At 47.2% G+C, this 227,733-nt stretch overlaps 8 protein-coding genes and 4 pseudogenes across 14 annotated transcripts; 9 read left to right on the forward strand and 3 right to left on the reverse strand.

Moving 5' to 3' along the window:
* The first annotated feature begins 22,123 nt into the window (after window positions 1-22,123).
* Window positions 22,124-67,826, forward strand: SEMA4B (semaphorin 4B). Of its 3 annotated transcripts, none has more exons than XM_063716307.1 (15): window positions 22,124-22,233; window positions 39,599-39,876; window positions 55,574-55,737; window positions 55,902-55,964; window positions 57,954-58,052; window positions 59,137-59,248; window positions 59,522-59,635; window positions 59,769-59,920; window positions 61,719-61,900; window positions 61,998-62,148; window positions 63,127-63,337; window positions 63,440-63,555; window positions 63,819-63,985; window positions 65,728-65,813; window positions 66,074-67,826. In XM_063716307.1, exons 1-15 carry the CDS (start codon window positions 22,229-22,231, stop codon window positions 66,811-66,813), a joined length of 2,640 nt encoding a protein of 879 aa, XP_063572377.1. In that variant the 5' UTR covers window positions 22,124-22,228; the 3' UTR covers window positions 66,814-67,826. The 3 variants fall into 3 exon arrangements, with proteins under 3 accessions (XP_063572377.1, XP_009248425.1, XP_054387845.1); XM_009250150.4 differs by lacking the exon at window positions 22,124-22,233 and adding an exon at window positions 22,927-23,096; XM_054531870.1 differs by lacking the exons at window positions 22,124-22,233; window positions 39,599-39,876 and adding an exon at window positions 23,022-23,096.
* LOC112129107 (small ribosomal subunit protein eS12-like) lies at window positions 44,713-52,471 on the forward strand (annotated as a pseudogene).
* LOC103892584 (uncharacterized) lies at window positions 67,145-67,826 on the forward strand (annotated as a pseudogene).
* A 584-nt stretch (window positions 67,827-68,410) lies between these two features.
* CIB1 (calcium and integrin binding 1) lies at window positions 68,411-72,415 on the reverse strand. The gene is made up of 7 exons (XM_024232423.2): window positions 72,046-72,415; window positions 71,880-71,914; window positions 70,400-70,508; window positions 69,535-69,685; window positions 69,273-69,391; window positions 69,095-69,183; window positions 68,411-68,666 (listed from the first exon to the last, which is right to left on the reverse strand). Exons 1-7 carry the CDS (start codon window positions 72,094-72,096, stop codon window positions 68,645-68,647), a joined length of 576 nt encoding a protein of 191 aa, XP_024088191.1. The 5' UTR covers window positions 72,097-72,415; the 3' UTR covers window positions 68,411-68,644.
* GDPGP1 (GDP-D-glucose phosphorylase 1) lies at window positions 72,372-83,019 on the forward strand. 5 transcript variants are annotated; one of them, XM_054531874.1, is made up of 5 exons: window positions 72,372-72,500; window positions 72,730-72,804; window positions 76,696-76,752; window positions 79,090-80,071; window positions 82,281-83,019. In XM_054531874.1, the coding sequence occupies exons 4-5, from the start codon at window positions 79,099-79,101 to the stop codon at window positions 82,328-82,330; spliced, it is 1,023 nt and encodes a 340-aa protein (XP_054387849.1). In that variant the 5' UTR covers window positions 72,372-72,500; window positions 72,730-72,804; window positions 76,696-76,752; window positions 79,090-79,098; the 3' UTR covers window positions 82,331-83,019. The 5 variants fall into 5 exon arrangements, with proteins under 5 accessions (XP_054387849.1, XP_054387848.1, XP_003780367.3 ...); XM_054531873.2 differs by lacking the exon at window positions 82,281-83,019 and adding an exon at window positions 77,530-77,716 and having other exon boundaries at window positions 79,090-81,517; XM_003780319.4 differs by having other exon boundaries at window positions 79,090-83,019.
* A 4,599-nt stretch (window positions 83,020-87,618) lies between these two features.
* Window positions 87,619-103,563, forward strand: TTLL13 (tubulin tyrosine ligase like 13). Its single transcript, XM_054531871.1, has 16 exons — window positions 87,619-87,900; window positions 88,728-88,995; window positions 89,339-89,379; window positions 91,034-91,152; window positions 93,872-94,002; window positions 94,268-94,424; window positions 95,223-95,366; window positions 95,722-95,807; window positions 96,122-96,353; window positions 96,826-97,010; window positions 100,089-100,274; window positions 100,573-100,750; window positions 101,047-101,226; window positions 102,028-102,139; window positions 102,806-103,049; window positions 103,348-103,563. The coding sequence occupies exons 2-16, from the start codon at window positions 88,739-88,741 to the stop codon at window positions 103,541-103,543; spliced, it is 2,448 nt and encodes an 815-aa protein (XP_054387846.1). The 5' UTR covers window positions 87,619-87,900; window positions 88,728-88,738; the 3' UTR covers window positions 103,544-103,563.
* A 333-nt stretch (window positions 103,564-103,896) lies between these two features.
* NGRN (neugrin, neurite outgrowth associated) lies at window positions 103,897-110,293 on the forward strand. Its single transcript, NM_001132884.1, is given in 3 exon segments — window positions 103,897-103,961; window positions 104,372-104,482; window positions 109,275-110,293. Coding segments are annotated over 2 exon segments (660 nt in total). The 5' UTR covers window positions 103,897-103,961; window positions 104,372-104,423; the 3' UTR covers window positions 109,876-110,293.
* Window positions 110,294-122,462: 12,169 nt separating this feature from the next.
* Window positions 122,463-123,653, reverse strand: LOC100445256 (MKI67 FHA domain-interacting nucleolar phosphoprotein-like; annotated as a pseudogene).
* Window positions 123,654-129,198: 5,545 nt separating this feature from the next.
* On the forward strand, window positions 129,199-137,045 carry LOC100447132 (golgin subfamily A member 2-like). Its single transcript, XM_054531876.1, has 6 exons — window positions 129,199-130,122; window positions 130,479-130,580; window positions 132,734-132,862; window positions 133,010-133,112; window positions 133,195-133,295; window positions 133,629-137,045. The coding sequence occupies exons 1-6, from the start codon at window positions 129,961-129,963 to the stop codon at window positions 133,641-133,643; spliced, it is 612 nt and encodes a 203-aa protein (XP_054387851.1). The 5' UTR covers window positions 129,199-129,960; the 3' UTR covers window positions 133,644-137,045.
* LOC129050196 (golgin subfamily A member 2-like) lies at window positions 130,906-132,725 on the forward strand. The gene has a single exon (XM_054531877.1). It carries the CDS (start codon window positions 131,518-131,520, stop codon window positions 131,908-131,910), a length of 393 nt encoding a protein of 130 aa, XP_054387852.1. The 5' UTR covers window positions 130,906-131,517; the 3' UTR covers window positions 131,911-132,725.
* A 47,763-nt stretch (window positions 137,046-184,808) lies between the features above and the next one.
* Window positions 184,809-189,770, reverse strand: LOC100445631 (gamma-aminobutyric acid receptor-associated protein-like 3; annotated as a pseudogene).
* A 2,849-nt stretch (window positions 189,771-192,619) lies between these two features.
* ZNF774 (zinc finger protein 774) lies at window positions 192,620-202,519 on the forward strand. The gene is made up of 4 exons (XM_009250153.4): window positions 192,620-192,779; window positions 195,039-195,161; window positions 199,228-199,334; window positions 200,099-202,519. Exons 2-4 carry the CDS (start codon window positions 195,058-195,060, stop codon window positions 201,337-201,339), a joined length of 1,452 nt encoding a protein of 483 aa, XP_009248428.2. The 5' UTR covers window positions 192,620-192,779; window positions 195,039-195,057; the 3' UTR covers window positions 201,340-202,519.
* Window positions 202,520-227,733: the final 25,214 nt, after the last annotated feature.

Raw genomic sequence — 227,733 nt, forward strand, 5'->3', positions numbered from 1 at the left:
AGCTCTCTGTGTCTCAATTTTGTACTATGAAGGTTCGGGAGGTTGTGCTAGTTCATGCATAAAGCCCTTGCAAGCCCTTAAAACTCACTGCTGTCCCCAACACCGCCTATGGAGATGAACCTTTTTTTTTTTTTCAGACGGGGTCTCTGTTGCCCAAGCTGGAGGGCAGTGGCGCGATCTCGGCTCACTGCAACCTCTGCCTCCTGGGTTCAAGCGATTCTCCTGCCTTAGCCTCCCGAGTAGCTGGGATTACAGACACACACCACCACACCAGGCTAATTTTTGTATTTTTAGTAGAGATGGGGTTTCACCACGTTGGCCAGGCTGGTCTTGAACTCCTGACTTCAGGTGATCCGCCCACCTTGGCCTCCCACAGTGTTGAAATTACAGGCATGAGCCACTGCACTCGGCCTAGGAAATGAAACTTCAAACCCAGCGGAGGGTAATCTTTGCGTAACACAAACTAGACTATGTCTTGCTTGTCCTCAAAACCTGCCACAAGCCCTGGCCTGCTCCCTTCCAACTTCTGCTGTTGCTCCCAGTCACCAGGCTTCTTTAAGTTCCTTGAATAGGACTTTGTTCCTGCCTTAGGGCTTTTGCACCCGCTGTCCCTTTGTCCTGAAACACTTTGAGCTCCAGGTCTTTCCACTGCTGTCTTTATCACTCAGGTCTTGTGCTCAGGTGTGACCTCCTCAGAGCAGCCTTCTGTCACCCCTGCCTTGTCCCTCTCAACCAACATCATCCAGTTTTATATCCAGAGCATACCTCTCTCTGAAATTATCCTTTTTGTATTTATCTCCTTTTTTTTTTTTTGAGACAGAGTCTCGTACTGTCATCTGGGCTGGAATACAATGGCGCAATCTTGGCTCACTGCAACCTCCGCCTCCCGAGTTCACGCGATTCTCCTGCCTCAGCCTCCCGAGTAGCTGGGATTACAATTATACGCCACCACACCCGGCTAACTTTTTGTATTTTTTAGTACAGATGGTGTTTCACTATGTTGGTCAGGCTGCTCTCAAACTCCTGACCTCATGATCTGCCCGCCTCGGCCTCCCAAAGTGCTGGGATTACAGGCATGAGCCATCACACCTGCCATGTCTCCCTTTTTATTGTCTGCCTCCCTCCACCAGAAGCTAAGCTCCGTGAAGACAGGGAACCTGTCTGTCCTTTCTCCCTTTATCTCCCCAGAAGTGCCCAGAGCAGTGCCTGGCAGAGTAGGCACTCAGGGACTCTGTAGACTTCCCATTCTGTAAGAACCACCTTGAAGTAGGGTCTGGGCTGCCTGTGCCCATCGTTTCTCTGTGCTCTGGGGCAGTGGCCCTGGCACCGCAATGAGGCAGCTTTGTGAGCATGAAACACTGTCCATTTCCAAAATACTTTCACCTGTGGTGCCTCATTTGCACCTCCCAATAACTCTGTGAGACGGGTAGAGCAGGATCATAAACTCCATTTCATAAATCAGAAAATCGACGTGTTCAGAGGCTTACAGGAACTTGCCTAAGGTCATATCCCTCATTTGGTGCAGAACCAGGAAGAGAACGATTAGTCTTAGGAAGCTCCAGGACCTCCAGCCAGACATAGAATGCTGAATATCCACATATCAATCCCATTTCTCCATTAGGTCATGTTATCCATGTACACATGTTGAGAATTACTGCAATGAGGGGGTACTATTCTGATCTCTGAAATGCTTTTGAGCTCTAAATTTTTCTAGGGCTTTTGGATATATATGATGAGACTTACCTTTAGGTCTCTTCCAGGGAAACTAAAATTCTTGCCCTCTTCCTGGACTGAGAAGTCAAAGTCTCTGCCCTATTCTGCCACAGAATCCCAGTAATGCCTCTACGGAGTACACAGCACATAGTACTGAACAGCCGGTTTCACATATATTCAACTGCAGATGAGGTTCAAAGAGGTGAAGGGACTTGCCCACATAGGAAAATGGCAAAGGGAAGTCTAGAACTCAGCTGGTCTGACTCTAAGCACAGTGTTCCTCCTGCCATGACCGTATGCATGTAAATTCACTTCCAGCTGCATGGAAGATGGAGTTCTTCACGGCTAAATTGTTAAAACCATAATGCCATCTTTAGATGCCTTTATTAGGCTCATTAAAAGCATATCTGGGCCGGGCGCAGTGGCCTACACCTATAATCCCAGCACTTTGGGAGGCCAAGGCAGGTGGATCACCTGAGGTCAGGAGTTCAAGACGAGCCCTGGCCAACATGGTGAAACCCCATCTCTACTAAAAATACAAAAATTAGCCGGGTGTGGTGGCGCATGCCTGTAATCCCAGTTACTCGGGAGGCTGAGGCAGGAGAATCACTTGAACCCAGGAGGCGGAGGTTGCAGTGAGCCGAGATCGCGTCATTGCACTCCAGCCTGGGTGACAGAGTAAGACTCCATCTCAATTTAAAAAAGAGAAAAAGCTTATCGGCCGGGAGGCCAGCCATGTTGGCTCACGCCTGTAATCTCAGCACTTTGAGAGGCCAAAGTGAGAGGATTGCTTGAGCCCAGGAGTTTGAACCAGCCTAGGCGACATGGCAAAACCCCATCTCTACCAAAAATACAAAAATTAGCCAGGCATGGTGGTGAACACCTGTGATCCCAGCTACTCAGGAGGCTGAGGCAGGAGAATCACTTGAACCTGGGAGGTGAAGGTTGCAGTGAGCCGAGATCATGCCGTTGCACTTCAGCCTGGGCAACAGAGCAAGACTCTGTCTCAAAAAAACAAACAAACAAAGATTAGCAGTATGGTGGCATGTCGCTGTAGTCCCAGCTACTCGGGAGGCTGAGGTGTGAGGATGATTTGAGCCTGGGAGGTTGAGGCTGCAGTGAGCCAAAATAACATCACTGCACTCCAGCCTGGGCAACAGAGACAGACCCTGTCTTAAAAAAAAAAAAAAAAAAAAAAAAAGAAAGCTTTTTAAGTCCTTGCCATGGCCTTCTGTTAGATCTGCAGCAGGAGAGGGAGGAGACGAGAAGCACCCTTGTGATGGAATATGAGGCAGCTCCTCCAAATGAGGGCAGAAATCTATACTTATTGGTAACTTTGCAAATATGTGTCTCCATTGTGTGCAGACACACATAGAGAAAGTCTGAAAGGATGTGCTCCAAAATGCTAATAGCAGCATCTCTGGGAATCACCTTATGGGTGATTTCACTCCCTTCTATATACTTGTCTGAAATTTTATTTTATAATGGGCAAGCATTTCCTTTATAATCAGGCTTTTTTTTTTTTTTTCTGAGATGGAGTTTTGCTCTCATTTCCCAGGCTAGAGTGCAATGGCACAATCTTGGCTCACTGCAACCTCTACCTCCCGGGTTCAAGTGATTCTCTTGCCTCAGCCTGCTGAGTAGCTGGGATTACAGGTGTGTGCCACCATGCCTGGCTAATTTTTTTGTATTTTTAGTAGAAATGGGGTTTTACCTTGTTGGTCAGGCTGGTCTTGAACTCGTGACCTCAGGTGATCCACCTGCCTCAGCCTCCCAAAATGCTTGGATTACAGACATAAGCCACTGCACCCAGCCAATAAAGCCATTTTCATTCTGAAAAAGAATTGAAAAAAGCTACTGAATAGGCCAAGCATGGTGACATGGGCCTGTAGTCCCAGCAACACAGGAGGCTGTGGCAGGAGGATCACTTGAGGCCAGGGACTGGAGGCTGCAGTAAGCCATGATTATGTATGTGAATAGCCACCACACTCCAGCCTGGGCAAAACAGTGAGACCCTATCTTACGAAATAGGAAGGAAGGAAGACCACTGAATAGAAATAAAAGAATGGGAAGAAGTCCTGATACATGTATCTAATGTTTTCAGTCAGATCACTCTGGGGATGCAGATGGAATCTGTGTCACCCGTGAATGGGCCCTCTACTTGGGGGGGCATTCAAAATATTAAGTTAATGAGGACTAAGTAGACATCTTCCAATGAATGACACAGAAATTATAAACCTCTTGGCAGTCTCTTTGAACAACTCTCATCTTTCTCAGGATCGTAATGATTCATGTCACAGGCCCTTCCCAAAGATTGTGTGGTGGCTCTGGAGGAAAACCGAGAAGTGATATTACTCGTTTCTGGATAATTGTCAGTGAGTCAGACCTCGTTCAGCGCTCTGGAGTTTCCAGGCCGTTAACTTCTCTGCCTGAACTCATGAGTCAGGGTCAGTCAGCCCAGAGTTGTAATGTGTACGTGCTTCCCGGCCCTGCTCTTCTGGCCCGCCCCTCACGCTTCACACATGCACACCTGCAGGCACTTACCAGCCTCCTCATCCATATATCCCGGAAAGGGTGCAAGCATGCCTGGCTTAGTCATCCATCCGCAGGAAGCTTGCACAGCCCTACCTGAGTGCTAAGATCAGGCTGTAAACTGCCAGAATGAAACAAAAGAGGGAAAATAAATATCAGCACTCTCCCATAAATTTTGCAATAGTCAGCTGTAGTCTAGCTGTGATTTAGAGCATTTGTTTTTGAATAACCGGATGTGAATAATCTATATGTGAATAACCTATACATCTGTCAATAGTGATCCATTATGATACATTGTGGTGGTGGGCACCTTGTAATCAGCTACTCAGGAGGTTGAGGTGGAAGGATCACTTGAGTCCAGGAGTTCTGGATTGTATGTGCTCTATGCTTATAGTGTGTCCTCACTAAGTTGGGCATCAATATGGCGACCTCCTGGGAGCTGGAGGACCACCAGGTTGTCTAAGGAGAGATGAACCAGGCCAAGTCCGAAACAGAGCAGGTCAGAACTCTGGTGCTGATCAGTAGCAGGATGGTTCTGTGAATAGCCACTGCACTCCAGACTGTGCAACTTAGCAAGACTCTGTCCCTAAAAAAATGTGTGTGTGTGTGTTTGTATAAAATACATTGTGGTATATCCAGAGAACAGATTACCATGCAGCTATTTAAAAGAATGAGTTAGAGCTATGTAAGTTGACACAGAAAGGGTCAGTTTGGCCGGGCACGGTGGCTCACACCTGTAATCCTAACCCTTTGGGAGGCCGAGGCAGGAGGATCATTGAGCCCAGGGGTTCCAGGCTGCAGTGAGCTGTGATCACACCACTGCACTCCAGCCTGAGTGACAGAGTGAGATCCAGTCCCTAAAAAAACCCAAAAACCAAAAACAAAAACGTAGGGTCAGTTTTAAGAATAAGAGGAACATTGGATAGCAGTGTATATATTATGCTCCCATTTGTGTGCATGTCTATTATTCTTATTTTTTAAATTATTTTGCTCACTGTGTCACCCAAGCTGGAATACAGTGGCACAATCTCGGCTCACTGCAGCGTCGACCTCCCAGGCTCAGGTGATTCTCCCACCTCAGCCTACCGAGTAGCTGGGACTACAGGCACATGCTACCACGCACAACTAATATTTGGGGTTTTACCATGTTGCCTAGGCTGTTCTCAAACTGCCAGATCAAGAGATCCTCCCGCCTCAGCCTCCCAAAGTGCTGGGATTACAGGTATGAGCCGCCATGACAGGCATATTATTTTTATTTTTAAAAATTATAAATGGCATTTTCTCATTGTAAAAGGATAAAAATACAGAAAAGGCTAGCAGAAGACACAAAACTCTCTCATAACCGCTTGCATCAGTCAGGACAGGCTAGGCTATGCTGTGGTAACAAACATCTCTAAAAATGTCAATGGCTTAAAACAACAAAGATTTATTTCTTGCCCATGCTTTATTCCTAACATGGACACAGAGATTCAGCTCATTGTAGTCAGCACCATAGTCACAGCACCACCAACATATGATGCCACCATCCCATCGTGATACTTCACAGTTCACCATTATAGAGGAAGAAAGCTTGAGAACCAACACAGGATCTCAAATGCCTCCTCTGGAAGGGACTCTTGACACTTTTCCTCACATTTCACAAGCAAATCTTAAGGATACACCTAACTTCAAGACAGTGTGAAAGTATAACCTTCCCATGGACACGGGAAGAGAGCTGGAAATATTGATTCACCTTGGTAATGTCTACCACCCCATCCCAAACCACCCTCCTTCCCAGAGGGGAGTTAACACGTTGCTACTGAATCCCTCCAGGCCTTTTTGATATATAGGCATACCTTGGAAATATTGCAGGTTCAGTTCCAGACCACTGCAATAAAGCAAGTCACATGAATTTTTTTGGTTTCCCAGTGCTTATAAAAGTTATGTTCATACTATCCTGTAGTCTATTAAGTGAGCCATCATATTATCTCTAAAAAATATGCAGATATCACAGAAATTAGCCAGGCATAGTGGCGGGTGCCTATAATCCCAGCTTCTTGGGAGGCTGGGGCAGGAGAATCACTTGAACCCAGGAGGCGGAGGTTGCAGTCAGCCAAGATTGTGCCGGTGCACACCAGCCTGGGTGACAGAGAGCAGTCAGAACACGCAAAACGTTTATCAATTGTGGCTGGGCACAGTGGCTCACACCTGTAATCCCAGCACTTTGGGAGGCCGAGGCAGGTGGATCACCTGAGGTCAGGAGTTCGAGACCCGCCTGGCCAATATGGTAAAACCCCATCTCTACTAACAACACAAAAATTACCCGGGCGTGGTGGTGCACTCCTGTAATCCAAGCTACTCCAGAGGCTGAGGCAGGAGAATCGCTTGAACCCCGGAGGCAGAGGTTGCGGTGAGCCGAGATCACACCACTGTGCTCCAGCCTGAGCGAGCGAAACTCCGCCTCAAAAAGAAAAAAAAGAAAAAAAGTTTATCAATTAAGTTTGCCATCTTGTATGGGCCCGGTTCATGGTACCCCAAAACAATTAAATAGTAACATCAAAGATCACCAATCACAGATCACCATAACAGATATATTAATAATGAAAAAGTTTGAAATGTTGAAAGAATCAGCAAAATGTGACACAGACACTAAGTGAGCACATGCTGTTGGAGAAGCTGTGTTCATAGACTTACTTGACCTTGCCACAAACCTTCAATTTATAAAAAAATGCAGTATCTATGAACCGTAATATCTTCAAAGAGCAATAAAACGAAGTTTGCCTGTATATAGTTTTGACATACATTAATAGTTTTACAATAAATTTAAAATATATCTGGCTGGGCACAGTGGCTCATGCCTGTAATCCTAGCACTTTGGGAGGCCAAGGTGGGTGGATCACCTGAGGTCAGGAGTTTGAGACCAGCCTGGCCAACATGGTGAAATCCCATCTCACTAAAAATACAAAAATTAGCTGGGCATGGTGGTGAGCACCTGTAATTCCAGCTATTCAGGAGGCTGAGGCATGAGAATCACTTAAACCTGGGAAATGGAGGTTACAGTGAGCCAAGATTGTGCCACTGCACTCTAGCTTGGGCAACAGAGCAAGACTTAGTCTCATAAAAAATAAAATAAAATAAAAATATACCAGCCTAGACAACATAGTGAAACCCCCAACTCTATTAAAAAAAAAAATAGAAAAATAGCCGGGCACAGTGGCTCATGCATGTAATCCCAGCACTTTGGGAGGCCGGGGCGGGTGGATCACCTGAGGTCAGGAGTTCAAGACCAGCCTAACTAACATGGTGAAACACTGTCTCTACTAAAAATACAAAAATTAGCTGGGCATGGTGACACATGCCTGTAATCCCAGCTGCATGGGAGGCTGAGGCAGGAGAATCACTTGAACCCAGGAGACGGAGGTTGCAGAGAGCTGAGATCACACCATTGCACTCCAGCCTGGGCAATGACAGCGAAACTCCATCTCAAAAAATAAATTAATTAATTAAATAAAAATACAAACATTAGCCAGGTGTGGTGGCATGCGCCTGTAGTCCCAGCTACTTGGGAGGCTGAGGCACAAGAATCGCCTGAACTTGGGAGGTGGATGTTGCAGTGAGCCGAGATCACACCACTGCACTCCAGCCTGGGTGACAGAGGAAGACTCTGTTTCAAAAAAAAAAAAAAGAAGAAGAAGATATTAGCCAGGCATGGGTGCATGCCAGTAGTCCCAGCTACTAGGGAGACTGAGGTGGGAGGGTCGATTGACCCCAGGAGGTCAAGGCTACAGTGAGCTGTGATCATGGCACCACACTCCAGCCTGGGCAACAGTAAGACCCTACCTCAAAAAAAAAAAAGGAAAAAAAATATATATATGTATACATATATATTAATAAATATATAGGCTGGCACGGTGGCTCATGCCTGTAATCCCAGCACTTTGGGAGGCCGAGGTGGGTGGATCACGAAGTCAGGAGATCAATACCATCCTGGTTAACACGGTGAAACCCCGTCTCTACTAAAAATACAGCTGCTTACAAAAGTTGTAATAGTGATGTCTAACTTGGAATGAGGAGTTTTTGAAAGTGACTGTTTAGAGTGCTGGAGGTAGGATATGCAAAAACACATGCAACAACAAAAAATCCATCCATCAGAGTTTTCTAGGTCAATATCTGGACCAGTTTCTCATATATCCCGTAGCCCTTGTTGTGATGTGGGGTAGGAGAAAGGGACATGGACATCTTACTGGCCAGGTCTTATCTTTTTTTGTTTTGTTTTGTTTTCTTGAGACAGTCTTGCTCTGTCACTCAGGCTGGAGTGCAGTGGTGCAATCTCGGCTCACTGCAACCTCCGCCTCCCGGGTTCAAGCAATTCTCCTGCCTCAGCCTCCGGAGTAGCTGGGACTACAGGCACGCGCCACCACGCCCAGCTAATTTTTGTAGTTTTAGTAGAGACAGGGTTTCTTTTTTTTTTTTTTTTTTTTGAGACAGAGTCTCTCTCTGTCACCTAGGCTGGAGTGCAATGGCACAATCTCGGCTCACTGCAACCTCTGCCTCCCAGGTTCAAGCGATCCTCCTGAGAGACAGGGTTTCACCATGTTGGCCAGGATGGTCTTGATCCCCTGACCTCGTGATCCGCCTGCCTCAGCCTCCCAAAGTGCTGGGATTAAGGTGTGAGCCACTGCGCCTTAATGGTGTCTTAATGCCTGGGCACATGGAGGAGTGAGTCAGGTACAAAAAACAAAAACAAAACAAAAAAAACCCCTGCTCAACCCTGCTCTCTGTCCATGGACCAGTACCCCTTCAGCCTATCTGGGCTCTCCTTCCTACACCCTCGGGTTTCCCAAAGCTGAGTGTTGTGTTGAAGAGAGCAGCTTTCCAGATAAAGAAGGACTGGCCAGGACCAGTGCCTTATACCTGGAATCCCAGCACTGTGGGAGGCCAAGGCGGGAGGATAGCTTCAGGGCAAGAATTGGAGACCAACCTGGGCCACATGGCGAGACCCCTGTCTCTACAAAAAATAAAAAATTATACTTCTGGAATCTTCAGAAAGAAAAATAAATAAACTAATTAAACAAATAAAATAAATTATCCAGGCCTGGTGACACACACCTATAGTCCCGGCTACTCAGGAGACTGAGGTGGGAGGATCACTTGAGCCCAGGAAGTTGAGGCTGCAGTGAGCAGTAAGCCATGATCACACCATGGTACTCCAGCCTGGACAACAGAGCCAAACCCTTTCTCGGAAAAAAAAAAAAAAGAAGAAGAAGAAAAGAAAGAAAGAAGGACAAGTCTTCATATAGAAATATGTTGAAATATGTTAAGAAATAACAATTTTCACAACATTTCTCACGAACAATCTGACAGTGTATCAGAAGCCTTTAAAAAATATAGAGATCCAAGCCAGGCACCACCTGTAGTCCCAGCCATTTGGGAGACTGAGGTGGATCACTTAAGCCTAGGAGTTTGAGTCTAACTGGGCAACATAGCAAGACTTTGTCTCTTTAAAAATATATGTGTAAAAAAATAGACAAAAATTTAAATGAAAAAAATATATGTGCACATGTTGGCTGGGCGCGGTGGCTCACACCTGTAATCCCAGCACTATGGCCGCCAAGGCGGGAGGATCGCTGGAGCCCAGGAGTTCGACACCAAAGTGGGCAACATGATGAAATCCCATCTCTACAAAAAATACAAAAATTAGCCTGGCAGGGTGGCAAGCGCCTGTGTTACCAGCTACGTGGAAGGGTGACGTGGGAGGATTGCTTGAACCCAGGAGGCAGAAGCTGCAGTGAGTAAAGATCGCACCACTGCACTCCAGGCTGAGTGACAGAGTGAAACCCATATATACACACACATACACATACACAGACCCTTTGATCCAGCAGTCCACAGAGCGTAGTTTATTCTAAGAAAATAAAAGAAATGAATAAAGATGAGTGTATCTTGCTCATAATAATGTAAATATTGAAAACCTAAATATCTAGCTAGAGGAGATTAGACAAACTATAGAATGCTTTACTTATCTATCTAACTATAGGTAGACATTAATGGATGTAAATTATCCATTGAAATGTTAAATAGAAACAAAAAGAGCTAGTTCATGGCAGGGTTAGGCAAAAAAATAAATAAATAAAATAAGAGCAACAGGAATGTAAAAGCATATGTATCCTATGATCCATCTTCAAAAAAATTTCGTAAATACACACCTTGAAACTATGAAAGGATAAACACCAGAATTTTAGCAGTTATTAACTCCAGGGGATGGGAATATAAATTTATTTTTCTACGTGCTTATCAGAATTTTCTTTTCTTTTTTTATTTTTTATTTATTTATTTATTTTTTGAGATGGGGTCTCACTCTGTCACCCAGGCTGGAGTGCAGTGATCCAATTACAGCTCACTGCACCCTCAACCTCTCTGGACTCGGATGATACTCTCACCTTAGCCTCCTGAATAGCTGGGACTGCAGGTGTGTGCCACCACGCCCAGCTAATTTTTCTACTTTTCTGTAGAAAAAGGGTTACACCATGTCCCCCAGGCTGGTCTTGAACTCCTGGGATCAAATGGTCCATCCATCTCAGCCTCCCAAAGTGTCAGGACCACAGGCCTGAGCCACCATTCCTTGTCAGAATTTTCTAATTTTTCTACAAAGAACATGATTAAGTAATAAAAGACAAAGATTATTTAAATATGCCTTCAGCCACTTTTATTTTTTTGAGACAGGGTCTTGCTCTGTTGCCCAGGCTGGAGTGCAGTGGTGCAGTGGCGGCAGTGGTGGACTGCTGCCTCAACCTCGCAGGCTCGAGCTATCCTCCCACCTCAGCCTCCTGAGTAGCTGGGACTACAGGAACATGCCACCATGCCCAGCTAATTTTTTTTTTTTTTTTTTTGAGACAGAGTCTTGCTCTGTCGCCCAGGCTGGAGTGCAGTGGCACGATCTCGACTCACTGCAACCTCCACCTCCCGGATTCAAGCAATTCTCTTGCCTCAGCCTCCTGAGTAGCTGAGATTACGGGCGCCCACCACCACGCCCAGCTAATTTTTTTGTATTTTTAGTTGAGACAGGGTTTCACCATGTTGGTCAGGCTGGTCTCGAACCTCTGACCTCGTGATCCACCCGCCTCGGCCTCCCAAAGTGCTGGGATTATAGGCGTGAGCCACTGCGCCCGGCTGTCCAGCTAATTTTTTAATTTTTTTGTAGAGACGAGCTCTCACTGTGTTGCCCAAGCTGCTCTTGAACTCCTGGACTTAAGCCATCCTCCCCTTTGCCCTCCCAAGGTGTTGGGATTATTGGTGTGAGCCACCACGCCCAGCTTCAGCCACTTCTTATTTTCTATGATATTGATGCTCAAGGTGGTAATCTGTGGGCAGAGGTGACTGGGCTTGAGGCTGGGATCAGGAAGCCTTGTTTTGTGCTGTGTGTGACCTTGGGCAAGCCACCTGACGGGGAGGTATTTGCATCCACTTTTTACAGATAGATAACTGATGTGCAGAGAGGACCCAAGCTGTGCTCAAGATCCCACAGTTCTTAGTGCCAGAGGTGGATTTTTTTTGTCATTTTATTTTTTGTTTTGTTTTTTCTTTTCTTTTTTTTTTTTTTTTTTTTGAGACGAAGTCTCTCTCTTGTCCCCCAGGCTGGAGTGCAATGGTGCGATCTCGGCTCACTGCAACCTCTGCCTCCCGGGTTCAAGCTATTCTTCTGCCTCAGCCTCCCAAGTAGCTGGGATTACAGGCGCCTGCCACCACGCCCAGCTATTTTTTTTTAATTATTTTTTTTTATTTTTAGTAGAGACGGGGTTTCACCATGTTGGCCAGACTGGTCTCGAACTCCTGACCTCAGGTGATCTGCCCTCCTCGGCCTCCCGAAGTGCTGGGATTACAGGCATGAGCCACCGCGCCCGGACTTGTTTTGGTTTTTTGAGATGGAGTCTCATTCTGTCGCCCAGGCTGGGGTGCAGTGGCGTGATCTCGGCTCACTGAAACCTCCACTTCCCAGGTTCAAGCGATTCTCCTGCCTCAGCCTCCCGAGCAGCTGGGATTACAGGCTCCCGCCACCATGCCCAGCTAATTTTTGTATTTTTAGTAAAGACAGGGTTTCACCATGTTGGCCAGGCTGGTCTCGTACTCCTGACTTCAGGTGATCCGCCCGCCTCGGCCTCCCAAAGTGCTGGGATTATGGGCGTGAGCCACCGCGCCCAGCCCCAGGGCTGAATTTTGAACCCAGGTTTCCCAATTCTGGTTAAGGATTTTCTCCACTACACCAGAGGTACCCTTTTCTGAGCCTCATCTCTAAAACGACAGGGTCAGGATACAGTCCCTTCCAGCTGAAAATATTCAGTGTCCGCAGGAAGTTTTTCTCCTCCCCCATCACTCCTGGCACGTCTACAGGCCGGGAACAGTTGGTGTATGTGCCCCATTTATCGGATGGGGCCGATAATTCCCTGGCCGGCGGGGTTTCAGGCTGGGTTAAGAGAACTCCAGCCTGCCCCATGGCCACAAAGGGGGGAGGGTGGGGGTGCTCTATGGTTGGGCATCTGGCCGGGTGCCTGCAGAACCAGGCAAGAACTGCCCATGAAAGCTGGCTGGCTGCCGGGAACTCGTTGTCTTTCCTTTAAACAGACACTGGCTGTCTGTTGAGTTTCTGGAAACATCTGACCTTTTGCAGAGCATCTCAAGAGTTGTCAGGGAGGGCTGGAGGGAGGCTTCTCACTTTCTGTAAACGGTTTAACCCTTCCTACAAAACCCTTAACAATAAAAAGAAGAGGTCAATTTCCAGGGAACTAGAAAGGTTTGTTTGTCCTATTTTTTTTGAGGGGGGGGCGACAGAGACAGAGGGTCTCGCTCTGTCGCCATGCTTGAGTGCAGTGGCTTAATCTCGGCTCACCGAAACCTCCGCCTCCCAGGTTCAAGCGATTCTCCTGCCTCAGCCTCCTGAGTAGCTGGGACTACACGCACGCGCCACCACGCCCAGCTAATTTCTGTATTTTTAGTAGAGACGGGGTTTCACCATGTTGATCAGGATGGTCTCGATCTCCTAACCTCGTGATCCGCCCGCCTCGGCCTCCCAAAGTGCTGGGATTACAAGCGTGAGCCACCGCGCCCGGCCTGTTTCTCCTATTTTGTTGTCTGGGAAGGTAGATCATGTCTGGGAGCAGGGAAGAGACATTGAACCCAGGGACCTCCTGTGTAGTTTTTTTCTGATCCCCTGTTTCTGGGACTGGAGGCTGCGGCTCCCGGGGGAGTGAGGGGGAGGGGGTGGGTGAGATGGAGGTCCTGGAGGAAGAGGAGGGGCTGAAAAGAGGCAGCTCCCTCTGCCCAGAGCAGAGGCTCTACTGAGGACAAGAGTTTGGCTCACTAGAGCAGGGACTACTTCTCTGACGTAGCGAGCAATGTACTTTATCCTGCAAATGTTTGTAGCGCACCTCCGATGTGCCAGACACTATGTGAGGCACTGGTGACATGAGAGCAAGCAATCTCAGACAGACATGTCTCATGCCTTCGTGGAATGCCTTTTTTTTTTTTTTTTTTTTTGAGACGGAGTTGCTCTGTCACTCAGGCTGGAGAGCAGTGGTGCGATCTCGGATCACTGCAACCTCCGCCTCTCGGGTTCAAGCAATTCTCCTGCCTCAGCCTCCCGAGTAGCTGGGACTACAGGCACAAGCTGCCACGCCCAGCTAATTTTTTGTATTTTAGTAGAGACGGGGTTTCACCTTGCTGCCCAGGCTGGTCTTGAACTCCTGAGCTCAGTCAATCTGCCTGCCTCGGCCTCCCAAAGTGCTAGGATCACAGACGAGAGCCACCGCGCCCGTCCGGAATGCCCATTTTATGGACGAGTAAACTGGGAGCACGAGCACAAATGTCAAAAAAGCCTTAAGTGCTATGAAGGAGACTTTAATGTAGGAAAGTTGGGGATGCTTTCCCAAGGAGCCTGTTGAGCAGAGACTTAAAGCTTTACTGCCTGAAGATAGTGCACAGCATCGCCCTCATATTGAAATGTGTTAAAATGAAGAATCTTCAGCCCCAGATCTACAGTTTCTAAATGTGCTTTTTATTTTTATTTTTTATTTTATTTTTTTTTTTTGAGACAGAATCTCACTCTTGTTGCCCAGGCTGGAGTGCAGTGGCACTATCTCAGCTCACTGCAACCTCTGACTCCCGGGTTCAAGCGATTCTCCTACCTCAGTTTCCGGAGCAGCTGGGATTACAGGCACTCGCCACCACACCCGGCTAATTTTTGTATTTTTAGTAGAGATGGGGTTTCACTGTGTTGGCCAGGCTGGTCTCAAACTCCGGACCTCAGGTGATCCACCCACCTTGGCCTCCCATCGGCCTCCCAAAGTGCTGGGATTACAGGCATTTGCCACTGCACCAGGCCTAAATGTGCTTTTTAACAAGATCTCCCAGGTGCACAGCAGCATACATATTAGGGTTTGAGAAACAACGCCAAGGGTGTAACTAAGTTACCAGTCTGGGTGCAGCTTGGAACCAGAGGAGAGCATTCTAGCTAAGAGCCCTGGGATGGGAAGGAGCTTGGAGCAGGATGTGAAAGTCAAGGAATATTTGTGAGTATTTGCAATTTTTTTTTTTCCCGTAAGTGGGAGAGACTTGATGATGTTCAAAAGTCTTTAGGCCATGTGCGGGGGCTCAGCCTGTAATCCCAGCACTTTGGGAGGCCGAGGCAGTGGGATCACTTGAGGTCAGGAGTTCGAGGCCAGCCTGGCCAACATGGTGAAACCCCATCTCTACTAAAAATACAAAAATTAGCCAGGTTTGGTGGCACACACCTGTAGTCCCAGTTACTTGGGAGGCTGAGGCAGGAGAATCACTTGAATCTGGGAGGCAGAGGTTGCAGTGAGCTGAGATCGCGCCACTGCACTCCTGCCTGGGTGACAGAGCGAGACTCCATCTCAAAAAAAAAAAAAAAAAAAGTCTTTAGAAGTAAACCAGTTGAGAGGGAGGGAGTGGGAGACAAAGTACAGTGGAAGCATAGATAGGACGAGGGGCAGTTTCTGTAGGACTGGCTTCCCAACCCCCAACCTCTGCTGCTGGCTAGAATCACCTACAGAATTAAAAAATTCACATGTGTTTGGCTGGGCACAGTGGCTCGTGCCCATAATTCCAGCACTTTAGGAGGCTGAAGCGGGTGGATCACTTGAGGTCAGAAGTTCGAGACCAGCCTAGCTAACATGGTGAAACCCCGTCTCTATTAAAAATACAAAAATTAGCTGGGCATGTTGGCGGGTACCTGTAATCTCAGCTATTCTGGAGGCTGAGGCATGAGAATCACTTGAACCCGGGAGGCAGAAGTTGTGGTGAGCAGAGATTGCACCATTGCATTCCAGCCTGGGCAACAGTGCAAGAATCCATCTCAAAAAAACAAATAAATAAATACTGATGTTGGTTGGGCGCGGTGGCTCATGCCTGTAATTCCAGCACTTTGCAGGGCCAAGGCAGGCAGATCACCTGAGGTCAGGAGATCGAGGCCAGCCTGGCCAACATGGTGAAACCCCGTCTCTACTAAAAATACAAAAATTAGCTGGGCCTAGTGGCACATGCCTGTAATCCCAGCTACTCAGGAGGCTGAGGCAGGAGAATCGCTTGAACCCAAGAGGTAGAGGTTGCAGTGAGCCAAGATTGTGCCACTGCACTCCAGCCTTGGTGACGGAGTGACACTCTGTCAAAAAAAAAAAACAACTGATGCGTGGACTCACCCCCAGAGAATCTGATTGAAATGATATGCAGAATTGGCCAGCTCCTCCAAGCGATTCCAATGAGCAGCCGGGGTGGAGAACCATTACTTTGGTGAGAAGAAGGGTAGGAGGGGACAGGGCAGTGGGGGGCTTGCAGGGAGTGGCTTGGAAGTGGATGAAGCCTGTTAGGTACCAAGGAGGGACCATTTACCTAGGTTCCCAATTCAGAAAGGGCTACAGATTTAGACTTTGTATGTTATTGCAAAATGTATTTGCATCTATAGTCATTGTACTTGCATGTGTTAAAGAGCACTGTTTTGTTGTGTCTAAACACGTAAAATAACTGCATTTCTTGTAAACAGCTATCTATCCATCCATCTATACCAAGACCACCACCCTTTTCATGAAAGTAGACTGGGTGTCTCTCAATGCAAATGGAAAAAAATAAGGAAGACCCCATCTGATGACTTTAATTTTGTTTGTTTGTTTGTTTGAGACAGGGTCTCACTCTGTTGCCCAGACTGGAGTGCACTGGCATGATCATAGTTCACTGCAGCCTCAACCTCTCAGGCTCGGGTGATCCTCCCACCTCAGCCTCCCGGATAGCTGGGACTACAGATGTGTGCCACCACATTTGACTAGTTTTTAAAAATTTTTGTAGAGGTGGGGCGGTGTTGCTATGTTGCCCAGGCAGGTCTTGAACTCCTGGGCTCAAGTGATCTGCCCACCTTGGCCTCCCAAAGTGCTGGAATTACAGGTGTGAGCCACCACGCCCATTATGACTTCTATTTTGGTTTTTGGTTGTTGTGGTTTTTGCAATCTCAGGCCAGAGATCTTCACTTCTATTTTGTATGTGAAGTAAAGGACAGAAGGGAAAATGTTTAAGAGAGTTGGTCCAGAGAGCAGTGTAGAGAGGTGGCCAGAGAAAGGAGGACAGCCCAGGTGGTGCTGAGGGCCTGAGGCTGATGACCTAGATTTGCGATGGAACCCTCCAGCCTAAGTGACTCTCTCCAGCCACTGTTGAGGAAGAGGTACTGAGAAAGTGGGTCACAGAGCTCATCTAGAGCTTTCTTTCTTTCTTTTTTTTTTGAGATGGAGTCTCACTCTGTCGCCCAGACTGTAGACTGGAGTGCAGAGTGCAGTGGTGCAATCTCAGCTCACTTTAACCTCCATCTCCCGGGTTCAAACCATTCTCCTGCCTCAGCCTCCCTAGTAGCTGGGACTACAGGTGCGCGCCACCCTGCCTGGCTAACATCTAGAGCTTTCCCACATGGTGAAAATGACCACAAGGGACGTTAGAGAATTGAGGCAATAGGTTGTTGGAATGGTGAATCTAAGTGGGTAAGAAGGGAATGGGGAGGGAGAAAGGCTAGTAGATCGGGAGAAGGTGGGACATCAGTGACCTGGAGAGGCTGCTGAGGTCCAAGGAAGGTCTGAGCGAGTGTGTTAAACCAGGAAGTAGGAAGGAAAAGAGATGGGAGTTAGAGAGGGGGATGCCTGAATTTGGGATCTTGCTGATGGAGCTGTGACTGCTGGTAAAATTGGAGTGGCGGTTGAAGTGGCGTCAGGGAAGTCATCAGAGATGTAAGAAAGTAGATGCAGGACTTGTCACCAAGACAGTGACTGGAGCTTTAGGTGAAGAACTGGGAGCCACATGCCAAGTCTCTAGTGACAAGGAAGTGGCCAGAGGTGGGTGGCCAGCCTCAGGGCTTTTTTTTTCCTTCCAGCAGTTTGTTATAGCCTCAGGGTTTTTATCAGAGGATGGAAGACAATCATTCAAGAGGGGCATGGGGATGCCTCAGGTCCTGGGGAAGGAGAGGAAGATAGGGGAGAGATGCAGGAAGCAGCAGAAGCAAGGAAAGGCAGGGGTTCTGGAGGATGCCAGTAATGTAGAGAAAAAAGTCAATGAGTCAATGAGGCAGGCTCACACCTCTAATCCCAGCACTTTGGGAGGCCGAGGTGGGTGGATCACCTGAGGTCGGGAGTTTGAGACCAGCCATGGCCAACATGGTAAAACCTTGTCTCACTATAAATACAAAATTAGCTGGGCGCGGTGGCACATGCCTGGAATCCCAGCTACTTGGGAGGCTGAGGCAGGAGAATCGCTTGAACCCGGGAGGTGGTAGTTGCAGTGAACTGAGATTGCACCATTGCACTCCAGTCTGGGCAACAAGAGCGAAACTCCCTCTCAAAAAAAAAAAAAAAAATTACATTAAAAAAATCACAATGAGATATTACTATGCACCTATAAGAGCAGCTAAAATAAAAAACAGTGATAACAGGAAATGCTGGCAAGAGTGTGGAGAAAATGGATCTCTCTCCACATTCCTGGTGGAAATGTAAATGGTACAGCCATTCTGCAAAACATCATGGCAATTTATAAGACTAAATATGCACTTACCATAAGACACAGCAATGGCATTCTTTGGACATATATCTCAGAGAAATGAAAACTCACATTCATATAAAAACCTGTAAACAAATGTTTAGAGTTGCTTTATTTGTAATAGCCCAAAACTGGAAACAACCCAAATAGCCTTCAATTCAATGGGTGAATAAACTTGAGCTGGATGTAATGGCTTATGCCTGTAATCCCAGTACTTTGGGAGACTGAGGTGGGAGGATGGCTTGAGCCCAGGAGTTGAAGACCAGCCTAGGCAACATAGTGAGACCCCCATCTGTACAAAAAAAAAAAAAAAAAGTTAAACTCTAGTACATGCATTCCATGGGATACTACTCAGTAATCAAAAGGAAAGAACTATTGATACACACAATGACTTGGTTGGATATATCTCAAAGGCATTATGGTGATTGAAAAAAGCCAATCTCTGCACTCCAGGCTGGATGACAGAGAGAGACATTGTCTTAAAAAAAAAGAAAAAAAAGAAAAAGAAAAAAGCCAATCTCAAAAGGTTATGCACTATATTTACATAACATTCTTGAAATAACAAAACTATACAGATGGAGAAGAGATTAATGGTTGTGAGGGGACAGTGACAGGAGTGTGACTATAAAGAGGTACCATGAAGGAGTACCCCACAGGGATGGAACAGTTCTTGATGGTGGTGGTCAGTACACAAATGCATTCATGGGTTCAAATTACATAAAACTATACACACATATATATGTGCAGGCACAAATAAGTGCATGCAAAAACTGAACGATAAGGTCTGCAGTCTATTTACAGCACTGACCAATGTCGATTTCTTGATTTTGCTATTCTACTACAATTATATAAGTTCATCATTGGGGAAAGCTGGTGAAGTGTTCATGGGACACTATGTACTATTTTGCAACTTCCTGTGAATCTATAATTATTTCAAAACTAAAAAGTTAACAGGCCGGGCCCGGTGGCTCACACCTGTAATCCCAGCACTTTGGGAAGCCGAGGTGGGCAGATCATGAGGTGAGGAGATCGAGACCATCCTGGCCAACGTGGTGAAACGCCGTCTCTACTAAAAATACAAAAAAAATTAGCCAGACATGGTGGCGGGTCCCTGTAGTCCCAGCTACTTGGGAGGCTGAGGCAGGAGAATCGCTTGAATCCAGGAGGCAGAGGTTGCAGTGAGCCGAGATCGTGCTCCTGTACTCCAGCCTGGCGACAGAGAGAGACTCCGTCTCAAAAAAAAAAAAAGAAGTTAACAAAAACATGTATCTAATTCTAAAATTACACATTTTAAAGAATGCGTAAGAACAAAAACATGTATATTAAACACCTTAATGGTTTTCTATCAGGAGAGAGAGCGGGAGGAGGAATGAAATAAACAGCTGCATTAATCAAGGGTCCCTGTGTAGACAAATGATAATAGTGTGCTGTGAACCGAAAAGGTATTAACTCAAACCTCTCTGCACCTGAGGTCCTGCAGAGAGGAAAGGGTATGTGTGTTGGGGGTCGGGGGATGAGATGAGAGAAGGGGGGATCAATAACATTAAAGACAGGGCTTTGTTTCAAATAAAGATTCAAAAATCTTTAAAGATTTTTCCCTTTATTCAATAGAAGACTGGAGGAGGTTGGAGGAGAAGGAGCAGGAAAAGGGAGGAGGCAGTGGAAAGTACTCTTCTGGTCTGGGGACCACTAGCCGAATCCCTGCGGAGCTCTGAGGCCCCACGGGGGAGTCCTAGTTTCCAGGTGCTTCTCTGAGCAATGGTGCTCCCAAGGTGCTCTGTGTGCTGGAAAATTGGAAGTGCTGATTTTAATTTTTATTAAATCTGCTTTAATTATTTTAATATTTTTTCTACAGGGTGTTATGAAGAAAGAAGTGCTGATTTTTAACATTGCCTCTTGCAAGGCACAGCTTGCAGGGGCTGGGTGACCTTAGGCAAGACCTCTAATTTAGCTGTGCTTTCCATATCCTTAGCAAGGAGTGTCCCCGCCCCAGCACTGTTTGAAAGGCAGAGCTAATAAGAGGATTGAGAGGATTTTAAAAGCCGTTTGCACAAGTTCATGGCCTTAGTTATAAACGCAGTACGTATTGCTGCTAATTGGATGACTATAAGGAGGAAGAAAGAATATAAGGGGCAAAAGGAAATAATTCAGGAAGTGCATAAAGGTTTATTGACAAGGATACTCATCTCAACATTACTTAAGATAATAAACAATTAGAAACAACTTAAACATCCACTTGGTTAAAAATGTACGGTACATTCGTGTGATAGAATACATTAAAATGAAAGTACGCAAGAATTCTTTCTTTCATTTATTTATTTATTTATTTATTTATTTACGTTGAGACGGACTCTCACTCTGTTGCCGAGGCTGGAGTGCAGTGGTGTGATCTCAGCTCACCGCAACCTCTGCTTCCCGGGTTCAAGCGATTCTCCTGCTTCAGACTTCTGAGTAGCTGGGATACGCACCACCACGCCCTGCTAATTTTTGTATTTTTAGTAGAGACGGGGCTTCACCCCATCTCTACTAAATACCCCATGTATTTTTAGTAGAGACGGGGTTGGTCCAGGTTGGTCTTGAACTCCTGACCTTGCGATCCGCCCACCTCAGCCTCCTAAAGAGTTGGGATTACAGGCGTGAGCCACTGCGCCCGGCAAGAATTTTTAATGTTATAGAAAAATGCGACATAGGCCGGGTGCTGTGGCTCACACCTGTAATCCCAGCACTTTGGGAGGCCAAGGCAGGCAGATCATTTGAGGTCAGAAGTTCGAGACCAGCCTGGCCAATGTGGTGAAACCCCGTCTCTATTAAAAATACAAAAAATACAAAAATAAAAATACAAAAATTATCTGGGTGTGGTGGTGGGTGCCTGTAATCCCACCTACTTGGGAGACTGAGGCAGGAGAATCGCTTGAATCCGGGAGGAGGTTACAGTGAGCCGAAATCGCACTGCTGCACTCCAGCCTGTGCAACAAGAGAGAGACTCCATCTCAAAAACAAGAAAAGAAAAATGTAATATAATGCTGTCCTAAGTAAAAGTTAGAAAACAGTATGTACTGAATAATCTCTTTTCTAAAAGATGTAAGTGTATAATTATGCATAGGAAACACCCAGGAAGATATTCACCAAAATGTTAACACCAGTATACCTAAGACTTGTGCAGTTTACTACATGCAAATTAATCTCAATTTTTAAAAACTTTTAAAAAATATTAACGCTGCCAGCCGGGTGTGGTGGCTCACACCTGTAATCCCAGCACTTTGGGGGCCAAGGCGGGCGGGTCAGGAGGTCAGGAGTTCGAGACCAGCCTGTCCAATATTGTGAAACCCTGTCTTTACTAAAAATACGAAAATTAGTCAGGTGCAGTGGCGGACGCCTGTAATCCCAGCTACTTGGGAGGCTGAGGCAGGAGAATTGCTTGAACCCGGGAGGCAGAGGTTGCAGTGAGCTGAGATCAAGCTGCTGCACTCCAGCCTGGGTGACAAAGCAAGACTCCGTCTTGGAAAAAAAAAAAATTAACACGGTTGATGCCGATGTGTAGGTAAAATGAAATTATGAGTGATATTATTTTTGATTGTGTTTTTCTGTTATCTAACTTTCTTGTACTAAATATGTGTTTACTTTTATAGAGAGGTAACAAAAGTAACCACTTTTTTCTTTTTCTGGAGGAGCTAGGCAGCAATTCCCGGAGAGGAGAGGCTGCAGAAAGACAATGTACACTTAGGCCAGGCCTGCCCGGCCCTGGAACGGGCTGCCACTTGGCCTCTGGTTTCTGCAGTCCCTTGACCAGTCAGCTCAGGCCAGCTCAGCCACTTACAAGTCCAGAACTGGTTGTTTCAGTAACCGCCCTGAAAGCTGCTGTTGCTTTCCTGGAAGATAGCACCGGGACGCAAGAGCTGGAGAGCGAGGAGCCAAGGTCACTTGATAAATGAGGTATATTTATAACCCTATCTTTCACCCCTCCTGCAGATCTCCGTTTCGTTTTACTCTCTGAGCACGCCCGCCCACTGCATGTTAAGGGAGCAGTGAGCAGCATTTATCTCGGGTGGAGACGTGGGTGGTTTCACAGAGTGTGGCTCTGCCCTCCTCTCTTTCACTTGCCTCCTTCTGTAAACAATATTACCATTATTGAGAGCTGACCATGTGCCAGGTGTGTGCCTCCACCGTTGCATTTCCCATCACAACCTTGTGAGGTCTCTAGTGTTCTGATGCCCACTTTACAGATGAAAAACTCAAGGCTCAGAGAGGTTAAGGAACTCGTCCTAGGTAACACAGCCAGTTAGGTGAGAGTGGATCTAGGATTTCAACCCAGGCCAGCCCAGACTCTAGCTAGTGAGGCTGCCCCCGGTGGCCCAGGTCCAGCGAGGCCAAGTCTCCCAAGGTGAAGGACCGCACAGTCCCTTGGGCTCCACGGCTAACTTGGGCCGACGAGCGGTCGTGGAGAGGCGGACCCGACAGGCCAGGGTGGTCGTGGCATCGAGTCCAGCGTTGGTGCAAATGGCCGGGGGCCGGTGGCGGTGGTGGGGCGGGGGGCACGGCCCGCATCAGGCAAATCCCGGAGGCGCCCTCTGGACAATTCCCGTAAACACGGGCAGAGCGGGGCGGGGCTGGGCGGGGCTTGGCGGTGGCCCAGCATTTCCGGGGACGCCGCGCCGGACTGAGGCTGTGAGCCCGAGACTCCGGGTCCCCAGGGACTGCGGCGGGCCGGCCTGGCAAGGGGGACGAGTCAGTGGACACTCTAGGAAGAGCGGCCCCGCGGGGGGCGATGACCGTGCGCTGGCCCTGACTCACTCCAGGTAGGCGCGGGGGGCGCCCGGCGAGGTGGGAGCCGCGGCCCGGGAGGTGGCGGACCAGGCGAAAACCGCCGCGCAGTCGCTGCCCCCACCCCTGCACCCGCACCTCCCGCCCGGCCCCTCTCCCCAGAGGGCGCCACCTGCACGCTCTGATGGGCACTGGTGCCCGCCGCCCGGGGAGCCTGTTGCCATGGCAGCGCAGGAGGCTGGGCCCGCGTTCCCATGGCCACCGGGGGCCTTTGAGCAGCGTTCACATCGCGCCAGTGCACCACCCCTACTCCTAAATCCGGGACCTGGCCCTGGGGGGAAGTCATTTGGAATTCGGAAAAGGCCTGGGCCCCTGCGGAATGGTCGTGGGTATGACCTCCGAGTTAGGCCCTTTGTCATGGCTTCTTTCTTCTCACTGAGCACCAAGGTGATGGATACAAGGCTAGAAGGAGAAGGAAGTTGGGGTTCTGGGCATGAAGCTGTAGTTGCGGCTACTCGGGAGTTATTCTGGTCTAGCAAAAAGGCGCAGGAGCCCTGGGTCATCTCGGGAAGGTCATCAAATCTCTGCCCACATTTCCTCACCTGTAATATGAGTATGTTATTTGAGTTAAACACAGGATTCTTCTAAAGGTTGAAATGCCTTAAAGTTTTGTGTGGGAAGCATACAAGTTTTAAAAAGTTTTTTTCCCATAATGCCTTAGAACTGGAAAAGATTTAGAAATCACCTTGGCCCATCCCCCCTCATTTTCATAAGGAAAACTGAACCCAGAGAGATTAAATCGCTTCCCAAGATGACAGTGAGCTAGTGGGAAGGTCAGGATTTGAAATCAGGCCATGCATGGCCGTTTCTTTTGGTGATTTTTTTTTTTTTTTTTTTTTTTTTTTAGACAGAGTCTTGCTCTATCCTCCAGGCTAGAGTGCAGTAGCGCGATCTTGGCTCACTGCAACCGTTCCACCTCCCCGGCTCAAGTGATTCTTCTGCCTCAGCCTCCTGAGTAGCTGGGACTACAGGCGTGCGCCACCACGCCAAGCTAATTTTTGTATTTTTAGTAGAGACAGGGTTTCACCATGTTGGCTAGGCTGGTCTCCAACTCCTGAGCTCAGGTGATCCGCCCACTTTGGCCTCCCAAAGTGCCTGGTTTATAGGCTTGAGCCACCGCGCCCGGCCGTTTTGGAGATTATACCTTCTGAAGCTCAGGAAAATGTAGGATATGTCTCCTTGCACCTGGGGCTCAAACTGTTGGTGACAGGTAATCTAAATATGGGGACATTGGCCAGGCATGGTGGCTCATGCCTGTAATCCCAGCACTTTGGGAGGTCGAGGCAGGCGGATCACCTGAGCTCAGGAGTTTGAAACCAGCCTGGTCAACATGGTGAAACCTGATCTCTAGTAAAAACACAAAATTAGCTGGGCATGGTGGCGCATGCCTGTAATCGCAGCTACTTGGGAGGCTGAGGCAGGAGAATCGCTTGAACCTGGGAGGCGGAGGTTGCCCTAAGCCAGCCGAGATTGTGATTGCATTCCAGCCTGGACAACAAGAGTGAAACTCCATCTCAAAAAACAAACAAAAAATAAAATAAAAAATAAAAATAAAGGCCGGGCGCGATGGCTCACGCCTGTAATCCCAGCACTTTGGGAGGCCGAGGCGGGCGGATCACGAGGTCAGGAGATTGAGACCATCCTGGCTCACACGGTGAAACCCCGTCTCTACTAAAAATACAAAAAATTAGCCAGACGTGGTGGCGGGCGCCTGTAGTCCCAGCTACTCGCGAGGCTGAGACAGAAGAATGGTGTGAACCCCCGAGACAGAGCTTGCAGTGAGCCGAGATTGCGCCACTGCACTCCAGCCTGGGCGACAGAGCGAGACTCTGTCTCAAAAATAAAAAATAAATAAAAATAAAATAAATAAAGATTGGGGACATTGGCAACAGTTGAACTAAAGATGGGAAACGGAGACTTGTGCCTTGGGGAGAGCTGAGTCTCCCTGCTGCATGGGTCTTTTGCCTTGAGGCTCTTGCTTTAATGTAGTATCTGACTACATTGGACAGGATGGTCCAAAATGAGTCCCTGGGAGCCAAGCATTCAGCCACTCTCCAAAATACCATCTCTTCTGAAGCCAGCAAAGCTGGTGAGCCTGGAGCTAAGCAAGAAAACTGTTTAGCTTCCCTAAAGCAGGGAAATGGGACTCTAGTCCTGCCTCTATCAGTGTGGTGCTGTTTCCTTTGAAAGAGATAACAGAAAAGTGGGGGAAAAGATCCAGGAAGGAACACTTGAATGAATCCTTTGGAAATAATTTGAGACAGCTAGAGCAGAAAACATTTGCTGGGTACCTGCTGTTTCCATGTTCTGTCCTGGGGCTGGAGATGAAAAAGCTGAGTTAGGCAGGGCTTGTCCCTGCATTCAAGGAGCTTGTAGAAGAGAAGGGAAGAAAGGGATGTGATGTGTAAGTGAGTATTTCACTGCAGCATAATGAGGTCCTAATAAGAATCTGAGCAGAGTGCAGAGGGAACTCACAGGAGCAACTCTGGAAATTAGTTGAAAACAGCAGGATTCTAGCCTGGGAGCACTTCTAGAACTCTGCCAAGTTGGCCCTGGCCACTACCTTTGTTGGAAACAAAGAATAAGGGAATGAAAGTGTCTAAAGAAAGGTGAGGGCCAGGTGCAGTGACCCACGCCTGTAATCCCAGCACTTTGGGAGGCCGAGGCAGGCAGATCACGAGGTCAGGAGATCGAGACCAGCCTGACCAACATGGTGAAATCTTGTCTCTACTAAAAATACAAAAATTAGCCGGGCATGGTGGTGCATGCCTGTAATCCCAGCTACTCAGGAGGCTGAGGCAAGAGAATCGCTTGAACCCAGGAGGCGGAGGTTGCAGTGAGCTGAGATCATGCCATTTGCACTCCAGCCTGGGTGACAGAATGAGACTCCATCTCAAAAAAAAAAAAAAAAGAAAGAAAGAAAAAAAAGAAACGTGGGCCAGCCATGGTGGCTCATGCCTGTAATCCCAGCACTTTGGGAGGCCAAGGTGGGTGGATCGCTTGAGTCCAGGAGTTCAAGACCAGCCTGGGCAACATGGTGAAACTCAGTCTCTACATAAAATACAAAAATTAGCCGAGCATGGTGGCCCACGCCTGTAGTGTCAGCTATCCAGGGCGCTGAGGTAGAAGGATCACCTGAGCCAAGGGAGGTTGAGCCTTCAGTGAGCCATCATCCTGCCACTGCATTCCAGCTTGGGCGGCACAGTGAGACACTGTCTCAAAAATAAAATAAAATAAAATAAAATAAAATAAAAGTAACCAGGCGAGGTGGCTCACGCCTGTAATCCTAGCATTTTGGGAGGCCGAGGTGGGCGGATCACCTGAGGTCAGGGGTTCAAGACCAGCCTGGCCAACATGGTGAAACCCTGTCTCTACTAAAAATACAAAAATTAGCCAGGCGTGGTGGCACGTGCCTGTAATCCCAGCTACCCAGGAGGCTGAAGCAGGAGAGTTGCTGGAACCCGGGAGGCGGAGGCTGCAGTGAGCCGAGATCACACCACTGCACTCCAGCCTGGACGACAGAACAAGACTCCATCTCAAAATAAATAAATAAATAAAAATAAATGTAGATCAGGATACGTATTCTGTTTTTTGTTTGTTTGTTTTTTGAGACAGAGTCTTGTTCAGTCTGGGTGCAGTGGCGCGATCTCAGCTCACTGCAAGCTCCACCCCCCAGATTCATGCCATTCTTCTGCCTCAGCCTCCCGAGTAGCTGGGACTACAGGCGCCCACCACCACGCCCGGCTAATTTTTTTGTATTTTTAGTAGAGACGGGGTTTCACCATGTTAGTCAGGATGGTCTACGATCTCCTGACCTCGTGATCCACCCGCCTCAGCCTCCCAAAGTGCTGGGATTATAGGTGTGAGCCACTGCGCCCGGCCAGGATGAGTATTCTCTGAAAGAACAGTTTAAAGGATCCTGATAAACTAAGCTCTGTGAAGGCAGCAACCATGTCAGTTTCCTTAAACTTCAGCAATACTTAGAAGGCAGCAAGTGCACAAGAAATATGTGTTGCATGAATGAAAGAAGGAAGGTGGGGGGGAGGAAGGAAAAGGAGGAAGTGAGCAAGGGCAGGAAGAAAAGGGAAGGAAGGGAGAGGAGAGGAGTGAAGGAAGGAAGGAAGAAAAGGTAGGAAGGAGGGAGGGAAGGAAAGAAGGAAGGATAAACATTGGCTTATATTATCAGAAGAGGTGGATGGCTATAACTTGAGACAAAACGTGGTTGAAATTCTGACTATAGGTTGAATATCCATATGGGTTCTGGAGTCAGCAGATCTGAGTTGTGGTCCTAGTCCTGACTTATCACTTGTGTGACCTTAGTAAGTCCTGGAACCTCTCTATGCCCCAATTTCTCACTTCTGAAATGGGAATACAATAATAACTCATATCTCACCCTGTAGTGAGAATTAACTAAATGACTGAATGTAAAAATTTGGCACAGTCCTCACTTATAGTAGGTGCTCAATAAATATTAATTAGCTATATAAATGTCAACTTTGATGTAGGTGGAAAGAATTTGCCAAATATTTCATGTCAAGGTTATATAACTATTCCAAACTGAGGTATAATTTGTTTTTTCTGATAAAGGCTAATTTTGAAAGTTCCCTGTGTCTGCAGACTAACACACGTTACAGAAATGGTTCTTTACTTTTTTCGGGGGGGAGTGGGGGCTGGTAGCAAGGAGCTTTTGAAATTAAATGAAAGCTCTGATTCCCTCTCTCCTGAAATGGCATCTCATTCTTGGCGTTCACAGCTCCCTGAAGCCCACCCGTGTGGTGAAGGGGATCCCTGCTCTGCTGCACTGCTCACAGGCTATAGTGAAAGAACTCAGGCAGCATTCATAGAAGAGGTGGCTGGGAGGAGCAAGCAGGGTCAGCTGTCTTTCAAGGGCTTTGTGGAAACCAAAAGATGAGATGGCTAGAGATAAGCACATATGGCCCCGTGGGTGGGTCCTCTTAGAGCCCACTCTCCTGCTAGGGCCAAGCTGGGCTCACTCAGAACCTTGTGGGCTCCAGAGTCCCTGGTGTGGTGCCCACCAGCCGGACCCTCATTCACAGTGCATAAATGGTGCTGCAGGGTGGCTGCTGTGTGAGATTCCTATCCAGGCATGGATCTTTGGTGCCACCCTCACATCAGCTTTCTGTGAGTGTTGTCTCCTAATACCACTGCTTTAGGGTGGCAAGTGGGCACACTGCCACAGGTGGTGCATTCCTCAGAACCTCCACCCTGGCAAAGCAGGGTGAGAGTACAGCCTACAGAGCCTTAGGAAATCCGTGGCAACCCGTCTGTGCATCCCCGCCACCCTCCTAGGCATACATGTTCCTGCCCACTCTCTGGGATCAGCATCAGAACCAAGAGCAAGGCTCTGTCTGGGATTAAGAGTGGCAGCCACCAGGCGACCTGAGGTGATGGGGAAACTCCAGGGTCAGAGAGCTCCTCCTCCCTGGGAAGGAAGGGGCAGAGGGGAGAGCCTTGGGCCTTTGGGAAGGAAGGTTGGTTTCCTGAGGTGGAGGGAGGGCCCTGGCCTGTTCCTCTTTCCCCTCACAGGGTTCTGGGGATCAGACTGGGATTTTAGAGGGAATAACTCGATAGCAAATGGGGAGGTAGATTCCTCACTTCATGGGATCTTTGGAACCAGGGCGCGTGTCTGTGTGTGTGTGTCAGTGTCTTGCTCTGTGTGTGTGTGTGTGTGTGTGTCAGTGTCTTGCTCTGTCACCCAAGCTGGAGGTGCCATCGTGACTCATTGCAGCCTCTACCTCTCAGGTTCAAGTGATCCTTGCCCCTCAACCTTCCAAGTAGCTGGGACCACAGGAGCACACCACCACACCTGGCTAATTTTTAATTTATTTTTTGTAGAGACCGGGTCTTCCTATGTTGCCCATCTGGTCTCCCCTGGACAGGCGAGTGGGTGCAAAGGCAGAGGCAGACAGCGCCTCCTGAACTCATATTGGGGGAGCAGAGGAGTGACAGTGGCAACTTCATGTTCTACCCTGTCAGGACAGGGACAGGTTGAGCCCTGCTGATTGCCCCACAGCCCTGTGGGGCGGAGGGATCCCCTCCCAGGGAGTGGCCAGCTCAGGCCCCAACAGGCCCCAGTGGGGGTGGTGCTGGGTGTCGGGCTTCTCACCACAGCGGACGCACCTGGGACTTGGGCTGGGCGGGCCGGTTCTTTCTCCCCATGAGAGTTGCAGCCTCAGCACCAGCTTTGCAGGAGGTGGCTGAACTTGAGGGAGTACCCAGAAGGGGGTCCTCAGAGATGGGCATCTAAGATACTTCAGAGTTGTTGATGCCATGGGGCAACTTTCAGATGGGGAGGTGAACCAATAACATAGCAGGCATGGCCTTGTTCGTTGAGCATTCACTACATGCCGTGCTGCCTGTGGCTTTATATGTACTCTCTCCAGCCACCCATGACGTGCTGTTCATAGCGCTCCGTCCTAGATGAAGAAGCTGAGGTTCAGAGTGATTGTGTGGCTTGCTAAAAGTCCACAAAATACGGAAGGTACTGAATTCTTCTGACAGAAGAACCTGTGTGCTCAACCACTGGACTCTACCACTTCCAGGAGCAAGAAAAACAAGAGGCCGGTAGCAGGGAAAATGGTTTGGGGAACGGAGATGAAGCCATTTATTTACATTTGTTGCCAGACCCTGAGTAAAAGCTGCCAGTGAGTTTTGAAGGCAGTATAAGTGCTGACCCGGGGTGGATGCCCTCTGCTGCAGAAGGCGCTGCCCCAAGGAAGCTCCCAGCCCTGAGGACTTGGCAGCCATTGGCTGATTTGAAAGAATACACAGGGTGTGCCAGCTGGTGTCGCTTCCTCTTCAACATGTATTGATGCTGCAGCTGAGCTGCTGCCTAGCCCCTGGGGAGAAGACACCAGCAGCGTGCCCAGCCAGGGCAGGGTGGAGAGCTGCAGCTGCAGGTTGGCATAAGAGGAGAGCTCAGGGCTACAAGGGGATGGTGGTGGGGGGCCAAGACCTGGAGAGCTGGGCTGCAGCCAGTGTATGTCTGCGAGGCCTTGCTGGGCAGCCTGCCAGTCAGCACCCGAGAATGGGGAGGAGCTTGAGTGCTACCCCAGGAGGGGGCGGGTGGGACCTTTGGGTTCAAGCTCCACTGGGCTTGGCAGGAGGCCGCTCCCCCACAGCCAGCAAACAAAGCAACAACTCCCAGAGTAGAACTGTGGGAGCTCCAGAGCCAGGTTCCCCTGGGTGGGAATTAGAGCAGGCAGACCTGGCCAGGAGCTGCCTGGCAGGGGCCATCCGTGCCCAAGGACATGGCCTGCATGCAGCTGGGCAGAGGCTGTACCCATGGATGATTAATGGGTATTGATCACTTGGGAGGCCAGATGTAGCCTGGACACTGCTGGCACTTGCCCTGCGTCTGTTCCCTTTGTACTAGGCAGGGTAGATAAGCCGCAGGGATATGTGTTCATTTGCTTTATACTTTTAGCCATGCTTCCCTTTATTTTCTTTCCCTTGTAGCTTTTCTTTTTTTTTTTTTTTTTGAGACGGAGTCTTGCTCTTGTCACCCAGGCTGGAGTGCAGTGGCATGATCTTGGCTCACTGCAGCCTCCGCCTCCTGGGTTCAAGCAATTCTCCTGCCTCAGCCTCCCGAGTAGCAGGGATTACAGCCTCACGCCACCATGCCTGGCTGATTTTTGTACTTTTAGTAGAGATGGGGTTTTGCCATGTTGGCCAGGCTGGTCTCGAACGCCTGACCTTGTGATCCTCCCGCCTTGGCCTCCCAAAGTGCTGGGGTTACAGGCGTGAGCCACTGTGCCTGGCCTCGTTTGGGCCTCTTTTTAATGGATTCCTATGCACAGTTTATCTTTCATTCTTGTGCTTCTGTCCTTATGTATGTATGTGTGTGTGTATGAGAGAGAGAAAAATGAGGAAGGTCCATGGGGAGGAGGCGCCAGAGCGTGTGAGTGTGGATGGAGAAGGGGCCAGCCTTGATGATGACTTCATTTTGCTGGCCAAGGCACGAAGGAAGCAGTGCTTTTCTCTTCGTCTCTTATTTTGGTACTCCCTTTCCAAGCTGCCTCCTGAGCTCTTTATAAACACTGGCATTCTGGCCGAGAAAGACTCGCCAACATCCAAGAGTGGCAAAGGGGAACAGGAGACACATCGTTGGCTTGGGAACCGCTCCCGCTCACAAGAAGTCTGCTCACAGGAGATTTTTCTCTCAGCGTCCTCCTGTGGTTTCTAGTCTGGGGAGAACACATCAGCACACTAACGGAAGAAAGGGGAGCCTGTGAAGACCAAGGCTGCTGCGCTGGGGGTGTGGATTCGAGGGCTCTTCTCCAGCCTGACAGCTGGGACCCTCATTTTGTCAGCCCTGTGGAGTTCCTACTAGAGTGCCATGCAAGGCAGTGGGGGTTTGGAAGACGGAAGTCCTGTCACTGCCCTCAAAGGGCTTGCTGCCCAGTTGACATAAGACATATTGGAAGCATTTGAGCAGGATATAATTATCCGTTTAGTGAGGCCGCATCAGCCCCTGTCTCCTCTCCTCTGAGATGAACACAGCAGTCACACAACTCATGTGTTGCCAAGACACCAGGGCAAAGCAGCCCCACTGCCATTTTAGGATCTGCCTGATGTGGAGATTCAGGCACTCAACAAATAGTGATTGAGCATGTGGCCAACATCAGGTGCTGTTCTAGGTGAGTGCAGTAGGCAGAAGGTAGAAGAAGGAAATGTTGTAGCTAGTACCTTGACTTTGACAAGATTTCTTGCAATCTTTTTCATAATATTCTCTTTTTTTTTTGGGTTGGTGGGGGGAACGGAGTTTCACTCTTATGCCCAGGCTGGAGCGCGGTGGCGCGATCTTGGCTCACTACAACCTCTGTCTCCCGGGTTCAAGCAATTCTCCTGCCTCAGCCTCCCGAGTAGCTGGGATTATAGGTGCGCACCACCACGCCCGGCTAATTTTCGCATTTTTAGTAGAGACAGGGTTTCACCATGTTGGCCAGGCTGGTCTCGAACTCCTGACCTCAGGTGATCTACCTGCCTCAGCCTCCTAAAGTGCTGGGATTACAGGCATGTGCCACTGCTTTCGGCCCATAATAGTCTTATGGATAACATGGAGAAATGTGGGCTGAACAGTGCAGTTAGGAGGACACATAGCCAGTTGTTCAGCCTATAAAAGATATTGATCAGGCCAGGCGTGGTGGCTCACACCTGTAATCCCAGTACTTTGGGAGGCCAAGGCAGGTGGATCACCTGAGGTCAAAAGTTCGAGACCAGCCGTGACCAACATGGTGAAACCTCATCTCTACTAAAAATACAAAATTAGCCAGGCATGGTGGCGCGTGCTTGTAATCCCAGCTACTGGGGAGGCTGAGGCAGGAGAATCACTTGAACCCACGAGGCAGAGGTTGCAGTGAGCTGATATCATGCCGTTGCACTCCAGCCTGGGCAACAAGAGTGAAACACCATCTCAAAAAAAAAAAAAAAGATATTGATCTGTTTTAACCTTGATGGAGGTCTCTAGTGGCGTGCCATTGGGCTCCGTTTGTGACTCTGTCTCGCCCATTGATTGATTGATTGATTGATTGATTTTCAGGCTCCCAAAGTGCTAGGATTATAGACGTGAACCACCGTGCCTGGCTGTCATCCATTTTTTTTTTAATCACTCAAATTTTTAAATGGAAAGATTAGTACAAAAACACCCAATAACTCTTCACCTATATTGACCAGTTTTTGCCAGTCACATTCATGTTCTTTCTCTCTAGTACATGCACATACATATATATGCACGTTTGTTTTTGCTGAATCATTTGAAAGTAAGTTGTAGACATCGTGACACTTCACCTGTAAAGCTTCAGCAGGTGTCTCTGAAAGACCAGGACTTAATCATATCTGAGAAATGCCATTATCATACCTAAAAAAAATGAAGAATGCCATAATATCATCTAATACACAGTCCATATTAAAATTTCCCCAATTGCTCCATGGCTTTTTTTTTTTTCCTCAACATTCAATCTTCAATCAAGTTTCACACATTGCTATTGATTTTGTTTGTTTGTTTTTTTAGACAGGGTCTCATTCCGTCTCTTAGGCTGGAGTGCAACAGCATGGCTCCCTGCAGCTTTGACCTCCTGGGCTTAGGTGATCCTGCCACCTCAGCCTTTTGAGTAGCTGGGACTACAGGTGCGCACCACCATGCCTGAGTAATTTTGCATTTTTTGTAGAAACCAGTTTCACCATGTTGCCCAGGATGGTCTTGAACTTCTGGGCTCAAGTGATCCACCTGCCTTGGCCTCCCGAAGTGCTGGGATTACAGGTGTCAGCCACCTCGCCTCGCTGCATTTGATTATTATGTCTTTTTAGTCCCTTAACCTAAAACAGCCCCACTCCTGTCTGTTTTGTCTCTCACTAGATTGCCCTTTCTGAAGAGTCTAGGCTAGTTGTCTTGTAGAATACTACTCATGCTGGATGGGTCTGATTGTGTTTTCATTATTAGATCAGGGTTACAACACACCTTTGACAAGAATGCTGCAAAAATTGATGATGTTTTGTACTTGTTTTTTTTCTTTTTTTGAGACAGGGTCTCACTTTGTCACCCAGGCTGGAGAGCAGTGGCGTGATCTCAGCTCACTGCACCCTTGGCCTCCCAGGTTCAAGCAGTCCTCCTGCCTCACACCCCCGAAGTAGCTGGGACTACAGGCATGCGCCACCATACCTGGCTAATTTTTGTAGAGACGGAGTTTTGCCGTGTTGCCTAGGTTGGTCCCGAACCCCTGAGCTCAGGCAGTCTGCCCACCTCGGCATCCCAAAATGCTAGGATTCCAGGCCTGAGCTGCTGGGCCCAGCCTGTTTTGTACTTCTATTTGGTTTTTTTTTTTTTTTTTTTTGAGACAGAGTCTCGCTCTGTCGCCCAGGCTGGAGTGCAGTGGCACGATCTTGGCTCACTGCAAACTCCGTCACGCCATTCTCCTGCTTCAGCCTCCCAAGTAGCTGGGACTACAGGCGCCCGCCACCACGCCTGGCTATTTTTTTTTTTTTTTTTTGTATTTTTAGTAGAGATGGGGTTTCACCGTGTTAGCCAGGATGGTCTCGATCTCCTGACCTCATGATCCGCCCACCTCGGCCTCCCAAAGTGCTGGGATTCCAGGCTTGAGCCACCACGCCCGGCCTGTTTTGTACTTCTTATTGCATCATATCAGGAGGAAGATTACGTCCAACAGTCCCATTACTGTGATGCTACTTTCATCTACTTGGTTAAGATTGTGGCCACGAGATCTCTCCCTTAGAGATAAATGTTCCCTTTGGTAATTAGTAAGTCATCTGTGGGACAGACTTTGTTAATGTATAGTTTCCTAACAAACTTCCACCCAATGGTTTCCCATCCACTGATGATTCTTACTTGAATCTAGATTTTCTAATTCTATCACCATTTCGTCTACATTTTTTTTTTTTTTTTTTTTTTTTTTTTTTTTTTTTTTGAGACAGAGTCTCGCTGTCGGTCAGGCTGGAGTGCAGTGGCGTGATCTCGGCTCACTGCAACCTCCACCTCTTGAGTTCAAGAGATTCTCCTGCCTCAGCCTCCCAAAATAGCTGGGACTACAGGTGCCCGCCACCATGCCTGGCTAATTTTTTTGTATTTTTAATAGAGACGGGGTTTCACCATGTTAGCCAGGATGGTCTCGATCTCCTGACCTCGTGATCCGCCCGCCTCAGCCTCCCAAAGTGCTGGGATTACAGGCATGAGCCACCGCGCCCGGCCTCTTCTACATTATTAACCAGCATTTTTTGGTAAAGAAAAGCTTCCTTTTCACCCCTTATTTTTTCTCTCTCTCTGAGTTTCACTGTGGACTAATGGATTGTTTTTAAATTTAATGTATTAATCCATAACTTCATTATGTTTTAATGCTCAGATTGGTCATCAAGCTGGTTCCAATGTCCTTTTAAAATGACTTCATTAGTTTCTGATCACTGCTTTCTGGCCCAACAAAATGTCTCATGTTTACGTTGTACTTTCCCTTACATTCACCCAAAGAATCTTGGTTCTCTTATTAGTAGGATTAGGAAACCAAGATTGGCCAGGTACAGTGGCTCATGCCTGTAATCCCAGCACTTTGGGAGGCTGAGGTGGGCAGATCACTTGAGTCTAGGAGTTTGAGACCAGCCTGGGCAACATGGTGAAACCCCTTTCTCTACAAAAAAATTACAAAAATTATCCGGGTGTGGTGGTGCACGCCTGTAGTCCCAGCTACTCAGGAGGCTCAGGTGGAAGGATTGCTTGAGCCTGAGAGGTGGAGGTTGCAGTGAGCTGAGATCTTGCCACTGTACTCCAGCCTGGGTGACAGAGTGAGACCCTCTCTCAATAAAAAAGAAAAGAGTAAACCAAGATTTAGGTGCTAGATCTGCTTACCCAATTTTTTTTTTTTTTTTTTTTTTTAGACAGAGTCTTGCTCTGTCGCCCAGGCTGGAGTGCAGTGGTGCGATCTTGGCACACAGCAAGCTCCGCCTCATGGGTTCACGCCATTCTCTTGCCTCAGCCTCCCGAGTAGCTGGGACTACAGGCGCCCGCCACCACGCCCAGCTAATTTTGTGTATTTTTGGTAGAGACGGGGTTTTACTGTGTTAGCCAGGGTGGTCTCAATCTCCTGACCTCATGATCCACCTGCCTCAGCCTCCCAAAGTGCTGGGATTACAGGCATTAGCCACCACGCCCGGCCCTGCTCACCCAATATTTTTATCAATAGCTTGAATAAAGGCATAAGAAATGGTTATCATGTTTACAGATGACTCCAAACTGGGAGGGGAAGCCAAATGTATGATAATAGAATCAGTTTTCTTTTTTTTTTTTTAATTTTTATTTATTTATTATTATTATTATTATTATACTTTTTTCAATATGACTTCAGTGGGATGACATCTGAGCCAGAACCACTAGATTTATTTATTTTATTATTAATTAATTAATTATTATTATTTTTTTTTGAGATGGAGTCTCGCTCTGTGGCCCAGGCTGGAGTGCAGTGGCACAATCTCAGCTCACTGCAAGCTCTGCCTCCCGGGTTCATGCCATTCTCCTGCCTCAGCCTCCTGAGTAGCTGGGACTATAGGCACCCGCCACTGCGCCCGGCTAATTTTTTTTTGTATTTTTAGTAGAGATGGGGTTTCACTGTGGTCTCGATCTCCTGACCTTGTGATCCGCCCGCCTCGGCCTCCCAAAGTGCTGGGATTACAGGTGTGAGCCACCGTGCCCGGTTGGTAAAACTCTTTATTGGACCAAAGTTGATATAAAAAAAATAGTTCTGGTTGTCAGCTGACATGAGTCAGCAGTATTCCGTGACTCAAGTTGCATTCATTCATTCATTCAGCCAATAATTACTGAAGTCCTGCTTACCATGTGCCAAGCACTATTCTAGAGGCTTGAGATACATTACTTAACAAACCAAATAAGCAAAAATCTCTGCCCTCTCAGTCAGCATTCTGGGGGAGATGGGATGTCAGACAATAAAGAAAAACCATAACTAATATATCGTATGTTATTCAGTGATGAGTGCTCTGAAAAAATATCTCAAGGTATTTTTAAGGAGATAAGGGGCATATTAGGAGGAAGTTCAGATTCTTCAAGGTGATAAATGAGCAAAAGGAAGCAAGGGACTCAGTCCTGTGGTTATCTAGGGGGAGAGTGTGCCAGGTGAGGGAGCAGCCAGGTCAAAGGCCCCGCTGGTTCAGGCTACTATACATGTACCTGGTGTGAATGAGTGAGGGGAAAAGTAGTAGAGGATGCAGTGGTACTGGTGGTGAGGATGACATGGAGGGCTTTGCAGACCACTGCAAGTAAGGTCATTCTGAATGAGATGGGGGAACCCTTGGAGGGTTTTGAGCAGAGGAACGCCGTGACCTGGCTTGTGTTTTGTTTTGTTTTGTTTTGTTTGAGATGGAGTCTCGCTCTGTAGCCCAGGCTGGAGTGCATTAGCAGAATCTCAGCTCACTGCAACCTCCGCCTCCCAGGTCCCAGTTCAAGCAATTCTCCTGCCTCAGCCTCCCGAGTAGCTGGGATTACAGGCACACACCACCATGCCCAGCTAATTTTTGTGTTCTTAGTAGAGATGGGGTTTCACCATGTTGGCCAGGCTGGTCTTGAACTCCTAACCTCAAGTGATCTGCCCGCCTCCGCCCACCAAAGTGCTGGGATTACAGGCGTGAGCCACCACGCATGTCCTGGCTTGTGTTTTAAAGACTCACTCCAGCTGCTGTGTTGAGAATAGATTGTAGCGGAACCAAGGAGGAAACGGGGAGAACAGTTAGGAGGTCCTTGCAGTAACCAGGAGAAAGAGGGTGGTGCCTGGGCCCTAGGGAGCTGGGAAGTGGTCAGATTATAGATTTTCTAATGGACTGGATGTGAGGAGTGAGATAATGAGAGGAGCTGAGGGTTTTGGCCTGAGCAACTTAAAGATGGAATTGCCATTAAATGAGATGGGGAGGCTGTAGGTGGAGCACATTTTTGAGAAGGGGGAGAGATCAGGAGCTTAGTTTGGGACATGTTGGGCTTGAGATGCTTTTCAGACAGCCAAGTAGAAATGTTGAGGCCGGGTCAGGTGTGGTGGCTCACACATGAAATCCCAGCACTTTGGGAGGCCAAGGCAGGCGGATCCCAAGGTCAGGAGTTCAAGACCAGCCTGGCCAACATTGTGAAACCCTGTCTCTACTAAAAATACAAAAAATTAGCCGGGCATGGTGGTGTAAACCTGTAATCTCAGCTAGTCAGGAGGCTGAGGCAGGAGAATCGCTTGAACCCAGGAGGCAGAGGTTGCAGTGAGTGGAGATTGCACCATTGCACTCCAGCCTGGGCAACAGAGCAAGACTCTGTCTCAAAAAAAAAAAAAAAAAAAAAAAAAGTTGAGGCCATTTGGAGTTAAGGGCTGAGCAGGGCTGGACTAGGCAGCAGATAGGAGTTTGGGTATCACTGGCTGTAGGTGGATTGAACCCATTTAGAGTAAAGCATCCAAACCTGGGCAATAGTAGCACTGTGGGTGCTTGGTGCTGTCCATATCCCATGTGGAATTCTGTGTCCAGTGCCGGGAGCCCCTTTAAAAGGGATGCTGCTAGCCTGCACCATGTCCACAGAAGGGTGATGGAGGTACAGAAATCATGGAGCATGAGGAAACTTAGCTGTAAGAAAGGAGACCTGGGACCATGTGGGTGCTGTGCCCACCCTCTTGACAGCATCCCTATTGTGGGAGCAGATGTGGCAGACCCTGAAGGTCGGGAGGAGAGGAAAAGAGGTGCTCTGAGGAGGCTGATTTTGGCTGGGGGTGAAGAGGAGCTTTCCTGCAGTTGCAGCAAATTTATGGAGAGATGGTCTCTACTGCCACGGAAATAACTAGAAGAGGCTTTCACTCTTTTGGACTCTTAACTACAGGAGGAACTACTACATTTTTCTGTAATCCTGTGCACACTTAGGAAAAGTTGAAGTAGCTTTCCCAAAATTACTTATCCTTTGAGATTATTGCTTAGATAGTTTCTATGTTTTGTTTGTTTCTTAATGCTGTTGGGATCCACTAAATTGATTTCAGAATCTGCTAATGGTCCAGGCTGCAGTTGGAAACCCCTGGTCTCAGCAGAGCTGAGCTCCACCCCTGGAGATGTTAGGAGCCAGGAGGATTGGGGATGGGTGCCTCTGGGCTTCCACTCCAGTCTTAGGGGTTCCCTTCCCCTGCCGGGTCACGTGCAGGTTGTGAAGGTCTTACCTCCTCAGCAGTACATTAAATCCTATTATCCCACTTAAGCTAATCTTGCCCTTCCCCCACCCGAGGGCTTCGCGTGGACAGAATATTAAGTGGACAAGCCCGCAGGGTGCCTAGACTAAGTGCTGAGCTTGTAGTGAATGCCCGGCCATGACTTGCAGTGGATTGACCTGTGCAAAAATTGGACTCTCAAGCTGCTAGCCCCGGTGTCAGCACGAGCTCGGCCGAGTTCATTTGGTCGCAGGAACAAGGGGGGCGCCAGGAGCAAGAGGGGAGGGGGTGCCTAAAGGGAGGAGACCAAGGCCTAATCACCAGCCGCCCCCTAACTCCTTAGGCGCATAGCGGGGACGCAGCGTGTCCCCAAACCAACGCTACTAGCAGAGGGTCCCAGAGGAGCCGGAAGGGGCCAGGGCCTGGGCGGCGGTGGGAGGGTCTGAGCAGTGGGGGCGGGGAGCTGGGGGTCGGCTTTCGTCCGCGTCCCAGCGCTCCGGCGGCCGCCGGGGCTACCGATCCCGAGCTTGGCCCCCTGCGGCCGCGCCCCGAGCTGCCGCCCCTCGCGCTGCCAGCACCCGGGAAGGCGGAAAGGGGAAGGGGCGGGCCGGCCGGGCTCACGGCCGACTTCCTCCTTCGGCCCCGCCCTCCGCCGCCTGCGGGTGAGCTCTGCCCAAGCCGAGGCTGCGGGGCCGGCGCTGGCGGGAGGACTGCGGTGCCCCGCGGAGGGGCTGCGTTCGCGAGGGCCCACGTGACCCTGTTTCCCACCTCCCGCCCCCCAGGTCCGGAGGCGGGGGCCCCCGGGGCGACTCGGGGGCGGACCGCGGGGCGGAGCTGCTGCCCGTGAGTCCAGCCGAGCCACCTGAGCCCGAGCCGCGGGACACCGTCGCTCCTGCTCTCCGAGTGCTGCGCGCCGCGATGGGCCCGAGGAGCTGGCTCGCCGCCCCATGGGGCGTGCTGCCGCCTCGGCCACCGCTGCTGCTCCTGCTGCTGCTGCTGCTCCTGCTGCAGCCGCCGCCTCCGACCTGGGCGCTCAGCCCCCGGATCAGCCTGCCGCTGGGTGAGTGCCGGGGACCCGGGGGCGCGGGCCGGGGGAAGGAAGGCTGCCGGGTACGTGCCTCGTGCGGAGGTGGCCGTGACAAAGGACCGAGGAGGGGACCTGTCGGAGGCACGGGATCCATTAGGACCCCTTCTTTTTTCAAAGCGCTGCGCGGAGGGAGGGAGAGGAGAGGGGAGCTGTGAGGCCGCGGGCCCCTTTCTTCAGTTTTCTTTCTGGGCAGGGATGGGGTCTAGCCTGCTCTGTCGTCCCTGCTAGTTCCCTTAGGAGGATGAACTTTCGGCGGGGTCCGCCTGCCCATCTACTTGTCTTTGATGCTGACCAGAGCCGACCGCGGTGCCGCCCCCGAGGGCGGCTCGGGGTAGAGGGAGGCCACTGCTTGCAGTCCTATAAACACTGGGGTTCTGGTATTCCCAGCAAGTCGTAGCAGGGCCGGGAGCTTTGGTGGGGCGGGCGGGCGCCCGATCCTCCCTCTCTGCCCCTCCATCCCTGGCTTGCCAGTGCAGCCCCAAGCCCCAGCATGGAGAGACCTCCGGGCCCTGGGAGCGACCAGACTGCGGATGGGGGCAGCTCTGGGCGCTGACATTCCCAAGTCCTGGGCGCGACCCCTCCTCAGAGTGACCTGGGAGTAACATCCTGGTTGGCTGGGTTCCTTTCCTGGTCCTCACATCTGCTTCTGTGGCCACCTCCTGTTTCAGCCCTCCGCCCTTCCCTCTCCTTTTCCCTTCCCTCTCCTTTTCCCTTCCCTCTCCTTTTCCCTTCCCTCTCCTTTTCCCTTCCATCTGGTTGCTTCTCCAGCTCTTCTTGGGGTACTTGGGCTTTAGATTCAGAGGGGCCTGGATCCCAAGTCTATGTTCTTCCACTGGGCAAGTAAGTGCCTTCTGCTCCCAGTGCCCCACTTTTCTCATCTGCAAAATAGGCAGAGTCATAGGTGCCTTGCAAGGTGTGTTACTCGGGTATGAAGTTTTTAAGTGCCCAACCAGATGTTGTATCTGCAAGCCCTTTAACTTGTTGGTTGTCGTATTGTATGAATTGGAATAAAGCATGTATAAATTAGAAGTTACAGACTGAAACTGTACCAGACTTCGATCTCCTCACAGCATTCCCACCTCTAAAAGCATCCTATTTACAAAGGGAAATAGTAGAATCAGCACTTAAATTAAGGCAGGGCCCTAGCGGCTTCAAGTGACCCTATCTGAACCCCTGTCTGAAATATTGCAGATGACCTGGGTTCAAATGCTACCTCAGCCACTTAGTAACCATGTGACCTTGAGCAGGCTACTTAAAGTTTCTGGGTCTTGATTTCTTCATCTGTAAAACAGGTATAATAACAGAACCTACCTCAAGGTAGTGAGGATTGAATCAGCTCATGTTTGAAAAGTCGTTAGGACAGGGCCTGGTACAGGAACCGCTGAATGAGTGTTACTCAGCTCAGAGTTTACTCCTGTACATCTCGCCCAGATCTGGGGTGATTCTGCCTGGGGTTAGGACAGGGTTGGGGTGTTAGTTTGACTGTAGCCCCTTGGGTGCTTCAGCTTGTGAAGTCAGGATGAACAGGTGTAACCAGCCCCAGGCCTGCTGCCTTGCTACTTCTGTTGTTGCCACAACTCTCTTTGCCCTCAGACCCTCTCATTTTTGGGAGAAGGCAGGGTGAGATGGGGGCAGATGCTCCAATGGACTCCACTTATGGCCTTGGGAAAGCTGGGCTAGCTCATGGGACCATGTCAAAAGACAGTAGGTTTCATGTCCAACTCTGGAACTGGATGGGACAATCATAGGGTAGCTAGAAGGCAAAACTGGAGAGCAGTGAGGGGAATCGAGAGTACCCGCTTCCCGAGGAGCAGCTAGAATACTTGGTTATTATTACCAACGCAGCTGCAGCTGCAGGACCTGGCCCACTTCTACAAGCCTGTGACTGTTCCCAGGCTTCTGTCACACACCAGCATTCACCTGTCAGGGCTGCCGTAGGCGGGCTTGCATTTTGTGCATTGTACCAAGGTGCCCAGCTGAGGGTTGAGAGGACCTGAAAGGCAGTCCACACTCAGCTCTCCAACCTGGGAATCCTGGAGCAAAAGACCCCTTCTGCTATGTTCTTGGGGCTAGGTCTGCCCAGAGTGGCCCATTTTTCTAGTCCCACCAAAGCCCTGGAATAGTGTAGTGGCACCTAGCTACCTGAACTTGTGAGCACGTATCTACAGTCGACTGAGTTGCCACTATACCCTGGAGTGCCCCCTCTCTGGGCTTCCTCTTGGCCCTCATACCCACCTCCTACTCTTACCTACGTGCAGGTCCTAGGGCTGGCTGGGAGTCCGGGAGGGGAATGCCCTGGTAACTGAACAGGCTCACCCTTGAGTGTGGCCTAAGGCGGTTTCCTGCCTCATCCCAGTGGGCTCATTAGATGTTCCTGGCAGTGTGCCTATCCTGGGCAGGCTCGTGGTGACCATGGGACGCCGGGCCCAGGGCCCTAGTGCCCTCCCTCACACGCATCTTAGGAGAAAGGGTCACGGAACTGGAGATTACACACCCCCCTTTCCTCCTGCCACTCACTCTTCTACTGAATTCCCACCCACGCCCCGTAAGGACCCAGATGCCTAGGGACAGTGGGGCTATCTATGTCTGTGGTTTAAAACAAAATCCCTTGAAGTGGAGCATCCAGCTTGCCCTGCATCTGGGGTCCTTCATAGGGAACCCTAATTGTTGTTGATGAACAGCACGTTCCTGGGGTGCTTAAGATGCAGGGGGCCGATTTGTGGCCTTGCCCAGTGGCCAGTAGGGGGAGGAGGATGGGGGGACAGCCACTGGGGGCTCCACAGTCAGCTGGAAGTCTCTGAAAGGAATACTTCAAAGAAGTTGTAGAATTTGGGTTCTCTTTCGTTGGAACTACGATGCAGAGCTCCAGGACCAAAGCCTCGGTCAGGAGCAGGAGTGGTGCTGAGTAGAAACAATGGCGCCCAGTGCCTCCCAGCCTGGCCGTGTGGGGAGAAACAAAACACACCTGCTCTCATGGCCCTCCAAAGTCTTTTTGGGCCACCTTATTTGGACACTTAAAGGGAGTTATTATTATTATTATTTTGAGATGGAGTTTCGCTCTGTCTCCCAGGCTGGAGTACAGTGGTACCATCTCCGCTCACTGCAGCCTCCACCTCCCAAGTTCAAGTGATTCTCCTGCCTCAGCCTCTCGAGCAGCTGAGACTACAGGTGCCCGCCACCATGCCTAGCTAATTTTTGTATCTTTGTAGAGATGGGATTTCACCATGTTGGCCAGGCTGGTCTCGAACTTCTGACCTTAGGTGATCTGCCCATCTTGGCCTCCCAAAGTGCTGGGATTACAGGCATGAGCCACCACGTCCGGCCTTAAAGGGAGTTATTAATTCCCTCCTGCCCCAGAAGTGCCGGGCGGGAAAGCTCTGGACGCAGTATTTCTGAAGCAGATTGGACAGAAATCTGTAGGCCTGCAAACTGCAGTCAACAAAACCCCATTGAGCAGAGAGAATGGAGCATTTGGCACAAATCGGCTGCTTGCCCTCTGGCCCTGGAGGAGGCAGCCAGGGTCAAGGCTGCCCTGGGAAGCCCTGATGCTGGTCGCTTGTTGAGCCTTCAGCCCGGTTACTGGCTTCCCTCCTTGACGTGGTCTCAACTGGACATGAGCCTTTGTGTCCAGCTCTGTCCTGGAGGCCGGCATCTCTCTGGCTCTGCAGAGGGTAGTGGAAGGCGCTCTAACTGTGGATGCTCAGAGCCTGGCTTTGTAAAGTAGCTTGCCACCCTTACTAACTGCACAATCTTGGGCAAGCTCCTGGCCTTCTCCAGGCCCATTTTCACATTAGCAAGATAGGAATAATGGCCATCTTCACAGTGTTCTGAGAGGATTACATGAAATGATGTATGTAAAGTGTTTGGCATGGTGCCTGGCACGTGCTGCATCCATAGTAAAAAGGTAGCTTCTGCTCTGGTGTGCTAGAAATCCCCTGCCAGCCTTGCTTGGTGAGGTTATTTGCATCCATTTTTGTGCACACTGGTGGTATGCAGGCCCTCTGCTAGGTGCCAAGCCTGTCAGGCTTAGCGCCTGCCCTGGTAGAAAAGACAAAGCAAGGCCCCCAGGGGCCGATTGGAGGTCATTATCAGGGGTCCTGCTTAATTATAGCCCAGTTATTAAGTGCTCCTGATTCAGCCTTTTCAAAGTCCTCCTTTGCATGAAGAACCTCCTCTGCATGGGGCTGGACCATGCCTCTCCCTGCCTGCCCTTCACTGGTTCTGCTCTGCCTTCTGCACAACCCACATCCAGCTGGTGTTGAAATACCTATGTGCCAACCCAGGAAAGCTCTAAACTTGCACAACTTTTGGGGCACATCTGGATATACCAGCATGTTCATCCTCTAGGCAAGAGGCAGAGGGTGGCACGGGGCCTGGAGAAAAGGCTAGACTTGGGTCATGTCATCAGTCACTCCTTCCTTTATCTTCTTAGAGCCTGTTGCCTCTCACTCCACCCCCATGGGTGCTCAGGCTGGCACAGGACTCAGGGGGCCTCTGATGTGGCCCTCCCTGGGGATTGGGGGAACAGGAACAACACAACGCAAGACTCGTGTGGTCGAAGCCTGCCTTCCCTCAGATTAGCTTTTTGGGAAGTCTGCTCCCTTGGACTGCATTCTCCATGCTTTTCCCCAGCTGGTTTCCCTGCCCCTCGTCTTCACATTCTGACCTCCCTGTGCTGGGAGTGGGACAGCTAGCCTGTCTGTAAGATAAGATAATTAAAAGCCTGGTGGCTCTTTCCCTGCCGCCGCCAAGTCATGCAGAGACGGAGGCTCAGGCTCGGTTGCGTTCAAGATTCGGCTTCACCCGTAACCCACTGCCACGGCCGAGGAAGGCATTGCTGCTGGAGGTGTAATGGACATTAATGCTGCTTTACAAGAGGTGCTGAAAACAGAGGTGCCTCTTCCACGATGGCCTAGCACGTGGAATTCGCAAAGCTGCCAAAGCCTTAGACAAGCGCCAAGCCCATCTTTGTGTGCTTGCATCCAACTGTGATGAGACTGTGTATGTCGAGTTGGTGGAGGACCTTTGTGCTGAGCACCAAATCAACCTAATTAAGGTTGATGACAACAAGAAACTGGGGGAATGGGTAGGTCTCTGTCAAATTGACAGAGAGGGGAAACCCCGTAAAGTGGTTGGTTGCAGTTGTATAGTAGTTAAGGACTATGGCAAGGAGTCTCAGGCCAAGGATGTCATCAGAGAGTACTTCAAATGCAAGAAATGAAGAAAATATCTTTGGCTCACAAAAAAAAAAGCCTGGTGCCCACAGTGGCTCTATACTTATTAGCTCACCATCGACCCTCTTCTGGGCGCTGAATACTGGAACACTAAGGGCTGGCTCCTGCCCTGTGGCAGAGATGGTCACAGAAGGGCAGAGTGGCTACAGAGTGATACACAGAGGTGGAGTGTTCTGTCCAGCTGCTAGAGTTCTGCCTCCCAGGCCTGTGATCTGACCTGTTGTGCATGGAAGCTCTATTCTGCACTCCTGGATCCATCTGGAAGCCCATCCTGCAGTCTAACAGGCTTCCGAGAGGTGGGGGGCCTGTGGCGAGGGGGTTTCAGTGGGGATGGTAGGTAGGAGACAGAAGCCATCATTTTACCATATTCCTAAAGAGGAGCCAAATTAGCCAACTTGTGTCCTCTTTTTTGGCATCTTTTGGCCCATCCTCTAGGAAGAGCAAAGAAAAGCGGCCATTATGGTGCACTCACTGTGTGCCAGGCACTGCTGTTGGGTGTGGAAGTGCATTGCTTTATCTCATGCAGATGAGGAAACCCAAGCTCAGTGAAGCTAACTCATTATCAAGGTCATGCAGCTATAGAAGAGTTTGGGACCAGGCCTTGGGCCACAGTTCTTGATTCAGCAACCACATTCTTTCCATTAGAACAGCTGCCTCCTGCTTCACCTGTGAATCGTACAAAAGCAGCAAGATGACCCGGCTCAGCCCTTGAATAATTGCAGGTTATATATTTCCATCTGTTAAAGAAATCTGTTGAGGTCAGTCTCTGGACGGGGCAGGGGATCCAGCCGAGGCCCCTGGTGGCATGGCCATGGTTGGAAAGAGGGCAGAGCTGGCAGACTTGGTCAGGAATGTGGCACACAGGAGACTGGGGCACACATCTCAGACATAAGTTTGCAAACTGAGGGGTAGTGGGCCACAGCCAGCCTGGAGATATTTTGTTTGACTTCAAGGTTCTTTAGAAAAATTTTGATTAGGCCGGGTGCGGTGGCTCATGCCTATAATCCCAGCACTTTGGGAGGCTGAGGCGGGTGGATCACCTGAGGTCAGGAGTTTGAGACCAGCCTGGCCAACATGGTGAAACCCCATCTCTACTAAAAATAGAAAAATTAGCTGGGCATGGTGGCGGGCACCTGTAATACCAGCTACTCAGGAGGCTAAGGGAGGAGAATCACTTGAACCTGGGAGACAGGGGTTGCAGTGAGCTGAGATTGTGCCATTGCACTCCAGCCTGGGCAACAAGAGCAAAACTCCATCTCAAAAAAAAAAAAAAAAAGAAAGAGAAAAATTTTAATTAGTCACTGATATTTAAAACTTAGAAAATTTTACATAAAAATCTAGGTTTCCAGCTTTTCTGAAGATCTGGTAAGGTTGGACCCCCATTCCATGTAGCAGCACACGTCTGGGGCTACTACGTCTTGCCTGTGAAAAAGGGCTAGAGTAAAAGTAGAAGGCAAGAAGCAAGGGGAGGAGTAGGGAGCATGGGGAGAACCCATCTTGATTATTGATGGTCACTGACCCCTAATCTTTGCAGAACTTGGCACTGCCGCTTACTGTGTTTATTTAGTCTTCTCAGCAATCCTGCAAGGCAGCCCTCTCAGGGCTGAGGATTTGTTCGGGGTTGCACAGCGGGTCAGTGATCAAGTGAGGATTCACACACATGTCTTGTGCACCTTCCAGTCCCTGAAGCTTGTTTCCTGTCTCCCTACCATACTTTCAGCTGTCATACTTCCATCTGTCATACTTCTTAATTCTTTTTTATTTTTGTTTTTTTGAGATGGGGTCTCACTCTGTCACCCAGGCTGCAGTGGTGAGATCTTGGCTCACCGCAACCTCCGCCTCCCAGGCTTAAGTGATCTTCCCACCTCAGCCTCCTGAGTAGCTGGGACCACAGGCATATGCCACCATGCCCAGCTAATTTTTGCATTTTTGGTAGAGACAGGGTTTCATCATGTTGCCCAGGCTGGTCTAGAACTCCTGTCAGCTGTTATACTTCTGTGTGTTCAGTGCTTTTGGGAGAGGTCAGAGTGGTAGCAGTGCTTCTCAGACACACTTTTGTGAGTATGATGCTTCAGGACCCCCATATTGCCCCATTTTTCTCTGGGGCCCCTCTCTGGGCTGGAGCACTCTGACTGGGACTGTGTCATTCATTTGTTCAGTCAACAAACATTTATGGAACAACTGCTGGGAGCTCACCTGACCAGTTGATACAAATATGAATAAGACATGGTCTTGATCTTGAAGATGCTCTCAGCTTGGTGGAAGAGAAGAGCACAAAGACCGGGCGCGGTGGCTCACGCCTGTAATGCCAACACTTTGGGAGGCCGAGGCAGGCGGATCACCTGAGGTCAGGAGTTCAAGACCAGCCTGGCCAACATGGTGAAACCCCATCTCTACTAAAAAAAAAAAAAAAATACAAAAATACAAAAATTAGCCGGGCATGATGGCGGGTGCCTGTAATTCCGGCTACTCAGGAGGCTGAGACTGAGGCGGAAGAATTGCTTGAACCCAAGGTTCAAGGTTGCAGTGAGCCAAGATCATGCCATTGCACTCCAGCCTGGGTGACAGAGCAAGACTGTCTTAAAAAAAAAAAAAAAAAAAAGAGTAGAGCACAGAAAGACCATCATCATCATCATCAAACATTGCCATCATCAGATAGTGTCACCAGTGCACTGCAAGACGTGTGAACAGGAAATGATGGGCATACGGAGAAGGGCCCTTGCCCAGCCGGGGATTCAGGAAGTCCTCCTGGAGGAGGGGGAACTGAGCTGAGTCTCAAAGGATGAGTGTGAGTTAGTCAAAAGGAAAGCCTTCTGGGTGGAGGGGACTTCCTGAACAGACTGGAGATGAGAATTGGGCCCTTGAGTTGCAGTTCCATGTCACTTGGTCAAACCAGGAGGTGGGTGGGTGGCAAGGGCTGGCAAGTTAGGAGCTCGGACGATGGGGTGCTATTGAAGTTTTTAGGCAGAACAGTGATGGCTCCCAGATGCAGCATAGCAGCTAGCCTGGAGGTGGGAGGCTGGTTGGGAGGCTGCTGTGGTGGTGGCCTAGGTGAGAGAGGATGGTGCCAGGCTCAGGACTGTGGTAGTGCGGATGGTGAGGGGAATGGATTTGGAAAATATTGAGAGAAAATTGGCAGGATTTGATTATAGACTGGACTTCCGAGGGAGGAGGATGGTGAGACACCCAGATGAGTGGTGCTACACACAGACACAAAATCCCAAGCCAGGGAGTGGGACTGGAAGGGGGCAGTGAGGTGGTGGGAGGCACCCACAGAGGCCCTCCTGCACTGTGTGTGGGGTCTGATGTGTTGGAGGAAGATCTGCTCTTGGATGAAGAGATTTGGGGATCGCCAGCATCCACGTCATTGAAGTGATGAGCATGGACGTGTGACCCAGGGGCTTGAACAGAGTAAGAAGAGCAGAGCCAAGAGCAGACGGACCCAGAGAGCAAGAACATTCAGGAGAAAATTCTGAGGCAGGAGGGTGGTCAGCAACACAGACGCTGCAGCCAGGTGGCCCAGGGTCAGGTGGCATCCCCCCCACTCCTCCCGGGGACGACTCGCACCTGAAACAAAGGTAATAAAACACGGCAGCCTTGTGAGGATGACATGACTTAATCCATTTAAAGGGCTGAGGAAGTGTTCACATACTTTAGCTCTTTGAGGGCTAGAGGCCCAGAAGGCATGCGAGGGAGACATGGGGTGATGCTTGAGACTAGGGGCACAGACACCTAGAGGACGGGGCGGTGTGGCCCGTGTCTGGGATCTGTCAGCGAGGCAATCCCTGGGATCTTGGCAGAGCTGGCCCTGCTGAGCATGGGGCTGGCTGAGGCCCAACTTCTGTGGAGGAGTGAGTGGAAGGTGAGAGGCAGAGATGGCATGGGGTGGCTGTTCTCTTTGGGAGCTTGTCTAAGGCAGGTGGAGGGAGGCGCAAAAGTTTCTAGAATAGACATTGGAACAAAAACTGCTTTCTGAAAGGCAGAGTTGGTGACATAGGATTTGGTCTCTGAGGAGATGGGGCGGGAAGTTGAGGTTGTTTATGCCTGATGACCCCGATTTCCTTGGAAGAACTGGAGACATCTATAAAGGCAGGAAGGCAGACCCAGGGCAGAGGCCCTAGGAGCGGGGTTGTTAGCGGGGAGCCAGCCCCTGAGCAGAGGGACTGAGCGTGGCCCTGGGTAGGCCTGTGAGCAGGCAGGCGGCGGGCAGGCTCCTAAGGTGACAGCAGTGGTCTGTGCAGCCGTGGCACAGGCCCTAGGTCAGGGCTGGGACTGCCTGGGGGTTCTGGCAGAGGCTCTTGGTGTGCCCCCTTGGGGCTGTAGCAGTGGCTTTCCAGGGCATGCCCCAGGAGCACAGATGCTGTGAGGCCAGGTTCCCTTGCCCTCGTTGCCACTTTCTTGGTGACCTCAGTCCATGGGAGGACCCTTGGCACACAACACCCCCAACCTCTGCCCAGAGTCCCTGGTCAGAGACTCGACTCTGGCACTGGGCTGGTGTCAGCAGAATGTGGCCCCCCTCCTCCATGCTCCGTGAGGAAGAGGTGGCTGCCCTGCCCAACACTGGCCGTGTGGAGGAAGGAAGTGCACCCAGGTTGGCAGTGTGTCCCAGTTTCCTGCTGACTGCGGCCCCGTCAGCACTCCTGCCCTGGAGGTGGGGCTGCTGCTGGGATAAGTGGGTCCAAGGTTCTGGTGACTTATTGTGACATCCCTGGGGACGAAGGGCTACAACAGCCTTTCAGGAGGCTCTCTGGGGACTTGTCCCGCCCAGACCCCTCTCTGAGAGTGGGGGAGGCCACTGGCTGCCTCCTTGTACTGGAGGCCCCTTCCCCGCCGACTCCACAGGGAAGCTGGTGTTTTCTGGCCTGATCCTGCTGGGGCCTGTAGAGGGTGGGATGTTAGGGCCAGGTCAGCGTCTTGCTGCCGTGCCCGGACCCACAGTAGAGAGAAAGGTGGGGTGGGGCTCTGAGTCACAGCGCTGCTGCAGCTAGCTGGCTGGCCTGGGGTGGGGACTACCCAGGGCGGGGATGGTGCTGAGCCCTATTCCTGTCTCACCCCAGAGAGCTCCAGGCTTCCGGCTGAGTCCCATGGAAGGAGGACCCTTACATGGGGCTGGGGGCTGAGTATTCCCATATCACTTCCTACTCAGAACCCCACTTCCTGGGGTGGGGGGTGGGGACCCTGCAGGTGACTCTTATGCGCCCAGTCCATGTGCCGTCTCCCTCCAGGGAGGGACAGGGCAGCCCCAGACCAGCCCCATTCTGCCTTCTTGAAGGATGATCTGCCTAGTGGGATGCACTGGCCTTGGAGAAGCCCCTGGCTGAAGCCTGTCGGGGTGGAGGGAGAGGGTTCACCCTGAGTGGGAAAACCGGCCGCAGCCTCGGCGTGCCCTGCTTTCTTCGTACTGGACTAACCCACTGGATAGATGGATTTAGAGGATGTCCGAGCAGCACAGGCAGCCCAGGAGAGCGAGCGAGACACTCTTTGACACAACGGAAAGCATAAAAGCTAAGACTGACCCCAAGGTGCGCCAGCCCCTCGCAGGAAGTAAAGTGCAGAAACACCCTCTCCCCGTCACCCCTGCACAAAGAGCACCTAGGAGTGAGTGTGCAAGCGTGGACAAGCCCTGCGGTACCGTGTATACACACACACACACACACACACACCCCACACAGGCAAGCTCAGGCAGGGTCCTGCACAGATGTCTGCAGTCACTCTGGAGGTGACCCAAGCACCTGGGCCCTTAGACAGTAACACCACTCACACCGACCACAGACTAGCTCGCGCCCACAACATGAGCCTGTGACACGCAAGTCTCTGTTTCTGAGCTGATGCTGTCTGGCTTTGGCCATGAGACCCTCGTGTGACCAGGTATGTGCCTAAGTTAGAATCGCCCAGGCTAAGTTCGTGAACCCCCTGGATGAGGGAGGCCCGACTCCTGCAAGGAGCCCTGCCCTTCTGGCAGCTCTCACTGGGCCGGATTTTCCTGCGGGGCTTTTGGATTTTGTTTTTGAGTCACTCATTGACTGTTGGTCGTGTGCCAGACACCATGCCACACTGCAAACCATGTGCAACGTTGTTTTGAGGAAAGCTGTCTCAGTAAATGTGGGTTATTATGTATATTATTATTTACATACGTAATCTCATTTTTTCTACTAACAACCCCATGAGGCAAAGTGTTATTATTTTCCCCATTTTACAGATAAGGAAAACGGGGCTTTGAGAGGTTAAGTGGCATGTCGTGGTGGCACACAGCCAGTAAGTGGTAGAGGATGGCTTTGAACCCAGGTCTCTAACTCCACTCTGCACACCATGGCTGTCTGAGTCTCAGAGCAGAGAGATGAGGGCAGGTGTGGAAGGGAAGCCCCAGAAGGAGAAAGCCTGGTTAAGGGGCCCTTCACCCCCATCTCCAAGACACATTCCACTTTCTGTCCCTTTGTCCTTTCATTCACTCTACTCCCAGCATGGCTGGAGGGCTTGTGGCTGGCTCGTTTGGAGGCCTGGGCTGAACCAGGGACTGGCTGGTCTGTAGGTTTCCCCTCCAGCCGGCTGCACTCTGTAGTGCCCGAGGCAGGTTTCCACCCCTTCTCCCAGGCGTAAGTGGGATTGAGTTGCCACCTGGGACTGAGGCTTATCTCTGACTCTTGGCATTTCTTTGTCTGGACAGATTCCAAGGGCAGTCTGCTGCCCAGTCTTACAGGGCCCGCCCAGGTGGAAACGCTCTTCTGCAGGTAGATAAGCACGGGCAACCAGCTTATCTGAACCAGCCCTTGCTTCCAGAGAACTATGGAAAAATCCAAAAGATAAGGAGGGACCGCAGTGTCTGTCTTGGTCTCACTCCTCATGAGACTCCTGTGATCTTTATATGTCTCATTCCTCCCGTGACATGTATGAGAAACTACAGCTCAGTGAGACGATGTCTCTGCTGCCTGACAGAAGGGCCTACTTGAGGGCCGGGCTCGCTGGCTCAGCCACCTGACCCCCGTCATCCTGTTGACTAGTGTCACCCCCACCCAAGGGCTTCCTTCCCCATTTGCTGCCAGGTGTAAAGCTGAGCTTCAGCTGGGCGCGGTGGCTCAGGCCTATAATCCCAGCACTTTGGGAGGTCGAGGCGGGCGGATCACCTGAAGTCAGGAGTACGAGAGACCAGCCTGGCCAACATGGTGAAACCCTGTCTTTACTGAAAATACAAAAATTAGCCGGGCATGGTGGCGGGCACCTGTAATCCCAGCTTCTTGGGAGGCTGAGGCAGGAGAATCACTTGAACCTGAGAGGTGCAGGTTGCACCATTGCACTCCAGCCTGGGCAACAAGAGCGAAACTCCGTCTCAAAAAAAAAAAAAAAAAAAAAAAAGGCTGAGCTGCTGGGCGTGGTGGCTCACGCCTGTAACCCCAGCACTTTGGGAGGTCGAGGCGGGTGGATCACCTGAGGTCAGGAGTTCGAGACCAGCCTGACCAACATGGAGAAACCCTGTCTCTATTAAAAATACTTTGCCAGGCATGGTGACGTATGCCTGTAATCCCAGCTACTCAGGAGGCTGAGGCTGGAGAATCGCTTGAACCTGGGAGGTGGAGGTTGTGGTGAGCCAAGATTGTGCTATTGCACTCCAGCCTGGGTAACAACAGCAAAACACCGTCTCAAAAAAAAAAAAAAGGCTGAGCTTCCCCCAAATGGCTGGTATGTGTTCCTCCTTATGGACATTGAGGATGGAGTAGCTTCATTTCCCATTTTTCTTTGGCCACCAGGAGGCCCAGCACTAAAGGCACAGCCCTTCTCTACCAGCTGTGCGAAGACTCATTGACCTACTCGTGAATTTTTACTTCCTTGCTGGTTGAGATGTTTTTCTTCAGATTTGGGTTTTCTCTGCTCCTGATTTTAATGTTTATATTTCACTACTTTTTTTTCTTCACGTCTCCCCACCCTTTATGGAACCAGGCTGGGGGTATGTAAAAACACTCCACAGGTAAACACACATGAAGTCATCTTCACAGCTGCTTGGTTGGGCATGTTGCACTTTTTGCTTCCTCAGCTTCGTGAGAATGTTTGTGTGGTCATAACCAATGGTCCGCTACAGCGTGCCTGAGGTTGGTCAGGGTGCTGCTCTCTGCTTGTTTTTCTGTTCTCATCAGCTGCTTAGAATTTTAAAAATAATTTCTCTCCAAAGCCTTTAGTTACCCAAAGCATAAACAGTACCTTGGTGGGTAAGTGTATGTGTGTTTCTTTTTTTTTCTTTGATTTATATATTTCACATTATATAAGGATAACCTGCTTATTAGAGAATCTAAAAATGATAACAAGTAAAAAAGAAAAGAAAGCTACCTGTAATTCTACCAGGGAGCTCATGTTTTAGTATTTTGTGATACATCCTTCTGGATTTTTTCCTATGCTTATATTTTTCCCACAAAAAATAGAATTCGACCATACATATTAAATATAACCTTAATTTTCACTTCGTGGTAGATAATTCGTGTCTTTCCTTGTTGTTGTTCTGCAAAAACAAAAGATACTTAAAATGTGTACCAAGGTCTGGGCGCAGTGGCCCACACCTGCAATCCCAGCACTTTGGGAGGCTGAGGCGGGCAGATTGCTTGAAGCCAGGAGTTCAAGACCAGCCTGGCCAACATGGCAAAACCCTGTCCCTACCAAAAATACAAAAGTTAGCCGGGCATGGTGGCACATGCCTGTAATCCCAGCTACTCGGGAGGCTGAGGCAGAAGAATTGCTTGAACCTGGAAGGCAGAGGTTGCGATGAGCTGAGATCATGCCAGTGCACTCCAGCCTGGGCAACAGAGTGAGACTCAGTCTCAAAAAATAAATAAAATAAAATTTGTATCAAGGATACATGCATGTATATATATATTTTTAAGTATAGAAGGGCTTATGATAAAAAGCAAAAATGTCTGTCCTCCCCCGCTCCAGGCCAATTTAAAAGGGACTTTTAATCATTTAGGGTTCTTAGGGTTCTTGTTCATTATTTCCTCCATTTTTTTTTTCTTTTTGAGATGGAGTTTCACTCTTGTTGCCCAGGCTGGAGTGCAATGGCACGACCTTGGCTCACCACAACCGCTGCATCCCAGGTTCAAGCGATTCTCCTGCCTCAGCCTCTCGAGTAGCTGGGACTACAGGCATGTGCTACCACGCCTGGCTAATTTTATATTTTTAGTAGAGACGTGATTTCTCCATGTTGGTCAGGCTGGTCTCGAACTCCCGACCTCAGGTGATCCACCCCAAAGTGCTGGGATTATACGCGTGAGCCACCACATCCGGCCTATTTCCTCCATATTTTTAAGTAAAATACTTACACCACTATTTCTTGGCTTATTTGAATTCCTGACTTTCCCTCACTTACATCTCCCTTCCCTTCCTCCCCCCAACATATTCTGTCACCGTACTGTATTCACTTCCTTTATTGGTTACCTTTGCAATATAAAACAGTACACTTGACCTGTATTTATTATTCCATTAGCCATTGGCAGCAGCTTGTGACAACCCTGCTACCATATTATGATGTCTGTCATCAGTTCTGGTTTCTGAGGTCAAAATTGAAAACACTCCCATTCTGTGTAATAACCATCAATCTCAAAGTTAAAGACCAGTGCTTTTTTGGGAGGCTGACGCGGGCAGATCACTTGAGTTCAGGAGTTTGAGACCAGCCTGGCCAACATGGTGAAACCCCGTCTCTACTAAAAATACAAAAATTAGCTGGGTGTGATGGTGCATGCCTGTAATACCAGCTACTTGGGAGGCCGAGGCAGGAGAATCACTTGAACCTGGGAGGTGGAGGTTGCAGTGGGCCAAGATCATGCCACTGCACTCCAGCCTGGGCAACAGAGCGAGACTTCGTCTCAAAAAGAAAAAAAAAAAAGCCAGTGCTCAACATTTGCATTACTCTGTCAGTGCAAATAGCATTCACTGCAGGGCCCACTTAACGTTTCCTTCTCTTTGGGTCTAATGTCACTCAAAGGAAAGTGTTAAATGTATTTTCCTTTCTTAATATTCTATTATGTGCTCAAAACTCATCACTTTATATTTTAGTTTGCTTGATATTTTGACCATGCCTTTCTTGCTTGTTTTTCTGGAGCTTCTAATACATCATCTTTTTCCCCAGCTGCATAGTATTCAGTTGGATTGGGGTATCATAATTTATTTTGACAAGGTCCCCTCTGGTTGGACTGACTCTTTGGTTTCCAGTTTTTTATTAATGTGAAGGGTGCCGTAGTAAGTATCCTTGTACATACATCTCTGCATCATTTCTTATGTAATGTTTGAGAGTCCAGGAATGCTGCTCGCCCATCAAACCTGATCCCCCTGCCCCCAGCCCCTTGCCACCCTTTGCCTTGCTGATTACCTTCCTTTAAGCCAGTCCATCTAGAGGTTGGTGTGAAGAGGCATCCCGTGGGAGGGGTGGCCCCAGGTAATACCCATCTTCCTCTCCCCAGGCTCTGAAGAGCGGCCATTCCTCAGATTCGAAGCTGAAAACATCTCCAACTACACAGCCCTTCTGCTGAGCAGGGATGGCAGGACCCTGTACGTGGGTGCTCGAGAGGCCCTCTTTGCACTCAATAGCAACCTCAGCTTCCTGCCAGGCGGGGAGTACCAGGAGGTGAGAGATGTTGCCTGGAGCTGGCTAGGCTGGGCAGAGGACCACAGAGGGAAGATGGACGGGAAGCTTGACCTTCTGGGTCTGAGGTTGATGCCAATGGGAGAGGAGGGAGGCTTAGCAAACCCTCCATTTTGTCCACTACCTTCCCCTTTCTCATTCCCCAGCTGCTTTGGGGTGCAGACGCAGAGAAGAAACAGCAGTGCAGCTTCAAGGGCAAGGACCCACAGGTGAGCCCACACCTGGAAGGGAGCTGAGCTGCAGGAGGGATGGAGGGTGGTGGACTTCCATCCAGGCCAGAGGCGGGAGGTGGGAGCAGATACAGCCATGTATGGTGGGAAGGGCATAAGCTTCTGAGATGGCCAGGCCTGAGTTTGAATCCCAGCACTACACTTACATCTCTATGACCTTCGACAAGTAGATTCACCTTTCTAAGCTTTAGTGAGCCCACCTGTGAAATGGGGATAATGATCTGGTCTCACTGGGCTTACAGTGAGGATTCAGGAAACTAATAGGTGTAAGGCACCTGGCTTATAGATACAAGAACTAACAAGTCAGCTTCCAGCATGAACAGGGATTGGGTGGGGTGAGAGTTGTGTCCCTCTGCAGATGATTCCTGATGTAGCACATCTGACAGATTCTGGTGTGGTTTTGGACAAAGCACAGGATGAAATCTGGTCCAACCCAGGTTGTCCTGGAGGACTCATCATCATCCCTAGAGGCCTCCTGCTCCTGCTCCTAAGTGCAGCAGGTGCTGGGTAAGGTGAGGGCAAAAGAGTGCTGGACTTGGGATCAAGACGCAGGTTCAAGTCCTGGCTGCCATTCTGTTATTCAGCTAACATTGATTAAGCACGCACTCTGTGTCCGTGTACTTTTAGGTACTGGAGATTTAATTGTGAAAAAGCAGGCTTGGCACAGTGGCTCACACCTGTAATCCCAGCACTTTGGGAGGCTGAGGCAGGTGGATCACAAGGTCTCCACCTCATGGTCTCCTGAGTGTCTCAGGAGTTCGAGACCAGTCTGGCCAACATAGTGAAACCCCGACTCTACTAAAAATACAGAAAACGTTAGCCAGGCATGGTGGCAGGTGCCTGTAGCCCCAGCTACATGGGAGGCTGAAGCAGGAGAATCGCTTGAACCTGGGAGGTAGAGGTTGCAGTGAGCCGAGATCGCACCACTGCACTCCAGCCTGGGTGACACAGTGAGACTGTGTTTCAAAAAAAAAAAAAAGAAAGAAAAAGAAAAAGTAGTCAGTTTACAAATGTTATTGGCGGGGGTGGGATGGAATAAGGTGGTCAGGTTACATTTCATTAAAAAAGTGACATTTGAGCCAAAATCAGGAGAGAGTGAGGAGCTGACCGTGGCACATCTGGAGGAGGGCAGGACTTTTCATTTCACTCTGAGGGAGGTATTTGGGAGGCTAGGGGAAGGCTGAGCAGAGATGTGACATGGTCTCACCTGTGTACTAAGAGGGTCACTCTGGCTACTGCGGTAGAGTAGCCTCCATGGGGAAGGACAGGAGGAGGGAGAGCAGTGCGGGGTGAGAGATGGGGTGGCTCGGACCAGTGAGAAATACTCAGATTCCAGATGCATTTTGAAGATGGAGCCACCAGGATTACTGGGTGGGAAATGATGGGGTATGACCAACAAGAAGAGTCAAGGCTGACTGGATTTAGGGCCACGGCGACTGAAAAGACAGAATTAATGAAAGTGGCAAGATCTCGGGGGGAAGCATGTCTTTTAGGGAGGACCAGAAAGAAGCTTGGTTGCAGGTGCCAGTTAGACACCCACTTGAAGGTGATGCATGAATCTGGGGTTCGGGGTTCAGGGCTGAGCATTCCTCCTGCTCTGGGCTGTGGCTTCATCAGCTCGCAGCTTGGTTGGGAGGGGCCTGTGGTTTTCAAGGACGCTTCTGGGGGCCAGTACAACTCAAGGAGGTAGGATTCTGTGCCCTCACACCTAGGCCGAAGGAAAGTTTGCCAGTCACAAAACTAGCTGAGCCCCTGGGCTCCCTGCAGCACACACACTCTACACACACTCTATGCACGCTCCACTGTGCCCCTAGAAAACCCGTGGGTTCTTTGTTCCTAGACTTGAGTGCCCCATCCCCAGTCCTGGGAGCAGAGGCCGGGCCTGGGTGTCGTGGGGGAGGGCTCGGCGGTGCCCCCTGGTGGCATGCTTGGGCATGGGACTGACATCCCCTCGCTTCTTCCCCCCAGCGCGACTGTCAAAACTACATCAAGATCCTCCTGCCGCTCAGCGGCAGTCACCTGTTCACCTGTGGCACAGCAGCCTTCAGCCCCATGTGTACCTACATCGTGAGTGCCCTGTCCTCAGCCCTGAGGCTGGCCTGGGAACTGCCCCTCTTTCTGCCCCAGGGATCCAGTTCTGTAGCGTAGACCCCGGGTGAAAGGCAGGGCCCAGAGGGAGGTTTCTAGGTACCACTGGCCTCCAAGAGCCCTGAGGTCCCACACCCTGGCACAAAGCTCAGCCCTGACAGCCATGTGTCCCTGTGCAGGGAGGCGGGGGCACATGCAGTCACTCACCCATGAAGATCCTGTGCCACCCAGGCCTTGCTGCCCTCTCCTGCTTCTTCCAGCATCTCTCCCTCTCCTTTGCTTGATTCTCTTGTCTTATCTTGTACACCCCCTCCTCAGCACACACCCCTAGCAGAGGGTGGCATTTGATGCTGTGAGTTGGAGCCCAGCTTTGGGGTCAGACACGCCTGGGTTTGAATCACATTGCTGCCCCTTCCAGGCTCACATCATTTTCTTTTTTTTTTTTTTTTTTTTTTTTTTTTTTTTTTTTTTTGAGACGGAGTCTCGCTCTGTCGCCCAGGCTGGAGTGCAGTGGCACGATCTCGGCTCACTGCAAGCTCCGCCTCCCGGGTTCACGCCATTCTCCTGCCTCAGCCTCCTGAGTAGCTGGGACTACAGGCGCCCTCCACCACGCCTGGCTAATTTTTTCTATTTGTTAGTAGAGACGGGGTTTCACTATGTTAGCCAGGATGGTCTTGATCTCCTGACCTCATGATCCACCCGCCTCGGCCTCCCAGAATGCTGGGATTACAGGCGTGAGCCACTGCGCCCGGCCAGGCTCACATCATTTTCTAAGCCTCACCTCCTCCGCCAGGTGGGTCTGATAACGTGTCCCGCGTCGGGTCACTGTGAGGCAGTGCGGCACTGTGTCTGGGTGAGGCCTCTCCAGAGGCCGACTGTCTGGGTTCAAACCTTTCAGCACCATGTCCTGGCTGAGGACGGCCTCCCTGACACCTGACCCCTTCTGTCCCGCACACCTCACCTGCCTGCAGAGTTGCCTTTTCCTGCACTCCTCTCTTTTTCTCACCAAGCCCGCTCCTCATCCCTGGAGTGCCCCTGAGCCCATGTGTCCGCCCTCCTGCAGAACGTGGAGAACTTCACCCTGGCAAGGGACGAGAAGGGGAATGTCCTCCTAGAAGATGGCAAGGGCCGTTGTCCCTTCGACCCGAATTTCAAGTCCACGGCCCTGGTGGTTGGTGAGTGTTGAGGGCAGGATGGGTTCATTGAGGTTCCATGTAGGGGCACGCAGGGCCAGAGGGCTAGCTTTGGACAGGCTGGGTCCATGCCATGCTTATTTCCAAGGGGACAGAATGGCCAGGGGCTTGCCTTGGGTTTGGTTTTTCCAAGTTCCAGCTTCCTTCTCTGCCCACCACAGACAAAACGGGCAGTGCTGGGGTCACTCTGGGCCCTGAGCAGGGAGAAGGGGCCGTGCTGAGGAGCCTGTTCCCATGGGAATGTTTTCTTGGCAGATGGCGAGCTCTACACTGGAACAGTCAGCAGCTTCCAAGGGAATGACCCGGCCATCTCCCGGAGCCAAAGCCTTCGCCCCACCAAGACCGAGAGCTCCCTCAACTGGCTGCAAGGTGAAGTCCTCTTGCCACCACTCAGAGGGCAGGGATCCTGTTCACCTGGCCCTAGAATGGGACACTTTCCCCCAGCAGGGCCTGTCTCCAGGGTTCCTGGGCTGACTCTGAGCTCCTGACCTGGTCCCTACAGACCCAGCTTTTGTGGCCTCAGCCTACATTCCTGAAAGCCTGGGCAGCTTGCAAGGCGATGATGACAAGATCTACTTTTTCTTCAGCGAGACTGGCCAGGAATTTGAGTTCTTTGAGAACACCATTGTGTCCCGCGTTGCCCGCATCTGCAAGGTGAGGGGAACGGGCCAACAGGGTGGCCACCCCAGGGACCTCAAAGCCTCCACAGCTGCAAGATCACCCACATCCATGCATGGCCTTTCCCATCCCCCAGGGAGTACAGCTTGGCTAACAGCTTTTCTCTCTCACCTTTTAAATTAAAATATCTTACTACTTTTTTCTTTTTTTTCTTCTTATTTTTAGACAGGATCTTTGCTCTGTCACTCAGGCTGGAGTGCAGTGGCACAATCACGGTTCACTGCAGCTTCGACCTCCTGGGCTCAAGCAGTTCTCCTACCTCAGTCTCCCGAGTAGCTGAGACTACAGGTGTGCGCCCCCATGCCCAGCTAATTTTTGTATTTTTTGTAGAGATGGGGTTTTACCACGTTGCCCGGGCTGGTCTCAAACTCCTGGACTCAAACAATCCACCCACCTCGGCTTCCCAAAGTGCTGGGATTACGGGCATGAGCCACTGCACCCAGCCATTTTTTTTTTTTTTTTTTTTTACTTAAAAAATGTGGAAATAGCCGGGCATGGTGGCTCATGCCTGTAATCTCAGCACTTTGGGAGGCCGAGGTGAGTGGATCACCTGAGGTCAGGAGTTTGAGACCAGCCTGGCCAACATGGTAAAACCCCATCCCTACTAATAATACAAAAGTTAGCTGGGCGTGGTGGTGCACGCCTGTAATCCCAGCTACTCGGAAGGCTGTGGCAAGAGAATCGCTTGAACCTGGGAGGTGGAGGTTGCAGTGAGCTGAGATCGTGCCACTGCACTCCAGCCTGGGTGACAGAGCAAGACTCCGTCTCAAAAAAAAAAAAAAAGTGAAAATAGAGAACTATACACACAAAAATCACTTACAAGATAAAGAGGCACTGTAGCATCAGCTGGAGAGCACAGACCCCAGAGGCCAACTGCCCAAGTTCAAACCCTGCTGGCCTAGGATCTTGGGCAAGTCCCTCACCCCCTCGGTTAACAGTTTCCTCATTTGTTAAATAGGAATAATAACACTGACCTCAGAGTTGTTATGTGAATTAATTAATCCATGCCAAGCTCTTAGAAATGTGGTGGGCAGTGACTAAATGTGAACTATGAGTATTACCCCACCACCCCAGCACAAGAAGGAGTCACTGGTAACATTTTAGAATGCTCCCTCTGAATGTTTTTTTGTTTGTTTGTTTGTTTGTTTGTTTGTTTTGCATATGTGTAACTCTGTGTATTTATATATATTTTTTTTTCCCTTTTGAGACAGGGTCTCACTTTGTCACCCAGGCTGGCGTGCAGCGGTGAGATTTCACTGCGACCTCCGCTGCCCAATCTCAGGCAATCCTCTCACCTCAGCCTCTCATGTAGCTGGGACTACCAGCATGCACCACCACGCCCAGCTAATTTTTTTGTATTTTTAGCAGAGACAGGGTCTCAAACTCCTGAGCTCAAGTGATCCACCCGCCTTGGCCTCCCAAAGTGCTGGGATTATAGGCATTAATAATATAAGTACAGTCCCGACCTTGTACTTATATTATTAACTCACTCACGACCATGGCATTAGGCTATATTGGGGTCCTTTGGCTGCCTTGTTTGCTCAGGAGTGAATCGCATCCATATTTAGGAAGGCTCTGCTTAGTCACAGTAAGGACCATCCTCCTGATGGATGTGTACACTGCTCTTCCTGACTTTAGATGGAACTTGGTCCTGGCCTTCTCCTGCCCTTCAGTCCTGGTGTCTGGGGTGGGTCCATCGAGGCAGTCCTGTGCCATGCATCCCCGTCATGGCTCAGCGTGTGCCTAAGCCCAGCCCATCTGCCTCTCCCTCCAGGGCGATGAGGGTGGAGAGCGAGTGCTGCAGCAGCGCTGGACCTCATTCCTCAAGGCCCAGCTGCTGTGCTCACGGCCCGACGACGGCTTCCCCTTCAACGTGCTGCAGGACGTCTTCACGCTGAGCCCCAGCCCCCAGGACTGGCGTGACACCCTTTTCTATGGGGTCTTCACTTCTCAGTGGTAGGGCCTCCAGACCTCGCTGGAGATGGAAGGGTGAAGGGTGGCTGGGACTGGGGCCCCCAGGGCTCCTGGGTTAATCTGGTTATTTCCTCTGCAGGCACAGGGGAACTACAGAAGGCTCTGCCGTCTGTGTCTTCACCATGAAGGACGTGCAGAGGGTCTTCAATGGCCTCTACAAGGAGGTGAACCGTGAGACGCAGCAGTGGTACACCGTGACCCACCCGGTGCCCATACCCCGGCCTGGAGCGGTGGGTACTGGCTCCCTGCACCCAGAAGAGGTGCTGGGAAGATGTGGGTCCCCACACCATGCTGGGACCAAGACTGCCTAGCCTCGGGCAGATCACTTGGCTTCTCTGAATCTGTTTTCTCATCTTTAATATGGGGACATAGGCCCAGGCCTGCTTGTCTACTAGGTTAGATATAACTATGAATGTCAGAATATCTTCAGTTCTGTTTCAGGATACAAGTGTGTCCCCATCAGCGCACTTGCTGCAGGCTGTTACAATCGTCTCTTCACTTGGTGCTCTCCCCTACTCAGCTGCAAGCTCCTTATTTCATTATCAAGTGACTGAATGGGCAAGCTGTGGGGAAATAATCCTTTCTTCCTCCCTTCTAGCCTAATGGGCTACCCTGAAAGCAGACCTTGAGACAAGGATACACATGCCAAATAGTTTATTGGGGAGGTGATGCCAGGGAGCAGCATGAAGGAATAGGAAGGTTTAGAGGAGGAGGGAGGGAAACCAAAAGAGGGTGTGTCAGCGAGCCGGTGTTGCTGTGGGCAGCTGGAGCTGGGTCCTGCTGGAGCCCCTGACAGATGGTGTGGAGCATCTCTCAGAATTTCAGGAAGCCCCAGGTGGGGCAGGAAAGAACTGCCGAGTGCACTCGGGCGCTCTGCCCAGCCAGGGCTTCCTGAGAGCACTGGTGAAGGGTGCGGAGGAGCAGGGAGTGTGGTCCTGGTTCTTGAGGCCCCTGGGCATATGAGGCTGGGGTGGGGGCGGGGAGGAGGCACAGCAAGGAAGCCCTCCAAGCACTCGGTTTCCCCACACCCTGGGCTTTGTCCTTGCATCCTCAGATGTGCACACCGGCTCTGTAGAGCACTGCCAGGGATATGCCCTGGCTCCGGGCGAGGGGACAGACACCGCTACTGTCCACTGGGGAAGCAGGGCCCGCATCCTGCCTGCTGCCCTGAGGTGTGGCTGGCCTCACACCGCTGCTTTCTCCTCCAGTGCATCACCAACAGTGCCCGGGAAAGGAAGATCAACTCATCCCTGCAGCTCCCAGACCGCGTGCTGAACTTCCTCAAGGACCACTTCCTGATGGATGGGCAGGTCCGAAGCCGCATGCTGCTGCTGCAGCCCCAGGCTCGCTACCAGCGCGTGGCTGTACACCGCGTCCCTGGCCTGCACCACACCTACGATGTCCTCTTCCTGGGCACTGGTAAGTGTCTGCAGCCCAGCAGGCTCAGGGGAAGGGGTGCACGTGGCTGGTGGGTCATGGGCAGTGGGCTCCACCAGGGCCTGAGTCCTGTCCACACCCCAGGTGACGGCCGGCTTCACAAGGCAGTGAGCGTGGGCCCCCGGGTGCACATCATTGAGGAGCTGCAGATCTTCTCATCGGGACAGCCTGTGCAGAATCTGCTCCTGGACACCCACAGGGTGAGCAGGCCAAGGAGGAATCCTGGCAGGGTACTTGGGGGGTGCCCTCCATTAGCACCAAGCAGTCCCCACCCAGCTTCTCCTCCCTTGCCTCAGGAGGATGGAAAGATAAAGGATCCAGTCATGAGCTATTAGAAAGGGGGGTTGCCAGTTACATAACAGGCCTCTTGGGGGTGGCTCTGGGAGGCATACAAGCCGGGTGGCCATGGGTGAGGGCCCTGGCTGCCCGTGTCTGCTTCTCATCCCCGTATCTGGCTGCGCAGGGACTGCTGTATGCGGCCTCCCACTCGGGCGTAGTCCAGGTGCCCATGGCCAACTGCAGCCTGTACCGGAGCTGTGGGGACTGCCTCCTCGCCCGGGACCCCTACTGTGCTTGGAGCGGCTCCAGCTGCAAGCACGTCAGCCTCTACCAGCCTGAGCTGGCCGCCAGGTGAGCACTCCCAAAGGCCCCTTCCCATCTGTCCAGCCCTACACAGGTGGCCTCAGAGCACCATCCTGGGCCCTCCTCGGGACCACCACACGGCCTCGTTTATGTCCACTGTCTCAGCATAATTATTAATTAGCTCTCCTGCTTCCTCTCAAGTGCAATTCAGACAGGAAATTATGTCTTTATCTTGGCTACCTGTAAAATGAGGACATGATTTGGTAAAGTATGAAATACCACAGCTTTGAAAAGCCTTGCAGGAAAATGTGGATTAGCATGTGAACATGCTTTAGTAATAGTAGGGCTAGGAAACAGCCCATTAACAAACCCAGTAAAAATTGGTTTCAGAATAACCTATTTGGATTATAAAGTGTTCATTTAGAAAATAGGGATGAACACGAACCAAAACTACCCCTCATCCCACCACCTAGAGAGAATCACAGTGAGATTTTGATATAGTATTCTCTCAGGTTTTACTACATATGTGTATAGATAACAAAAATCCTTTTATTTTATTTCATTTCATTTCATTTCATTTCATTTCATTTATTTATCTTTTTTTGAGACTCGCTCTGTTGCCCAGGCTGGAGTGCAGTGGCACAATCTCGGTTCACTGCAACCTCCGCCTCCCGGGTTCAAGCGATTCTCCTGCCTCAGCCTCCCGAGTAGCAGGGATTATAGGTGCCCGCCACCACGCCCGGCTAATTTTTGTATTTGTAGTGGAGGCAGGGTTTCACCATGTTGGCCAGGCTGGTCTCGAACTCCTGACCTCAAATGATCTGCCCACCTTGGGCTCCCAAAGTGCCAGGATCACAGCCATGAGCCACCGCGTCTGGCCAAACATTCATATATTTCATATAACATTGGGAACTGTCCTGTTTGTAGTGTTCTTGCTTCACATATGGATACATCTGGTGTCAGTTTTTACAAAAACCAAGTGAGTTTTGGTGCGTATGCCAGGAGGGACACCCCAGAATGTTAACTGTCATGATCACTGGCTGGTAGATGCTGTGATTTTTGTAGTGTTTACGTCCTTCATGCCTGGTTATCTGTCTCCTGAGTGTATCCAGAATTACTGTCCTTTATTTTTTATTACACAGATGTATGCATGTGCATTGTTTTAAAAAAAAAGATGAGAACACATCAAAAAAAATTATAATTAAAAAAAAGAAAAAAAGAGAGAGATCTATACATACAGATCCCAGCTGTCCTTCCAATGCTTTTCTGAGGGTACATACTATTTTTTGTTATTATTTTTTGAGACAGGGTCTCTGTGTTGCTCAGGCTGGAGTGTAGTGGTGTGATTACAGCTCACTGCAGCGTTGACCTCCTGGGCTCAAGTGATCCTCCAACCTCAGCCTCCTGAGTTGGTGGAACCACAGGCGTGCGCCACCATGCCTGGCTAATTTTTCTATTTTTTGTAGAGATGGGGTCTCGCCACGTTGCCCAGGTTGTCTTGAATTCCTGGGCTCAAGCGATCTACCGGCCTTGGCCTCCCAAAGTGCTGGGATTACAGGCGTGAGCCACCATGCCCAGCCACTGAGGGTACATACTGTTTATGTAATTAAGGGAAGTGTTATCTTAGCTTTGACTTGAAAGAATGTGTAGACAGAGGAGATGCTGACTCCTGTGGGTGGGGAATCAGCTCAGGAAAGGCCCTTGCCCAGGCCCAAGTCTGCAGTGAGGGGTGAGGGAATGTGGGCTCAGGGGACTTCCTGGCCAATCCCAGAATTCCCTCTGGTCCTCAGGCCGTGGATCCAGGACATCGAGGGAGCTAGTGCCAAGGACCTTTGCAGCGCGTCTTCGGTTGTGTCCCTGTCTTTTGTACCAACAGGTGAGGTGCCCCCTCAAAAGGTGGAGGAGAGAGGTGGGGACAAGTGTGCTTGGAAGGCTCCCCCAGGCACAGATGTTATAAATGCCTTTCCTCGCTTCCTTGCCCCCACCCCTGTAAGCAGGTCCCCAGGAAGACTCAGTCCCAGGGGTCCCCAGAGTTGCCCATCATGGCACCAGGGGCATAGCCCAGAGGAAGGCAGGGGAGCTTGGAGCTACTGTGGACACTGGCACCCCCCTACCCCATGCCTTTTCTGCCTACAGGTGAGAAGCCATGTGAGCAAGTCCAGTTCCAGCCCAACACAGTGAACACTTTGGCCTGCCCGCTCCTCTCCAACCTGGCGACCCGACTCTGGCTGCACAACGGGGCCCCTGTCAATGCCTCGGCTTCCTGCCACGTGCTACCCACTGGGGACCTGCTGCTGGTGGGCACCCAACAGCTGGGGGAGTTCCAGTGCTGGTCACTAGAGGAGGGCTTCCAGCAGCTGGTAGCCAGCTACTGCCCAGAGGTGGTGGAGGATGGGGTGGCAGACCAAACAGATCAGGGTGGCAATGTACCCGTCATTATCAGCACATCGCGTGTGAGTGCACCAGCTGGTGGCAGGGCCAGCTGGGGTGCAGACAAGTCCTACTGGAAGGAGTTCCTGGTGATGTGCACGCTCTTTGTGCTAGCCGTGCTGTTCCCAGTTTTATTCTTGCTCTACCGGCACCGGAACAGCATGAAAGTCTTCCTGAAGCAGGGGGAATGTGCCAGCGTGCACCCCAAGACCTGCCCTGTGGTGCTGCCCCCCGAGACCCGCCCACTCAACGGCCTAGGCCCCCCTAGCACTCCACTTGATCACCGAGGGTACCAGGCCCTGTCAGACAGCCCCCCGGGGGCCCGAGTCTTCACTGAGTCAGAGAAGAGGCCACTCAGCATCCAAGACAGCTTCGTGGAGGTATCCCCAGTGTGCCCCCGGCCCCGGGTCCGCCTTGGCTCGGAGATCCGTGACTCTGTGGTGTGAGAGCTGACTTCCAGAGGACGCTGCCCTGGCTTCAGGGGCTGTGAATGCTCGGAGAGGGTCAACTGGACCTCCCCTCCGCTCTGCTCTTCGTGGAACACAACCGTGGTGCCCAGCCCTTGGGAGCCTTGGAGCCAGCTGGCCTGCTGCTCTCCAGTCAAGTAGCGAGGCTCCTACCACCCAGACACCCAAACAGCCATGGCCCCAGAGGTCCTGGCCAAATATGGGGGCCTGCCTAGGTTGGTGGAACAGTGCTCCTTATGTAAACTGAGCCCTTTGTTTAAAAAACAATTCAAAATGTGAAACTAGAATGAGAGGGAAGAGATAGCATGGAATGCAGCACACACGGCTGCTCCAGTTCATGGCCTCCCAGGGGTACTGGGGATGCATCCAAAGTGGTTGAGACAGAGTTGGAAACCCTCACCAACTGGCCTCTTCACCTTCCACCTTATCCCGCTGCCACCAGCTGCCCTGTCTCACTGCAGATTCAGGACCAGCTTGGGCTCCGTGCGTTCTGCCTTGCCAGCCAGCCGAGGATGTAGTTGTTGCTGCCATCATCCCACCACCTCAGGGACCAGAGGGCTAGGTTGGCACTGCGGCCCTCACCAGGTCCTGGGCTCGGACCCAACTCCTGGACCTTTCCGGCCTGTATCAGGCTGTGGCCACACAAGAGGACAGCGTGAGCTCAGGAGAGATTTAGTGACAATGTACGCCTTTCCCTCAGAATTCAAGGAAGAGACTGTTGCCTGCCTTCCTCCATTGTTGCGTGAGAACCCGTGTGTCCCTTCCTGCCATATCCACCCTCGCTCCATCTTTGAACTCAAACACGAGGAACTAACTGTACCCTGGTCCTCTCCCCAGTCCCCAATTCACCCTCCATCCCTCACCTTCCTCCACTCTAAGGGATATCAACACTGCCCAGCACAGGGGCCCTGAATTTATGTGGTTTTTATATATTTTTTAATAAGATGCACTTTATGTCATTTTTTAATAAAGTCTGAAGAATTATTGTTTAATCCTGGCTCTTCCTCTTCAAGGACAGTTGCTTTTTGAGGTAGGTCTAGTTTTCTGAGTTCTGAGAGGTTCTGAACCTCCTCTTTGCAGGGTCAAGTGAGCCAGAGTCAGCCTAGCCTGGTCAGCAACATCTCCCTGTGGGGCGGCTCTGAGGTGGGGAGCTTAATGCACTGATAGGCAGAGGCAAGGGGTTCCTTGTGTTTACCTCAACCCCTTTATTCTGCATCGCCAATTCAGTTTAGCAAGGGTAGGGACACAAGGGATGGGATGGGATGGGGGCCCTTTGTCAAAGTTTTTAATTCTTCAAGTCACGCAGCAAAATAGACTTCACTGATGTACGGTTCTCTACATTTTGACGCATATAGAGACTCATCTAACCACCACCCCAATCAGGGTACAGGAGAGTACCACGCCTTCTGCTGCCCCTTCATCCTCACACCCTCCCATGGGGACAGCCAGCATGGGTGCGGCTTGACTTCCCACTGGCCTCTGCTCAATATGCTGCTTCTTCCTAGGATGATTGAAGGCTCTTAGAAGAGAAGTCCAGTCCTTCCTCACACCAGTGTATCTCATGTCACACATAGGGTCAAACTTCTAAACCTTTATTACTGATTAGTACAAACACAAATGGAGCAATGACAACAGCAGTGAGGAGAGGCCCTGACAACGAGGGCTGCCCCTGCCCGGAGTGAGGCTGCACAGTGCCAGCTCCAGGCTGGGCCAGCTTGGCCCGCACTGGCAACACAGGCTTGACCTTGGCCACAGCTCAGCAGTAGAAAGGTTCTTGGACAGGGTGCCAGGATACATGATGGGGCTGCTGTCACAGGACAATCTTAAAGGAGCTGAACAAGAGAAAAGGGGTGGGTTTTCTGCTGGAAGAGGAGGGTAGGGACTAAACCCAAACTTGCCCCCTTCTCCCTTTAGACCCTTCTTTGGAACGGGCTGTGTCCCGTGTGTCAGCCCCCTCTGGAAGAACTCACTGAGACATCCAGAGGGAGCTTTCTGGACCCACAGACAGGGTCAGAGCTTCTAAACCTTTATTACTAATTAGTACAAACACAGAGCAATGACAATGGCAGTGGGAAGGGGAGAGGCCTTGACAAGGAGGGCTGCCCCTGCCCAGGGCGAGACTGCCAGCTTTGCTGGCCCTGTGTGTGGGGACTGGGGCTTTCTCTCACCCTGGCACCACCTCCTGTAGCAATGCCCTAGGCCCAGAGGCAGCAGGTCGGAACCTGCAGGTACCCAGAATGAAGGGGGACCACTGTCATACCTGGCAAAGTCTGGAGAACGGGAGATGACGTGCTGGAACTCAGAGAGGTTGATGGTTCCATCCCTGTCAATGTCAGACTCCTCCAGGATCTGGGAAAGGGAGAGTTTCAGGCCAGAGCCTCAACCCCTCCCTCCCGCTCCCAGGCCCAGCTGGGGGCAGGGCCTGGTCAGCTGCTCACATTGTCGATGAGCTGCTTCATCTCAGACGCACTAAGCCGTGTGTCCTCGCCCTCCCCCGTGAGGCAGTTCACCAGCCGGCTCAGGTCTTCTCTGTTCAAGGTTCCATCATCATCAAAGTCTAGAGAGCAGACACAGGAAGTCAAAAGACACGGTTGGGAGGGGCTCTGAGGTTCCCCAAATGGCGCCCATTTCCCAAGCAGGGCCACCACAAAGCCAACGTGGGAAGGAGTGGTGTCCTGCCGGGCTGCTCCTGGTTCTCACCGAAGATGCGGAAGGCATAATGGGACTTGATGTCCGGCGTGGCTGTGTCACTGAACACACTGAGGAGATCCAGGAAGTCCTCAAAGCTAAGGCTGTCTCTGGCTGGGGATGTGGAGAAGACCCTGCAGATTCGCTCCTTGAAGGGGTTGGCCTAGGAGAACAAACGTCACAGGACGTGGCCCAGGTCACACACTCATTAAACCCTACCAGAAACTTGAGAGAGCAGGTCACAGGACCAGCACCAGGGAGCTCAGGCTCGTGGGGGTGAACGATCAGTGCTTTGGGGCCAACATGGAGGGCAGTGGGAGCACAGGAAAGCAAACTGACCCAGTTGGGGAAGGGACTGAGATGGCTTCCTGGGAGTCAAGCGTTTAACCCAAAGGCAGGTCACATACAACATAAGTGTGGGCAGAGAAGGAAGAAGAAGTCATCCTAAACAAAGGGAACGAGATGGGCTGGTTATTTTAAAACACAAATATTTAAATGAACAGTTATTGTGTTACAGGCACTGGGCCAGGCCCTTTGCACAGAAATTTTGCAGCAGCCCTACGGAGTGGCAATCAGCCTCTAGAATACGGTTCCTCAAACTTTAATAAGGTAACTCAACTCCTCTTAAGGGACAAAACTTCTTTGAACTTCCAAGATTATGCTCTAGAATCCCCATTTGAAAAGCACCATTCTAGATAATTCTGCCAGGTGATTTTGGTGAAGTCCTTGCCCCTAGAAAATTAGAACTAAGCAGAAAAATGACCAGAATGGGGACCAGTGACCCCATGATCTCAAAGCTAGTGGCAGATAGAGTTAGGGGGTCTAGCAGGGAGGGAGTAGTGGGAGAGGTGTCAAGGGGGGCGGGGAGCGCTTGCACCTTGAGCTCTGGAAGGCTGAGAATCTGCTCGAAGGGCACTTGTGCCTGAAGTGACGACTCCACGCTCCGCTGCTCCTGGGGAAGCAGCTCACAAAACCGCCTGTGGGCTCTGGTAGAGAGAGGGGAACTGTCGGTGTTCTCAGCGATGGGTCTCCCCTGTGTTCATTCCCACTCCTTGCCTGCTGCTCATTATCAACCAGGTGAGGAGCTAAAACCACGTACACAGAACTTCCAAGTCATCAGGCAACAGTAAGCAAAAGGACATGTCACAAGGTAGTACAGCCTAGGAGTCTATTCTTGCAATGAGTATTTACTGAGCATTTACTATGTGCTTGGCACTGATTCTAGAGATCCCCAAGGGATGAAGAAGTTGGGAAAGGAGCCAGAAGTTGGCCCTAAAGAATTGGCCAGGCACGGTGGCTCACACCTGTAATCCCAGCACTTTGGGAGGCCAAGGCAGGTGGAGCATTTGAGGTCAGGCGTCTGAGACCAGTCTGAGCAACATGGTGAAACCCCTTCTCTACTAAAAATACAAAAATTATCCGGGCATGGTGGCGGGTGCCTATAATCCCAGCTACTCAGGAGGCTGAGGCAGGAGAATAACTTGAACCCGGAGGTAGAGGCTGCAGTGAGCCGAGATCGTGCCCCAGCACTCCAGCCTGGGCGACAGAGCGAGACTCTGTCTCCAAAAAAAAAACAAAAACAAAAACAAAAAACAAAAAAAACGGAGAAAACAGCAAAACCAAAAATCTCATTCTCACCTTCACTCCAGGGATCTCTTGCCCTCAAAGCCTCCTTTTTAGCAGCCACACTGAACTGTCCTCCTTCTCAGCCTCCACCTCCTTCCCATGAGATTATCTTTGCCACAGGAAGCCCAGGCACCTCCTCACTCAAAGTGCCCTGGCCTGCATAAATCTGGCAAAAGGGCTTCCAGCCCAAGTTCAAATCTACTTACTCAGAGTGTTGTCTTAAGCAGTTACCAAACCTTTCTGAACCTGTTCGTTGTCCAATACCTCTCTCCTAAAGATTAAATTAGGTAATGCAGGCAACCATTTAGCACAGTCCCTGGCACATGGTGAGTGCTCAGAAAGCGATAACGGTTACTGTATTAGTCAGGTAAAGTTGGGAGAAGGAGCCAGGCTCCCCAAGGCTTCTGTGGTTTAGCCACTGGGCAAGGTCGGCCCCTGCCGGACTGGGGCAGGAAGTTCGGCAGTGCTGAAGCTAGTGGAGCTCAGGGTCAAAGAGCGCCTAACTTTTCCTGGAGGCTGTAAGGCAGCTCCGCGGTGCCACGCTGGGGCCTCAGGCGAGGGCAAGGAGGGCGTGCCCGGAGGAGGGCGCAGCCCGGGCTAGGTCTCCGGGCCTCCAGCTCCTGCTCCTCTGCAGACCTCAGGCCAGCCCCCGCCCCTCCCTCGGGACAGCGCCCCCGAAGCTGTCTTTAGAGGATCCCGGGGTCGGAGGCAGGGTTCAAGGCAGCACTTACAGGAGTATCTCCTGCTTCGTCAGGAACGTCAAGTCCTGGAAGGCAAAGCCAGAGCGGGGATTAGCGGACCGCTGGGAGGCCGCGACCGCCCCGCAGCCAGCTCCCGGATCCTGCTCCCGAGAAGAGGCCCGCACGCGAGCTCCCTACGGCCAGGCGTCCCGCGCACCTGGTACTCGGCCAGCAGCTCCTTGGACAGGCGACTGCCCGAGCCCCCCATCGCCCCGCCGCGCGCACAGCTCCGCCAACTCGCCTCGAGACGCAGACAACTTTCTCACTTCCGCCCTTGGGCCGCGTCACTGCCCAGTCCCCGCGGCAACCGCTCCTGGGGCCACCACCCCCGGGCCCGCCCCCTCCTAAAAGCGGCCAGGCGTTCCCAGCTGGGTTTGGTAGGCGAACTGCCGGCTCCGAGCGGTCCTAGGCGAGCTGGAGGCGGGGCCCGGGGAGGGGCCCGACGCTCCGGGGCGGAGCCCAGGACTCACGGCCCCGCCTCCAGGGCGGGCGGGGGCGGGCCACGCCGCGCGCGTGCGTGCTGGCTGCGTATGCGTCACGGGCGTCGTGACCTCGCTGTGGCCCCGGCAGCGGCTGCGGGGAAAGTCGCGAGGAGCATCCGCTTCGGCAGCAGTAGGTGGTGGCGGCGGCAGCCCTAGGTGGGGTCCGATAGGGACGTCTGAGAAGTCACTGGAGCTAGCGTTTCCGGGAAACCTGGAGACTCGCTGAGTGGCCGGGGTCGTCGGCTGCCCCTCTGCCCAGCAAGGGCTTTTCTAGATGTTATCATCAGGCAAGCGCTGCACCTGTCGCAGCCCCCAAGCCACCTCTTCCAGAAGTAACCATAACCTTGCTTCCTTCTTAGGCTATTTACTGAGGACCCACTGGATGTCAAGTACTGTGCATAGTTTTCTTCGATTGTTGCAACATCCCTTGCAAGGTAGGTTCCCATTTTACAAAGATGGAAATACGTAAGTCCAAAGGGTTTTAGTGATTTTTCCGGGCGCCGGCATTTAGAAGGTAATCGGTCCAGTCCAAGGCACTTTTAAAGGCTCTCCACTGCTGTTCTCATCATTCCAGCTGACCTGCCGTCCTTTTGACTCCATCTCACCCCTAGGCTGCTGGCCCTTTGCTCTTGTCCTCTTAACCTCTGGGATAATGTTCGGCACATAGTAGGCTCTCAGTAAATATTATCGAATGTATAATAAATGAATGAACGTATACTACTGCAAAAGGTAAGGATTCCAAACTGCTGGGAGGAGGAAGTGGAGGTTGTGTTGGTCAGGCTGGGATTAATTCTTGATCCTTCCAATCGATTATACTTGCTGATCTTTGTAAAGTCTAAATCTGAGCATGTTAGTCTCAGTTTATAACCATTAAATGGTTAAAAACCCAAATCCTGGCCCTCTGTAACTGGACTTCCTCCTATTGGCTCTCTGTGTTTCAGCCACTTTGGGCCCTCACTCCCTCTTCCATCTTATCCTCAGGGAAGCCGTTCCTGACTCCCTAGACTGCCTAGGAATCTACTTTACACTTGAAGAATACCCAGTGCTTCTCCTTGGCAGCACGTGTTTAATAAGACCCACTGTATTAACATGTACATTCCATCATTGTAGAAATATTCAAGGCCAGGCGCGGTGGCTCATGCGTGTAATCTTAGCACTTTGGGAGGCCAAAGCAGGCGGATCACTTGAGGCCGGGAGTTCAAGACCAGCATGGCCAACATGACAAAACCCTGTCTCTACTAAAAATACAAAAATTAGCCAGGCATGGTTGAACCTGGGAGCTGGAGGTTGCAGTGAGTGGAGATTGTGCCACTGCAGTCCAGCCTGGGCAACAGAGTGAGACTCTTTCTCAGAAAAAAAAAAGATAACTAGGGTATAGGCCCATCCCAACCTGATCATGTTTCTCTTTTTTTCTCTAGTCTCGCTCTGTCGCCTAGGCTGGAGTGCAGTGGCACCATCTCGGCTCACTGCAAACTCCGCCTCCTGGGTTCACGCCATTCTCCTGCCTCAGCCTCCCCAGCAGCTGGGACTACAGGCGCCCGCCACCACGTCCGGCTAATTTTTTTGTATTTTTAGTAGAGACGGGGTTTCACCGTGTTAGCCAGGATGGTCTGGATCTCCTGACCTCGTGATTCGCCCACCTCGGCCTCCCAAAGTGCTGGGATTACAGGCATGAGCCACCGTGCCTGGCCGATCATTTTTCTCTTAATAGCAGGCTCTTTCTGTCCAAGAAAGAGTTAGTCTTCTGTTAGTAAAAGCTTAGGCAAAAAGCAAGAAGCTATCATTATGTCTGCTGTACTAAATAGACCTTGTTTGCCTCTTACAAGCCAAGGCTGCATGGTAATAAGTATCTGTCTTTTTTTTTTTTTTTTTTTTGAGACAGAGTTTCACTCTTGTTGCCCAGGCTGGAGTGCAATGGCATGATCTCGGCTCACCGCAACCTCTGCCTCCCGAGTTCAAGCAATTCTTCTGCTTCAGCCTCCTGAATAGCTGGGATTACAGGCATGTGCCACCACACCCGGCTAGTTTCGTATTTTTAGTAGAGATGGGGTTTCTCCATGTTGGTCAGGCTGGTCTCGAACTCCCAACCTCAGGTGATCGCCTGTCTTGGCCTCCCGAAGTGCTAAGATTACAGGCGTGAGCCCCTGCACCCAGCCATAAGTATCTCTTTATAGTGAAGACATGAGGGTCAGCTTTGTGCCTGGTGACCAGCTGTGATCTAGATCTCTCAGCCACTTCACTTGGCTCTGAACCCTTCATGGAACAACCTTCTGGTTTTCATTTTGCTTCCTGATTCATTTTGTACGCTGACCAGCCAGCAAGAACCTTTTGTGCCATTTGGCACATTTCTCATTGTAAATTATTATTTTTGAGACGGAGTCTCACTCTGTCACCAGGCTGGAGTACAGTGGTATGATCTCGGCTTACTGCAACCTCCGCCTCCCAGGTTCAAGCGATTGTCCTGCCTCAGCCTCCTGAGTAGCTGGGATTACAGGAGTGCACCACCACACCCAGCTAATTTTTGTCTTTTTTTTAGTAGAGACGGGGTTTCACCATGTTGGCCAGGATGGTCTCTATCTCCTGATCTCTTGATCCGCCTCCCTCAGCCTCCCAAAGTGCTGGGATTACAGGCATGAGCCACCGCACCCGGCCTCTCATGGTAAATTATTAAATGCGCAGTCTGAATCATGTGGTAGTCCTTGGTGAATCTGGTTAGCATATTGTCCCTCCTATACCTGATCAACTCTTGGTACAGTGATAAAACCGAGCTGCTGATATACTTTTATTTTTTATTTTATTTATTTTTTTGAGACAGAGTCTCACTCTGTCGCCAGGCTGGAGTGCAGTGGTGCGATCTTAGCTCACTGCAACCTCCGCCTCCCGGGTTCAAGCGATTCTTCTGCCTTAGCCTCCCGAGTAGCTGAGATTACAGATGCCCACTACCACACCTGGCTAATTTTTTTGTATTTTTAGTAGAGATGGGGTTTCACCATATTGGCCAGGCTGGTCTCGAACTCCTGACCTCGTGATCCACCCACCTTGGCCTCCCAAAGTGCTGGGATTACAGGCGTGAGCCACCGTACCCGGACTTCATTGTAATTTTATTTTTTTCCCTTTTTTTTTTTGTTTTGAGATGGAGTCTCGCTTTGTCACCAGGCTGGAATGCAGTGGCATGATCTCAGTTCACCACAACCTCCACCTCCCAGGTTCAAGTGATTCTCCTGCCTCAGCCTCCCAAGTAGCTGGGACTACAGGTGCGCGCCACCACCACGCCCAGCTAATTTTTGTATTTTTAGTAGAGACAGGGTTTCACCATGTTGACCAGGATGGTCTCGATATCTTGACCACATTGTGATTCACCTGTGTCAGCCTCCCAAAGTGCTGGTCCAGGGATTACAGGTGTAAGCCACCGCACCCAGCCCCTCATTGTTATTTTGATTTGCCTTTTCTTATTGATTAATGATATTAAACATCCCAAATGTGCTTGTTGGCCATCTTTAGATCTTATTTGAAAAAATGTCTAAGATTATCTCTTTTTTTTCTCCTTTTTTTGGTTTTGTATTATTTTTATTATCTCATTTTAAATTTTTTCACCTGTCAGATAAGATTCTCTTTTATTAGAATAAGATACTACATTAGTCAGGCCTGGTGGCACGTGCCTGTGGTCCCAGCTACTTGGGAGGCTGAGGTGGATGGATTGCTTGAGACTGGGAGGTAGACATGCAGTAAGGTGAGAATAAGATACTACATTTTATCATCAAAATTCTGCTTAGCTTCACTTTTTTTTTTTTTTTGTCTTTTACCTTGCAGCTCCAGCTCAAAGGATTAGCTTCACTTTTAAACGTTTTTGGCCAGATGCGGTGGCTCATGCCTGTCATCCCAGCATTTTGGGAGGCTGAGGCGGGCGGATCACCTGAGGTCAGGAGTTTGAGACCAGCCTGGCCAACATGGTGAAACCTAGTCTTTCCTAAAAATACAAACATTAGCTGGGCATGGTGACACACACCTGTAGTCCCAGCTACTCAGGAGGCTAAGGCATGAAAATCGCTTGAACCCAGGTGGCGGAGGTTGCAGTGAGCCAAGATCATGCCACTGCACTACAGCCTGGCTGACAGAGTGAGATTCTTTTAAAAAAAAAAAAAAATTGACCATCTTAACCATTTCTAAGTGTATAGTAGCGTTAAGCACATTCACGATGTTGTGCAGCAAATCTCCAGAACATTTTCATCTTGCAAACTAAGCCTCAATACCCATTCAATTTAGCTTGACTTTTGATATGTAATTTTTTATATGTTTTGTTTCCTTTCTGTTTTATTACCATGAAGTTTCTGGACCAGCAAAGCTGAAGAAACCCAAACTTGGACTGAAGTGACTCTACTAAGGTAATGCCTCCTTTTGACATCCTACTGGGCCAGTGGCAGACCCCTCTCCCTGACAGTGCTGGGTCCAGGTCTCCAGGCAGCCACGGGGAAGATGAAGACAGGCACTAATTTCCCCCTTGAAAGGTTGGCCCTGGGCACTTACACACACACTGGTGCCATCCTCACCCAAATGTTTCTATGCATGACCAGTTGGAATCACTATGGAACATGGAAAAGCTTTTCCCACAAAAGAAGTGGTCATCTTTGAAACCCTGAGCACTCATACACTGGAACTCAGGTGTGATTTTCTGGAGGGCAGTTTGATGGTGTGAATCAAAAATCTGAGACATGGGAATTTGAGACCACCTGAACAGCGTAGCAAGGCCCTGTCTCTCCCAAAAACAAAACCAAACCAAACCAAAACCTGAGACATGGACCTACTCTGACCCAGTGGTATACCAGGATTTTATTTTAAAGGAAAATAGAAACATGACGTGTTCAATGATGAGTGTGTGAGTGTATAGGATGTTCATTGCCACATTGTGTATAATAGAATGAAACTAGCTACAACCTATAAAAACAACAGTTGAAGATTGGTTAAAAAGTCAAGATCCATCTATGTATGAAAATGAAGCTAAACATAAATTGTGATTTTTCCTTAGGCATTGTAACAAAGGGTTATATTTTATGTTTATTTTTTCTCCATTAAAAAAATTTACTCAATATATATAATTTTTAGAAAGAAAAAATAGTTGATCTATATGAGACATAACATGTGTGTGTGTGTGTGTGTATTAGTCTGTTCTCACGCTGCTATGAAGAAATACCCAAGACTGGATAATTTCTAAAGGAAAGAGGTTTTATTGACTCACAGTTCCGCAAGGGTGGACAGGCCTCAGGAAACTTATAATTGTGACAGAAGGGGAAGCAAACACATCCTTCTTCACATGGCAGCAGCAGGGAGACGTGCAGAGCAAAGTGGGAGGTAAAGCCTCTTATAAAACCATCAGATCTCATGAGAACTCACTATCACCAGAACAGCATGGAGGCGACCGCCCCCATGATTCAATTACTTTCCACCGGGCCCCTCCCACAACAAGTGGGGATTATAGGAATCACAAGATGAAATTTGGGTGGAGACATAGCCAAACCATATCTATATATCTATCTATTTTTTTTTTTTGAGACTGAGTTTCACTCTTATTGTCCAGGCCGGAGTAAAATGGCGCGATCTCAGCAGTGCCTGGTGGCGCATGCCTGTAGTTCCAGATACTTGGGATGCTGAGGTGAAAGAATCCCTTGAGCCTGGGAGGTCAAGGCTTCAGGGAGATGTGTTTGCACCACTGCACTCCTGCCTGGGTGACAGAGTGAGAACCTGTTTCAAAATAAAATAGGCTGTGGCTGGGCGCGGTGGCTCACGCCTGTAATCCCAGCACTTTGGGAAGCCGAGGCGGGTGGATCACCTGAGGTCAGGAGTTCAAGACCAGCCAGACCAACACGGTGAAACCCTGTCTCTACCAAAAATACAAAATTAGCTGGCTGTGGTGGCACATTCCTATAATCCCAGCTACTTGGGAGGCTGAGGCTGGAGAATCGCTTGAACCTGGGAGGTAGAGGTTGCAGTGAGCCAAGATAGTGCCATTGCACTCCAGCCTGGGTGACAGAGTGATAAATAAATAAATAAATAAATAAATAGGTCAGGCACGGTGGCTCAGGCCTGTAATCCCAGCACTTTGGGAGGCCGAGAGGGGAGGGTCACCTGAGGTCAGGATTTCAAGACCAGCCTGGCCAATGTGGTGAAACCCTGCCTCTACTAAAAATACAAAAATTAGCCGGGCCTGGTGGCGGGTGCCTGTAATTCCAGCTGCTTGGGAGGCTGAGGCGTGAGAATCACTTGAACCCGGGAGGTGGAGGTTGCAGTGAGCCAACATCACGCCACTGCACTCCAGCCTGGGCGACAGAGTGAAACTGTCTCAAAAGAATAAATAAATAAGCTGGGCATGGTGGCTCATGCCTGTAATCCCAGCACTTTGGGAAGCCAAGACAAAGGGATCACCCGAGGTCAGGAGTTCAAGACCAGCCTGGCCAATATGGTGAAACACCATCTCTACTAAAAATACAAAAATTACCCGGGCGTGGTGGTGCCTGCCTGTAACCCCAGCTGCCCAGGAGGCTGAGGTGGGAGAACTGCTTGAACCCAAGAGGCGGAGGTTACAGTGAACCAAGATCACTGCCACTGCACTCCAGCCTGGGTGACAGAGTGAGACTCCATCTCAAAAAAATAAATAAATAAATAAAATTAAAATCTCTGGAAGTGAGTTACCATCATGTGTTTTTCATCTTTTATGATTATTTCAGGTCAGCTCTATGGCTCTTCCACATGATTCAAACGAAACTTCCTATTTGCTACCTCCAAACAATGAGGACTGGGACGGGCAAGCCATTCCTGACTTTGTTTATGGGCAGAAGGATCTCATGGCAGAAGGGATTCAGTGGCCAAGAAATGCACCTGGCATCCTGGATGCTCTGCCGCAATCTCCCTTTGATGCTGCACTCTGCTCTACCTGGAAGCAGCGGGTGGAGCTGGGGCTGTTTCGCTACCGCCTAGGGGAGCTACAGACCCAAATCCTCCCTGGTGCTGTGGGTTTCGTGGCTCAGCTGAATGTGGAGCGTGGTGTGCAGAGGAGACGCCCGCAGACCATCAAGAGCGTGAGGCAGGCATTTGACCCTGAACAGTTCAACTTCAACAAGATCCGGCCCGGAGAAGTCCTCTTCCGTTTACACCGGGAGCCTGATATCCCTGGGACTCTGCTGCAAGAAGACATCCTCGTGGTGATCAACGTCAGCCCCCTGGAGTGGGGCCACGTGCTGCTGGTGCCTGAGCCTGCCCGCCAGCTCCCCCAGCGCCTGCTGCCAGGTGCACTGAGGGCGGGGATTGAAGCTGTGCTGCTGAGCTTACACCCGGGCTTCCGTGTCGGCTTCAACAGCCTGGGAGGCTTGGCCTCGGTGAACCACCTCCACCTGCATGGCTATTACCTGGCCCACAGACTGCCCGTGGAGCAGGCGCCAAGCGAGCCCCTGGACCCTGGAGGCCATTTGCATCTGCTCCAGGGCCTCCCAGCTCCCGGCTTCCTCTTTTACACTCGTGGGCCAGGGCCTGACTTGGAGTCCTTGATAAGCAGGGTATGTCGGGCCACTGATTACCTGACTGACCATGAGATTGCACATAACTTGTTTGTGACCCGGGGAGCTCCGCCGGGAAAGATATCACCTTCCTCAGCCCTCACGGGGGTCCGAGTAATTCTGTGGGCCCGGAAGTCCAGCTTTGGGATAAAGGACGGTGAGGCTTTCAATGTTGCCCTCTGTGAGCTCGCTGGGCACCTCCCTATCAAAACATCCCAGGACTTCAGCAGCCTGACAGAGGCAGCTGCTGTGGCCCTCATTCAGGACTGTCGGCTGCCCCCATCCCAGGCAGAAGAGGTACAGGCAACACTGGTGGCCCTGATGTCCCAGGAAGAGCAATGATACTTCTGGATGTGTTTATGTTCTTTTTTTCTTTTCTTTTGAGATAGGGTCTCACTCTGTCACCCAGGCTAGAGTGTAGTGGTATGACCCTGGCTCACTGTAGCCTCGACCTCTGGGGCTGAAGTGATCCTCCCACCTCAGCCTCTTGAGTAGCTGAGACTACAGCCACACACCTGGCTTTTTTTTTTTTTTTTTTTTAACGATTAGGTGATTTTGTATTTTTTTATATAGACAGGGTTTCACCATGTTGCTCAGGCTGGTCTTGAACTCTTGGGCTGAAGCAATCCTCCCATGTCAGCCTCCCAAAGTGCTGAGATGACAGGAGTGAGCCCCTGATTCTTTTCCTTTTTTTTTTTTTTTTTTTTTTTTGAGACAGAGTCTCGCTTTGTCACCTAGGCTGGGGTGCACTGGCACAATCTTGGCTCACTGCAACCTCCACCTCCAGAGTTCGAGTGATTCTCCTGGCTCAGCCTCCAGAGTAGCTGGGACTACAGGCTCCTGCCACCATGCCCAGCTAATTTTTTTGTATTTTTAAAAGAGAAGGGGTTTCACCATGTTGGCTAGGCTGGTCTTGAACTCCTGACTTTAGGTGATCTGCCCGCCTCGGCCTCCCAAAGTGCTGGGATTACGGGCGTGAGCCACCACGCCCAGCCAGGATGTATTCATTTTCTACCTGATGAGTCCCTTTCCAGAGCACTGTCCATCATGGTCATTTGGACATTTGTTTTCATGGCTGCCTTCTCACCTGTCTCAGCCTAAGAAGAAGGATGAAGAAAGAGCTGATAATGATCTCTTAAAGGGGAGAAAGATAATGGTCTCTTTAAAGGGGAGCTGATAATGGTCTCTTTAAAGGGGAGAAAGCCTGGAATAATTCTACTAAGACTTCTTGAATGTATGTGCTACCTCTCCCCGTTCTTCTTGTTCAAGCCCCAGGGGTGTTAAAAAGGAGTGTGTGTGACAGTTACACACTCCTGATTTTACATTTGGACTTTGTCTTCCTTTGATACCAAATGTTAGCAAGGTGATAGTGCATGTGCCTCCAGTATTGAGCTGCCACTTCTGTTCTCAGCCTCTCTGTTTATTCCCCTTTGCTCACCACTTATTTTTATTTCTTCGTCCCTTCTTTCCATTTAGCCCTGCTCCACCCAAATGCCCCACTCCTTCACTTTCCCAGCCACCTTGAGCTTTCCTCTAGCCCCCAACACCAAGTTGAATGCTCTTCACTGACATCATCTGATGTAAAAACACAGTGTCGTCACAACTTTCCAGGTGCCCGTCTTTTTTTTTTTTTTTTTTTTTGTAAGGCTGGGGTGCAGTGGTGCAATCACAGCTCACTGCAGACCCAAACTCTTGGGCTCAAGCCACCCTCCCACCTCAGCCCCCTGAGTAGCTGGGATGATAAGTGTGCACCATCACACCTGGCTAATTTTTAAATTTTTTGTAGAGATAGTGTCTTGCTATGTTGCCCAGGTTGCTGTCAAACTCCTGGCCTTAAGAAATCCTCCCACCTCGGCCTCCCAGAGTGCTAAGATGCCACCACACCTTGCTGCAGGTTTTTTGTTTGTTTGTTTTTTTGACACAGGGTCACTGTCACCCAGGCTGGAGTGCAGTGGTATGAACACAGCTAACTGCAGCTACAACCTCCTGGGCTCAAACAATACTCCCATCTCAGCCTCCCTAGTAGCTGGGACCACAGGCATGCACCACCACACCCGGCTATTTTTTTGGAGAGACAGCGTCTTGCCAAGTTGCCCAGGCTGGTCTCGAACTCCTGGCCTCAAGATCCTCCCACCTCAGTCTCCCAAAGTGCTGAGATTACAGGCATGAGCCACTGTACCTGGCCTGAGTTGTTTTTTTTTTTTCTTGAAACGGAGTTTCACTCTCTTGCCCAGGCTGGAGTGCAGTGGCGCGATCTCAGCTCACTGCATCCTCCGCCTCCCGGCTTCAAGCGATTCGGCCTGAGTCTTCTTAATACCCGCATTCAAAACAGGGGATGGAGACTGACAGTTTGTACTTTGTTCAAGGTCAGACAGCTGGAGTCGGGACCACAGCACAGGCAGGTACCAGAAGATGAGCTGGGACAATGTGTGCTTGTGACCGCCTCTGCAGTCAGTGGTTCCCATGGTAGGTAGCGCTGTCCTTAACGGTTTGCCCTTCCTGAGCCTCAGCCATCCCTCTTGGGGTCTTTCCCAAGCACTTTAGAAGCTCCTCTTGATGTAGACACAAAATCCAGAGCTAAGTCGTCGTTCCTCTATCTGCATCTGAGTCAATGTGGGAAATTTTTTTTTATCTCATTGCTTTGTTCTGTCCTGTTACTCTAGAGATTTCACACTGGTTCCAGAGGAACTAGTCAGTAGACACTATTCTAAGAGAGTATGTGGGTGTGAAATCTCATTTTCCTTTTAGCTCCCTTGAGTGTTATACAGCAGAAGTAAAAGAAGTCTTGGGTTGGCTGGGCACGGTGGCTCACACCTTTAATCCTAGCACTTTGGGAAGCCGAGGCAGGCAAATCACTTGTCAGGAGTTTGAGACCAGCCTGGCCAACATGGTGAAACCCCATCTCTACTAAAAATACAAAAATTAGCCGGGCGTTGTGGCAGGCACTTGTAATCCCATCTACTTGGGAGGCTGAGGCAGGAGAATCACTTGAACCCAGGAGGTGGAGGTTGCAGTGATCTGAGATTGCACAACTGTACTCCAGCCTGGGCGATAGTGCAAGACTCAGTCTCAAAAAAAAAAAAAAGTCTTGGGTCTAGCTCTCAACAGAGATTATCACCGCCACCACTCCTTCCTCAAACATCCTGAAGGAATGAGAGTCCCTGTTCATAGTGTAAGGGTGAAAGGGGGCTCACACAGGTGGGTTCTGGCTGCTGGCTGAGTGGGCTCACCCAGGAAGGGTTTTGATTTCTCTGCCTCCCAAAATGTGGGTCCTAGCCCTGGCTTAGGCCTTCAGGTCGTTGGCTCCCTATACCCAGGCCTGTATAAAGCCTTAGTTTCAAGTTTTCATTAGAGGTTTTACATCCCAAATGATGTTACAAAGTCTCCCTGTGATAAAGCAGAATATGCGTCCATAACCCATTTTATAAGAAAAACAGTTTAGGCCAGGTGTGGTGGCTCACGCCTGTAATCCCAGCACTTTGGGAGGCTGAAGCAGGTGGATCACAAGGTCAGGGGTTCAAGACCAGCCTGGCCAATATGGTGAGACCCCGTCGCTACTAAAAATACAAAAATTAGCTGGGCGTGGTGGTGCACATCTATAGTCCCAGCTACTCGGGAGGCTGAGGCAGGAGAATTGCTTGGACCTGGGAGGCGGAGGTGGCAGTGAGCCGAGATCGCGCCACTGCACTCCAGCCTGGGCGGCAGAGAGAGACTTTGTCTCAAAAAAAAAAACGAAAAGAAAAGAAAAAGAAAAACAGTTTAACATTCTAGCAGAAAATGTTGACCACCCTCATATTTTTGGTAAACTGCAGTAATTTTTCCTTAATACTTTTTGCAAGCTTTTGCATGCATAAGCTCCAGTATCACACTTGATTTTGCTTGCTTGCTCTCTGAAGGGAGTTCGGATGACCATTACAGCAAAGTGGATTTTGCGTCCAAAGTGATAAGCCAAATATCAGGGTTTTCCCAGTTTCTCCCTAGGACTGATGTTTAGAGGAAAGCCTTCCCTGACTCAAATATGTTTCTCCATATAAAAAGGGGAAAGTAAAATGGGTTTTCTTTCTGGTGGTATTTCTCAGATATTTATATGCTTTGTGAATCTTCAAGAAGGGCATTTGGACTGCAGCTTTTTCTGCTGAGTAAGAAACATGTAGGGGCCCTTTGTACTCTGAGCCCTGGGCTTTGAGTATGGTAGGAAATGCTGACCCAGCCCAGGACCTCCCCACGTTTTTGCTTAACTCTTCATGCAGAGGCCGGGCACAGTGGCACACTCCTGTAATCCCAGCACTTTGGGAGGCCGAGGCAGGCAGATCACCAGAGGTCAGGAATTCAAGACCAGCCTGACCAACATGGTGAAACCCAGTCTCTACAAAAATACAAAAATTAACTGGGTGTGGTGGCATGCGCCTGTAATCCTAGCTACTCAGGAGGCTGAGGTGGAAGAATGGCTTCAACCCGGGAGGCAGAGGTTGCAGTGAGCCAAGATCGTACCATTGCACTCCAGCCTGAGTGACAGAGCGAGACTCCATCTCAAAAAAAAATACAAAACAAAAAACGATAATCAGAATTCTTCATGCAGGGCCTCATGTACTAAGAGGGTTTAGACTTGATCTAATGGGAAACCTTGAAGAATACTTAATGTGGAGTAACAGCTTTGCATTTGAGGAAGAATACTTATGCTGTAATGGGGAGGATGGATGGAGTGAAGAATAGAATCAGGGAATCCAGTTAACAGACTGCTGAGGCCAGGTGCGGTAGCTCACGCCTGTAATCCCAGCGGCACTTTGGGAGACCAAGGCAGGTGGATCACCTGAGGTCAAGAGTTTGAGACCAGCCTGACCAACATGGTGAAACCCCGTCTCTACTGAAAACACAAAAATTAGCCCGGTGTGGTGGCAGATGCCTGTAATCCCAGCTACTCAGGAGGCTGAGGCAGGAGAATCACTTGAACCCGGGAGGCAGAGGGTGCCGTGAGCTGAGATTGAGCCATTGCACTCCAGCCTGGGCGACAGAGTGAGACTCTGTCTCAAAAAAAAAAAAAAAAAAAAAAAAAAATTGCTGAATTGTGGCAATTCAGGCAAGAAATGATGGTCCAGGTCCTAGAACAGTCCCTAGAACACTAAATTGTTTGTTGATGCAATGAGTGTCCTGGAAGTCAAGGGACTGCAGAACATTTCCAGGAGGACCATTTCTTTCCTTTTTTTTTTCTTTTGAGACGGAGTCTCACTCTGTCATCCAGGCTGGAGTGCAGTGGCACGATCTCAGCTAATTGCAACCTCTGCGTCCCGAGTTCAAGCAATTCTCCTGCCTAGGCCTCCTGAATAGCTGAGACTACAGGCGTGCGCCACCATGCCCAGCTAATTTTTGTATTTTTAGTAGAGACGGGGTTTCACCATATTGGCCAGGCTGGTCTCCAACTCCTGACCTCGTGATCCACCTGCCTCAGCCTCCCAAAGTGCTGGGATTACAGCCGTGAGTCACCGCACTGGCCTTTTTTTTTTTTTTTTTCTTTTTTTTTAAGAGATGGAGTCTCGCTGTATTGTCCAGCCTGGTCTCAAACTCCTGGCCTCCAGTGATCCTCCTACCTCAGCTTCCCAAGGTGCTGGGATTAGAGATGTAGGCTACCACACCTAGCCAGGAGGAGAGTTTCATATGAGAGTATCATATGCTGAGGAAAGATCAAGAAGTCTGTGAATCGGGCAGCCCATTTCTCCATCAGCCAGGAAGGACATTGGTGTTGAGGTTAACATACCTATCAAGGACAATAACTACCATGGCTTCCAGTGTTTTGATGAAACCTCAGAGGCATGACCTCTGGTTTCACATTGCTGTATCCCTGTATAGAGGGTTGTAGCCCCCTATACATTTGCTGTGGCTGAACCAGGAAAGAAGGCATATGCAGATTTCTAGAGAAATTATAATTCCATCAAAGATTTTTTTGTTTGCTTGTTTTTTTTGAGACAGAGTCTCCCTCTGTCGCCCAGGCTGGAATGCAGTGGCGTGATCTCCGTTCACTGCAAGCTCCAGGTTCACACCACTCTCCTGCCTCAGCCTCCCAAGTAGCTGGGACTACAGGCGCCCCCACCACACCTGGCTAATTTTTTTTAATTTTTTATTTTTAGTAGAGAGGGGGTTTCACCGTGTTAGCCAGGATGGTCTTGATCTCCTGACCTGGTGATCCGCCCACCTCAGCCTCCCAAAGTGCTGGGATTACAGGCATGAACCATGACACCTGGCCAGATATTTGTTTTTTTAAATACGAGTTCTCACTCTGTCACCCAAGCTGGAGTGCAGTGGCATAATCATAGCTCACTGCATCCTCTTAACTCCCATGCTCAAGAGATCCTCCCATCTCAGTCTTCCTAGTAGCTGGGACTACAGGGCCTGCCACCTAGCCCGGCTGATTCTATGAAAGATTTTGAGGAGATGAGGAAGGCTGGTATCTTTCAAAGTGCAAAGTGATTTTGGAATATAAACAGTTTCTTTGGGTTGAATTACATAGAAGTTTATCACTAACCTATGTTCCTGAACTATGAAACATGAATATGTGGGCAAAGAAATAGTTTATTTTTATAGACAATTAACAACAAAAACAGTCTATGAATTAGAGAATGTCCATGCCTTTTTAGGCCGGGCGCAGTGGTTCATGCCTGTAATCCCACCACTTTGGGAAGCCAAGGTGGGCAGGTCACTTGAGGCCAGGAGTTCAAGATCAGCCTGGCCAACACGGCAAAACCCTGTCTCTACAAAAAATACAAAAATTAGCCAGGCATGGTGGTGCGCACCTGTAGCCTCAGCTACTTGGGAGGCTGAAGTGGGAGGATTGCTTGAGCCTGGGAAGCTAAGTAAAGTTGCAGTGAGCTGTGATCACACCACTGCACTCCAGCCTGGGCTACAAAGCAAGACCCTGACTCAAAAAAAAAAAAAAAAAAAAAAAAAAGTCCATGTCTTTTTAAAAGGGTAGAAAAATTTTAAGTGTTCTCTAGACTTAGCCACAGTATAATTTTAGGGTGACAAGTTGAGCTGAGTTGGGTGGAGGCGGTGAGCAGAAATCAAAGTGGGTGGATGTCAGGAAGAGAAGGTGCCAGTGAAGAAGCACTGTGATAAGGCGGTTTGGTTATTCCTTAATGGAGCTGTCTCAGTCCACCAGAGGGAAAGCCTTGAAAGGCACGTGGCCTTATCATGGCTGTCACTCTTGAATGCATAGGCTTTGCTAGCTAAACTTAGAGTTACTAAAGAATTGAGCCCGGCGTGGTGGCGCGCTCCTGTAGTCACAGCTACTGGGGAGGCTGAGACAGGAGGATTGCTTGAGCCCAGGAGGTCCAGGCTGCAGTGAGCTACGATGGTGCATTCCACTGCACTCCAGCCTGGGCGACATGGCAAGACCCCGTCTCAAAAAAAAAAAAAAAAAAAAAAAAAGAATTGAGGAAAGGCAAACAGCTATTTGCCCTGATCATATGCTTGGCCAAATTCCTTGGCCCGGGGTTTAGGGAAAGATGGGAGTGCGGTGAGAACTGGCTTCGAAGCGGGAGGGCTGCAAGTCCCATGATGCACCGGAGGAATCTGGCCTCGAGGCCGGCCAGCTCCAAAGGGCAAACGCTGTCTCCCCCGCCCAAGGTGGCCTCGGCGGGAGCCCAAGTGGGTGTGGCTGCGGGAAAGCCCCGCCCCCAGAACCCTTCTCCAATGGGACCTGCCCTCGTGTCCATGGCAACGGCTGCGGCCACGGGCTTGCTTAAGGAAGTGCTGCCTCTGCAACTGCAGCCACGGCCGCTGAGAGCTAGGAGTGAACCCCTGAGGGGGAGCAGGTTCCCCCTCGCGATCGTGGGGACAGCCAGTCCTGTGAAACGAGGAGGCGGTTCCGGACGCCCAGAAACGCCCAGGGATAAGTGGAGCCGGGGGAAGAGGGGACATGAGCGGCCAGCTGAGTCCATCCCCAGGCCGCTAGGGGCGGACCCAGCAGCCCCTCAGCTCTCCTCGGAACCACGGGTGGGCAGTCTCCACCGTCACAGCCCAAAGGGTCTTAGCCATCGGGTGCCTGTCCCTAGTGTGTACACGTGCAGAAAATGAGTCCTGGGAGAGGGAAAGGGCCAGCGTAAGGGGCTTTTGGTCTTCGGCTGTATTTTATTTTATTTATTTATTTATTTATTTAGAGACAGACTCTTGCTCTGTCGCCGAGGCTGGAGTGCATTGGTGTGATCTCGGCTCACTGCAACCTCCACCTCCCAGGTTCAAGTGATTCTCCTGCCTCAGCCTCCCGAGTAGCTGGGATTACAGGCAACGCACCACCAAGCCCAGCTAATTTTTGTATTTTGGGGAGAGACGGGGTTTCACCGTGCTAGCCAGGCTGGTCTCCAACTCCTGACCTCAAGTGATCTGCCCGCCTCAGCCTCCCAACGTGCTGGGATTACAGGCGTGAGCCACCGCGTCTGGCCGATTCAGCTGTATTTTAAAGCGAAGTTCCCCCCAGCACTCCCAGCCATCCTCTTTCCCAATCAGGAACAAAAGAGCCATGGTCATGGCCCGTACCATCTGTGTCCAACTCCTGAAGGCACCCCTGTGCGTTGTATGATCCAGTGTGATCCTGGATGATTGGGGCTTGTCATCAGGGAATCCACATCTCACTGGTATCTTCCACCCCCATGCACCTCCACCTACCTGGACACATCCCATTCCTCAGTGAAACTGTTTTGTCCTGAAGGGGCAGCAACATTCCCTTATAACAGCATGAAGGTCGTTCTGGTGGATTCCTTCAGGCTTTCTAGGGCCTGAGGGAGGTCTGATATACACTTCATTCCCACCCCCCAACCCCTCAGAATCTGAGAGAATGGAGCCCAGTACCTGTAGGACCAGCGTATCAGAGGAAGACTATGTTGAGGAAAAGGAATCTAAGAAGTGTGTTAAAGAGGGAGCTACCATCCCCTCTAACTCTTCACAGCAGTCTCTCTTAAAAGCTGACTATAAGGCATTAAAAAATGGGGTTCCCTCACCCATTATGGCCACAAAAATTCCGAAGAAAGTCATAGCCCCAGTTGACACAGGCGACTTAGAAGCTGGGAGGAGGAAGAGAAGGCGGAAACGCAGGTAACTATTCCCTAGATCCCCTCAACTGCCCAGCTCCAGGGAGTCACCCATTGGCCTCCCTTCAACATTTGGGGGAGCTGGGATCTAAGGTCTTCCCTTTAGCCTACAAAAGAGGACAGGAAATGCTGGAGCATCATTAACCCTTTGATACAACAGAAACAAAATGCGGAACTATTTAGGCTGGCTCATTTTGGAATCCCAGCCTGTTTATGTCATCCTGGTCTTTCTTTTAAGTGGCTTCTAGAGAAAAGGAATTGTGTTGTGAATTTGTTGGATGTCTCTTCATCTGAGTGCCTGTCCTTCCCTCCCACTCTGCCTGATTTATGCTATTCCTCCATTCCAGATCCCTGGCCATCAACCTGACCAACTGCAAGTATGAGAGTGGTAAGCACCCAGCCCGTCGCTCACACTGTGGTGCATAACAGGGTGCCTACAGCTGCTGTTCTTCCTCTGGAATGGATCCCCCCATCAGGCTTCCAGCCCCTGGGGCCTGGCAGGCTTGCCTATAATCTGTACTGAGCTTCCTAGGTGTCCTCTGCCTCAGACACTGGAAGCTGAGACATTGCTGTTCCAGGTAGTCTCAGTGTTAGGGAGGGTATCTTCACAGTAAACAAGAAAAAAAAAAGTTAAAGAGCCACTACTGCCCCACACTTTCCAGATTTTATTTATTTATTTTTGAGACAGAGTCTCGCTTTGTCATCCAGGCTGGAGTGCAGTATTGCAATCATAGCTTAATGCAGCCTTGAACTCCCGAGCTCAAGCCGTCTTCCTACCTGAGCTTCCCAGTAGCTGGGACTACAGGCCTGCACCACTATGCTCGCTAATTCTTTTTTTGTTTGTTTTTGAGACCGAGTTTTGCAATTGTTGCCCAGGCTGGAATGCAATGGCGTGAACTTGGCTCACTGCAACCTCCACCTCCCAGGTTCAAGCGATTCTCCTGCCTCAGCCTCCCAAATAGCTGGGATTACAGGCATGTGCCACCACATCTGGCTAATTTTGTACTTTTAGTAGACGGGGTTTCTCCATGTTGGCCAGGCTGGTCTTGAACTCCTAACCTCAGGTGATCCACCCACCTCAGCCTCCCAAAGTGCTGGGATTACAGGCGTGAGCCACCGTGCCCAGCCCGCCCAGCTAATTCTTAAATGTTTTGTAGAGACAGAGTCTTCTATGTTGCCCAGGCTGGTCTTGAACTCCTGGGCTCAAGTGATCCTCCCACTTCAGCTTCTCAAAGGCCTAGGATAACAGGCAGGAGCCACCATGCCAGACCCTTCCCAGATTTTACCAGAGATGAGACAAGTTTGAAACAGTTTTTTCAAGGAAGATTTGAAGGGACTTCAACGATTAAGAAAAAAAAAAATCTCCAGCTAGGTCCTTCCCCTAATATTCCCTCTGGCATCTTTATAAAGAGCCACACAAGTATGGAGTGTGAAGTGCCAGTGTGACCCCTACCTGTAAGCAGCTCTCCAAGCCATAAACATCCCTGATTGAGAGATAAGACTGACAGGAGCAGCCAGGCACGTCGGCTCATGCCTATAATCCCAACACTTTGGGAGGCCAAGGCAGGCAAATCTCCTGAGGTCAGGAGTTCGAGACCAGACTGGCCAACATGGTAAAACCCCATCTCTACTAAAAATACAAAAATTACCCAGGTGTGGTGGTGGGCGCCTGTAGTCCCAGCTATTGGGGAGGCTGAGGCACGAGAATCGCTTGAACCTGGGAGGCGGAGGTTGCAGTGAGCCGAGACCATGCCACTGCACTCCAGCACAACAAGGGCGAAACTCCATCTCTAAAAACAAACAAATAAACAAACAAAAAACCAGGTTCTAGTTTTCTCTGCTAGGTATTTTGGAAGGGCCCTGACAGCCCCTAAGAACTTGAAATTGTCATGTGGTAACTAAAGTACAGGGCTAAGGCAAGAACTACCTCCCTCTTCAACCTGCCCTCCAGTCAGGTGTATGCCTTACCTGACCCGGCTACACAGTTCCAGGGCTTGTTGCTGGTGTCTATGCTGGCACTACTGATCTCCCTGTCTCTGCAGTGCGTCGGGCAGCCCAAATGTGTGGCCTGAAGGAGGTGGGGGAGGATGAAGAGTGGACTCTGTACTGGACAGACTGCGCTGTCTCGCTGGAACGAGTCATGGACATGAAAAGGTTTCAGGTACCCATCTTCTGACCTGAGAGCCGACAGGGGCTAGGGCCCCAGAATGACTATTCCCACCTCCTTGCCCAGGCACCCAAGACTCTTACTCTTTGTGGCTGTCCCCTTGTGCAGATAGGAAAGACCACCCCCAGGGTCTTCTTTTCCAATGGAAAGATCTACTCTTGGAGATCTTGGGTTTCTGGAATTACCCGAAGGAAGTGTCTGGTGGGCACATCTTATCTCATTATTTGCACTTTGCTTGGTGGCATCTGTGTGTAGCTGGCCCTCTCCAGGGTAGGTGAGCACATCTTAGGGAGAATACTGGGAGGCAGCTTCAGAACTAACAGCAGGGCCAGTTGAATGATCCAGCCTTCTAAGCAACTTAGCTTAGCATTCCACATCCACTAGGAGACTGCGGGGTCCTGCCTGCTGGCAAGAAATTCAGGAATGATCCACCGGGGTCCACAAGAATAGAACTGCTAGGCCAGGCGCGGTGGCTCACGCCTGTAATCCCAGCACTTTGGGAGGCCGAGGAGGGTGGATCACCAGGTCAGGAGATCGAGACCATCCTGGCTAACACAGTGAAACCCTGTCTCTACTAAAAATATAAAAAATTAGCTGGGTGCGGTGGCAGGCGCCTGTAGTCCCAGCTACTTGGGAGGCTGAGGCAGGAGAATGGCATGAACCCAGGAGGCAGAGCTTGCAGTGAGCGGAGATCTCGCCACTGCACTCCAGCCTGGGCAACAGAGCAGAGCGAGACTCCGTCTCAAAAAAAAAAAAAAAAAAAAAAAAAAGAATAGAACTGCCTTGTGACATTTTAAAAATATTATCCTCTAATTGGGCGTTTGTGGTGATCAGCAACAAAATAATTTAAAAGAGTCTGCAGGCTTATTCTTTGGGGAAGCCAGGCAGGAAGTTGAGGAAATTAAAACCTGTCACACGACTAGTCTTGGGAGAGATGCCCAAGAGAGAAAGCAAGTGCTAGAAGTTCTCAAGAAGCTCCAAAGGAGGTTGGGTGTGGTGGCTCACACCTGTAATCCCACCACTTTGGGAGACTGAGGTGGGTGGATCAATTCAGGTCAGGAGTTCGCTTGAACCCAGGAGGCAGAGGTCGCAGTGAGCAGAGATCATGCCACTACACTCCAGCCTGGGTGACAGAGTGAGACCCTGTTTTTTTTTGTTTTTTTTTTTTTTTAAAAAAAAAAGGCTGGGCACAGTGGCTCACACCTGTAATCCCAACACTTTGGGAGGCCAAGGCAGGAGGATCACGAGGTCAGGAGTTCAAGACCAGCCTGACCAACAGGGTAAAACCCCATCTCTACCAAAAATACAAAAATTAACCAGGCATGGTGGCGCACACTTGTAATCCCAGCTACTTAGGAGGCTGAGGCAGGAGAATCACTTGAACCCGGAAGGCGGAGGTTGCAGTGAGCCAAGACTGCATCATTGCACTCCAGCCTGGGTGACAGAGCGAGACTCCATCTAAAAAAAAAAAAAAAAAAGGAAGCTCCAGAGGAGGGGCATTTGTAAAATGAGGATTGCAGGCTGGGCACAGTGGCTCATGCCTGAAATCCCTTTGGGAAGCCAAGGCAGGCAGATTGCTTGAACTCAGGACTTTGAGACCAGCCTGGGAAACAGGCAAAACCCCATCTCTACCAAAAATACAAAAAGAAAAAATATTAGCCAGGCATGGTGGTGCATGCCTTTAGTCCCAGCTACTTGGGAGGCTGAGGCAGGAGGATCTCTTGAGCCTGGGAGGCAGAGGCTGCAGTGAGCTGAGATCACACCACTGCACTCCAGCCTAGGCGACAGAGGGAGACCCTGTCTCAGGGAACGGGAAAAAAAAAAGGATAAGGATAACAATAATTAGCAGCATTTATTGAGGGATTACTGTACAACAGACTCTGTGTTAAGTGCTTTTATATTCTTACCCCATTAAATCCTCAAGAACAGCCCTGAGCAGCAGATATCCCTTGGTTAGGACATGGAGGGTCAGAAATACTAAGTTCATACAGTGAGTGCAGCCAGTGATTGGGAAACCCAGTGGAGAGCACTTAGCATACTCTTTGTGGCTGTCCCCCTGTGCAGACAGGAAAGACCATCCGCAGGGTATTCTTTTCCAATGGAAAGATTCTCCTCCTGGGTCTCTGGAATTACCTGAAGGAAATGTCTGGTGGGCACATCCTATCTCATTATTTGTTCTTTACTTGGTCGCATCCCGGATGCTGCTACCCACCCGGCAGGACAGAGCAGCCAGGGGTTTCTGGCAGGCACCAGGGTGATGCCATGCCCTCTGTGGGTGCCATGGCACCACATTCCTTGGGGCTGGTTCTTAGTTTCCTATTATCTTTTGTGTCTTTTGGGGAATGCTTTCGTCTCATTGTCTGCTTTGTGCTATCATGCATTAGTTAGTGTTAGAGGACTAGGCCTGGTGGTCTGAAGGATGCTAGAAGGTGGACTGTGGAAGCCACAGTCTTGGCTAGGTACATCCTTTCTCACTGCCCCCCATTTGCTGAGCTCAGTGTGGATGTGTGTGTTGAGTAGGAGTCACAGAGGGTTTTCTCACCTGCGTTAAGGAATCTTCCTATTTTTGCCCTTGGGGTCCTTGGTGCAGTGCTTACCTCCACTGTGACTTCTCCCTTAACCTTCCCAATCCTCCTCCACTGCTTCCTGGGATGCCCAGGTGCTAGGAAATGCCACTCACTCTGGGGGCTCATACTAACTGGCTGTGTTTCAGAAAATCAACCACTTCCCTGGCATGACAGAAATCTGCCGCAAAGATCTGCTGGCTCGGAACCTCAACCGCATGTACAAACTCTATCCCTCTGAGTACAACATCTTCCCCCGCACCTGGTGCCTCCCCGCAGAGTGAGTGGGTCTGGCTTCCCATGCTGAGATACCAGGGGGAGGAAAAGGGTCGCTCTTAGAGTTCCCTCCAGGCTTGGTCTTGTGACCTAGGAATGTCTCAGAGGGATGGAAGTGGAACAAGAAAGTTTCAGCTGGTCAAAGAAAAGAGGGTCTGAGACTGAGTGCTCCAGGAAGAGCATGGACTAGATAGCAGGAAGAGCTCCATGGGGCCCTGGGAAAGCCATGATGCACAGAAACCTTCTGACCAGGCCCTCTCTGCACATAGCTATGGGGACTTCCAGTCCTACAGTCGTCAGCGAAAAGTCCGCACGTATATCTGCAAGCCAGACAGTGGCTGTCAGGGACGTGGCATCTTCATTACCCGAAATCCCCGGGAGATCAAGCCAGGAGAGCATATGATCTGCCAGCAATACATCTCCAAGGTGAAGGATGCCTCAGGACCATCAGCCTTCCCCAATCCCCAGCACTGGGCTGCCTCATCTCTCCCAAAAGTCAGGGAGGAAGCTGGTCTTAGGCTTCTACCCTTCCCACTAGCCCCGTTTTCCTGGAGGCAGTATCCAGCCATGGTTCAGAACCAGCCTGCCTGGGGTTGAATCTCAGCTTTCCACTTCCCAGATATGTGACCTTGGGCAAGTTTCTTACCCTCTCTCTGTGCCTCCGTCTCCCTCTTTCTTTCCTTCCTTCCTTTTCTTTCTTCCCTTCCTTCTTTCTTTCTCCCTTTCCTTCCCTTCCTTCTTTCCTTCCTTCCTTTTCTTTCTCTTTCTCTCTCCCTCTCTCTCTTTGTTTCTTTCGATGGAGTCTCACTGTGTTGCCCAGGCTGGAGTGCAGTGGTGCGATCTCGGCTCACCGCAACCTCCACCTCCCGGGTTCAAGCAATTCTCTGCCTCAGCCTCCTGAGTAGCTGGGATCACAGGCACCTGCCACCATGCCCAGTTAATTTTTGTATTTTTAGTAGAGATGGGGTTTCACCATCTTGGCCAGGCTGGTCTTGAACTCCTGACCTCGTGATCCACCCTCCTCGGCCTCTCAAAGCGCTGGGATTACAGGCATGAGCCACCATGCCTGGCCTCTCCTCATTTATTAAGTGGGAGTAATAACAGTATCTATTTTACATGGTTATTGTGGAAACTCAATGAGCTGTGTATGTGAAGCACTTACAACAGCACATAGTAGGCACTTGAAAAGTGTTATTATTCCCTCATGGGTTTGCATGCTCCCAGCCCTTCCTCATTGATGGCTTCAAGTTTGATATGCGAATCTACGTCCTGATCACATCCTGTGACCCTCTCCGGATCTTCATATATAAGGAGGGCCTAGCCCGTTTTGCCACCACGCCCTATGTGGAGCCCAGCTATAACAACCTGGTAAGGGGACTGGGAAGCACTCTTCTTTTCCACTGCCATAAGTGCTGAGGTTCTCTAGAGAAACATGGTAGAGAGGTTTGTCACTGTCACCAAAGAACAAGGAATGAAGCCAGCAAGAGCTGCAGCATCTAGCTGGGAGGCAAGTGTTTGGTAGGTGGTGAATGGGAAAAGGTCAGCACCCGGAGGAACCCAGCACACCCTCTTCCCCAGGATCATCCAGAATAGCAGTCCTCTGGTGGAGAGAGACAGGAGACGAGAGATCCTTGGGAGGGGTGGGGAGCAACAAGGTAATGAAGGGCTGGAGAGGACGGCAGCATGCAGACAGTCTGAGACCACAGGGCCACTCTCTCCACAGGACAATGTCTGCATGCACCTGACCAACTATGCTATCAACAAACACAATGAGAATTTTGTCCGGGATGGTGCTGTGGGCAGTAAGAGGTACTCCCTACTGTTTTTTTCTGCTTCCTCTGCCCCTTAGCCCCATAGTCCCAGTAGCCCATGAAACCGAGCTGGCTCTTGGGAGGCTAATTGCCCAGGGAAACTCAGCCTTTATAGACCCTGTCCTGTGCCTGCACTTTGGAGCTCTAAGTGCAGCCCCAAACCCCACCCTGATAACTAGTCCCTGCTCCAAACTGCTAGCAGCCTCTCAAAGCCCGGGCATGCAATTAGCGTTAGTGTGAGGGAGCCTCCTGCCTACAGCCTGGCCCCAGTGGCCTAGAAACTGGCCTTCCTCTGAGCACTGGGCCTCGCAGGAAGCTGTCGACACTCAACATCTGGCTGCAAGAGCACAGCTACAACCCTGGAGAGCTGTGGGGGGACATCGAGGACATCATCATCAAAACCATCATCTCAGCCCATTCTGTTCTACGCCACAACTACCGAACCTGTTTTCCCCAGTATCTGAATGGAGGTACATGTGCCTGTTTTGAGATCCTTGGTTTTGACATCTTGCTGGACCACAAGTTGAAGCCCTGGCTGCTAGAGGTGAGGATTATCTCCTAGGCTTTGCAAAACCAAGGTCCAGAGGCCTCCTTGAATAGGACACCTGGGACAGGGGGTATATCAGGTGGTGGAACACAGAATGGATGATGTGAAAGCCCTGGGGTGAGCAGGAATCAGCAGAAGGCATAAGATCTCTACCCTTTTGACCTGCTGAGTCAAATCTTGGTGGTTTTTGGCCTCTACCATAGGAATGCAGGTTTGGGATCCCCAGTGCCCTAATGTAAATCTTTAGGGACACACTATCTAGAGAGGCAGGCCAGCTGATTTGCTGTCACTGGTCTGTGAATTGGAGATCTCTATGGCAGAGGTTTGTGGCCTTGGAAGCCAGAGCATCCAGCCTCCCTGGCTGAGGCCATGGGCGAGGAATATCTTAGACCCTCTAGTTATGCCTGCAAGAGGCCACCACCTGCTCAGGTGGTCTGGGAAAGGGGTGTATAATGGCTCCTCCTGGCAGGTAAACCACTCTCCAAGCTTTACCACGGACTCATGCCTTGATCAAGAGGTAAAGGATGCACTTCTCTGTGATGCTATGACCCTTGTCAACCTCCGGGGCTGTGACAAAAGGAAGGTGATGGAGGAGGATAAGCGGCGAGTCAAGGAACGGCTTTTCCAGTGCCACCAACAGCCACGAGAATCTAGGTGTGCTAGGTGTCTGGCATGTGTTTAGTTCTTCATTATTCCTGAGAGTAAAAGTCCTCCTTTAGATGAAGAATGTGGCCTGGGGCTGATTTGCTATCAAAAACAACTTTTTGCATAGATAATATGTTCATATTTGCATTAAAAAAATCACAGGGCCAGGCTTGGTGGCTCATATCTGTAATCCCAGCACTTTGGGAGGCCGAGGCAGGAGGATTGCTTGAGCCCTGGAGTTCAAGACCAGACTGGGCAACATGTGAGACTCTGTCCCTGAAACACATAAAAGAAACAAAAGAATAATAATTAAAAAATAAAAAATTAGCTGGGCATGGTGGCGTGCCTGTATTCCCAGCTACTCAGGAGGCTGAGGTGGGACGGCTACTTGAGCCCAGGAGGTCAAGGCTGCAGTGAGCCATGTTTGCACCACTGCACTCCAGCCTGGGCAACAGAGTGAGACCCTGTCTCAAAAAAAAAAATAAATCATATGTCATAGATAAGTTCAAAATTTTAAAAATACAGAGGATAGTCTTTCTCCTCTCCTTCTCCTCCAGGTACTCAGTTTTCCTCTCTGGAGCCAATCAACATTCCTACTATCATGTGTATATAGTAAGCATTTAATATATATGTATTTATACAAAATATTTTTCTCCCTGCCTACCCAGACAGAGGCATAACTTTCACACTGTCTGCACCCTGGTTAGCAATGTATTTTAGAGCCATTCTCATGTTAGCACATAGGAGCTTTCTGTGGTTTGATTAGCTCGTTTGTTTTTCTAACAAAGCTCCTTTAGAAACCAGTTCCTGAGAAACTCTGTAATAAAGAAACACAGAAAACAGTTTAGTCATTCAATAATAGAGAATCGTTTACATCCATGTTGGTCACCCATTGTTGTTTTCTTTGTAAAATGAGAACAAACATGGTAATTGGTTACTGATACTAAAACTGTCATTTGTTAATGATACATACAAATGAATTTTGAGTAGATGTATAGTTATCACTATGATCACATTGCTCTTCCCACTTGCATTCCAATATGCAGGGGCAGTGTGTGTTTGATTCCCCATGAGAGCCACAGGGCCTGGGACACCGTAAGCACTCAGATGTCTGCACGATGAATGGGAGTGAAGTAGAACTGTAATATACTGGCTATTCCCACAAGACTGGACTGTGTACCTGAGGGTCATGAAATGTGTCTTTCAATAAGGAAAAATGGTTGAACAGTACTGGACTAAATAAACAAAATACAATCGTACACTAGAGTACTAGGCAGCCATTTAAAAATATTGTTGTGGCCAGGTATGGTGGCTCACGCCTGTAATCCCAGCACTTTGGGAGGCCAAGGCGGGTGGATCCCTTGAGCTCACGAGTTTGAGACCAGCCTGGGCAACATGCAAAACCCTGTCTCTACAAAAAATACAAAAATTAGCCAGGCGTGGTGGTGCGCGCCTATGGTCCCAGCTACTCAGGAGGCTGAGGTGAGAGGATGGCTTCAGCCTGGGAGGCTGAGGTTATAGCGAACTGAGACTGCATCACTGCACTCCAGCCTGGGCGACAGAGTGAGACCTTGTTTCAAAAAATTAAATTAAAAAATAAAATAAAAATATTGTTTTATTATTTCATTTTCATTTGAAGAAAGCAAGCAAGTGGCCGGGCGCAGTGACTCAGGCCTGTAATCTCAGCCCGTTGGGAGGCCGAGGCAGGCGGATCAGGAGGTCAAGAGATCGAGACCATCCTGGCCAACATGGTGAAACCCCATCTCTACTAAAAATACAAAAATTAGCTGGGCGTGGTGGTGCATGCCTGTAGTACCAGCTACTCAGGAGGCTGAGACAGGAGAATCGCTTGAACCCGGGAGGCGGAGGTTGTAGTGAGCTGAGATTATGCCACTGCACTCCAGCCTGGGCGACAGAGCACGACTCTGTCTCAAAAAAAAAAAAAAAAAGAAAAAGAGAAGAAAAGGAAGGAAGGAAGGAAGAACGCACGCACACACGCATGCACGCACAAGCTAGTGAGTGGCAGAGCCAGGATTCAAAGTCAAGAGGTCCTGCCTTAGATCCATGCTCATAATCAACATGCTAATTGCATAGTAAGATTATGGGAGGCTTTATCTTCTTTCTGCTCTTCTAAATTTTCTGTAATGAACATATATTACTTTTTTCTTTTTCTTTCTTTTTTTTTGAGACTAGTCTCACTCTGTTGTCTAGGCTGGAGTGCAGTGCCGCAATCTTGGCTCACTGCAACTTCCACCTCCTGGGTTCAAAAAATTCTCTTGCCTCAGCCTCCCAAGTAGCTGGGACTACAGGCACATGCCACCATGCCCAGATAATTTTTGTATTTTTAGTAGAAACGGGGTTTTGCTATGTTGGCCAGGCTGGTCTTGAATTCCCAACCTCAAGTGATCCACCTGCCTTGGCCTCCCAAAGTGCTTGCATTACAGGAGTGAGCCACCATGCCCAGCCCCTTTTTTTCTTCAAATGGAAAGCTTATATCAAAACATATGTTACTTTTACAATCAGAAACCTAAAAGACTATGATAATGGACTGCTACTTTACGAGCAGACCCCTCTCCACTTAAGATGAAAATCAGGCCGAGTACGGTGGCTCACGCTTATAATCCCAGCACTTTGGGAGGCCAAGGTAGATGGATCACTTGAGGTCCAGCCTTGCCAACATGGTGAAACCCTGTCTCTACTAAAAATACAAAAGTTGGCCAGGCATGGTGGTGCATGCCTGTAATCCCAGCTACTTGGGAGGCTGAGGCAGGAGAACTGCTTAAACCTGGGAGGCAGAGGTTACAGTGAGCAGAGATTGTGCCAGTGCATGCCAGCCTGGGCAACAGTGCAAGACCCTGTCTCAAAAAAGAAAAGAAAAGAAAATCAGATTTCTGGAAGTCAAGCCTATGTTCATGGCTACCCACACGTGGGGCTTGCCAAAGATGGGCTTGGCAGCTTTCCCTACTTGGGCAGGGGCCCGGGAGGTCAAGAAGCCAGCAGGAGGGTCTCCAAACCTTAGTCAGTCGTCCTTTCCCTACTGAACATTCCCAAAGCCCTCCTCTGACTCACTGAGCTTGCTTTCCACAGGAAAGAAAAAACTGAGTCATCCCATGTGGCAATGCTGGACCAGGAACAATACGAGGATTCTCACCTGGGAAAATACCGGCGGATCTACCCTGGGCCTGACACGGAGAAGTATGCCCGCTTCTTCAAGCACAATGGCTCCCTCTTCCAGGAGACTGCTGCTTCCAAGGCCAGAGAGGAGTGTGCCAGGTACTTTGACCGACATTCTCCTCTGCACCCCTAGGTGGGGACAAGTCCTGAAGCTGCATTGCTTCCCAGCAGGGAAAGAGGAAGCCAGACAGGAGCAAAGAGGAATGGAGCTATATCCTATCCGACTCTTAGTGACTCTTTTCAGTTTAGCAGGTTTCCTATCTTCCCCTCTCATTGCTCTCCCATCAGTCCTAAGAACAGATTGTAATTTCCTACTCTTTCCTCATCCCCATTTTTCCTCACCCCTCTTCTCCCCAACACCATTTCTCTAGTGTCTGAAGTTGCTGTGTCTTGTCAGGCAGCAACTAGAGGAGATCCGCCTTAAGCAGGAACAGCAGGAGACCTCGGGCACTAAGAGGCAAAAGGCCAAGGACCAGAACCAGGGTGAATCAGCTGGGGAGAAAAGCCGACCCAGGGCAGGGCTCCGGAGTCTTTCTACCCGCTTGGCTTACAGGAACCACAACTGGGAGAAAGAGGTGCCAGGGGTTTTGTAGCTCTTATCTTTCCACAGGAAAATGGGTTGGGACAACTAGAGAGGGGAATGAATCTCTGCTGTCCTCTCCTCCCCATGCACAAGAGAGAGAGGAGTTCCTAATCAGTAAATTGAATCTGATCCTTTGGAAGATGAAGTGAGAAAATGGACAGCAAAAGGAACCTTCCTGGGTCAGGGAAGGGATGAGGGTAGAGTGGGCAGGAGGCCTGCAGCCATCCTGGGCGATGGTTTGGGACTTATCCTTGGAGATCCTGCATTTATCTCTCATGTACCTTGTAGCTGCTGCCGGGACAGCTGGACACCATGAGGCCTCAAGAAATTGTGGAAGAGGAGGAGCTGGAGCGGATGAAGGCCCTGCTACAAAGGGAGACTCTCATCCGAAGCCTGGGTATTGTAGAGCAGCTCACCCGTCTGCAGCACCCTGGCCCCCAGGGCCAGAAAAAACTTCATGAGAGTCGGGTGAGGGTCCCTGTGAAGTCTCCCAGAGGAAAAGGGAACAAGGGCTGTCATCCCAGGACATGGTGTTGATCTCAACAAAGGAGGCTTGTGTGACGGTATCTGTCAGTGGAGCCTGGGAAAGCAGAGTGTGCTAGCTGGACCTTGGGAGAGGGTCTGTTGATTCCTTTTGCGTCTGTTCCCAAGCTCCTTTGTTTTAGATATGACATCCAGCAAAGTGCAGCTCCAAACCTTCTCATTTACAAGAAACTTGCTCTCTATATTCCTGTCCCAAAATAACCCCATACTCACGACTGACAAATAACAAGCCCACCACCCTCAGTGGCTTCTGTATAATTTTCTCCCTAGCACTGCCAGTGCCCTGGCTCTAATGGGAGATAAGTAAACAGATTTGGGCCAACAAAAGAGCTCCCGCTTTCACTATTCCCTGGGCTAGTAGCAAACCTGTTGGGTCTTCTGTTTTTGTTGAACCCCAAAGGAGTATCTGGTTAAATAGTGCCCATGGCCTAGAAGAGATTTTTTTCAGTTACCTCCTTCTTCCAACGCTCCATCCAAACTTACATAAAAACGTGGTAAGGGGCTGCTCTTCTCCTCTAGCCTAGATTTTGTTAGGACAGGCTGGGCAGTCAAGAACTGAAATCTATGAGTCTGGTCCTACTGGTGCTCCTAAGAGGGGCTGCCACAGAGCAGGGTGCTCCTCATTTCCTGCATCCAGTTCTGCCCCATGAATCAATCCCCAGGATCTTAGGGGCACTGCCAAGCATGAATGCTGCAATCCCACATGTTCCCCGGTGCCATCTGCAGCCCAAGAACTTCAACTGGACAGGAGAGCCAGCAGCCATCAACTCCTGTTCATTGTCAATGAAGAAGGCTGGGAGGCGCTATTTTTCCAGTGCCAGAATCAGGCTCACTAGCCGTAAGTATGCAAAACTAGCTTTGGTCATTTTGACATATGTAAATCCCACTAGCAAGCATAGAGCTTGGATGCCCTTAAAATATAATATGGCACTTCAACCAGTGTAAGAATGGGGACGTTAGGGTACCCATTTATTTACTCCTTTTTTTTTTTGAGACAAGGTCACGCTCTGTCGCTAAGGCTGAATGAAGTACATGGCTTGATCTCACTTCACTGCAAACTCCACTCACGGGCTCAAGTAATTCTCCTGCCTCAGCCTCCCGAGTAGCTGGGACTATAGGCACACACCACCATGCTCGGCTAACTTTTGTATTTTTTGTTTTTGCCATGTAGCCCAGGCTGGTCTTGAACTCCTGATCCACCCGAATCAGTCTCCCAAAGTGCTAGGATTACAGGTGTGAGCCACCACACCAGGCCTATTTAATCCTGTCTGTACACTAGACCCTGGTGATAGAAATGGCAGAAATACAGTCCCAGCACTCAAGAGGTAATAGGAACATGGACAAGAAGACATACCACACCAATTACAATACAGTGTGGGAAAGACAGTGGAGGGAAGCATGAGATGCCCTTCCTCTGTGTTGGTAATTGGGCCACAGTTGGGAAAGAGGTGAACAAATCTCTTCTGTGAATACCAACTCAGGGACATCAATGTTTCCACTGCAGAAGGACAAGCCAGCAGAAGGCTAGAAGCCATAAACCGAGTCCTGGCAGGATCAGTGCCACCCACTTTAACCCCAAAGCAGGGCTATTTTCTGCAACCGGAAAGAGTGGCATCTGACTCATGGACTGAATGCACCTTGCCCTCCATGGTAAACTCTGAACACAGAGCAGCCAAGGTTCCCCTCTGCCCTGCGTCTGCACCCGTGCTGCAGCGTTCCAGAGCACTCCTCAACATCAATCAGTTCAGGTAAAAGCAGGAGGGAAGCACTCTACCTCTCCTGGAGAACCTCCCCAGCTTTCCAAAGGGCATTCAATCTTTGCTAAATGAATGACTGCCACCAAGTTCCACTTTGAAAAGCCCTGCCCAGGAACCCCATTTGTATAAGGCAAAATACAAAGACACCAAGAATTCCTCAATACCCTAAGATTAATTGGGGATCGGTAAAGACTAGAAGATGAAGAGGCGCCAAGGCCAGCCATGTACTCATTTCTGCTCATCAAGCCTTAGCCTGGGTTTATCGCTAGGTGATGGGTCTGAACCCTAGGTGCGGCCCGGGGCTGGAGGCCATCCAGGAGACAAAGAGCCCCTTTCCCAGAGGAGCCGAGTGCCCAAGGCACTGGGCTGTCGCCGTCAAAAGACTGCCGAGCAGAAGCCCTGCCCACCGAGGTGGCGGAGACAGGCAGGCCTGGGCAGCCGCTGGGGCGGAGGGACGGCTCTTGGAAACGGAATCCGTACTTTAATTAAAGTTTATGCAGTTTTCCAGGAGCGTCCTGTACCTCATTTCGGCCCTCACGTTTCAAGGAAGCCCTCTCCACAGCTACAGCCAGAAAGGGTGGGCTACTAAGAAGCGTGAGCCCAGATCTTACCCCCACCAAGTGAAGCGGGAAATACTTGCTACTACCCAGCTTCCGGCCCGCCCCTTCCACTTCCGGTCTTATCCGGCTACTTCCGCTGCTGTTTCGTAGCCGACTGCTGAAGGCTGGTTTGCGTCGACATGGCGGTTACTCTGAGTCTCTTGCTGAGCGGGCGCGTTTGCGCCGCCGTCGCTCGCTGTGGGTTCGCGACCCGGGGGGTGGCGGACCCAGGCCCTATTGGCCGGGAGCCGGACCCCGATTCCGACTGGGAGCCGGAGGAACGGGAGCTGCAGGAGGTGGAGAGGTACCGGCTTCTCCCCGGGCCCTCAGCTTGAAGCAGGGCCTCGCGCCCCGGCGTTCCAGGCCGCGCCCCCTTGGCGCCGGGTGTCCTGCCGCTGCTTGCGCAGCGGCCCTTGTTTCTTCTTACCCGTTGTTAGGGGCGCAGCGTCAGGTGTTCAGCCCCCTGGGACCACTGGTCCCTTCATTAGTGACGTATTTCATCATCAATTTAGAGAGTTCGGCATGCTTACAGGTAGTTATTGTTCTAGGTGTTAGCTTTCTGGGTGTACAGAGCAGCTCTAAGCCGGCAACATGGCCCGGTTGCCCTTGCGATCAAAGAGAAAAGGGCTGGGCGCTCCATGATTTAGCCTGAGGCTCTTCGAACATCCATTCTGCTTCCACGCATGGCTTCTGCCATTGGTTCTCTTCCCCCAGCACCCTGAAACGACAGAAAAAAGCAATCCGATTCCAGAAAATTCGGAGGCAAATGGAGGCGTCTGGTGCCCCGCCCAGGACCCTGACGTGGGAAGCCATGGAGCAGATCCGGTAAGACTCAGGATACCTTGTTTGTATCTGCTGTGACGAGAAGTGAAGGATGTTGGAGCCCAGAACACGGGTTTGGCTTTTTTGATACTGCTTTTATATTTTCGTTTACTTTTTGTCATTGAAATTTATTATCAGAAAAGTAGAGTAATGTAACGAACTTCCCTAAACCTGTCATTATCTAGATTTAATAGTGTTTTGTTTTGTTTTTTAAAGAGACGGGGTTTCGCCATCGCCTCGAACTCCAGACCTCAAGTGATTCGCCCGCCTCGGCCTCTCAGAGTGCTGGGATTACAGGCATGAGCCACTGCGTCCCGCCTGGTTTTAATAGTTTTTAACGTTATGACGTGGTTGGTTCATTTTTGCTGAAATTTTTAAATAGTAAATTGCAGACATCACAACATCACATCATAACCCTTCAATGTAGATCGTGACGTTCCCAACCTAAGGTACAGGGATGCGGGTGCTTCCATAGTTAGATGCATTTTTCTGAAGACAGGATCTATAATTTAGGAAAGCTTAAAAGAGATTTTAAGTTTTTTTGTTTTGAGTAGGTAAAGTATTACATATGGCTCAACCAAACAGTATAACATGGTATACACATTGAGAATTATTTGTCCCACCCACTCTCCTGTGGGTACTTTTTTTTTTTTTTTTTTTTTTTTGGTAGGTGGGGGTCTCTGTCGCCAAGGCTGGAGTACAATGATGTGATCACAGGTCACTGCAGCCTCTACCTCCTGGGCCCAAGCCATCCTCCCACTTCGTCCTCCCAAGTAGCTGGGACTACAGGTGCATGCCACCATGCCTGGTTAATTTTGTTTATTTTTTGTAGACGGCCTCATCATGTTGCCCACGCTAGTCTCCAATTCCCCCGGCTCAAGCGATCATTCCGCCTCAGCCTCCTAAAGTGTTGAGATTACAGGCATGAGTCACTGTGTGCAGCTGTACTATTTTAATACTATTTTAATAGTTTTTCTCTATCAAAAACCAGGCTCCGTGCCCTGAGTGAGCCACTGCGCCTGGCCCTCAATTCTTTTTTATAGATGGTGTTATTATATTTTTTTGAGGCAGTATATGACAGTGGTTTTTAATTTTTATTTAAACAATTTTTTCTCGTATCTATTTATTTGACAGAGATGGGGGTCTCACTGTGATGACCAGGCTGGTCTCAAACTTCTGGCCTCAACTGATCTTCCCATCTTGGCCTCCCAAAGTGCTGGGCTTAGAGGCGTGAGCCACCACGCCTGGCCAGAATGCATTATTTAACCTGTCTTTTATTGTGGGCATTTAGTTGGGTTGTTTCCATTTCTGTTGCTCACTAATAGTGCCCCAGTGAATAACTACATATGTGTATCATTCTGCATACCTGCCAGGAATATTTGTTATGTACATTCCCAGAAGTAAGGTTGCCAGGTCAAAAGACAAATGCATTTGCATTTTGATAAATATTGCTAAGTAACCCTACACATATTTTTCATTTCCATCAGAATGACTCTGGAATTGAAATTTAAAATAAAGGGGATTCTGTAGAGCTGCTCAAGATTTTGTGAGCCTGTAGCACCTTCTGGGTCCTCAGTCAGGTCTACCTCCTCTTTTTTGTTTGTTTGTTTGTTTTTTGTTTGAGGCAGTCTCACTCTGTCGCCCAGGCCAGAGTGCAGTGGCAAAATCTCAGCTCACCACAGCCTCTGCCTCCGGGTTCAAGAGATTCTTGGGCCTCAGCCTCCCAAGTAGCTGGGATTACAGGCGTGCACCACCACACCTGGCTAATTTTTGTATTTTTAGTACAGACAGAGTTTCACCATGTTGGCCAGGCTGGTCTCAAACTCCTGAACTCAGGTGATCCACCCACCTCGGCCTCCCAAAGTGCTGGGATTACAGGCATGAGCCACCATGCCGGCCTCTATCTGCTGTCTTCAACAATAGCTTTTTCAAACCTTCCACCTTCCTACTTATCTCCCTTTTTTGTGGTCAATAAATGTCCTTTTAAGAGAAAAAAAAAAACAGTCCATTAAGTAAGAACTTTCAGCTTCCTGGTCTTCCTCTTTGCCTACTACTCTCAAACTTATACTCTACTCCCATCTCAGAGGAAATGGGAGCCCGTCACTTATCTGGGACCAATTCTCTGTATACTTCAGGTCATATTTCTCCCTGTGTAAGATTACTCAGGGACCTCTGTCCTCAACCTAAAGCTCTCTCTCATTCTTTTGTTCCCAGCTGGTTCCCAGGGTGCCTACCCTTTGTTTGTTTGTTTGTATCACTGCAATAAAACTGCTGTCCTTAAATCCATCAGTGATTTCCTCAGTGCTAGACTGAAATGACACTTTGTAGTCTTTAGCTTCCTTAATAATTCAGCAGCATTTGCCCTTGTAAAAACTGCCTTTTAAATTAAAAAATATATATATATTTTAAATAAAGACAGGATTTTGCCATGTTGCCCAACCTGGTCTCCAATTCCTGAGCTCAAGCGATCTACCTGCCTTGGCCTCCCAAAGTGTTAGGATTACAGGTGTGAGCTACTGCACCCAGCTGAAACTGCTTTCTTCCCCCCGCACCCCCATTATTTATTTATTTATTATTGACACTGATTCTCTCTTCTTCCTTTTTTTTTTTTTTTTTTTTTTTGAGGTGGAGTCTCACTCTGTCGCCAGGCTGGAGTGCAGTGGCATGATCTTGGCTCACTGCAACCTCTGCCTTCTGGGTTCAAGTGATTGTTGTGCCTCAGCCTTCTGAGTAGATGGAATTACAGGTGCACACCACTATGCCCGGCTAATTTTTTTTTTTTTTTTTTTTTTTTGTATTTTTAGTAGAGGTTGGGTTTCAGCATGTTGGCCAGGCTGGTCTTGAACTCCTGACCTCAAGTGATCTGCCTGCCTCAGCCTCCCAAAGTGCTGGGCTTACAGGCGGGCGTGAGCCACCATACCCAGCTTTTTTTTATTTTTATTTTTTTAATTTTACTTTAAGTTCTGGGGTACATGTGCAGAATGTGCAGGTTTGTTACATAGGTGTACATGTGCCATGGTGAACTGCTTTCTTAAAATTCTCTTCTCCCTTGACTCCAGGGTGCCAATCCCCTCTGATTTTTTTTTTTCTTTGTTTCTAGGGCTGCTTTTCTCAGTTTCCTTCCTGGACTCCTCTTCTACCTCCTATATCTTAAATATTGTTATTTCTTAGAGTTGTGTCCTTGTCATTTTAGCTCACTCTGCATATTTCCCTGCCTGATGCTCGCCACTCAGTCACTCCTGCTGTTGGCTTATGACTTCCAAATCTGTCATCTCCAGTTCATGTTTTTTTTCCTGAACTCTAAAGGCATATATTCAACTGTGTACCAGACATCTCTGTTTTGGATATCACAGTTTCCTCAAACTCAGCATGTACAAAATAGAATTCATCGTTGTTCCCTGACAACTTCATTCTGTTCCTGTTTTTCCTATAACCTACTAATTACCCAAGCTAAAATCCTGCATCTTGGCCTTGATGCTTCTTCCCCCAATATTTAGTCCCTTAGTACCAAGTTGTACTATTTGACTTTCCTAAAATATTTTTCAACTCACTTTCCTCCTATGCTCCATTGACTGTCTCACTTGAGACTGTCTGGATTACTGTAAAAGCCTCTTGACCAATCTTTCTGCCTATACTTTTGTCACTGAAAAACTACCACTAGGTTGAACTCCTTTTTTTCTTTTTTTAATAGAGATGGGAGCTCACTGTTTCCCAGGCTGGTCTCGAACTCCTGGGCTCAAGCAATCCTCCTGCCTCAGCCTCTCAAAGTGCTGGGAGTGAGCCATTGTGCCAGGCTGTAGGTTGAACTTCAAAATGAAAATTTATCCGTGGCATTCCACTGCTTAAAATTTTTCCTTGACTTGCTGTTGCCTTGGGATAAACTCCAGACCCCTAAGTGTGATCTACCTCTTACCCTCACTGTCAGTTGAGCTATTCCCAACAAAGGTGATGTGCCGCTTTACATTTCACGAGCTCTTCACTTTATCATCAGTACCTTTCATCTCTCCTCCTCTCCTCCCTTCTGCCAGCTTATTACTCCTTTCGTCCTTTCAGACCAACTCTAGCTTGGACTTCATGAAGCAATTCCTGGGCCTGGCTATAAGTGTTCTTATTCCCTATATCTGGGTCTCCCTCCTGGGGTGCTGTCTTTGCATCCTGTGCTATAACCTTTACCATAATGTCATTCATTGTGTCTGTCCCCACTCCCAAACTATGTAAAGGGAAGGTCAGTCCTCCTACGTCCCCAGGATCTAATGTGGTGTTAGATGTCAGTGAGAGGAGCTGAGTTGATGTGAAATGAAGTGACCTAACTGACAGTGGTCAAGTGTTGCTGTTGACACACAGGAATTGAACACAGCCATTTAGCTAGCACAAGATAGGGACTACATTTGCAGTTTTTCAAGCTCTCTTTTTTTGTTTTTTTTGGGAGAGTCTCACTCTGTTGCCCAGGCTGGAGTGCAGTGGTGCAATCTTGGCTCACCGCAACCTTCACCTCCCAGGTTCAAGTGATTCTTGTGCCTCAGCCTCCCAAGTAGCTGGGATTACAGGCATGAGCCACCACGTCCAGCTAATTTTTGTATTTTTAGTAGAGATTGGGTTTCACCATGTTGGCCAGGCTGGTCTCGAACTCCTGGGCTCAAGCGATCTGCCTATCTCGGCCTCTCAGAGTTCTGGGATTACAGGTGTGAGCCACCATGCCAGGCCTCAACCCCCTTCTTTATCATAGGTATTGCGAGTTAGATGTTCTGATAGGAGACTTCTTCACAACTTGCAAACCTGCTCCTTCTTCCCGTAGGTATTTACATGAGGAATTTCCAGAGTCCTGGTCAGTTCCCAGGTTGGCTGAAGGCTTTGATGTCAGCACTGATGTGATCCGAAGAGTTTTAAAAAGCAAGTTTTTACCCACATTGGAGCAGAAGCTGAAGCAGGATCAAAAAGTCCTTAAGAAAGCTGGGCTTGCCCCCTTGCTCCAGCAGCTCCGGGGCTCTGGAAATACCTCAAAGCTGCTCCCTGCAGGCCACTCTGTATCAGGCTCTTTGCTTATGCCAGGGCATGAAGCCTCATCCAAAGACCCAAATCACAGCACAGCTTTGAAAGTGATAGAATCAGACACTCACAGGACAAATACACCAAGGAGATGGAAGGGAAGAAATAAAGAAATCCAGGACCTAGAGGAGAGCTTTGTGCCTGTTGCTGCACCCCTAGGTCATCCAAGAGAGCTGCAGAAGTACTCCAGTGATTCTGAGAGCCCCAGAAGAACTGGCAATGGTGCGTTGCCAAGTGATCAGAAGCTGGAGGAGTTGAAGGCAGAGGAGCCAGGTAACTTCAGCAGCAAAGTAGTGCAGAGGGGCCGAGAGTTCTTTGACAGCAACGGGAACTTCCTGTACAGAATTTGAGTCGGGGCTTGGCTTGTGGAGATGCCTCGTGAAACACGGCTGGGCAAGTATTAATGTATATGGAGCAGCCTGGATTTCTGCATATGGATAAGCCACCTTGGAGTAGGAAGAAGTGTTGAGCCTGGACTGTGGGAGGAAAGAGCTGCATGGATAGATTCAAACTTCCTGTAGTAGTGCTCCCAGTCTGACCGCTGTAGACCTTCAGTACTCACTCTTCTTGCTTGGGCTCTCTGTGTTGAAAACCATCGCGTGTTGCATGTGTTGTTACAATTTTCTGTGATACTTGCAATTTATGTTTGAGAGGAAGTGAAGTTTGCCTTCTGACCTATTTCTTTCTTGATCAGTGAACACTAACATTTTGGGGACAACTTAGTCAATTGGTTTTCCTTACAACAAAATAAAGTAAAATGTAGCAGTCTGCTTTTTCGGTGCTCTCTGGGGTGGGATGGTTTACCTGTGAACCTTGGAGAGTGAGGGAAGGACAAAGGCAGAAAGGAAGGATCCCTGGTCAGTAAACATTGGGAGAGAGATGGAACCAGAGGAATTTCCCAGCAAAGGGCTCTGTGCAGAGCATCCTGCTTAGTGATGGATTCTGACAACTGAAAACTGGACGCCTTTCTCTTAGTTGCTGGGGTTCTGGCCGAGATTGGGAAATGAGGGGTTGGCAGAAAATACAAAGCAGGCAAAGGCTTTAGGGCCCTTATAATCTCCAGCCACCTTTTAAAGTTTATATTAAGAGCTGGGCATAGCAGAATGTGCCTACAGTCCCAGTAACTTGGGAGGCCGAGGTGGGAGAATTGCTTGAGCCTTGGAGGTTGAGGCTGCAGTGAGCTATGATTGCACCACTGCACTCCAGCCTGGGATAACAGTGAGACCCCCATCTCTAAATAAAATCAATCAGTCTTCAATTATGTCTCATTATACAGTTAACCAGATTTTTACAATGGCGCCATGATGTAGGCAATCCCAGATTAAGAGGTCCCTTTTACAAATAAGGAAATAGACATCAAGATGGCTGCCAAAAAGTGGCAGTGCTGGGACTTAAACTCGAGTCTCATCATTAATCCAGGGCTTCTGGAATTCCAGGAATATGGCACTGTCTGCCATCATTTTGTAGATTTACTGCTTGTTTTAGAAATACATCTGTTACAACCAGAAATTCGGGGACAGCTTAGTCAATTTGTTTTCCTTACAAGCAAAATAAAGTAAAATGTAGCAATCTGCTCATTAGCGCTCTGGTGGGATGGTTTACCTGTGAACCTTGGAGAACCATGTCCTGCTTTCACAATTTACCAGTAAAAATGGCTACTCCAAATTTAAATATATGTAGGACATTAATGAAAACACCTGCATTCCAACTCAGTCATTGCCGCTCTGTAGAATCTTACTGCTATTTCAAATGTCCAATTGCAGCAATTAAAATACTGATTACTGTTGCTTTTATCAATTATTATTGATAACTTGAGGATCTGTTCTCAGTATAAATGACAAAGCCCTATCACATGCCAAGCAAAATTCTACGATCCAGATGCTGGTACAACAACAGTGGGCAGATAGGACCTTTGCTGTCACTGCCCTGTCACTATCATGTAGTTCATAGTAGAAGCTTATCAATATTTTTATGGTTTTGTTATATTTATGGTATTTATTTTTAATTGTTAAAGATGTGTTAGATGCTGTTTGATTGTTTAAATTTGCATTTCTAACTCCTGCAAATATCTGATCATGCCATACCCTTTTCGCAGTGGGCTATAGAAACCTAAAGGCTGTTCTTAAAACTTTGTTTTTTAATTTATTTTTGAGACAGACTCTCGCTCTGTCGCCCAGGCTGGAGTACAGTGGCACAATCTCAGCTCACTGCAACCTCCGCCTCCCAGGTTCAACTGATTCTCCTGCCTCAACCTCCCGAGTAGCTGGGATTACAGGCGTCTGCCACCATGCCCAGCTAATTTTTGTGTTTTTAGTAGAGATGGGGTTTTACCATGTTGGCCAGGCTGGTCTCAAACTCCCGACAAGTGATCTGCCTGCCTTGGCCTCCTAAAGTGCTAGGATTACAGGTGTGAGCCACCACGCCTGGCCTTTATTTTTCTTTTGAGACAGAGTCTCACTCTTGTCGTCCACACTGGAGTACAGTGGCTCAATCTCAGCTCACTGCAACCTCTGCCTCCCAGGTTCAAGCGATTCTCATTCTTCAGCCTCCCGAGTAGCTGGAACTACAGGCAGGCACCACCATGCCCAGCTAGTTTTTTTTATATTTTTAGTAGAGACAGGATTTCACCATGTTGGCCAAGCTGGTCTCAAACTCCTGACCTCAAGTTATCTACCTGCCTTGGCCTCCCAAAGTGCTGGGATTATAGGCGTGAGCCACCATGCCTGACCTTTATTTCTTTTGAGACAGGGTCTTGCTCTGTCATCCACGCTGGAGTGCAGTGGCTCAATCTCAGCTCACTGCAATCTCTGCCTCCTGGGTTCAAACTATTCTCATTCCTTAGCCTCCCGAGTAGCTGGGACTACAGGCATGCACCACCACACCCAGCTAATTTTTTATGTTTAGTAGAGATAGGATTTCACTATCTTGGCCAGGCTGGTCTCGAACTCGTGTGCTCAGGTGATCTGCCTGCTTCGGCCTCCCAAAATGCTGAGATTACAGCGTGAGCCACCACGAGAGGCAGGCGGATCACCTGAGGTCAGGAGTTTCAGACCAGCCTGGCCAACATGGCAAAACCCCATCTCTACTAAAAATTCAAAAATTATCTGGGTGTGGTGGCAGATGCCTGTAATCCCAGCTACTGGGAAGGCTGAGGCAGGAGAATTGCTTGAACCGGGGAGGCAGAGGTTGCAGTGAGCCGAGATTGTGCCACTGCACTTCACCTTGGGTGACAGTGAGACTCCATCTCAAACAAACAAACACCTCCAATGCTCTATCTCAAATACCATGGCTACCCTTCTTCCTGCTTTACTTCATCTATCACACAAGTAATACATACTCATCAAAGAAAAAGAGAAGCAAAATGAAAACAAAAGTCATCCCTGAACCCACCAGTGAAGAGTTAACTATCCTACCAACATTTTTCTAAGCATATGTACAACTTTAAGACAAGCACGAAAGAATAATACTGTGCCAGGCGCGGTGGCTCACGCCTGTAGTCCCAGTAGTTTGGGAGGCCGAGGCGGGTGGATCACTTGAGGCCAGGATTTCGAGACTAGCCTGGCCAACATGGTGAAACCCCGTCTCTACTAAAAATAGGAGAATTAGCGACTCCCAGCCGCCGCCTGGGCCCGCGCGCTCCTCCGCCCCGCTCCGCTCGGCTCTTCTCGACCCCACACCGCCGGTCGACATGATCCGCTGCGGCCTGGCCTGCGAGCGCTGCCACTGGATCCTGACCCTGCTCCTACTCAGCGCCATCGCCTTCGACATCATCGCGCTTGGCCTGCCGCGGCTGGCTGCAGTCGAGCAACCACGTCCAGACGTCCTCGCTGTGGTGGAGATGTTTCCACGAGGGCGGCGGCTGCAGCGGGTCCTAAGAGGACGGCTGCCACAGCCTCATGGAGTACGCGTGGGGTAGAGCAGCTGCTGCCATGCTTTTCCGGGGCTTCAGCATCCTGGTGATCTGTTTCATCCTCTCCTTCTTCGTCCTGTGTGTACCCCAGATACTTGTCTTCCTAAGAGTGATTGGAGGTCTCCTTGCCTTGGCTGCCGTGTTCCAGATCATCTCCCTGGTAATTTACCCCGTGAAGTACACTCAACCTTCAACCTTCATGCTAACCCCCGCTGTCACTTAACATCTATAACTGGGCCTACGGCTTTGGGTGGGCAGCCACGATTGTCCTTATTGGCTGTGCTTTCTTCTGCTGCTGCCTCCCCAGCTACGAAGATGACCTCCTGGGCAATACCAAGCCCGGGTACTTCTACACATCCGCCTAACTTGGGAATGAGCGTGGGAGAAAATCGCCATGCCAAGATGGGCTCCAGAAGAAGAAACTGTTTCTCTAGGCCACTTTGAACCTATTTTTTGGCAGTGTTCATATTCTCAAACTAGTCAAAAATGCTAAAATAATTTGGGAGAAAATATTTTTAAAGTAGTGTTATAGTTTCATGTTCATCTTTTATTATGTTTTGTGAAGTTGTGTCTTTTCACTAATTACCTATGCTATGCCAATATTTCCTTATATCTAACCCATAACATTTATGCTACGTTTGTAAGAGAATATGAACATGAAACTTAACACTTTATAAGGTAAAAATGAGATGGTTTCCAAGATTTAATAATCGGATCAAGTTCTTGTTATTTCCAAATAGAATGGACTTGGTCTGTTAAGGGCTAAGGAGAAGAGGAAGGTAATGGTAAAAATTGTCAATGACTGGCCAGGTGTGGTGGCTCACGCTTGTAATCTCAGCACTTTGGGAGGCCAAGGCAGGCCAATCACCTGAGGTCACAAGTTCAAGACCAGCCTGGCAAACATGGTGAAACCCAGTCTCTACTGAAAATACAAAAATTAGCCAGGCGTGGTGGTACATGCCTGTAGTCCCAGCTACTGGGGAGACTGAAGCAGGAGAATCCCTCAAACCAGAGAGGTGGAGGTTGCAGTGAACCGAGATTGTGCCATTGCACTCCAGCCTGGTCAACAGAGCAAGACTCTGTCTCAAAACAAACAAAAATTGTCAATGACCAAACATTGTAAAAGAAATGCCAAAAAAAAGCTTTTTTTTTCAAGCCTTCAAACTATTTAAGGAAGCAAAATAGTTTCCTAAATGCATATTGTTTGTGAGAATTTCTCATTAATATCCTGAATAATTCTTTTTTTTTTTTTTTTTTTTTTGAGACGGAGTCTCACTCTGTCTCCCAGGCTGGAGTGCGGTGGCGTGATCTCGGCTCACTGCAAGCTCTGCCTCTGGGGTTTACGCTATCCTCCCGCCTCAGCCTCCCGAGTAGCTGGGACTACAGGCATCCGCCACCACGCCCAGCTAATTTTTTGTATTTTTAGTAGAGACAGGGTTTTACCGTGTTAGCCAGGATGGTCTCGATCTCCTGACCTCGTGATCCGCCCACCTCAGCCTCCCAAAATGCTGGGATTACAGGCGTGAGCCACCGTGCCCAGCCCTGAATAATTCATTTTTGCTAAGCTTCATGTTGACTGTATATCATCTAAGAAAGTATTGTTTTGTGGTCCAAACCTGTTGCCGTGGTTAGTAAGGCTTTCTTAGGTGTGAAATATTTAGATGAAATTTTCTCTTTTAAAGTTCTGTATAGGATTAGGGTGTTGGAAAATGCTATATTAATAAACCTGTAGTGTTTTGTGTTTATAGGTTCGGAACCAGAGTAACTGGATTGAAAGATGGACTGATAGATTAGATATATCAGTCTAATTTATCATGACTGATAGATCTGGTTAAGTTGTGTACTAAAGGATTAGGAGAGCCATTCCTGTCACAAAAGTGCCACTAAAACAGCCTAAGGAGAAAAATGGCTTGCTTTTCTAAACTTCAGGTGTATCTGGGCTCTAATCATATAGACAGGCTTCTGATAGATTGCAACTGTAAGTAGAAACCTACATATAGTTAAAATCCTGGTCTTTCTTGGTAAACAGATTTAAAATGTCTGATATAAAACATGCCACAGGAGAATTCAGGGATTTGAGTTTCCCTGAATAGCATATATATGATGCATCAGATGGGTTATTACTATTTTTTTACCATTTCTGCTTACGTAATGAAAAGCAATTCATTTTAAATATCACATTATTATTTTGTAAGTTGTGGAAAAGGGCAATTGAAATTTTCATTATGAAGTTTTCCCAATAAACCAGGAATTCTAAACTTGAAAAAAAAAATAGAATTAGCCAGGTGTGGTTGCACAGGCCTGTAATCCCAGCCACCCGGGAGGCTGAGGCAGGAGAATCACCTGAACCTGAGAGGCAGAGGTTTCAGTGAGCCGAGACCACACCACTGCACTCCGGCCTGGGTGACAGAGACTCTGCCTCAGAAAATAAAAATAATAATGAAAGTAATATTGGGATTATACTGTACACTCAGGTGTACATTCTTTCTTACATGTATGGTGAATATATTTTGACAATAAATATCTACATCAGTTAAAATAACCACCTCATATTTTGTTTTATGGAATACAATATTATTTTGTTGTATGAAGTCAAATATTAGATTGAACCATATATCTGACCATTTTTTACCTATAAAAATAGCAGTTGCCTGTAGTCCCAGCTACTTAGGAGGCTGAGGCAGGCGGATCCCTTGAGCACAGGAGTTCAAGGCTACAGTGAGCTATATAATTATTCTTTTGTTGTGGGACATTTAGGTCATTTCTAAATTTTCACCACTGTTGTGGTAAACCTCTTTTAGCGAATCTTTTTTGTCTTGTTTATTGACATATAATTTTATCATTTCCTTAGAATTCCCAGAATTAGAATTGGTGAGTCAAAGAATAGATACTTTTTTTTTTTTTTTTTTTTTGAGACAGAGTCTTGCTCTGTCACCCAGGCTGGAGTGCAGTGGCATGATCTTGGCTCACTGCAACCTCCGCCTCCTGGGTTCAAGCGATTGTTCTGCCTCAGCCTCCCAAATAGCTGAGATTACAGGCACCTGCCACCACGCCCAGCTAATTTTTTGTATTTTTAGTAGAGATGGGGCTTCACCATGTTGGCCAGGCTGGTTTTGGACTCCTCACCTCAAGTGATCTGCCCACCTTGGCCTCCCAAAGTGCCGGGATGACAGGCGTGAGCCACTGCACCCTGCCAGGAGGTGACATTTGAACAGAGCCTTGAAGATGCTGTGTAGAAAGTCTGACAGGTGGCCAGGTGTAGTGGCTCATGCCTGTCATCCCAGCACTTTGGGAGGCCAAGGTGAGAGGATCACTTGAGGCTGGAAGTTTGAGGCCAGCCGGGGCAGCATAGTGAGACCCCATCTCCTAAAAAAAAAAAAAATAGGCCGGGTGCGGTGCCTCACGCCTGTAATCCCAGCACTTTGGGAGGCTGAGGTGGGCAGATCACGAGGTCAGGAGATCGAGACGATCGTGGCTAACACGGTGAAACCCTGTCTCTACTAAAAATACAAAAAACTAGCCGGGCATGGTGGTGGGCGCCTGTGGTCCCAGCTACTCGGGAGGCTAAGGCAGGGGAATGGCGTGAACCCGGGAGGCGGAGCTTGCAGTGAGCGGAGATGGCGCCACTGCACTCCAGCCTGGGCGACAGAACGAGACTCCATCTCAAAAAAAAAAAAAAAAAAATTATCCCAGCATGGTGGATGGTGGCCCTTGCCTGTGGTCCCAGCTGCTTGGGAGGCTGAGGTGGGAGGATCACTTGAGGCCAGGGAGTTGAGGCTGCAATGAGCCATGACTGTGCCACTGCACTCCAGCCAGAGTGACAGAGCAAGACCCTGCCTCAAAAGAAAAAAAAAGTTTGATAGGGCATGTGGAACAAGAGACAGACCTGAGGGAGGAGCATGAACGAAGGTATTGAAAGTAGAGGGACACTGTGTGTTGGGAACTGAGTGGTGTGGGGTGCACACTGGTGGAAGGAAGGGAAGACAAGAGTTTCCAAAAATAGTTGGGACCAGACTGGGAAAAGCCTTGAATGCCTTCCCAAGGAGTTAGGAATTTATTCCATACCTGGTGCCCATGAAGGAAGCAGATTGCTTCAACGTTAAGCTCAGGCTTTGGAGACAGACTGTCCGAGTTTGGATTCAGGCCCTGCCGCTTATTGGCCATAGGGCTGAGTTCACCCAGCCTCAGTTTCTTCATCTGGAAAATAGGAGTGATAATCACAGGATTGTTGTGGGGTTTCAACGAGAGAATGCGTGTAAAATGCTTCGTACAATCACTGCCACTTACTTCTCAATAACTGCTGGCTTTGGTCATTAATAAAAGAGGGAAACAACATTATCAGATCTGTATTTAGAAGGAGTTCTGGCAGATAGGGACAGATTTGGGCCAAAATCTCAAGCCAGTATTTTTCAAAGGTACACTAAACCTTGGTACATATCTAATTATAATACATTTTTTAAAAGGGTTAAATGAGTATAATTGAAATGGCAGAGTTCTTTTTTTTTTGTTTCTTTGAGACAGAGTCTAACTCTGTTGCCCAGGCTGGAGTACAATGGCATGGTCTTGGCTCACTGCAACGTCCACCTCCCAAGTTCAAGCAATTATTCTGCCTCAGCCTCCCAAGCAGCTACGACTACAGGCACGTGCCACCACACCTGGCTAATTTTTGTAATTTTAGTAGAGATGGGATTTCACCATGTTGGCCAGGCTGGTTTTGAACTCCTGACCTCGTGATCCACCCGCCTTGGCCTCCCAAAGTGCTCGGATTACAGGCATAAGCCACCATGCCCAGCCAGTTCCTTTTTTAGGAAAGTCATTGTAGTACACATGGCTAGCCACACATGTGTTAACATGGCGGGCGTGCTGGCACCCAGAGAAAGACAGAGCCAAAGCTGTCCATCCTGCAGACCGACAGGAGGGAGCCAGGACACAGCTGGGCTTGCTCGTGCCCGGAGAGAAAGAGTTAAGCTGCTTAACCTGAAGGCAGGGGAGAGTCGGCTGCGCAGCTGTGTGTGGGGGCAGCTGGCTCAAGCAGCCAAGACAGGGCTAACAGTGTTAAGAGTAAGCTGCTAATAAGAGAGCTAGTGTAAGAAAGCTGTTAATGAGAGCTGCTGCTGAATAAAACTATCTTTCACCTGCCTACAGCCCCCCGGAATATTCTTTCTGCTTACCCACCCACTCCCCTCAGACTTCAACATGGGCAGGACCTGGACCCTGGGATCTGACACACATCTCTACTAAAAATACAAAAATTAGCCGGTATGGCGGCACATGCCTTTAATTCCAGCTACCAGGGTGGCTGAGGCACGATCACGATGATCGCCTGAACCCAGGAGTCAGAGGTTGCAGTGAGCTAAGACCGCGTCACTGCGCTCCAGCCTGGGCAACAGAGCCTGACCCTGTGTCAAAACAAAAAAAAGTTAAAGACCATTTGTCCAGTATAAACTCTCAAAATATATATTCAAGCATAGAAAAGTCTAGAAATGTCATCAATGGTAATTTCAGGAAAGAATTTTAAGGTGACGTTTTTTGGTTATCTGCATTTTTTTTTCTTTTATTTTTTTGAGATAGGGTCTTGCTCTGTCACCCAGGCTGGAGTGCAGTGATGCGATCAGGGCTCACTGCAGCCTTGACCTCCCAGGCTTAAGCCATCCTCCCTCCTCAGTCTCCTGAGTAGCTGGGACCACACCTGGCTAATTTTTGCATTCTTGTATTTTTTGCAAAGATGGGGTTTTGCCATGTTGCCCAAGCTGGTCTCAAGTGATCCACCCACCTTGTCCTCCCAGAGTGCTGGGATTACAAGTGTGACCCATGTGTGCCAGGCCTACGTTTTCTTTTCTGTAATGACCATGACCATGGATTTCATGTAGCAACATTTTTCTAACAATAATATTTACAAAGCATACTATGAAAAATGTTCAGAGAAAAAGAAGAATACACAACTGTAAAAATCATATATAACTAGTTTCTTTTTGTTTGTTTTTAAAGCCAAAAAAGAAACAAAGTATAGATTGTCCAGGAAGATAGTTACTTCCACTTTGTGTTTCTCTGGTGAACTCATTAAGAACTCTACAAAGTTCCAGGAAGGCTGGGCATGGTGGCTCATGCCTGTAATCCCAGCACTTTGGGAGGCCGAGGTGGGCAGATCACGAGGTCAGGAGATTGAGACCATCCTGGCTAACACGGTGAAACCCTGTCTCTACTAAAAATACAAAAAATTAGCCAGGCATGGTGGCGGGCGCCTGTAATCCCAGCTACTCGGGAGGCTGAGGCAGGAGAATCGCTTGAACCCGGGAGGTAGAGGTTGCAGTGAGCCAAGATCGTGCCACTGCATTCCAGCCTGGGCGACAGAGTGAGACTCTGCCTCAAAAAAAAAAAAAAAAAAAAAAAAAATTCAGAAGTAGAATCACGGGGTCAAAGTACCCTGGCTTTAACTTCTGGTTTAGAGAATTTTAACAACTTACATTATCGCCAGCAAGGTCTTTGACTGTATGAGCAACTCTCACGTTAAAGCATTTCTCATTTGACATTAGTTGCCCGGCTTTCTGCTGATACGTTGACTCCAGGAGGCTCCTTGAGTTCTGAGTGTTTGGCTGGCCTCTGGTGGCCCCATTATAATTTTCTGCCAGGTAAAGATCAGTCACCTGCACACAGATCTCATCACTCATGATATGCTGCAGCTGGAATCAAAGGGAAGCTGTTAGTGAACACAAAACATTTCTCCATTACACAGTCAACGTTCCTTTGACTCAACTCAAAAAAGGTTTTTTTTTTTTTTTGGCTGGCAGTTTTAGAAAATTCATCACACAAACCACTGTATCATTTTCTCGGAGAATAATCAAGCCAAGATTTTCAACCATATCTGTGGTCCATTGTAAAACTTTCATATCTATTTAAAATAAAAATCATAGAGAACTGAGGTTAATGTGCTGTTTAAAATTCTAAGGCTCTTTAAATAATTTTCCATGGGTCATATTTTTATTGCATTTTAAAATCATTTATAATTTGCTTTCATCCTTATTCTCTCTCATTTGATCCTCACAACTGCCCTGGGAAGTCGGTTGGAGACAGAGTTGGGCCTGTTAGGAGAGAAATTCACACAATGCATAAGAAAGCTCACTGTGAGCTGGGGTGAGGAGGGGAGACTTGGAGAATCATGAATGCAATATCTATGTCTATATTCCCAGACCAACAGCAAAGCCTAAAACTCATTAGGCATTTAAGAAATAGCTGCTGAGTTATTGCCTAGGGGTGCTCAGCTGAAGAAGCAGGGTTGGGACTAACAGTCAAGTTTTCTAACTCCTACCCTAATGCTTTTCCAAACACACCACCAATTTTTCTATATCTGATAGAAAGTAAAGTGCTTAAGTTGTACATAATGTTAACTCACTTTCCCTACAGGCCAATCATGATTGACTATCAGTAGCTTTTGTGACAATCTTAGGAAACTAATGACTAGAAAGTTGAACCTTTCAGAGTTCCCATTCTCATGGCATATGCTATTTGTATTTTGAAATAAAAATCCTTCCAAATGAAACTTTACCCATCAAAATCACAGAGAAGTGAAAAATAGATACAAGAAGAAAGCAAAACGTTAACTTAAATATCGATTTGTCTATTTTGCTTTAAAATTATCATAACCACCAAGCCATTCTATTTTTAGGAAGATACATTCATTTTGAAGTGTTAGGAACTATGATAACTATTTATTCTTAACGGATAAGTCCTAAATGACCAGTATGTGTATTAGTAGATAACTGGACACAGAGCAAGTTCAGAAGGGTGACTGAGTGTGGCAGAAAGGGCAGTATCTCCAGCAACTGCAGATGGATAAATGACAATGAGTCCAGATAATGGATTCTGATACAACCATTTAGATAATGCTTATGAGTACTTGATAATAGGGAAAAGCTTAAGATACAGTGTTTTAGAGAGAAAAAAGGCAAGTTGGAAAAAATATATGGAAAGCATGACTTCAATCATGCATAGAGATGCTTCTACTTTAAACTTTTTTTTTTTTTTTTTTTTTGAGACAGGGTCTCGCTCTGTCACCCAGGCTGGAGTGCAGTGGCATGGTGATCTCAACTCACTGCACGCTCAACTTCCTGGGCTCAAGCAAGCCTCTCACTTCAGCCTCCTAAGTAGCTGGGACTACAGCCATGTGCCACCATGCCCAGTTAATTTTTTGTATTCTTAGTAGAGATAGGGTTTTGCCATGTTGCCCAGTCTGGTCTCAAATTCCTGAGTTTAAGTAATCCGGTTGCCTCGGCCTCCTAAAGTGCTGGGATTACAGGCGTGAGCCACCACCTCTTTATACTTTATTGTTGAAGTAGACTGTGCTACTGATTCCCCACCCACACCCTCTTTTTGGATATCTGGCCCCTCCTCGAGTATCTGGAAAGGGCAGCACTACAAATCCAGGGACAACTAGGGAACTCCGACCCCCACTGCTAGGCAGATCAGATTCTCTATCCTGCCAATTGGAAATGACACACAGAGTGTTCGATAGATTTTTTGCAGAGGAGCATCTGTATAGAAAAGCCCAGTAACACTGGAACCAGGGGTACTGCCAGGGCAAGCCAAAGCCTCAGAGGCTGGAGGAGCCTGGAGCACGTGCTGAATGTCCATCTGCAAAGCAAAGCACAAGCATGGAGCAGAAGTCCAGAGTGAACGCGTACAGGAGAGGAAAATCACCTCCCAGCACCGTCCTTCCATGGTGTGGTCACATGTCCAGTTCTGTACTTAGATGTCTGTGAGATTGCCTATTGTATTCTTAATACAAATCCCTCTTAAGCCAGCCTAGAATAGGTTAAGATAAATGTAATGACTTGACTTGGCTGGAGTGCAGCGGCATGATCATGGCTTATGGCAGCCTCAACTTCCTGGGCTCAGGTGATCCTCCCACTTCAGCCTCCTGAGTAGCTGGGACTATGGGCATGAGCCACCACGCCTAGCTAATTTTTTGTATTTTTTCTCATAAAAATATTATGTTTTTCAGAAGAAATATTATATATAATACATTGAAAATCACTGATTGCTTTTTCTTCATCTTTTTTTCTGTGAATGTGTAGGTGTTTGAGTCTCTTGTATTTCTTCTTTTACACAGGATATGGGCTGTTTGAAAACTATTTTGTTATCTTCATCATCGTCGTTCATTTCAGCCACTTCAGATTTTCGTCTTTCCAAAAATGTTGATGTACAAACCGGTGTTGGGCCCTGGCTATCCACAGTCTTCTCAGGAGTGTCAGGAGTGCCTAAAACCTTTTGCTGCTTCTTAAGTAAAACCTGGCCTTTTGTTGTTTGTTTGTTTGTTTGTTTTCAGATAGACTTTCGCTCTTGTTGCCCAGGCTGGAGTGCAATGGCGCAATCTCGGCTCACTGCAACCTCTGCCTCCCAGGTTCAATCGATTCTCCTGCCTCAGCCTCCCGAGTAGCTGGGATTACAGGCGCCCGACACCATGCCTGGCTAATTTTTGTATTTTTTAGTAGAGACAGGGTTTCACCATGTTAGCCAGGCTGGTCTCGAACTCCTGACCTCAGGTGATCCGCCTGCATCGGCCTCCCAAAGTGCTGGGATTGCAGGCGTGAGCCACGGTGCCCAGCAAACCTGGCCTTTTGTAGACGTCTGATAATTCGTTTTTGAAATACTTTCTGTTTTCTGTAAAATCAAAGAAGGAAAATCATAATCAATTCCTTTTTAAGCTAATTTCTTCCTGAGTAATCTTTCTTTTTAAATCGCCCCTCCACCCACAGCTTTTGTGTAAGTGCCGATTCTGATTATACCGTTTCACTGATGGATATGATGCCTGCTTAAACAGAATATCCCAGTCTTTAAAGAGTTCTTTCTGTACTTTTTCAGGTGGCATAAAATGACACTCCCAGAGTCTTTCAGCAAACAGGTAGTTGTTCATTGTTTCAGCAATTGTCCTGGCAACATCCTCAGACTCACACTCCACACATGCATAGCCTTTGCTATTTCCAGTCCTTTTCTGTCTGGATAGTCTGAAGCTTGTAACAGTGCCACACTGGGAGGAATATGAAAGGATCTGGGTTTCATTCAGTAGGTTAGGTCGGTGGCACACATAGACCACTCCAGGAGTAAGTTCTTGTTTTTTTCGCCGGGTTATGCGCAGAAGCTCTGCCACCTCCTTCTGAAACCCGCATCTTTCTATGGGTTCAGCAACAGGATTGACCCAGCCGGGCCGGAAAAGGCAGCCATGCCAAAAGCCGCGGACACCAACTCCACGCGGCGCTCCCGGAAACGCCCAATTTTTTGTATTTTTAATACAAACAGGGTTTCGCCATGTTGCCCAGGCTGGTCTAGAACTCCTGGACTCGAGCGATCTGCCTGCCCTGACTCCCAAACTGCTGTGATTATAGGCGTGAGCCACCGCACTCAGCCTTGACTTTGAAATATAGGTTGTGGGCCGGGCGCGGTGGCTCACGCCTGTAATCCCAGCACTTTGGGAGGCCAAGGCGGGCGGATCACGAGGTCAGGAGATCGAGACCATCCTGGCTAACACGGTAAAACCCCGTCTCTACTAAAAATACAAAAAATTAGCCGGGCGTGGTGGCGGGCGCCTGTAGTCCCAGCTACTCGGGAGGCTGAGGCGGGAGAATGGCGTGAACCCGGGAGGCGGAGCTTGCAGTGAGCCGAGATCGCGCTACTGCACTCCAGCCTGGGCGACAGAGCGAGACTCCGTCTCAAAAAAAGAAAAAAATAAATATGTGTTGTACATCCAGTCAGCAGTGAACGCTGGGGGAACACCAGAGATGAGGACAATGAGAGACGAGATACCTCCAATTAAAGGAGTTAAGAAGATATGCTTGAACTTATGTTTTAAAAAATCACTGCAGGCTGGGCACAGTGGCTTATGCCTGTAGTCACATCACTTTGGGAGGCCGAAGTGGGTGAACCGCTTGAGCCTGGAAGTTTGAGACCAGCCTGGGCAACATGGAAAAGCCCTATCTGTACAAAAAATATAATAAATTAGCAGGGCACAGTGGTGCCTGTGGTTGCGGCTGCTGGGGAGGCTGAGGTGGGAGGTTGAGGCTGCAGTGAGCTGAGATCCACCACTCCACTCCAGCCTGGGCAACAGAGTGAGACCATGTCTGAAAAAAAAAAAAAAAAAAGTCACTGGGGTTTTCTGGATGAAACCTCTGTTTCCATAAAAAAGAGAAAAAGAAAAAAAGAGTGGAGACAGTATGCATTATTATTTCAAAATCATAACCAGATGCTTAAAGTAAATAATTATATCTATTGTTTCAAAAACCAATCTAAGGATTATTAAAAGTTAGTTTTATCAGATTTTTTTTTTAAGCTGCGCTGATTCACTCAGGTCTGTCACTTCCAAGTCCATATTTTACTACTCTGTAACCCTATTTGGAAGGAAAACTGCAACTAAGACTATGATCTATCCTGAGATGAAAAGTTTCACACGTATACACCCCACATACCCCCCACCACAGTATGATGACACGGTGCCAACCTTAGGCAAAAGGATACCACTGACAGCAAATGCATTTTTTTCTTTATTTCATCTAATTTTTTTTCTTTATTTCTTCTAAAAGCAGCAAATGCATTTAACATTTTATTGAGATTCTCAACAGCTGCCATTTGGTTTATATAGCAAATTGTTTCTAAAGTAACTTTTTTGTATTTTTGATATTTTAATGAAAATTATGTTCTTCAGTTTTAAAGCCCTGTCCCTCTCCCAAAGAAAGATTAATAACTACCTACTAAGTAATGAGCATTTGGGAAAATAACAAAAGCAAAAACAGCTTTTAAACACTTGTGAAACAGGGGTAAGGGTCCAAGGTCAAGACCTTCTGGGCCCATTGGAGGTGCTAGGCTTGCCTGGTGACACTATCAGAACTTCCCTATCCACAACATCCTCAACAGCTGGGAGCCCTGTGCAGACCCCGGTGTGTGTGTGGGGGGGCTTCCTGTTCCACAAGCTCCACTCTCTTTTTCCTCTCCACCGTTGCTGTTGGGCCTCCCTTCCAAATCTGCCTAACAAAGGCAGCAGGATCTTTAATACTGTTCAGCTTTGTAAATGAAGACAGGATACTCTAGAAACTTGAGAGATTCCCTGGTCCAGTCTGGGAGAGGAAAATATATGCAATGTAGCATGGATGGTTCCACTTTCTTGTCCACTCAGCCACATGCTCATACTTATTAAATGGATGTATCAGATGCTTCAAAAGTCCTGACATGTAGCACAAAAGTTGCTTGTAAAAAATAAGTTGCAGGCCGGGCGCGGTGGCTCATGCCTATAATCCCAGCACTTTGGGAGGCCGAGGTGGGTGGATCACAAGAGGTCGGGAGTTCGAGACCAGCCTGGCCAACCTGGAGAAACCCTGTCTCTACTTAAAAAATACAAAATTAGCCAGGCATGGTGGCGCATGCCTGTAATCCCAGCTACTCGGGAGGCTGAGGCAGGAGAATCGCTTGAACCCAGGAGGTAGAGTTTGCAGTGAGCCGAGATCACACCATTGCACTCCAGCCTGGGCAAAAAGAGTGAAACTCTGTCTCAAAAAAAAAAAAAAAAAAAAAAAACAGTTAAGTTGCAAAATGATGAAAATTCCTGCAGCAGTTCGGGCTCCTGATGACAAAGCTGGTTCTGATAAGTAGTTACTTTGACATATACGGCAGCTTCGCCTGTAAGTCCTGTGTTCTGAGGGTTTCATTTAGACCACAGGAAGTTGGAATCCAAGTTTAAAAGGCTCTCTGCTGACAAAATGTGCTATATCCATCAACGGACTTCTACTCAGTAATGAAAGGAACAAACTACCAAAACATGTCATGTCATGGGTCAACCTCAAAAACATTAGCTAAGTAAAAAAGCCAGACACGAGACCACATATTGTATAATTCCATTGATTTGAAAAGTCCAGAAAAGGCAATTTATAGAGACAGAAATGGGCTGATTTACCTCAAGAGGCAGGGATTCAAGCTCTCTAGACTGCGCGTGATACATACATGAAAAAAAATAAGGAAAATAAAAAAAACTTAAATAAATGAAAATTTATTTTATAAAAAAAATCACATTCTTAGAGGCTGGGCGTGGTGGCTCATGCCTGTAATCCCAGCACTTTGGAAGGTCGAAGTGGGTGGATCATGAGGTCAGGAGTTCAAGACCAGCCTGTCCATTATGGTGAAACCCCGTCTCTACTAAAAATACAAAAATTAGCCGGGCGTGGTGGTGCATGCCTATAATCCTAGCTACTCAGGAGGCTGAAGCAGGAGAATTGCTTGAACCCAGGAGGCAGAGGTTGCAGTGAGCTGAGATCACGCCACTGAACCCCAGCCTGGGTGACAGAGTGAGACTCCATCTCAAAAAAAAAAGAAAGAAAATCACATTCTTTTGTAATAATTTGGAAGACAAAATATGAAGAAAAGTTTTTAATTTTGCCACTCAAAACATTCTGGTTTGTTGCTTTTTATACTTTTTTATGCATATAAACATTTTTAAAAGTAGGATCATAACATATAGTCTTTTGTCACTATGTTTTCGGCAGTAAATTTCTATGGCAGTAAATATATCCTTGGCATCATCATTTTTAATAGCTGGATGTATATTAAGTTAATCATTGCCACCCTAGAAGTAAATTTTCTTATATATACATTTTAATGGACTCGAGCAAGCATTTTTGGACTGAATTTATAGAAGTAGAATTTCTGGAGGAAAATAACATAAAACAGTTCTAGTGTTTTTAATAGAAATTTTCAAATTATACTGCAGGAAAATTGGTTCAGTTTATACTCCCACCAACAGAGACAGAGCTCCAGTTTCCCCCTTCCATTTGTCCTCTTTGCTAGTCTTTAAGCAGAAAAGCTCATTGTTTTCATTACATTTCATTACATTTCTTTAGTTTCTAGTGGTTTTGAATCTTTTTTACATGCTTATTGGCCATTTTTATTCCTGTGGGAAGTGCCTGTTTCTCCATTGTCTATTTTCTGGCCAACCTCCAAAGTCATATTTCACTTAATTTTTATCCTGCTGATTGAAAGCACTTTAACTTAGTGATTTTAATGTAAATAGGAGCAGGACAGACTGTAATTATCTAAGTCTTGCCCTGTCACCAGCCTGGAGTGCATGCAGTGGCATGATCATAGCTACCACAGCCTTGAACTCCTGGGCTCAAGCGATTTTCCTACATCAGCCTCCCAAGTAGCTAGGACTACAGGTGTGTGCCACCATGCCCAGCTAATTTTTAAAATTTTTTGTAGAGTTGTGAATTCGCTGTGCTGCCCAGGCTGGTCTTGAACTCCTGACTTCAAGTAATTCTCCCACCTTGGCTTGCCGGTGTGCTGGGATTACAGCATGAACTAGTGCTCCCGGCCAAGAGCTCACTTTTGTTTGCTAGTGGTGTTCTTGGTATCTTTTCATATTTGAGGATTTGGTGCTAGTGCTGAAGTATTACACTCACCATCCGAGGTTTACAGGACTTTTATTTTCATATTGAACAGATGGAACTGTTCAGTTCTGCATCTTTGCAGGTAAACAAAATGTGCCTACCAGGAGTCTGCTTTATATTCATTGAAAGCCAGAAGTAATACAGTAAAATTTTGCCTGGCTAGAGGATTTGAAAGAATGGCATATTCTGGTTTAATTCTATTAACTTGGAAGTATGAAGGTGAAAAAAATTCAAAACTTTAATTTCCTGTTGAAAGCAATTTGAAAATATAGCCAATGATTCCACTTTTCTTCTCTAGTAAGGTTGGACATTCTGACCTACTTGGTGTTTTATTATAGAACTCCTAGTGTGCCTGAGACTTACATTGTGAAGATACTTTTTAAAAACTTGAGATATAAGAGGATGTAAATGGTTTTGTATGAGATCAGGCTGGATGAGAACTGATGCTTGTAAATATATGTTTTAGACTAAATCTCTGATTGCCACTTATTTTCTTACTGAACTCATAAAAATAAAACACATTGGATGGAGGGTGCGAGTAGAAATGAGATTTATGTGTCTTAATTGCATGTCATTGTTTCATATCAAGACAGAATATATAGTATCCCTGGCTTTGGACCTAGAGAAGGAAACATTTTTCTACCTGCCGTATGCCAGAGGTTCTTGAACACCTGGAGGGATTACTGCAGCACAGATTGCTGAGCTCTATGCCAGAGTTTCTGATACACCAGGTCCAGGGTGGGGCCTGAGAATTTGCACTTATAAAAAGTTCTCAGGTGCTGCTGGTGCTGCTGGTGCTGCTAGCCCAGAGACTACATTACTGAGAACCACTCTTGTCTATTAACTGTAAATTGTAGAACTCTGGAAAAAAGCTTAGTTTGGTCTGGGATAAGAAGCACACAGGTTATGGAGAAAATCATGAAAGATTCAACCCTTGATCCCAGCCTAGTGTAGATTTCAGGTAACAAGCAATACACAGTGACATAACACAATTCTTGGTTTTCATGATTGCAAGTCATAGCCAGGTATCAAGTGAGAAATTCAGTTTCATTTGCAAGGCTTAGAGAGGCCAGGTGATTCTAGAAAAATGGGCCTTGTATTTGTTTTAAATCAGTAAAGAGCTTTAAGTGCTCGTTAAATTGAAAGCTTTGTGTTCTTATTTTGTATTTTATTTTATTTTATTTCTTTTGAGATGGAGTCTTGCTCTGTTGCCCAGGCTGGAGTGCAGTGGCGTAAGCTTGGCTCACTGCAACCTCCGTCTCCTGGGTTCAAGTGATTCTCCTGCCTCAGCCTCCCAAATAGCTGGGATTACAGGCACCCACGACCACGCCTGGCTAGTTTTTGTATTTTTAGTAGAGATGGGGTTTCTTCATGTTGGCCAGGGTGTTCTCGAACTCCTGACCTCAGGTGATCCACCTGCCTCAGCCTCCCAAAGTGCTGGGATTACAGGCATAAGCCACTGCACCCGGCCCAAAAGCTTTGTGTTTTTCAAGATATTTGACATGTTTCTTGTTTTAAAAAAAAATCTTAATAATGTAGGAGAATAAAAGGAACATTTTTCCAAAAGAAGAGAAATCATTGTGATTATTTTATCTTATTGGAATATTGGATACTGTAGTTTGCTTCGTTAATCATCAAGCATGCTATGGATTTTCCATTTTTATAGGATCTGTATCTCAGTTAAGGTAATACTGGTAATTATTGTACTCCATTTGAAGATGAAAAATATAGGCCAAAATTATAGACCTTGCATAGAAGCTGGATAATGAAGACAGCTATGGAGGAACACATAGATACACATACAGAGACACACACATATATATAAAGAATACACACATATATTTTTTTAAAGTTCATTTTTTAGAGTTTTAAAGCTTTTAAAGCAAAAGCCAGCCCCTCCCCTCTCCCTGAGTGGGCGGCCCCTCCCCTCTCTCTGAGTGGGCGGGGACAGCGGTTGCATGGGGAGCTTTCCTTGTGAGCCGCAGGTCCCTCTGGACATGCTGCTACCTGGCCACGCCTCCTTTACCTTTCATCTTTCTCATTGACCAATGGGCTTGGAGCATTAAGGCCACACCGCTATTCTGCATTCTAGTGGGGCCCTGGTTATGCCTCTTCTGGCTCAGTCGCACAGCTGCCGGGTAGCTGACTGGAGGCATTCAGCAGTTCTCACTGGGATTTCGCTGATGTGGCCCCAACCCTGCCTCCCTCCCCACCCCGCGATGTCAGAAAAAACACGACAGGGCAAATTGGCTGAAGCCAGGAAAAAGGTAAAACGCACCAGGTCATGACCCCCAATCCAGCCACAGATCCCCTCCAACAACAAGACCATTGCCAGAGTCCATACCACCCCTGAGGCACACCGGACTGGGCCTCCCAACCCCAGCCCTCCTCCCTAGCCCTCCAGGCCTTTGTTTCCCCACCTGTAAAATGGAGCAGTGTAGCCCTCACGTGAAATGGTACTTCTAAGACACCTGTGAGCCAGAGCCCTGCTCTGATGGCTGTGGGAGAGAGGGGATGATTTTTCTAACCTGCCTCCACCCTTCCGGGTGCCAGGGGAGGCAGACACCAAGTTCTGGGGTCTCCAGCTGCAGTGGGTGGCCGCTGATTGCTTCTCTCTGTCCAGAATGAGAACAAGAGTGCACTGCAGTTGGAGCAGCAAGTAAAGGAGCTGCAGGAGAAGCTGGGCGACCTGAAGGGGACAGTAACCTCCGACCCATCCAAGAAGGTCTGGGAGGCAAGCACCAGCTTCTGGGGAGGGGAGGTGCCAGGCCAGAGACAGCTGCAGCCTGGGGGCAGGTGACCCCAGCACCCTCCAGGGCAGTCCTATGACTGTTTCCTGCTTCCTGCCCTCTGACTTTTAGAGGTGGGTAGCCCTGGGCTCCTCCCAGGTCTGGACATCATCATCCCAGCTAGAGGCATGGAGCCCCCCAATCACAGCAGAAGAGACAGTGGTATAAGAGGCTCCTTATACCAGCTGCAGTGGCTCACACTTGTAATCCCAGCACTTTGGGAGGCTGAGGCAGGAGAATCACTTGAGGTCAGGAGTTTGAGACCAGCCTGGCCAAAATGGAGAAACTTCATCTCTACTAAAATTAAAAAAAAAAAAAAAAAAATTACCCGGGCATGGTGGTGCATGCCTGTAATCCCAGCTACTCAGGAGGCTGAGACACGAGAATCACTTGAGCCCAGGAAGTGGAGGTTGCGGTGAGCTGAGATCACACCACTGCACTCCAGCCTGGGACACAGAGTGACACTGTCTCAAAATAAAACAATATGAAAAAACCAAACGACTCCTTAGATTCAAACTGGATTCCGGCCTCGGTTCCACTGGTCATCATTCAACTACTTTGCATCTCTAAGTCTCTGTTTCTTTAACTTCAAAAGGAAGTGAGCATTTTCCTTGCAGAGGTTCTGAGGGTTAAATGAGATAATACATGGAAACATGAGGCACGTAGCACACTTAGCAGATGGTGGTTGGCTCCCCCTGCTTTTCCACCAGTCTGTGGCCTACAGTTTAAATGGTTGGAAGAAGGATGTGAGATTTGAGGCTGGGGAAGGAGGCATGGGGCTCTAGGCAAGGGAGGCAGTCTCTTAGGCCTGGAGCAAGGGGCCAAGGGCCTGGGCAGGCCACAGAGCCCCACAGTGCCCTCACTACCCTGTTAATGGGCCAGGAATCTGGAAGCCAGCCACCAGCTGCCCTCATGCCCAGGGTCTTCCAGCAGGTGGTGCTGAAGAGCCAAGAGGCTCAGAGTCTGCAGCAGCAGCAGCGAGGCCAGTACCTGGGTCACCTGAAGCAGTACGTGGCCACTTATCAGCAGCAGGTGGCAGCCTTTCAGCAGCTGACCTCTGAGAAGGAGGCGCTGCACAGGCAGTTACTGCTGCAGACCCGGCTCGTGGACCAGCTGCAGCAGCAGGAAGCTCAGGGCAAAGCGGTAGCTAAGATGGCCCGCCAAAAGTTGCAGGAGACCCAGAGAAGGGAGTTTCTGAGGACAGGGACCCTAGAGGGACAACCTAGCAACCTCTGTGACTTCTCACCCTCTTTCCTGGTGCTTTAGGAGCACCTGGAAGCTACCAGCCAGCAGAACCAGCAACTACAGGCCCAGTTGAGCCTCATGGCTCTCCCTGGGGAAGGTATGGGAGACCACTCAGAGGAAGAGGAGAGAGCCCCAGGAGGAAGGGGGGACTGTTAGCAGTGTAGGATTGAGGAGTTGGAAGAGAACTTTAAGATAGCTGGTCATTATGCTGACCGGGTGTCTGCACTAAGTTTGGCATCAATATGGTGACCTCCTGGGAGAGGGGGCCACCAGGTTGCCTAAGGACAGGAGAACTGGTCCAGGTCAGAAAGGGAGCAGGTCAGAATTCCTGCACCAATCGGTAGTGGGACTGTGCCTGGGCAATATAGCAAGATCTTGATTCTTAAAAGTAAAAATAAAGAACAGCTCATTCCCCTCTGGGGAGGGGCTGGCTCAAGGTTACACAGTGAGGGTGGGGGTAGAGGTGAGCCCACAGTACCTCCCTTGTTGGGTTGTCTGAGGACCTGTCTGGCCACCCCTCACAGGAGATGGAGGAGGCGCCTCCACTCATGTCGAACATCCCAGGGGACCTGGAGAGCCGGGAGGCCATGATGAGCCTGACTTTCCCTGTCCCCACTTTGCCACCTTCCTCTGTGGTCCCTCCCAGACCCCCTTATGTTCTTGTTTTCCCACCTTCTGATTTCTGTGGACTTTCACTCCTTCCCGGAGCCAGTGATCAGACACCATTTCACCTGTGACCAACAGGTGCACTCTCTGAGGCCCCAAGGGAAGGGGCTGCGCTCCACCTCCCTGCCCCGGTTGTTCTGTGTATGCCCCTACAAGAATACTCACCTCTTGCTTTCAGGTGGCATTTTTCAACTCCGCTGGAACCAGTGCCCAGGAGGAGCAAAGGATGTGCTGCCAGCGCCTGGCTCACCCAGTGGCCTTGTCCCAGAAGGAGCCAGAGGCAGCGGCCCCAGCCCGTGAACTAGGGGTGAGTCTGTGTGTGGGGAGACCCACTGGGCCCTGCATGGGGCCATGGAGAAGCTGCAGGTGAGTAGGTCCTGGGACAGGCCAAGAAGGGTGGGGGTGGGGCAAGGCAGGTGGCTTCTGAGATGTGACACCATTATTTTGGCTCCAGAGCAGCTTTATGGACCTCCTGAAGGAGAAGGTGGACCTGACGGAGCGGGTGGAGAAACTAAAACTTCAATTCTTCCACCTCTCGGGAAAGACAGACACCATGAGTGAGCGGGAGGCCAGGGCACGGCAGGGGGAGCTGCAGGGCCATCGGAGGGGCTCCAGCATCTGAGCCATGTCCTCCCGCAGGAAAGTACATCACCCCATATGGGAGCCAGAGGGCAGTGCCAAAGATGCAGCACCGGGAGGAGGACATGATCAGGCTGGCCCAGGACCAGGAGGAGATGAAGGTACGGTGTGCAACATCTCTGCGGGGGTGGGGGTGGGGGCAAACGTGGGCGCCGGCACCGGCATGGCAGCTGAGCACCCTTCCCTCCAGGTGAACCTGCTGGAGCTGTAGGGGCAGGTGTTGCGGCTTGTGGGAGACCACAATGAGGGGACATGGCAAATTCCTGGCCACTGCCCAGAACCCTGCTGATGAGCCCGCTCTAGGAGCCCCAGCCCCCCAAGAGCTTGGGTGTGCTGACAAGCAGGGTGGCGAGTAGAGCCCTCAGGCGGGGTGAGCAGGCAGGAGCAGGGGAGGCTAGCACTGTGCTCAGATCCCCTCCTCCCTCTCTCCGAAGATCTTTGTGAGGTGAGCCTCACTGACAGAGTGGAGCCTGCACGAGAAGAGGCCAGGGAGGGTTCTTCCCACGACAACCCCACTGCACAGCAGATTGTGCAGCTGCTTCCTGTAATGCAGGACTCCCCAGCAGCACCCAGGCTTGGGCAGCAATCTCTGTAAGCCATTCTTTTTGGGCTGCCGAGAACAGGCAGATAAACACCACCATCATCTAAGAGCTGGTCAAGAAATTAAAAAAAAAAAAAGTTAAGGGGTTAATCTCCTACACAATTCATTTACTTCGTTTGAATGTTAGAGCCACTCATGTTTATTTGTGTTTCTAATTTATAGTTTAAATTTTATTTGTAAAAAGTTAAAGGAGAGCGGGTCTTTCCCTCATGTTCACTCTGACATCCTTTAGCATTTATTTTTTAATTTGATAATTATAGGACGTTAGCATGCATATCAAGTTTGCCCTTATGTGGTGGGAGTTCAAACACACAGAGACCCACTATTTGCACAAAACTATTCTTCCTGGCTTGGAATAGGCTGCCCTACTTTTTTAATGTTATTGCAACATGTATATTTATTATGGAATTCAGATAAAATTTGCTTATGTTCTGCTATTATGTTTGATCGAATCCTAATCACAGTGAGCTCCTCATTAGCTCAATATGTGGTTTGCCCTCAAGTGCACAGTTTATTACTTTGTCATATGCCACTGTGAGTACTAACATTTACAGTTGTTTAAAGGCGGAGCACTGGAAACAGCCTTTCCCCCTTTTTCTGTGTATTGGGGATGGGAGTAATAACATTTTGGGAAGCTTTTTAAATCTCCCAGAAGAGGAAAGTGGCCTGCTGTGGCCCGTATGTGCAGGATAGAGTGTGTTTTGTTTGTTTTGGTGCCAAGAATGAGCTCTGTACTATGGTAGTTCCCTTAGGATTTGTATGTGCTCTGGGCTCATGAAGATATTGCATCATGAGCTGTGGCAGTTGTATTCTTTCTCGATGACCTAAAAAGGGATTATTTCTGAGGAATGAAAGCCTCCCATCATTGATTGTGGATGTGGAAAACCTTTCCTAGCTTAGAGCATTTATATCTATAACACATTTTAAAGTCAGAGTTCATGTTCCCTGTTTTAATCACATGACTTCCTGTCCCAGCACACAAAAGGGCACTGGTTGGCATTCTTCTTAATGTATTTAGTAAAGATCAGAAGATATCCTTTAAGAGTTTAAATGTCCCTGGAACAAGCATACAGGCCCTAGTCAAGAATGAATTTGAGTGAAGGAAAGCTGTGTGACACCTGGCATTCCTCTATGTTCACGGAGCTTATTTGAGGCTAGAAGATTAATTTTACCATCTAGACCTCTCTGGCTAATACCTAGTCTTCAACCACATTGGCTACTTTGACATAGGAATTTACTTCTCTTCCTTGAATGGAAAACACTTTAAAAAATAATAACATTATTATAAATGAATATATGTGAGAGTACTCAGTTGAAACAAAAAGGAGTTTTAGTAGACAGTATTATACTATATTTGAAAATCAAGAAGTTTATGCAACTTAAAATGTTTAGAAACTGCAATGCAATCTACTGTTTGTGAATGTCAAAGTCTTATCAGGAAAAGTGTCTATACAATCACAGAGTCCTATTTCCTCAGAAAGTTCTTTACGAAGAGTGAAATATGTTTTTATACCTTTCAGTTTCAGTTAGAGGCATATTTTGTGCAATATTTATGTGAATGCACCTATTTATTATGAATGAATTATTTCAGTCATATGTTGCCTAAATCATAACTTGATGATGCTTGGGAAAGAATCGACAGTTAAAACCTCATGAAGTTCTAATGTCTGTGTTCCAAAATACGTCACATTATTAGGATGTAGGGAGAGATGTATGTGCGCCCCCTGGGATGAGCATTTCTAGTTACTAGACCGTCTCCATTTGGCATCCTCATGATACTTTTATAAATATGACATTAATAGGAAAGCAATATTATTTTACAGATAAAATAATGGATTTGCCTGGATTCACAGAAAAAAATGCAAATATTGGGTCCTTGTGACTTCAACTGACTCTTCCAAATTGTATGAATTTATGTATTAGATAAACCCAGTTTCAGAATGATAAAAACTGTTAGACCAAATAATGTGGCTAATTAACAGTGATACGATTTCTAGCCCGAGGGTTTAAAATGGACTTAAGGTCCTGTTCTTGCCTTTTATTTTCTGAACTTGCCGCTTTTGCATTCTTTGAGTTCAGTTTAAAGACAGTTACTTTAAGTCCGTTTTAAACCCTCGGGCTAGAAATTGTACCACTGTTAATTAGCCACATTATTTGATCTAACAGTTTTTCTTTATCATTCTGAAACTGGGTTTATCTAATACATTGATAAATTATTTCAAAGGTATTTTTATAATTCAAATCACTTCACGTTTACACTGATAAATGTAAATGACTAGGAATGACCTTCAGATAGCGTTTAGCATCTGTAACCAATCTGACAATAGTGTGTTCATCAGGTACCTATGGATTAAATTACATACTGGCATATTTAAGCTGAATGTCAGTCTGGAAATAAATTTACTGTATTAACTGAAATACCACTTTTTGTGTAGGTATTTTTGTCATATATTTAAGAAAAAGCTAACAAGAATGGAAATCCTATGACAACAACTTAACTCTTTCTTCAAAGTGCATGCAGTCTTTTGCAATACCTCATTAGCCAGATATTTGTTCTCTTTCTCATTCAGTATAAGACAGCTTTCAATTTGTTTAGCAGGTAACATTAGAAGGTTAGAGTTCATCAGAAACATAGAATTTTAAATGTGAGTTCAACCGAATAAATTTGAATTTCTGTAGGAGGTAAAGAATCAAAATACTTGTTTATTTAAAGATTGCAGTATATGATAATCATTTTGAAGTATTTGATTAATACTAATAGGTTTTCCAGAAATGAAAAAAAAGTTAAAACCAAAGCTGATTTCTAGAAAATTTGAAAATGTAAATCAGCCCTATCCAGAATATAGTTTCTCTAAAACTTTCTCTTAGTCATTTTACAATAGTATAACTATTAAAAAATGTAACTGCTATTTTAATGTTTTGAAATAAATTAAAACATTTTAAAATATGAATGCTGTAGCTTAAAAGAAAGAAACTAGGGGAAGGAAAAGTAAAGAAAGAAATGCCAATTCCAGTCCAAAACTTTATTTGCCAAGTTTTCTTATAATGACTTTTACCAATTTATGAATTCTTATAAACAGAATCTATAATGGAAATACTGAAAGACTTTTGCCTAAAGTGTCATTATTGAATACTGCTGTGATGTTATTGTAATGTAATAAATTATTGTTGCAAAGTGCTGTTTTTGCCTTAAATTTTTATTTTGTGTGTCTTGAAAACTATAGTATTAAATGTATTGAGACTGTGCAAATGCCGGGCATGCTTGGCATGAAATAATGTTTTTATTTTTACAAAATTGTAATATGACTATGCAAGCATTTGATTAATTAATTAATTTATTTATATTGAGATGGAATTTCACTCTGTTGCCCAGGCCAGAGTGCAGTGGCGCGATCTCGGCTCACTGCAACCTCCACCTCCTGGTTTCAAGCAGTTCTCCTGCCTCAGCCTCCCGAGTAGCTGGGACTACAGGTGCACGCCACCATGCCCAGCTAATTTTTGTATTTTTAGTAGAGATGGGGTTTCACTATGTTGGCCAGGCTGGTCTTGAACTCCTGACCTCATGATCTGCCCACCTCAGTGTCCCAAAGTGCTGGGATTACAGGCATGAGCCACCGCGCCCGGCCGCAAGTGTTTACCAAAAGAACACAAACGGAAAAAATAGTTATGGGATTTTAAAAAGGAGATTTTAAAAAGTTATGAGATTAAAAAAGTTATGAGATTAAAAAGTTATGGGATAAAGTTACATTATGGGATAAAAAATTACGGGATAAAAAATGTTATGGTCGGTGGCTCGCGCCTGTAATCTCAGCACTTTGGGAGGCCAAAGTGGGTGGATCACCTGAGGTAGGGAGTTTGAGACCAGCCTGACCAACATGGAGAAACCTGTCTCTACTAAAAATACAAAATTAGCCAGGCATGGTGGTGAATGCCTGTAATCCCAGCTACTTGGGAGGCTGAGGCAGGAGAATCTCTTGAACCCGGGAGGTGGAGGTTGTGGTGAGCTGAGATTGTGCCATTGCACTCCGGCCTGGGCAAGAATGAAACTCCGTCTCAAAAAAAATAAAAATAAAAAAGTTATGGCGATAAGTTGTGGGAAAAAAGTTATGGAAAAAGTTATGGAAAAATATTCCAAAAAAAGTTTTATGAAAAAAAGTTATGTGATAAAAATTAAATAAATAAAAGCAGGCCACTTTCAGCAAAGCCTGGAGAAGCGTCTAATAGGGGAGACAGGTGCAGATGAGATGAAGATCACCGTCATCCAAAAGCAGGGAACTAGGCCCAGGGCGGTAGCTCACACCTGTAAGCCCAGTACTTTGGGAGGCTGAGGCGGGCATATCACCTGAGGTCAGGAGTTCAAGACCAGCCTGGCCAACATGGTGAAACCCTGTCTCTACTAAAAATACAAAAAATTGGCCAGGCGTGGTGGCGGGTGCATGTAACCCCAGCTACTCAGGAGGCTGAGGCAGGAGAATCGCTTGAACCCGGGAGGCAGAGGTTGCAGTGAGCCCAGATGGCACCACTGCACTCCAGCCTAGGCAACAGAGCAAGACTCCATCTCAAAAAAAAAAACTTACAGAAAAAACTTAATTAAAAAAAGTCATGGGATAAAAATAAAAACAAAAGCAGGCCACTGTCAGCAAAGCCTGGAGAAGTTGGGCCAGAGGCTCCACCCCCACCATGTCCCTACCACCCCTTCCCAGTTACCCCTTTACCATTAGAGTAGCAAGACAAGACCCCTGTCTAATAGGGAGAGACAAACAGACCCTTTGCCACCTTGGCCAGGGCTGAGTCCTTAAATTTCTGGATGATGATGATTGTTATTTAAGAGGCAGAGGCTGATGGAGTTGGTTTGTTCGGAGGAGGCCTGAAGCCCTCCTTACTCTCACCAAAGCGGTTTTTCCCTCAGGCTCCCGTCTTCTTACTCAGAGAGGCAGCTGAGGAGGGACAGTGGGGCTAACTGTAGACCAGGCGAGGGCACGGGCTGCTGAGGGTGGCCCCCCTTCCCCCATGTACATATTGTATCTGTGTAATGTTTTACATATTCTGGGGGGTAGGGCCGCCCCTGTATCGTACCTAGTGGAGATTGTAGCTGGCACATTGCGGGGAGGTTCTAATAATTATTTGCAGCTGGGGAATTTATTTGATAGCATAGGACAGAGGAAGGAGGCAGGTATGGGATCGTGGCTTCCTGGCGATGCAACTTCTATTTATTTTGCTGTTTATTTTGGAATAAATGGATTTAGCCATACTGCTAGCCTGGCGTGTTCCTGTTTCCCCAACTGGGTCCTGGAGTTTGTGCCACTGAACGAGGAGCCCCAGAGTGTCCGAGCATGCCCAGCTGGGCTGTTGGGGACCTCCCAGGCCTGTTACCTGTATGCTGCCTGGTGACACCTGGGGGAGTCCACGGGGACTGCCATGGCGCCTAGGGGGCCCTGACGGTCCCCTAGACAGGCCCCTGACAGTCCGGCCCTGACGGCCATCAGGCTCAGAAGCCTGATCTAGCGGTGGCCGGGAAGGCAGGATGCCAGCACCTAAGGGCACTGACTTCCATGCACCCCAGGCATCTTCCTTTCCACCCCACTGCCACCCTCGCCTGTCTGCACCTAGTGGCCTGTTCTGTCTGTCCCTCCAGAGTGCCGGCTGCCCCTCAGGCTCCCTCCAGGCTGAGTGCATAGCCCTGACCCCTAGTGGCCAGAGCAGGCTTCACAGGATGAGAGCCAGCTAAGCTCCAGGGGCTTTCCAGGAGAAGTGTTCCTTGGAAAGGATGTGGCCTTTTCACCGCTCCCAGTACCCTAGTAATGGCTTGGCCTTTCCCCTCCCCTGAGCTCCGCAGACAACACGGAGAGCAGAGGACACATTCCCCGTCATCCAGAAATGGGTTTGCTTGTCAGCCAAGGGAGAGCAGGACTGGTAGAGACTGTCAGGCCACACGGCACCCACCATTCTTGGCGGGGGATGGGAGGGATGGTGGGGCTGGCTGTCCACAGGCCGGGCATGACAGGGAGGCCCACTGGAGGTGGCGCACTTTGGAGGGGAGATGTCCGGGAACAGATATGGGTCTCAGTAAAGAGATCTGCTCTTTTACAATTCCTGCACCAATTTGCCATATTTGGAGATGACACATAGCAGCTTATTTTTTACTTTTTCAAGAAAGGATATCATGGAAAGAAATCGAGCTGCCTTTCTATGAATAGAACTCAATTGCCTTCCAGCCATAGGCTGCATGCTTCAAAATGCTTTTCAGAAATAAGAAATGGGTTGAGCTGCACCATCCATAGCCTTACCCTGAGCGTTCCCACCATGACCTCTAGCACATACGAAGTGCCTTGGTTAATTATGAAACCAGTGAAAATGAGATGAGGCTGGGCGCGGTGGCTCACGCCTGTAATCCCAGCACTTTGCGAGGCCGAGGCGGGTGGATCACGAGGTCAGGAGATCGAGACCATCCTGGCTAACACGGTGAAACCCCGTCTCTACTAAAAATACAAAAATTAGCCGGGCGTGGTGGCGGGCGCCTGTAGTCCCAGCTACTCAGGAGGCTGAGGCAGGAGAATGGCGTGAACCCGGGAGGCGGAGCTTGCAGTGAGCCGAGATCGCGCCACTGCCCTCCAGCCTGGGCGACAAGGCGAGACTCCGTCTCAAAAAAAAAAAAAAGAAAATGAGATGAAAAGTCCTATTCTCATGCAGACCCGTTGGGTTATGCAGAGACAAGGTCGCAGGGACACAGCCCTAACCACAGTCTGCCCTCTGGAAAACACGTGTCTGTTCACATGGAAACGACACAAGTCTAGTTCTCGTCCAAAAGTCATGCAGCAAAACAAAAATGTCTGCAAAACTGGGAAGAGGTTTTTACCATGACTTTAATTTTGAGGGTGCTCTTTAGCAGAGGCTGTTGACGAAGGAAGAATTCTATCAACCAGGACCACTGAGCAGGAATGAATCTATAACTCCCTTTTTTAAGGCCAGAAACGACCTTAAGTTCCTTCTGTTTCCAGAGGAGGGACCTGAAGCCCAGAGATGACAAAAGATTTGGCCTCTTTAAAGGACCCATCCAGCCCCCTCCACGAAAAGGAAATGAGCCAACGTTGGTTTCAGTATTCTAAACTTTTGGAAAATGGTAAAACTGAAGGACATTGAACAAAAATACTAGGTTTCTTTCTATCTTGTTCAGCGAGTGTCAACACACTACATGTTTTTCATAATGGTTAGTTTTTATGATAAAAATACATTCTCATTGTATAAAATTTGGGAAATTCTAAAACCTATGGAGAAGAACAATTCAATTATCCATAACCCCACAATTTATTCATTTGCTTATTTGAGCAACAAATAAAAGTGCATGCCTTACTAAGAGCAGAGCATGTTCCAAGACTATATATCCAGAAATGATAGCCTTGAACTGATTGCCTTCCAACCCTTTTCTCAATGCACTACTACTACTAATTTTAAATTCAGGTTATTTAGTTTTGGAATCTCCTTTTCACTTAATATATCACAAACCTTTTCCCAGGTTATCAACTAATATTCCAAGCTATGATTTTAAAGCTGCATCACATCACCTCACATCATATCACATCACATCACATCAGTTTATATTATTAAACCATTCTACTTGGGACATAAGAGATGATCAATTTTTCAACATTATAAATAATGTTGCATGTAATGTTCTTTGGTCACATACCTGATTATCTTTGGAAAACTTCCCTAGAATTCAGATTCTTAGATCAAAAACCTTAAATATTTTTAAGGTTCTAGATACACCATGCTCAATTGCTTTCTTTTTTTTTTTTTTTTTTTTTTTGAGATGGAGTCTTGCTCTGTCACCCAGGCTGGAGTGTAGTGGCGTGATCTCGGCTCACTGCAAGCTCCGCCTCCCGGGTTCATGCCATTCTCCTGCCTCAGCCTCCTGAGTAGCTGGGACTTGCAGGTGCCCGCCACCACGCCCGGCTAATTTTTTGTATTTTTAGTAGAGACGGGGTTTCACCGTGTTAGCCAGGATGGTCTCGATCTCCTGACCTCGTGATCCACCCGCCTCAGCCTCCCAAAGTGCTGGGATTACAGGCGTGAGCCACCGTGCCCGGCCCACTTGCTTTCTTGAAAGAGTGTAATAGTTTTACTTCCACCACCAGCTACAAGAGTGTCTTTCAGTCATACAGCAAGGCCTGCCTCTTGAAACAACACCAATGGGTTAAAAAAAAAAAAGTCATTGTCAACTGAGTCAAAATGGTTTTTCTTTTAATTTGCATCTCTTACTTGACAACGTAAGTCAAACTTTAAAAAAAAAAATTCTGTTTCTTCATAAATTACCTATACATGCTTTTTGTCATTTTCCTATGGAACTGTTAATATTTCTTCTTAGCATTCTAGTCTTAATATTTTTTAGCAAAGGATTTTTCTGACTGCATTGTGAGATCTAGCCTCCCGGCTGGGGCAGCAGGAGGTGGGATGGAGAAAGGGCGGGGTGTCAGAGCCAGGCTTGTTCTCTTAGTCCTTCCACAATCACCAAGGTGTGACCTGGGCCAACTCTTTTGGTATCTCTGGGCTTCAGTTCCCTTCTCTGTAAATAGAAAGGTCTTAATTAAAGTTCCTTCCAGTCCTGTAAAAGGGAGTTTCAAAACTTCTCTCACTGTTATGATTGTGATCAGCTTTGAAGGAGGTAGTGCTAGTGGGTAAACATCAAACTGTAAGCTTGCTTCCCCAGTTCCAACCTACCAGTACCACCTACACTGAGAAAATCACTTCGACGCTCTTAGTTTCCTGATCTGTAAATGGAAAATGTATTTTACAGATTTGTTTTAAAAGTTACGTGAAATAATAAAAATCAAAGTGTATAGATTATAATATACTACAGACGTGCCGGGCATGGTGGCTCTCGGCTGTAATTCCAGCACTTTGAGGGGCTGAGGCAGGCAGATCACTTGAGGTCAGGAGTTCGAGACCAGCCTGGCCAACACGGCAAAACCCCGCCTCTACTAAACATACAAAAATTAGCCAGGCATGGTGGCTCGTGCCTGTAATCCCAGCTACTCCAGAGGCTGAGGTGGGAGAATCACTTGAACCCCAGAGACAGAGGTTGCAATGAGCCGAGATCACACCACTGCACCCCATCCTGGGCAACAGAGCCAAACTCCGTCTCAAAACAAAACAAAACAAACCAACAAACATATATATATACACACACACCACAGACATAAACACACACTGTGAAGTTGCATTTTTAAAAAATTTAATTTTCATAAATCTTAGTGCACAAAAAAGAAAACATTTTTTACCCTGTTGCATGTACCCTCCCTTTGAAACTAGACTCTAGCCTCCAGTGCTCCAAAGAGAATGAGACGACAGAGAGAATGTAAACAGAAACAAAAGAAGCTAAATCTTAGTGTTTGAGTTTCTAAGTATGGAGCCTCAAGTGATATATGCAATTTTCTGAAGCACTTCTGTACATGATTTTCTCCTTGTGTGTGCTGACTTGACAGCTTAATTCACACACATAATACACACACACACCTCACATACATAAATCTACCTTATATGTATATATATCTTACATAAGTGCTTCACACCCACTATATATCTAATCCCTTTTATAGGCATATGGCAATGAAAGCAGAAAATGTGATTCAAAAAATAGAAACCACTCTCATTTTCTTTAACTCTTTCCTTTAATTTTTGTCATTTAAAGCTTATAAATTTGACAGACTGTATTTTTAAAACAGACTATTTTAAAAACCTTTAATACTAGTCTCATATATGGTCTATTTCTATTGGTTTATAGTTTGTCAGCAAATTGTATTTTCTACCCATAGGTAAATGTAGCACTGTTCTGACCACCAAGCAGACATAGGTAGGGAACAGACGCTACCTTAGGATCAAGAGGAGACAAAACATGTAAACATGTCATTAGCTAAGTGTGTACATAAATCCAGTTCTGTCATTAAAGAGTAAATATGAGAGCAGGGAGATTTTCTGGTGAAAATGGTGAAATGGTGAAAAAATCATCATTGCTTTTTTCTTCCCCACGCCCTCCTGGCATTTTTCTCCCCTTCCTTGGGACTGGATTATAGAATGCAGGGGCAGGCCAGGAGCGGTGGCTCACGCCTATAATCCCAGCACTTTGGGAGGCCGAGGCTGGCGGATCATGAGGTCATGAGTTTGAGACCAGCCTGGCCAACATTGCGAAACCCCGTCTCTACTAAAAATACAAAAAAAATTAGCCAGGCCTGGTGTCGGGTGCCTATAATCCCAACTACTCAGGAGGCTGAGGCAGGAGAATCTCTTGAACCCGGAAGGCGGAGGCTGCAGTGAGCCGAGATCGTGCCACTGCACTCCAGCCTGGGCGACAGAGCAACACTCCATCTCAAAAAAAATAAAGAAAGAATGCAGGGGCAGTTCAGCTTATACATTATGGGCATAAACAATGGCCACTAATTGAAATGGTAGTTTAAAGCTAGCCAGAAATAGTTCTTCACAAAAGAGACCAAGTTTTACTCTGTAAAAAGAGAGTAAAAGCTGAGAAAATATTTCTGAACTAAGTTCACCTTACACAAAGAACATATCCAGAGTTCTAGAATATATGGATATGCTAGGGGAAGAAATACAGATGCAGGCAAACCCCTCTCCTCAATCAAAGGGACAAAGAGTGGAATATGATCTCTGTTCTAAAGCTGTTTTCACTTTCTGTTCATCCTTACCCACTTGTGATGTGTTGTTGTGGTTGTTGTTTCTCAGCCAATGCTCTTATGTCTGTTACATAACCTTTCTAAGTACTTTACACATATGAACTGATTTGACTCACATAATAATCTTATGGGATAAGAACTATTGGTATCATTCCCATTTGACAGATGCAGAAACTGAGGACCTGAGAGATTCCATAAGTCTCCCTGGCAAATGGGATTCAGCCCCAGGAAGTCTGGCTTCTTGGCCTACATTCTTGACTATAAAAGTTGCACTGTCTCCTTAGCTGAAGGGTGAACTTAGGCATTTGACCAGTCAAGGGGATGTGGTAGAGTGAAAAAAGAAAGGAAAGGCTTTGAAATTTATCCTGTTGTTTGACAACACAAAAAGAGAAGAGAAAAAGAAGGAGAGAGCCTGGAATAGCTGTGAGAAGGCAACAGAAGAAGTGGAAGAAAAAAAGCAAAGAGAAACTGACCTTGGCCCTGCTAGGCTCCTTGGCGACCAAATCTAATGGCTTGCTCGGGCTGGAGGGGCTAGAAGCAGGTGTCTCTGCTTTCAAGCAGCGCATTTAACTTCACTGGCTTTCCCCAGGCTGTCTCTGCAGCACCCCACACGAGGGCCTCTTTTCACAGCAATTATGAAAGTGATGGTGGGAGGAAGTACTGCTCACTTATTGAGGTTAAAAAGCCACCCAAGTAAAAACATTAACCCAGTAGTAAGATTAAATTCCTGGCCCCAAAGGGAAATTGTCAGGAGGTGTCCTTTACCATGTGTGAAATGGAAAGTTTCCTCTCTTGGGCAAGATAACCAACTGCTGTGGGAGGCGGAAATCAACGCAGTGTTTGGTGAAAACTTGGGTTTCTCTAATGAGTTCTGTGAAACGCTAACGTCTAACGGGTTGTTCAGTCTATCCAATAACATTTTTTTCCCTTGACCTTGGATCTTAACATTGGCTCCGCTTATAAATGACTGTGGAATGGGAATGAGAGAGTAAGCTCTTGACAGCTACAGGGAAGTGCCTTTCTAAATAAATTGGTATAAGAGGGAAAATGAGGTGGTCCTCCAAGAGCTAAACAACAAAATCAATACATATTGTATGGAGCAGGGATGTGCAAAGTCATCATGTTGAACATTGTGACTTGTTGAACATGCTGAACAATCTGAGGATAATAACACAGCTAAAGGAATAATAAGTCAATTTAAGGTAGGGTTTGATTCCATGAAAGAAGAAAAAGGAGAAAGAAGTAAATGCATGTATTTCGTATATATATTGAGAGTCTGCTAAGCACTGTGCTAAGGGCATGAACAAATTCTTCTCTTGCCTTTTTGGGGTTCCAGAGCAGGCTGACAGGGTCCATCTAAGAACAGCTCAGAAGAAAAAACTGCATCTTCGTCAAAGATATCCAGTATCCCGGCCAAGAGCAGTGCCTGCCCTTTTTGTAGACACCGTTATTCTTTTTCCCATATTCCCATCTCAGGCTCATAGATGAGGGAACTTTCCCCCATCCGACTTGCAGACCATTTTAGGGAACACTTGGATGGACACATACTCTCACTTTCCCTCCTTTCATTCTTCTCTCCCCAGGGTAAGAGTGAGAGGTGACAGCGTGCTGGCAGTCCTCACAGCCCTCGCTCGCTCTCGGCGCCTCCTCTGCCTGGGCTCCCACTTTGGCGGCACTTGAGGAGCCCTTCAGCCCACCGCTGCACTGTGGGAGCCCCTTTCTGGGCTGGCCAAGGCCAGAGCCGGCTCCCTCAGCTTGCAGCGAGGTGTGGAGGGAGAGGCGCGAGCGGAACCGGGGCCAGCTGGAGTTCCGGGTGGGCGTGGGCTTGGCGGGCTCCGCACTCGGAGCAGCCAGCCGGCCCTGCGGCCCAGGGCAATGAGGGGCTTAGCACCCGGGCCAGCGGCTGCGGAGGGTGTACTGGGTCCCCCGGCAGTGCCAGCCCACCGGCGCTGTGCTCAATTTCTCACCGGGCCTTAGCTGCCTTCCCGCGGCGCAGGGCTCAGGACCTGCAGCCCGCCATGCCTAAGCCTCCTACCCTCTCCGTGGGCTCCTGTGCGGCCCAAGCCTCCCCGATGAGCGCCGCCCCCTGCTCCATCGCGCCCAGTCCCATCAACCACCCAAGGGCTGAGGAGTGCGGGCGCACGGCGGGGGACTGGCAGGCAGCTCCACCTGCAGCCCCGATGCGGGATCCACTGGGTGAAGCCAGCTGGGCTCCTGAGTCTGGTGGGGAAGTGGAGAACCTTTATGTCTAGCTCAGGGATTGTAAATACACCAATCGGCACTCTGTGTCTAGCTCAAGGTTTGTAAACACACCAGTCAGCACCCTGTGTCTAGCTCCGGGTTTGTGAATGCACCAATCGACACTCTGTATCTAGCTGCTCTGGTGGGGCCTTGGAGAACCTTTGTGTCCATACGCTGTATCTAACTAATCTGATGGGGAGGTGGAGAACCTTTGTATCTAGCTCAGGGATTGTAAAGGCACCAATCAGTGCCCTGTCAAAACAGACCACTGGGCTCTACCAATCAGCAGGACGTGGGTGGGGCCAGATAAGAGAATAAAAGCAGGCTGTCCCAGCCAGCAGTGGGAACCCACTGCAGTCCCCTTCCACACTGTGGAAACTGTGTTCTTTAGCTCTTTGCAATAAATCTTGCTACTGCTCACTCTTTGGGTTCACACTGCTTTTATGAGCTGTAACACTCACCTCGAAGGTCTGCAGCTTCACTCCTGAAGCCAGCGAGACCACGAACCCACCAGAAGGAAGAAACTCCGAACACATCCGAACATCAGAAAGAACAAACTCCAGACGCGCCATCTTAAAAGCTGTAACACTCACCGCGAGGGTCCGCAGCTTTATTCTTGAAGTCAGTGAGACCAAGAACCTACCAATTCTGGACACAAGAGTAGCTAATCTGACTCAAGACAGCATATCACCCATGTGGCCTCACATGTCAGAAGGGGGCAGTTATGGAGCTGGGGCACTGCTTGTGCATGGCACACTTTTTTGTCTTCTTTGATTGGCCTGCCCAGTCTCAGGGCCCTTGCACCCCAGCTCCTCAGCAGGTTTCTTTTACTTTCCTTCTGCTCCAGCTTCTCACAGTGCATCCAGGCGGGCAAGTCACGTTGGCCCTGCCCTCTCTTCAGTCTGGGTGAGGTATCAAAGACCGGTACTTTGGCTCAACCCCAAGTTGAAGTGTCTAGCTCTGAGCACTGGAGCTTCGGGGGGGCACAGCCTACCACTCTCATCTCCAGAAAGTTCCCTGGGTCTGGTCTTCTCATCAAGAAACTACCTAGGTAAAAGGTAAAGATTGGTAAGCCTCACTTCAAGCCATTTTTACTAGATAACATTAAACGTTTATAGTCACCTCCCATCCCCCTTTCTACATCAACATTCACCAGGCAAAATTCTAACTGGGCTATGAGTTCGCATGGGCTGGTCAGGCTGGCTCCAGTGGTCCAGGCTGTGTCACAGTTATTGTCATCATAGGTTAATCAGGAGGCATTCTGGTTGTCCACACCTCCACTGGATGACATGACCCGTATCCGAGATACCAACTCTCAGCTTGTTGACAAAAGTGGGTGTCGGAACCTGCAGAGCTACAGAGGGTTAAAGTCACCAAGTTCGTGGAATCCCACCAGCCTTGTGCTTGGACAACCCACTTATCTTTCCCTTTAACTCCCCAAAACCAATACCTGCTGTCCTTTGATGTGTGAAACTTCCACAAGAACAACCTTGTAAGATTTTTGAGAAGATGAAAGATAATGCAGGAGAGCCCCTAATAGGGTGCCTGACAGCCAGTAGACAATAACCATGGAAATTACTGCTGCTGCTATTTATTAATATTTTGGAGATAAGTATATTTATGTATATCTATACATGTTTATCTATTTTAAAAGGAGTAATTATTATTTATTATATTTATTGATTATAATTATATATACTTATATGTTAGTATTAATATATTAATAATATTATATAATTGTGTTTATTTATTATACTGTTATATTTATTATATTTATTATTGTAATTATAATTATGTATAATTATATTTAATTATAGGTATTATTTATAATTAAATACATATTGTTTATCATTATTACTCCTTTTAAGATAAGATAAATATATATATTTACACATATATATAAACAATATATATATGTGTGTGTCTCAAATTATTCTTAAAAGGAGTAATAAATAATTACTTTCCATAAGAAGTAGGAGAAATTATTTCCCAATGTACCTAAAGACAGTGAGGTAGCAGTTAGGCCACAATAGTTCTAAGGGCCTGCCATTCCCTACTCTCTTATCACTCTTGCAATTACTTGGTCTGAATGGCTCAGTCTAGCCCAACTCCCTAACTGACTGTTCATCTTCCAAACTATACCCAGGTGTCATCTGCTTTAAAGTGGCATGCATTCATGATTTGACTCAATATCTAATTCTAGCCCTGTGAAGCACTGGCCCTGATTATAAATCCTGCACATGCAGGCATTCGTGGTCCCTGTGGGTGCACAAGATCAGGGAACATTCCCAGCTACCTTTTCACTAACTCCTCAGAGGCATTCATTAATGCTCTCAACAGCAGGGCCTTTAAGCCTTTCTGATAAATAACCACAGCAAGAAGTGTACACCCAATGCACACACGTGCACATGCACACACATACACATGTACACACATACACCTATCGGACTGAAACAAGCCTTATAAAACACTACTTACTCTTAAAGTGTAGATTAATTCAAAAGTCTATTTTTTTAATACTGGCTAAGATTCACTAAATTGATTTCAAAACCTACTAAGGGCTCAAGCCCTGATGACACTGTTTTCCAGCTCTGCAACCTTACGCACATCATCTAATCTCTTTGAGCTTTGGTCCCCTCATCTCTGAAATGGGCATAATACCAAATCCACAGACTCTTTGAGAGACTTGAGTGAGACTGCACCGTATGCACAAAGGGAAGCCAGCCAGTCCTACATGGCTGGAGGAGGAGGAAGAGAGAGCAAAGGAGAAGGTACTACACATTTTACAACAACCAGCTCTGTGAGAACTCTATCATGAGAACAGCAAGGGGGAAGTCTGCCTCCATGATTCAATCACCTTCCACCCAGCCCCTGCTCCAACACCGGCTCAATCTTCGCTCACTGCAGCCTCTGCCTCCTGGGTTCAAGCGATTCTCCTGCCTCAGCCTCCTGAGTAGCTGGGACTACAGGCATGCGCCACTGCACCCGGCTAATTTTTGTATTTTTAGTAGAGACGGGGTTCACCATGTTGGCCAGGCTGGTCTCAAACTCCTAGCCTCAAGTGATCCACTCGCCTCAGCCTCCCAAAGTGCTAGGATTATAGGCGTGAGCCACTGTGCCCGGCCTCTCTTTTGAATAAAAGCTATTTGAACTGAAGTGAGATGATGTCTCATTGTAGTTTTGATTTGCATTTCTATGATAATCAGTGATGTCGAGCACCTTCTCATGTATCTGTTTGCCATTTGTATGTCTTCTTTTAAGAAGTCTCTATTCAGATCTTTTGCCCATTTTTCAATTAGATTATGAGATCTTTGCTATTGAATTGTTTGAGCTTCTTATATATCCTGTTATTAATTCCTTGTCAGATAGGTAGTTTACAAGTATTTTCTCCCATTCTACAGGGTGTCTCTTTAGTTTATTGATTGTCTCCCTTACTGCACAGAAGCTTTTTAATTTGATGTGATCCCATTTGTCCATTTTTGCTCTGGTTGCCTGTGTTTGTAGGGTATTTCTCAAGAAATTTTTGCCCACTCCAATGTCCTGGAGAGTTTCCCTAATGTTTTCTTTCAGTAGTTTCATAGATTAGGGTCTTATAATTAAGTCTATAATCCATTTTGATTTGTGTAGGGACCAGCCCCACAGGGTCGGTGTGTTTCTCCCCTTGTGCAGAGACGAGAGAGTGTAGAAGTAAAGACACAAGCCAAAGAGATAAAAGAAAAGACAGCTGGGCCTGGGGGACCACTACCACCAAGTCACAGAGACTGGTAGTGGCCCCAAATGCCAGGCTGCGCTGTCATTTATTGGATACAAGACAAAGGGGCAGGGTAAGGAGTGTGAGTCATCTCCAATGATAGGTAAGGCCATGTGGGTCACGTGTCCACTGGACAGGGGGCCCTTCCCTGCCTGGCAGCCAAGGCAGAGAGAGAGAGGGAGAGAGAGAGACAGCTTATGCCATTATTTCTGCATATCAGAGACTTTTAGTACTTTCACTAATTTTGCTACTGTTATCTAGAAGGCAGAGCCAGGTGTACAGGATGGAACATGAAGGCGGACTAGGAGCGTGACCACTGAAGCACAGCATCACAGGGAGACGGTTAGGCCTCCAGATAACTGCGGGCGAGCCTGACTAATGTCAGGCCCTCCACAAGAGGTGGAGGAGTAGAGTCTTCTCTAAACTCCCCCGGGGGAAGGGAGACTCCCTTTCCCGGTCTGCTGGGTAGCAGGTGTTTTTCCTTGACACTTAACGCTACCGCTAGACCACGGTGCGCCTGGCAACGGGCGTCTTCCCAGACACTGGCGTTACCACTAGACCAAGAAGCCCTCTGGTGGCCTTGTCTGGGCATAACAGAAGGCTCGCACTCTTGTCTTCTGGTCACTCCTCACTATGTCCCCTCAGCTCCTATCTCTGTATGGCCTGGTTTTTCCTAGGTTATGATTATAGAGCGAGGATTATTATAATATTGGAATAAAGAGTAATTGCTACAAACTAATGATTAATGATATTCATATGTAATCATATCTAAGATCTATATCTAGTATAACTATTCTTGTTTTATATTTTATTATACCGGAACAGCTCATGTCCTTGGTCTCTTGCCTCGGCACCTGGGTGGCTTGCCGCCCACAGATTTGATGTTTGTATGTGGCGAGAGATAAGGGTTTGGTTTCATTCTACTGTATATGGTTATCCAATTTTCCCAGCACCATTTATTGAAGAGACTGTCCTTTCCACAATGTGTATTCATGGCGCCCTTGTCAAAAATGTGTTCACTGTAGATGTATGGATTTATTTCTGGGTTCTGTATTCTGTTCCATTGGTCTATGTGTCTGTTTTTATGCCAGTAACTGTGTCACGTTGGCTACTTAGCTCTCTGGTATAATTTGAAGTCAGGGAATGTGATTACTCTAGTTTTGTTCTTTTTGTTTAGGATAGCTTTGGCTATGGTGGGTCTTTCGTAGTTCCATATATATTTTAGGATTTTTTTTTTCTATTTCTGTGAGGAATGTCACCAGTATTTTGATACAGATTGCATTAAGTCTGTCGATTGCTTTGGGTAGCATGGACGTTTGAACAATATTGATTCTTCCAATCCATGAACACGCAATATCTTTTCATTTGTGTCCTCTTTAATTTCTTGTATCAGTGTATAGTTTTCATTGTAGAGAACTTTGGCTTCTTTGGTTAATTTCTAAGCATTTTATTTTATTTGTAGCTATTGTAAATGGAATTGCTTTCCTGATTTCTTTTTCAGACTGTTTGCTATTGACATACAGAAATGCCATTGGTTTTTGTATGTTGATTTTGTATCCTGCAACTTTACTGAATTGATTTATCAGTTCTAATAGTTTTGTGTGTGTGTATGTGTGTGTGTGTGTGTGTGTATGTGTACGTGTAGTCTTTAGAGTTTTCCAAAATAAGATTATACCATCTGCAAATAAGAATAATTTGACTTCTTCCTTTCCAATTTGGATGCCCTTTATTTATTTCCCTTGTCTGATTGGTCTAGCTAGAATTTCCTGAACAATGTTGATTAACAGTGGTGAAAGTGGGCATCTTTGTTATGTTCCTGATCTTAGAGAAGAGGCTCTTGGTTTTCCCCCATTCAGTATGAAACTAGCTGTGGGTATGTTGTATATGGCTTTTATTATGTTGATGTATGTGCCTTCAGTTTTTAAGGGGCTTTCATCATGAAGGGATGTTGAATTTTATCAAATGCTTTTTCAGCATTCATTGAAATTATCATGTAGTTTTTGTTCTTCATTCTGTTGATACGATGTATCACATTGATTGATTTGGGTATGTTGCATTATCCTTGCATCCCTGGGATAAATCCCACTTGGTCATGATGAATGATCTTTTTAATGTGTTGTTGAATTCAATTTGCTAATATTTTGTTGAGGATTTTTGCATCAATATTCATCAGTGATATTGGCCTGTAGTTTTATTTTTTGGATGTATCTTTCGTTTTGGTATCAGGGTAATACTAGCCTTGTAGAATGAGTTTGGAAGTATTCCCTCCGCCACTATTTTTGGAGTAGTTTAGGTAAGGTTGGTATTAGTTCTCTTTAAATGTTTGGTAAAAGTCAGCAGTGAAACCATCAGGTCCCAGGCTTTTCTTTGCTGGGAGACTTTTTATTACAGCTTTGATCTCATTATTTGTTGTTGGTCTGTTCAGGTTTTGCATTTCATCATTATTCAATCTTGGTAGGCTGGATGTGTTTAGGAATTTATCCATTTTTTCTAGGCTTTCCAATTTTTTGCATGTAATTGCTTATAATATTGACTGATGATCCTTTGAATTTTTGTGGTATCAATTGTCATGCTTCCTTTTTCATCTCTGATTTTATATATTTGGGTCTTCTCTCTTTTTTTCTTGGTCTTATTTAGGCTAAAAGTTTGTCAAGGTTGTTCATCTTTTCAAAAAACCAACTTTTCATTTCATTGTTTTTTTATTGTTTTCTTCATTTCAATTTCACTTATTTCTGCTCTGATCTTTATTCTTTTCTTCCACTAATTTTGGGTTTGGATTGCTCTTGCTTTTCTATTTCTTTAAGTTGCATGGTTATGTTGTTTATTTGATGTTTTTCTACTTTTTTTTTTTTAGACAGAGTTTCGCTCTCGTTGCCCAGGCTGGAGTGCAATGGTGGATCTCGGCTCAGTGCAACCTCCACCTCCCGGGTTCAAGCGATTCTCCTGCCTCAGCCTCCCGAGTAGCTGGGACTACAGGCATGCGCCACCATGCCCAGCTAATTTTGTATTTTTAGTAGAGATGGGGTTTCTCCATGTTGGTCAGGCTGGTCTCGAACTCCTGACCTCAGGTGATCTGCCCACCTCAGCCTCCCAAAGTGCTGGGATTACAGGCATAAGCCACCATGCCCGGCCTGTTTTTCTACTTTTTTAAGGTAAGTGTTTATTGCCATAAACTTCCCTCTTAGTACTGCTTTTGCTGTATCCCATAGGTTTTGGTATGTTGTGTTTCCATTATCATTTGTTTCAAGAAATGTTTCCATTTCCTTCTTAATTTCTTCATCGACCCACTGGTCATTCCAGAGCATATTATTTAATCTCCATGTGTTTGTATGTCTCCAAAATTTCTCTTGTTATTAATTTTAAGTTTTATTCCATTGTGGTCAGAGAAGATGCTTGACATTACTTCAATTTTTTTTTAATGTGTTAAGACTTGTTGTGTGACCTAAGATATGGTCTATCCTTGAGAATGATCCATGTGCTGAGGAAAAGAATGTGTATTCTGTAGCCATTGGATGAAACAATCTGTAAATATCTGTTAGTTCCATTTGGTCAACAGCACAGATTAAGTCCAATGTTTCTTTGTTGATTTTCTGTCCAGAAGATCTGTCCAGTGCTGAAAGTAGACTGTTGAGTTCTCCAGTTGTTATTGTATTGGGGTCTATCTCTCTCTTTAGCTGTTTAGTGTTTGCTTTATATATCTGGGTGCTCTAGTGTTGTTTGCATATCTATTTAAAATTGTTATATCCCCTTGCTGAATGACCCCTTTATCATTATATAATGACCTTCTTTGTCTCTTCTTATAGTTTTTGTCTTGAAATCTATTTAGTCTGATATAAGTATAGCCACTCTTGCTCTTTACCAGTTTCCATTGGCACAGAACATCTTTTTCCATCCCTTTAGTCTCAGTTTATGTGTGTCTTTGTAGGTGAAGTGTGTTTCTTGTAGGTGACATATCACTGGGTCATGTTTTTTTGTTTGTTTGTCTGTTTTTTCCATTCAGGTATTCTGCATAACAACTGGCTATGATCAGGACCAATGACCCCCCACCAGTTCCCAGCAGATAAGGGTCAGGCATTGAAGCAGAGAGTCCCTTTGGGCCCTGAGGATGCAGGTAGTACCTGCACCCACCTAAGACCTCCATCATTGGTTCATCCAAACTACTTCCTAATGTCAGAATAAGAAACAAGTCTCTTTTTGGCCCACACAGGGTATGTGTCTCATTTTTGCTGGTTGTGTCACAGACTCAGGGCCGCTAAATGTGATTGGGAAAAGACCATTGGACAGTGTTGTAGGATATTGTAAGACTGGCCTAAGGAAAAGGCTAAAGGGGTGCTCATCTTAAGAATGCCAGGCCGGGTGCAGTGGCTCATGCCTGTAATCCCAGCACTTTGGGAGGCTGAGGTGGGTGGATCACCTGAAGTCAGGCATTTGAGACCAGCCTGGACAACATAGCAAGACCTCATCTCTAATTTAAAAAAAAAAAAAAAGGCCAGGCACAATGGCTCATGCCTGTAATCCCTGCACTTTGGGAGGCCAAGGTTGGCAGATCACAAGGTCAGGAGTTCAAGACCAGCCTGGCCAATGTGGTGAAACCCTGTCTCTACTAAAAATACAAAAAAAATGGCTGGGCGTGATGGCTCACACCTGTAATCCCAGTACTTTGGGAGGCCGAGGCGGACGAATGACGAGGTCAGGAGATCGAGACCATCCTGGCTAACATGGTGAAACCTTGTCTGTACTAAAAATACAAAAAAAATTAGCTGGGTATGGTGGCAGGCACCTGTAGTCCCAGCTGCTCGGGAGGCTGAGGTAGGAGAATGGCGTGAACCCAGGAGGCAGAGCTTGCAGTGAGCCGAGATCGCGCCACTGCACTCCAGCCTGGGTGCCAGAGCGAGACTCTGTCTTAAAAAAAAAAAAAAAAAAAAAAAAATTAGTCGGGCATAGTGGTGCACACCTGTAATCCCAGCTACTTGGGAGGCTGAGGCAGGAGAATTGCTTGAACCTGGGAGGCAGAGGTTGCAGTGAGCTGAGATCATGCCACTGCACTGCAGCCTGGGCGAGAGACAGACACTCTGTCTCAAAAAAAAAAAAAAATGCCCAGACAGAGACACTGGGGAATGGCATCAGGGAAGTGTTGACTTAAAAGAGGGAGGAGTGAAATTCAGTCCAAGAAAGTGTCGGTGAATAATTGTGAAATCAAGTGTCGCATGACGCATGCCCGTGTAAAAAGAAAAGCTACAGCAGGAATTTTTTTTTTTTTTTTAGAATGGATTTTTTTCATTCCCCCAAGGCCAGTATCACTTGCGATTTGTATTAATGGTTTGCATTAAGTGTGACAGAGGGAGACCCTTTCGCTTTAGGCTTTGGACCTTGCATTCCTCCTTGGAGGATGCTGGCTTTTCTCTTAGTTCTCCTGTGCTGGCCTGAACTTCTCCAGGACTGGATAACCCAGGCCCTGTTCCAGCCCCTTCTTGCCAAAAGGAGGAAGGAGAATGGATTTACAACCTCTGGCCAGTTCCCACGCCCTATTCTGAACTGCGCTATTCAAGGATACTTGGGGGAGGACACGGGGTGCTCCAGGCTGCACAAAATGACTCAGAGGCAGCCCCAGTGTGGGGTGGTCCTTGCCAAGACACAGAGACAAGAGCAGTGCTGGGGTGGCTTGGGACAGGGTATGTTTTAGAGGGGATTTCTCTCCGTAATCTTCAATGTCCCCCAAGCTATTACAAGTAAAGACTAATTATAAAGATTGAAGGAAAAACAAGGCAGGGAAAACATTTAAATACATACATGCATGTATACATGCATATATATTTGTAGCCCCCTGGTTGTTTGGTTTATAGGAAGAAAATTATCCCTAAAATAATTAGTTGACCATTGGAAAGAAAAAAAATCTTGCAACCTTCAGTAAAAGCAGTGACTCCTGGCAAGCAAAAGTGGCTTTAAGTTCCCTAACCGGCTTGTCAAACCAGACTGCTGCTCCCAAGCTGCACCTCTTACAAATATTAAAGCCACTAACTATGAGATTTACCGAGCCACATGGCCTGGAGATGGAAACATCCTCAGGGAATGGTCTGGTGCCAGAGACTGTTCTCTTAATGGGCTTTTACTGTTCCCTTAGTGGGCTTTTACTACTGTGTGTTTGATTCGCTTCATATACACACAGGCAACTTGAATTTTTTTTTTTTTTTTTTTTTTCTCCAAGATGGAGTCTTGCTCTGTCGCCCAGGCTGGAGTGTAGTGGCGCCATCTCAGCTCACTGAAACCTCAAATTCCTGGCACAAGTGATCTTCCAGCCTCAGCCTCTCAAGTAGCTGGGACTACAGGTTGCATGCCCTACACCCAGCTAATATTTTTATTTTTTGTAGAGACAAGTTCTTGCTATGTTGCCCAGGCTGGTCTTGAACTCCTGGCCTCAAGCGATCCTCCCACCTCAGCCTCCCAAAATGTTAGGATTACAGGTGTGAGCCACCACACGCCAAGCCATTAATCTTTTTTTTTTTTTTTGAGACAGAGCCTCACTGTGTCACCCAGGCTGGAGTGCAGTCGCATGATCTCGGCTCACCGCAACCTCCAGCTCGTGGGTTCAAGCAATCCTCATGCCTGGCTAATTTTCTGTTTTTCTTTTAGTACAGACAGGGTTTAACCATGTTGGACAGGCTGGTCTCAAACCCCTGACCTTAAGTGATCCACCCGCCTCGGCCTCCCAAAGTGTTGGGATTACAGGCGTGAGCCACCGCGCCCAGCCCATTAATAATTTTTAAAATGCAAATGAAAGCATATATATATATGTATATATGTACACACACATAATATTTATCCTATAGTATTGGGTATGGGCAAATTTTTTTAAGTGTAATAATTCACAATGGTGTTGGTAAGAAAATAATTCACTTTCACACTGTTGGTTTTAGTATAAATTGGAATATATCTTATAGATGTAATCACAAAAATATGCCAATATATGTACAAGAATGTTTATTACAACAATATTTATAACCAAAAACAGAAAAACAACCAAATTATTTAAATGTTTGTGGACAGAGGCCAAGCTTTAAAACATATAGAACATCTATACCTTGGAATTCTATTCAGCCATTTAAAAAAAATGAGGTTGATTTCTACATACTCTAATTTATTTATTTATTTATTTATTGGATACATAGTCTCACTCTGTCACCCAGGCTGGAGTCCAGTGGCACGATCTCGGCTCACTGTAACCTCCACCTCCTGGTTTCAAGCGGTTCTCCTGCCTCAGCCTCCCGAGTAGCTGGGATTACAGGTGCACACTACCACGCCCGGCTAATTTTTGTATTTTTAATTTAGTAGAGACGGGGTTTCACCATGTTGGCCAGGCTAGTCTCAAAATCCTGACCTCAGGTGATCCACCCGCCTCGGCCTCCCAAAGTGCTGGGATTACAGGCGTGAGCCACCGCACCTGGCCCCATTTTTATTTTTTTAAATGTATATGCGTATGGTATAGAGGCCAAGAGGATAAGTTCTTCTTGGCCTTCTGAAGTTTCCCTGAAAAATCAACTTGGAAAAGGCAGGTTAATAGGAGAAAAAGCACACAGATTTATTTAACAAGTATACAATTAATGAAGACTCAAAGATACAGGTGGAATTGTCCATTTTTATGCTTAGGTTTAACAAAGTATGGAGAGCCACATAAAAATATGACTGGGCCAGGCACAGTGGCTCACGCTTGTAATCCCAATGCTTTGGGAGGCTGAGGGGGGTGGACCACCTGAGGTCAGGAGTTTGAGACCAGCCTGGCCAACATGGTGAAACCCTGTCTCTACTAAAAATACAAAAAAATTAGCTGGGCATGGTAGTGGGCACCCGTAATCCCAGCTACTCAGGAGGCGGAGGCAGGAGAATCGCTTGAACCTGGAAGGCAGAGGTTGCAGTGAGCAGAGATTGCACCACTGCACTCCAGCCTGGGTATCAGAGCAAGACTCCGTCTCAAAAATATATATATATATATATAAAAATATATATATATTTAATGTATATTAAAATATATATAAAATATATATATTAAAAAATATATATATATATGGACAGAAAGAGTATGGTCTACTGCTAATAGACTGAGTGGGGAAACCCAGCCAGGCCTGTCTCTCCAGATTCTTGGCCTTTCTCTGCAGCATTCCTTCCTTCTGGGTGAGGGGCAGGGACCTCCCGGGAATGGAGGTCTTATGATCTACAGTCAAACAAGTTAAGTCAGATAATTTTTTTTTTCTTGAGACTGGGTCTTGCTCTGTCACCAGGCTGGAGTACAGTGTCATGATCATGGCATACTGCAGCCTCAGCCTTCTGGGCTAAAGTAATCCTCCCACCTCAGCCTCCCAAGTAGCTGGAACCACAGGGGTGCACCACCACACCAGGCAAATTTTTTAATTTCTATTTTTGTAAAGACAGGGGGTCTCCCTATGTTGCCCAGGCTGGTCTTGAACTCCTGAGCTCAATCAAAGCTTCACCTCTGCCTCCCAAAGTGCTGGGATTACAAGCATGAGCCACTGTACCCACCTAGATAATTTTTTTTTTTTTTTGTGAGACAGAGTCTCGCTCTGTCACCCAGGCTAGTGTGCAGTGGCATGATCTTGACTCATTGCAACCTCCGCCTCCTAGATTCAAGCCATTCTCCCACCTCAGCCTCCCGAGTAGCTGGGACTATAGGCACACGCCACCATGGCTGGCTAATTTTTGTATTTTTAGTAGAGATGGGGTTTTACCACGTTGGCCAGGCTGGTCTCAAACTCCTGACCTCATGTCATCTGCCCACCTCAGCCTCCCAAAGTGCTGGTATTATAGGCCTGAGCCACCGTACCCGGCCCAGTTAGTTTTTCTATGGGCAGTTTGACACAGAAAGGTGGAGGGAAAATTAGAGTAGTTTTTTTGTTTTGTTTTGTTTTTTTGAGATGGAGTCTCACTCCATCACCCAGGCTGGAGTGCGGTGGTGTGATCTTGGCTCACTGCAACCTCTGTCTCCTGGGTGCAAGCGATTCTCCTTCCTCAGCTTCCCAAGTAGCTGGGACTACAGGCACGTGCCACCACGCTCAGCTAATTTTTGTATTTTTAGTAGAGATGGGGTTTTACCATGTTGGCCAGGCTGGTCTCGAACTCCTGACCTCATGTCATCTGCCTGCCTCGGCTTCCCGAAGTGTTGGGATTACAGGTGTGAGCCACTACACCCGGCCTAGAGTAGTATTTTTAAGTTTTATGGCTGACTATAGGGAAAAGGGACTCTGACTTCTATGGCTAACCTCGGGGGAGAACGGTACTGAGAGAAAGGCATGGAAGAGAAATTCAGAGGAAAACGTTTGCTTACGAAGCTGCTGCTGAGGTTCTCATTTTAGGCTATTGTTTTCTGAGCCCCAGCAGTGGCCAGCTGTATCATAACAATCAGGATGCATTTAAAACTTTTTCTAAAAATTAGCTCTATCCTTTAACTACTGAATTAGCCAATTACCTCCTTCTTAGAGCTGCTCCTTCTCTGGGATTGCCCAGGAACCTGAGGCATATGTAATGCACAAAGGAGTCCTGTGGACATTCATACCCCTTGGAGCGGAGCGTCCCTAGCGCTGGTCTGTGGCTGTTTCTGCCCTTGCTCTTGACCACCACAAGGTGTCACTCTTTGCTGCTCCTGCGCGTTCCCACCAAGGCGGTAACTGCTGGCCAGAGAGGAAGAATTTCCGCTGTCCCAGCACTAGCTAATCCAGAGTCCTTACCAGTTCCCAGAGCTTCATAGTGCCCAGCCCTTTCAGGCCCCCCAAGCCTCGCCCCGCAAGCCCGCCGCCAGCCCCAGCACTATGTCGGGACTGGCTCAGAGGAACACCCATTCCGGACAATAACAACTTTTTCTTTTTTGCCCAGGTGTTTTTAACCCTTAAACCAGACTGGGCTTGTTCTATTTTTACTTTTTAAAATTTTAACTCCTCTTACTATCATTCCCAAATGGGCTTGTTCTAATTCCTTCCCGGACCATAGAGCTACAAAATTCCCCCAAGAGTGACTTCCAATAGGTTTTTGGGCATCCTTGGTGTGCCCTTTCATACGTAAAGGTAGGTCAAGGGTCCTCTACCTTCCCTGACAATACAGCCTGATTGTCTCCAGTTGGGGTACCAGCCCTTCCAAACAACTAAATTCCTTTTACTTTCCCTAGAGGAAGGGGAGCTCCGTGGGGAGTCAGCTACCCAGGGGCAGACTTTCTGGCATTCTTTGGAAAAGCAGTGAAAATAAAACTCACAAGTTACATCTTCAGCAGAGTATCTGCCACATATGAATATATTGTACACATATTTTTATATGGTTGTAAACATAATAAATATAGGTCCATGTCCTGATTTTTCATGTACTGCAATGTATGTTGAGTATTTTCCCATGTCGTTGTCAATTCTTCATAATCATTATTTGCAGTGGTTGAATGATCTTTTTTCATGATAGTGTTCTATTGTAATTTTGTTTTTACAATATTTTTTAGACACTGATCATTTTGGTTTTTGCTGTATTGACTATTCTTATCATATATTTTTGTGTATTTCTGATTATTTCCTTATAAGAGACCTAGTATTGAAATTACTGAGTCAAAAACATTTGCAAGTCTTTTTATTCATGCTGCAGAAAACTTCCTGGAAAGCTTGCATCATTGTGTACTATCAACAGCAAGTACCATAAGGAATGCACACCTAACTGCACCCTAATCAAAAGTAATGGAAACAATTTTATAAATCTCTCTTATCAGTGCACTGGTAAAAAAGATGTTTTAATTTGCAATTAGGCTGGACATGGTGGGTCACGCCTGTAATTCCAGCACTTTGGGAGGCCAAGGTAGGAGGATCACCCGAGGTCAGGAGTTCGAGACCAGCCTGGCCGACATGGTGAAATGCCGTCTCTACTAAAAATACAAAAAAATTAGCCGGGCGTGATGGCACGTGCCTGTAATCCCAGCTACTCAGGAGGCTGAGGCAGGAGAATCACTTGAACCTGGGAGGTGGAGGCTGCAGTGAGCTGAGATCACACCATTGCACTCCAGGACGCTGGGCAACAAGAACAAAATTATCATCTTAAAAAAAATCAATTAATTACTAGTATAAATGAACATTTTTAAATTTGTATTTCTGTTTTTTATAAATTGTTAGCAGCTTTTGCTTATTTATTTACTTAGAGACAGGGTCTTGCTCTGCTCCCAGGCTGGAACACAGTGGCAAAATCATAGCTCACTGCAGCCTCCAACTCCTGGGCTCAAGGGGTCCTCCTGTCTTGGCTTCCCAAAGTACTGGGATTACAGGCATGAGCCATCATGTCTGGCCCTTTTACTCATTTATTTATTGGGATCTTAATTTTAAAATCCATTTGTATGACCCCTTTATTTATTGAAGATCCCAATCTATTGTCTGCTATATTGTTATAAATGTTTTCTCAATAAGTATATTGCTTAATTTATAGTTTTATGAATATTTTTGTCACAGGCTGAACCCCCAATTTTGGGGTTCAGTCAACCTGGGAGGCCACGTGGGTTCTTGGCTTTGCACAAGAAGGAATTCAAGAGCAAGCCAACGGAATGAAGAGAAAGCACATTTAATAAGAAAGTAAAGGACTGCTGGGCTTAGTGGCTCACGCCTGTAATCCCAGCACTTTGGGAGGCTGAGGTGGGTGGATCACCTGAGGTCAGGAGTTCAAGACCAGCCTGGCCTGTTAACATGGCAAAACCCCATTTCTAGTAAAAATACAAAAATTAGCTGGGCATGGTGGCACGCATCTGTAGTCCCAACTACTTGGGAGGCTGAGGCAGAAGAATCGCCTCCTGAACCCGGGGCGCAGAGGTTGCAGTGAGCTGTGATTGCACCACTTGCACTCCAGCCTGGGCGACAAAGTGAGACTCCATCTCAAAAAAAAAAAAAAAAAAAAAAGAAGAAAGTAAAGGACTTTGGGAGGCTGAAGTGAGTGGATAACTTGAGCCCAGGAGTTCAACACTGGCCTGAGCAACATACGGGGACCCTGTCTCTACATAAAAAATTTAAAAAGCAGCCAGGCTTGGTGTTCTGCACCTGTAATCTCAGCTACTTGGGAGGCTGGGGCGGCAGGATTGCTTGAGCCCAGGAGATAGAGGCTGCAGTGAGCTATGATCATGCCACTGCACTCCAGCCTGGGCAACAGAGCAAGACACTGTCAATAAATAAATAAAGCAAGCAAAATCCCCTGGTGACCATCCAGCAGGCTCCAGAGACAAAAACTCCTTATCTGAGGAATTTAGAAGTAATTAGACTTCCCTATTATCTAAAGACACTTGGTTCCAGGCCTCTTTTCAACTTAAAATGTATGAGTAACTAGGATTTCTGTACATCCCCAGAATGCATGCATGCCGAAACTCATTGTTCAACCCTTGCTAACATCAAGGCACCAAAATGTCTAAAAATGTAATCATTTATTGTGCAAGTTACCCTTCAGCTCCTGCTTTAGGTCCGTAAATATCCCTAAGGAAAAGACCACCACAGTGGCTCCGTGCTCTTGCTGACGTGCCCCACTGCACTTTTTTGCAACGTTTCTTCTTTCTATAATAATAAAACTTTCCTTTTTCAAACCTGTACTGTTGTCAGTAAATTCTTCTTACCAACCCTCAAGTTGACTGTTACCGGAAAGGGATCCCAGTCCAGACCCCAAGAGAGCGTTCTTGGATCTTGCTCAAGAAAGAATTCAGGGCGAGTCCATAAAGTGAAACCAAGTTTATTAAGAAAGTAAAGGAATGGGCGGGGCGCAGTGGCTCACTTTTGTAATCCCAGCACTTTGGGAGGGCAAGGCAGGCAGATCACGAGGTCAGGAGTTCAAGACGAGCCTGGCCAACATGGTGAAACCCCTTCCCTACTAAAAATACAAAAATTAGTTGGGTGTGATGGTGGGCGCCTGTAATACCAGCTACTCGGGAGGCTGAGGCAGGAGAAATGTTTGAACCCGGGGGGCAGAGGGTGCAGTGAGCTGAGATCGTGCCATTACACTCCAGCCTGGGCAACAGGGCGAGACTCTGTCTCAAAAAAAAAGGAAAGAAATATATTCATGTACATTTCCAAATTTCTGATAAAACAACGTAGGGTCCATGCACTATAGTCTATTTGTGGTTTTTTTCCACCTCACTTTAGCCCCTTCTCAAGACCCTAAAACTATTGGAGCCAGTGAGCTACTGGGGAGTTCCTGAAGGGCGAGCACTCTTTCCACTCATTTCTAAAATAAAAAGTTATGAAAAAAAAAATAATTTTTTTTTAAGTATTTATTGATCATTCTTGGGTGTTTCTCGGAGAGGGGGATATGGCAGGGTCATAGGATAATAGTGGAGAGAAGGTCAGCAGATAAACACATGAACAAAGGTCTCTGGTTTTCCTAGGCAGAGGTCCCTGCGGCCTTCTGCAGTGTTTGTGCCCCTGAGTACTTGAGATTAGGGAGTGGTGATGACTCTTAAAGAGCATGCTGCCTTCAAGCATCTGTTTAACAAAGCACATCTTGCACCGCCCTTAATCCATTTAACCCTGAGTTGACACAGCATATGTTTCAGAGAGCACGGGGCTGGGGGCAAGGCCATAGATCAACAGCATCCCAAGGCAGAATAATTTCTCCTAGTACAGAACAAAATGGAGTCTCCTATGCCTACTTCTTTCTACACAGACACAGTAACAATCTGATCTCTTTCTTTTCCCCACATTTCCCCCTTTTCTTTTCAACAAAACCGCCATCGTCATCATGGCCCGTTCTCGATGGTCGCTGTCTCTTCGGAGCTGTTGGGTACACCTCCCAGACGGGGCGGCCAGGCAGAGGCGCTCCTCACATCCCAGATGGGGCGGCCGGGCAGAGGCTCTCCTCACATTCCAGATGATGGGCGGCTGGGCAGAGGCGCTCCTCACTGCCCAGACGGGGAAAAAATAATAATTTTTATCTGACTAATGCAAGCCCTTTTTTTTTTTTTTTTTTTTTTTTTTTTTTAGAAAGGGTCCTGCTTTGTTTCTCAGGCTGGAGTGCAGTGGCATGATCACAGCCCAGTGCAGCCTCCACCTCCTGGGCTCAAGCGATCCTCCCAACTCAGCCTTCTGAGTAGCTGGGACTACAGATGGGCACCACAACACCTGGCTAATTTTTTATTTATTTTTTTTTTTGTAGAAAAGAGGTTTCTTGACTGTGCGCAGTGGCTCACGCCTATAATCCTAGCACTCTGGGAGGCCAAGTTGGGGTGGATCACTTGAGGTCAGGAGTTCGATACCAAAGTGACAACATGGTGAAACCCCCATCTCTACTGCAAAGACAAAATTAGCAGGGGGTGGTGGTGCATGCCTGTAATCCCAGCTACTTGGGAGGCTATTATTTTTTAGTAATAATAATAATTTAGTAATTTTTGTATTTTGTATTTTCACCACGTTGGTCAGGCTTGTCTTGAACTCCTGACCTCAGGTGATTCACCCACCTCGGCCTCCCAAAGTGCTGGAATTACAGGCTTGAGCCACTATGCCCGGCCACCAAAAACAGTTTTATTGAGGCAGCAGTGTTACCGCTCTGTAACTGCTCCTGCAGGGCAGAGCTACCCCATAGTCAGTGTGTGGAGAGTAGCAGCTAAGGGGCAGTTCCACAGTCATATTTATACACACTTTTAATTACATGCAAATTAAGGGATGGGTTTTTCAGAAATTTCTAGGAAAAGGGTATAACTCCCAGGTTGTTGCCATGGAAAGGGGCAGTAACTTCTGGGTGTTGCCATGGCACTGGTAAACTGACATGGCACTGGTGGGCATGTCTTATGGAGAGGTGCTTTCCCCTCTTCCCTGTTTCAGCTAGTCTTCAATCTGGTCTGGAGTAAAGTCCTGCCTCCTACTTCACAACTGCTGCTAATCAGGATGTATACTGAGGGTAGCTTGACTCTATGCTCCCAGATTGCAATATCTAGCTTGGCCCAAATAGACCCTCTGTCTTACTAATGTTTTTTTTTTTAGAGAGAAAAGGTCTTGCTCTTGTCACCCAGACTGGAGTGCAGTGGCAGGATCTTAGCTCACCATAACCTCGAACTCCTGGGCTCAAGCAATCGTCCTGCTTCAGCCTCCTGAGTAGCTGGAACTACAGACATGAGCCATCATGCCTGGCTAATTTTTAAATTTTTGTACAGATGGGATCTCACTATGTTGCCCAGGCTGTTCTCAAACTCCTGGCAAGCAAGTCTCCCAACTCAGCCTCCCAGAATCCTGGATGACAGAAGTGCACCACTATGCCCAGCCCCAAATAAATTCTCTACTTATATTAATTTTCCTTCAGCTTCCTTTTAGGTCGACAGTTCCCAGTTGACTCTCAAAATGTTTATGAAATTAAGCAATTTCAGTGGGGTGTGGTGGCTCACGCCTGTAATCCCAGCACTTTGGGAGGCCCAGGTGGGCAGATCTCTTGAGGTCAAGAGTTTGAGACCAGACTGGCCAACATGGTAAAACCCTGTCTCTACTAAAAATACAAAACAAAACAAAAAAGTCAACCAGGCATGGTAGCGCATGCCTGTAATCCCAGCTACTCAGGAGGTTGAGGTGGGAGAATCACTTGAACCCGGGAGGCGGAGGTTGCAGTGAGCCAAGATCATGCTACTGCCCTTCAGCCTGGGCAACAGAGAGAGACTTCATTTAAAAAAAAAAAAAGGCAATTTATTTAGTGATGTAAAAGTTTTCATGGATATATAAGGGAATCAGGGAGTCCTCAAGGAGGAAGAAGGTGAAGCAAGAGAGCAGGGGAGGAAGAGGAGGGAGGAGAATCTCCCCAGGCTGAGCAGACCAGGGCACTGAGCTCCAGATGTTTGCACCCCTCCTTTGTTTTACCCATCTCTTCCCTACTCCCCAGGCCAGTCATATGGCAAGGCCTGGACAACTGGAAGGAAAGAGAATGAAGGATGGAACTGGGGCAGCAGCTGTGTTGGCCAAACAGGCCCCTCTGACTGGGCAGCATGGAGGCCACTTCTGCCAGCCTGAGAGTTGCAGAAGTAGATGGCAGGGAATCCCCTGCTTGGGGAATGACACAGTAGGTAGATTAGAAAGTTGGAGAACAGGAACTGTAAGCCACTAGCAGGAACATGATTGAAGAGCCGACCGTGGAGTCCAGACTGAGGGAGGAGGTAGAAAAGGAACAATAAGCAAGGAAGCAGAGGAGGCTGTGGCAAGGATAATGGGCAGCCCCAGTTATTCTAAGGGAAAAGGAGAGATGGAGTTGAGAGGCTGAAATGGAAGCAGCTCTGTGATGTGGCCAGCCTTTTGAGGTTTCTGGAGCAGAGGAGGTAAAGGGACCATGAGCACAGGTGGTGGAGCTGTAATAAATAAGTATGAGGCCAGGCATGGTGGCTCACACCTATAATCCCAGCACTTCAGGAGGCCAAGGCAGGTGGATCACTTGAGGTCAGGAGTTCGAGACCAGCCTGGCCAACATGGTGAAACCCCCATCTCTACTAAAAATACAAAAAATTAGCTGGGTGTGGTGGCAGGCGCCTGTAATCCCAACTACTCAGGAGGCTGAGGCAGGAGAATCACTTGAACCCGGGACGCGAAGGTTGCAGCAAGCTGAGATCGTGCCATTGGACTCCAGCCTGGGCGACAATAGCGAAACTCCGTCCCCCCACCAAAAAAAATAATAAAATAAATAAGTATGCTGAAGCCACTGAGGATGAGGGCAAGACACTGGGGTAAGGGGAGCCTGGTAGCTAGGTCCCAGAGCCATTCCAGAGGGCTGCAGAATGGCCCAGAGAAGAAGTTCTCAGCTAAGGCATGACACTAATCATTTCTTCCTTTTTTTTTTTTTGAAACAAGGTCTTGCTCTGTCACCCAGGCTGGAGTGCAGTGGCACAATCATGGCTCACTATAGCCTTGAACTCCTGGGTTCAAGCAATCCCCCTTCCTCAGCTTCCCAAAGTAGCATTACAATCAGCACCAGGAATTGAGCTCAGCTGAACTAAGCCACGATATGCGAAGCAACTACAATTGAAATCTAGATGGGAGTGCTGTGTGTGAGGCAGGTGTTGGTAGGTCAGGCTACAAATCAAGTCTCAATCAATATTATTTTATTTTATTTTTTGAGACAGGTGAAACCTGAGAACATTATAAGTGAAATAAGCCAGTCAGAGAAAGACAAATACTGTATGAGTCAGCTTATATGAGGTACTTAGAGTAGTTAAAATCTTAGAGGCCAGGCATAGTAGCTCACACCTGTAATCCCAGCACTTTGGGAGGCCGAGGTGGGAGCATTGCTTGAGCCCAGCAGTTTGACACTAGCCTGAGCAACATAGTGAGACCCTCTCTCTCCAAAAATAAAATAAAGTAGAATAAAATAAAATAAAATAAATTAGTCAGGCATGGTGGCACACGCCTGTAATCCCAGCTATTCCAGAAACTGAGGTGGGAGGATAACTTGAACCCGGGAGGTGGAGGCTGCAGTGAGCTATGATCACACCATTATATTCCAGCCTGAGCAACAGAGCGAGACCCTGTTTCAAAAGAATAAAAAATAAAAACATTATAAAGACAGAAAATATGACGATAATTGCCAGGGGCTGGGGACAGGGGAAAGTGGGGAGTTATTGCTTAATGGGTGTAGAGTTTCAGTTTTACAAGATGAAAAGAGTTCTGCAGATGTGTGGTGGTGATGGTTGTGCAACGTTATGAATGTACTCAATGTCACTGAACTGTATAATTCAAAACAGTTCAAAAAAGCTGGTAAATTTTATGTTTTGTGTATTTTGCCAAAATTTTATAAAAAATTAAAAATAAAAATAAAATCACTGGAGGCTGAGGCGTGAGGATTACTGGAGCCCAGGAGTTCGTGAGCAGCCTGGGCAACACATCGAGACCTCATCTCTACAAAAAGTTAACAATTAGCTGGGTGTGGTGGTGCGCACCTGTAGTCCTTGCTACTTAGGAGGCTGAGATAGGAGGATTACTTGAGCCCAGGAGTTCATGACCAGTCTGGGCAATACAGCAAGACCCTGTCTCAAAAGGAAATAAAATATAATAAGTAAAAAATATTGGTAATATCCAGTTTGATAAAGATGCAGAAAAAGAGGCACTTTCATAAACTGTTAGTAGAAGCATAAATTGAAGGAGCCTTTGAGAATGTGGTTTAGCAATATCTATCAATACTTTAAATGAGTACATTCTTTGAATCAACTTTGTACTTTTGGGTATCTATCCTAGAGAAATATTTGCATAGGTGTATATAGAGACATGCACACACTGGCCGTAATGTAAAAAGGTTTGAATCAACCTAAATATTGATCAACAATGAGTGGTTAAAATGATTATGGTAGAGTCATATTGTTTAATTTTAAGTACAGTTGATGCTTATTATCTGAGGGAGTTGTTCTCTAATATCATGCTACAAACACTGAACTCACAGATATGGAACCACTGCTCCTAGAGGAAATACAGGGTTGGTTCCTGTAAGCCTCTGGTCACAATATTTTCATTAATCAATCATGTGTGCTTCTGTTTGAAATACATTATTTGGTGTATCTTTCTTTCTTTCTTTTTTTTTTTTTTTTGAGACGGGTTCTCGCTGTCGCCCAGGTTGGATGCAGTGGCGCGATCTCGGCTCACTGCAGGCTCCGCCCCCCGGGGTTCACGCCATTCTCCTGCCTCAGCCTCCCGAGTAGCTGGGACTACAGGCGCCTGCCACCTCGCCCGGCTAATTTTTTTGTATTTTTAGTAGAGACGGGGTTTCACCGTGTTAGCCAGGATGGTCTCGATCTCCTGACCTCGTGATCTGCCCACCTCGGCCTCCCAAAGTGCTGGGATTACAGGCGTGAGCCACTGCACCCAGCCTCAGTGTATCTTTCTTACAAATGATTGATTGCATAGTCCTTCAAAGATTTAAAGCCTGGGGTTTGGAGGCTATTTGCATTATATAGCTTAATTTGCCAATGTCCTTGTAAAACAAGCCAGTCTCATCAGAGTTGAAAAACTGCTTTCCTACCTAACCCTTACCCTTTTCCCATATTACACCTAGTTGTATAGCTTTTTGTTTGTTTGTTTGTTTTCTGAGACAGGGTCGCCCAGGCTAGAGTGCAGTGGCACAATCTCAGCTCACTGCAACCTCCACCTCTCAGGTTCAAGCAATTCTCCCACCTCAGCCTCCTAAATAGCTGGGACTACAGGCATGTACCACCATGCCCAGTTAATTTTTGTATTTTTTTGGTAGAAGCGGGGTTTTACCATGTTGGGCAGGCTGGTCTTGAACTCCTGACTTCAAGTAGTGATCTGCTTGCTTAGGCCTCCCAGAGTGTTGGGATTACAGGTGTGAACCACCATGCCTGGCCTTGTACAACTTTTTTTTTTTTCTGAGACAGGGTCTCTCTCTGTTGCCCAGGCTGGAGCACGGTGACTCAATCACAGCTCACAGTAGTCTTGACCTCCTGGGCTCAAACGGTCCTCCCACCTCAGCCTCCTGAGTAGCTGGGACTACAGGTTCAAGAAACCATCCCAGCTAATTTTTATTAGTAGAGACAGGGTCTCCCTATGTTGCCCAGGCTGGTCTATGAACTCCTGGACTCAAGCAATCCACCCACCTCAGCCTCCCAAAGTGCTAAGATTGCAGGTGTCAGCCACCATGCCCGGCCTTTAGCTTGTATTTTTAAAATTATTCTGCAGCCTCTCGATCTGTAGAACTTGCTATAAAAATAACATTTTTAATATTATAACACATTTTGAAACATTCGAGGCAGCAATACTAGCTAAGCCAATTTAACATTTTCCTGACCCAATGTGACTGTAAATTTCTTTGGCTTTTCAGCCTCACAACAGCTGTCAAATGCCCTTTTTTCTTTTTTTATTGGTCATCATCTCCTGAATCCACAAATTTGGCCACTTTTGTATCTTTTCCACAGCTTCATCATGCACTGCAGACATTACTCTCTTTAGCACTTTCTGGAGCAGCCTCAGGTACAGGTTGGCCAATGTCCTCTTCCTTTTTCTAGGTATGTTGTGTTGTTGAGTCACTGAGGAACTCACAGCACTATGACTCGTGTCTGAATGAAGCGTATCTAACCATGTCTGTCAAGCACATCCCATCACAGCCTTCCTAATCATATAAACACTAGATAACGCTTCAGCACTGCACTACACTTTAGCACTTTTGCATTTAAAAAGCAAAATCGGCCCGGCGTGGTGGCTCACGCCTCTAATCCCAGCACTTTGGGAGGCTGAGGTGGGTGGATCATTTGAGGTCAGGAGTTCAAGACCAGCCTGGCCAACATGGTGAACCCCATCTCTAGTAAAAATACAAAAATTAGCTGGGCGTGGTGTCACACACCGGTAGTCCCAGCTACTCAGGAGGCTGAGGCAGGAGAGTCGCTTGAACCCAGGAGACGGAGGTTGCAGTGAGCCAAAACCTTACCACTGTACTCCAGCCTGGGTGATAGAGCAAGACTCCATCTCAAAAAAATAAAAAATAAAAATATAAAGTAGCAAAATCAACAGCAAAAAGCATAAAAATTCAAAAAAAAAGTGGCACCAAATGGACCACAGGAAGAACACTTGTATGACAGATGAAGCAAGAAGACAGTGTTGCCCTATTCAGCCTCATTTAGGAATGTGTGCGTCAAGCAACTCAGATTTTTCACTGCTTTGCACATGTCTACAAATGATCCCCAAAGCTATATGAATATTGATTTTGGGGTTACAAATAAATGCAATGAGTAGGCAAATTCACAAATATGGAATCCACAAATAATGAGGATAGATCATATGTATTAAAAATAATACAATAGGCCGGGTGTGGTGGCTCAAGCCTGTAATCCCAGCACTTTGGGAGGCCAAGGCAGGTGGTCACCTGAGATCAGGAGTTTGAGAACAGCCTGGCCAACATGGTGAAACCCCATCTCTGCTGAAAATACAAAATTAGCTGGGCATGGTGGTGTGCGCCTGTAATCCCAGCTACTTGAGAGGCTGAGGCAGGAGAATTGCTTGAACCCGGGAAGCAGATGTTGCAGTAAGCTGAGATCACACCATTGCACTCCAGCCTGGGCCAAAAGAGCGAAACTTCGTCTCAAAAAAAAAAAAAAAAAAGAATACAGTAGATCAGTATGTATTTGCATAGAAGGATGCCTGTGATATGTTTTCAATCAAAAAAAGAAGCTGAGGCTGGGCGTGGTGGCTCACATCTATAATCCCAGCACTTTGGGAGGCCAAGGTGGGCAGATCGATTGAGGCCAGGAGTTCAAGACCAACCTGGGCAACATGGCAAAAACCCATCTCTACAAAAAATACAAAAATTAGCCAGGTGTGGTGGCCTACACCTGTAGTTCCAGTTACTCATGAGGCTGAAGTGGGAGGATCACTTGACCCCAGGAGGTGGAGGGGTCTCAATGAGCCAAGATCATGCCACTGCACTTTAGCCTGGGTGACAGAGCAAGAACCTGTCTCAAAAATAAAATAAAATAATATAAAAGAAGCTGGTCATGATGGCATGTGCCTGTGGTATCAGCTACTCGAGAGGCTATGGGAGGATTGCTTGAGCCCAGGAGTTTGAGACCAGCATGGGCAACATAAAGAGACCTCATCTCTACAAAAAGAGAGAGAGAGAAAGTCATAGAACAACATGTACAAAAGTTAAAAAAAAAAAAAGCAAACGCTTATAAAAGCCAGGCAGGCAACATAAAATGGTAAGGCGGGCCAGTGTAAGACACCTGGGAATGGTGGGGGCTGGAGAGGAGGGGATCTCACTCTTCTACCAAGGGCAGCCCACTACTCAGTGTCAGTCAATCCTTCCCAGGCAGCAGGGCAAGCTCATTGATGCCTTATTTTCCAGGTTTTTGAGACTCCTGTGAAATATCCCAATTTTAAAAGCTGGCTACTAATTCCGAACATAAGAAGAAAATATTGCTGGGCGTGGTGGCTCATGCCTGTAATCCCAGCACTTTGGGAGGCTGAGGCGGGCGGATCACCTAAGGTCGGGAGTTTGAGACCAGCCTGACCAACATGGAGAAATCCTGTCTCTACTAAAAATACAAAATTAGTTGGGTGTGGTGGCACGTGCCTGTAATCCCAGCTACTCAGGAGGCTGAGGCAGGAGAATCACTTGAACCCGGGAGGCAGAGGTTGCAGTGAGCCGAGATCGTGCCATTGCACTCCAGCCTGGGCAACAAGAGCAAAACTCCGTCTCAAATAAAAAAAAAAAAAAAAAAAGAAAGAAAGAAAGAAAATACTATGTGAGTCAAAAAAAAAAAAAAACCATTATGGAGCCAGGCTTGGTGGCTGCTATAGCTGGGACTATATATGATGGTGGTTGAGGCGAGGGCTTAGGAGTTGGAGGCTGCAGTAAGCTATGATTGCACCACTGCACTCCAGCCTGGGTGACAGAGTGAATCCTCATCTCTAAAAATAAAATAAAATAGGAATAAATAAAAATCCAAAACCCATTATGGGCTACATTTGGACTACATTCTGTGTGTGGTAGATTTTATGAGAAAAATACACATATGAACAGAAAGGTACAAAAAATGATCTGCACCCCATGAGACCAGTAATAATGTGTACCTTGGGGTAGAGGAGAGAGAACGAGGTTGCTGAAGGTATGGAATAGGTCTTTATCTTTTCTGTATTGTTTGTGACCTTGAACACAAAAATGTAGTTACCTATTACCTATGTACTTTCTTTCTTTAACTTTTTTTTTTGAGATGGAGTCTCGCTCTGTTGCCCAGGCTGGAGTACAATGGCACAATCTCGACTCACTGCAACCTCTGCCTCCTCCCAGGTTCAAGTGATTCTCCTGCCTCTGCCTCCCAAGTAGCTGGGATTACAGGAGCACGCCATGATGCCCAGCTACTTTTTTTATTTTTATTTTTAGTAGAGCTGGGGTTTCACCATGTTGGCCACGCTGGTCTTGAACTCCTGACCTCAGGTGATCCACCTGCCTCAGCCTCCCAAAGTACTGGGATTACAGGCGTGAGACACCGCGCCCGGCCTACCTATGTACCTTAAAAAGAAGAAAAGTGCCCCCTGAATTAGAATCCCAAACATTATTAGTCCTGTGGCCCTCTAGGTTGGGCAATATTAGAATTCTCTGCTTTGGATTGCAAGCCTTCAGAACGCAAAGTTTATATTTCAAACTTGCTTTTTAAAAAAATTCATAGTAATGTTTTCCTTATTTGGGGAATGCTGATTTTCAAAGAATGGAAACTCACTCAGAATAGCACCAGAACAAAAGAGGGATTTGGTGGGAAGGTATAGGGTGGTTTTGTAGCATCCAGGGCATGAATTGAAACCAGGCGCACAAGGAACAAGAACCTCAAGGCTGGAAGCCACATGGCACCAGAGCCAGTCTTCTTGTCTTCTCCTGTCAGCTTTCTGCTGTTTGTTTCTGCAGTTTATTCTTCTGCTTGGTATGCCCACTTCCTAGTTCATTACACATGGCCCTATGGCACCCTCAATCACAGGGTTGCCATGACCTCAAAAGTCCTGCACACTTGGGTAGGAGTCTCCGAAATCCCACGTCCATATTCCTGGGAAAGAGAATCTGACTGCGGCCACTGAGTTTATGACCTAGATCAAATGTCCTCTCCCCATCCAACCATTGGACAAGAGGAAAGTGGGATCCTATGGTTGGTGCAAACTGGCCCCAGGGACCCTCTCCAGCAGGAAAGGGCAATTCTAAGAGATGGAGGATGCAGCCTGGGGAGGGGCCTCAAAAGGAATCCACAGATGCAGCTATTATACAAGTTCCGTGTTCATAGGCACTTGTGAATGCTGAATCGAATAGAACACATTTGTTCATAAGGGAGGTAGCAGAGCAAAGTGGCTGAGATATGGGACTTCAGTAGGATAACTAACCATCCCAGTTTGCCTAGGACTGAAAGGGGTTGTAAAATGGAAAGGTTACAGCCTTTCATGTAAAATTGAAAGGATGCAGTCTTTCAATTTTAAAATTGGGACAGTTTTTAAAGATTTCCCAGCATGTGAGACTTTCATTGCAAAAACCAGGAAAGTCTCATGCAAACCACGATGAGTTGGTCCCCTTAGATTTTGGAGCTGGATCTAGTTATGAATCCTGGCTCAGCTGCTGCAGCTGTGTGACCCTGAGCAAGTCACTTTACCTCTTATACCTCAGTTTTCTCCTTGCAAAATGAGAATAATAATAGTTCCCAAATCACAGAGTAAGATAAGCACCCATGATGAGCACTCAGTAGAAATTAGGCAATGAGGTAATGTGGACGAAAAGAGTCAAACTCTATAACATATTTGAAGAAATTTATTCTGAGCCAAATATAAGTGACCATGGCCCACGACACAGCCCTCGGGAGGTCCTGAGAACACGTACCCAAGGTGGTCAAGGTGCAGCTTGGTTTTATACATTTTAGGGAGACGTGAGACTTCAATCAAATACATTTAAGACATACATTGGTTCGGTTCAGAAAGGTGGGACAACTGGAAGCGGGGCATGGGTTCCAGGTTATAGGTGGGTTTAAAAATTATCTGGTTGACAATTGGTTGAGTTTATCTAAAGATCTGGGATCAATAGAAAAAAAAGGCCTGGATTTCCTTTCTGGAGACCAGAAAGGATTGCAGAGACCAAAGTTCTTATTTGCAGAGGAAGCCTTCAGAGAGAATACATTGTAAAATGTTTCTTATCAGACTTCAGGTCTGTGTTGATGTCGATACCAGCAAGGTATAATGAGGCATGTGTGAACCCGACTTCCCTTCATGGCTGAACCAGTTTCTCAGGTTAAATTTCTTTGTTGTTGTTGTTGTTGTTGTTTTGAGATGAAGTCTTGCTTTGTCACCCGGGCTGCAGTGCAGTGGCGCAATCTCAGCTCACTACAGCCTCCACCTCCCAGGTTCAAGCGACTATCCTGCCTCAGCCTCCCGAGTAGCTGGGACTACAGGCACCCACCAGAACGCCTGGCTAATTTTTTGTATTTTTAGTAGACACGGGGTTTCACCATGTTGGCCAGGCTGCTCTCGAACTCCTGGCCTCAGGTGATCCACCTGCCTTGGGCTCCCAAAGTGCTGGGATTCAGGCAGGAGCCACTGCGCCCGGCCTCAGGTTAAATTTTAAAAGGGCCCTGCCCAAGAAAGTACATGGTTGGTGGGGGCCTTAGAATTTTATTTTTGGTTTACAGTAATAATATATATGGTTAAAAAATTGTCTACGATCGATAATAATTTAATTGTACATTTAAAAATAACTAAAAGAGGGCTGGGTGCAGTGGCTCACGCCTGTAATCCCAGCACTTTGGGAGGCCAAGGCAGGAGTATCACTTGAGCCCAGGAGTTTGAGACCAGCCTGGGCAACATAGTGAGAGCCTGTCTGAGTTTTAGAAAATAATAATAAATAACTAAAAGAGTATATGATTGGATTGTCTGTAACACAACGGCTTTTGAGGGGATGAATACCCCATCTTCCATGATGTGATTATTACGCATTGCATGCCTGTATCAAAACATCTCAGGTACCCCATAAATATATAAACCTACTATGAACCCACAAAAATTAAAAATAAAAGTAAAATTTCAGGCCAGGCATGGTGGCTCACACCTGTAATCCTAGCACTTTGGGAGGCCGAGGCGGGCGGATCACCTGAGGTCAGGAGTTCAAGACCAGCCTGGCCAACATGGCGAAACCCCGGCTCTACTAAAAATACAAAAATTAGCTGGGCATGGTGGTGCACACCTGTAATCCCAGCTAACTCAGTAGGCTGAGGAAGGAGAATTGCTTGAACCCGGGAGGTGGAGGTTGCAGTGAGCCGAGATTGTGCCTCTGCACTCTAGCCTGCACTTCAGGAATGAGACGCCATCTCAAAAAATAAAATACAATAAAATAAAATTTCAAAATTGGAAGCAAAACAAACAGTGAAAAGTAAGACTCACTCCCACCTCTGTCGCTCAGGCCACAGGTCCCCAGTTCCCTTCTCCAGAGTAACTACTTAGCAGTTTCTTATGTATCCTTCCAGATAGTCTGTGAATTATGGAAAGGTATATACGGATCTTTTTTTTTTCTTTTTCTTCTTTTTTTTTTTGAGATGGAGTTTTGCTCTCATTGCGCAGGCTGGAGTGCAATGGCACAATCTTGGCTCACTGCAACCTCCACCTCCCAGGTTCAAGTGATTCTCCTGCCTTGGCCTCCCGAATAGCTGGGATTACAGGCACCCAACACCACACCCAGCTAATTTTTTGTAATTTTAGTAAAAACTGGGTTTCATCATGTTGGCCAGGCTGGTCCTGAACTCCTGACCTCAGGCGATCTACCCACCTTGGCCTCCCAAAGTGCTGGGATTACAGGCATGGGCCACGGTGCCCAGCCCAGATCCTTTTCTTAATTTTTTTTTTTTCTTTTGAGATGGAGTTTCACTCTTTCGCCCAGGCTGGAGTGAAGTGGTGCAATCTCAGCTCACTGCAACCTCCACCTCACCAGTTCAAGCAATTCTCCTGCCTAAGCCTCTCGAGTAGCTGGGATTATAGGCGCCCACCACCACGCCCAGCTAATTATTGCATTTATAGTAGAGACGGGGTTTCAACATGTTAGCCAGGATGGTCTCAAACTCCTGACCTCAGATGATCTGCCTGCCTCGCTTCCCAAAGTGCTAAGATTACAGGTGTGAGCCACCACACCTGGCCCCAGATCCTTTTCTTATACAAATATTAGTAGACTACACATTCTGTTCTACTGAAAGCTTTTTTCCTGTAATACTACATCTTGGAAGCATTCCACATCAGAATGTTTAGGTCTATCTTTATTTTCAGAGTCTTGCTCTGTCACCCAGGCTAGAGTGCAGTGGTGCGATCTTGGCTCACTGCAATCTCTGCCTCCCAGGTTCAAGTGATTCTCCTGCCTCAGCCTCCTGAGTAGCTGGGATTACAGGAACCCACCACCACGCCCAGCTAATTTTTTATGTTTTTAGTAGAGATGGGGTTTCACCATGTTGGCCAGGCCGGTCTTGAACTCCTGGCCTCAAGTAATCTGCCCATCTCGGCCTTCCCAAGTGCTGGGATTACAGGCGTGAGCCACTGCGCCCAGCCAACCTCGTTATTTTTAATGGTTACGTACTGTTTCATGGCCTTGGAATCATAATTCGTTTAGACTGTCTCCTACTGATTGACATTTGGGTTGTTTCCATTTATTATTATTATTATTATTATTATTTTTAAAGATGGGGGCCTCACTATGTTACTCAGGCTGGAGTGCAGTGGCTATTCATAGGTAACATCATAGTGTACAATAGCCTTGAACTCCTGGGCTCAAGGGACTCTTCCATCTCAGCCTTCTGAATAGCTGGGGCTACAGATGTGCGCCTGGCTGTTCCACTCTTTTGTTACTACAAACCTGATGACAAACAATGTGATATTATCTTGTGTACACAACTTTGTGTACGTTCCTAAGTATCTCTAGGATAAATTCCTAGAAGTGGAAATGCTAGGTCAAAGGAGCTATTATTACCATTCATTGTTATTATTATAATTAATCTCTAAGAAGTCAGATGTTGGGTCTACTTCCTTCTAAAGGCAAATAGTAGCTGTTATATCTGAGCATAAAGAGATCTTCTATATCAACTTCCTTTTGTGAGTAAAAAATTATTAAGTCCTGATACTGACATCTTGGAAAATTCCAGAATGCTTCTGCTACCTCTCCTCTCTTTTCATACCCCTTCTCTTTTCCCTATTTACATTGGCACATGACCACATTCCCGCAAAATGTGTCAGTTGAGTTGGTGTCTTAGCCTGGGTTCCTTAGAAAACAGAGCCTGAGGCAAAGCTTTATGAGAGTATGGAATCCCAGGGAGGTATGAGTGAAGGGAAAAGGGGAACAAGTCAAACAACGAGGACGAGTCAACATAAGAGCATGCATGACGGTCCTGACCACAACTTAGGCAAGCACAATTGCTTCCTCACTCTTAGAAGAAGCAACTGAGCTCGCATAGGGGAAGCCAGTCTCTGAGAAGCCAGAGTAAGCCCCTGCATCTCCGCACAGTCTGTGGAGTCACAGGAAGAGGCCCAGGTGCGGAGGGGGTAAGGAAGAGAATACATTTATCTATAGGCTGCCATCTCCTATTGGTCGAAGTTTGCCCCTCAGGGTGTCAACTCCTTTTAGCTTATGAGTTGAGCCGCCCAACTCCTCCAGCAGCCATGGAGAAAGCCAGAACCCAAGACAGCAGTGTCAGCCTCTATGGACAAACATCAACCTGGAGAGTAAGCCACTGCGCATTCATGGGGTTTGAGATGGTCCACAGGGTCTCTCATATCAATAGCAACAGGAAACCCACATGGCAGGAGGAAGGGAGCAGAGATGCTGGTGCAAGGCCAGGTGCTGTTGTGTCATGCCCTCATGTGACATAAGGAACCTCGAGTAGCCACCACAGAACAAGTCATTGTTAGAGTTCTGGCCAGAAAGCAACGCAAGTGCAGGATTTGTAATGGCATGTAAAGTGAATCTGATACAGGGCCAGGTTTAGTGGCTCATGCCTATAATCCCAGCACTTCAAGAAGCCGAGGCAGGAGGATCACTTGAGCCCAGCAGTTCGAGACCAGTCTGGGCAACATAGAGAGACCCCTGTCTTTATAAAAAAATTTTTTAAAAATTAGCTGGGTGTGGTGGTGCATATCTGTAGCCCCAACCACTCTAGCAAATGAGGTGGGAGGATCATTTGAGCCCCAAACATTGAGGCTGCAGTGAGCCATAATCATACCTTTGCACTTCAGCCTGGATGACAGGGCAAGACCCTGTCTCAAAATAAATAAATAAATAAATAAAACAGAAAACAACAAAAAAACCAGTCTGGTACAGGTGGGAACACTGGCACATTGCACACTGCACTCATTCTGAGATGTACATTTTATTATCTTTTTTTTTTTGAGTTGGAGTCTTGCTCTGTCGCCGAGCCTGGAGTACAGTCATGTGATCTTGTCTCACTGCAACCTCCGCCTCCCTGGTTCAAGTGATTCTCCCACCTCAGCCTCCTGAGTAGCTGGGATTACAGGCACCCACCACTATGCCCGGCTAATTTTTGTATTTTTAGTAGAGTCAGGGTTTCACCATGTTAGCCAGGCTGGTTTCGAACTCTTGACCTCAGGTGATCCGCCCATCTCGGCCTCCCAAAGTGCTGGGATTACAGGCATGAGCCACCATGCCCAGGCATTTTATTACCTTTTAACATCATTGAAATCAGGATTTATCTCACAACTGACAGAATGTCAGAGTTTAATTGGCAGTTTTGTTCCTTTTCTTGGTGGTACATAAGTGGCCTTCTAGATGAAATAAGGTAATGTATTTAGGCTGGTGTGTACCAACATGTCTCTTGATATCCTTGGCCCAGAAATGTTCTCACAAAAGAGGCACTGCCCATCTTCTATGAGAAAGACCCACAATGAGGAAGAGCAATTGGCAAATTCATAAGCCAGGGATGTTGCATTCCCATTGTCTATAACAAGCATTCATTACAATTACCATTAATATGACTATTTGTTGCTTATAGATATTGGTGTTGAAATGTTTGCTAACGTCAAGCCCAGGCCGTGAAACAAAAGTTCATTCATGTGTTCATAATGAGCAATGGCTTTGGTTAAGTCAGAACTCAAGGCTAAAAATCAACACCTCATTAACCTTGATAAAAGAAGTGTAATGGAGTGTTTCAGCAGCGCCCAGGCTGGGAATCAGTTGGTTGTATTTCGATCTGATGGGTCATGATGCTTTTGTGGATTTGTTTGCATGAAATCATTATGTTCATAAATATGGTTAGTTTACAGAAGCAAGTTACTAAATAATATTAACAGCATGAGTTCATTATTGCTTGTTTGAAAAAAAAAGTGTGTATATGTATGAGTGTGTTTAACCAGTATGTTCCAGGTTCATGTGTACACTGATATCTTAAATCACTGTGCTCTAAAATGAAGACTTTAGTGTTTGAATATTCACTACTCAAAGTGTTGTCCTTGAACCAGCAGTATCCCAAGCAACACCTGGGAAGTTACTAGAAATGCACAATCTCAAGCCCCATCCTAGACTGGCTGAATCAGAATACGGATTTAAAAATGCAAGCTCCCACGTTAACTGACGAATGGATAAACAAAAATGGTACATTCAGCTGGGTGTAGTGGCTCACGCCTGTGGTCCCAGCTACTCCAGAGACGGAGGCAGGAGGATCGCCTGACCCCAGAAGTTTGAGACCAGTCTGGGCAGCATGGTGAGGCCTCACCTCTACTAAAAAAATGCAAAAATTCGCCAGGTGTGGTGGCAGGTGCCTCTGGAGTCCCAGCTACTTGGGAGGTTGAGGTGGGAGGATCGCTTGAGCCCTGGAGGTTGAAACTGTACATGCTACAACATGGAGAAACCTTGAAACATTACACTAAGTGAAAGAAGCCAGACACAAAAGGCCACATGTTGTGTGATTTCATTTGTGTAAAATGTCCAGAATAGGCAAAACTATAGAGACAGAAAGTAGAGTAGTGTTTGCCAGGGGCTGGGAGAAGGGGGTAATTGGGAGGCACTGATAATGGGTACAGAGTTTCCTTTTGGGGTGATGGAAGTGTTGTGGAATTAGATGCTGGTGATGATTGCACAACATTAGGAATAAATTTAAAGACACTGGGCTGGGCGTGGTGGCTTACGCTTGTAATCCCAGGACTTTGGGAGGCCGAGGCAGGTGGATCACTTGAGGTCATGAGTTTGAGACCAGCCTGGCCAACATGGTGAAACTCTGTTTCTACCAAAAATACGAAAATTAGCCAGGCATCGTGGCACCTGCCTGTAATCCCAGCTACTCTGGAGGCTGAGGCAGGAGAATCGCTTGAACCCGGGAGGCAGAGGTTGCAGTGAGCCGAGATTGTCCCATTGCACTCTAGCCTGGGCGACGGAGTGAGACTCCACCTCAGAAAATAATAATAATAAATAACACACTGAACTGTACACTTCAAAAATGTGAATTTTATCTTGTGAATTTTTTTCTCAAAAAAATTAAAAAACAAAATCAACTTAGCATATTGCCTGCAAACTTTTAAAAATAGTATATTGCTTTCTTTCATTCCCACAAAGGAGGAAAAGAAAATGCTGTGAAAGTCATCATATTCCAAAAAATTGCCATATGATATTTAATGTTCCCTGAGCACTCAAAAATAGTGTGGATTTATTTTGGATCACCCATGTAAGTGTAATGTACAAGGTTTCCGGAAAATACAATGCTGCTGCTAACGTCATTAAAAGTAAAAATGATCAAAGTAATAAAAGGCGTTTAAAAGTTGTTTTTTTTTTTTAAATGCAAGCTCCCCAGGTGTTTGAGAAGCAATTTGAGAAACACCATCTCCTTGACTACATGGCCTCTGTGTTCTTTCTCACCCTCATTCGGAAAATCCTTCCCTTTTCATTTGGGAATCTCTACAGGTGGTACTATTTCGCACATTAAGCACATCCCCTGCAGCCTCCTCCACCTGCAGCCTCCTCCACCTCCCGGCTGCCTGCACTGCAGCAGCCCTGCTTAGCAGCGTGGCGCTACCATGGGGAACCACAGTCAGCAACTGATTAGGACATGGTGTCACCTGGGACCAAGTCGCACTCCTCTGTTCTCAGTTGCTGTCATGGGCTGGCAGAAGAAACCAGCTGACACCAGACTGTTCACCAAAGTGTCCTCCTCTCTGCCTCCCTAGGCATCTCTGTACCAAAAATCTCCCCTCTCTTTAAACATAAAAGGGTTTATGTTACAGGTTCATGCCTGTAATTTCCGTGCTATGGGAGGCCGATGCAGGAGGATCGCTTGAGCTCGGGAGTTGAAGGCTGCAACGAGCCGTGATCCGTTTAAAACGAAAAAAAACACCAGATGTCAACACACATAGAGGATCCAAATAGAGTAGGGAAAGAAAGGAAGGAGTCTCTCCCTCTCTCCAGAGATGTCTGAACTCTAGCTTCTGCTCAGAGAAAATTTTCTATTGCACAGACTTGAAAGATATGTAACAATTTTTTTTTTTCTTGAGGTGGAGTCTCACTCTGTCGCCCAGGCTGGAATGCAGTGGCAAGATCTCGGCTCACTGCAAACCTCCATCTCCCGGGTTCAAGCAATTCTCTTGCCTCAGCCTCCCGAGTAGCTGGGATTACAGGTTCGTGCCACCACACTAGGCTAATATTTGTATATTTATTTATTTATTTATTTATTTTCTTGAAACGAAGTCTCACTCTGTCTCCCAGGCTGGAGTGCAATGGCACGATCTCGGCCACTGCAACCTCCGCCTCCCGGGTTCAAGTGATTCTCCAGCCTCAGCCTCCTGAGTAGCTGGGATTACAGGCGCCCACCATCACACTTGGCTAAGTTTTTTGTATTTTTAGTAGAGATGGGGTTTCACCATGTTAGCCAGGCTGGTCTTGAACTTCTGACCGCAAATGATCTGCCCACCTCAGCCTCCCAAAGTGCTGGGATTACAGGGGTGAGCCACTGCACCCGGCCGTTATGTAACAAAATATTAATAGTGTTTTTGTACTGGACGGTAGGAATTTTCTCTTTATGTATATTTCTAATTTTCTTTAAAAAAAGAATGTATATTATATAATCATAAAAATAAAGAAAAGTGTTTTGTTAGAGGAAATGAGAAACTCCCCATGGTGATGGAATATGTGATTTCAACATGCATCTTTATTTTTTTATTTTTATTTTTTAAATTCCTCCTACTTAGGAGGAAGGTAGGGTTTAGCAATGTGTTTTATTTTATTTGTTATTTATTTATTTATTTTTATTTATTTATTTTTTTTTTTTGAGATGGAGTCTCGCTCTGTCGTCCAGGCTGGAGTCCAGTGGCGCAATCCCGGCTCACTGCAAGCTCCGCCTCCCAGGTTTATGCCATTCTCTTGCCTCAGCCTCCTGAGTAGCTGGGACTACAGGCACCTGTCACCACGCCTGGCTGATTTTTTTTGTATTTTTAGTAGAGATGGGGTTTCACCATGTTAGCCAGGATGGTCTCGATCTCCTGACCTCGTGATCCACCCGCCTCGGCCTCCCAAAGTGCTGGGATTACAGGCGTGAGCCACTGCGTCTGGCTATTTTTTATTTTTTGAGAGGGAGTCTCACTCTGTCGCCCAAGCTGGAGTGCAGTGGTGCTATCCTGGCTCACTGCAACCTCCACCTCCCGGGTTCAAGCAATTCTCCTGCCTCAACCTCCTGAGTACCTGGGATTATGAGAGCCCACCACCACGCCGGGCTAATTTTTTTTTTTTTTTTTTTTTTTTTTTTTTTTTTTTTTTTTGAGATGAAGTCTAGCTCTGTTGCCCAGGCTGGAGTGCAGTGATGTGATCTTGGTTCACTGTAACCTCCGCCTCCCAGGTTCAAGCGATTCTCTTGCCTCAGCCTCCTGGGTAGCTGGGATTACAGGCACCCGCCACCACGCCTGGCTAATTTTTGTATTTTTAGTAGAGACAGGGTTTCACTGTGTTGGCCAGGCTGGTCTCAAATTCCTCATCTCGTGATCGCCCTGCCTCATTCTTCCAAAGTGCTGGGATTACAAGCATGAGCCACCGCACCTGTCCTAATTTTTGTATTTTAGTAGAGATGGGGTTTCTCCATGTTGGTCAGGCTGGTCTTGAACTTCTGACCTCAAATGATCCAACTGCCTCGGCCTCCCAAAGTGCTGGGATTACAGGCGTGAGCCTTCAACATGCATCTTTAAATAGAGAATTTCTGTCTTGCAAAAATTAGTGTATGAAGGTCACAAAGGCTTCCTCATACGGTTCACGGCACACAGAACAGTCTTTTTATAAAGGATGTGGGGTTGCAGAAACAGGAAACGAAGTTGGTTCCCAGATCTTGGCAGGCATAGATGGGGAGTCCCTCCAGAAATCTACTCAGGCCTCCTTCCTGCAAATGTGGGCATGCTGACCCCTGTTATCTGTAAAGAGGGAACTCTTAAGATAACTGTCCATTATCAAACCAATTGGTGATAATCCCTGTCTCAGCCTTTTAAATCACTTAGACCTAGACATTAAGTACTTTGTTTTGAATTTCCACCAAGGAGTTGAATTGGTTAATTATCCTGGAAGTGGTTCAGCTTAAAAGGGTTTGAGATAATTTTGCTACTTTGTTATTATTAGCAAAGATGAAAACTGCTCATTTTGTTTCTAATTTTATTCACTTTTGGGCGAATTATCTGGACCCTTTACAATGAATAATTTTAAATGGGTAATTCTAAAAATTGGTATTAAAAATTCATGTGTTCTTTAAGGAAGATTTAAAATACAGATAAGCAAAATGTATTTCTGTACTGTATTTATGTACATATATGTGTATATGTGTGTACATATGCATGAAACAGAAATGATGGTGCATTAGTGGGAAATGTTTGAATTGCAAGTGCCTGGACTTTACCATTCAAACTATCTTAGGCAAGAAGGGAATATTTATTGACTCATACAACAAACATAAGGAAAATTTGGAGTTATTTCTGGCCTCAGTGACGCAGGACTCAAAATGCTCTCAGAAGTTTTCTAGCTCCTGCCCTCTGCTTCCCTCGCTCTGCCTTCATCTCATTCTCTCGGAATGCGGTTCAGCTGGCAGGAAATATGGCTGCCATGGCCTGCAGACTCACGTCTTCCCATCTTTACTTCCGGAAAGCAACAGGTCCTTTTCCTTTGGTTCCAGCTTACAAAGTCCCAGGAAAGGTCCCTGATAGGCTCAGCATGAGTCATCTGTGCTCTTCTTGACAAATCCTCTTGGACAAGATAGCACAGTTCTGCGGTCGGCTCGGTTTGGGTTGAGTGCTCACCTCCAAACCAGACCCTGTGATGGAGAGGAGGGATCGGGTAAGTAGATGGCAGCTCCCATCTGAACTATGCATGGGGTGCTGTTCTGTAAAGAAAAATCAGGTGCTATTTCCCCTAGAAGGATAGTGTGCTGGTAGACAAGTGACAGATATTCACCAGATGCAAATGGAATCATATTTCACATGTGTTTTGCCACACACTTTGTTACATCTTTCATTTGTCTATGTTCCATGACATAATTTCAGTGATAATAACATTTAATGGCAGAGCAATATTCTATTCCGGAATACAGCCATGATGACTGGAAGTGACCATGAGGACAAGAGCCACCCATCAAGGCTGACAGAGCAGGAAGACAGAGAACACCCAGGTCCTTGATAGCATCCTGGAGTTACTTTACCAGCCAAGTATTACTAATCTCTAGACTTTTTTTTTTTTTTTTTTGAGACAGAGTCTCTGTCATCCAGACTGGAGTTCAGTGGTGCAATCTCGGCTCACTGCAACCTCTAACTCCCAGGCTCAAGCGATTCTCGTGCCTCAGCCTCCTGAGTAGCTGGGATTACAGGCATGCACCACCATGGCCAGCTAACTTTTTTGTATTTTTAGTAGAGACAGGGTTTTGCCATGTTGGCCAGGCTGGTCTCAATCTCCTGGCCTCAAGTGACCCACCCACTTCAGCCTCCCAGATTGCTGGGATTACAGGTGTGAGCCACTGCAACCCACCTTTTTAGACTTCTTGATACATGAGAAAAATAATCCCTGATTTGGATAAACTACAGTAGTCAGGGTTCTCTTGCATATGGACAAGTGCAGTTCCTAATAAATACACTTCTTGACAGCCTTCCATGATTAAAGGTAGGCCAGGGAAATTAACATCAATGGGAAAGGTAGGGACGGGTAATAATAGGAACCCCAGAGAGGTTGAGGGGAAGCTGAAATAAAGGAACTTGTAGCCTACTTCTTTTTTGAAGTGTTGAAGGAAACTGACCCATAGAGAGTCCTGGAGCCAACATTCGGTGGTTGCAACAGAGTAGAACTGGCAGTCATAGCTGAATTGAGTAGCAAGAAGGTAAGGGATAGTACCCAAGACTTTGATCCTATGTAGCATGAAGGGTTGCAGAAGTCTCTAAGGCTCCTAGTTTGAGTAATGGGATCGTCTCCTCAGTTCCCCATACATAGAGATCTTTACTGTAAGTTTCCTTAAAGAGCTGTCATAGGAGCATGACAGAGTACATCACAAGGACAATGTCCTAAAGTCCTCTGTAGTCCCTGTGGTAGTCAACCTACAAGGTGGCCCACTATGATGGTTAATTTTAGGTGTCAGCTGGGTGTGGTGGTTCAAGCCTGTAATCCCAGCACTTTGGGAGACTGAGGCAGGAGGCTCACTTGAGCCCAGGAGTTCAAGACCAGCCTCAGCAACATAGCAAGACCCCCTCTCTACAAAAAAAATTTAAAATTAGCCAGGTGCAGTAGCACATGCCTGTAGTCCTAGCTGCTTGGGAGGCTGAGGTGGGAGGATCACTTGAACCTGGGAGTTTGAGGCTGCAGTGAACTATGATCACACCACTGCATGGAAGCCTGGGTAACAGAGTGAGACTCTGTCTCTAAAAGAAAAGTTTTAGGTGTCAACTTGACTAGATTAAGGAATACCTAGATAGCTGAGAAAGCTTTATAGTTATGTCTGTAAGTGTGTTTGGAAGAGACTGGCATTTAAATCAGTAGACTGATTAGGAAGACCTGCCCTCACCCAGGGTGGATGGTATCATCCACTCAGCTGAGGGCCCAGATAGTGCAAAAGGGCAGAGGAAAGGCGAATCTTCTCTCTCTCTCTTCTGAGCTGGGATACCCTTCTCTTGATGTTAGACATCAGAACTCCAGGTTCTTCAGCCTTCAGACTTCAGGACTTGCACCAGCGACACCTCATGTTCTTGGGCCTTTGAACTTAAACTGACTCACACTACTGGCTTCTCTGGTTCTCTATATCTATATATCCTATTGGTTCTGTCTCTCTGGAGAACCCAGACTAATATACTCACTATGATCCTTGCCTCCAAGTATTCATACCTTTGTGTAGCCCCCTCCCACACTGTACCAGGGTTGGTCTGTGTGACCAAAGGAGTATGGCAGAAATGATGGTCTATCACTTCCAAGGTTAGATTGCAGTTTTTGCTTCTTTCTCTCTTAATCACCCACCCTGGGGAAGCCAGCTGACATGTGAGGAGAAGCTACACATGAGGAAACAGTCACATGAGGGAGCTTGGGAGCAAGCAGATCATCCAGCCCCAGTCAAGCCTTGAGATAACTGTAGTCCCAGCCAGTGTCTAGACTGCAACCTTGTGAGAGAACTTCAATTAGAGATACTCACCTAGGCTGTTCCAGATTCCTAATCAACAGAAATAAAATAATATTTTTTGAGACAGGGTTTCACTCTGTCTTCCAGGCTAGAGTGCAGTGGTGCCATCCTGGCTCACTGCAGCCTCAATCTTCCCAGGCTCAAGTGATCCTCTTACCTCGGCTTCCCAGGTAGCTGAGACTACAGGTACGCATCACCAAACCCAGGTGATTTTTTTATTTTTAGTAGAAACGAGGCCTTGCCATGTTGCCCAGGCTGCTCTTGAACTCCTGGACTCAAGCAATCCTCCTGCCTCAGCTTCCCAAAGTGCTGGGATTACAGGCATAAGCCACTGCACCTGGCAAATGTTTTGTTTTGTTTTTTAAGGTAAGCAATTATTTTATTTCCTTGGCCTGACGGCATTGACTTCATTACACAAGAACTTGCAGCTGACAGAACTGACACACAGATTTCCCCCAAGAGGAAGAACCCTTTTCATTTGCAGAGATGAATTGAAATGTCATGTCTGAGTGCAATTCCTGCTCCCCACTCCCACCCCACAAAACCCTGTAAGTGAAAATAAATCAATAAAATCCCCATGATTTACTAAAAGTCATCCCTGCAAACCTTTCTAACTAGCAGCTGCAGTGGATAACCAAGAAGGGAAGCAGCTGGCCATCATGTAGCATTCCTGTGAGTGTGAGACTGAAGGGACAGCAGCATGGGAGCAAGAATCCTGAATGAGTGAGAGGTGTAGATAATCTACCTTACTTCCTACCTGCCCCTTCCCTACATAAGACATCTCTGTCCTTATACATGGAAAATACTAGAGGAGATGCTAGAAGTGGTTTTAGTCTGCAATTGGAAATGCCTGAAGCTTATTAAATTCCAAGGTAGGGGTGAGATAAGGAGCACCAGAAAGAAAGAACAGGTTAGACAGAGATGCTCAACACTCTGTCAATTCCAGTTTAATGCTATTTAATAACAAAATTATCTTCTTAATCATAACCACCCTCATGCCTAACCCCTATTTTCCAAAGATAAGAGATCCCTGTCTAAATTTCTGGGTTGGTGTCTACTGCCACCCCTGGGGTGGCACTGTGATGTTTGTGAGTGAGATTGCAACTGGGATGGGAGAAAAGAAGTGTGGGACACGGAAGATGGGGGGCCACGATGCATCAATTACAGTGGGCCTCTTTTCATCCCCAGGTATGGCCCACTACCACAAGTCCCCTTTCCCTACCTGTCTTGTGCAACTGTCAAAGAATCTCTTTGGCAAAGAATCTCTGCCCAAAGAGAAGGGAGCACAGGGAGTTGCTGCTGGACTGCCATCATCTCTGACCCCAACTTGTCCACCTCCTGACCGACCCTTCTATGAAATTGCACAAAAATTAAATCTCAGGAATGCCATAAAATTACATCATCCCCATTCCTCTATCAAAGCCAATCCAACAGCTCTGTCCTGACATGCTTTCTCCCTGGGCCAAGGAAGCAGCAAAAAATATCAGTTGAACATGTGAAAATGTGATAAACGGTGTGTGCAGTGTAAAGTTTCTAGATGTCTTCACCTTCTGTCTCCTCGCGGTGGGAGCCGCCCTCTCTTTCCCCAAGTCGCACACACACCCCTCCCATACCCCTAAGTCCAGGTGCTTCCATCTGCTGGGCTTCCAACCACTCATTTCCCATGGACACTCTCATTACTGTAGGCCACATACAGAAAATCATCTTCCTCATGACTGTCCCCATACAGTTGGCCCATGGTGGCACTAGTGGGAGGGATAGTGTTGTTGACAAAGAAGAATAAGGCGTCCTCAGGTCTCAGGTGGATTCTCTTCCGGATTAAGAAGTAGAACTGGCCATCGGTAAGGTCGGAAGGCACTAGGTACTTCCTCTTGTCCAGATGAGGCACCCTGGCTTTTGGAGCCTTCTCTACAATCACGGGGACCCTGTCCGGATATTTCTTCCGGATCTTTTCTCCTTCCCTTTTCCGATACTCAAAGGGACGGACCTCCTTGTACTAGAACTTCATTATGCATCACAGGGCTTCCGTGATCCCGCGCAGGGCCTGCCTCCTTCGCCGCTGACCGCTGGCTGCGTCCTGCTCCCTCCGCCAACGCGTGCTCAGAATGCTGCAGAAATGTCCGCTTCCGGGTCAACAGCGCTGGTCCAAGTGTGCGGGCTGGCGGAAGGTGGGGTGGGAAGGGGACCTCGGGTGCGCCTGCCTGGAGGTAGAGGAGAGCCAGGTGGAGAAATACCGGCGGCTTTTCCAAACAGCTGGGAGCACAAAAACCAAATATTTGGTTTTTTAAACCAGTAAATTTTGGGGTAATGTTACACAGCAATAGATAATGATAGACTCTCTCTTTTAAAAAAATCAGTTCTGGCAGGCCACGATGGCTCACGCCTGTAGTTCCAGCACTACGGGAGGCCAAGGCGGGTGGATCACCTGAGGTCAGGAGTTCGAGACCAGCCTGGCCAACATGGTGAAACCCCGTCTCTACTAAAGATACAAAAAATTAGCCGGGCGTGGTGGTGCACACCTGTAATCCTAGCTACTTGGGAGGCTGAGGCAGGAGAATCGCTTGAACCCGAGAGGCGGAGGTTGCAGTGAGCTGTGATGGTGCCATTGCACTCCAGCCTGGGCGACAGGGCAAGACTCTGTCTCAAAATAAATAAATAAATAAATAAATAAATAAATAAAATGCAGTTATAGCAACTACTGAAGTCTTTCTCTCTTTTCATGCTCCTTGAAGTCCTTTCACAGTTTTTCCTCGCTCCTCTACGCCTCCTCTCGGCCACGCCCTTTAGCACCCAAACCCCCAACAGGTCATGATCCTCTCTTCACGTGGCCATTGCGGGTACGTGATTGGTTTCCTGCACTGACTGCTCTTGTCATGAGACCAGGCTTCCTTTCCCCTACTCCCCACACACCTGATCATGGTGAACAAACCGCCGAGAGAACAAGGTAAGGCAGAAGGAACAGAAGCTGGAGAGAGCGGCAGGGGATAGCCACCAGCCAGATTCTGTGACTCTTCATTCATCTCCCCACTCTAGTCCCAGATTGAAGAGTAATCTTCATGATCTCCTTAATGGCAAAATGCTAGAAAGACTAACCCAGGGGCCTGAAGATGCCTTCAGTTCTCCAGGTCCTGAACTCTGTTCCCGTTACAGGAGGCCTGGCAATCCCTTGCTTTCCTGGGCGTTCCTTTGTTACTGAGCTCCTCTGAGATTTCCATTTTCCTCATTTTCATCTAACTAAATCTAACTACGTTTAACTACCTCTACTAACCAGATATTTGTTCATAGTCGACAGAGTTTCCGAAAATGCAATGTAGTTATCTTGCAGATGACTACAACTGTGTAGCAAAATAACTAAGATGCCACTGGCTATACGAAAAAAAAAATTACTTAGGATTTTGATATATTTTATGGTTTATTTCCCCTTTTGGCCTGTGAACTTCATGAAGGTAATGGTTATGTATGATTCCCGAGTAACCACAGTTCCCAGAACGATCTTTTTTTTTTCTTTTTTTTTGAGACGGAGTTTCGCTCTGTCGCTCAGGATGGAGTCCAGTGGCGCGATCTCGGCTCACTGCAAGCTCCGCCTGCCGGTTCACACCATTCTCCTGCCTCAGCCTCCCGAGTAGCTGGGACTACAGGCGCCCGCCACCACACCCGGCTAATTTTTTGTATATTTAGTAGAGACGGGGTTTCACCATGTTAGCTAGGATGCTTTCGATCTCCTGACCTCGTGATCCTCCCGCCTTGGCCTCCCAAAGTGCTGGGATTACAGGCGTGAGCCACCGCACCCTGCCCTCAGAACAATCTTGAGAATAGAATGTTCCCAATAAATATCCACTGGAAGATGCACCCTATTTTTGTTGAGGGAATGGTGGAATTAGCATCAAAGTGATCTTCAACATTAACTCGGGCCGGGCGCGGTGGCTCACGCCTGTAATCCCAGCAATTTAGGAGGCCGAGGCGGGCGGATCACGAGATCAGGAGATGGAGACCATCCTGGCTAACATGGTGAAACCCTGTCTCTATTAAAAATACAAAAAATTAGCCGGGTGTGGTGGCAGGCGCCTGTAGTCCCAGTTACTCGGGAGGCTGAGGCAGGAGAATGGTGTGAACCCGGGAGGCAGAGCTTGCAGTGAGCCGAGATCGTGCCACTGAACTCCAGCCTGGGCAACAGAGCGAGACTCCGTCGGAAAAAAAAAAAAAAAAAAAAAAAATATATATATATATATATATATATCTCTATGGCTGGTAATTCTAAGCGTTTTATGGTACATCACAAAATGTTCTTTTCTTTTTCTAAATTGCACTGAATCAACAAACGGAGTAGACAGGAACATTTTCTTCACTTTAAGGAAAGACTTCATAATTTTTTAGCTAGGGGACGACCCAAAATGACCACTGGCTCTCACATGAGACCCAGGAGCCTCCCCAGTTTGAAGCCCAATATCACATTTCCCAGAATACTTGATGCCCTCGCCCGCCTCCTCTGGCTATCAACCAGACGAAAAGGGGATGTGCCTGGGAGTTTGATGCCAAGGGAAGGATGCGGAATGTCTGTTTTCTACTAAGGGCTTCTGCTGGGCCTTTCTAATGTCCAGTTTGAGTTGGTCTGGGACCTGGCCTCCGCAAACACCCTGCAGGCTCCGGCCGCCGGGGATGAGGTGGAAGACTGGGCAGAAGAGAGGCCGCAAAGGCCCGAGGGCTGAGCTGCTCTGCGCCGGGGAGGGGCGAGGTGCCAGAGCGCGGGAGACTTCACGGTGGGCACCAGGCTGCTCCGCGGTAGGTGGGTGAGGCCAGGAGATTCACATCTGCAGATGCCACAGTGAGGGTACAGCATTTAGATCCCTCGGCTCCAAACAGGCGGTTCCGGGGGACCGGTAGCTGGGGAAATGGGTTTAGCACTTTTCAACGCCTGGAACTGGACATCCACGGCTCCGAGTCCTTTGAGGTCTTGCTCGGGACTACGTTTCCCAGAAGGCTAGGCGATAATTGACAGCTCTTTTAGCCTATGGACAGAGAAAAATTCTAGCCATGGAAACTGAAAAGCCAATAGCAAGAGGACAGGGGCGGTACTTTCCGGCCGCAGGCTGTCGAAGCCGGAGTGCCACCTGTGTCCCCACAGCTCTGTCACGAATCCCGGTCGGGTTCTGGGAGGCACCGCCTCGGGGTGGCGGGCCGGGTGCGGCTCGGCGGTGGAGGACTCACTTCCTGCTCCATCCCCGGCTGGGCCCTGGGGCGGTGAGTGATTCAAGGAGGGAGACTGCGGCGGCAGCGGCACGCTGCTAAGGGGCGTGGAGGGGGCTTGCCCGCCACCCAGACGTTTTCTCAGCGGGGTTCCCGCGCTGGCCTTTGGGAGCCCGCGGGTCTTGCTGGGGTGTGGGAGAGGTAGCTGTGGTCTCTATACCGTCGGCGGGATAAGTCATTCTCTTAATCAGTTTTCTTGCTTCTCGATGGTGGTCCCCGGGTTTCAGCTGATCTGTGACCCTCTGACCGCCGCACCGCGGTTAGGGCGCGAGCACCGAGAAGAAGAACGGGGTTCGGCACCACGCGTGCAGTCATGTTCCTATTAATAAACCCGGTGAACGCACTGGAGCTTCTCACAATGGCACTTAGTCACAGCCCCTCAGCGCTGTGGGGCCTTTGAGGTCACCTGTGCATGGGGAAAGGGACAGGCTGGGAAACAGGGTTTCTATAACCGTGGCTAAGACGTCTCCCCTCCTCAGTGGCGCTGTCTCCAGCAAGTGGGCCTTGCAGCTGTGTTTTGTAATGAATGTAGAAATAAAAATTATACTCAAAACTCTTTTTTTCTTTGTCTTTTTTTTTTTAGACGGAATTTCGCTCTTGTTGCCCAGGCTGGAATGCAATGGCGCTATCTCCGTTCACTGCAGTCTCCACCTCCCGGGTTCAGGCGATTCTCCTGCCTCAGCCTCCCAAGTAGTTGGGATTACAGGCACACGCCACCACACCCGGCTAATTTTTGTACTTTTAGTAGAGACAGGGTTTCACCATGTTGGCCAGGCTGATCTCGAACTCCTGGCCCCAGGTGATCCACCCGTCTCGTCTTCCCAAAGTGCTGGGATTACAGTCATGAGCCACAGCGCCTGGCCAATACTGAAAACTCTTATTACAATTTTTACTTTCTAATTACATTATTGTTGTTTGTTAAAGTTTTAAACCAGAGAGATGGTTTTTAGATCCTTAAAAACTCAATACTTTATAAATGACCAAAAATAATGTCTGTAAATACATAAATATTTCCCCCAAAAGTGTGTGTGTGTGTGTGTGTGTGTGTGTGTGTGTGTGTTCGTTCCAGTAGTAAATAGGTGATTTGTAGTGGGACAAAAGATGTGAAAGAGTAAAACTTCTTCACCCCAGTCTGGTCCTTCCTCCCTTGAAATGCAATATTCTTTGTAGTGGGTGGTCATGCTGGCTGCATTTTTTTTTTTTTTTTTTTTTTTTTTTTAAGGGAGAGACAGGGGCTCACTCTGTTGCTAGGCTGGAGTGCAGTGGCGCCATCATAGCTCACTGCAGCCTCGAACTCCTGGGCTGAAGTGATCCTCCCACTTCAGCCTCCTGAGTAGCTGGGACCACAAGTGCATGCCACCATGCCTGGCTGATTTTTAAAAGTTCTTTGTAGAGAAAGAGGTCTCAATATGTTGCTGAGGCTGGTGTATTGGAAACTTTTTAAGGGAAAAAACATTATCTTAATTTCTATGTGACTCCTATGCCTGGCAACATATTGATTGTTGAATAAATGACTGATCCATCCAGTAATTCACTCTGACTGTCCTCCAGAAAGTAATGTTTTTCATGATATTGCTGTCAATTTATTAATATATTAATTATGGGTTTCAGACCCTAAGAGTTGTGTTTTGTGCTTATTCCCACTGACTTTCACTTATTTTTACAACCTATCCATGTCTTTTTTTAAAAGAAAAACAAACAACATGTCTTTTTCAGTCTTATTTCTGACTCCATTAAGATCTTGAAATAGAATGATATCCAACACAGCTCCCTTTGGGGTTCTGCATAATCTGTCCCTTGAGGTTGACCCCAAATCTGCAAGCCAAGAAGTTAGCTGTTCTCATAACTCATATAAGTATAGTTAAGTCCACAATTTCCTTGCTTGCTGAGGAAAATGAAGTTGGGGAGAATCAAAAGCTTTCCAGAAATCAAATTATACCTGCCAACTTTGTTTACCTTGTTCATGGTGGACAATTTGTTCCTCAAAAAGTCAATGTGTCTAAAAGACTGGGTTCTGTCAATGTGTTTGGGAGGCCTAGGCCTCTCTTAGTAATGGCAAAGTTGGCCAGGAGAAGACGTTTGTAAAAACAGACTAAGAAAAGCAACCCTCTGTGGTTGACAGAATTTACCTCAGGACCATTCTGGTCAGGTGTCGGGGGTTGTTTGTGTACACTGGTGGCCATTTTTTGGCTTTCAGACAATGGTGAGAATATCTAGGGAGCTACTGATGCACATTGAGGTCTCTTGCTTTAGGAACTCATGACCCTTGATAATGTGGCTGGGGACTTCAGGGAAGAGTGGGTTACCTGGACACTGCTTAGAGAATCCTCTTCAGGAATGCCACCCAGCACAGTTAGAAGAATGGGCTCTCAAAGGGTAAGAATGCTACTCTCCTTTATTTTATTTATTTATCTTGTTTTTTTGAGACGGGGTCTCGCTCTGTCATCCAGGCTGGAGTGCAGTGGCGCGATCTCGATTCACTGCAACCTGTGCCTCCTGGGCTCAAGCGATTCTCCCACCTCAACCTCCTGAGTAGCTGGGATCACAGTCATGTGCCACCATGCCTAGCTAATTTTTTGTGTTTTTAGTAGAGACAGGATTTTGCTATGTTGGCCAGGCTGGTCTCAAACTCCTGAGCTCAAGCAATCCACTGGCCTCTGCCTTCCAAAGTGCTGGGATTGCGGGCGCCACCATGCCTGACCACTACGCTCCTTTAATTTGAGACTTAGATATTTGGAGAGGGCCCAGGTCTGAGGAGTCTCTGGTATGCTGGCGTCTTAGAGCTCCAGACCTCTGTAAGATTAATTGTTGCCTCCTTGGCAGAAAAAGAATTACTTCTTTATGCATTTTATGGTTGCAAATGTCTTTGCTATTTATTGTCTTTTTAATATCTCATAATAACTTTTTGACATATGTATTACTATCCCCCTTTTCCAGCCTGGGTTGGACTCTCACCTCTGCCACTTAACTTCTGAGACTTCTGAGGTCTTTGTGGAAAAGGAGGTAATTTTTTCTGTCACTTAAAAACAGCCTGGGTGCAGTGGCTCACACCTGTAATCCCAGCACTTTGGTAGGCCGAGGTGGGCGGATCATAAGGTCAGGAGTTCGAGACCAGCCTGGCCAACATGATGAAACCCTGTCTCTACTAAAAATACAAAAATTAGCTGGGTGTGATAGCAGGCGCCTGTAATCCCAGCTACTCTGGAGGCTGAGGCAGGAGAATTGCTTGAACCTGGGAGGCGGAGGTTGCAGTGAGCTGAGACCACGCCATTGCACTCCAGCCTGGGCAATAGAGCAAGACTCTGTCTCAAAAAAAAAAAAAAAAAAAAAAACAAGGCTGGGCGCGGTGGCTCATGCCTATAATCCCAGCACTTTGGGAGGCCAAGGCAGGCAGATCACAATGTCAGGAGATCAAGACCATCCTGGCTAACACAGTGAAACCCCGTCTCACTAAAAATACAAAAAATTAGCGAGGCATGGTGGTGGGCACCTGTAGTCCCAGCTACTCAGGAGGCTGAGGAAGGAGAACAGCGTGAACTGGGAGGCGGAGCTTGCAGTGAGCCGAGATCATGCCACTGCACTCCATCCTGGGCGACAGAGCAAGACTCCGTCTCAAAAAAAAAAAAAAACAAACCAAAAACACCTTAAATGCTCTTTCTCAAATATCTTGGCTACCCTTCCTCCTGCTTTACTTCTTTCTTTTCTTTTTTTTTTGTGGCAGAGTCTTGCTCTGTCACTCAGGCTGGAGAGCCGTGGCATGATCTCGGCTCACTGCAACCTCTGCCTCCTGGGTTCAAGCAATTCCTGGATAATTTTTTTTATTTTTAGTAGAGATGGGTTATCTCCATGTGGTCAGGCTGGTCTCAAACTACTGACCTAAGTGATCCGCTCACTTCGGCCTCCCAAAGTGCTGGGATTATAGGAGTGGGCCCAGCTCTAATTTTTGTATTTTTAGTGGAATCGAGGTTTCACCATGTTGGCCAGGCTGGTCTCGAACTCCTGACCTCAAGTGATCCGCTGGCCTTGGCCTCCCAAAGTTCTGAGATTAGAGGCATGAGCCACTGCGCCCGGCCTACTTCATCTATTATACAAGTAATGTATACTCATTAAAGAAAAAGTCAAGCAAAATGAAAACAAAACATCATCCCTAATCCCACCACTGAAGAGTTACTATCCTACCAGCATTTTTCTAAGCATATATACAATTTTAAAACAAGCACAAAAGAATAATATTGGGATTATGCTGTATATTCAGCTGTACATTCTTTCTTCCATGTTGTATTGTGAGTATATTTTGACAATAAATATCTTTCTTTACATCACTTAAAATAACCACCTAGTATTTTGTTTTATGGAATATAATATTATTTTGTTGATGAAGTCAAACATTAGATTGAACCATATATCTGACTTTTTTTAACCTATAAAAATAGCAATTGCCTGAGCTACTTGGGAGGCTAAGGCAGGAGGATCCCTTGAGCACAGGAGTTCAAGGCTGCAGTGAGCTATATAATTATTCCTTTGTTGTGGGACATTTAGGTCATTTCTTAACTTTTACCAGGTTGTGATAAACATCTTTTAGCTCGTTTTTTAAAAAGTGTTTTTTATTGAAGTATAATTTTATCATTTTCTTAGAATTCTCAGAATTAGAATTGGTGGGTCAAAGAACAGATACATTTCTAAGGTATTTAATACTTTGCAAAATGCCTTCCAAGAAGATTGAATCAATTGATTTATTCCCACAAACATTAAATGAAAGTGTCCATTTCTTTATATTCTACCTTTCACAGTGGGTATTATAATTTAAAGAGTCTGGGGCTGGGTGTGGCAGCTCATGTCTATAATCCCAGCATTTTGGGAGGCTGAGGCAGGAGTACCACTTGAGCTCTGGAGTTCCAGACCAGCCTGGACAACATAATGAGACCCTGTCTCTACAAAAAGTTACATTAACCAGGTGTAGGGGCTTGTGCCTGTGGTCCCAGCTACTTGGGAGGCTGAGGTGAGAGAATCGCTTGAGCCAGGAGCTTGAGGATGCAGTTAACTACGATTGTACCAGTTCTCTCCAGCCTGGGTGACAGAGCAAGAGCCTGTCTCACAAACAAACAAACACATACACAAAACACAAAAAAAGAGTCTGGGAAAAATAGCAATGATAGTTAACATTTATTGAAGTTTTTTTTTGGAGATGGAGTCTCACTGTGTTGTCCAGGCTGGAATGCAGTGGTGCAATCTCAGCTCACTGCAACCTCCGCCTCCCAGGCTCAAGCAATTCCCATGCCTCAGCCTCCCAAGTAGCTGGGATTACAGATGTGCACCACCACACGTGGCTAATTTTTGTATTTTTAGTAGAGACAGGATTTCTCCATGTTGGCCAGGCTGGTCTTAAACTCCTGGCCTCACAAGCGATCCACCTGCCTTGGCCTCCCAAAGTGCTGGGATTACAGGTGTGAGCTACTGCACCTGGCCAATGGATCTTATTCTTATCCCAATTTTTTTTTTTTCTTTTGAGATGGAGTCTCGCTCTGTCATTCAGGCTGGAGTGCAGTGGTGTGACCTCGATTCACCATAACCTCTGCCTCCCGCGTTCAAGCGATTCTCCTACCTCAGCCTCCCAAGTAGCTGGGACTACAGGCCTGTGCCACCATGCCCGGCTAGTTTTTAGTAGAGACGGGGTTTCACTATGTTGGCCAGGCTGGTCTCAAACTCCTGACCTCATCATCCGTCCACCTCGGCCTCCCAAAGTTCTGGGATTATAGGTGTGAGCCACTGCACCTGGCCTCTTATCCCTATTTTATTGATGAAGTCATTGAGACGCAGAGTTTCAGTAACTTTCTTAAGGCCATACAGCTTGTAAGAGGCAGGATTATGACTCAGAACCAGGCAGTGTGACTCTTGAATTTGCACTCATTACCTCTACACTATATTGCCTCGGTGTATCATTGTTATAATGGAATTTCTTTGATTATAGTGAGGTTAAACATTTTTCGTATATTTACAGGCTACTTAACAAGTGTTTGTCTTTTTCTCCTGGCTTTTTTGACTGCTGCCATTCTGGGAAAATTTTAAAGCCCAACATTATAGTTAACTTCCTTCATTGTTTCTAAGGGTGAGGTCATGGCAGCTTTGTTTCTGATAAAATCCTCTCCATATTTAGCTTTAGCCTTGTATCTTCAGAAATGGTTATTGTATTTACTTCAGAGTTTCTGTCACCTGAGTCTGGTTTTTTTTTCTTTATGGGAGGAAAAGGGCTTTTTTTTCTTAACATTTTGGGGAAATCACCGTGTTTCATCACTGTACCATGGCTGCACTTTTAATGAGACCAAATATACGTTAGAGCTCCCCTGGTGTTCTCCCACAGCTAGGCAGGGAGTAGGGCTTGGATTTTGGTCAGGCCTTGTGTGATTGGCTCAGACTCACATCCTATGTTTACATTCCTGTGTAGAATTTCCAGGCCTAGTGTAATCTCCCAGCTGGAGCAGAAAGAAGAGCCATGGGTCCTACCACTCCAAAACTTTGAGGCAAGGAAGAGCCTGAGGGAAAGCCACACAGGTGAGATGTGAGTGCTCCCCAGTGGAAGGAAATCTAGCATTTCAGCCTTGTTTAGATGAAGAATTTGGAATGCTGCCCTAGAATTTTGTTCTTACTAGCAGACATTTAAATTTGACTTAATGGTCAGTAGTTGACTAAATAAAGTCTTCATTTTGATTAAGCATTTCACTTTTGTCTAACCTATGTTTTTTTTGAGATGGAGTCTCCCTCTGTCTCCCAGCCTGCAGTGCAGTGACACAATCTCTGCTCACTGCAACCTCCGCCTCCTGGGTTCAAGTGATTGTCCTGCCTCAGCCTCCCGAGTAGCTGGGACTATAGGCACCCGCCACCATACCCAGCTAATTTTTGTATTTTTAGTAGAGATGGAGTTTCACCACTTTGGCCAGGCTGGTCTCGAACTCCTAACCTCAAGTGATCTGCCTGCTTCGGCCTCCCAAAGTGCTGGGATTATAGGTGTGAGCCACCACGCCTGGCCTAAACCTATAATATATTCTAAAGAAACTGCACAATATTGACAATATGTGGTCTCCACTTGAAGGATATCAAGATTCATCTGGCCATCTTAAAATTTAAAAAGTTTAGGAATTCATGTGTTCTGACAGCTCAATGAACCTCAATAAACTTTTCACAAAGTGAAAAGCAGAGCGGTTGAATTAAGTGCAGTCTGCTGCAGAAACAGGGATTTTAATCTTTTTCACTGCTTTCTGATATTCCTTCCTGATAACTGATAACTTTATTCTCTGTTACTTACATTACTTTTTCAGACTTTGAGCATCAGGTGGCAAAGCTCAATCAGGACATTTCTGAAACAGCAGAACAATGTGGAACATCCTCAGAAAGGACCAATAAAGATCTTTCTCATACTCTTAGTTGGGGAGGAAACTGGGAGCGAGGTCTAGAATTAGAAGGGCAACATGGAACCCTTCCAGGAGAGGGCCAGCTGGAGCCCTTTTCACAGGAGAGGGATTTAAACAAGCTCCTGGATGGATATGTAGGAGAGAAGCCTATGTGTGCAGAATGCGGGAAAAGCTTTAACCAGAGTTCCTATCTCATAAGACACCTAAGAACCCACACTGGCGAGAGGCCCTTTACGTGCATTGAGTGTGGGAAAGGCTTCAAACAGAGCTCAGACCTTGTCACCCATCGCAGAACACACACAGGAGAGAAGCCCTACCAATGCAAGGGGTGTGAGAAAAAATTCAGCGACAGCTCAACACTCATCAAACATCAGAGAACCCACACAGGGGAGAGACCCTATGAGTGCCCAGAGTGTGGAAAGACTTTTGGGCGGAAGCCACACCTCATAATGCACCAAAGAACCCACACAGGCGAGAAGCCCTACACGTGCCTGGAATGTCACAAAAGCTTCAGTCGAAGCTCAAATTTCATCACTCACCAGAGGACCCACACAGGGGTGAAGCCTTACAGGTGTAATGACTGTGGGGAGAGTTTTAGCCAGAGCTCGGATTTGATTAAGCACCAACGAACCCACACGGGAGAACGGCCCTTCAAATGCCCGGAGTGCGGGAAGGGCTTCAGAGATAGTTCTCATTTTGTAGCTCACATGAGCACTCATTCAGGAGAAAGGCCTTTCAGTTGTCCTGACTGCCACAAAAGCTTCAGTCAGAGCTCACATTTGGTCACGCACCAAAGAACACACACAGGTGAGAGACCTTTTAAGTGCGAAAACTGTGGAAAAGGATTCGCCGACAGCTCCGCCCTCATTAAGCACCAACGAATCCACACAGGAGAAAGACCCTACAAATGTGGAGAGTGTGGGAAGAGCTTCAATCAGAGCTCCCACTTTATTACCCATCAGCGAATCCACTTAGGAGACAGGCCCTATCAATGTCCTGAGTGTGGCAAGACCTTCAATCAGCGTTCTCATTTCCTCACACACCAGAGAACGCATACAGGAGAAAAACCTTTCCACTGTAGTAAATGTAACAAGAGCTTCCGTCAGAAAGCGCATCTTCTATGCCATCAAAACACCCATTTGATTTAGGAAATAGTCTTTAGTGTTCTGCTGCTCCCTTGCAAATTTTCATTGCTACCGTCTTCAAGCACCCCAAATAGAGAAAACCTGGGCATCAATGGCTCAATTTGGGCCCTGATCTATTCTCCCTCTTTGTCTATGTTATAACAGAGAGGATAAACTTAAAGGGTCCGAATAACGATCCGAATACAGAAGGCATTCCTTCAGTGTGTGACTGACTCTTAGGGAAATGTGAGTTTAATAGTTGATGCCGGCCAGGCGTGGTGGCTCACACCTGTAATCCCAGCACTTTTGGGAGGCCAAGGTGGGTGGATCACTTGAGGTCAGGAGTTGAGACCAGCCTGGCGAACATGGTGAAACCTCGTCTCTACTAAAAATGCAAAAATTGGCTGGGCATGGTGGCACGTGCCTGTAGTCCCAGCTACTCGGGAGGCCGAGGCAGAAGAATCATTTGAACTCGGAAGGTGCAGGTTGCGGTGAGCTGAGATCACGCCACTGCACTCCAGCCTGGGCAGCAGAGAGAGACTCTGTCTCCAAAAAAAAAAAAAAAAAAGTTGATGCCTAGTTACTAAATGAGAAGTGAGAAAAATGTGGCCTAGAGATCACATGTTAACCACCTAGTACAGTGCCTGGCACAACATAGATGCTCAATAACTAAATGGTCACATTATTATTAATGATTAATATTTGAGGTCGTATATAAAGGCTTTAATGCAGTACCTGGCCCTTAAAAGACACTCAATACAAGATTGGTGGCTTTTATCAGTCTTATTACTCAATTAGAAATTTATTAGTGTAGTCCCCCCACCCCAAACTCAGAACTTGAAAGAAATTAGATTGGAACTAGAAGGTTTGGGGTTGGAATACACAAATTGAATAAAATGGAAATGCACTCCCAGTTCAGTGCTGTGCAGGCATTAGTCACCAGAGGTCTCACTGCCATGACAAGGCCAAATTATCGTAGAGGATGTTTGCGGTCTTGTGACTTGGAGGCTGAAAGAATTTTAGAAGCTCTTTGAAATGGCAGTGTATGGCAGTGTATCTATAGGAGGTTTGCTGTCATCTGACACAGAGAAAATATCCTACAATGAACAAGCTAGAGGGACCTGGTAGAGGACTATAAAATTGTGGAAGCAAAATTGCTGAGAATGTCAAATGATATTAAAGGGGTCCTCCCTGGCATTTAGCTGAAGGAAGCAACTCTTGTTTTCTAATTTGCTGGGTCATTGGCCATTTAGTTTTAGGTTAGTATAATTCTCTGATCCTTTTAGGGCCATCCAGGTTATGCACTAGCACATTCCTACATTCAATTGAAATAAATTGAGGGACGGCAGTGTGTTGGAAAGAACACTGACTTCATTGAGAAGGTAAAGTATTTGAGTCCTGGCCCTGACACTTTATTTGGCCAGACTTCCATCTTCTCCCAGCCTCAAGTTTTACCTACTCACAAGGTTGTTGTGAGGTTCTAAAAATACACACACACATACACACACACACACACACATTGTTGGTTAACTATAAATGTAATATCTCTAATGTTATAGTTCTGTTGCTAACGTCTTTTCTCCAAGAAAATTTTGGCTAATATTTCTTTAGGTATTCCTTTTTCTCTCATAGTGAGGGATTTAAAAAAAAAAACTGTTGAAAAATTATGGTGTAAAAATGCTAAATGACATGACTCATCATGGGCCACGTAGTTAACAGAAGAGCCAGATTTTGCTGCAAGTCACTAGATTTCCAGCCTGCAGTCCTCTGCAACAACAGACCAGCTCTGGGATTTGTTACAGTGCCTGTGAGAGACTACAGGACTGGAGGACCCATATTATATCCATTAAACCAGTCTGAATTTGGAAATGATGGAGGGGTGTAGTCTAAGTTGTAGGGAGCTTTGCAAGATCCTGTGCTGGGGTCCTTGATCCTGGTGGAATGGGAGTGGAGGAGTAAGCGCAGGTGCAAGGGATTAAGGAGGGAGCTGGGTAGTTACCACTTTTTAGAGAGCAAAGTGGTGGATTAAAGGTTTTTTTTCTTTCATTCTCTTCCATTATATGGAATGCCATCTGAGTGCTGTGGCTCATGAAGGATAGAACTCAGCTGATAACCTTACCTCAGTTTTGGAAAGCATCATTAGATAATTGACCAGAAAATTTTTTTTAGTTAATCTAGTGCAGTGGTTCTCAAACTGTGAGCCCAGTCCAGTAGCATCAGCATTATCTGGGAACTTTTTAGAAATGCAGATTCAGGCCAGGCGCAGTGGCTCACGCCTGTAATCCCCAGCACTGTGGGAGGCCGAGGCGGGTGGACCACCTGAGGTCAGGAGTTTGAGACCAGCCTGGCCAACATGGCAAAACCCCACCTATACTAAAAATACAAAAATTATCCAGGTGTGGTGGCATGTGCCTGTAATCCCACCTATTTGGGAGGCTGAGGCAGGAGAATCACTTGAACACAGGAAATGGAGGCTGCAGTGAGCTGAGATCACACCTAGTCTCGAACTCCTCACCTCAGGTGATCCGCCCGCCTCAGCCTCCGAAAGTGCTGGGATTACAGGTGTGAGCCACCATGCCTGGCTACCTATCATTTTGTTTGTTTTTCATGTTGTTCAGCTATTGTAAGATGTGAGCTCTTTTTTTTTTTTTTTTTTTTTTTTTTTTGAGACGAACTCTTGCTCTGTTGCCCAGGCTGGAGTGCAATGGCATGATCTTGGCTCACCGCAACCTCTGCCTCCCAGGTTCAAGTGATTCTCCTGCCTCAGCCTCCGGAGTAGCTGGGATTACAGATGCATGTCACCATGCCCAGCTAATTTTATATGTTAAGTAGAGATGGGGTTTCACCATGTTGGCCAGGCGGGTCTTAACCTCCTGACCTCAGGTGATCCGCCTGCCTTGGCCTCCCGAAGTGCTGGGATTACAGGCGAGAGCCACCACACCTGGCCACCTATCACTTTGATTTTCATGTTGTTCAGCGGTGGTAAAATGTGAGCTCTCGAAGGGCAATGTGAGATTGGCTTTGTGGTCCTGCTAATCCCCTCCCTCCTCCCTGTCTTCCTGCCCGTGCCCCCAACTCCCCTACCAGCCATGAGCAGGGAATATTTCAATGCTATTGCTGAGAGTCGAGGTAACCCTTTCTATAGTTTTCTTTTGTTTCTACCTCATGACTAGATGATTCGCTGCTTGAACATGCTCCACACATCCGTTCTTTCTCCAAAATTGAGGTAATCACCAAGCCCCATTAATTTTACCTCCCAGATTCCTCTCGAACCTGTCAAACGTGTCCATCTTCACTGCCACTCTTCAGTCCCAAATGACCAGTCTCTTACCTGAATTCCTGTAGCAGCCTCCAAACTGATCTTCCTGATATTATTTTTGCTCTGAAAAAAACTGGTTTCACTCACAGAAACCAGAGTGAACTTTTAAAATCCTAAATCAAATCACATCACTTCTCAGCAGTTTTCCATTGCTTTTAGAATGAAGACCCAAATCCTTACCCAGGCCTAAGAGGCCCTTGTGGTTTTGTCCCCTCCCCCTCCATCCTCTTGTGATGTCCCCTTCCCTCTCCCTTGCCTCACCTCTGCACTCTTGAGTTCTCTGCTCCTTGGTCACGCCAAGGTTGTGTGCTCTTTAGACCCTTGGTACTAACTGTTCCCTCTGCCCAGAATGTTCCTCGCCCAGACCTTTGCATTGCCTCCTATTTGTCAACCAGGTTTCAGCCTAAACCTATCTCCTTAGGAAGACTTTCCCTAACTATCCCATCTAAATTAGTCACCCTCCATCATATTATCCTCTTTTTTCATCAAAGTCCTTACACCTGTCTGGTAATTTCTCATTAATTGATTTGTTTTTGGTAAACTCCACGAAAGGTGGGAGTCATTTCTCTTGTTTCCATTCTTTCCACGGCACTTAGAACAGTGCCTGGCACATGGTAGGTGCTCAATATGTGTTTACTGGATGAATTAATGAGTGTGTGCTCATGGGCAGGATCTCATTGTGCTGGAAAAGCAGCAGAGTGAGACAAAACTGGACAGGTGAGTGAAGGTCACACCAAGAAGGTTCTTAGCTGCCAAACTAAAGAGTTTGGATCTTACTCTCTGGAGAAAAGGGTGTAGCTAGTGGTTTTATAGGAGAGGAGAGGTGTGATCCGCACTTGAGAAGGTCAATTTGGCCGCTGTGTGTAGGTCATATTATGGAGAAAAAAACTAAAGGCTTTGAGACAATCCGTGATGTAAAGAGCTTAGTACAGTGCCCAGCACGCAGCAGGTCTCCAGTGGGTCGTTATCACCAAGCATCAGGGAAGGCACTACAACAAAAAGATAAGATCCCTAACCCTTCTTTTACCTCGATATAATTCCTCCTAGACCCTATCATCGCATTCCTTCCCTTCCCCTTTTGTCAAACTTGCACTCACATGTAGATATTCTCAGGGTTATCATGCCTAGACCTTTTTAATAGGGCCACTTACGCTAGCATGCTTCTACAACTGGACCCTCAAAGTCTTTTAGGGCTGAGTGTGGTGGCTTACACCTGTAATGCCAGCACTTTGGGAGGCCGAAGCCAGACGACTGCTTGAGCCCAGAGGTTCAAGACCAGCCTGGGCACCATAGCCAGACCCCGTCTCTACAAAAAATAGTTTTAACAAATTAGCCAGGCATGGTGATGTGCGCCTGTCATCCCAAGTACTTGGGAGGCTGAGGTGGGAGGATTGCGGATTGCCTGAGCCCAGGAGTTCAAGGCTGCAGTGAGCTGTGATCATACCACTGTACTCCCAGATTGCGTGACAGAGCTAGAACTTGTCTCTTAAAAAAAAAAAAAGACTTAATTTCCACATCTGAAGGCCTCTTGTTAGTCTTCTTCTGATTCAACAACTCTTTACTGTTTGATGCCATTTACATATGTTTATTATTTTTTAGAGATGGGGTCTCACTCTTTTGCTGAGGCTGGAGCACAGTGGTGCGATCATGGCTCACTGCAGCCTTAACCTCCCAGACTCAAGCAATCCTCCTGTCTCAGCCTCCTGAGTAACAGCTAGGACTACAGGCACATGCCACCAAGCCCGGCCTTTTAAAATTTTTGGTAGAGGCCAGGTGTGGTGGCTCTTGCTTGTCATCCCAGCACTTTAGGAGGCCAAGGTGAGTGGATCACCTGAGGTCAGGAGTTCAAGACCAGCATGGCTAATATGGTGAAACCCCGTCTCTAGTAAAAGTACAAAAATTAGCCGGGCGTGGTGGTGGGCACCTGTAATCCCAGCTACTCGGGAGGCTGAGGCAGGAGAATCACTTGAACCTGTGAGGTGGAGGTTGCAGTGAGCTGAGATTGTGTCATTGCACTCCAGCCTGGGTGACAAGAGTGAAACTCCACCTCCAATAATAATAATAATAATAATAATTATTATTATTATTATTATTATTATTATTTTGGTAGAGACAGGGTCCCCCTATGTTGCCCAGGCTGGTCTTGAACTCCTGACCTCAAGCAACTCTCCCACCTTGGCCTCCCAAAGCGCTGGGATTACAGGTGTGAGCTACTGCACTAGGCCCATATGCCTTTTTTAAAAAATTATCTTTTCCATTGGTGATTATGAGGTTGGGGGATGATTCTCCTACATTTCTGGGTGCTCCTGTTCAAGTACCTTCCCTGGCTCCTCTGGTTTTTTTGTTTTGTTTTGTTTTGTTTTTGAGACAAAGTCTTTGTTGCCCAGGCTGGAGTGCAATGGCACAATCTCGGCTCACCAGCTCACTGCAACCTCCACCTCCCAGCTTCAAGGGATTCTGGTGCCTCAGCCTCCGGAGTAGCTGGGACTACAGGCCCAGCTAATTTTTGTACTTTTGGTAGAGGTGGGGGTTTCACCAGGCTGGTCTTGAACTCCTGCCTCAGGTGATCTGCCCACCTCGGCCTCCCAAAGTGCTGGGATTCTAGGCATGAGCCACGGCGCCCAGCCTGGCTCCTCTTCTTCTTCTACTGAGATATGCCTGACCCCGTCAACACACTGGTTGAGGTCTTCTTTCTTTCTTTTTTGTTCTGCACATTAAGCTTATGACTTTCTCAGAGCATGGGTCTGGCTCAACCTCTCTCCTGAATTTCAGACCTACAAGTCTAGCTACTTGGTGCAGACCTCCCCAGGATGACCTGCTGCTTCCCAAACCCAGACTGTCCAAATTACAGTCAGTATCTCCCCCAGAAGCATTCCCCCAGGCATTTCTCTTTCTGCCTTCAATTCCCCCTTCTCCTACATTGCCTTGCCAGAAGCCTCCTGGTCAGTTTGGATTTCTTTTTTTTTTTTTTTTCTAAATTTTGCTGGTGCCTAGTCACGTAGTTGCTGCCTCTACACTTTCTCTTCTTTAAAAAAAATTATAAAACCACCACGTGCTTGTTGTAAACATTTCCAGAAAATACAGAAGTGCTCAAAGCGAAAAAATGGAAATGCCTTGTCCCTTCCTCATTCCCTCCCCTAACCTCACTCCCCAGATTCAGCTCTGTAATAGTCTGGCATGCCAAGTCTTATTTCCAGCTCCTCTTTTCCATCCCCACTGCCATCATCTGAACTAAACGGATTCTTTTCCATCTGGTCTCCTTGGCTTTTCCTTTCAGTGCAGTTCAACAGACATTAATCAAGTGCCTTCCACACACCAAAGTCCTACCCTAGATCCTAGAGGTTCAAAGACAAGTAAGATAGTTAAAGAGATCCACATTCCAAAGCTGTTTAACTTTGGGTAAGTTACTTAATCTCTCTCACCCTTACTTCCTTATCTGTAAAATGATGCTAATCCCAGCACCTTCTTCATGGGTTTGGACGAGCATTAATGAGATGATCCATGTAAAACTCTTTGTACCAACTACCTGGTACATTGTATCTGCTCCATAAATGTCAGTGACAACAATGATAATAATGATAATGTTTGGAGGAGTTTATAGCTTAATGGAGAGACTTAAAGCATAAGAATTATCTAGGTGAAGAATGATGAGAAAATATTTTTGGAAAAGGAAAACAAACAGTTCTACTAAAATTAAAAGGCTGATATAGAGACTTAGGAAACTGGGAGGTAAGAGCTCGGACTGTGTCCTCTAAGACAGTAATTCCCGAAGTGTGAGCAAAAGTCCACCTGCATCAGTCTTACTTGGGGTGATTGCTCAAAATGAGGATTTTGTGGCTGCACCTCCGAGCAAGTTGGTAATTTACATATCGGAATGCTATCCATTCAAGGAAAATGGGCAGACTACAGTTACATGCATCAACACAGACAAGCTTCAAACAATATTGAGTGTAAAAAGCAAGACATAGAAATATATATTTAGTAAGAGTAAAAATACAGTAAAGGTAAAAAAGAGGCAAAACTAAACAATATATTGCTTAAGCAATAAGGATACACAAACTAATGAAAATCACAGGATTTACTAATACAAATTTCAGTATAGTAATTAATTGGAATGGGAGAGAAAGATGCAAAGTTTCTATTTCTTTTTTTGTTTTGTTTTGATTTGTTTTGAGACAGTGTCTCATTCTGTCGCCAAGGCAGGAGTGCAGTGGCACGATCTCAGATCACTGCAAGCTCCGCCTCCTGGGTTCAAGTGATTCTTCTGCCTCAGCCTCCCGAGTAGCTGGGATTACAAGCATGCACCACCACACCCAGCTAATTTTTGTAATTTTAGTAGAGATGGAGTTTCACCACGTTGGCCAGGCTGGTCTCGAACTCCTGGTCTTAAGTAATCCGCCCACCTCTGCCATCAAAGTTTCTGTTTCTTAAGTTGGGTGCCGAGTACACAGGTTTTCTTTGTAAAATAATTATTTAAATTGTTAATATGCATTACTTATATGCTTTTCATTTACAATGTATTTCACAAGAAAAATAAAACAAAGCAAATAAGAAAACAGAACACTTCTCCAGAGATTGACCTTTTTCACTCAAATCTCATTGAGTTATACTGAGGGAGAAAAAGAGTAATCTGAGTGCCTGGGCCCTGAACAGACACTAGATCAGTTCCTTCATTCCCAGTCAAACACGTGCACACACACGCACACACATACATTTTCTTATATTTCCTTCAGCAAACCCCCCGCCCTGCCAACCAACCCCAAAACACCCTCTGCTCCTTTATGTATATAAATTAGAGCAGATAAATGTCCGGAAGAGTATAGGCCATCTTTCTATAAACAGCCAACCTTGGACCTGGTGTCTGAATGGGGGATGCCCTGCTGCATTAAAGATGCTCATGTGAACATTTTGTTGTTCCCCAGAAAAAAAGTTTCCACATTTTAGATTATTTTCACAGGGTGAGAACAATTTTACACCTCCCTTACTTGCTGCAGAATCTTTTTTTTTTTTTTTTTTTTTTTTGAGACAGATCTTGCTCCATCACTCAAGCTGGAGTGCGGTGGCACGATCTTGGCTCATTGCAACCTCCGCCTCCCAGGTTCAAGCGATTCTTCTGCCTCAGCCTCTCGACTACCTGGGATTACAGGTGCGCACCACCATGCCCAGCTATTTTTTTGTATTTTTAGTAGACATAGGGTTTCACCATGATGGCCAAGCTTGTTTCAAACTCCTGACCACAAGTGATCTGCCCACTTCAGCCTCCCAAAGGGCTAGGATTACAAGTGTGAGCCACCACGCCTGGCCGCTGTGGAATTATTTTTAAAGTGATTGTATCAATTTACAGTGTTCCGAACAGTAAATGGCTACTAGTCTTGTCACACCCTCATCTTTAAAAAAGTTTTGCTAATTTAATAGACATGATTCTTACATATTGTTTTAATTTGCATTTCTTTGATTACCAGTGAGGTTGAACATTTTTTTCTATGTTAGAATATTTCTTGTATTTCTTCTGTTGTTTTCATTAGTGTAACTCAGAGCAGGATTGGGAATCCAAAAACGTGAACATTTGATTTTGAGGAAATCATTGTTTTCCTGTTGCCTTCCTTCCCCCTCTCTGCTTTATTCTTTTTTACTTCAGGTTCATTTATAGAAATATCAGAAAATACAATTAAGCAAACAGAGTAAATTCCACTTCCCAGAGATAACCACTACCGTTTGTTGTATATCCTTTTAAGCTTTTTCTCTGCCAAAAATATTCACAAATATATCGCTTATTCTTTCTGAGCCTGTTTCCTCATCTATCGAATGGAATACTTGTTCTTCAAGTTGATAATTAACTGGTGGAAGCACATGAAAGTATTGTATAAAGTGCACAAATGCAAGTTGTTGCTCTTATGACAAAGAAAAAATTTATTTTATTCTGCCAAGCAGAATGATGACACTTTGTTTCCTGAACACAGCCTGCTCTCTCCAGTACAATTTCTTCTCTCTAGAATAGCTCCTTGCTTCAATTCCTGCTGCTGAACTACTATCTATTCTTTAAAAAAAAAAAAAATCAATATTAAAATATACAAAAATCAGTGTAAAAAACAACCACATAGCCAGTATACAGCTTAGGAAAAGAGTTTGGCATTTCTCACTCCTATGCCTTTATATATACTTGCTTTATTTCCTGTCTCTCTCTCTATACATACATATATATTTAGTAAGAGCAAAAATACAGTAAAGATCAGGGAAGGTGTGGTGGCTCACGCCTGTAATCCCAGCACTTTGGGAGGCCGAGGCGGGCGGATCATGAGGTCAGGAGTTTGAGACCAGCCTGGCCAACATGGTGAAACCATGTCTCTACTAAAAATACAAAAATTAGCCAGGCGTGGTGGCTCATGCCTGTAGTCCCAGCTACTCAAGAGGCTGAAGCAGAAAAATCCCCTGAACCTGGGAGGTGGAGGTTGCAGTGAGCCAAGACTGTGCCACTGCACTCCAGCCTGGGCGACAGAGTGAGACTCCATCTCGGGGAAAAAAAAAATACAGTAAAGGTAAAAAACAGGCAAAACTAAATATATTGCTTAAGCAATAAGGATACTCATACAAACTAATGAAAATCAAAGGATTTACTAATACAAACTTCAGTATAGTAGTTAATTGGAAACACATGTATTATATAAATATAATATACATGTATTATACATATATTTGTATATGTATATATATAGAAAAAAGCAAATATATGTATATATACATATATATCTATATATGTAAAATTTTTATTTATAAAATGTTTTTGAGTATGAAATGATATATCATTGTGGTGTTAATATGCATCTCAGCTGCGCATAGTAGGTCACACCTGTAATCCCAGCATTTTGGGAGGCTGAGGCAGGAGGATTTCTTGAGCGCAGGAGTTCAAGACCAGCCTGGACAGTATAGTGAGACCCCATCTCTAAAAAAAAAAATTAAAAATTATCTGGCCATGGTGGCTGATGTCTGTAGTTCCAGCTACTCAGGAGGCTGAGGTGCAAGGATCACCTGAGCACTGGAGGTCAAGGCTGCAGTGAGCTATGATCATGCCACTGCACTCCAGCCTGGATGACAGAGCCAGATCCTGTTTCAAATAAATAAATTAAATTAAATTAAATTAAAAAGTGTCTCCCTGATTAGTGGGGAAGTTACCCAACTTTTTTTTTTTTTTTTTAGACAGAGTCTCACTCTGTCTCCCAGGCTGGCGTGCAGTGGCACGATCTCGTGTCACCGCAACCTCCACCTCCTGGGCTCAAGCAATTCTCCTGCCTCAGCCTCCCTAGTAGCTAGGATTACAGGCATGCGCCACCATACCTGGCTAATTTTTTGTATTTAGTCGAGATGGGGTTTCACCATGTTGGGCAGGCTGGTCTCGAACTCCCGACCTCAGGTGATCCCCCCCGCCTGGGCCTCCCAAAGTGCTGGGATTACAGGCGTGTGCCACTGTGCCCAGCAGTTACACAATTTTTACAAGTTTATTGTTGTTCATGTTGCCTCTTCAGGGAATTTTGTTTATAAAGTACCTATTCTTCAAGGCCCCATTAAAACACCTCCCTCTCCATAAAGTATTTCCAGATCTCCTCCATCAAGCAGATAGGATTTCCTTTGGACTTCTATAAACCTTTCTTTCTACATCTTGGGTTTCACTCACTTCTTATTTCATCTTGCATTACAGTCACTTGTGTACTTGTCTAAAGTGCAGTGACTATGTTTAACTCAACTTTATGCCCTTGTTCATACTAGTACAAAAGTAAACATTTCATAAATCTTTGTTGAATCAAATCATACTCCTCCCCTGCTTATAAAATCTTAAATCATTTCCTATTGTCTACAGAAGAGAGTGGAATCTCCTTTAATGTAGAATTTAAGACCCTTCCACGGGCTCTAGCATCAACCTTACTTTCTTGCTCTTCTCCTGGGAGGACCTTGCTTTCTGCCCCAGACACTAGATTCTTCATCCACAGTAAGGTCTCAGTCCACTAATGTTTGGCTTTTCTCTCTGCAGCTGGGATGGCAGGTTGGTCCCACCCATTTTAGTTGCCTATAAAATTCTTTTTTTTTTTTTGAGATGGAGTCTTTCTCTGTTGCCCAGGCTGGTGTGCAGTGGCATGATCTTGGCTCACTGCAACCTCCCCCTCCTGTATTCAGGCAATTCTCCTGCCTCAGCCTCCCGAGTAGCTGGGATTACAGGCAACTGCCACCATGCCTGGCTAATTTTTGTATTTTTAGAAGAGACGGGGTTTCACCATGTTGGACAGGCTGGTCTCAAACTCCTGACCTCAGATGATCCGCCCGCCTCGGCCTCCCAAAGTGCTGGGATTAGAGGCATGAGCCACTGCGCCCAGTCTGAGCCATCGCACCCGGTCTAATTTTTGTATTTTTAGTAGAGGCGGGGTTTTACCATGTTGGCCAGGCTGGTTTTGAACTCCTGACCTCATGATCCGCCCGCCTCAGCCTCCCAAAGTGCTGGGATTACAGGCGTGAGACACTGCGTCCGGCCCAAACTCTTTAAGAGAAAATCTCTTGGGATCTTGAAGCCAGAAGCTTCCTTTTATTACTGAGTTTGCCCTGAATCTGTCACTTATGTACTAAAAATACATAAATTTCTTTATCCAGGTGACTTGGGCTCAACTGAAGGAAACCTGAAGCATCTAAATGTTAGCACCTAAGCCTGAGTTTAGGCGCCAGCATAGCCTGTCCTCCCTCTCCAGAGTCAGAGGCATGTTACAAACAGAATATATGGACACACATCAAACCCCACATTGTATCTCTCTAATTTATTCAATTTAATTCAGTAAACACTCATTACCTATTATATCCAGGCCTAGTCGAGGGTGCTGGGGATACAGGTATAAACATGACAATTCTCTTGAGGAGCACAGAGTGGTTGTGGGAAACAGACATACAGACACATGGTTTCTTTCTTTCTTTTTTCTTTTTTTTTTTTTGAGACAGAGTCTTACTCTGTCCTTCAGGCCGGAATGCAGTGCGGGGATCTCAGCTCACCACAACCTCCACCTCCTGGGTTCAACCTGCCTCTGACTCCCCAGTAGCTGGGATTACAGTCATGCGCCACCACACCCGGCTAATTTTTGTAGTTTTAGTAGAGACGGGCTTTTGCCATGTTGGCCAGGCTGGTCTCAAACTCCTGCCCTCAGGTGAACCGCCTGCCTCAGCCTCCCAAAGTGCTGGGATTACAGGTGTGAGCCACCATGCCCGGCCCAGACACATAGTTTCAATACAAGAAGTATATGTCAGCCAGAGAAGGGCTATCTTGAGAGTCAAGGAAGGCTCCCTGGAGGAGGTATCACTTATGCCAGTTGGTACATGAATGAGTAAATGCATACAAGCCATGATACTGAAATAAAGCTTTGTTTAATTAACCTTCACATGTAAATTCAGCCACAGAAGACATTCTGATACATGGGGACATTGCCAGTGATTCCACGAAACTGAATAATGGGATTGATACTTGCGGCTGAGAGAGCTTGTTTCTGTATTGTAAGGAAGGTGGTAGAACCTGGCCTTTCTCTTTTTAAAAAAAAAAAAAAAAATCAAACTGTACATGTGTCAATGAACTGACTGGAGTCTTAGGGAGGAAAATTGCTCCATAGCTATATGTCTCTCCCGTTTTTTCCTGTGTTAGTCTTTTTTTTTTTTAATTTTTTAAAAATTTTTTTGAGACAGAGTCTCGCTCTGTTGCCCAGGCTGGAGTGCAGTGGTGTGATCTTGGCTCACTGCAAGCTCCACCTCCCGGGTTCAAGCAATTCTCCTGCCTCAGCTTCCCAAGTACCTGGGACTACAGGCGCGTGCCACCATGCCTGGCTAATTTTTGTATTTTTAGTAGAGACAGAGTTTCACCATGTTGGCTAGACTGGTCTGGACCTCCTGACCTGAGGGGATCCACCTGCTTCAGCCTCTCAAAGTGCTGAGATTACAGGAGTGAGCCACCTTGTCTAGCTCTTTTTTTTTTTTTTTGAGACAAGTTCTTGCTCTGTCTCCCAGGCTGGAACGCAGTGGTGCAATCACAGCTCCCTGCAGCCTCGACCTCCCCAGCTCAAGTGATCCTCCCACCTCAGCCTCCCCAGTAGCTGGGGCCACAGGCATGCACCGCTATGCCCAGCTAATTTTTTTTATTTTTTGTAGAGATGGGGTCTCACCATGTTGCACAGGCTGGTATCCAACTGCTGGGCTCAAGCAGTCTTCCTGCCATGGCCTCCCAAAGTGCTAGGATTACAGGCGTGAGTCACTGTGCCCACGTGTTAGTCTTTACATAACTGAATAGTGACTGAAGTCTTGCAGTTTCTACCTTGCCCTGCATTGGCATTATAAGTTGTAGTAGAAATGTCACTCATTGCTTGTAATCTCATGAGAGGCCTAGTTAGATTTTTCTGTACTCTACTTCCAGAGGAGCTTATAGGAAGGTGACTTTGCATAAAGGATGTGAGCTTTCTACCACCCAAATATCAGTCATAAAGAAAATGAGGAGTGATAAAGAAAGAACGTATTGAGAGGTGAAGCCAACTGGGTTTCTAGGTTGGGTGGGGACTTGGAGAACTTTTCTGTCTAGCTAAAGGATTAAAAATGCACCAATCAGCACTCTGTGTCTAGCTAAAGTATTGTAAACGCACCAATCAGCACACTGTAAAAACGCACCAATCAGCACTCTGTGTCTAGTTAAAGGATTGTAAACACACCAATCAGCACTCTGTAAAATGGTCCAATCAGTGGGATGTGGGTGGGGCCAAATAAGGGAATAAAAGCTGGCCAGCGAAGCCAGCAGCAGGCAACCCACTCAGGTGCCCTTCCATGCTGTGGAAGCTTTGTTCTTTTGCTCTTCACAGTAAATCTTACTGCTGCTCACTCTGGGTCCGCACTACCTTTATGAGCTGTAACACTCAATGCGAGGGTCTGCAGCTGCATTCCTGAAGTCAGCAAGACCACGAACCCACCGGGAGGAACAAACAACTCCAGATGAGCCACCTTTAAGAGCTGTAACACTCACCGCGAAGGTCTGCGGCTTCACTCCTGAAGTCAGCGAGACCACGAACCCACTGGAAGGAAGAAACTCCGGACACACCTGAACATCTGAAGGAACAAACTCTGGACACACCATCTTTAAGAGCTGTAACACTCACCGTGAAGGTCCGTGGTTTCATTCTTGAAGTCAGCGAGACCAAGCACCCACCAAAAGGAATAAATTCCAGACACAGTATTTACAGCCCAGTGTCCACCCATTCCCCATGTAGCAACCCCTGGTACCTGAGGAAAAAGTCACAGCCTCTGCCAATGGTGGGGCATCTTTCCGAAGAGGTTCCACTTGGACTTTTTGAAACATCATGTGGCTGTGCTGTTTGAGAAGCCTGGGGTGAAGTTAACTATACAAGAATCAGGGCATGATCACACACGCACACACCTTTGTGATTTTTCTGGCTTGTTTACACTGTTACTGCAACTTGTGCCCTTTCTCACCCTTTCCATAGGTCTTCCCTGCAATGTCTTTTTTTTTTTTTTTTGAGACGGAATCTCGCTCTGTCGCCCAGGCTGGAGTGCAGTGGCGTGATCTCGGCTCACTGCAAGCTCCGCCTCCTGGGTTCACACCATTCTCCCGCCTCAGCCTCCCGAGTAGCTGGGACTACAGGCACCTGCTACCTGGTGCAGCTAATTTGTGTATTTTTGATAGAGATGGGTTTCACTGTGTTAACCAGGATGGTCTCCATCTCCTGACCTCATGATCTGCCCGCCTCAGCCTCCCAAAGTGTTAGGATTACAGGCATGAGCCACCGCACCCGACCCATCAACTGTTCTCTTATGTGTGCTCCTAGATCTCTGTCTTGATGTCTGAAAGCTTCTTGAGAGTGCTTTGTCAAGTCTATGTCCATCACATTCCTTGGTGGATGTGGCCTCACAAATCTTTCAACTCAGCCCTCTAGGTCCTCATGTGCATTAGTGGAGAATAGTGTTCACATATGTGGGCTTTGGGTCCAATGCAGTTTGAATCCTGAGTATGTCACTAACTAGTTGTGTAATCTTTGGAACATTGTTAACCTTTCCGATTTCAGTTTCCTCATCCTTAAATTGAAAATTCTAGCAGTTCCTACCTCATAGGATTGTTGTGAAGGTCAAATGAGATCAAATACTTACAACTGGACCTAAAGGGCACTCATTATGAGTTAGCTGTTGTTACTAGCAACCCACTGTCATCCCTGTAAATGTTTCAGGGGTTTGCCGTGGGGAACCCTGCCATGCAGGCTTGTCTCGGGTTCTAACCCTGTGATGGGGTCTGGTGTTCCATGCCTCATTTACCGCTCTTTCCCCATACTTTGGTCTGACTCTCCAATGAGCTCATGATTCCTATGAGCTATTTCTGTCTCTTGATGAGTCCTTAGATTTGTCCTTTGTCTTAGGCCTTGAGACTGCAGTAGAACCTTGTGGCCTATTCTAACCCCAGCCCGGAAACCAATGCCCCAACTCCATTCTGGGCTGACTTCCTGGCTTCCTCCCACAACTTCCGGGTCTCTGTTTTTATATATTGTTCCTAGACTAGGATATGGGTGTTCACAAATGTTTGTTGAAAGGTTTTCAGAGGCAATTAGGCATATTTAAGAAGTGAATGAACACCTTCTCATTGATATGCTGTCCATAAACTAGGACACGGTGTTGAATGATGATTTGACAAAGATTTTAGAATCAGAGAGATGGAGGCTTGATCTTAACTCTGAATCTTATGGCCTTAAGCAAAATATCTAACCTCTTTGTGCTTGTTTTCTCATTTGTAAAATGAGGATAATTATATTTCCTCATAGGGTTATTGTGAAGATTAAATGAGACAATATAAATAAAGCACCTAGCATTTTCTGGAACATGGTAAGCAGTTGGTAAATAGCTGCAACTACCAATAGGTAGTTCAAAACTTTTTCTCCATCTGAAAAACCAAGAGTTGAAGAAATGGCTGAAGTTGGAATACCTGGCAGGAGCTGTGCTTAAACACAAGATCCGGAATATCTGAATACCTTTAGGACAAGATGAAATAGGTTTCTCTCAAATGAGTTGGTTAAGGAGTTAAGCAGTGATAGGTAACACTTGAAGTTTCACAAAGATGAAAACTGGTACTTGACAGACAGCCACTTGATGGTATTCTGAAGTTTACTGACCCTTCCCTTTGTTCTATCTCTAGAACAAGGTGTTCTATCTCTTTGCCCAAGGTGTTCAACGTATAGAGAAACAAAGAAGATCAGTAATTACATAGACCAAATGGAGTATCTGATTTATTATGGGCTACATCTGCTCAAAAGACACATGAACTATATGGAGTTAGTCCTATCAGAGAGAAGCAGGGTGTCCAGCTAGCTCATAGTCCTTTTTATACAAAATTTTACCATTAGCATGTTTGGCAACATTACTTATAAGCCATCCCAACCCCCTCCCCATACACTCAAGTTTCCTTAAGTGTATGTATTAGTTTTCTATTGAAGTACAGGCAAGCTTGAATGGGTTCTTTGCTCAGAGTCTTACAAGGTCAAGATTAAAATATCCACTAGATTAAAGACTTATCTTGAGATTGTGAGGAGAATCTGCTTCCAAGCTCATTTAGGCAATAGGTAGAATCAAGTTCCTTGCAGTTGTAGGTCTGAGGTCCCTGTTTCCTTGCTGACTATCAGTCAGGGGCCACTCTTAGCTTCTCAAGGCTGCTCTCAAGTCCTTTCCATGTGGACCCCTCCATATTCAATACCAGGAATGGCCCATTGAACCATCCCATGCTTTGAGTCTCTGACTTCTTTTACCAGCTAAAGGAATCTCTCTGCTTATAAATGGCTCATGTGATGACCAGGATAATCTCCCAATTTTAAGATCAATTGTTTAGTAGCCTTAATTGCGTCTGCAAAAATCCCTTCAAAATAGTGCCTAGATTAGTGTTTGATTGAATAGCCAAGGATTGGGAATCTTGGGCTGTCATCTCAGAATTCTGCCTACACAGCATAGTTACAATCTCCTGAAAAGCTATCCTGTGAGGCCTGACACTTACAGTACAAGCATTGGATAAACATTCCCATTTCAAAATGGAGAAATCAGCCAACGAGAAAGGGGCTACAGGCCCCATGCAAGTTTGAAAGCTGGAAGGGCAGTCATTAAATCTTAAAGCTCTAAAATAATCTTTGACTCCATGTCCTATATGCTGGGCACACTGGTGTAGTGGGTGGGCTCCCAAGGCATGGAGCAGCTCTGCCCCTGTAGCTTTGCAGGATTCATCACCCATGACTGCTCTCATGGGCTCAAGCTGAGTGCCTGTGGCTTTGCCAGGCACAGGGTGCAAGCTGCTGTTGGATCTACCATTCTTGGATCTGGAGGATGGTGGCCCTCTTCTCACAGCTCCACTAGGCAGTATGCCCCATTGGGAACTCTGTGTGGGGAATGTGTATTAATCTGTTCTCACACTGCTAACAAAGACATACCCAAGACTGGGTAATTTATAAAGGAAAGGGGTTTAATTGACTCACAGTTCCACCCTGGGGTGGGGCTCACAACCATGGCAGAAGGCAAATGAGGAGCAAAGTCAAATCTTATATGGCAGCAGACAAGAGAGTTTGTGCAGGGCAACTCCCATTTATAAAACCATCAGATCTCAGGGAACTTATTCACTACCACTAGAATAGTATGAGGGAAACCACTGCCACGATTTAATTATCTCCACCTGGCCCCACCCTTGACACATGGAGATTGTTACAAGTCAAGGTGAGATTTGTGTGGGGACACAGCCAAACCATATCAGTGTGCCAACCTTACAATTCCCCTTGGCACTGACCTAGTAGAGGTTCTCTGTAGAGCTCCACCCCTGCAGCAGTCTTCTGCCTGGACACCCAGACTTGTCCATACATCCTCTGAAATCGAGGTGGGGGGTGGCAAGCCTCAAGTCTTGTGCTCTGTACACCCGCATGCTTAACACCACATGGAAGCCACCAAGGCTTTCAGCTTGCACCATCTGGAACTGCAGCCCAAGCTGTACCTGGGCCCCTTTGAGCTGTGGCTAGAGGTGGAGCAGCCTGGATGTGGGAAGCAGTGTCCCAAGGCTGTGCAGGGCAGCAGGGCCCTGGGCTTGGTCCAGGAAACCATTCTTTCCTCCTAGGCCTCTGGGCATATGATGGGAGAGGCTGCCATGAAGGTCTCTAAAATGCCTTTGAGGTCTTTTTCCCATTGTCTTGGCAATTAGTTCTTGGGTCCTTTTTAGTCAAGCAAATTTGTCTAGCAAGTGGTGGCTCCACAGCCTGCTTGAATTCCTCTCCTGAAAAAGCTTTTTCTTTCTTTGCCACATAGCCAGGCTGCAAATTTTTCAAACTTTTATGCTATGCTTCCTGTTTAAATATAAATTCCAACTTTAAGTCATTTCTCTGCTCCCACATTTAAGTTAGGCTGTAAGAAGCAGCCATGCCACAACTTCAATGCTTTGCTGCTGAGAAATTTCTTCTGCTGGCCAGGCATGGTGGCTTATGCCTGTAATCCCAGCACTTTGGGAGGCTGAGGTGGGCAGATCACCTGAGGTCAGGAGTTCGAGACCAGCCTGGTCAACATGGTGAAATCTCATCTCTACTAAAAATACAAAAATTAGCTGGGCATAGTGGTGGGTGCTTGTAATCCCAGCTGCTCAGGAGGCTGACGCATGAGAATTGCTTGAACCCGGGAGGCGGAGGTTGCAGTGAGCCAAGATGTGCCACTGCACTCCAGCCTGGGTGACAGAGCGAGACTCAGTCTCAAAAAAAAAAAAAAAAAAATTCTCTGTCAGACACCTTAGATCATCACTCTTCAGTTAAAAGTTCCACAGATCCCTAGGACATGAACAGAACACAGCCAAGCTCTTTGCTAAGACATAACAAATGTGACCTTTGTTTTAGTTCTCAAGAAGTTTCTCACTTCCATCTGAGACCTTGTCAGCCTGGCCTTCATTGTCCATATCACTATTAGCATTTTGGTTGAAACCATTTAACCAGTCTCTAAGAAGTTCCAAACTTTCCCTCACCTTCCTGTCTTCTTCTGAGCCCTCCAAACTCTTCCAACCTATACTTATTACCCAGTTCCAAAGTCGGTTCCACATTTTCAGGTATCTTTATAGCAGTGCCCTACTCCTTGGAACCAATTTTCTGTTTTAGTCCATTTTTGCATTGCTAGAAAGAAATACCTGAGACTGGGTAATCTCTTTTCTTTTTTCTGAGACAGAGTCTTGCTCTGTTACCCAGGCTGGAGTGCAGTGGCGCAATCTTGGCTCACTGCAGCCTCCACCTCCTGGGTTCAAGTGATCCTCCTGCCTCGGCCTCCTGAATAGCTGGGATTATAGGCACACACCATCACACCTTGCTAATTTTTTTTTCTTTTTTTAGTAGAGATGGGGTTTCATTGTGTTGATCAGGCTGATCTTGAACTCCTGACCTCAAGTGATCCACACACCTCCACCTCCCAAAATGCTGGGATTATAGGTGTGAGGCACTGTGCCTGGCTGAGACTGGGTAATTTATAAGAAAAGAAATTTAATTGGCTCACAGTTCTGAAGACTGTACAGGAAGCATAGTGGCATCTGCTTCTTGGGGGGCCTCAGGAAGCTTCCAATCATGGTGGAAGGTGAATGGGGAGGAGGCGCATCACATGGTGAAATCAAGAGCGAGAGAGAGAGAGAGTGCCACACACTTTTAAATGACCACTTTTAAATGACCAGATCTCATGAAAATTCACTCACTATCACAAGAACAGCACCAAGCGGATGGTGCTAAACTATTCAAGAGAAAACCACCCCCATGATCAAATCACCTCCCACCAGGCCTCATCTCCAACACTGGGGATTATAGTTCAACATGACATTTGGATGGGGACAAATATCCAAACTATATCAACAATTATGTTACTTCTCCATCTACTTTTCTCCTGGTAGCTCGCTAGTTTCTTTTAATACTGATTGTAAGACCTATCCTGATTTCAGAGGCATTTAAATATAAAAAAAATTGGGACTTATTTCTTGAAAATGTTGTACTTACTAGACAGTAAGACTTATTTCTGAAGATACCTAGTTTCTAAAGTACTACTGGGAAATATAATAAATGAGGAAGTGATTAATTTTGTCTGGGGAGTAGGTGACATTTGAATTGGGTCTGGGAAGTTGAGTAGGAGTTTCCCAGGCAGATAATAGGCTAAAAGGTATTCCAAGCAAGGGAAACTTCTATTATGGTGCTTATCTCAAGATATCTTCTTAATATTGCTTGACTCCTCCTGGCTTGTAAATTCTTTGTGGTCATTAACCAATTTTGACTCCCAAAATGACCATTTACCTCATTATTTTGCCATTTATTCATTTCATATTTACTAATTTTATTCATATTTATATTTGCTGACAAAATAGTATTTCCAGCAGCTCATTTTAAATACAGACAAGCAAACAAGCAAACGCCACACAAATCCAGTGTAATAGCACTGCCTGGAGAAGCCACTGTTAATATATTGGTGTATATACTTCAAGGCTTTATCTATTCATATGCACATATCCATCAATGTATCTATCTATCTACATTTAAAACAAAATGGTACCATATTTATTAGTCATAATTTGATATTTTAACTTAACCACAATATTAAAATATTGTACTGCCAGCCTGTACATTTTTTGCCTGCCCAGCCTCCCACTGAAGGAAATAATGCCCAGCTCATAGTTCTCTATGCTTAATTATCTGTATCTCCTGATCCTAGTTGATTGGAGTAAAGGATCAACATCTAATCTAAGGGCAGCCTGCCTGTGGGTGGTCAGAGATGTACTCACAGGGTGGAAAGCTGAGCTGGGTCAATCATATGCCACTCTATGGGTTATGGAGTTAGGCAATTGAGATGATCCTCAATGGAGCTGATGATGTAAGGATACCATGACCTTCAGTCAAAACCATGGCAAGGCAAGCAGAAACAAGAGTTGTGAGGGAACAGAAAAAATTAAATGGAGGAAGCTGGTTATCAAAGAGTGGAGAGTAGAGCCATTCTGTGGAAAAGCAGAGATGCCCAGAGGAATGAAACCATGCCTTCAAGCTTTCGTTAGTCCTGTTTTTTTTTGTTTAGTGTAGTTTTGGTTTTGGTGCAGTTCCAGTTCCATACAGGTCTTTATAATAAAGGCCTCCCTTCCAGCCTTTTTTCCTCTAGAAGTAAAACCGTGCATGTCTGTTTCCTGTAGCCAGTCAAGCCTGACCAGACCACAGATCATCACTGTTCATGGCTATATGGCATTCTATTGTGTATAGCTGCCATCACTGATTTAAACACCTACTGATGGACATTTGAGTAATTTCCAAGGAGCATCTTCATGGATAATTTTTGCACATTTAATAAAAGCATGATATCCTTATGATACTTTCCAAGAAGTGAAGTTTTTTGGTTGAAGAATAGATGCATAATGATAAACTGGTCTTTAGAAAGACTATATTAATTTATTGCCTACTAGCATTGCATAAGAGTGGTTGCTTTTTCACCCCCTTGCCAATAATATCAATTAAAAAGACAAACCAAAATGTTGCTACATATGATAGGCAAGAAGTGATATGTGGCATGTTATCTTTTTTTTTTTTTTTTTTTTTTTTTTTTGGTGATGGGGTCTCACTCTGTCTACCTGGGCTGGAGCACAGTGGTGGGATCACAGCTCACTGCAGCCTCAACTCCCAGGCTCAAGCGATCCTCCCACCTCAGCCTTTTGGGTAGCATGCCACCACACCGGGCTAATTTTTTGTATTTTCTATAGAGACGGGGTTTTTCATGTTGCCCAGGCTGGTCTTGAACTCCTGGCCTCAAGCAATCCTCTCGCCTCTGCCTCCCAAAGTGCTGGGGGGTATAGGCGTGAGCCGTCGTGCCTGGCCAGCATGTTATTATCTTAATGTCTATTTCTCTGAATCTTGAGTTTATTGACTAGGAATTGGGCTTTGTCATTAGACAGGCCTGGGTTTGAGTTCCAGCTCTGCCTCTTGCTGTGTGGCTTCAGGTAAGTAACCCAGTTCTCCATTTTCCCAAGTGTAAAATGGACATAATGGAATTATTACAAGGATCAGCTGAGAAAATAAATATGCAACACTTAGTATAGTAAGGTATCAGTGCAGTTGGTAACTGTCTTAACATCTCTGTGGCTTTCACCTCAGACAAACTTTGTAATTAAGTAAAGAAAGCCTTTATGGAATAAACAATCGGATTAATATGTTGGAGTTAAGAAGAAATATTTTGGCTGGGCATGGTGGCTCACGTCTATAACCCCAGCACATTGGGAGGCCAAGGTGGGCAGATCACCTGAGGTCAAGAATTCAAGACCAGCCTGGCCAACATGGCAAAACCTCACCTCCAGTAAAAATACAAAAATTAGCCGGGTGTGGTGGTGTGTGCCTGTAAGCCCAGCTACTCGGGATGCTGAGGCAGGATAATCACTTGAACTTGGGAGGCTGAGGTTGCAGTGAGCCGAAATTGCGCCACTGCACTCCAGCCTGGGCGACAGAGCGAGACTCCGTCGCAAAAAAAAAAAAAGAAAGAAAAAAAGAAGAAGAAATATTTCACATTTTATGTATTCGCAATGTTTAAGAAAATTTGGCCGATTTGAATGATAGCTTTTTTGTAAATCATTTTAAATGTGTAATTGAGTTAGTTTTAGACTTAGGTTTTTGAGTTGAACGCTTACTAAGTTTACACATGGAATGAGGCCATCTAAGAGAATGTTAGCTTCGTTATGCTTGTATGTTTATTTATAGGAATTACTAAGTTTTGAAAAAGTTTTAAACAATCGAATGAATTAAAAAGAAAATCTAGGCCGGGCGCAGTGGTTCACGCCTGTAATCCCAGCACTTTGGGAGGCAGAGGTGGGTGGATCACCTGAGGTCAGGAGTTCAAGATCAGCCTGGGCAACATGGTGAAATCCCGTCTCTACTAAAAATACAAAAATTAGCTGGGCGCAGTGGCACCTGCCTGTAATCCCAGCTACTCAGGAGGCTGAGGCAGGATAATCACTTGAGCCCAGGAGGCAGAGGTTGCAGTGAGCCGAGCTCACTCCAGCCCGGGCGACAGACCGAGACTCCGTCTCCAAAAAAAAAAAAAAAGTTTTGGAAAAGTTTTAAACAATTGAATGAACTAAAAAGAAATCTAGGCTAGGTGCGGTGGCTCATGCCTGTAATCTTAGCACTTTGGGAGGCCGAGGCCAGTGGATCACAAGGTCAGGAGTTTGAGACCAGCCTGGCCAACATAGTGAAACCCCATCTCTAATAAAAATACAAAAAAAAAAAAAAAAAAATAGCCAGGCGTGGTGGCGGGTGCCTGTAATTCCAGCCACTTGGGAGGCTGAGGCAGAAGAATCCCTTGAACCCGGAAGGCGGAGGTTGCAGTGAGCCGAGATTGCACCATTGCACTCCAACCTGGGCGACAAGAGTGAAACTCCGTCTCAAAAGAAAAAAAAAAAAAAAAGAAAATGTAATAGAGAATCTAATATAGACAATATAATAGGCACAATTTATTATTTATTATTATTTTTTATTTTTATTTATTTATTTTTTTGAGATGGAGTCTCGCTCTGTTGCCCAGGCTGGAGTGCAGTGGCGTGATCTTGGGTCACTGCACGCTCCGCCTCCCGGGTTCACGACATTCTCCTGCCTCAGCCTCTCGAGTAGCTGGACTACAGGTGCCCGCCACCATGCCTGGCTAATTTTTTTTTTTTTTGTATTTTTAATAGAGATGGGGTTTCACCGTGTTAGCCTGGATGGTCTCAATCTCCTGACCTCGTGATTCGCCCACCTCGGCCTCCGAAAGTGCTAGGATTACAGGCGTGAGCCACCATGCCCGGCAATTATTATTATTATTATTTTTTAAAAGACAGTCTCGCTCCGTCAACCAGGCTGGATTACAGGAGCACAATCTCGGTTCACTGCAACCTCTGCCTCCTGGGTTCAAGTGATCCTCCTGCCTTAGCCTCCCGAGTAGCTGGGACTACAGGCGTGTGTCACCATACTCAGCTAATTTTTTTGTATTTTAGTAGAGACGGGGGTTTCACCATGTTGGCCAGGCTGATCTCGAACTCCCGACCTAAGGTGATCCACCCGCCTTGGCCTCCCAAAGTGCTGGGATTACAGGTGTGAGCCACTGTACCTGCCCTAGTAGGCATAATTTTAAATATTTGAAGATGTTGAATTAACTGAGTGAGACTTAAAAAAAAAATTTCAGGAAATTTCAGAATGCTCCATGTCCTCGCTGCCATTGCGGCTGCCTTCCTCAAGAATGCCTGGCCTAAGGAGCGGTTGCTGGTCCTGTTCCTCACCACCGGGGGCCTAGCTATAAATCTGACCCCAGTCTGCCCCTGTACCATGTACTCCACCAGGATCAACCAGGCCACGCCACCCCCAAGGCCCAAGCTTGGAGCGGCTGAAGAAACTGCAAGCACTTCCATTGACATGGAGAAGACCGTGTCCCCTGTGGCCCCCAATAAAAATGTGACCTCCCGCCTCCCAAATAAATCAATCATTCGGTTTCTGAAAAGTGTTTGGTAAAATGTGCTAGACTTATAAATAGAATAACACGATTTGTAAAGTGAACTTAAAAGCTTAAGAATGAAATAACTTTTTACTTGGTAGGCTTAATAAATGAAACCCTTGCCCATTTTTCTACAGGGGTGTAGAAAAATGTACAGGTTTTCAAGTATCTTTAATAGTTTGAAGGAAGAGTGAATACATTGAAAATAGCTGGAGCAAAACATCTGTAGTCAGGCTATGATTTGGCATGCTAAATCATGCTGAACTTGGCCCATTATCTTGAAGGGAGTAACAGAAAAAAAAATTTAAAAAGAGAAACACAATTGCATTTGCACTTTAGAGAGAACACCCTGGTAACTGTGAGGATCTGGTTGGCAGAAGGGAGACTACAGTGTAATCACAACGGGGATGGAGACAAAAGTAGACACCTCAGAAATAAACACAGATTGGATGTAGGGTGTGAGGCAAGGAGCATGGGGTATTCCCACTGGGAATTGAGTACTTCTGTGAATAGAGAATATAGCAGGAGCAGGGTCAGTATTTGACACGTGGGATTTGAAGTGTCTGCCCTATACACAGGTGAAAGTGTTCATTAGCTGAAAATACTGAGGGACTTCCAGACGATCTGGTCTGGTGATACATATCGAGTGGTCCTCAGCAGTTATAGGGGAGTGTAGAAAAGATTTACTGAATGGGCAAAGAATAAACGGAAGAGGGCCGGGCGCGGTGGCTCACACCTGTAATCTCAGCACTTTGGGAGGCAGAGGCGGGTGGATTACCTGAGGTCAGGAGTTCGAGACCAGCCTGACCAACAAGGTGAAACCTTGTCTCTACTAAAAATACAAAAAAAGTAGTTGGGTGTGGTGGCTGGCATCTGTAATCCCAGCTACTTGGGAGGCTGAGGCAGGAGAGTCGCTTGAACCCGGGAGGCGGAGGTTGCAGTGAGCCGAGATCGCGCCACTGCACTCCAGCCTGAACGACTGAGCAAGACTCCGTCTCAAAAAAAAAAAAAAAAAAAAAAGGGCGGGCGCGGTGGCTCACGCCTGTAATCCCAGCACTTTGGGAGGCCAAGGTGGGCGGATCACGAGGTCAGGAGATCGAGACCATCCTGGCTAACACGGTGAAACCCCATCTCTACTAAAAATACAAAAAATTAGCCGGGCGCGGTGGCGGGTGCCTGTAGACCCAGCTACTCGGGAGGCTGAGGCAGGAGAATGGCGCGAAACCGGGAGGCGGAGCTTGCAGTGAGCCGGGATCGCGCCACTGCACTCCAGACTGGGCGACAGAGCGAGACTCCGTCTCAAAAAAAAAAAAGAAAATAAAAAAAAAAGAAAAAGAAAGAAAAGAAAAAAGAATAAACAGAAGAGGGCTGCGGACAGAATACCGTTGAATACAAATATCTGAAGGGCAAGCCACAAGGTGCAGGGGGCAGAGGCATCCCTGATACGGGAAAAGAGTTATTTTAAAAAGAACTTGCAAAGAACAATATCAAGGGATCTAAAGGTAGGGAGTTTGGACAGAGTTCGGCTTTAGCATCCGCATCTCAAATACCTGGGTACCTGGGTAATCTGGTGA

Source organism: Pongo abelii, chromosome 16, assembly GCF_028885655.2.
Source record: "Pongo abelii isolate AG06213 chromosome 16, NHGRI_mPonAbe1-v2.0_pri, whole genome shotgun sequence".
In the NCBI taxonomy this organism is placed as follows: Eukaryota; Metazoa; Chordata; class Mammalia; order Primates; family Hominidae; genus Pongo; species Pongo abelii.

Excerpts from the sequence above, each read along its gene's own strand:
- LOC129050196 (XM_054531877.1), top strand. The coding sequence starts at position 131,518 with ATGGGCCAGGAATCTGGAAGCCAGCCACCAGCTGCCCTCATGCCCAGG.
- GDPGP1 (XM_003780319.4), top strand. The coding sequence starts at position 79,099 with ATGGCTCTTCCACATGATTCAAACGAAACTTCCTATTTGCTACCTCCA.
- SEMA4B (XM_063716307.1), top strand. Across the intron at positions 58,053-59,136 it reads GCCCCATGTGTACCTACATC|AACGTGGAGAACTTCACCCT; the intron begins GTGAGTGCCCTG and ends GCCCTCCTGCAG. Across the intron at positions 63,986-65,727 it reads CAGCCTGAGCTGGCCGCCAG|GCCGTGGATCCAGGACATCG; the intron begins GTGAGCACTCCC and ends TCTGGTCCTCAG.
- ZNF774 (XM_009250153.4), top strand. The coding sequence starts at position 195,058 with ATGTGGCTGGGGACTTCAGGGAAGAGTGGGTTACCTGGACACTGCTTA. Across the intron at positions 195,162-199,227 it reads GAAGAATGGGCTCTCAAAGG|AATTTCCAGGCCTAGTGTAA; the intron begins GTAAGAATGCTA and ends ATTCCTGTGTAG. Across the intron at positions 199,335-200,098 it reads CCTGAGGGAAAGCCACACAG|ACTTTGAGCATCAGGTGGCA; the intron begins GTGAGATGTGAG and ends TTACTTTTTCAG.
- TTLL13 (XM_054531871.1), top strand. The coding sequence starts at position 88,739 with ATGGAGCCCAGTACCTGTAGGACCAGCGTATCAGAGGAAGACTATGTT. Across the intron at positions 88,996-89,338 it reads AAGAGAAGGCGGAAACGCAG|ATCCCTGGCCATCAACCTGA; the intron begins GTAACTATTCCC and ends CCTCCATTCCAG. Across the intron at positions 102,140-102,805 it reads CAGAATCAGGCTCACTAGCC|AAGGACAAGCCAGCAGAAGG; the intron begins GTAAGTATGCAA and ends TTTCCACTGCAG.
- LOC100447132 (XM_054531876.1), top strand. The coding sequence starts at position 129,961 with ATGCCTCTTCTGGCTCAGTCGCACAGCTGCCGGGTAGCTGACTGGAGG. Across the intron at positions 130,123-130,478 it reads TGGCTGAAGCCAGGAAAAAG|AATGAGAACAAGAGTGCACT; the intron begins GTAAAACGCACC and ends CTCTCTGTCCAG. Across the intron at positions 130,581-132,733 it reads CCTCCGACCCATCCAAGAAG|GTGGCATTTTTCAACTCCGC; the intron begins GTCTGGGAGGCA and ends TCTTGCTTTCAG.
- CIB1 (XM_024232423.2), bottom strand. The coding sequence starts at position 72,096 with ATGGGGGGCTCGGGCAGTCGCCTGTCCAAGGAGCTGCTGGCCGAGTAC. Across the intron at positions 71,915-72,045 it reads AGCTGCTGGCCGAGTACCAG|GACTTGACGTTCCTGACGAA; the intron begins GTGCGCGGGACG and ends TTTGCCTTCCAG. Across the intron at positions 69,392-69,534 it reads TTATGCCTTCCGCATCTTCG|ACTTTGATGATGATGGAACC; the intron begins GTGAGAACCAGG and ends TCTGCTCTCTAG.